Source organism: Pogona vitticeps, chromosome 3, assembly GCF_051106095.1.
Source record: "Pogona vitticeps strain Pit_001003342236 chromosome 3, PviZW2.1, whole genome shotgun sequence".
NCBI classification, from domain to species: Eukaryota; Metazoa; Chordata; class Lepidosauria; order Squamata; family Agamidae; genus Pogona; species Pogona vitticeps.
The window spans coordinates 226,210,727-226,499,084 of NC_135785.1; the positions used below are offsets into that span (position 1 = coordinate 226,210,727).

At 40.7% G+C, this 288,358-nt stretch overlaps 1 protein-coding gene, 2 long non-coding RNA genes and 1 pseudogene across 53 annotated transcripts; 2 read left to right on the forward strand and 2 right to left on the reverse strand.

Moving 5' to 3' along the window:
• Nucleotides 1-31,722: 31,722 nt before the first annotated feature.
• On the reverse strand, nucleotides 31,723-195,874 carry BBX (BBX high mobility group box domain containing). Of its 50 annotated transcripts, XM_078389865.1 has the most exons (18): nucleotides 194,293-194,421; nucleotides 191,804-191,880; nucleotides 153,089-153,140; nucleotides 133,280-133,376; nucleotides 87,649-87,700; nucleotides 83,657-83,827; nucleotides 81,167-81,409; nucleotides 75,000-75,198; nucleotides 71,676-71,743; nucleotides 69,366-69,446; nucleotides 54,511-54,570; nucleotides 50,817-50,897; nucleotides 45,867-46,779; nucleotides 44,566-44,704; nucleotides 43,678-43,826; nucleotides 41,199-41,318; nucleotides 40,779-40,971; nucleotides 31,723-35,665 (listed from the first exon to the last, which is right to left on the reverse strand). In XM_078389865.1, the coding sequence occupies exons 4-18, from the start codon at nucleotides 133,360-133,362 to the stop codon at nucleotides 35,578-35,580; spliced, it is 2,640 nt and encodes an 879-aa protein (XP_078245991.1). In that variant the 5' UTR covers nucleotides 133,363-133,376; nucleotides 153,089-153,140; nucleotides 191,804-191,880; nucleotides 194,293-194,421; the 3' UTR covers nucleotides 31,723-35,577. The 50 variants fall into 50 exon arrangements, with proteins under 50 accessions (XP_078245991.1, XP_078246005.1, XP_078246002.1 ...); XM_078389879.1 differs by lacking the exons at nucleotides 87,649-87,700; nucleotides 194,293-194,421 and adding an exon at nucleotides 195,689-195,868 and having other exon boundaries at nucleotides 133,280-133,405; XM_078389876.1 differs by lacking the exons at nucleotides 87,649-87,700; nucleotides 194,293-194,421 and adding an exon at nucleotides 195,689-195,857.
• A 5,905-nt stretch (nucleotides 195,875-201,779) lies between these two features.
• LOC140705618 (uncharacterized) lies at nucleotides 201,780-229,067 on the forward strand. Its single transcript, XR_012085051.2, has 3 exons — nucleotides 201,780-201,888; nucleotides 223,286-223,364; nucleotides 229,003-229,067. It is a non-coding gene; the product is annotated as an uncharacterized LOC140705618 (long non-coding RNA).
• Nucleotides 229,068-233,800: 4,733 nt separating this feature from the next.
• On the forward strand, nucleotides 233,801-236,462 carry LOC140705617 (uncharacterized). The gene is made up of 2 exons (XR_012085043.2): nucleotides 233,801-234,281; nucleotides 235,470-236,462. It is a non-coding gene; the product is annotated as an uncharacterized LOC140705617 (long non-coding RNA).
• Nucleotides 236,463-259,400: 22,938 nt separating this feature from the next.
• Nucleotides 259,401-270,743, reverse strand: LOC110085855 (rho GTPase-activating protein 29-like; annotated as a pseudogene). The gene is made up of 2 exons (XR_013543471.1): nucleotides 269,024-270,743; nucleotides 259,401-265,840 (listed from the first exon to the last, which is right to left on the reverse strand). The product of XR_013543471.1 is annotated as a rho GTPase-activating protein 29-like (transcript).
• Between the last annotated feature and the right edge of the window lie 17,615 nt (nucleotides 270,744-288,358).

Genomic DNA, 288,358 nt, shown 5'->3' on the forward strand with positions numbered 1-288,358 from the left:
GAAATAAATATATGTAAAGTGATATGCATGGGACAAAATCCCCAGTCCAACAAAACCCTAGCATCACATATACATGGATGTAGTCTGAGTCACTTTTAACAGAACAGAGATGTGAACTGAGTGTCATGCTGGACAGTTTAATATAATCTTGACCCAATGACTAACTATTATGGACATTTTGAATTTCCTGTCGGAATGATTAGGAAATAATCTGAAAGATACTGCAGCATGTTTATTCAAAGCTATTGTGTTAACACATTTGGAATACTGTGTTGACATTTCCTCATCATATCTCAAAAAGAGTATTGTAGAGCTGGAAAAGCTGCAGGAAAGGGCACTGAGATTAACCAGGAGGCTGAGGTAATTCCCTTATAAATTAATGCCCATCCATAATGTAAATCCATGTTGAACACCTGACTAGATTCAAAGTTCCAATGCTTCTGTAGCCCTTCTCTTCCACAGAAAGAGACCCATTCATTTTTCAGTCATTAGTGACCCATTTTTCTGTTCTCTGTTGTGGTGGCTGATGGCACCATATACTCCTGCAACCTGCTACAGATGGCAAATAAAAGCCTGGATTGTGATATTGGTTAAGAAGTTCAGAACACAGCACACAGTTTGGCTTCCAAACACAAAATAGACTTTATTACCTGCTAATTAATCATAGTGAAGAGTAAACATTGTTGCAGAAGAGGCAAAGAGAAGGAATACTGCATTACAATTCATCAGGCAATAACCCATACACAATATAAATAAGGGATTCTTTAAAAAAATTGACCTTTATTTTGCTAGTGGCATTATAGGATTAATTGTCAGTAGTAAAACTTCTATAATTCATATTCTACACAGCATTTATTTTTATAACAAATATATAAGGGAATCTGCATAAAGCAATACAAATGAACTATATACACAGGCACCTTTTGTAGAGCAAAACGGGAACAATCTAAGAAGGGATCTACAAAACCAAAATACGCTGTAATACAATATTTGCTCAGAATGTTATCAGCAGCCTTTCCATACTGCAGGCTGGTGAGTTTTATGCATACATACACTTTTATATATAATATTTAAAATAATGTGAACTACCTGTAGTTCCTACGCTAATCATCAAAGAGGCAGTGTACCTTTCTGAAGCTTTGCTTGTACAGTTATATGAAAAATACATACAAATTGTCCAGCAGACTGTCCTCCAAGTCTTCGATCCTTCCACTTTAGACTAGTTTCTATGGCTATAGTTTGCAATAACACCAGTAAGTGTTTTTAGGCATTCGGTTGGCTGTTGACTTTGTTGTAACTATGGCAGCTAAACTTCACTGCTCACTGCAGCAATGGGACAAAGTAATAAAAATGCAATGGGTTCCCAATGTCTGAGGCCACTGTGGAGGAGGAAATAGCCCACACTAACATACAGAATTTTCTTTAAACCAAATTTAGACTGATTATATATTCAAACTACTGTACCTGTGAAAATTATTTCACCCCCTAGCATTCTACAAAACATAATCTCTAGAGGAAATAAGTCACTATAGGAGTGATTCATAGACCACGGCTTGACACAGCAATATTGAAGTATCCTGTGAATCATCCCTGATAAATTTTTAATACACCAACCTTTGAATTAGCTTCATGTTTGATAGCACATACTTTGTAAATGAGATTTTTGCCCTGTTTCCAATTGTGCTTTCTTCCCTCTCCTCACCCTCTGAGTTATTCTTATGCCATTGTGGCTAAATGGGCTGTTCACATATACCAAGAACGGCTAATGATGCGACACCTCAGAGTTTCCATTAAAATGGCATTGAAAGCATTTCAAACTTGGGAGCTGTTGATCAGATAGCTCTGAAAAAAGTGCCAAGATATGCTCTCCATTCCTGTCGCATTATGGGAGAATAATTTAGGCCATTCCACTATATTAAAATTAGTAAAATCAAAATTAAACAGACAAAAAAAGCCTACACATAAAGAACAGGAACTATACACACTTTGAAAAACTGGCATTAAACATTTGGAGCATTGTGTGATTCTGATTTAATCTCCTTAAAAACGTTGGATACATATACTGTCTTATCCAGTGTTAATATCATGGAATGTAAGTTCTCAGACTGGTTTTTCTAGGAAGTATTAAAGAAGGGGCCATGGGCGTGGTCTAGGGGTAGGTCTCAATTTTTAGCTCTCCAAATGTCTTGCATTTCAGTCCTCAGAAGCCCAAGTGAGCATAGTCAGCATTCAGGGCTTCTGAAACCTGAGGTCCAAACACCTGCAGGGCTCAAGGTTAGGAGCCACAAGTCTAAAGAATATTCGGGGCAGCTTTCACAACTGTGTTGCTAAAAGGGCAGACACCATGTTCCCCTCTCATGCAGTATTTCTATATTCTGCCCATGTGAGACTTCCTCCATTGGATCAGATCAGGATTGGTATGTCACACTACACGTTCAAGAGGTCAGTATGATACAGGACAGCAAACTGCAGACTGACTGAATGTTAGGGGTCCTTGGATTTCACACTTCCATGGGCAAAATGCCGGAATACTGATCTAAAAAAATAAACAAAACAGAAGGGACGAAAGTGTTTGACTAGAAGAATATATGTGAAGAGGAATGGCTCTTGATTTTATCTGAACCTGAAATATTCTAGACCAAGCCAATGCCTAAATGTATAGTGTGACCAATGTGCCCCTTATCTCTACCCCCCAAAATATAAAAACCCAACGCCTTCCAGCTAATTGGAGGTCAAACAATAATTTGCATTCACATTGCTTTCCCCTTTTAATACACAGCAATCCGCAATCCATCTCCCTGATAGTTTTGACAATCTATTCCATTGTACACGGATCTGGCCACCACAAACATGCATGGTACATGGGGAAGGACATGGGACACAGCAAAGATACTTTTCATTGTAAAAGTTATGCACTTCTGAGAGCATGAGCAAATTGATCTAGGAAGAAGAAGGAAACAATGATCTAGGAAGACTGAAATTTCCATTAATTATTTCCTTGGGTTCTTTGAAGTGTTTGATTTTATCACATCATTAACATTTCAGACTTTGGTAAGTCTTTGAGGCAGTATCAAATGCTGAACTGCACAGGTTACATAATTTCTAGGAGCAATCCTGACTCTAATGAATTCAATAGCCCACCTTTTCTTTTTCTTTTTGCAAAGCAATTACTGGCTTTAAAACTCCTGCATTCACACTTGGATGAAGTTTACCTCACTGCTTTAACTAGGAGTGCTCTGGCTTAGGTGAATGCAGGGTGATTAACACATTTGCTTCAAAGCCTGATTAAATTGTTTTTCAGAAGCAATTAGAGTTGCTTCCGAAAACGGCTGTCCAAGGCCTTCAACACAATTAGTTACCATCATAGTTACAATAAAAAAAAACCTCCCTACTTTCATGCAATTAAAAAGTATTGTTGTCTGTTCTCCATTACTATCATAACCAAAGTTTGTTTCCCCATAATTATTGTAAAAAGGTATGAACTATAAACAAAACAGGTTATAATAAATGTGCTTGTTTTGGTAACTCCTCATAATACTAGGTCAGGATTGATGTAATGAGTTTCACACGTATTTACTAAAAACTGGGCTTCCACTTGCACCCCACATGCTATGGCAAATTGTATTCAAAATTCTCTGTGAAAAGAATTTCAAAACAAGGATTATTTCAGCCAGCAGCATTCCCAGACAACATTTCAGTCAAAGCCCAGAGCCCATTAATTTCCTCCAATTTGGGGAAAAACTGGGAGGTATTGTGGGTCAATTTATAACACAGCATGAATTTCATTTTTCTTCCTGCAGCTGGATCAACACTGCCTTATCTGATAGCTGCCACAGAGTTTAAAAGGAAGTAGCTATATTATTTTTTAAAGAGACAAAATGTATACAATTTCTTCTTCTATCAAATTGATGAGAATACTCAAAACTTGTCCAGGGAAAAATGTTCTAGTCTGCTAAAAAATCCACACCAAAAAACACTGACAGATCAGCACCCCTGGGATCAGGACCGCCAGTGGCAGGTTTTGATGATTAAAGGCTTCCCCCTTCTCGTTTGCTCTCAGAGGTGTCCTCAGACCCTTGAAACCAAAAGCAAGTGAACAGGAAGCATTTAATTAATTTAAAATGAATTGTTCTTTGTAGAAAAACACTAGTTGTCACCTTCCAGAGTCTCTGGTAGAGGTCTTTACTACTATCTCCAACATATATGACTCCTTGGGGAGATAGGTGGACATGGTCCAAACATGGGATTTTTGCACATTAAATGCAACTGAGAGATAGTCTTTGAGATGGTAATGGATGGGAAACATAAGGTAAGGATGCCACTGGCCATCTCCAAATCCTTGGGTAGGTCTAATTTAATTCGGGGATACTGTACTTGGCTCAGGACATTACACTGGCATTACAGAGAATCCACATCAGCACAGACTCTCAGGATATGAGTGCTGCACTTCATTGGGATTTCTTTTCCAAGGCTTTTATTAAAATATTTCACATTCTACTGTAAGAATAAACAAAGACAAATAAAATCAATAAGAAGTAATACAAAGGAAGAAGCATTATATCAAATTATGACAAGAATGCACAGAGAATGGAATGATGGGAGATGCAGTCCAATAGCATCTGGAGACTACAACCTCCCTATTTTGGAGATAAGAAACCAAAATTAGAAAGTCCAAATTATTGAGTTGCTATAGTCTAGTGCAGGGGTCCCCAACCCCTGGTCCGTGGACTGGTGCTGGTCTGTGGGCTTCCTGGAACTGGGCCATGGAGATGGATCTCCGCTCCCTGCACGCACACACGGTGGGCGTGTCGTGCTTGTGGAGGGGTGTGCCATGCTCACAGAGGGGCATGCCCCTCCACGAGCCTGACATGCCCACCCATAAGCGTGTGGGGGTGCTTTTTGGGACCGTTGACCAGTTGGGGGGAGCCCGCACCCCCCAACCAGTCCACAGTACCAAAAAGGTTGGGGACCGCTGGTCTAGTGGATAGAGTGTCACACTAAGGAAATCTAGATTTAAATCCATTTGACCATGGAAGCTTTTCAGGGATAGCAATGGTGAACTACTTTTTAAATGTTTCATGTACCTTGACAACTTGGTTAGGTCACCATAACTCAAAAGTTACTTGGCAGTGTATAATGTAAATATAATGCAACTTAAATATGCTTAAGCTATGTTTCTGAGGCAAACAGGGGTAAGGCTGTTATCACTGCTGTTCTCATCACAAGCATCACCGTAAGAACCACCAAAGACCCTATAGTAATCCTACTGGTGTTCCAGGTTTCCCAGGTTAGTCACTTGAAACTATTTGAACACGACTGCAAGGGCTATGAACATTTGAATGAATGTTTCTCATTTCATTTCAATGCCTCCATCTTCTGGTGGGTGAGCATGACCAAAATTTCATCATGTGGCAGACCATCTACAGGATGGCATGCCAACCTCTGTAGTACTGCAATGTTTCTAAACATGACATGACTTGTGTTGTGTGCTGATATTGCTGGCTGGCTCCTCAGTGCAACTGTTGCTGATGGTTGCGTCAATCATCTCTGACACTCACAATAAGCACATGTCTCAAATGCATAACATGTGTAAGCTGCCAATGGCAGTAAAAAGAAAAATATTGAACCTCCTTTTAAAGCGAGTGACTTGTGTTTGTGTGTGTGTATGAGAGTGAGAATGATTGAGTGAGTGAGTGAGAGATCATTAGAATGTGCCTTTTGTTTTCCAAAAATTAAGCTCAATCCCAAAAGTTTCCTGAGACTTCAGTCCTTTGCATACTTCAGGGAAGGGCTAAGTACAGCGCTAGGGTTGCACATGGCTGTCCACAGATGTTTTTGAAGCCACTCAGTCCCCTTTTTGTGTCAGGAAAACTGAGCTGAAGCTCTTAGAAGCCTCTAGGAGTGGAATCTCATCTTTTAATTCACGTAGACACCTGCTGCACCCTTTGACATGCCATAGTATCAATTTTTCAAAATGGGTTGTTTCCCAGCCACTTAGTCCCCAACCCCTTTCCCCAGCATACTTACTTGGAAGTAAATTTCATTCAGTGGGTTATTGGCCTATGTATCATGGTGGAAAACTCTTTGGCCAGTCCTGAACCTCCAAAAACATTATTTCTAATTTTAAATAAATCTATTTTTCTCCTGAGTAAAAATTAAATGGGGCTGCTTTTAAAATGATATTATATAGCATGAACCAGAAACCTTTTCATATAGCAAGCTTAAAATTTATTTGGTGTCTTATTCATGCCAATTGGACAAGCTACAACTAAGGGTGCAATCAGATGGCAGTACAGGTGTGTCCCTGACTGCACCTGAAAGAGTCGCTTTGCAGTGGGCAATCTCCCTTACAGTCACCCTTCTGTCCACTGGTCAATTGCTCCAGCCCAGCCCCAAGGAGTGGGAGTCCTACAACTGGATAAAAAAAATGTCCAGCTTGGGTACAGACTGGCGTTGTGCCGGAACACAGTTCCCTAAATATCATGTGATCACTGGGGAAAAGATCACGCTGGGCCATTTTACAAACAGTCCAAAAAACAATCATACACTGTGATCGTACTCTGGCTTGATGTACAGGTAGCTTCTGCTGAGTCTCTCTCTCTCTCTCTCTCTCTGTACGAGATATATATTAGTACCTGTTCAAAGCATGTGAGGTCTGAGAGGGCTGTGTGATCTAGTGTCCTGCCCTCCCTATTCGTGCTCTAGCTCAGTAATAGGTTACATGCTTTGAAGCCCCAACTGGGCTCAAACCCTGTTATCTCCAGGTTAAATTTGAAAAGGTTATACAATATTCTGGACACCAATTCTCAGACTCCCCCATGGCCAGTTGGAAAAAAAAAGTAACTTTGCCAATCTCCAGAAAAACCATTTCCTGGAAACCTGCCATCCGTTCTTGGTGACAGTACTGAACTTGGCGACAATGGTCTGAGTCAGTATAAGGCAGCTTCATATATTGATTTGTCACTTGCCAATCACATTTTTGATAAGTCATGAGAAAGAGCTCTGTCTATGTACTGCTGTGGTCATTTCAAATTTGGAGAAAGTTGATAAAGAGCTTGGAAGAGCAATCTTCTGAGGAATGCTTGGAGAAGACCTGGAGAAGACTAAGAGTTAGCATGATAGCCTTTTTCAAATATTTGAAGGGCTTTCATGTGGAAGGTGAAGCAAGTTTGTTTTCTGCCTATCCAGAGTGCAGGATCCATTCCAATTGGTTCAGACCATGAGAAAGGAGAGTTCAGCCAAACATTGGGAAGAATTTCTTGATTGTGGAGAAGTGGTATGAGCTGCCTTTGAAGCTTGTGGACTCTTTTCATTGGAGGTGAAAAGCTGGCCATCTATCAAGGCTTTTGGTGTGGATTTCCTGCAAGTAGGGAGCTGACGACTCTCCCAACTCAGATTCTAATTCCTCCATGCAAGAGAAGACAGTAGGCAAGTTGGAATCTGCTTTTACAAGAAGACATTCTACACCTGGACAACAGAAGGTGCATGGGGCCCCTTCTTATAGGCGTATGCGTAGTTGGTAGGAGGCATACATTGATGGTGGGGTTGCTGGATGTGATTCTACTCGCCCTCCTTCAGAACAGAGGTAACGTTCTCTTGAACACACCCAACACTGCTTGGCTGAGTTATGAACCTCTAGAGGCAGCGTTTTGCAGCTCCTAGATACAATATTCCACTCACTTTTTAAAAAACTGTTCTATTCCTGTAGGGCTTGTGTAGCTGCAGAAATTTCACATCAGCTCCACATGATGCATTTAATTCATTTAAGTTAATTATTTCCATCACCTGGATCCAGTTTATGTTGACAGAACTACACCAACAAGATTTTGCCCAAGATCTCCCACTATAGCCACAGCAAGAGTGTATCTGGACCATATAGTTATGGCACTCAGATACCACTTTAATGGTCATGGCTGCGTCCTACAGAATCCTAGATAAAGTACATCAAACTTTCTGTTGCACCTTTCTGAATGGCAGCATGGGATTTTACTTGCCTCAAGAAAACTACAAATCCCAGGATTCTGAAAGATAGTGCAAAGGCAGCTAAAGTATCGAACTGCTTTAACTCTGTAGCAGATACACTTCAGCAGATCTCAGCATCCTCCGGGCAAACAGGGTCTGCTCTGCAAGAGATCATGCAAGGGAGCTGCAGTGGATGCTCTGGCTTGTTGTTCTCTCCAGACTTGTAGAAACAGATGTGTTCTACTGCGTCAAGCTTATGACCAAAATTTACATAAAAGTAGATCTTTTGGAATATGACAGTTGGTCAAGATGGCGGCGCAAGCACTTGCAGCGGCTAGGCATTCCAGAGATCGGCCCTTATTACGGACTCTACATGCTCAGGCACAAGTAATTTACAGTCGACAAGAATTATTATCTATTGGCAGAGAAGGTTACAACCTTGAATCGACGGTCTCAACTTACAACATCCCAGCTGAGCTTTTAAGACAGCCTGCATATCCGGGGGTTACTCCCCCTGCTCTCCCTGTCAGGAAGAAAAGAGCACGGAGAAAACGCAAGCAGAAAAGAGGTTGCAGGGCCGGTCTACGAGTGAGGTTAGGCAAAAATCCTCACAAGCCTGCATTGCCAAGTCTTTTTGTCTCAAATGTTAGATCTCTACCCAACAAGATTGAGGAGCTGGAACTTACTATCTCCCTACAGAAAAATATTCGAGACTGTTGCGTTATGATCTTTACAGAGACATGGCTTGACTCTTCCATCCCAGGGGAGGTAATTGAACTACAAGGACGCAGAGTACATCGAGCAGACAGATCTGTTGAATCTGGGAAGAGCAGAGGTGGAGGGGTTTGTGTTTACACAAACGATAATTGGAGCACAGATGTTAAAATACTGGACATTCACTGTTCTCCTGATTTGGAGTATTTGGCAGTGAAATGCCGCCCCTTTTACCTGCCTCGTGAGTTTAATGTTATTATAATAACAGCAGTATATATACCTCCTGATGCTAACACAACCACAGCTTTGAGTTGTTTGTTAACTGCTATCAGCAAACAGCAGCAGGCCTACCCAGATGGAGTGCTGGTGGTAGCAGGTGATTTCAATCAAGCCAATTTAAAGACCGTCCTCCCTAACTTTTATCAGTATGTGGACTGTCCCACTAGAGGGGAAAATACCTTGGATCAGGTATATAGTAACATCATACATGGATATAAGACGAAGCCATTGCCTAGCTTGGGACAGTCAGATCATATATCTCTTTTTTTGATTCCATCATACAGACCTCTTGTTAAAAGAATCAGACCATCAATTAGAGAAATACAAGTGTGGCCAGTGGATGCATCTGAGCAACTTCAAGATTGCTTTAGGAGCACTGATTGGGCACTGTTTGAGGAGGACAATGTTGATACTTATGCCTCAACAGTACTGTTTTATATCAAAAACTGCATCAATGTTGTTACTACTACCAGACAAGTACGAGTGTTTTCTAATAACAAGCCTTGGCTAAATAGAGAAGTGCGCCTTTTATTAAAAGCCAGAAATGCTGCTTTTCATTCTGGTGATGAACTACAGTACAGAGAGGCTAGAGCTAAACTGAAAAGGGGCATTAAGGATGCCAAAGCTATGTACTGCCAGAGAATTGAACAACACCTTGAAAGTTCTGACACTCGCCGAGTGTGGCACGGCCTAAGACAAATCACTGGTCAGAGTAACAAAAACAGTCTGTGTAGCAGCAGTGATTTTTTGGCTGAGCAGTTAAATCAATTTTTCAGCCGTTTTGAGGTGGAAACAGGAACAACCATTATTCCAGCACCTACTGTCTATAATACATCACTAGAATCTACCATCAACAGACAACCACTAGTACTGCAGATTTCAGATGTGAGACGCGCTTTCCAGAATATTAATGTTCGAAAGGCAGCTGGACCAGATGGAATCATGGGACGAGTTATTAGGGGCTGTGCTGCAGAATTAGCTGGAGTTTTTACGGATATTTTCAATCTATCCTTGTTGCAGTGTTCAGTCCCCACTTGCCTGAAGACATCTATTATAGTGCCAGTCCCCAAGCAGTCAGCTGTGGTATCTCTCAATGATTACAGACCAGTAGCTTTAACATCTGTTGTTATGAAATGTTTTGAGAGATTGGTGCTGGATTACATTAAGGCTAGTCTTCCACCTTCTTTGGACCCATGGCAATTTGCATACAGGAAAAATAGATCTACTGATGATGCTGTGTCCATTGTACTCCATACTGTATTGAGCCACTTAGAACATCAGGGAACTTATGCGAGGCTGTTGTTTGTGGATTATAGCTCTGCTTTTAATACCATTCTACCAAATAGGTTGTTTTTTAAAATGATCAACCTGGGATTACCTCAGGAGATATGCATGTGGATAAAGGATTTTCTGACAGATAGGCCACAGTCAGTAAGGATGGGATCTCACCATTCTTCTACCCTGGTACTAAGTACAGGAGCTCCCCAGGGCTGCGTGCTAAGTCCCTTCCTCTATTCCCTGTACACACATGATTGCACCCCACTGTATAACACCAATGCAATTATTAAATTTGCGGATGATACGACAGTGGTGGGGCTCATAAATAAGAACAATGAGTCTGCTTATAGAAAGGAAGTACAAAGGTTGATACTTTGGTGTAAAGAAAATCATCTCACACTTAACATCAAAAAAACTAAAGAACTCATAATTGATTTTAGGAGGAAGAGATATGTACATTTACCACTGTACATAAACGGTGAGGAAGTGGAGAGAGTTGGTAGTTTTAAATTTCTGGGTACTTACATCTCAGAGGACCTCTCATGGACTATAAATGCCAACATGCTAATGAAGAAGGCACAGAAGAGGCTGTATTTCCTGAGAATGCTCGGCAAGTTAAATTTATCTCAGCATTTGCTTCTGTCATACTATCGTAGCACCATTGAGAGTGTCCTAACCTATGGCATTCTGGCATGGTTTGGGAGTAGCTCTGTAGCGGACAAAAAAGCTCTACAGAGAACCATTAAAATTGCCCAGAATATCATCGGGCTCCAGCTACCAACCCTGGATGACATCTTCACATCCCGCTGTCTAAGGAAATCACATAGCATCCTGAGAGACTCTTCCCATCCTGCTTATAACTTTTTTGAACTGTTACCATCTGGCAGAAGATATAGAACAATTAAGACTCGGACCACACGTTTTCTCAATAGTTTTTATCCCAGAGCTATAATTGCAATTAATAATGAGCTTAAAGACCATCAGTAGTGAATAATTAGTTGGACTGTGTAACTTGGCCTGCGGTGTAGATGTTTGTATTTTTAGTGGGGGACTTTTAGTGGGTGGGGAGTGTTTGGGAATTTTATGTGTGTGCATGTGTCTGGTCTCTGGGTGTCTGTGAATTTCGTTGTATGTGTATATACTTACAATGACAATAAATTATTATTATTATTATTATATTATTATCTTTGTTAGTGCATCAAATGTTCTAAGAAGCACTCAGCGGATTCATTATTTCCCATCCCTATATCACTTTCACATTGTACATTGCCACAGAAAACACATATATAGTTCTGCACTGTACAGATGTGCTTTTTCCACATCCAGCAGCTGCAGTTTCACAATGTGAAACGCACACACATCCTTTCTCCTGTTCCAAACAGCCAATTTTAGCTGCCAATTGCTGAAGATCAGGCATTGGATGTTGATTGCAGCAGGAGATTTTGAGTTTTGATTAAGTGCTCCCCCCTCTGTTGTAGAATAAAAAGAACACCAAAATGCATTGAAGTTGAGAGATTAACAGTTTTAGACATCTTCTATGGAAATCAGTGGGTCTTCATCAAGTTCAAAATAAAAACGCTTTCAGTTTCTACAGGTACCCTTTTCTTTCTATAAATATGCACAAATCAAAACACTTTGTGTTGTGCCCAAACAAGCACTGTGAAAACATGGGGATGCAGGCTTTTGGTTACAAGCATTACCAAATAAATATTACATTGTATCACGGAAGTCTCTTCCTCCTCAGCTTGAACTGAAAGACTGATCTTTGCAAAGTTTAAGCTTGCTGCTACCCAGACATGAACAAATATTTATGTAAGATAAATAATGGCACTGAGTCCAGAAATATCTAGCAATTCGGTGTTGTGAATTTTTCAGCTACAGTGACTAACACTAGTAAATGACTAACAATCTTTATAAACAGAAGTTTTTCGAAGCAGTGAAAATAGGATCTATAGAGGGTGTGTAAAGACCAAGCAGCTTTAAGGATAAAGTCTGTTGAGGAAGCAGTGGCTTGACTGTAGGTACTGGTGCCAAAAAACAGGGTTCAAATTCATTCTTGGTAAAGCTCATTTTATATCTTTGGTGAAGTCACTGTTTTACAGCTGAATCTACCTGACAGGTTTCTGTGAGGCTAGTCTGAGTCATTCAAATGAAAAAGTGCTAGCCTGGATGGTGAATCTAGAAACACACTGTCCAAAATCCTACTGCTTAGCATTGTAAATAGACCGAAATAGGCACACAAAATCAATGGGGAGTTGGTCCGTCAACTCTTCTGAAAATTCCATTGATTCAAATGGGCCTACTCTAACTCCAACTTACTTTATGCTAAAGTGTTGCAGTTAGAGTAAGACCATCTGAATCAATGGAAATTACAGAGGAGTTGACTCACCAAATCCTGTGATTTAGTGGGCCCACTTCACCACTATTTGTAGTACTAAGCGATAGGATTTGGCTAGAGTTCTGGTTTCACCATCCTGGCTAGCACTTTCTCATGTGATTTAGTGCATCAAGCAATTTGATCAGAGATTATTATCTCTATTAGAGATGTATCTACTGCTGTTAGGGTGGTATAGTGGGTAGGGTGTCAGATTAGGGTTGAGGAAGTCTGGGTTTAAATCCCAGTGCAGAACTATAGCTCTGTTTTCTGTGGTGATGCACAAAGTGGGTTTATCCCCACTCAGCTATGGAAACTCACAGGGAGATTGTGGTTGTCACTTGGTAATATTGTGAGCATCTCACACACCTAGAAAGCCTGTTAAGAGTTGCCATAACCCAAAATCAACTTGACTTCACATAGTAACAACAAAGTATTGCTGAAAGTGGGTCTCTAAACATCCCAATACTCTAGTTGCCCAAATGGCCCCATTGAGTAAAACGGGAAGGCTCTGGTTTAACAGTAGTAGGAAGAATAGTCAATCAGAGAATTGCTGCCAAAAATGGTAGATCTGTGTTGAATCCATGTTTCCTATGTAAGAACTTCAACACACTGTTGTCCTTGTATCTTTATGCCAAATCTTACTCTGTGCTAGCTGCTGATGTATCTAGGCAAAAGAGAGCACTTAGCAGGGTGTGTGCTAAGTCAAGGACCACATTATGGGATGCTTTTTCTGTGGCGATACACAAGGATCACATTATGGAGAAGGAAGGGCAGAACTTGACATAGGTCTGCCATGTTTGATATCAGAGCTCCATTTTTTTCAGTGGGAGAGATGTCAGGCTCCTTTGCATGTAGTGCCATTAACTTTCAGAGGAGTAATGAAGTAAAAAAGAAAATCACAGAATTCTCTAGAGAGCATTAAAGCTAAAGATTTGTGGACAGTTCTGAATATCCAATTTTAAAAACCTTAAGGGCCACATAGACGTAACATTTAGTCCCGCACTGGGTTGATAATTGTGGTTTTATTTTTGAGTTGATTTATTAATAGTGTTTTGTATACTTATTCTTTTATATATTTTTTTGAAAATTAATACAAACATCTATTTTTTAAGAAGACACAACATTCAGTGAATCCTTAATTTGGGTGTAGAGGTTTACAAAAATGGAGGTGGGGGAAGGAAAAAGAACAGTACCAGCTGCATTTTGGATGGTGATGATGATGACAATGATTAGCAGCAGCAGATGGAAAGGGAAAAAAAATGTCGTTGTTTTGGTCTGTTTTTGGCTTGAAGGACTTCATTCATGTGAAGGGTATCCCCCATCCCTCGTGCTATCTGTTTTGTGAAAACACACAGAAGATTTTTGCTACAAAACCCATAGCTGGGGCAGAAAGCTTTAATCTGCTTTCGCTTAAGGTAGTCTCTTCTCCCTGCTGGTTTTTTAAAATTTGTTTTTCCTTGTTTTAAAACCCTGCCTGATAAAGACAATGATGCACTTAACACCCTATTTAATGTTGCCCTAAGACTAATCCAAGTGCATCTGAAGTCTGCCAACGGCACCTCCTTTTCTGCTGAAGCCAATGGTCTCTTTCCATTGAGCTCCATTTATAGGAGCCAAGTTCTAATTGGAGATGGATCAGAAATGGCACACGGTAGTCACCTGCTGCATTTCAAGTGAGATACCATCTGCCAAGAAAGCTCAACACATTTCTCAGAATCCCCACATATAAAACTTGCTTAGGCTGTAATTAAAGCCACAGTAAGCGCTTGATTTTGTTTATGAAATATGCAAACAAATGCATTTGTCAACCACAATCACTCAATGAGCCAAGTATGTATTTAATCAGGAAGCTACAGCTTTCGCTTAGAATACACACTACACTTCTGTGTTACACATTCTTACTGATAGAAAAATTATTGCCCTGAGTGCAGAAACAAACCACAACAGCTGATTCTAAACTATGTACTTGCTTCACTTCATTTCTTGGCTGGCATAGATCACATCTGTTCCTTTAACATTAGGAAACTCTTGAGGACTTACGGGGAGGGGAGGTCTCAAACACCCTAATCTGCTGGTTACTATTGTGTAACAGATAACGATCTTCAGAGTAAATTAAATAGTATTTTTCCTTTTTTTAATGTACCTATGTGTGTTACAGCATGTTCCCTGTCAGAAGGGAACATTTCCTCTTCTATCTTCCGTGCCTAACATGACAACATACATTTTCCAGCTGACCACTCCTAGAATTCCTTAAACAGCCTGGCCCATTCTAGTGGAGGATTTGGAAGGTTGTAATCCCAAAATGTTAACATTAACACATTTGGTTGCAGATGTGGGTACTATGTGCTATTACAGGACAGGAAGGCTCTCTCTTTTCCTTCAGAACCTTTGTCTTCTTCACATGCAAACCTATGATTAACCAAATGAAACTAACATGAATGGTGAACCTCTCCGAATGACATCCCAAAGATCACATGACAGAGACCAGGCCCTTTTTCGCAAAAGGAATTTTTTAAAATGGGAGATCCGTTGTGTTGGGCTGCCATTAAAAGGGGGAAAAATCATGTATAAAGGGAGGCCTATTTTGTTCCTTGAAATGACTAACGTTGGGTCAGAAGTGCAGATGTGCTAGTTTTTGCAATTCGATACCCCAGTAACAGTCATGGCTCCATGATAACTGCCATTTGGTGAGGTAGTTTGAATTTTCTGCTGTAGTTCAATAGAGGACACTAGAGCTCTCTGGCTGAGAATTCTTCACCAAACTATAAACCCCATGAATCCCTGGGACAGAGCCATGGAAGTTAATGTGGCAATAAATTACTGTGTAGTGGAGGCACACCTGAGATGTGTACTGAAAGCCTCTCTATTCCATGGAGTAAAACACTCAAAAGCCACCCACAGCAGCGTGACAACTACCAAGTGGGACTGCTTTTGTTATGGTTTAACAATTTGGTTTTCATAGAATCTAAACACAGCTACCAAAGGCAGGTTCATTATTATTAATTATTTCGTTTAAAAACACATAGGTTTTAGGCGATTCATGAAGACGTTGTCAAAATGCACTGGGTATTACAAATGTATTACGAATGGTTGCAGGGGTGGAGTTTTTGTCTGTACACCTGTCAGGAGTTGGCAATCTCCAGGGCCAATTTTCTGCTCATAGGTTTCGAGGGATGACATACTATCCGGCCAATCTAAAGCTCTCTGCAAAAAGCCAAAAACTTGAAGTCCATTTTTGGCTTTCTGGGAAGGGCTGAGTATAAGAGGTACACATTGAATGACTGTCTCTGGAGACTGCCAGGAATGACAAATGTCTTTTTACACTGAATTTCTGAAGGGCATCTTCCCCCCCCCCCAAAAAAAACAGCCTTGAGGCCACAGGAGTCCCATCCCGTCCACACACAGAGAATCCAAGGGGTAGGAGTAGTCAGCATACATTAGAACAGTGGTTCCCAACCTCAGGTGTTATTGAACTGCAATTCCCAGAAGCCTTGACCAGCAGCTGTGCTGGCTAGGGTTTCTGGGAACTGCAATCTAAGAACACCTGGGTTACCCAAGGTTGGGAACCACTGCACTACACTGAGAATGAGTCTGGTCAGCACATCCCAGCTCTCACAGTGGTAAAAGCTGTGAAATATTCTGAACAGCATTTCATTGAGCTGCTGTGCTCATTAGTGTCTATGAGACTGTGAGTAATAGCATCCGTTAGCTTATCCCCATGCCCACGCCTTTGTTTGGATTTCCCACCACCTGCTGCATATGTCATCTTGCACAGCCCAGTCACATGATGCTGCAACAGATTCCTCTTTTGAATAAACAGTATGTTGAGTCACACAGGAGGGAAGAGTAAAGATTTTCCACTTTCATTCTCCTAAGCTATGCGATAATAATAATTTAAAAATCAAATAAAAACATCTAAAGATAAAAAAATTATTTTGGACACTCCCTGTCCCATTTGCAGTTGTCTACACCATACCCCAAAATCCACAAACACAGACTCTGTTCTATTGAAAGCTAGCCACTATATTTATGGTGATGACAAGGAGAGCAAAGGTTCTGGTAGTGACTGGTTGAACTGCTCTAACGTCATATAAGGAAGATGGTGGCATGGCCACTGTTTTGATCCCAGTGGTGAGGTGTGGTGACAATGAGTGAACTAGGAGTCAAGAGAAGAGTCCTAAGAGGGTGTAAAGATTTGAGAAGACTAGCAGGCCAAGAGAAAGGACAGAACAACTGAAATATGATGCAGATTAATAGAGGAAGAAGGACAACTGTAGGTAGGTAGGGATTTATGAGGGTAAGAGGGAGATGGGGGTGTCCAGAAATATGAATTCTAGAGATGAAGGCCTAAATTATCATTTCAAATAGTAGTGACAAACTAACAGTACAGTGGTGCCTCGCCTAACGATTGCCTCGTTAAACGACAAAACGGCTATACGATGACTATTTTGCGATTGTTTTTGCGATCGCAAAATGTTTTAATAGGCAAAATTCGCTTCCTGACGATCGGTTCCCTGCTTCGGGAACCGATTTTTCGATAGATGTTTTTAAAACAGCTGATCGGCGGCTTCAAAATGGCCGCCCGCTGTGTAAAATGGCTCCCTGCTGTATTTTTGGAGGGATTCCTTGCTTTACAGGCACAGAAAATGGCTGCCCCTATGGAGGATCTTCGCTGGATGGTGAGTTTTCAGCTCATTGGAACACACTGAATGGGTTTTCAATGCATTTCAATGGGATTTTTTATTTCACACAACGATTTCGCTCTACAGCAATTTCGCTGGATTATCCTCGTTAAGCGAGTCACCACTGTAATATTTTTGTCTGCCACCTTCAATTTTTACTATGCATGTAAAATAAATTGAGAAAGTATGAGTTTGCTCAAAATGATGTAATTCCACACAGCATAACCAGAAAGTTACTTTTTTGGCAGACAACTTGTGGAATCCCTAATCCTAGAATGGCTACATGCTCAGGGGTTCTGAAGGTATCCTGACCAGAACTAGGGGACACACCATCTGAATTTTGGAAGTGATGTGCTTTCACTGACTCAATCCACAATCTGTCCACAGTTGTGTACAAAAATTAACATGCCCAGTAAAGCACAGGAACAATCTGCTTGGATTAGGTTTTTTTGGATGTCTCAGTTCTTTCCAACAGCAATATTTGAGCATTCCCATGCAGAAAGCTGATGAGTACCAAAATCTAGGTGCTTTTTTGCCACCTTTTTCTCTTCTTGTTATTATCTGTGCTCTACAAGACTGCGTGAAAAGGAGCTCACTTTGCAGTAATTACACTGACTTTCTGCTCGTGGATGTCAGCCAAGAAAGGAAGAATCCACATGCTCGTCACTGTGATTGCTTGAGGCAGGCATCTGGATGTGTTTCTATCAATGTATCTGGACATCTGTGCAGAGATATGTCACTTGCTGTACCTCACAGCTTGTGGCATATTCTAACCTTGCTATCATAGGCCAACTTGAAAAGCATTAGACAATGAAGCTTGTCTCAAAGGAGGAGGATTGCATTTGATGACTTCCAGCTATAGATTTATAAAATTCTAAGGAATTTATGACATTCACAGGTAAGGAATTATATAGTAACTATCACAATAATGTAGAAGACAGATTATATAGCCTCACCTATGGCAGCCATCATGGGCAAGTCAGATCACTATCTGTAAAAATTGGTCTTTTTTCAGGTCAGCAAACCAAAATGAAAATCAAGTTGGAAGATTCATGACTGATGTTAATTTCAATCTGCAGGCCTGTCCTAGGCTAAGATGCCAATTTTAAAAGTGTATTGCCAGAATTATTGGACCAACGAAAGTACAACTACATTTCATTTCTTGATGGCATTTAGATTTTATATGTCAAGAAAATCTGGGCTTGAACACATTTTGTTTCTTTTTCTGCTTAACACAATATGACTTAGGATTATGATGGGATACTTACATGCAAAGGTGGGGAATTCCCATGGAATTCAATTGTTTATTAAATAAAGTTTAAAATATTCTGATTGTTGATAGGCATTTTATTATATGAAGTAAAATGTAGTTGTCTCAGTTCAATATGAACCACAGCATTTTGAACTAAGGGCTAGACGGTGCAATTGAAGACTGGAATATATATCAATTTTGCAGACAGTTTTTCACCTTGTTTTCTGTCCAAAATAAATTGATATTTGACAATTCCAGTGAATTCTTCAAAGGAAACAAAATTGAATAAAAAGAAATACTGTAACCTCAATCAGCAGCAATATGGCCAAATACCCAGGGATTCCAGGCCAGACTCTCAAGAATTAAGCACACAGAGCCCTAGGCTTAGGTGGCCAAATGTGCCACTTTCAGCCTGTTGAATATCAAGATTTTTAGAATCTTGAATTCCTTCTGTTCAAAACATGAATTCACAAATTTAACAAAGCTTGCTTTGTTGGAACTGAAAAGCAGATGCAGCCTTTCCCTTAGAATAGTATAGATTATAAATACACATTTGAACGTGTATCTCTGTCCATGTTTTCATGCAATGAAGGGATGTGTATGTACTCACTTAGGGCTGCTTTGGATCTGTTTTCATTTCCTTTCTCTTATTTAATCCCCACACCCAACTGTAAGCTTGGTATCAGGTTCCTTCTATTTTTGTACTACACATTTTTCTTCTACTCTTAAGTACCATTATCATCATCTACTTCTATAACTGCTTCTCGTATTCTTTAGCACATTTCATATTTTTCATGCCAGTTTCTCATACATACCATGTTTTTCTTGTGAAGTGTCCAGCTGCAGTTTTTGCATTGAAAATAAATTGCTTAAGCTGTATTGCAATATTATTATGGATAATTGTAGGAAGGAGAAAGGTTCCTTTCTCTGACTCAACTACCAGCTAATGCAGAACCCCCAACTCTAGCTTGAAAGCAATCTCATTGTTTATTCAATGGGGCTTACTCCATTGAGTTTCCTTATTCTCAGGCTAGAGAGTCTTGGTCCATACATAGTGCTTTAAACTTACTCGAGTTTCAAAGAAAATATACAGCAGAGATGCTAGCAGGCTTTCTGATATATTAGAACTAGAGATGGGGGTATTTGTATATGAATATCCCCCCATAGGTGAAAATAACTGTCCACTCACCATTTCGTCGCTGATGCGAGCTCGATGGAACCTTCCTATCGTGCTGTTGTCTGCAATAGATTAGCCACTCCTGGCAGGAGTGGGATGACAAGCCTCTCTTGCCAGGTCGCAGAGTGGATAACAGTGTGATAGGAAGACTCTGTCGAGCTCGTGTCAGTGGCGAAATGGTGGATGGACAGTCCCACCCCATGGGGCTGGGCCCTTGTTTTTTCCACCTGTGGGGGGATATTCGTATATAAATATCCCATCTCTAATTAGAACCTAAACATAAGCAATTTTGACAAGCATATCAAGTGTACATATGCTTAAGTACTGTATCGTGCTGTGATATTTTTCCAGCTGCAATCCAATTATGAAAATATTCCAAGTCTTAGGCGAATGAACTGCTGGATAGCTCAGTGATTTAGGTATCTGGCTATGGAGCCAAAGGTTGGGAGTTTGATTCTCCACTGTGCCTCCCTGACAGGGGCTGATGATACACAGGGGTTCTTCAAGCCCGGCAGATCTAAGATTATGAAGTGTCACTTTTGTAGCTAGTTTCCTCAGTGTAGTTGACAATGCAGGTTGCACAATTAACACACCATGAAGGTGAGCTCTCCTATCCTTTTTGCTTAATTTTTGTACTGCAGTTACATAACACTGTGTCATGAAAATGCATCTGATTGGCAGTCACTAGGACAGCCCTACTGACTATCCTCATACTGTCATGATCACCAATGCAACAGTGTGGTTTGAATACTTTGATCTTGGCTCCCATCCACTACATCACATGCTGATTTTAATGGAGAAATACAGTTCAAACCTGTGTATTTTGAAAAAAGAGTATTCCCAAAGCTTGTGGGAAGAATAACATTTTAGCCTCTTTGGCTTCAGCACCTACAGTAGTACATGATATATAGATTTAAGAGGAAGGTATTTTTGAGGGTAAACAAAGGAAATAAGAATTTTGGGGGTCTTGTTGCATTGTCAATTTAGAGCAATGGAAGGATATAAATTTCCCTTCAGTTAATTCTAAAGGAATCCGGGTGATCCACTGATTTCTTTTATTTGTTATTAAGTCTAAGTTATATCACAGTAGTCAAATGAGTAGTATTAGACCACTAAAAGTACTATCGCTGTACTAAACAATTAGGTTTGAATTTATTATTCTCTTAAATACATGATCCATTTGCATTTGAGTTTGTTTTTAATTTGGAATAACATAGTGTCTGAAATAGACAGTAATCTCTGAAAAAAAAACTGAATATTGATTTGACAATATAATCCATCTGTTTACAGTTGTGTTATGTCTAACACATATCAAAACTTAAAAATGCTGCTAAATCTATCTGTGACTGAGTCCCACTGAACACAGTGAGGCTTACATGCGGGTTGTAATAAATTTGCCTCCTTGGTTTTAATAGGACACTACCATGTTTTGCACATAAACCAAGCTACACTGGACGAGACTAACTTTTATGTAAGATCACTGTACAGTGGTGACCTGCTTGACAATGATAATCCATTCCAGGAAAAATCGCTGTTAAGAGAAATCGTCGTCAAGCGGGGGGAAAAACCCATTGGAATGCACTGAAAATCGGTCAATGTGTTCTAATGGGGGAAATACCTCACCATCCAGTGAAGATTGCCCATAGAGAACCGCTGATCAGCCGTTTAAAATCGCTGTCTTCTGAAACAGGGGTCCGGAAAACAGCCATTTTGCGAAGGGAGGGAAGCCATTTTACGAAGGGAAGCCATTTTGCAGAGCCAGAAAAATTGTCATTTAGCGAACAAACGGTTCGCGAAGCAGGCTCCTAATCGATGTCAAGCAAAAACACCCCATTGGAACCATCATTTTGCGATTGCAAAAAACTCATCGTAAAGCGATTTTGACGTCATGTGGGGTAAGCGTCTAGCGGGGCACCACTGTATGTGAATCCTAGAATCATGTGGATAGGGGAAATCGTATCAGTCTTTCTTGCCTGACATTCTTCTTTCCAGGAGATCAGATATGCAAAGAGTGACACAAAAGACTCTGTGCATGTGAGTGGAATATTCACACTTGTTCTGTAACAAGGCAGAGTTGCTCTATAGGAAAGTGGTGTTGTGCCAATGTGTGTCACATGTGCAATTAAAGTCATGGCTGAACTAGAGCCATTATCAATGAAACATGATTCAGACATAGTCTAGAAACAGTTTTAAGTGTGTATTGCAAGAACATCGAAAACATGGCCCTCCTGACGTAGTTGTGACTCTCATCACTGGCTATGCCAGCTAGGGCTGACTGGCACTGCAGTCCAACAAAATGTGAAATATCACATGCTCTCCATCCATAGTTAAGGTTTGCAATCAGATGACAGACTCCAGCAAAAAGAGAGATGCTCCTAAATTCAGTGTGGTAAATTGTGTACATAGCTGTAAATAATTTCAGTGGGACTTACACACTAGCTATCCAGTATAGTGTCCAAATATATCGTAACACAGAAGAGAATGTATCTTCTTTCAAATTAGAATATTTGTACAGTGGTGCCCCGCTTGACAATTACCTAGTTAAATGAGGAAATCGCTTTACGATGAAGTTTTTGTGATCGCAAAATGATGTTTAATTGAGAAAAACTGCTTTACGACAATCGGTTCCCTGCTTTGGGAACAGATTTTTCGCTTAACGACGATCAAAACAGCTGATCGCTGGGTCTTCAAAATGCCCGCCCACTGTGCAAAATGGCTCCCCGCTGTGTTTTAGGACGGATTCCTCGCATTACAGGCACTGGAAAATGGCTGCCCTATGGAGGATCTTCGCTGGACGCTGAGGTATTTCGCCCATTGGAATGCATTGAACTGGTTTTCAATGCATTTCAATGGGATTTTTACATTCGCTTGACGACGATTTTGTTCTACAGCGATTTTGCTGGAACGGATTATCCTCATGAAGTGAGGCACCACTGTACTGTAATTGATCTGTTTTGCAATAATTTCCCAGTTGATTCTGGATAGTTGAAAATGCAAATATGAATGAAAGTATTTGAAAGGATTTTTTTTCCAGAATCAGTATCACAAATTTCTTCCCCATGGTATACACATCATTTAACACATGTACCTGTAATCTACCTGTGTTTCAAGCTAGCCACAACAAATGTAGGAGATAACTAAGGTCTGCAAGGCAAGAATGCAATAACTCTGTTGAACCACCAGAGGGAAAGGTCTTTTACAAAAAGAGAGGTTACTTACCTGTAACTCTGGTTCTTTGAGTGATCATCTGTGAATTCACACTAATGGGTTTAATCTGTGCTTGCACAGAGATCTCTAGAATATTTTAGAGCTCAAACATGCGTTCGCTAGGGCTGCCCCTCCAGTACACATGGTCCGCCCGTTGTGGTGATTACCTCAGTTCCCAAAAAGCCTGCTACTGCCTGAAATGAGACAGACATGACAGACAGAGGGGAGGATGGGTAGGAAGTGTGACTTCACAGATGACCACTCGAAGAACCAGAGTTACAGGTAAGTAACCTCTCTTTCTTCTTCGTGGTCTCTGTGAATGCACACTAATGGGTGATTAACAAGCTTACTGTACAGGTGGAGGGATGTCACGATAAAACCGAAGACAAGACTGGACAACCAAAAGCTGCATATGACTCAGGCCTTACATCCAAATGATAATGGGATGCAAATGTTGATGGAGTTGACCAAGTGGCACCCTTGGAAATATATGGAACAGGTACACCTCAAAGAAGCCATGAAGGTGGCCATTGCCTGGTGGAGTGACATCAGTAGGCAGAGGCTTTTGGGCAAACTGATGTGAAGCTTATAGTCTGCACAATCCATCGTGAGATAGTTTGGGGGGACACACCTGTGCCCCTCTATGTGATGAGGTGAAACAAATTGCCGTTTAGACTTATGAAAAGAGGCAGTTAAAGGTAAAGGTAAAGGTTCCCCTTGACAATTTTTGTCCAGTCGTGTTTGACTCTAGGGGGCGGTGCTCATCCCCGTTTCCAAGCCATAGAGCCAGCGTTTGTCCAAAGACAATCTTCCGTGGTCACATGGCCAGTGCGACTTAGACACGGAACGCTGTTACCTTCCCAACGAAGTGGTCCCTATTGATCTACTTGCATTTGCATGTTTCCGAACCACTAGGTTGGCGGGAGCTGAGACAAGCGACGGGCACTCACTCCGTCGCATGGATTCGATCTTACGACTGCTGGTCTTCTGACCCTGCAGCACAGGCTTCTGCGGTTTAGCCCACAGCGCCACCACATCCCTTAAAAAGAGGCAGTTGCCTTGACATAAAAGACGAGGGGCCTTCTCACATCTAGGAGATGGAGGGATCGCTCTGGCGGAAGTGGAAATCAGAAACGACTTTAGGAAGGAAAGAGATGTTTGTATACAGCATGACTTTATCTGGATGAAATTGAAGGAATGGAGGGTTGACACGCAGGGCCACCAGTTCCGATGCCCTACGGGCGGATGTGATGGCTACGAGAAACAACACTTTAAAAGAGAGCAAACGCTCAGAGGAAGTCGCAAGAGATTCAAAGGGCAGCAGTGACAAGCACCGGAGGACAGTATGTAACGACCACTGTGGCATCGGAGAGGGCCTGGATGGATGGAGATTAGCCACACCCTGTAGAAACTGTTTCAACGTCGGATGCCTGAATAACAAGGCATCATCTGAGTCCTGTGGTTGGTAAGCCAAAATAGCGGACATGTAGACCTTGATTGTAGATAATGAGAGATTGCAGTCAGAAATGTAAGGAAGGCCAACACTGCTCGGAGGGCAGTCAGAGCCTTTGGGAGATCATTCTGGTGAGCAAACTTCTGGAAAGCAGACCATTTGTAAGCATAAAGTTCAAATGCCAATAAAGGTTTATGTATGTATGTATGTCAGCATAAAGTTGATTTGTTGTTGGCTTCCTCGCATGGGTGAGGATGGTGTTTAGGGAGGGTGAATCATCCAAGCTGTTAGGTGGAGGGATTGGAGGTTGGGATGGTAAGTTTGCCCGTGATGCTGGGTGAGCAAGTGAGGAAGGCAAGGTAGACGGATGGATTAAGAGGCCATTGATATGAGCATTGTGAACCAAGGTTGCCTCAGCCACCAGGGAGTGATCAGAATGGTATTTGAGCAGTCCTGTCTCAATTTGACAATAGTCCACAGAAGTGGTATCAGTGGGAAGAGGTGAAGGAAGCGCATGGTCCAACTCGCCATGAGAGCATCGCCTAGAGACCCTCGGCCGATGCCCACTCTGAAAAAGTAGTGGGTGCATTTGGCACTGATTGCTGTGGCGAAAACATCTATATTGGGATGACTCCACTTGTTGCAAAGTTGGAGAAAAATGGTGTCATCGAGGGACCACTCGTGCATTTGAGAATTCAGCCTGCTGAGAGAGTCTGCTAATTGGTCGTATTGTGTGGCAATCGGACCGCTATAGGAAAAATGTGGTGATCCATACACCACTCTCAAAACTGGACAGCAAGACAGAGGAGGGGTAGAGTGTACTTTCCTGTTTGTTAATGTGGAGAGTTTTTTCGTAAGGGAACCAGGTGGCATAAACATGAAGGTCCTTGCAATGTGCACCCTAACCGAAGGGGCTGGTGTCAGTTGTAATTTGAATTGCCAACTGGAGAGGTGCAAACGGTTGCCAAAGGAAAAGATTGGCCGGGGTGATCCACCAAACCAGCTGAGATGCAAGCCTGGGAGTGACTTGCATAGTGGGTGGGTCGAGAAGTGGGTCAAATAGGGATAGGCATAATTGTAACGAGCCCATTTTCAGTCAGGCATGCTGAATAATGGATGTGTTAGAGGCCATGAGGCTGAGGAGGCATTGTACCTGATGAGCAATGACCAGCACGTGAGGCTGCAAGTGGCTGACAAGAGTACATATCTTGATTGCACATTCTTGAAGGAGAAAAGCCATCACGTGATGTGAGTCTAGAACTGTGCCTATGTAAGTGACTCTTTGAGAGGGAGTTAGTACTGACTTGTTGACGCTGACCTTGAGGCCCAGATCTGCCACTAAAGAAAGAGTTACAGCAATGTTCTTGAGAGCTTGCGCACATGACTGAGCCACAACTAACCAGTCATCAATGTACGGAAACACCAAAATTCCTAGGGTGCGAAGGTGTGCTGCTAAGAGGGTCATGCATTTCATAAATACTTGTGGAGCGGTGGAGAGGCCGAACAATAGGGTGTTGAATTCATAGGTGGTTTGACCAAGAGAGAAGCTAAGAAATTTGCGGTGGTCCTGACTGATGGCGATATGAAAATAGGTGTCGCTCAGGTCAATGACAGAGAACCTGTTTCTCTTGCAGAAGAGGAAGGATGCGTTCTAGAGTCACCATGCGAAAGTGCCTTTGAATAATGAAGTAATTGAGGTCGCAGAGGTCGAGAATGGGACGTAGACTGTTGTCTCGTTTTGGAACTAGGAAATAATGGGAGGAGAACCCCGGGTTGGAAGCACTTGGAGTGATGAGTGAAATAGCCTCCTTTGAGAGGAGTAATTGAATCTCTAATTTGAGAGTGGTGGATGGTGAAGTTATGACGATCTGTGGTGGTGATACAGAAACAAATTCTATCACATACCTGACAGATATGATTGTCAGGACCCACGAATCTGTGGTTATGTACACCCAAGATTGAAAATGGGGTGTGAGGCAGGTGGTGAGGGGAGGGGATAGAGTACGGATCCAAATGGTAGGGGAGTCAAAGGTTCTGCTGCTTGCTCTTTTTGTCAAGGCGCCTGAAGGATTGGCGAGAGCACTGTCTCTGAGTGTGCTGACAAGGTTGGAACATGGAAGATGATTGAGGTAAGTAACATTGCTTTTTTTGGGAAAGACTTGTACTGGTGGAAGGGATACGGACGACGCCACTGATACCTTTGAGGCCTGTAATACGGCTGAGTATTGTAGGAGCATGCTGCTTGTCTCATCTTTTTAGGTTGTCCAGAATCTCATCTGTTTTCTCATCAAACAGACCAGCACCGTCAAAAGGTAAGTCCTCAATTCGCATCCTAGAGTCCTCTGAGATGCTCGCAGAACGTAGCCAGGCATGTCTACATAAGGCTATAGCTGTGGCCATGTGTTTAGAAGCTGCCTATATGTCATCTGTGATGCACTCTTGTCGTGTCAATGCCATGAAAGGCGAGACCCCGAGGTTTGTACTCTCCTCTTGGCGAAAGGCGAGACCCCGAGGTTTGTACTCTCCAGAGGCCAACTGTAGGGACGGAAGGGCCTTGTTCCAGAGAAACCCGTGATAGGCTCCCATTGCAGCTAAATAGTTGGCAGCACGTAAGGTGAAAGATGTGAGAGAGTAAAGGGGTGGCGGATTAGGGAAAAAAGTGGTTAAATGACTGAAAATCACAAAGGAGTAATGAAAATAGTATTATAGAACAGTCTATTTCTAAATAAGAACGACGTGATGTATTATGCTTCCTCAGGAAAAAGAACCAATATGTGCAAACGGAGAGCTCAGAAGAAGATGAGACCTCAGCGGCGGCAAAAAGGAACTGAGGTCATCACCATGATGGGCGGACCACATGGGGGGCGGTCCTAGTGAACGCGTGTTTGAGCTCTAGAATATTCTGGAGATCTCTGCGCAAGTGCAGATTAAACCCATTAGTGTGCATTCACAGAGACCACGAAGAACAGCTTTTACACCAAAGCTTTATGGAAAATTATTCCCAATTCTGGTCAGAATCTAGAGCAACTGCTTGCAAGACTGAAAATAAGAGAGACGAGGTCAATCACGAAGAAACCTTTAGGTATATGGCAACAACTGGCAAGATGATAAACCTAATGAGCAAAGAGCCTCTCTAATTGCAGATATGAACAGAACATCAGTACGCAACTCCTTTGCTTCCTTTGCACACATCCAAATGAACAAGCTAAGTGTTGTGCAAATACACAACAGTGTTCATTTCAAGGGAGATGTGTGCAAGCAAATTCCAGGCTGATCGTGTCTCATGTGAGCTAGAACCCAGGAACAGGCTAGCCTCTCATTTTTCATACTGTCACTTTCCTGTGATGAAAACAATGGCAGAAGGAGTTGGGGCTACAGTTGTGTTCAAAATTATTCAACCCCCACTGAAATTGAATGTTTTGGCCATTTTGACATTGATTTTGATCATTCAGTCATCTTGCTTACATTTACATGAAAGAGGCACTTGTAGGTCAGAGAAATATAACCTTAAGTTTATAATGAAATAACCACAAATGTCTTTTCTGTGCTCACATCATTATTAGTTTTTATTCAACCCCCAAGTGACATTCAATCTTAGTACTTAGTACAACATCCTTTTACAGTTATAACAGCTTTTAAACGTGAAGCATAGCTTGACACAAGTGTCTTGCAGCGATCTACGGGTATCTTCGCCCATTCTTCATGGGCAAAAGCCTCCAGTTCAGTCAAATTCTTAGGCTTGCGCACTGCAACTGCTTTCTTTAAGTCCCACCAGAGGTTCTCAATCGGATTTAAGTCTGGTGACTGCGATGGCCACTCCAAAATGTTCGAGCCTTTCCTCTGCAACCATGCTCTAGTGGACTTGGAGGTATGCTTGGGATCATTGTCCTGTTGAAAGGTCCAACGTCTCCCAAGCCTCAGGTGTGTGACGGACTGCATCACATTTTCATCCAATATCTCCTGGTACTGAAGAGAATTCATGGTACCTTGTACACGCTGAAGCTTCCCTGTACCTGCAGAAGCAAAACAGCCCCAAAGCATTATTGACCCTCCACCATGCTTCACAGTAGGCAAGGTGTTCTTTTCGTCATATGCCTTGTTCTTCCTCCTCCAAACATAGCGTTGATCCATGGGCCCAAACAGTTCTAATTTTGTTTCATCAGTGCACAGAACACTATCCCACAACTTTTGTGGTTTGCCCACATGACTTTTGGCATACTGCAGTCGACTCTTCTTATTCTTGGGAGACAGCAAGGGGGTGCGCCTGGGGGTTCTGGCATGGAGACCTTCATTACGCAGTGTGCGCCTTATTGTCTGAGCTGAAACTTCTATACCCACATCTGACACATCTTTTTTCAGTTCCTCAGCAGTCATACGGGGACTTTTCACCACTCTACGCTTTAGGTAGCGCACAGCAGTCGAAGTCAGCATCTTCTTTCTTCCACGACCAGGTAGCATTTCAACAGTGCCCTTTGCCTTGAATTTGCGAATGATGCTTCCTATGGTGTCTCTTGGTATGTTTAACTTCTTTGCAATCTTCTTATAGCCATTGCCCTTCCTGTGAAGACAAATCACCTCTTCTCTTGTCTTCCTGGACCATTCTCTTGACTTCACCATGTTTGTAACCACACCAGTAAATGTCTAGAAGGAGCTGAGTATCACAGTCCTTTTAAAGCTGCCTAATTGGTGCTTATTATGCTTGATTGGTGCTCGGTGACATCCACAGGTGTTTTCAATACCTGTTCGAAAACACCTGAATGAACCTCTCTTCTTCAGAGTGGTAATCTTTAAGGGGTTGAATAATTGTGGCAATGAAGAAACCACAAAAGAAACATTTACTACTGTATTACATAAACAATTGATGTTATTTTAGTTGCATTTGGTTCTTTAAAACGTCCTTGTAGGATTTCATTCTGAATACAATTCCAAATCTACACTATAGTCCCTAAACCCCTTTACAGCATTGGGGGTTGAATAATTTTGAACACAACTGTAGGATCTTTCCATCAATGCATGTGGGCTCCACACATTTAAATTATGCCTGAACTGGGCTTCAGTATACGTGGAAAAAGAGAGTAAGTGGAAATATATGATGTATGCATATTCTTCAAAACATTTTATGTTGTTTTGACATATAAAGGAAAATGGTTTACTGACTCCTTAATTAATGGGAGAAAGCAAGATTAAAAATAGTTTGGAAACAGTGAAAACTCGAAGCTTTCCATGTTTAAAAAGCCTGGTGAAATTTTATTTAGAAAACATGGTATTCAGAGATAGATCTTACTTCTCAAACTATAATTTTATAGATAAGTCCCCTTTTTATAGTAATATATATTATAGATAAGTTCCCTCCCCATATGTTACCTAATATTAAAACAAAACAAAGATACTCTTTGAAAGAACAGTATCATAGTAAAGACTATTAGCCCATGTATGTTGGACAGTCCAGTGTGAAATGAGCCTGTTATTCATCCTTAATCAGAATGGCATAATCTATAAAACTGGAGAATACTTTATAATTCATCACTTGCATAACTAAATCAAAGGATTACTATCTGGACTGTTGTCAGATCCAGGAGCAAAGTATTTGGGGAAGGAAATCAGATGTTTTGTGGATATTCTACAGGCAAAGATGTTCAAGCATATTTAAAATGTGAGAATAAATGAGATGTACAAAAGCTCTTTGTCTTGGCTTTCAGCAGCTTTCTTAATGAAGTGTCCTAAGATATTTGCAGACTATGTTTTTGACAAAAGGGGGAACTTCAAATGTATGATACTGTTTAAGAGCTGTACAAATTACTATCCTCTCTGTAAAAAGCATTTTAGGGTAAAGCATACTTTTTGCATCATTTATATGGCAACTATAGCCCACAACAATAAAGGAAGCAGATAGCAATTACTTCTTCTAAAAATGCTCTTATAAACAGTAGAGAAGTTCAGAGTATTAAAGATGATCTAGGTGGGTACATGTAATTCACATGTAGGGTGCCCCCTCAGTATCTTTGAGAAGATAAATGAAAGTACCTTTACATGAATATGTATCTGTATATATGTGTGTGTACATGGGAGTGTCACCTTTTTAAAGGAACAAATGACATATATAAATAAAACGTATTATGCCTCACAAATGTAACATTCATCAGGTAGAAATATGAATACTGTGGATAGCAGCTTTGACATTTTTGTCTATAAAACTGCCTCTTAAAAAAACAGAATGGAGTGGTCCAAACTACATACCCATAGACTACATGAGGAATCTTGAAAACAAATGGAAGTTATCTGCAGTAACGTTTAATAGAGGTAGCATTATTAGAATTAGTTGAAGAACAAAGAGCAGCTGACACGCATAAATACACAAAAGTACAAGGTAAACCCATTAATCATTATAGTCTCTACCACACTTTCTTTCCATCACAGATTTTAAAAAAATATTTATATATATATATATATATATTTATATATATTCCCTTTCACCATACTGAAATCATACAACAGTAATGCCCTCTTCTCTTTGATCACCCCAATTTCCTAGCTGTTCTCTTCAGTATGGAAACTTTACTTGTACTCAAATGAATGAAAAGATGTTCCATTTTAAAGCTTCATACTAAAGGCAGACTCAACCATGATATTCCACCTAGCTTTCCATAATTACTGAAAACTACCACTGTAAATTCAGTGATGATTAGTTATCTGTAAAGGCCCAAAGTGCAATGGCAGCTGCAGCCATTATTTGGAAAATAACTACATTTTACAGCCTGTTCCAAATGCAGCCAATGGGAAATCCACTGCATACTTAATGACTGTAGGACAGTCACACCCTTTTATATTCTCACCATACAGTACTGCTGAATCTGGTATAAGGTTCCACACAGAGAACATCCATGTTAAATGTACACGTGGACTGCCTGTGTTCCTAGCAGCTGGGTTAATATGAGCCTTTCTGTCCTTTTCCCAAACACCTGCAAATGCAGTAAATTTGCTTTATTTGTGGAATTACCTATTTCTCCATGTTCCCCAGCAATGCACGCTCTCTTTTAATTCTTCCTACTGTGGGTAGAAGGGAACACTCTACCAACCACTTCTTTTGCAGATCTCTACAGGGAGGCTCTCTAGAGATGCAATATTGTGTATGTGGGTGTATTTGTTAATGACTAATTTGATTCTTAGGGATAGACATTACCTACCCCATGTTATGCTGCCCAACATACAACTCTTATGGGTTTGAAAGGGAACAGAAAGCCAGCAACTGTGGAGTAATTAGCAGCTACATTTATGCTACTTATGGTACTGAGGAAAGCAGCAAAATTCTTTGCCAAATAAAAGATACAACTCGGAGACCAGTATCTCTTACTATGCTTTATATAATTTAAAGTCAATTCTGAAAGTTGGGGATTGGACTGTAAGCTGGAGAGTGAGTCAAAGAACCAAATCCTTTGCTCGTAACTTTGGGATATTGTATTAGTAAAAAAGCACACCATATTTTCTTAAATAAATATATCCTTATTTCTGAAATCATAGTACAATCGAGGGAAAAATACTGTCTTAATTACAACAGCATGATATAAGCTCCATAAGATTTTACATCAGTTTTGGTCTTGTATTTGGAAAACACCCTAACAGAAAAGTCAAAATCAAATGTACAGGTTAAATACTCTGCAGAACTCCACTCCCACTCCATCCTCTAATACAGTACTAACACAATTACGTGAAAATGGCATTACAGTGTCCTCCCATCTGATTCTATGCTTGCAGTAGCAACTACTGCATGTATACCTCAAAACTATATGAAATATCAAAAATCACTAAATAAATAAATTGGAAAAACCAAGAAAATTGGACAATGAAAAATCTATCCTTACTTTCATTAAGAAACCATAGAGGAAGGTAAGCATAATGTGTTTATCTTGTTTAAAAAATATATAAAAGACATACACAGGTTCAAATCTATAGAATATTGTTAAATGCATAAATACTGATAGCTTTTGCTAATTCAGAATGGGTTTGATAAACTATAATACAACAGTACTGGAATAAACAACCAAAGCAGAAAACACAATATTTTGGTTCATCTGAAATAAGTAAGGTGCAACAATTCTCTATATGAATTCATGGACATTAATTGATGGGTGACATTGCTGGTATATGAAAATGCACAGAAATTCATTTTTTTGAAAAACACAAAATACTGGAAATTAAAATAAAAAACAAACATTTGAACAGTACATTGTTGGTTTGATTTTTCTTATGCTAACAGATTTTCTTTCTACTTGAAATTAGGGATAACCATTCTAACAAATATCTCTATTGAATTCAAGACATCATTCAGAAAAAGAAGGTGGGGGGAGGAACACACCATAGGGCACAAACCATTGGGAGGTTATCTTGAAGGAAGCCCACTGAAATGAACAGGAGCTATGCAAACCTACAGTAATGCACATTCCAATGGAGCATGTGCAGAGGACCTTCCAAGTGAACTGTGCTCCTAATAAACTATAAAACTTTGCAGGATTTCTGCTACTCTCAGTCCCTAATCGCTTAAAAATTAAGCATATCTACAGAAAGGTTTATAAGCATCAGAAAACACTCATATTCAGAAAACTGACCCAAATTCAGTCCCTTACCTAAGGGACAGTTAATGAGGTTTAGGAAAGGGTAATCAAGATATTAATTCACATAGAAAAAAGCTAACTTTATGCATCTTTTATAAAGGTACCATTCATATAAAGAAATATTTTAGGAACAATAGTTAAATTTAAAACTGCAGACAGGTCGTGGTACTTCATTAAAAATGCACTTATTCTAATGGGTTCCATAGAGTTTACATGCTAGTACCACTGTCAGGATGAAGAGGTTGCACCATGAGATATTTGGATTTCAGCTACTTACAATGTTTGAACCATAGCTAGTATTTGGGCTTTCACTCCTGAAGCCACTACAATATGCACCCAACAGTATGGCATGTTGGCAACATTTTGTTTTGTTAAATAATTCAGAAAAAATTAACAAAAGCCAATTATTAAAGTTGTGCCACATGCTTCAGAGGCCTGTGGAATATTCTTCTAACTGAATTTTCTAAAATTATTTAACATTCTCATTCCTGTTTATGTCTTTTTTCTTTCTTTATCATCATTTGTATCTGTGAGCAAGTCTTTGACTTCTATATGGGCTGAAGTGATACTTTTAATTACTGTATAACCTATTATTACAATGGGTGTACTGTAATCTGTCTGAGGTTGTTTCTGACACAGACACTGAAGGACATGCATTGATTACAACAATTAAAGGCTAAGCCAGGCAAGTTTTAAGAGTCACTTTTCATATGGCTATTAAATCCAATTACAAAAAGAAAAAAGAAAAAAACCCAAAACACACATCTTTTATCAATTCTGTCAAGTATAAATTAAGAAAGCCTGATAAAATTGTGTAAACTCTCATCATATAGAGACCTAATCCATAAAAAAGGGTCTCGCTGAACTGAACACTATCACAAAATTCCACCAGAGACAAGATGACTCATAGAAAATTATTGCTGGGGTCTGGTCAATAGCATTTGGTTAAGACATTGTGCTATGATGCAAAATATGTAGGGAAACATCTTGTGCTGTGGAAGAAGTACCCTGTGTTAAAAGTAGCTTCATGTCAAATGCTAGTAGACATTCATCTTTTGCTGTTAGGTACAATGCTGCCCCAATCCAGCCTGAGGCTCCTTGGGCGCAGAAGCAGGCTTTTCTTTGTATGCTGTGTACACATCTCTCCTCCCCTGATCCAATAGATGGGTATGAGTGTTTGGGGGCCTTCCAAGAAGTTAAAAATGTGTGAACTGGTGAATTACTATCAACAGCAGGTTAATGGGACTGTAACTTGGTGAGAAGGGCTTAGAGTATATGTAGCCCAAATTGCTTTTTCTGTATTGTGTTGGATGATAGGCCACTGGTGTGAGTTAGGTGGTTAAGATATATAAAGAAAAATATAAAGAAAAAGGGTAGGAGACTCTGTTCTGGCATGAGATGTTGGCATGGGATTAAAAGACAACATAGAAGAAAGACAGAGAACACGAGTTGGAAAACTGTCTGTTTGACAGGCTAAATTCTGTAACATCGTTTCTCAGTCATCACTTAATTTATACAACACTCAGCATCCACTATTCCAAACTAGAATTGGCACTTCATACAACTGATGATGCCAATTTAGACTGTGCATAGTACTTATGACAATTCCAGTGTCTGTAAAATGTAAAATATATACATCAGTATGCATGTCAATTGAAAAAGTTTGTTTTCCCAAATGAATGAAGTAATACTAAGGTCACTTCTGAACAACATATTTATAGTACTCCCCTCTTCCCTGTTTTACTGCTTTAGTTTCCACATAGTCTGCTTAGACTTCTATTTAAAAATAAGTGAATTCTCCAAGACTTGAAAGACAAATCAGTGATCTGCAATATTGTTCTTAGCAATATGCCAGACCTATACTTCAAATGCAAATCATCCTCATTATTCTATGCTTAATTAAAAAAAAAACCAAGCAAGACAAAGCCTGTCAGCATTTTTTGCCAATAAACTCTACCACCCTGGTGGCAAATACAAAAAGTGCAGAACTTCTGGGCCACAGGGCCACACATACACCACTAACAATGGTACACCTGCCCATGCCTTCTTGGAGTCTTCAAACTGGTTCTTAAATTCACTCTGAAGTATAAATGTAAGCATAACCTATTATATAAACCATCTCAAAACTTAAACCTTCATGTACAAAAAGGACTACGAATATCTAGTAACTAGTGCAGTGTGTCAGTTTCTCTCCCCCCCCCCTTTGTATTTTTGTTTAGAGTAGCTAGTTATTCACATGAAACTACTTTTCAACTCTGGTTGATAGAATAGATGCTATATGAACTACAGTAACATCTGCCTCCTCTGTTTAACTATGTGATTACCACTTTAAAACCCTTCAATAGAAAGCAATACTCTAGGATCTTTTCATTTCTGTTCCTTAACAGAGAAATAATATAATCCTTATAGTAGATTCTGGGTCCCAAACCAGAGGAGCCCAGGCCCAAGTTATAAGTGAAATCTGTGTCACACTGAACACAAATCACTCATTTTCAGTCTATGGGTTCCTCCATCACACTAGCATCCACTGGTAAAGACAAGGCTAGGATATTAGGTAAAGCACAATGTTTTACAATAGGGTAGAGCTTCACTGGTCAGCACAGGAGATAAGCACTGGAGCCTGAGACATTTCTTTTGGCTGTCCGTCACATGGGAGAGGTGCCGTTCTCTGATTCCTGCAAAGGAAAAACAGAGGAAATCCAAAACTGAATTAAGAACAGCTATCCATCTTTGATTAATCAAAGACAGGACATATAACAACTGAAGCAACAGTAGCAACAAAAATAGTTTTCTATCCCCAGACAAGACATTCATTAAAATACTGCATATTACAATTTAAACTATCACTAACATAAACAGATAAAGGTGAAACACAGCAGGAAATATAATTAGAACTAGGTTATCTGTTCTGTGTTAACATGTCCCTGCTCTCTTTGCTATGAGCTCAGTTGTAACAGTACAGAATGGGAGTTCCATAGGAACACTATGAAGAAGGCCCTGGATCTAATTGTTGCCACTGTTACTTCTAATGCTGGGAACAACTGTTAATAGGACCAGAGTATCCATAGAGGAACAGTTCCGAGCTCCCCATCCCCACTGATGCCGAAAAACTCAGAAATAGCAAATGCTATACATACCATGTTGACCCGAAAATAGGACAGGGTACTATATTAATTTTTGGTCCAAAAATGCATTAGGGCTTATTTTCAGGGGATGTTTTATTTTTTCATGTACAAGAATATACATTGATTCAAATACAAGCGTGACATCTTTCTGGTTGCTGAACAATGGTGGAGGGCGGGGTTTCACTTATCTAGGGCTTATTTTTGGGGTAGGGCTTATATTAAGAGCATCCTGAAAAATCATACTAGGGCTGATTTTCAGGTTAGGTCTTATTTTCGGGGGAACAGGGTAACATGGTCTCTGGCTCCCTCTAGTAGCCAGAGCTGGCAAATAAACATTGGGGGTTTTATTTAATATTTTCAGGCAGCAGATAAATAAATCTGTGGATACTAATCCCATAGGTTTTTTTCCTACAGCATACAAAATTCACATGGAAGCAGATACAATGCAGGGCACATTCCTTCAAGAAACCAAAATCTGTTCTATCAAGTCAGGAGGGTACCACCCTATATGAAAAGAATGTCACAGCCCCAACCTTTTTTATTTTGCTAATTAAGCGTTGACAGCATGCCAGGTTAATTGACATTTTAGTTATTGCTGTCACGTGTGGTCAAGTTGGAACTTACATACAGAGACCATAATAGCAAATTTAAGGTGAGATATTTAAGGAGTGGTTTGACCAGTTATTTTATTTATTTATTTGATTTATACCCCGCCTATCTGGACCAATGGACCACAGTTATAGTCCCCCAGTGAGTTTCCATGGTTGAGAGAGTTTTCAAACCTAGTCCTCGTATGTCCTAGTCTCCCACTCTATCCACTGCATTGCACTGGGTATCAAGAGGGTAGATAAAAAGCAACATATTTTAAAAAGGAATTTAAACATTTTTAAATCAAATTTAAAAATGTAAACAGATTTTTTATTTTTTAAAATATATATTAATAAATCAAAAAAAAATTTCTGGCAGTTGCAATGCTGCAGTAATAAATGTAACAAACTCATACAACATTTTAAGTTTTTGTTATAATAAACTAACTCATATTAAGGATGTGTGGGTGATTTACTTTTCTCCTTCCTGATGTACTGATGCAGCCTCTGCAGTTTGATACAATTAATGGATATATGCAATTCTTTCCTATATTAATTGCAAACTATCTAAGAAATTACACAAACTAAATTTATTTATTATTTTATTTCTGGTAGTTGTATACCCACCCCACTGGAGCACAGCACTATTCTAGGCAATTTGTATAAAAACAGCAGTCACTAAAATGTGAACATTACATAACAACAACGATTGAAAAAGGTATAAGCCCAGATGATGCAAAAATTAGAGTAAACCCTCTTAGATGTGGTAAACTGTTCTACTTAGCTGCAAATTAATATATTTCAGTGATTAGATTTGCATGACTGTTAAACAATATGAAGTAGTATAATGGGAAAAAATCATTTAAATCAACAATTTAAACAGCCTTGATTTTAAACAATCCATTTTGACCTGTATTATAATCAAACTATAAATTACCTATTCTGTATTCCTGTACACTAACAGGGGAAAATGCGAATTGTTTTACATTTACAGCATGTTGCCACAAACAAATGCTGAGCTGACACAGCTGATTATGCTACATTGCCACAATCAAATATATTAAGTCTAAGATCATGTATTCAATATTAAGGGCGGCTGTATATAACAAACAAGGAACGTAAAAAACCCCCACAAAAAACAAGAAAGCAAAGGAACTTCCCCTCTCCTAAGAAAAACCCACCAAGAAAGCAACTATATGTAGTATTAATAGGGGAAGGGAACCTCAGTCTTCCCCCTTCCCTCCTACAAGATGCTGCTTCTCAATCATATAACAACTGACCAGTCAGTTCTGGTTGAAGATGCTACTTTGAAAAGTAAGCCAAGTAGTACGTTCATTTATGTACAGTGCAAGAGTAGAGGTAGCTTGGAAAGCACAAAGGAAACTCTGGGTGTCTAAAACCAAAATAGTTAGCAAAGGTATTAGTACAGGTATAAAAAACAGAAGAATTTTTGAGGAATCAAGTTTTTAAATGTAGTTTGGTAGTGCAGTGGCTGGTAGGATCAAGAGAATAAGCCTTTCAGGCTTTCTTTCTCTATTTTGGTCTTTTCCTAAAATATTCTGAAGCAATGGTACAGGTTCAAGATTTCTGTTGTTTGTTTTAATCCAGGGGCTGAAGAGCTTGGGCTAAGTATCAGAAACACAATTCCTTCTTTCTGAGGAACACAAATGAATGTAATTTATTCATCCATTGTAGCTACAAAGAGATGAACATCTCCCTTCTTGGTTTCTGCAGAGATTCATTTTAACTCTGCTTTGCAACAATATTCTTCTACTCCTTTCTGATTACTAATTATCAGCAACAGTGGCTGATGTTCTGTCTTTGGATCTAGCAGAGAGAACTTCTTAATGTTTTACTTAAGATACAATAATAAAAGAGGAAATGCCAGTTATTAATCATGAATATTTGGGCTGGGTAGAATGTTTGGAGCAAAATGTATAGTGTTTGGATTGCAAATTGGTAGTTTAGGGGGGAAATGCCTTAAAAAGAAAAGATGAAAAATATTCCAAAGGCTAGGGGTCCTCCTCTGTCAAACAAGCGGCAAAATCTTATGCACAAGTGATGAGATTCTACAGGATGAGGGGAAGAAAAAGGTTTTGCATGAGTGTTCAAGCAGTTTATCCCTTTTTCCCCTGTCTAAATGCTTCCGAGAAGCCCCACAGCTACTGTCATATTTTTGAAACAGCTGCAGGTACCTTCCCTATTTATTTCTGAAACTGCTTTCCCTGCATATTGTTAAAGCCTTTCCCTTCCATGAATGCAGTTCTGCTTAAAAAAAGTCTGACTGCTCATATTAGGACACGGAAATAATACATTAGATTTCTTAATAGACCATCTGGAATCCTGTCAGGTACATCCACTGGCATAATGCCAGCATGTAACTTTCAGCAGTGAATTGCTGCAAGTTAGGGAGTTGATGGAGGCATTTCCCATTTTGCACCAATTGTGTGATTAGGTGTGCAACAGGTAAATGCTATTCTGATTCCTTGCAGGAATTTGCTGCTGGAATTTAAACTATTTATATCATACCAGCAGAAATATATAATAAGACTCTGGCCATGAACTGCAGAATCATTATTTTGGTAGTGAATTGAATGACATTTTGGAAATGAGTTTATTTATTCTTAAAGCTGTATTTTAAAAATACCTGCTATATCAATTTGTCTTCTTTTTTTATACAAAAATAACGATTTTAACAGTACTGTGTTATATTTAATGAATTATTTCAAAGCCCCCATGTCAAGACATACCAGATATACTAGTATCTACTTTAAGAGACCCTTGCATTTCCTTTAAATTCTTTAAAACACAAACATTTGGCTAGTGTGTTTGGAATTTACCCTAAATAAAAAAAAACAAGTAAAAAATTGGAAAGGAAATGACATTGATAATATCAAGCACTCGGAAGAAAACTTTGTAACTCTTAAAGCTACACTGCTCATGAACATTCTGGAATCTGCTAGATTTAATCCTATAATTTCAGCTAGCTAATTTATAAACAAAGAAGCAAAAACATTAAACGATAAAAACCATGGGGAATGTTGCAAATAAGCCACTCAATACTAAAAGTGAACTTCTTTTGGTCAACATACATGGCACAGTGTTTTGTTTGTGTCCTTTCTCCCCCATGACCCTTTTCCATAAAATAGATGCAGAAATCAAACTGAGGTTTAAATTTCATACAGTAAATTATGTTTCAAATATACATCTATAAAATTTCATTGTGATGTATTAGTGCTCAAGGATATTATGCAGTAGCAGTTATTTACATTCCTTCCTACCTCTTCACAAACAAGTGTAGGAAGGCTGAACTCTATCTGAACTTGACACATACATGTGTGTCTCAACCATACACATACACTATCATCTATAGAAGCAAGCAACACACTACATTATATTTTCCAGTGGTCAGAGAAGTTGCTGTTTTAATCTGTTTCAGCCAAACAGTATTGTGGCACCTTTCATTAATTTATTTCAGCACCAACTTTTGTGGATCACAATCTAAATCTTCAAATGGTTGTTCTGGGTTTTTCGGGCTCTTTGGCCATGTTCTGAAGGTTGTTCTTCCTGACGTTTCGCCAGTCTCTGTGGCCGGCTTCTTCAGAGGACAGCAACGTTGCTGTCCTCTGAAGATGCCGGCCACAGAGACTGGCAAAACGTCAGGAAGAACAACCTTCAGAACACGGCCAAAGAGCCCGAAAAACCCAGAACAACCATTAGATCCCGGTCGTGAAATCCTTCGCGAATATATTAAATCTTCAAACATATTTGAATATATTTTGCATTTTCCTGTTTCCTTTAAAATGAGTGTGGAGTCTGAACTGGTATGGTTTACATGTGTGTGTCAAATTTTATTCACACAAGCCTCTTTGTTGGGTAATGGATTGGATACAACAATGAGTTTGAATGTATTCACTGCATAAACTGCACTTTTACAAATTGAGTGCTTTTAGTTAAAACACTACAGATGGATCAAGGAAGCATTTCCTGATTTGAATACTTAATTTCAGGGACAGGTATGCATGCTTCAAGGATTAATTCTTTAAAACCCAAAGGAAGAAGAAAGCATTACCAACCTGTGCACATTTTCCATGGCTGCTACTTCTGCTAGAGCAGCTAGACTAAAGAATGCAGATACAGATGGCATGTCTGGTGTAACACTATGACCCTCCTCCAATTCATTGTTTTGCAAAGACTCCTTACTGCAGTCCATCCCTGTATTTGATGCTTTCTGAAAATTATTCTGCAGCTGCTCCTTTGGTTTCTCTTCTATAAAGGAAGCAGAAATAGGACAAACTTCAGCCATTTAACATGACTTCTGAAGGTAATTCTCCTAGTTAATGCCAGGCTGACCTTACTCAAAGATCCTACCTTCTAGAAACAACCCATGGTTTAAATACACACACAACTACACAGCATATGCACACACACACACACACACAGCATAATTTGGTTATATTCCTGAACTACTCAGATAAATCCAATGGAATTCTTACCCAAAACCCCTCCTGCTGGTGAGACACGTCCATCTGCAGTCCTGACCAGATGTGTAATCTTGGTTTTTCTTGCTTTCCTTTTCTGGCTGCCAACCAAAGGTTCTTGTGATGTTGCAGACTCTAGAGCATTTAGGAAAGAAGGGAGAATGGTTATCCTTCTGTACTGACTAGCTCTTTGTGGCTTTCTGTCTTTTAATATGGCTAAAATGGAACAAGCAGCTGTACTTGCCAACCAGAAGTACTAAATGTAATATGACATGGTGTGTGTGTGGGGGGGGGGGCTAAAATGGAACAAGCAGCTGTACTTGCCAACCAGAAGTACTAAATGTAATATGACAGAGAGAGAGAGAGAGAGAGAGAGAGAGAGAGAGAGAGAGAGAGAGAGTTTTCCAGGGCTGGGCAGATGAGGCTTTAAGGTAGCAATGGACTAGTACTTCCATCATCTCCGACCAGTCAGCCTGATAAAGGATGATGAGAAGTGGATCTTTCCCAATTTCACCTGTAATGAATTCTATCTCTCCCCCTAAAAATGCAAATGCAGAATATGAGCAGGAAAATATTAGTTATTACTGAAGGGAGTGATAAACCGGCATAGGTAGATTTTGGGGGGATGTGTTCATGATTACAGAGACTTTAATTGGATGTTTGTTTCTTCCTGCCCCCACCACTTATAAGCATTCAGTGCAGGCAGAGTATTATCAAATAACTTACCTTTTATTAGTTCCTATTCCTCGTGGAATTCAATTATGGATTCTTTCTTCACGAGAAGGAAGATTTTAATGAAACATACGGGAAACTTTTCTGAACAAGACCTGCACCTAAGTATATCTAGAATTATCATGACTATTGTATGGGCTTTGCCTGATAAAACTGTTACAATTGGTGTCACATGAATCCAATTCCCATGGCCAATTTGCATGTAGTACTAAAACATACAGTATGTTTATACAAAAAGAATTGTCTTTAAAAGTTTCACAAAACTGTAGATGAGACAGATAGCTTAAAAGATTATTTCATCCTACAACCAGCTAATTCAGGATGTTTATAGCTAAAGCATCCTGGCAGGTAACCATCCACGTTTTAACCTCCAATAAAGGAGAGTCTACCACTTTTTGAGTTTGTTCCACTGCAGAACAGCTCTTCTATCAAAATGTTCTTCCTTAGTCGGAGTCATCTTGTACTTTGGATCCACTGATTTGAATCCTACACTCTAGAGTGACAGAAGACTATATTGCTCAGGCTGATGCAAGATATATTTGAAGATAGCTATCATAACACCCCATAATCTTCTCCAGGCCACATATATCCAACTTTCTCAACTATCCCTCAAATGGCCATGTTTCCAGATACATTACTGTGTTGGTCAACCTCCTCTGGAAACTTTCCAGCTGGCCCATATCCTTTATCTACGTGGGGCTACCTTTGAGGCTGCTGCGGAAACTACAGGTGGTGCAGAACGCGGCGGCCAGATTACTTAGTGGAGTGAAAAAATTCCAACATATCTCACCCACTCTGGCCTCACTGCACTGGCTGCCCATCCGTTTCCGCATCGACTTCAAAGTGATGATGCTTACGTACAAAGCCCTAAACGGTTTAGGGCCTCGATACTTGGCGGAACGCCTTCTCCCACCAAGGTCTACCTGTGTCACTCGTGCGAACCAGGAGGTGAGGTTGAGGAGCCTAACGCTGAGGGAGGCCCGGAAGGAGAAGACAAGAAATCGGGCCTTCTCGGCGGTGGCTCCTCGCCTCTGGAACAACTTACCTCCTGAGATTCGCATGGCCCCCTCGCTGGATATCTTTAAGAATCAAATAAAAACGTGGCTGTTTCGGCAGGCCTCCCCATCAGATAATCCCTGACGCCCCTTAATACCTTTTTTCCTCTCTTATTGTTCCTCCCACCTTGTGTAATGTCTTACCACTTAATAATTGTTTCGTATATTAATTTTATTGTATCATTTATGTTGTTAGCCGCCTAGAGTGGTCCTGACCCGACCAGATAGGCGGGATATATATAAAATTAATTAATTAATTAATTAATTAAACCAGGGGTCCCCAAGCCCCGGTGAATGGACTTCCTTGAACTGTGCCGTGGACATGGACCCCCACCCCCACACATGCATGGTGTCGTGTTGTGCTTGTGGGTGGGGCGTGTTGCAAATGTGGAATTTCTGACATGCTCAAAAATATATGTATCTATACTGCATACAGATGAATATCGTTCAAGGAATATACTGCATATAGACCAACATGAATTTGACCCAACTCTTATCTTCCACCACCTCCCAGAGTTGGGTCAAATTCATGTTGGTTTATATGCAGGGCCTGGCGTGCTCTGGTCCACAGGGTCACAAAGAGTCAGACACGACTAAACAATCAAACAACAACATACTGCATATATTATGAAAAGCAAGATTACAAAAGCTTCTGAATCAGTACATTGTTCTGATCCCAAATTGGTGTGTGTGGCAAGAATTCTTACCTCTTTTAGGCTTTGGTTGGTCTGTTGAGCAGCTACCAACTTTTTTCTTTTTTCTTGGTATAGAAGCACTTTTCCGGTCAAATGTGACAGGGCTGTACTGAGGGAGGCTGTTGAATTTTTTCTCAAATTCTTCTTCCAGTTTTGCTAAGCTAAAGAATTAAAGGCAACAAGTTAGCACAGAAAATAAATGGGTTTAAAACAAACAAATTCACACAGTAAGACTGATGCCTTCCAGTGGAACTTAAATATTGTATCCTCTGTTCTTCACAGAATAACTGGAGCAATTGATTGTAAAGGTAGATGTCTCTATTTTGTCTGGTCAGCTAAGGGTTGTATATTACTTTTCACTGTAGCTGTGAGCAGTTTGAATATGTAGATAATGACAAAAGAATAGTTCTTAACAGTAAGTGGATTCCCATAGCAAATTTCTCCATACTTGACTTACTTGCTATGGGAAATAATTTGGATTGTTGGTATATAATAATGATCACATGTAATTACCATTATTTGAATTGCTCTACCTCCTGTCCATGGTACCAATCTGTAAAATGTGGCTCTTGCTACTAAACAAAAGCATAACTTGAATCAGGAAAAATAAAACTAAATTCTGAACAGGAGATTTCACTGCTGAGTTTCTTGTAAGACTATTCCAATTAAAGAAAGATAAGATACAATCATGAATAAAAGGTCTTTCCTCCTCTATACTTTAAAAGAGCTATAAAAGACAGATTGGGCTAGGAAATGTTTGTTTCTTGGACTGGAACTCTCAGATCTCACAGCCAATGGTTATTCTGCCTAGGGGATTCTAGGACATGGAATCCAAAAACATAAGTTTCTCATCTCTGGGAAAAAGGGGTGCCCAGAACTGACCACCTGATGTTAACTTACCCCAAAACTATTTCTTCCTTTGGCTTAGGCCTTTTAAGCTTTTTGTTCCCACTTGCCCCTCCTGGGGAAAATGCCCAGGCTTCTTCATTCCAGCATCCTTCATGATCAGAACTGCCACATTTTCCTGAGCTTCGTTTCCCTGTGAAAGGTATCAGGAAGAAGGCATGAGTTTTTATGTTTGTTTTTTCTCCACACCGAAACTGCTAGGAAACCTGGGAATCGGAGAAAGCTTGGAAATGAAATAAATCAAGGGTTTCATAGCATGTGGACAACTGTGTAACTGAGACCATTATTTTGTATTTAACTTGCAAACAATTGTTCAAGTATTTGTAAAAAGGTGTAATTAAATATAATTATCCCTTAAAAAAACACGCACCGCTTTGTCAGGGGAAAGAATCTGCCAAAGAAAAGTATAAAACAATATCACTAGTCCCGATTTTAATCATTCACGCATTCAACATTATAGAACAGAGATTTTTTTTAATAAACACATTTTTTAAAAAAGTTAGTTTTAGTATCAAACTCCAGCAAACCCTTGTCTCCAATGAAATGCTGAGAACAGAGATGCTAAAGACACTTCAATGTACTGAGAGAGAAAAAACACCTCATAAAATGCTCCTCTACATGAATTGGGAATGAAACAAATATGTTTACTTTAATTTGGATGGAAGACTACATGGAAATGCAATGTATTCTGCCTTGAATTAATGAAGTATCAATGGACTAAGGATATTATGTGTTCTGCCTTGAATTAATGAAGTATCAATGGACTAAGGATATTATGTGTTCGCTATGCTGGGGCTTCATTATAAGGTTGTTCACATAGTCATTGCTGTTTCACATTCCCAGTTATTTTCACCCTTCCCCCACCTCAATTAAGCACATATGGGCCCATTAACCTTCTTCTATAGAAAAATCAAAAAAGGAAACACACTTCAACTAAGTTACTATGAGGAAGAGCAGGGTACAAATTCACAAATAAGTAAACACAGAGAATGAGTTACAGTAAGAATGAAGATGACAAGAATAATTACACATCTTGGATGGATGTGATTAAGGCTGCAACCCTGGATACACTTAGTAGCAAAGCAGGCACCACGGAAGACAGTGGAAATTGCCAACATGCACAGGACTGTATTTACATATAGTCTATTCAGCTGAATTTGTAATCAGTTCTAGATAAAAAATGATAATAAAATAATAACTAAAAATTACAATGGTATTTTCAGACTTTTCTTTTCTTCTCTCCCCTTTCTTTCATTTGGCTCAGAGACATATAGTACATTTCAAAATTTACATACCTCTGTCAACATTGGCACGCAGCGATGTAAGCATGCCTTCTGAGACTAGAGTTTTATACAGAGCACCCTTACAAGCTCTCTCGGATTTCCTTGAGCCACAAGTCTCTGCTTTTTTGCTACAGTCACTGTCCTCGACTTTCACCTGCTCTGGTAAACTCTGTGGTAACACATCCTCTGTTGGAGTTAGCGGTTCTGACTTGACATTTTCAGGTGCTTCGCACAGTAGCTCCTTGTCTTCTGTAATGTTAAAAACATCAGGAGGCTTTGGTTCTTTGGTGGTCTCTACACATTTTTCCCTCAGTGCTTTCTTCTCTTTTGACTTCACTTTTTTCTTTGGTGACTTTTTGTCCAAGATATTCCCCTTCACTGTTGAAGAAAGGCGGACTTTCTTATGGGGCACTTCTATGAGTCTCTCTGCCCCCCAATCCCCTTTTGCAACTGCTTCAATAGTATAAATGACACTCTCAATGTCTGACTCAGAAGACTGTCTCTTTTTGCATATCTTCTTAGCAGGGCATTTTTCAAGTGTTTGCCGGTCCAGTTTGTTTTTCTTCTTTTTCTTTTTTAACTTTTCTGGTTTGCTTAATCCTAAGGTGCTGATGTTGGCTGTTGCGAAGTCTTGGGAACAGCATGCAAGATCTTTTGTAGTTGTGCTGTTGGGTCCAACTAATGTGCTTTCCAAAGCAGAAGCTGCAACATGGCTGCATTCTGTCATCTCCTCCAACACTCCAGTTCTTATTTTTTCATGTTCAAGGCCCTTCACCTTCTGAGATTTTTCAATTTTTACTTTAACTTTTTCTGGTTCTTCGACTTTTACTTGTTCAGGTGATTCCAAGACTCTGATAATTCTGGATGCTTCTAATTTTGCCTTTCCAGGTTCTCTCACTTTTACTTGCTCAGATGCAAGGCACATCTGAAACAGGGCAGAAATAATAATTCATTCAATAATCCCTTTCTAAGTTTCAATACACAAGTTAATTTATTATTAATAGCTAGATTCCATATCTCATTATGCTATTCTTCCAAATTCAAAATTGATTAGTATTTTTCTAATTTCTTGCAAATATCAATCTTGCTGCTATTAACATAATAACAGTCAGTTCAATTTTTCCTGTACCTAATTGACTGTTTCCAAACATATGTAACAGAGCTATCACTGGACATCTTTGCATATCTGTCCTTATAATTTCTTAAATCTCATTGAAAACAATTATCTTCTGTTTCTCTTCACATGTCCACCACATATACGTTCCTCTTTCTTTCTTACATCTCCAACATATAGATGGTATCTCTTATTCATTATATTCAATTTTGTTGGTGTTAAATACCATCTCCATATTTTATAACAAGTTTCCTTTACCTTAACTGACATATTTTTCATTATTCTTTCCTCCAGATCATTTTCCATGCTTCAGCACTAATTTCTTTATTTAAATCTCCTTGCCATATCTCTTTCAATGAGATATATTATATTCATCCTCTAATATCTTATATAGTACACTTATTATTCCTTTCCTTTGATTTTTTCTTCCATCTCTTCCCTCTTTTCAATAACTTGTTCAAATTTAGTCATCCTCCTACATTCTCCTTCCGTTTTTCTCTATTCCTTAATCCAATTATCTGTCTTACCTTCAACTAGGTAATTCCTTCTTCTCCTAGTGCCTCTTTTATTCTCTCTATATTAAACATCCTCTTAATCTGACCTTTACTCTTCATGGCTCTCTTTTCTGATAAAATATTGTTCAATTTTTTTATTCAGGTTATGTGGAAAACTATGTAATTCCACCACACGTGTCAATGGGGAAATCTCTAGACTTAATATTCTCCTGTAACATTTCAACATGTTACCTAAAAATGGGTTATCTACATTTTAAAGAATATCCTTTAAAATTTCCTTTTAAAAAGTTTTTCATATTATCCCCAACCTTATAAAACTTCAAATCAATCGGAATTATGACTGTATTTGTTATTTATGTTTTTTTCAAGTATTGTTTGGTGTATAGTTTTGTGTATCTTTATGATGAAAAAAATTAATTAAAAATAGATAAGATTACAAAAATTACCCCAATTTCATTTTTTTTTTTTAAAAAAAGAGAAATAATAATTCAGTTTCCTATTTACCATTGGAAAGGCTAATATTGTATAGATGTTTTAAGAGTTATTCTACCAGGAAGAAAAATCCTGATTTTTAGCAGTTCTTTTGCATTCTATAGCCAATGTAAGTGCAGTAGTATGACTATATACTATATGAGTAAATCCTATTAAATAAAATAGTACATTGTGCATATTACCTGCTTTTAGTTCTCTAGGATATAAATATGATTAATAAATACATAAGGAGAAACAAGACAGATGGATACACACACACACACACACACACACACACACACACACACACACACACACACACACACACACACACACACACACACACACACACACACACACACACACACACACACACACACACACAGAGCAGACTGGGCCATGTGAAGGTGAACCAGGTGTGTAGAATACTGTAGTTATTGTATGCTACCATAATAATACATCTCCTGAAATATGTAGGGGAAACAGCAGTTTATTTCATTATAACATGGAGGTCTGAGCTCTGGAATAGGACATTTATTCTCTCAGAGGCATGCTCACATGAATATATCTGTAGGCATCCTGTGGTATTATTACTCACAGGGTTACAGAGTTTTTCCAATTCTCAGCCACTTGCCACATAGAGTTGGTTTGTTAAAAACAAACAAATATTTAAAACAAAAAGTTTTTTTTTCTACCAGAGTACTTTTTAATTTCAGCCGATGACAAAAATTAGGGGGCAAAAATCTTCCATGCTGTTCTTTTCATTCTATTTATACCTTTGTTAAACCATCATGCAGTGAAACAGAAGTGACATATCTGTGGTTGGCTCATTTCAGAGGAATAGAAGTATCTTCTTGGGGTAGTGATGAAACTGTCACTGGGAATGTCAAGCCCTGACACAACCACAGCCCAAAACCCATACTGTAATTCTCAATGCAATGAGATTCTGATTGCAATCATAAAATATGCCATAATTCACATATTGTAAAGTTTCTAAATGCTGGGAGTCCAGTCTGTACATATATCATAAATATAACTGTCTTTAAATGCAGCACAAATTTGCATGAATTTGCATTTTCATATTTCTTAGCATATTAACTCTGAGATCTATATACTGGCTAGATACTAAGTAGCAGCTATTCTGGAACATCTTCAGCCTGATGCAGTTCAGTGCTTAACAAAATCATTACTTCAGTCTACATTATAGAAAGAGAACAGATTGCCCTCCAGCAACACCTATGAGCCATCCTAGTTAATGATGAGGGAAGAAGGGAATTGTTATCCAGCATCTATATAGCTATACACTGGGCAAAATGCTGTTGTACAAAGTGATAGTGGTGTACGTTGGATCTGGAATTGAGACTGTTGGTAGCGATCTAGTGCTGATTTATGACTATTAAAGCCTGCTCCCTAGTCGTGAGGTTCCTAAAGGCTTCAATGGGGCAAAAAGGGAGCTGTAGGGAGCTTCAGAACCTGAAACAGGATGATAAAAAATCTTCAATTTATTTAAATTAAATATTTCCAGTTTTTCTGGTGTAACTTTATGCAAAAGGATTTCCTACTATCTATCCCTAGTCTACAGTGATGAGGATGTTCTGACAGTTTTTGACATGACACAAATAGGTACAAATGTACAAACAATTTCTTTTTGATTAGTTTCCACCACTCTTAAGTGTTTGTATAGGCACAATCAATCAATCATTTTAAAAATAAAGCTGAAGGATTAATCCTAGTACACTGTGTGCACTGGGAAAAAATGAGAAACCTGCTGTCCCCCTTACATTGCCTACTGAAAACGGCTGTACACCGATGATATTTTTATACAAGTATGGCCCCAAACACAACAAACTTACCTCAAAGGATTATGTTAGTTTGTTTGTGAACATACAACACTTTCCAAATGTTCAAGCTACAATATTTTATTACTCACTGAGCAAAGACTTTCATTCCCTCAGAAACAAAATTGCTCTTTACTATTGATTAAATTTATTCCCTACCTTTCTGCCTAAAACTGGATTCAAGACAGCTAATAATAAAACTGAATAAAACAAATACAATTGAAACGTAAACCAATTTCAACCATAAAGATTACAGATGTAAATTATATACAGTACAGATTCTATGTAGAATACAGTGGCATCATCTAAGGGACAATACCAATTTATACTAAAATGGATAAGTAACAAAATGTGTCATTCCTGTGCACCCTGGAAGTGTTTTTGCAAATGCTGTTATAGCATTTCTATTGCCAGGGTGTGGCAGGTGTCCTTGTGCAATATTCTGCTTCATGTACCAACACAAAGGGCAGTTTTGGGTTAGGGCTACCTCTGCTGCAAAGGTCTGACAAGACTGTAGGGATCCCACTCACTGAGAATAATGATGTATCCATCTTTATTTCTCTTTCTTGATTTCTGTTGTGATGGACTGTTGGGAACTGTGTTTTGGATAGGCAATTCTGTTAACGTACAGAATGAGGCTGCATGAATGTCATGGGCTGACAAGAACAGCAACAAGTTAACAAGTAACACAGCCCACTCATGTACCATTTGTGTGAGTATTCCCACTGAGAATATAAAGCATTACCAAAAACATGAGCCAATTTTTTTTTCTCTGTGGTTGTGTTACAGCTTCTTTAAGTAAGCAATTCTTAAGTTTCTGATGTGATCCTAGGAAGATTGTGCCTACTGATTAGATGAGGTAAATCTAGATTCTTGATACTAACATGATAATTTACCGTTCTATACACAACAAGCTAATTATGCCTGTACTACTTCTTTTCCCCAGATCTTGGCAACAAACATCATTCAGCTTCTCTTCCCCAAATGCACCAGTAGTAATTAAGCCACAGGATTTTAATACTACCTCTGCCAGCTGAAACAATGCTGATGTCCCACATTGCTTTGTTAATTCAGAAGGACCTGAATGGGATGTACTTGATGAAATCTAAAGTAGGAAGGAAGGAAGGAAGGAAGGAAGGAAGGAAGGAAGGAAGGAAGGAAATATAATATCACTGACATAGTTGTGGCTGCAAGTATAGTACAAAATGTGAAAGGAGATTTTAGACTCTACAGTTACGTTCAAAAGTGCAGTTAAAACAGATCAGTATTAGAGATGGGGGTATTCATATAAATATATCCCCACGCACCTGGACTTAACGAGGGGCCATCCCCTGCAGCCAGCCCATCCACTCACGTGTCTGGCAGCAGCGGCAGCCTTGCTCATCCTTCCAATTGCTCCTGAGCTCTGTTCTCTTCCTGCTCGGCTAGTGACCCTGAAGCCATGAAAGGAGACTCGTCCTCCCTCCCACTGCCTGGAGTGGCCAGGCGAGCAGGAAGACAACGGAGCTCCGGGAGCTCCTGAAAGGATGAGTGAGGCTGCCGCTGCCAGCGCATGCATGAGTGGATGGGCTGGTCGCAGGGGCTGGCCCTTTGTGAAGTCCAGCTGTGCGGCGATATTCGTATTCTTATATGAATACCCCCATCTCTAATCTGTATTATTTAAATACCCCTTTAACTACTATCTTGCCAAAGAGCACCAAATAACCACTTTAATGCATGCTATGCAGTTACTGGGCTCCTGTATACCATGCCTTAAAGTGCCTACCTACGTACCTATCTATCACACCCCCCAGGACAATTCCACAGCCCCCTTGAGGCACCTAAGAGCCAATAGGACAGCAATGTAAATTTTAGAACAGAAATTTGCTATTTCTACTCCTGGACACCCCCAGGAGCAGGTGTTCTTGCTGTAGGGGACTGAGCAGGCCCCTCAGGTTTTTCCAACCCATACCAAGAAAATGCAAAACTGATCCTGGTATCTAGATACTTTCTTCTCTCTTATCACTTCCTGCCAGTTATGGGGCCTGATGAAGCCCACAGAAGAATATGGAGGTGAAAGGTTTGCCCCCAGCCCTGTCAAAATTGTCCACGCCTTATTTATGGTATGAACCTCTTACTCAAAACTGTGGTTAGACAAAAGTGCCTGGATGCTAGTTTCTGTGTAGAAAACTTTCTCAACATAATCTAAATACCTAATCTTCAAAAAGGAGGAACCTGATATCAATCCCAGGGAAAATTCTGGAGCAAATTATAGAGATCATTATGCAAGCACCTTGAAAACAATACAGTAAAAGCTAAAAGTAAAAATACCAATTTGGCAAGAACAAACTCTGTCAGACTACGCTTATCTCATTTTTTGATCAGGTAACCTCCTTGGTAGATGGTGGGATTGCTGTAGACATAATATATCTTGACTTCAGCAAAACTTCTGACAAATTGACCCAACATATTCTGATTAGTAAGGTAAGTGTGGGCTAAACAGAACAACTATCTATAGTTAGTTGGTTATAGAATCAGCACTCAGAGATGCTTATCAAGGTTTCCTTCTCAAACTGGGAAAAGCTAACAAGTGGGATATCAGAGGGCTGAGCTCAGTGCTCTGCAACATTTTTACTAAGGACTTGGATGAGGAGGGGCAGGTAATGCTTATCAAATTTGCAATGATGTGAAGTTGGATAAAGTAGCTAATAAGCTAGAAGACAGAAACAACATTAAAATATCTTGATAACTTGTGCATTGGGCAGAAAACAACTAAATGAAATTAAATGTGCATAAGGTTAAAGTTCTACACCTAGGGGTAAAAAAACTCCAAACATATTGTTACAAGATGGGTGATTCTCAGCTCAGTAATACTAGTGAGAGGGATCTTGGAATTGATGTATATCACAAGCTGAATATGAGCCAGCAATGTGAAGTGGCTGCAGAAAAGGCAATTGCTATTTTAGACTGCATTAACAGAAGTATAGTTTCCAGATCTTATGACGTATTTGTTCCCCTCTATTTGACATTGGTTACATCTCATCTTGATTACTATGTCCCATTCTGGTCACTACACGTTAAGATGGATATAGACACACTGGAACAAGTTCAAAGGAAGGCAAGAAGGATGACTGAGAAAAGAGGACTGAAGGGAGATAACTTTTTAATAAAAAGTGTGCTGTATTGGAACGGTGGCCACAGGTCGAAAATTCCATAGGTTGAGGGTCCATTTCCCACAGGAATGCACTGAAAACCATTTAATGCATTCCAGCCAAAGGAAAAAAAATCCCAGGTTTCCAAAGCTGCACCCGGGGGACAGGCAGAGGGTACTGGAGACAGGAGAGAAGAGCGCAGTGGGTGCAGTTTTCTAAGCCCCGAAAGCCAGCAGCGAGTGCGAAGCGACTTTCGGCTTGCACCTGCTGCCCTCTGTCTCCTGTCCCTGGTGCCGTCTGCCTCCTGTCCACAGGAGGCAGAGGGCAGTGGGGACAGGAGACAAGAGGGCAGCGGGGGCTGCTTTGAATTTCCCGCCCTTCCCCCCTGTGTTTCGTAGCTCAAAGTTCCGGCCGCAAGTCAAACTAAAATTTTGCGGCCTGAGCTTTTCATACCTCGAAATTTCTGTAAGTAGGGACCTTCGTAAGTTGAGGGTCCACTGTTTGGAGGCTACACATTCCCTCCCCCCATGGGTACTCATTTTACCAGCCTCAGAGGATAGAAGGCTGAATCAACCTTGAGCCAGCTACCTGGGATTGAACCCCAGGTCATGAGCACAGTTTTGGCTGCAGTACAGCAGTTTAACCACTGTGCCACTGTTCAACACTTGAAAGACTGTAATGCAGAGGAGGGGCATGATCTGTTCTTGATCATCCCAGAGTGCAGGACATGTAATAATGGGCTCAAGTTACAGGAAACTAGATTTCAGCTGAATATCAGGAAACACGTTCCGACTGTTAGAGCAGTATAATAATGGAACCAATTAACCTGGGAGGAGGTGAGAGCTCTAATGGTAGAGGCATTCAAGAGAAAGTTAGACAACCATCCATCAGATATGCTTTGACTTGGATTTCTGTAATTATGCAGGGGTTTGGATACAAAAATCCATTATATTATGATTCTATGTACTCCAGATGTATTCAACAACACCATACCTAGGCAGGAACTGGACATAATGAAAATGGAGAAGGCCTCTATTCACCCAATTCCCTTGGAAAGAATACATAAAGGATAACAATAACAAGCTGCGACAGATGTGGTCTTTTCTATCATGTGTAAAAACATCTGTTAAGCAAATTTACCTTGTTCTGGATTTGCACTTTTATGAACAAATGGAAATAAGATCATAATATACAAATGTCGGGATGATTCTACTTTCATCTATAAAATAGAGATAATTATGTGGGGTCAAGTTGAGTTTGATACTTATGACCACTATTTCCAGGATTTTCTAGGTATACCATTCCCTTGTAGGGGTGCTTCTTGACTGTGTAGCTTGCCCAAGACCACACAAACAGGCTTTTCCCCTACAAAGGCATGGTGGAAAATCAAACTCCTGACCTCTCCCCTCCATCTCCCATGTTTCAACTCACTGAGTTACCCAGTCAGCTATGCTTACGTATGCAACTCCTCATTCCAACACTTTGTTGCTAATGATATCACTGGTGCCAACTTTCATTTACTCTGTATTTAATGTGAAATAGTCATAACAAAAATATACAATATTTAATACAATAAAAGAGCATTACCTCAGCCAATTGGAAGAGTGCTGATTTCTTACAGTGTTTCACATGTTCAGGGCTCCCCAACTGTGATGAAAGAGATACAGATTTTAAAATAACTTGGAGAGAAAGTCTATTTATAAAGAGGTAAGGTAGAGAGTCAGCTGCCTTTATGGCATGTATGTTTATTAAAAGTAATCTGACCAATTAACAATGGCCAAAATCCTGTTGCTTAACAAAGCAAATCACCCAGAGTAGGCCCACTGAATCAGTGGAGATTTAGTGATTTAATTCCTCCATAGGCTCCATAAATTCAACACGTCTATTGTATCAGAATGTAAGAATATGCCCACTGTATCAAAAGAATCTATGGAGGAGTTCACTCTCTAAATCCCAACTGATTCGATGATCATACTAGGTGTAACTTACTACACTAAGCAATAGGATTTTTGTCGCTGTTTGAAAGAGTAATTTATTTTTACTTATTGCAATGATTTAAAATGTCATGTTACATTACTTGTGCTATGTGCTACTTTTATCACTTTCTATTACTTTTCAAAAAGCCTATGAAAGAATTGTGCTGGAAAAATTCTTGCCGAAATGCCTCTAGAAAACACCTCTTATAAATAAATTCAGCAAAATTTTTAAAAAATCACTATGGTGATCAAAATAATTGTGATTCTCTTTCTTACGTTACTTTTGATGTTGCCTTCTTCTTGTGCCCCCAAAATTACTAGTTAAGGGTAAGAACATTAATTGAAACTTCTTGCATCTAGGCTCTGACATAACCTATGCTGCTACTGCCATGCATACTCTAAATGTCCTGTGATTTCACTGTGGTTGCCATAGGGAAAAAGGCATTGGTGGATGGTAGTGGTTCAGCAAAAGAAAAGAAGGACTGGTTCTCCAATAGCTGTATCCCTTGTTTTAATCAGAAAAAGTAATCATGAAACAAACAAAGGGACAATAAATATACTGGGACTACAGTGAAGGGTGTCATGCTCTATAATGAATTGTGCATGACTGATAGAGGACTTTTGTGCTAGGACTAAAGGCCGTCCATTATGAATGACACATACACATGATGGTATCATTCCTTTCACAAAGACTCAATATTTGCTCCCACTGTTAAAGAAATGAAGATAAGGAGAGCATATGAGGAACACCCAGGCTGAACTGAAAAGCGATCTGGGAAGACTGCCAACTATCCCCATGCATCCTGGGCTGGAGCACAATGAGCATCATCATACAAGATTGTTGTGCTACTGGATATTTGTATGCTTACAGGCATTGGGCAGGTGCTTTTCGAAACTGAATTCTGCTTCCAACTGCCTATTTTCTGTAAAGTGCAGCAATACGTCTCTCAGCATGAAATTTTTTAAAGCACAGTAAAAACAAAACAAAAACAAAAAAACACCCACTACTCTCCAACAAAACAAAGGAAGGGAGGATGGGCAGGGGAGAGTTCTGGCCTGGAAGACTTGCCAAACATGTTGTAGTGCTATCTCTGCAATAGTAACAGTAGCATGGTTGCCAGCAGCAGGGATTTCAGGTACTCTACAGAAGATTGTTTATTTCTTTCTAGAAACAAGTGCCCCGTCACATTCCAGATAAAAACACCTCACCTCAGATGAAGAAAGATGTGTCATTGTGTTTAGTAATGCAGTAAATATATGGTCTGACATGAGAGAATAGATCTGGAGAAGAGGGTCAAAACATTTCTTGCACTTAAGTGTTGTCACACCTCTCTTCAATCCCTCTAATCTAAGGATAAATTACTGTATTCTCCAAAAAGAATTCAGCTTCACATGAAAATATTCTCTGACATAAAACATACATCTCTTGAATGCTGTATAACAGACGATCCCCTGGGCACTCATCTTTTCAACAGAAAAGTGTTCTTTTAAAATAGTTCTGAATTCTCTAGTTTTCATCAGCAAATACAAGGTTTCTGCTGCTTGCCATATATTGAGATACTATGGTACTTCACTGCTGATGGGTCCCTGGTTTGGACATAATGAGTTACAAGCAATGTAATGCATTACATTTTGGGATTACAAGGTTGTTAATAAATGTCCTTAACTGTCCTTATAACATAATTAATTATCAGCAGTTTCACTTATATGTAATTGTTTCTTTTTCTTTAATTAGAGAAACTAAAATTCTTTTGGAGGAACTCTGAAAGCTTTTTGGAAAAATGCAGACCCTGTTTTGTCTAATAAGTAATTTAACATAGTAAGTAATAAAGAGAGAAAGGCAAGGGGAAATTGTTACACTACAAATTACTTTTAAAAAGTTACTTTCCAAGCTCAGGGAACACGCAGTGTTCCTTAAGAGAGAGCCAGTGCGGTGACTGAAGTGTTTCAGTAGAACCAGGGAGCTCTGTGTTCAAACTACATACAGCCATGTAATGAGTAACCTTGGGAATTACACCTCCTTAACCTGACCTACTTCATAGGGTTGCTATGAGGGTAAAGTGGTTGAGGAAGAAAGATTTATACACTGTCTTGATCTCACTGAAGGAAAGATAGGATATAAATATGATAGAGAAATAAATAAATACAGGCACATTTATAATGAGGTATGTTTTTAATGCTGAATGTATTAGATTAATGATTTTTACGTTGTATTGACAGGTTTCCCTTGAAATTTGTTTTTACTTCTTTTTTCAGATCAGTAATGCTGACCACATTGGTGACCACATTATGAGCAGCAATGGGCACATTTCCTGAAAAGACTGTTCCTTATAGCCTGTCCACTGATGCAACTGCTAGCGGGCATCTTCTCCCTATACACCCCAATTGGCTCCTTGGTATACAGAAGCACTGACTCCAAGAAGACAACTAGAACACAAATGGCAGAATATTCATCTCAAGACTAACGGAACCCTAGTTAAAGAGCTCATTACTGAAACTCTGCAACAGTGATGGTAACAAAGAAACATCTGCAAGGTCTCCACAGTGCCATCTAGAGGGGCTTTCTGAGGTCATGCAGGGCTTGTTGCAATTTGGTCCCTCTAAGGAGGTTTTTTTTAAAAAAATATTTATTTATTTATTTATTTCTAAAGAATGAAAAGACAATCGAACATTTTACAAATATTAAATACAAAACTATTCCCCACTTTTCTCCAAATCACATATATAAACCTTTCCCCATCACCTTTTTTAAAAAAATTGACCAACAATCTAAGTCTCTTTTCAAACCACATGTCTCCATTTTATCGGCATATTTTAATAATGGCTTCCAGTTTTCCGTGAATTTACTATGGCTTATTTCGCCTCTATGTACTCTAACTTTATTCGTCATTTTTTCCATCAACAATGTATGCCATATTTTACTTGTGAATGCTTGCAGTGAGAGATCTTGGGCTTTTTTCCAATTTTTAGCTATTTCAGATCTTGAGGTGCCTATGAGATTTGCAATTAATTCTTTATATTGTAGTTTCTCATTTCCCCCCGTGAATAATGAAAATAACAATAATGTTTCATTAATCTCTATTTTTTGATTAGTCAGTGTTTCTATCCATTTAATTACCTCCAGCCAAAAAGTTTCTATTTTGGGGCAAGAGATCCACATATGTTCCAGAGTTCCCTTTTGCCCGCAGTTCCTCCAACATTTATCAGATATATCTTTATTAATTCTGTGTAGTTTTGTAGGGCATAGATGCCATCGGTGCACTACCTTTAGAACCGTTTCTTTTGCACTTGCTGAAATATATATATATGGATATTTTTTCCAGATTCCTGTCCAAGTTTCTTCAGGTATATTAATATTTAAATTTGTTTCCCACACTGTTTTAGATCCTCCACCTTTTCCATATTCTTTTTCAATAATGCTTTTATATATTAGTGAGGTTAATCCTTTCTTTTTATTTTTATCTTTTTGTATGCAATATTGTTCGAATTCGGTTAATGTTCTTAGAAGGCCAGTTTTTTGTTGTAAGTGAGTAGCGAAACTTCTTATTTGTTTTATTTGTAGCCAATTGCTTTTTATTTGCTTTGTTTTCTCCTCTATTTGTCTGATAGTGAGTGGTTCCCCTGACTCGAATAAGTCATTAATTCTATATATTCCAATTTGCTTCCATTCCTTAAATTGTGCATATTTTTCTTTAGACTTAAAATCTGGGTGATCCATGAGGGGACATAAAGGGGATACTGGGGGGGCCAATGTTTTACTATGTTTTCTCCATATCCTTAATGTTTCAGAAATGAATGGGTTCTGTATTTGTTCTCCTTTTCTAATTGTTTTTGTAGTATAAATATACTTGTTTACTATGTCCATTTTCATTTCACTTTCCATTTTAACCCAGTCTGAATTTTTACAAGTCTCGTCAATTTGTATAAGTTTAATAATTTGGTTTATTTGCAAAGCTTCATAGTATTTTAGGAGCTGTGGTATTCCTAATCCCCCCTTTTGACCCTGTCTATATTTGATGCTATTTATAAATCTTATCTTCTTTCCCTTTCCTGCAATAAAATTTTCTAGCTTTCCTTGCCATAGTTTTACTTTTTTTGTATCTGGCTGTAATGGGATATTTTGGAATAGAAATTGAAATTTTGGTAATATATAAGATTTAATCAGAGCAATTCTCCCCAGCATTGATAAGTTCAAATTGGACCATTTTGTCATTTTTTTCTTTTGCAAATTTAAATAGATTTTTATAATTTCTGCAGATTAATTGATTAAGATTTTTTGTTACCCATATTCCTAAGTATTTAAAACCTGAATAACATAACTCTAAATGAGATGCATCTCTAATTTCATTTTGTTCCCTAATAGGGATATTTAAACATAATAATTTAGATTTTTGGAAATTAACTTTTAAACCTGTATATTGACTATACTCCTCTAATATTTCTTTTAAATGTTCTATACTTTTTAATGGGTCCTCCAAAAAAAGAAGCATATCATCTGCATATAAGTTTATTTTGTGTTGTCTATTTTTTGTGGACAGTCCTCTAATGTTTTCACTTTCTCTTATTTTTGTCGCAAGAGGTTCTATTATTAATGCAAATAGGATTGGAGACAAGGGATCGCCTTGTCTAGTTCCCCTAAATAATGTAAATTTTTCAGATTCCAATCCGTTAATAAGTACCGTAGCACCTGCTCCTATATATAATTCCTTTAAAACTTTAATAAAGTTTTTACCCATATTCATTTTTTCCAACAGATCAAACATGAATTTCCATTCCAACCGGTCAAAGGCCTTAAGAGCATCCAGTGAGATTACTGCCATCTTCTTTTTTTCTTTATTGGCTGTGTATATAATATTCAATACTCTCCGGATAGCATCACACATTTGTCTTCCTGGCATAAACCCATATTGGTCTGTATGAACATATTTAGTTACAAAACTACTTAATCTTTGTGCCAATATTGTTGAAAAAAAATTTTGATCTTGATTTTGCAGTGTTATAGGTCTGTAAGATGAAGGAAACATTGGGTCTTTTTCTGGTTTCAATATAGTTATTATTCTGGCCGTATGCCATGACTCTGGTATTTTGTCACCTCCCAAAATTGAATTAAATAGCTTTAGAAGATGTTCTATGACATCTTCTTCCCATACTTTATAGAAATCAGCTGTGAATCCATCACAGCCTGGTGCTTTTCCTTTCTTAAGTTTTCTGATAACTAAATTTATCTCAGTTTTTGTTATTGGGCTATTTAAATAGTCTTTATGTTCCTCTAAAATTTGGTTTATTGGTAATGTTTGTATAAATTTTTTAGAATTTATGTCCGGTGTTACTTCTGATTTATATAAATCTTTATAATATTCCATGAATGTAGAGAGTATTTGTTGCTGCGAATTTACCGTTATTCCTTCCTTCGTTTTTAATGAAACAATTGTTCTTTTTGCTGCCCTCTTTTTAACTGCATGTGATAGCAGTTTAGTGTTTTTATTTCCATGTTCATAATATTCTCTCTTTAAGTAGTTCATAGCTGTATGAACCTTTGCATATCCAATGCTTCTAACTGCTCTAGTTTTTGTTAATTCATTAAGTATATTCTTTGTTCCTAGTTGTTTATGTTGTTCTGTTAATTTTTTTATTTTACTTTCTAATTGTTCTTGGAGCTTATTTCGTTCTTTCTTTATTCTAGAGGTTTCCATAATAAAAATTCCTCTTAGGTAGGCTTTTAGGGCATCCCATAGCAATGCTGATTTTATTTCTGCAGTATCATTTATTTCATGCAGGGCTTGTTGCAATTTGGTCCCTCTAAGGAGGTAAGAAACCTTTAAAGTCATTTCTGAATGATTCTGCAAGGCTTTATAAGGATAAAACTATTTGTATCCACTATGACTTCAATGCTGTGAGTGGAAAGCAGTCTATAAAGGTATACAGAAACCTCTACTGTCTTATTTACAAATACCTGTACTGTTACATATTGGAATGTGTCAGAGTCATATTTGGATCAAACTATTTGAAGCTAGATTATACTGCAGAAGGTTTCTGTGATGGTGACAGATTACTATGATGGATGAGATGGACATGTAATTGTAGTTCTTTGAGTGGTCCTCTGTGATTCACACTCTGGGTGATCTGCGCATGCACAGAGCCTAACTGGAGTACTCTAGAGTTTCTGCTATCAGAAAAGATACATTAGTACAGTGGTGCCTCGCTTGATGATTACCATGTTAGACAATGAAATTGCTTGATGATGAGGTTTTGCGATCGCTATGATTCCAATGTTTTTTTTTTCATTTTATGACAATCATTTCCCTGCTTTGGGAACCGATTTTTCGCTTCACGAAGATTAAAAACAGTTGATAATCGGGTTTTCAAAATGACTCCCCGCTGTTTTCCAGACCTATTTCCAGAAGACAACGATGCAAAATGGCTTCCCCTATGGAGGATCTTCGCTGGATGAGCAGGTATTTCGCCCATTGGAATGCACTGACCGGTTTTTGATGCATTTCAATGGGTTTCCCCCCCTCTCTATGACAATTTCGCTTAACAGCGATTTTAACGGAGCACATTATCGTCGTCAAGCGGGGCACCATTGTACAAGCTGCTCCCCCCTAATATATGTACCTTGGCACCAAGGCTCTCCCTTCAGTTAAGTCAACTGCCGCTTAGCAGTAAGGGTGTGACAGTGGGGAGGTTGGGTCGGGATGTGTGAATCACAGAGGACCACTCAAAGAACTACAATTACAGGTAGGTAACCTGTACTTCTTCTTCGTGTCCTCTGTGCATCACACTCTGGGTGACTAACAAGCTGTCTTACCTGGAGGAGGATGTCATAGCAAGGTAGATGAAAGTATAGCACCTCCAAAAGCTGCACCAGAGTTCTGATGAACATCAAGCTGATAGTGATTAATAAATGTGGATGGTTGCAACCATGCGGCAGATGCGTAAATCTCATGGAGGAGAATCCCTCATAGAAAAGCTGTGGATGCCGCCAATGCCCTGGTAGAGTGTGGGCGAAGGAGATGTGGCACGGGAAGGCATTAAAATTGGTAGTCAAGTTGGATAGCAGAGGCAACCCACTTTGATATATGCTGAGAGGTGACTTGGAGACCTTTTAATGTAGGCTGGTAGCTGACAAAAAGTCTAGCTGCATGCTGGAATGGTTGTGTGCGGGCTATATAGAAAGCCAGAGCCTGTCTTACATCTAAGGTGTGACAGATACATTCCTGAGGAGTGGATGGAGATGGGAAGAACAATGGAAGAACTCATGGTTGAGAGAGGTGGAACTGGGAGACAACCTTGGGAAGGAACAAAGTATCTACAAAAAGTCAAATCTTGTCAGGGTGGTACTGGAGATATGGGCAGTTGGACCACAAAGCTGCAAACTCACTGGCTTCTTGTACAGAGGTGATTGCCATGAGGAATGCTGTCTTAAAGGTTAGGAGATGGAGGTCCATCAGTGCCAGGGGCTCAAAAGGGGCCTTGTAAGTTGTTGAAGGATAGTGTCAATGACCACTGAGGTGGAGGACAGCATGTATCAGGGTATACGTGAATTAGTCCTTTAAGAAAACGCTTGAAAGTAGGATGGAATTTTGAGGCTGGAGAGGTTGGTGGCTGATGTGCCACAACAACAAAGAGATACATTTTCAGTGATGAGAGAGAAAGTCCCTTGCTTGTAAGGTGTAGAGGAAAATGTAGAACAATGTGGAGAAAAGGGTTCATTGGTGTCCTTTATGAGGGCTACTAGTACTAATTTGTTGATGTGAAGCATTTTCTTTCTCTGTAACCAGTGGGCATAGATCTGGAGAGATCCAAAGTGGGCTCCCCAGCCATTAAGGCTCGCATCCACATTGAATTGTATCTGTGGACGGGGCTGCTGGAAAGGTCGTCCCATTATCAGGTTTTTATGGAGAACCACCACGAGAGTTGGGAGGCAAATCCTGGAGTGATATATAAGAGGTCATGTGGCAGGTCGAAGAGTGGGTCAAACAGGGCCAGAAACCATGCCTGAAGGGATCCCATCTTTAGGAGGGTGTGCTGAACTACAGAAGTCATCGAGGCCATCATGCTGAGGACAGATTGAATGGTCAACGCAGGAACAAGTGTATGAGGGGTGAAGGTGCAGAGCAGAGAGATTAAATAACTGAGACATTTGTTGTCTGGGAGAAATGCTCAAGCTTTGCTGGAGGTCCAGTTAGGCTCCAATATAATGAATATGTCTGGTAGATAATAGGGTAGACTTTTAAAGGTTTACTGCAAGGCCGCAATCTTGAATGAGGGTTAAAGTGAAATGGATTGTCTTGCTGTGCTTTTTGGTGAAAGTGAACTATGAGAAGGTATTTGCTGATATATGGGAAGATTTGAATCCCCTGCAGCTAGAAGTATGCTGTTATGAGGGGCATGCATTTGGAGAATATGTACCTGAAGGTTGTGGCGAGCCTGGACAGGAACCTTTTTAACTGCTATGCCTAAGCCCCTAGCTGGAAATGCAGATAAGGCCGGTGAGCTGGATTGATGGAAATGTGGAAGCAGGTGTCTCGTAAGTTGATTACCGCAAATCAGTCTTTCTTGTGGAGCAGTGGAAGAATAGACTCGAGGGTAACCATGTGAAATTTGGTGGTGTTAATGGGCGGATTTACACCCTTGAGGTTGAAAATTGGGCTGAAGCTGCTGTCCTTTTTTGGGACAGTGAAGTAACAAGAGAAAGAAACCTGTGACTCTGGTGCAGTGGTACAGATCCTATGGTGTCTTTCAGTAATAAGGATTGCATTTTACTTTGTAGAGTTAGCGATGGAGGTGTCACGGTGTGCAACTCTGGAGGAAGCTGGTGGAATTCCATGTGGTATCCCCGCTCTATAATGGAGTGGACCCAGGCATCTGTGGTGATGTTTTTCCACTCAGTTAAGTGTCTCAAAAGAGCAGGGGGAGGCGGGTGGTGGTGGTGGGAGGTAGTAGCAAGATCTCGGCCAATTTAATGTCAAACCTGATGCTTAGGTTTGCGGTCGTGGCGTCTGAGTGTAGTTTTCTGCCTGGTCTTAGTGTGATAAGACTGCTGTTTATAGCAGCGAGCAGCAGTGGTTTGCCTCTGAGGTTCATGCTGAAACCTCTGATAGGAGATGCAGGGATGACACGAGTGTGTGCGCTGTTGGTATGAGGGGTAAACTTCCCAGAGCCTGGCAGTTGTTCACTTCTTTTGTACATTCTCAAAAATGTTATCAGTTTTGGCATTGAAAAGGCTGACACCATCCATGGGGAGGGTCTTTTATATGGGCGCGGGTATCCTCTGCAAGGCCATTTGGATGAGGTTCAGCCGCTGAAGGCTGGTCAGTCAACGCCTTTCGTTTGGCGACTGGAGGTTTCGATGTTGAGGCAGTCAATGTCAAATGTTTAGTCTTGTGAGGCTGAGTGGCAGGAGATAAGGCCAAAGTCGATATCGAAGGGCCACCTTGTTCTTCGGAACAGGAGTGGGTTGCCGATGGATGTTGCTTTAGCACTTCGGAAACGGCCTTGTCCATGGCTCAGGAATCAGGCATGGATTTGCATGTTGGTTGTGCCATAGATTTGCCTGGCTGAAGGAATTGTTCCCAAAATCTAAGTTTAAGCCTGGAAAGGGAACTGCGTCGCACCCAACGCCTGAAATGTTTGCAGTGGGGGCAGGAAGAGGTTTAATGACCTTCTCCAAGACAAAAAAGGCAGTTAGAGTGGTCATCAGAAAGAAGGATCTTATTATTACAGACCTATGCAACATTTAAATGGGCCTGAAGAGGCCATGAACTGGGGAGGGGGACTTCGGCCCAAAGGCTAGAGCAAATAGTTAGGTAAAGAAAGAGTAATAAAATTATAAAATTATAATAATGGGGTTTTTTCCCCCCCGAGAAAAACTCACAAAAGCTATGAGCGAGGCTCTCGACGCAGCGGTTGAAAAAAAAAAAAAAACACTGAAGGGCGCCAAGGTACATACATTAGGGAGGAGGGGCTTGTACTAATACTGTACATGTTTTCTGATTGCAGAAACTCTAGAATATTTTGCCGAGCCTCCGTACATGTGCGGATCACCCAGAGTGTGATTAACAGAGATCACGAAGAAGGTAGAGAGTTTTACTTCTTTTTCTAACTAGAAAAAAATGGTCATGAAGCAGCACTGGGCCATTCTGTTGGCAATGAGGAATACTACCTTATCAGCTGATAATTGCAGTTTCCATTATTGCCTAAAGAAGTAGATATAATAAAAAACAAAAAGTCCTCTATCCACAAAATTTGAAGTCCAAAAAAGTATCCCTCCACTTTTGTGCAAGACAGCCCTGCAGAAATGACATTCACAGCTTTTGTTATGCATCTCTTGATGGCTCGTTATGTTGAATCTGCTACTCTAAAATACCTATTAATTTTACTGTATCAGTTGTGGTTGTAAATGGCGATATCACCAGTCATGAATACTAAACTTTAATTTGAAGTTTCCTATATCTCCTCCTCATGTTCTGAGGCTCTCTAAAGATTCTGTTCAACCTGGAAAAGCCTTTGGGACCCTTGGGACGGGAGGGGGGGTAGTCTTAATATTGAAAAATCACTACTAGCAGTCTCTATTCCACTGAAACAGGGACTGCTAGTAGTGATTTTTTCAGATATTAAATGCTCCTTCCCCATCCCAAGGCTCACAAAATCTCCCACAGGTTGAAAGAGATCCCCAGTGATCCTTGAAATCTGAGGGGGAGGAAACTTCTAATAATTTTTTTGTTTGTCCTGGTGGCATCATCATCATTTTTACCATCACTGTTTTGACTGGCTGCCCAGGTTTTTTCCTTTGGATATTTGGGGTTTAATGTTCTTTTGGATATTACTAAGCCTTGGTGAGTGGGGATGGGTAGGTGGAGTTTGTTTTTAAATGTTGTTAGCCACCCAGAGTAGTGCCTTGGCACTAGATGGGCAGGGTATAAATGTGATGAATAAAATAAAATTTAAAAGAAACCCAAATATTGATGACTGGAGCTGCACATCATGGTTACAGCCTATAATTACCGTATTTTTCACTCCATAAGACGCACCTTTTCATAAGACACACCAATTTTTTTAGGAGAAGAAAACAGGAAAATATAATCTGTTTTCTTCACTCCATAAGACGCACAGACTTTCCACCCCCCTGTTTTGTAGGAAAAAAGTGCGTCTTATGGTGCGAAAAATACGGTAAATAATTAAAGAGAAACAGAGCTAGAAAGAGAAATCATGCCTTACTTTTTGGCCCTCCAAATATTTTTGCCTAAAACTCTCACTAATCAATATGGTCAATGTTCAGGGAAAGTGGGAGCTGAATTCCAAAACATCTGAAGGGCAGCAAGTTGAAGAATACTGCTTTCTAGTATTTTGTAGAAGCAGCCTGTATTCTGTACAGCCAGCCAGGGTATTCTAAATAATAAGCTCTCCCTGCCCTAAGACAAAATCATGTGCCAGCAGCTCAGCTACTTATTTTTGTTGTGTTAATTAACCTTGACAAAGCTCATAAATCATTTTTCTGTTTTAGAGAGAGTGACTATATTGAAGATGGTAAAATTTTGCTTGAGGGTATAAAGTAATTTTCAGAATGTACCATTTGTAATTCCACTCTTTCAAAAGGTGAATTAACTGTATTTATCAATTACAGGATGAAATAAACGTAGCCATATTCGAAATTTCAGTTAACATTTTCATTCATTCAGTGCCTGCAGAGAGCTCCTGCTGCTACATTCGTCTTTATGACAGCAGTGATCAAAACATACACTCTAAAAACTGTTGGTCAAAAAATGTTGGATGCATCAGCCCCAGGCAGCATAAGCCAATGTAAGGGTTGCTGGGGTTGATCCAACATCTGGAGGGCCACGTTTTGCTCACCTCTGCTTCAAGGCTGCTGTAAACTCAGAATAAGCCTAAAGCCTTAAGCAAGCATTGGTTGCCCAATCCTAGTTTCCCCTCAGAACTGTAGTGCCATGCTGAGTAATGGGAAGGACTTGTGGGAGCAAACTGGCAGATGCAGGAGAAATATTTATTTCTTCACCCTGCAGATGTTCTCCTGACTCTTTTGAAACTTGTGGCGAAATCCAGAAATGGAAGGAGAAACATCTCAGAAACAATTTGCAGGGAGGCAGCACTAACATGTTCTGGAAAAATTGAGCACCCTTTAATCCTAATACTTAGTAACCAGTGGTGCCTCATATCTGCCTGCTTGCATTACCTAGGCAATGAGGAACCTTTTTCTCTCTAAGGCACACAAGCAGACACAGGGATGTGCACACTCAAGTAGACTAAACATCCTTTCCATCCATGTGCTAACAGCCGTGATAGAATAATGGCTCTTTCCCCTCAGCACAGCTGGATAACTGGGCTGTTGAGGGAAGTGTGTATGTCCCTCTAAGCTGCACAAGGAGCTATCATAAACTACTAAACCCATTCTAGGTAAATCGTGAGTTTCGGAGATTCATTTTTGGTCCTAGAGGGTGTAAAATCATAGTCAAGGGTGGGTGTGAAAAGTAACCATGTTCTCACACAATAATTATTTATACATATAATTAAAAAAGCAAAGAGTTGGGAGTACACAGACCTGGCAATATTATAATCAGCCCCTTTTTGCAGTCTGCGATTAAGTACAGAACACTAATGTTCAAATGTGGAGCTTGGATTGCAAATGCAGACTTCTAGTCAAGTGCCTTGAGAATACTCTACTATGAATGTCAAGAGTGCAGAGTTTGTAACAGTGTTCTTGCATCTGTGCAACATTCTGTGTGATTCATGGAAACTGAAATATAGTTCTTGAGATGCTGTATTGACACTACATCCTACAGAGAATCGCAGATGTGTGTGCAACATATTTTTGCAGACTGATAAATTCATGATCAGTCATGGCATAAAGAAGTGATATGTGAGCCTGGTTTCATTTTTCATTGCTATCTCTGGTGTAGCAGTTTCCAGTGATAAATGAAAAAATGCTCTCTCTAGGATTCACTGAGAGATAGTGAAGTTTTTGTGAGGTAACCTCATCTTGATATTAATGTTCAGATATATGTACCAGAGCTACATATTTTTAACATTTAAACTTGAAGAGGGTTAGAAAGTTCTGTTAGCATTTTTGAGACCTTGTGAGGAGGAGGAGGGCAAGAAATATTTCTTTCTGGGTATGGAGGAGGAGTTCTGGAAAGGTAAAGAACTTTACTAAAAAAAACAATTTCTTTCTCTCTCTTGGTCAGATGGAATGATGCTGCAAAGAACTTGGAATCATGCATTTCTCACAGTGCCATTTCTGAACAATGCTACATTGTGACAAAGCTTTGAAGCATGAAGTGTAACTGTGTATGTTAATTAAAAAATACAACACAAACTAAATTGGGCAACTAAAACAGCCATGGTTTCAACCCAAATATGTACCTGGAATGAGGCTATATATTACTGTCTATGGGATGCATCACAGGGGCTCTGGAATTGTTGAAGGAGCACTACAGTGGAACCTCTACTTAAGAACTTAATCCGTATTGGAATGGTGTTCTAAAGATGAAACGTTCATAAGTTGAAGCAAAATTTCCCATAGGAATGCACTGAAAAACCAATTAATCCATTCTGGTTGTTTTTTGTTCTTATGTAGAGGCGCGTTCATAGATTGAAGCATTAATTTCCAGTTAATACGTACTCTACCACTAGGGGGATATTTTTTAAAAAAAAACTAAGATGACCTAAGATTTAAAAAAGGGCAGGAAAGGTTTTTTCCCGTTATTATCTTGGAGCTCCGTTCTCAAGTAGAAGCAAAATTTAGCGAATGGACCTGTTCTTAAGTTGAATCGTTCTTAAGCAGAGGTTCCACTATATTACTGCAGTACAGGAACTTATTAGATGGGCAGGTTCTATCACAATAGGAAAGCAAAGGCTGTTCACCCGCCCATTCCAACAACAGACAACTACTGTTGAGGCCATCTGGCTTATTTTCTAAGAATCCTGATACATTCTTAACACCAGCCAGCTAAGCCTTTGATAACAGCTTTTTATTATAACACGAGAGGCAGATGCCAAAAACTATCAATCCTTATGTGTTGCCTATATGTAGATTTGAGCCTTGCAACTCCTGGTTCATATTATGACTTTTATACAAACTGTAAGAGAATACTATACAGTTTTAAATTGCTTGTTTTTTCTGTCTCTATTATTAATATAATTGGTAAATGGTTTTGTGACAATTTCAATCTCCACTTATTGGATGATGTGTATATAGATAGATAAGCTGGTTGTAAGCATGATGAAACGAATGATGTGAGTGTCAGAGGATTGCTGAATGTGCACCAGGTGAGAGTGGGGGGAGGGGAGAGAAAAGACCTTCATACAACTCCACAAAACATTATTTACTTAAATCAACACCTGTATCAACACTCAAAAATAAAATCAACATCTGGAACTTCTGTTGTGAAGACTGTACTGAAACACTGCATAGTTTTTCTTTTCCTTAAAACGTTGTAATTGACATACCTCTGAAAACTGAAATAGTGCTGATTCATCATTTTCTTGTGAATCTGTGGGAGCATCTGGTTGTGACGGGCTTGAGGAAATCTGAAGCAAAGAATTTTTTAAATAGCTATTCAAACCATTCAAATCTGCATTTATATTTCTGTGAAACATGAGAAAACTTCTTGGACTTGTACCTCATTAGGACATAAAGTAGTATGAAAAAGCTGCTTTCCCAAATGACTAATAAATGATAAACTAAGAAAAGCATGAATGTGACTTTCATTGCACAAATGTATCCGAAATTCAGTAACAAGGAAATGTTATAAAAACAATACCAAAGAAAGTATCACATAGCTAGTAGTGGAAAGAAAAGCTTTGATTTGTTTTGTTGACAGAATTATATTAATATTCCAGCCATTCTCAGTAGCTGCTCTCAGGCTTTGGAATGCACTGTCCTGAAAAGCATAAAACTTCATACGAAACTCATTCATTGAAATACATGTCTTAAACTTGCATACTTAACTCATCAACTGAAATATACACCATTTACAAGCTCTTAATCTTGGCTGGCTCATGCCAATTATCCCCAAATTTACTGACAGCAGACAAAAAAATTAAAAAGCAGAAAGATAAAATAAAATAAAACTGCAAACTAATGCACTGAGGTTGCAATTGTATACGGATTTAAACAAACAAACAAACAAAAAACCCAAACGCTTAATCCGGTGGCTGAATTCCACTTCTCTCTATTGGACCGTAAGTCAGCCTACAAATATTTATGCTGTTATTTCAGCGTATCATCAATAGTCAAAGAAAGAGCTTTATGCTAGCACTGTAGTTAATTCAGGTGACAGAAACATTTAGAATCTTGATTCAGGTCTGCAAATTCTTCCATTTCCCACCAGGTGCATATGGCCTACCACTGCCTCTGGTAGAGACCAACAACAACATCACACTTTCCCTTAGGTTTCAGATTTTTTCATTTTTAGCAAATTTGCCATTTCTTCCAGCCATCTTTTTACAATTTTCAAAGGAGGTGAGAGAGTAGCAGCATCTTGTAGATCAAGGAGGAGCAAAACTGGTCCCCAGATTCACAAAAGTAACCCACCAGTAGTACACAGCTATGGCACTTCTCTGCCACTACTAACAAAAACTACTTTTACCTTTTACTGTAATTTATAATGTCCATGTTACAAATGCCATGTAAACACAAGCGTGGTTGATACTACTTTGTGCATCAAACAAACAGCTTTGTAACTTTTTTGTTTATTTCACGGTAAACAGCCATTAGGTCGGAGTCCCATACTGAACTCCACAAAACAAGGAAAGAGAAACTGGGCATATGATTACACTACACTGAACTTCTATAATGTAAAGATCATGAGCTTTGAGCCAGAAGTCCCTAATTATGAAGTCAGCTCAGCCATAAACTCACTGTGTGGCTAGAGACTCAATTCTCTCAGGTTGCATATAGAAAAAAAGTGATACAAAGGCCCTTAAGGACTAACCTGCAGGACTTTAATAACTAACACATTTTTCATGGCATAATCTCTCATGGACAACGATCTACCTCATTAGCTATAGGAAGAATTTCCTCCTGCTGGCTCAACTTGTGCTCTCTCCACACACAGGCATAGTTGTGGGTTTGTACAAATTATGAGCAAAATGATTAGATAGAAATTACATTCAAATGGTATAGACTGTGATGATTACTTTAAATTTCAGATTTACCCACAATCATTACATCGCTCAGTGGGCAGCACCGGTAACAAGACCAAACCCCTGGCAATGTAACAATTTGGGTTGTCAATTCAGTATAGGCAAAATCAATGAAGAGTCCTGTGGAACTTCAGAGACAAAACAATTATTATGGCATAAGCTCTCTCTTGTATCTAATAAAGTGGATCCTAGTCTGTGAAAACATATGCTATAATAAATGTATTGATCTTTAAGATGGTCTATGGCTTTTTTAAAAAAATATCCTTGACATCAGTAAGCTAATTAACATCTCTGAGTGGTATAGAACCTCATTATCTTAGTTCAGGTGGCAAACAGAAATTCTGATGAACTGTCATTTAAAAGAACCTAGAGTTTTTCCTCTCTGAAATCCCTTGTTTCAAGAATGGCCACTAAAAAAACCTTCAAAAGGGTCATTCAAGCATTAATACATCAGATGAAGTGAACCCCAATCCATGAATGCTTTAGCCATAATATTTGCTACCCAGATAAAAGACCTATCAAATAGCCGCAAGATTCTATCACATCACTATCCACTGGAACTTCCTTTCTTTCCTTTAATGAAAGGATTAAGCAGGAAAGATCACTGTTTACCTCTTGTGCAGTCAAGGCATGTTCGCCTGCTAAGAGCAACATACTGAGGCCTCCCATTTGCGTAGGATCTGTGAAAAAAGAGAGATGAATATGCACAGGTTTCATTCAAAATGCTGATTTCAAAGTAAAAGAGTATTTCATGAAATATTATGAAAGAAAATGGATTTATCCTTTCCCAAAACAACTGTCTATAATTATGTTTTTCCCTTGCTAATTTGTACAAGAAGAAAAATAAAACAAGACTTAAAACAATATACTGTACACTCAAAAATGTATTGCTGGAGGGAAAACTTTGTAATACTGTACTGATTACACAAAGCTATTCATACAGACAGGTCTATAGATATTATAATATACTGCAGAAAAGGGATGCCAGTGACTTGAAACTCAAACAGGTGTTTTCTTCTATATGACTTTCACTTTATGAAAGAAAATAACAGCTTTCAGTTTGTACCACTTCCTCTACCACTGCAACCCCATCACTTTTAGCCATGTAGCAGAGGTGGAAACACTGCTCTGTTCCCGTGATTTAGAACCATACACATTGACTTCTAATCCTTTCTTCCAATCTTCCTCCCTAATGTGGAAGTCATGACTGGTGGGTTAAAAGAAGAAAAGAGCAGGACCAAGAATATAACTCAATTTTCTTCTCTCATACAATGACAACCTTGCTGAAGAGAATACCACAAAGTATTAATTCATTTATTTAACCTGCTGCCTTTCTCCTGGTGCTGGGATCTTAAGTACTGTATTTTTCGCTCCATAAGACGCACCTTTCCATAAGACGCACCAATTTTTAGGAGAAGAAAACAGGAAAATATAATCTGTTTTCTTCACTCCATAAGACACAGACTTTCCACCCCCCGTTTTGTGGGGAAAAAGTGTGTCTTATGGTGCGAAAAATACGGTAACTTATGATGAAACTAACAAGCAGTACCACTAAAACACTGATATCCATTGGTACACTGCAACACGAGTAGGCTCACTGAATCAATAGAACGTACAAAGGAGCTGACTCACTAAATCTCCACTAATTCAGGGGGCCAACTTAGTTGCAACCTACTACTGGATTTCAGCCAGAGTTATTGAAAATATAACTAAATCAGCTGAAATGTTAAATCTGAAGACTCACTTAAAATACTATTAAATTTTTTCATCAAAAATTAAAGGAAATAAGCTCACCTAATTAAAATCCCTGTCACTGGAAGAGTTAGTTCCTAAAGCCCTGATTTAAGAAAAACTGCTCTTACTGTTTTTGTTTTCTTATCCTCCCCACCCCAACATGATCACTGAACAAATGTGTGCATTTATCTATCATCTGTAATTTGCAGATTCCTTCCAAGCCCACTATTTTGGGGAGTGGGGGAGGGAATTATGTACACCAAGGTATATACTTTTTTGTCCTCCCATCACTGCTGACAGGGGTCTAACTTCAACTATGCACATTTTCTCTCTCTCTTGTGGTCCACTTTATTTATTTATTTATTTATTTATTTATTTATTTATTTATTTATTTATTTATTTATTTATTTATTTATTTATTTATTTATTTATTTGCCGCCCACACTACCCAAAGGTCTCTGGGTGGCTTACAACATTTAAAATACAATTTAAAATATATATATATAATTGCCATCAGACCCACAGCTAATATTATTTCAATTAAAAGCCTTCTGGAACAGGAAGGTTTTGACCTGGTGCCGAAATGTCATCAGCGTCGGCGCCAGACGAATTTCAGTCGGGAGGGCATTCCATAGTCTGGGGGAAGATGCCGAAAAGGCCCTTTGTCTACAAGCTGTCCCTCTTACCTCCTTAAGGGACGGCTCTTTCAAAAGGGCCCCCTGGCTAGATCTTAACTGCCAGGTAGGTTCATATGGAAGGAGGCGGTCCTTCAGGTATACACTTGACATGTATATATACAGATCTGGCTCTGAAGATCAAGGCTATTAAATACAGAGTATGGTAAATGTTACCAGACATTTTTATTTAATTAATGAGTTTCTTTAGATAAATTCCCCCCAAAAGATGCTACTAATAAGGCTAGATAGATTTCAATACAGTATTTTAAAATAATATTAATAAGGACACAAAAGCAAGCTCATTCCAAGGTATCATTCAAACCATTTTCATACTAAATACAGATAAATTTCACAGAATCACAGGTGGTAAAAGGCATACAAAAAGTTGTGTCTATGGCTAGAAAAAACACAATACATACATTACATTTTTTACACAGATATGTGTATTTTGTATTGTATCCACTAGTACAAGTGTAGCCCATGAGCCATCTTCAACCCACTAGGTTGCAAATACGGTCTTAGCACCTGCCAACATCTGCCATTTATAAGAACATTGTTTTCCTTCCAAAAGTCCTCTTACATCCTCTAGGAGACCTGCTACATATTAAGCAGCCCTGGCTTTTGGCAAATTAAAAAAAAGGGGGGGGTACTGGGGTACAATGGGCCACTAGAGGGCACAAAAAGCCTTTATGAAAGAAAATATTTTGGGGGTGGGTGGATGCAGGAGCAGAGGCATGTTGGGGGGATCCCTCATACCAATGGAAGATGCCCATTCTTGCTGTACTCTAAGATAACAAAATGGGATAATGTTACAACTATAGCTGGAATGAACAGACATAAAGTATAATAAGGTCACATGTGAAAATGTGTTTCTGCATATGGGGAATTTCTCTCTCTCTCTTTTCCTATACCTTAGATAAACTACCTAAGGAAAGTAATCTGTAATAATCTCTTTAAAATGTGTAAAATGAGATACAAAGAAATGTTCTACTAGCAACACACACCATAAGGCATTAAATTTGTAGAAAGCGAACTTCTACAAAATGGTAATACAGGAGACCAAATAACTCTAACCCTGAAGCATCCTCTTACAAAATGTCTGTGGGATTCAACCCACTCTAATACCCACTGGTATTATAAAGCAGACACATATATCTTCTGGTTCATGCAAAATGCAGTGTAGCCTCATCAATCTGAAATAAAATAAATCTTCTGATATTAACACCTGTTCATTCACTGTTAGCGTTTACAAACAGATGCTGTCTATTGCTGCCTGTCAAAGGATGGTAGGCAGATATTCCAACTTTTCCTTCGTAACGATTTAGTGCAGTAAGAAAAAGATTTGAGATTGTGGTGGGTAAACCCAGGAGAGCTACAAATGGAAAATAAAGCTGTCCCTATCATAAAATTCCATGAACAATGAAAATGAACTGTATTTTTTTTTTAAAGTAAGATTTCACTTGGAAGCACCCTGGCTGTAGGCCAGAAACAGAATAACTGATACCAACAGACATTTCAAACTCACCTGCCATTGCAAAGTTCAACTGAGGCATTTCTTCTGTCTTCAACAACTTTTTTGGACCTGGCAAATCTTTTGCAGGTTCTGATGGGAAAGCCCACAGCTTTTTCCGGTTAGTAACAGTAGATGACTGGGTTTTCAAAGGTTTGTTTGTAGGTGGACACCACTTGTACCCAGGGTTTGCTTTCATAAATGCATCCTTGTACTATGAAGAGGAAAAGTAATTTGTACTAAGGCACAATAGAAGGTTTTGTATGAAACAATTAGAAATCCATATATATATATATATAGTGCAACTGTACAGACATTCAGTTAAAAGTATGTCTCATTTTATGTAAGTCAGCTTATTCTCAGCTAAACATTCAGGAGACTGGCATCAGTTTTTGAAATTTGGTTAAACCATGTTATTGGAGCTTGGAAAAGTTCTTTTTTAGACAACTCCTAAAAGCTCTCATTCAGTATGACCATATACAGTGGTGCCTCGCATAGCGATCGCTCCGTATAGTGATGAAATTGTTTAGTGACGCTGTTTTTGCGATCGCTTTGCGATGGTCCCTATGGGGAAATTTCGCTTTGCAATGATTGCAGGGAAGCGATCATCGCAAAGCCCCCATTTTTGGCCAGCTGATCGGCGGTTTCAAAATGGCTACCGGGTAAACAAAATGGCCACCTGCTGTTTTCAGGCATGGATTCCTCGCTTTAGAGGCACCGAAAATGGCAGCGCTATGGAGGATCTTCACTTAAAGGTGAGTTTTACGCCCATAGGAACACATTAATCATGTTTTAATGCGTTTCTATGGGCTTTTTATTTTCGCTTAGTGATGTTATCGCTTAGCAGCAATTTTTTCTGCATGAATTAACATCGCTAAGCGAGGCACCACTGTATATTGAGTCTGAATATGGATTTAAATTACGTTAACTGAATGTATGTTCAAAAATGCATGTTACCTCCTTAATAATTAATTGATGTCAATTCTGACTTACTTTGCTGTCAGCTGACTTACGGCAATCCTTTCTAGGGTTTTTTAGGTATACAGTAGTCAGAATTGGTTTACCATTCCTCTGGGACTACCCTTGGGATAATGTAGCTTGTCAAAGGCTACACAGGATGGCTCCCTTCTTGCAAGGTCTGTTGGAGAACTGAACTCACAACCTTTAGTTGTGTAGCCAGATACCTAACTCAATGAGCTATCCATCCAGCTGCAAGATTTCTTATTTCCAACAATCAAAAAAGATTTCTTATTTACAACACAAAAAGATTTGTGTTGTCATATCTTTTGTGTAATTTATCTTACATTCTCATTGGCGTGTTCTCTTATTTTAGGTAGCTTATTTACATTAGACACTAACAAAAGTTTCTTCCTTGAAGCATACAGTACTTAAAATCTGCAGCATATTGCATTTTTCACAAAAAGGGAAATGAAAAGACATATCCTTCCGGAAAAGATCAGAAATAATGTTTTCTGTCCCTCTTACATTCTTTATTCTCTGCAGCTGCCTTTTAAGAAGACTAGTTTAAGAGTCATTTCTTCTAGCGTTTCCCTTTATTTTCTGTTTAAAATGCAGTTTTTTCATAATGGAAATAGATAATATAGAAGTGTGTGTGTGTGTGTGTGTGTGTGTGTGTGTGTGTGTGTGTGTGTGTGTGTGTGTGTGTGTGTGTGTGTGTGTGTGTGTGTGTGTTAAACAGGGTAGGGAGAATACCTTTCCACACTGCTTATGGCTGCAATAAGGGTATAAACTATGACATTTTATTACATTCTCAATTGTATTAAACACCTTTAGAAACTGTGTAAGTACAAACATACTTCTAACAGACTCCAAGTTACTTTGTTTTCAGTATTTGAAACATACACAAGGGATGGTAGATGGGTGTAAATCTGCTTTTGTATAGAGGTCATACATGCTCTGTGAAAATGCTGTATGGGAGATCTCTCTATAAAACTATTAGAAATGCATTTGCTGTCCATTTAATTGGCTGATCTCCATAACAGATGTAGCAATTTTATTTAGCACATTTCCTTATTTTTCTGGCCTGTTGATTGTAATAATACAGCACATTGCTAACACACAATAAAAAAATTTCTGCCCAAATGGAGCATAAATGATAATAACAGTAACATTGCTGCTTAGCATTACTGAGTAATACAAAAATTTCCTTTAAAAATATAATACAGTATTCTGAGTTCTGGTCCCAAATACCATCACTGCCACAGACTTCAATGGATCTTCTTTATCTAAAAGCAAATACCGAATTTAGCTATTTGTCCATGTATTTTTCTTGAACACTTTACCACAAGGGTGTGTTTAAAAAAGACCCAGTGGCAAGGATGTATCACCAGCTACAGAAGTTACTCTATTAAACAATGAGCAGAATCAACTTATGTTTACAGTGGTGCCTCGCTTTACGATTGCCCTGCGTTACAACGAATCCACTTAACGACGATCTTTTTGCAATCGCAATTGCAATCGCAAAACGATGGTCTAAATGGCGGAATTTCGCTTTGCAAAATGACATTTTTGAACAGCTGATCAGCTGTTTCAAAATGGCCGCCGGGTGATTAAAATAGCTCCCTGCTGTGTTTAGGGACAGATTCCTCGCTACACAGGCAGGGAAAATGGCCACCGTATGGAGGATCTTCGCTGGACGGTGAGTTTTTACCCCATTGGAATGCATTGAATGGGTTTCAATGGGGTTTTTATTTTCGCTTTACGATGTTTTCTCTTAGCAATTTTCCTGGAACGGTTTATTGTCGTTAAGCGAGGCACCACTTGCATGCATGTTCTTGGAACAGACAATATTGGGCTGAACATTCTAGGCTATGGTTGTTGTAGGTTTTTCGGGCTGTTTGGCTGTGTTCCTAAGGCTTTTCTTCCTAACATTTCGCCAGTTTCTGTGGCCAGCATCTTCAAATGGCAGGAGTCAGAACTATGCTCTGGTGCACTTTGTGGGATAGTTGAGTATTTACAGCTATGAGATCAGTTTTTTGTCCTATGCAGGAGATTGGGTGATTATGGTGATCAGCAATCTCCTGAATAGAACCACTGGGCCTAGCTAGACTAGAACATTTTTGTTTTCGTAACAGGAAGGTAAATTATTTCAGTAAGATGAAAAGGCTAATTAGTTACAAGGCCTGATCAAAGTTCATGCCAACAGAAAAATGCATCCAAACTTGCTTCTCAAAACAATAGCCCTTACTAACAATGAAGGCTTGCTGATGGTTCTGTTGATCCACAGGGTTCTTATGACTCCTCCCAGAGCCTCTCTTTAGCCTGGGTTCTGAGTGTATTACTAATTAAACCCCTCATCTTTTCACAAAATACTGAAGGAAAGCTAACTCTGGCAGGAATTTTACAGAACAACCCTATAAACCTTTACTCAAAAGTAAGACTCATTGATTTAAGTGGAGCTTACACCAAGAAACTCACTATTGGATTTCAGCCTAAGGAAAGAAGCAGAGGAAAAAATAAAAGCACAAGCAATAATACATCTTCATGCTAAACAGCTAAGTCAAATCCTACAAATACCAGCAAGTTTGATTGGCTGCTTTAAAACAAACATTAATTATCAACTGCTTTTCCCCCTTCCTTCCTTTCTCTTTCTTTAAAAGCCTTTAGGCGTTTTATGTTATGTTCTGAGCCCAAAGGGAATTTGGACCATGCAGTTAGTACATCCCAACACAGACTGAACCAAGTAACTCTCATCCAACTTTTCAATGGCGATTTCAATGAAAAATACAATAATCAAAATATACAGTAATTGCAGTGGGGAATCAGCAATTACTTATTGTTATTCAAGCAGCTCTACTGTACTGAGCAAAACAAATAAATAGAAATCAAACTATGTATTCGTGAAGGCTACATTCATGAAGGCTATATTCAAACTACAGTGGTGCCTTGCATAGCGACGATAATCGGTGCAGCAAAAATCGCTGCAAAGCGATTTCGTCACTATGCGATTTAAAAAAGCCCATAGGAATGCATTGAAATCCCTTCAATGCGTTCCTATGGGCTTCAGACTCACCTTTAAACGAAAATCCTCCATAGGGCGGCCATTTTCGCTGCCCGGTAAGCGAGGAATCCATCCCAAAAAACAGCAGGCGGCCATTTTTTTAACCCGTCGGCCATTTTGGAACCGCCAATCAGCTGTTAAAAAATCATTGCTTTGCGATGACTGGTAAGCGAAACAGGGTACTGATCATCAAAGCAATTTTTGCCCATTTAAAACATCGCAATGCGATCACTTTTGCGATCGCAAAATCTTCATCGCTATTCGATTTCGTCGTTAAACGGGGCGCCCGTTAAGCAAGGCACCACTGTACATTTCCTTCCAAACAGAAAATCATTCTTAGAAACCAGAGTTAGAATAAGCAAATTCAAACGGCTGAGAGAGTTTCAAGAGTTAACACACTATCAGAAGGCTTAGATAAGCAATAAAGGATTCATGTTCCACAAAGCGAGGCCAACAGGTCTGCTGTGGTATTTGCCTTACACAGTGGAGCGCTGAGGGCAGCAAATCTGCTGCCTCCCACCAGTGGCCATTGCTTTGCACAGCTCTACAGAATCAGCTGCTTCCTAAATGAAGAGAAAGGTGACTACAGCTGCAATTGTAGTCATTCCTCCAAAATGAAAGACAAGGAGATATAAGTGGCATTCCCCTATGCTTCCTGAAAAGATAAGGGAAGAAGTGACCATCCATGGGAGAACGCAGATCTCTGTATCCCATTCTTGAAAGGGATGGGAGATGGCAGTGCATGATGCTCATTCCAAGGGAGTATGAAGATAATAAGGAAAATTCAGCTATCCTTCATAGAACTCAAGATCCCTAGAGTCAGGTCTTGCAGAGGAAGTAACTAGCAAAGTTGAAACAGGTGATTTCAGTAACTCCTCCTCTTAGAAGGCCTGATTCTGAGGACACTCTGAGCTAGGCAGTCAGGAAGGGATGTGCAGAGTGAAAATTTCTCAAATTCTTTTGTGTTCTTGCAATGTTTCTCTATCATTTCTGCATTTTCCATTTACTGGTTCTTCATTTATTAAATGATTTGTGTTCCTTCTATGCTAACTTTCCTCTGGTGAAGGGAAAGCCTCTTTAAGGTTTCACTCATGTTTCCCATTCAGGTATCCTGGAACTTGAAAAAAACCTTAAAGAACCATTGAAAATTACTCCAAAACAGTAGAGGCAAGGCAACAGGGAATCACTCTGTTCCAAGCAGACAACAGTACATGAGAAAGAACAATCATCATCAAAACTATACAGGCACTCAATTAAGACCACTGGTCTGTACAGACACCCATTTAGACCAAATTCACACATTCACAAAATCCCCCCAGGCCCACACAAGCAAATAAAACAATAACCCAAACCCCAAAAATATATACCTTTAGCACAACAGGTACATAGTAAACTAATAAAATAAAAATTGTAAAAAGTCAAACAGAAAGTACCCCCTACACAGAGAGAAAAAAAACATGGCAAATTAAAACATTCACACTCAGCCCGCTCCCCCAAAACCCAAGAAAAGAAAGCAAACAAAGACAAAAAATACCATCAGCATGGGCATTCAAGTCAATTCTGATGTAAAGATATAATCATAACTATTAGAATACGGGGAGATTCTCTCTCTCTCTCTCTCTCTCTCACACACACACACACTCTCTCTCTCTCTCTCTCTCTCTCTCTCTCTCTCTCACACACACACACACACACACACACACACACACACACACACACACACACACCACTTGATGCTTCTGGTCTCTTTTTTGAGTCCAGCAGGTGGCAGCAAAAATAATCCAACAAAGGAATGAACCAAAAGAAAGCAAAATAAAGAGGGGGAAAAACTCTCCTGCTGGATTAACGCTGGAGGGATCAGAACCATCAATGGCAATTTTTGGCTATTAAAGACCCCCACCTCATCCAAAGGTTCATGAAGGCTTCAGAACCTGAAATTAGGGGGCGGGGGATAGCAAGCTTTCATTTAATTTAAATTATATTTTACTGACCAGGATGATGACATCATCCAACTTCTGCTGTGTACTTTTACATCAATAAATTTACACATATGTTTTGGCCTTTCTATAGAAAACCTATGAAAATCCTTGTAGCTGATCACTGCATTGCTATGGCTAACTGTGTTTTTCAAGTATGAGGAGTAAAATATGTCACTGTATACCTCCTTGGCCATGTCGGTGTATTTCTGCTTTTCCTTAGGATCTAGAACAGACCACCAATCCGCCAGTATCTTGGTAGCACCACGATTGTCGAGACGGGGGTGTTCCTGCCGCACAAGGGAGCGGTGACGTTTGCAGAACAGAAGGAATGCATTCATCGGCCTTCTAGCTCGCTGCTCTGAAGATTCTTCATCTTCTGTCTCTTCTGCATCATGCTCAAGACCATCAGAACTTAGGAGATGGACCTAGTTATGTGTAAAGCATGTCACTGACAAGTACTTCTTGTCATGTCTTTGTTCTTTATAAAACTGGTAAAGATGGAATTATTTACAATTGCCTTTAATAACTGTATCTCTTGAATGCTATTAATTTTTAATTGATTAATTGATTTTATTTTTTCTATTTTTATTTTTATTTACTAATCTAATTTTAGATTTTATAGACTTACTTGTATTTATGCCTTAATTACTGTCTGTGCATCACTGCATTGTTTTTGAATAATTTTGAAAGCTTTAACACCCAGCGAAATGCTTGCACTAATGGGGTAGCAAATGAATTAAGTAAGTAAATGCCCACTAATCATTGATTCCAAAATCTAAACTGAGATTCTACCTAAAATCTGCAATTAGCACGCATTTCAAGTAGTTCACTCAAAAGAAACAATTGAGCAGATATTTTGGGATCAATTATTTAAGCAATAAATGATACACTACATTCAGAAAAACAAAGGTTCAAGGTGGAATATTCAGTTAAAAGAATTTGGCCATGGCCAGGTTTATTCTCAAGCGTAGTTCAACTCTCCCTCTCAAATGGTCTTCTACAATTTGAATAAAATTTTCCTATTTAAGATACCTTAGTGGCTTAGGTATCTGGCTGGGAGCCAGTGGCTTGGAGTTCAACTTCCCACTGTGCCTCCTGCAAGTAGAGCCAGCCTGTATGGCTTTGGGCAAGCTGCATAGCCCCAGGTTCCCCCAAGAAAAAAGAAATGGCAAACAACTTCAGAGTATTCTCTGCCTGGAAAACCTTTAAAAGGGTCTCCATAAATCAGAATTGACAGCATATTATTATTATTATTATTATTATTATTATTATTATTATTATTATTATTATTATTATTATTATTATTATTATTATTATTATTATTATTATTATTAAAAACAACAGACACAGTCAAATAAAATTATAAAAAATATTAACTGGTATTATATAACACAGGGGTCCCTAACCTCCAGTCCATGGCCCTGGAAGGGCTGGGACAGATAAGTAATGAGCAGGTGGTGAGTGACAAGCAAAGCTCCGCCTCCTGTCAGCATGCTTCTATTAGGTTCTAATGTCGCTGCTGATCTGACAGGAGGCAGAACCTCTCTCCCTGCTCCCCTCCTGCTGCTGCTGCTGCTAGATCAGCTGTGCTTGTGGCATTTGAATCTAATAGGAGCCTGCGCTCCTATTAGGTTCTAAGAGGAGATGGAGCTTCAATTGCAGCTCACCTCCTGCTTGCCATTTCCTTTATGAACTCGATTCAAAGCTATCCTCCAACATCCTACTGCATAACAAGTACCTCTCCCCTACCACCCCCGGTCCTTGGGAGAATGATCTTCAACTAAACCAATTCCTGGTGTCAAAAAGGTTGGGGACCACTGAAACATAAGTATCTGTTAAATATTGGTGCAGTATGTATGCTGCTCATTAATAATTGTCATTAATTATTATTATTATTAAGGGCTGTGGGAATATTAATAGTTTCATGGTCCTGCACTAAACTGTATTTGCTTGCCTGAGTGGTTTTCATTATGGAGGATATATGCTTATTTCAATGTTTACTTTTCACTTGTTAGCATTAGCCATCTTGAGCAGTACATAAAGCCTTTAAATAAATTTGAAGCAGGTGGGTGGGAAGTGCTATAATGTGCACTGATTTCCACAATGGATAATGAACTCTTGAAATTTGTTGCCACAAGATGTAGTCATGGCTACCAGTTTAAATGGCTTTACAGTGGTTTTGACAAATGAACAGGACTATATGAAACTATGATAATTAACAATCTATGGCACTAATTCCCTAGAGGAAATTGTCATCTAAAAACGTAACTTCTTTCAAGCTCTGGCATTATCCAAATTCAGAAAGAACATGCCTCTTAATAGCAATATCTGGAGAGACAGATGGGACGGGACTCGCATTCTCATGACCTTGTTGTGAACATTTTGAGCATCTGGTAGAGACAGGACGATGGACTACATGGATTCAGGCTATGATGCAGGCCTTAAAACATACTAAATTTAACAAGGATTTTCTGCCTTGTTATGAACAAGACTCCCTAAAAATATAACAAACTATGAATATGATAAACCACAGTATTAATACTGAGTGACCTCTTTGAAATGACTTTTCTAAGCTATGGACTTAAATTTCTAATGCTTCAGAAGATGTATACAGATAGTAAATTCTAGAGGATGTCCTACTGAAAATCTTCTTTTTGATGGGGTAGGTCTACCTTTTCAATCTCTTCTTCGTCCTCTTCCTCTTCCTCCTCTTCAGAAAAATCAAGGATTTTCTTTGCAAGCAATGGATGCCACTGAAGACACTTTCTCTTTGGTCGTTTTCCAGTTCCCTCTCCGTCTGTTGAATTATCTTTATTCCTATTGCTGCCTTTCATTACTGTGACCTACCAGGAGAGAACAAAACAAAACCACCAAACAATAAAAATAGCTCATATTAAAAATATGTATCCTTGAACCCACTTTTTCATGCTTTACATGTAGATACCTATTTTTAATCTGCAACCTCAACAGATGTTACTCCACACAAAGAATGTTGCTAGGTGACAGCCCTGGTAACTTTTGAATGGATAAGTCATGCAGTGATTTTCACTTTATGTTTCGCTCACAATGCACTGGAAGGAAGGCTGATGTTTGCATTATGGTACTATTAACAAAAACATTCACTTAACACTCACTCAGCTGGAGGTGGACTAGATATTTAGTGAAAGAAAGGTCAAATTTTACCATTTGTCCCATCAAATATGTCTCGGAGAGCTAAGTTAAGACATGTTTCTTCTCAGTTTCGAAACATTATGGTCTTGCTGGTAAAAATGAAAGTCGCTTTTGTCAGTGAATGGCATATCACTGTAGGATCTGTATTTATTTCTTGAACGAAAGAAGTATTTATACTAGGAATCACAGGTAAATTTACTATTGTTACTCATAATGTAGTGTGATAGTTAAAATGCAGTACCACAATCAAGACTCTGCCCATGAGCTCAGTTTGATCTCGATATGCTCAGCAGCTGACTCAGCCTTCCACCCTTCTGAGACTGGTAAAGTCAGTACTCAGCTTGTTGGGGGACAATTTACAATTAAACTGTAAACCGCCCAGAGTACTTTAAGTACTAAGAGGTAGTGCATAAGCAACACACTTTGCTTTACTTTGCATGTTTACATATAAACTATGACTTATTCATATTAGCACACAGATACAAAGATGACTTGTAAGCATACATATGAAAGAGCATTATTTTCATTGTTAAGTTATAATTCAGTTGCATGGAGTATGGAAAATCAGTCCCTTACTGAACTTGTTAATGGAACTGAGGAAATTTCATCCCATGCCTTCTTAGAAATTTAGTGCTAAATATAAACATACGACTAACAAAGGAATGCCTGAGGAAGCATTCTTGTGAAAGCTTTCAATGAAGATACAAAAAGGTTTTCCAGTGTTAAAGATAGCAGTCTGCAGAATGTCAGCACAATGAATATGGAAGACAGGCATATTATAGTATTAGAATGGCTATTTTTACTCCAGCTAAAAACATGGAAACATTCTCTTGCTTTTGTTGCCTAGGAGTTACATTTACCTAGAGCCACCATCTTTATTTTTATATATTTAATTGCATGTAATTTCAACTGAAAGCCTTTTGACATATTAACATATTTCCATATAACCATTAATTATCTGTAACTCACACAGCTTTCTTTTTAAGCTGTGTATTTGAAATACATGCCAAATGTTTGCGCATTTCTCAAAAACAAGAAATAATCACATAAAATTAATAAAAATATGGCTAGAAATATTGTGAATCTTTAATGAGGCAGCTGTGTTATTCTTTTTCAGCACATAAAACAAGCCAAAACTAGAAGTACTGTGATACCTTTAATAAGTTTATTTCATAACAAGCTTTCATGGATTACAACCTGCTTCTCAAGAGACACACCTTAAAGTTGTCAAATACTTTCATTGTTTTGGTGAAGCTATCTGATCTACATTAAGGAATGTTATACTCGTTAACCAAATGGGATACTGTTCTTTAGATCACCAAATCTAATACAAAAACACATTCTCTTGCACAAGGACTTCTACAGCAACCATCCCCCTGCCTCAGCTGTCGAGATAGGCATAGGGGATTGGAGGAGATGAATCCCCCTACACCATTTCCCACTGAATCAATGTGTTAAGAACATAATACTTCATAATTACTGCTAAGTGCTTATTGAAAACAAATTTATACAAAAGAGAATCACTGGGTCAGAACAAAGGCTTATTTTGGCCATCATTTTGCTCATTTAGTGGCTAGAAACAGCACCCTCTTGTGTGTGTTTCCCAGCAACTTGGATATACAGTACAGGCAAACTGTCTCTTATACTGGAGGTTATACATTCGCATCTTTCATGGAAAATGATAAAATTATCCTTCATGAACCTGTCCAATCCTCCTTTAAAGTTGGCCAAGGTAGCGGCATCACCTATTATGATTGCAAGATTCCACAGTTAACTATGCATTTTGTGGACAAGTACTTCTTGTAGCTGTCATTTACCTTCTCTATCTTATTTTCCTTTAGTATTCTTAAACTCCACAGCTTCAATTACTGAACTATATCTGTCACTGATTCTCTGCTGATTGGTATACAGTACTTAAAACCTTTTTACTGTGGGGATAAAGCTATTAGCAGCAAATTCCTCGAAACCCTTTTCTGCATTCTTTATTGTCTGCTTGCATTGCTATTGCACTTTTTGTTCCCAAATGAAGCAAAATCACTTCCTGAAAGCAAGAGGTTTTCCTTTAGCAGTTTCTTTGACACAATTTGTTAACCATGCTCATGATCTCTTGGACTTTGTACTTTCTTTCCTGATACAGCATATTCCGAGACAGTGTTGTTGTGCCTTTTGTACAGCCTCCCTGAAAATGTACAGTGGTGCCTCGCAAGACGATTTTAATTTGTTCCATTGAAATCGCTGTCTTGTGAAAACATTGTCTTTTGAAACCCAGTTCCCCATTGGAATGCACTGAAATCCATTTAATGTGTTCCAATTGGGGAAAAAATCACTGTCTTGCGAAAATTATCCATAGAAAACATTGTCTTGCAAAACACAGTTCCCCATACCATATTGGGGAAAAGCAATCCCCTCACCTGCACTGCCTTTGGAAATTCAATGGGTCTCAGATAGCCTTCTCCCTCTTTCTCTCTCCAGCAACAGTTTCTTTGTTGCTGGAGAGAGAAAGAGGGTAAAAGGAGTGAAACCCCCTTCTGTCCCCTGACCCCCCAAGTCATGGTGATCACCTGGCTGCACCTCCCACTCAGTAAAGGGCTGCACAGCCCCAGTCCTGCCAGAGATCAAGAGAGCTCCTCAGTGTTTTGGGGTGCCCTGTGGGACCCCCATCAGGGGCTAGGTGTTCCTCCCACAATCCTCTAGTGCACAGGTATTAGCCGCTGTCAGGCTCTGAAGCTCCAAGACAAGCAAGTGATGGACAGTGGGGAGGATGGGCAGGACGTGTGGATTCACAGAGTACCACTTGAAGAACCATGGCTATAGGTAAGTAACCTCTCTTTCTTCTTTGTGGTCCCTGTGAATGCACATGAATGGGTGACTAGCAAGCTAATTCACCAGATGGAGGGCCATCACACCAACATCGAAGTCAGCACAGCCCTGCCAAAACTCTTCTCCGTGGCCCTGACGTCTAGACGATAGTGTGTGACAAAAGTCAAAGGCGTAGACCAGGTGGCTGCTGGACAGATGTCAGAAACTTCGATACCATGCAGCAAGGCAGTAGAGGTGGCCACCCACCCAAAAATAGATAAGCAGATTAACATACATATACAGTACTGAAGAAATTCCCAGTGTGGTGTGTAGTGGATAGAGTGATAGACCAGGATTCTGGGGAACAGAGTTTGAATCCCCATTTGGCGATGGAAACTCACTGGGGTAGAGGTTTTACCAGAGTGCCAGGTAAAACCACTCCTTAAATATCTCCCTTACCTTGAAAGCCCTCTTAGGGTCGATATAAATCAGTTCCAACTTGACAGCACAGAACACATACAGAGTGAACAAAAGTATTTGTTCAAGCTAGGTACAAGAGTTTAAATTGTATAATAGATATATAATAGATGGTGGGAGATTTAAACCATAAGGGGATAGGAATGGAAAACTCAGAATAGAGAAAACTGACTAGGCAATTGTCATAAAACATGCAAAAATGGGTTGTATTACAAACCTTGCATAAATGAGCAGGTTGACATATGTACTGAGATGAAAATCCTCTGTTCCTGTTCAAACCAATAGGAGAGGAGTATTACTTCCTGATGCACATTTGTTCAGCTGTTTCCATTTAGAATGTCTCTGAAGTTCTTTTGTTCAAGGATGGGCACCTTGAGGTCAAAGCCAGAGTATCTTAGGATACTGAAGCATATACAAAAGACTAATACAGTGGTGCCCCGCATAGCGACGTTAATCCATTCCGGATTAATCGTCGCTATCCGGAACCATCGCAATGCAGGTGGGAAACCCCCATAGAAACACATTAAACTTCGTTTAATGCATTCCTATGGGGCCCAAACTCACCGTTATGCGAAGATCCTCCATAGCGCTGCCATTTTCGCGCCCTCAGTAAGCGAGGAAATCGCGCGAAAATGGTTGTGGCGGCCATTTTGGAACCGCTGATCAGCTGGCCGAAAATGGGGCTGGCACTGGGGCAAGAGGGCAGGGGAAGGCTCCCCCGCCCTCCTCCTGAGCGCACGCCGGCTTTTTTGGCCGGCTGACCGGCCTGTGCTTGGCCAGGAGGGTGGGGGAAGGCTCCTCCTCCCGAGCGCACCCCTGCTTTTTTGGCCGGCGCTTGGCCAGGAGGGCGGAGGAAGGCTCCTTCTCCCGAGCGCACCCCTGCTTGTTCGGCCGGCTGACCGGCCGGCGCTTGGCCAGGAGGGCGGGGGAAGGTTCCCCCGCCCTCCCTCCCCAGCGCCCTCCAGCATTTTCCCCCAGCTGACTGGCGGGAGCTTTGGAAGGTCCGAAGCCCCACTGGTCAGCTGGGGGAAAATGGGGCCTATGGGGAAAAATCGCAAAGCGATTTTCCCTTTAGGGAACACCGCAATGCGATCAACAAAAGTGATCGCAAACTCTTCTTCGCTATGCGGATTCGTCGTTAAACGGGGCGCCCGTTAAGCGAGGCACTACCGTATATGATTTTATGTGGCAATAACCCACTTGTCTTATGGTGATGCTATGAATTAATGATCTCCAAAAGCTACTACCATAACAGACCAGTACAGGTCTTGCAAAACAAAGTGTGTTACTTCCTTAATTCAATCAGTCCATTTCAGGTTAGGCCTTCTTCTTTTCCTATCACCTTCCACTTTTCCTAGCATTATTCTCTTTTTCTAGCGAATCTTATCTTTTCACATGTCCAAAACTATCAGTTAGAATTCAGGCTTCATTTGATTTAGAGCCCCTTTTTTTCCTTTGGTGGCAATCAATAGTATCTGTAAAGCTTATAGCACACTCCATAAAAGTCCATTTTCTTCCTGTTAAGTTGTCTTCATTGGCCAGCTTTCATATCCATACATAGTAATTAGGAACACACCAATGATCCTGGCCTATCCAGCAGCACATTCTTACACTGAAAAATCTTTCCCAGTTCTTTCTCAGCTCTCTTTCCAATTCCCAGCTGTTTTTGAATATTGGTTGTCTTCTGATTTTGGCTGCAGTTTCCATATGGTCTGATGCCTTTTGATTAATGATTTCTTAATCCCAAATTGCATTAAGATGGCTGGATAGCTTAAGTGGTTTAGGTCTCTCTACAAGTAGAGCCACTCTGTGCAGCCTTAAGCAAGTCCTGGGAAATCCTCAGAAGAAAGGAATGGTAAACCACGTCTAAATATTCTGTAGTTGGAAAAGCCTGAAAAGGGACGCCACAAGTCAGAACTGACTTAATGGCACATCATCACCATCATCATTACATGCAGAAGGGGCCATAATTTCTGGGATTTTTTTTTTACCAGGACTGCATTTCAAGAATATTAATATCATAGTTATGTTTGAGGGCAATAGCAAAATTGGTAATGTTATTTTCAACCCCTTTTCAGTTACACTGAATATGAAATTTGTCTTTTTTACATTATCTGCATAATGGATTATGGTTGTCATTGAACTATCCACTGCATGACTCAAATCTCTTTTCTGAACAGTCACTGTTAGATCAGATCTCATCAGTACAACACTATCTATTGATTAACTGATTGCCTACTCACTGACTGATTGCCCCATCAACATTAAATACTGGCTGAAATCTTGTTGTTTAGTATAGCAGTTGCACTAGAGTAGGCTCACTGAATTAGAGGGGATTTAGCAAATCAATTACTGTGCAAATTCCATTGATTTAAATGAGTCCACTCTAGTTGTGATCCACTATGCTAAGGTAAGTTGCAAGCAGAGTAGGCCTGTTTGAATCAATGGAGCATATGGGCAATAGGCAACAGGATTTCAGCCATGTATCATTTTAATCCCCGTGGCACTTACTTTGAAACCTGTTTGGACTCTTCTGAATTGATTTTTATTCTCATCACTGTAAATAATTTGGTGTTGACAGCACACTTGGCTCACCGCTATTGTGCATCATTTATGAATGAATCAAAAAGCAACAGGCTCAATAAAAGTCTTGGGGAACCCCGCTGTATACTTCCTCTCTTGCAAGAAATGACTATTTATTCCAACTCTACTTTTAAAAAAAACTTTCTGTAACAGGACTTTTCCTTTGCTATGACTGAAGACCTTACACATCAGACTATTTGCCTTTCTTCACTACTTCAGGTCTGCATACCTGGCTCTAAGGAACTTGGCTCCATTCCCTAAAGGCCAGAAGTTCACTTCAGTAAAGCATAGATACAAGATCACAGATCTGCAGCAATTTGCACAGTGCTAGACTGTCCTACATTACAACCACTTGAAACTACAATTTAAGAACCGAACCTTACTTCTAAGAAGATTATTATGGTCAGGATGTATATTTCTGTTCTTAAATTATAGCCCATACGGTTCAATTATTTTTAACATAAACATGTTTATGAATACTAGTATGACAACAATTTACAGTAAGATTCCACAATTCTTGTTTCACACATGCTGTCAGCTCAAGGTGAAGATGCTGATGACTGGCAGAGATTACACCAACTGTCAGATGGCTGTGAGATTTTCTTGCTCCATGCTCAGATCACAGGAATCCATGAAATGAAAATTCAAAGAATATGATTCTGGAGAGCTGCAGATCAGAGTGCCAGGCGAAGCACTTTGATGACTACTGCTATACTACATTCACCATTAGACCCCCTTGCTTCCGTGCACTTCGCTTGCAACCCTTTTCAGTTAATTCAGCAGTTGTTAGACAGTCCCAATTATTCTGAAGGAATACTAAAAGATGTCAAGAAAAAATGCTCAAGAAGTGACATATAATCATGCACAAAAGGCACTGCTGAATTGTTAGTGTTTCAAAACCAAACAGAACTGGCACCGCTCTGTTCCCTGCAGCTTTAACGGGATTAAGAAAATCTTCAAGGAATATAAGTAATCCCACAGCATGATTCTAAACACTCTATTGTATTTGAGAATTTTCCAGAATGACATGCTGCTTAAAACTTAGTAGAAACAGAAATTTAGTAAGACTTTTAAAATCTGAAAAGAAGACATGTTTAATTCTTACTTTCTACATCTTATAAGTGTCTGTTTATGTATGTCTGATGGCTGATTAGATATGAATTATCCAAATAACTGAGTCAAGTATTTTACTGTACTTCACTGGGCAGACAGAATAAGCAAAGAGCATTTCTTGCCATTTATTTAGTTCATCAGTTTTACAGAAATGTGTTCTATGCTTCTCTTATAGTTCAACTACTCAAGGTGTTCTAAATCAGGGGTCATCAACCCCCGGTCTGTGGCCCGGTGCCGGTCCGTGGGCCTGCCGGAACTGGGCCGCGGATATGGATCTCCACCCCCTGCACACATGCGGGTGTGTGTGTCATGCTCATGCAGTGGGTGTGTCATGCCCACCGCATGAGCGTGGGAGTGCCCTTGCCTCCCTGCACATGGAGCTCGCTCCCCCCAACCAGTCCGTGGCCCCAAAAAGGTTGGGGACTGCTATTCTAAATCACTGGTTCTTAACCTTTGTTACTCAGATGTTTTTGGACTGCAACTCCCAGAAGCCTTCACCATCAGCTCTGCTGGCTGGGGTTTCTGGGAGTTGCAGTTCAAAAACACCTGAGTTACAAAGGATAAGAACCACTGTTCTAAATAACACAATTTGAGCAAAAAGAGGTAAAATGTCTGCAATATGAAAATGAACCTTAATTCTTATGTAACGCTGAATATGTAAAGAAACTCATTTTTCTCCATGAGAAAGGGACTTTAATAATGCCCAATTCAGTGGGAAAGGTGGAAGGCAGCAGGAAAAGGAAGACCAAAAATGGGACAGATTGACTTCCTAAAGGAAGCCACAGGCCTGAGTCTATAAAGCTGAACAGGGCTATTCAGGACAAGACATTATGGACAGCGCTCATGTATAGGGTCATCATAAATCGGAAACAATCTGATGACACATAATGACAACAGAATTCAGTAATGCATAATTCTGTAACAGGATTGGTGACAATGTGTTATGAAAAACCAGAATTTAAAATATAGTGAAGTCCCATTTTTAAATCCCTTTAAACTTATTCTGTTAAACTATTTCTTACAGTATGCCATCAAACATAAATAAGCTATAAATTCTGTGAATTGGGAGGTACTGTATATATACACAGGAAGGTCAAACTACAATGCTTTGACAAAATTACGCTTTGTCAGAATCAATCACTTCTTTTATAGCCCAGATCAACTAACACCACCTCAAATCTCTGAAATAGTCTCCTACATACACTCTTCTATATTCTTACCTTTCCATCAAAATACAACTATGATTTTGCTCCATTTTATCTCTTACCGTTGTTTTCTGTCATTCCCTATTCCACAGCTTGGATCTGTGAGCAAACTGTACTGCAACTAATCATCTCATTCTTAACAACAGCTTACATGTTCAGCAAAACCCAATCAGAATCTGTAGTGACCAGAAATTGCAGTGGCAGAATTTGCATTATCAAAGTTTATTCATAATAATGAGGCAATAATTCTAATTTTTCCTTTCCAATCAAATTTTGCTACAGGTTGAAACCATCTGGGGCAGAGATAGGGAATGTGTATTCCTCCAAGCGTTGTTGGGATTTAATACCCACCATTCATCATCACTGCCTAGTTTGATGGTTAACTGCAGCCAAACATCATCTGGACAGATTTCTATCCTGGATGTGGGCAATAATTTACTGTAGCTAAACTCACTGTTACAACTCTTTCTGCTCCACACTCTGCAAGATTGTTAGAATGATGCTAAGTCATCACTTGTTCCTAGAGACTTTGAGAGGGACATGGAAATAGTGCCTGATAACTGGAGGAAAGACCATTAGCAAGCCATAATGATCACTACTGAGACTAGCACCATACTGCTTCTAGTGCATTCCCATTACATTGCATGTTTTTGTCCTCCTGCTTCTGTAACTGTCTGCCTATTGAAGCTATACTTGATGCTTCTGAAGAAGTGGCCAAAGCTTATGTGAACTAATCTTTCAGGTGCCACTCTCTGTTGTTTCTGCTGATGGCCAGTGTGATTCCCCTACCCTATATCAGCCAAAACAGAAGGGGTCAGCTAGCCTACGCATTAAGAAGTAGCACTAAAATGCAATTCCATATCCTGAACCTAGATTATGAGCAAATTAAGCAGAAGCATTTTGTTGAGGACATGGAACACTTTCCTTATACACCTAAGCAATCTGATCTGGCTAAAAAGCAACGCCTATGCCAAGGAAAACATAAACTACTCTAATAAATATAAATGAAGAGAATGATAAATATCTATAATTATAGCCCTAGCAGAATTCCTGTACTTGCCCAAACTACTTAGTCTAAAAAGACCTGATCAAATAATACCAGCCATTTTGATATGTTGGATGAAAGGAAATTAGAAACCACATATTATCACTAGAATCTTATTAAAGTTCAAGAAGCTGTCATGGGCATACACAATAAGTAATATATATAAGGAGCACAGAGAAAATACTTCAACACAAAAGTATGGATAACATTCTTTAAAATAAACAGAACACTGTTTATTGAATTTCTAGACCTCCTGCATTACTTATATCAGAAGTATGTAACTCAAATTCTGTCAAATTAGTTTTCCTTTGTTGTTGTTCCCTCTTGTAACATAATCTTGTAACACTCTGATATAAAAAGAGGCAGATATTATAATATACTAAATTGTGAGGAATGTCACCAGAGGATTACTATCAGGACAGACATTCTAAATTTAATGAGACAAACTTTAAAAACAGACATTGAAAATACATAAATTACACATGGATTAGAAATTACCCCACTGATGTCAAGATGATGATGTCATCATCTTGAAGCATTCCCATTAACTGCAATAAAATGTAGACTGCATTTCTAACAATGGATTCCAATATCATTTGTAGGGGCTTCCCTTGCTTTTCTTCTCCACCACCACATGCCCCTCAGTTTTCTTCCTATTGTCCAGGAAGACACAGAGTACTGGATATAACCCAAACTGACATCCACTCACTTTTGTCAGATAACCACAGTAAAACTTAAGAAAGGGATCTGTAGCACGTCTCAATTAACAGCAAACCGGACATCAGCAAGCCCTAGCGATATGTTGGTTGACTCTTCCCACCAACATTGGGGTGGGGGGGGGGGGACACCACATGGCACTTTGTTGAGAGATGGCCAGAATGAGTTTGTGGAAAGGGGAGAGTTAGCCCAAAAGAAAGGTTAAAAAAAACAGACACAAATAAATGTGGTTATAATGTTTTTAAGCATAGCAATCTAAAGGTGATGAGAAATAAAGTGTTAGTTGTACAATGCAAAGCCCCAAGGACTTCTTTTGCATTAATGAGCTGGTATACGATTTTTTTCCTACTGTTTGGATTACTAAAAAGATATTTAAACTTCCAAGGATAGTTTAAAATTCTAATTGGGTTCTTAGCTCCTGGATAACTGGGTTAGAGAATTTTAACCTATGAAATGTAAAAAGAAAAATCCTCATTTACTTCATACTAATTACTGGTCAGACAGAGAATCAATTCTGTACTGATTCACAGCAGAGAGCTAGTAATGAGCATTTCTAGCTTTCACAGAATTAGTGGTCTAATGGGGAACATGCTGTGAGCAAATGGAATACAATTTGCTAGTAGAGATTTACAATAAATTGCAATGTCACAAGTAACTAACAGCTGAAGAAAAGTCTCCCTCATTCCCCTCCCTGCCCGAGCCTTGATTCACATTTCCAGGGATATAGTGTTATTGCTTTTATGCCTTGGTATTGTATGTAGCTCATCTTTCTGAAAGGATCCAGCACCACAGTGGATGATGCAAGTGCCCCACAGTCAGAGTCTACTGCCAAATTCTCAAAGTGCTGATTTGGACAACTGTTAGGGGAGAGGCTGATCAATTGTTTGGGAATATGCATTTAAGTTTTATCCACAGAACAGCTGGGAACAGCATAATGACACTTCCAGATAAATTCCAGTCAAGATAGTTACCACGTCCATATGCACATGCCAGAAAGAATATTATCCTGAGAAGTGAATATGCTCTGAATCTCAAGGGGATCCTCAGCTACCTCGGACCAACCAGTGAATGTAATTGAGAGATGCTTGTTTTGAGAAGATGCCTGCTGACAGAGACATGGACCCTGAAAAACTGTCAGGTTTGCTCAAAGGCAAACAGTTGGAATGAAATCGAAGAAGTAAACACCAAAGAAATTTTGTAATTTATGTCCTTGTTCCATCTAAAGTGAATCTTGTAATTACTTAGTGACAAACAACGCTGTGTTTGTATCTTTTAATGTTCTTTTAATCACAACATACTTTATCCTCTTGTTGAAGTTACTGTATTAGGCCATTTTCTCTAGAGCAGGGGTCCCCAACCCCTGGTCTGCAGCCCGGTGCTGGTCCATCCCACCCACCCTGCACGCACTCCCCCGCACAGCTCCTTTGTGCATGCAAGCAAACTTGCACCCACGTGAGCGCCCGCGCCCACACCCTTCGCACACCCAGACAAGTGTGCATGCGCCTGCGCGAGGGCCCCCTGTTCCTTTGTGCATGAGCGCGGGGTGTGTGCACCCCGCCTTCCCCAACTGGTCCGTGGTGTTAAAAAGATTGGGGATCACTGCTCTAGAGGACTTAGGTTACTCATGAAAAACAGATTGCCCATCCAGTCCACTAATATGTTCCACTATGGGTATTTTATAAGGATAACTGGGTGGAAGGGGTAGCTCGAAAAAGAAAAAAAGGCTTTACACTACAATCCCGTGCACACTTGTGTGGAAATAAGCCCTTCTGAACGCTACATAATTTACTTCTCAGTAGACATGTATAGAATGTCATTGTTGAGTATGAAGTTGTAGTTGTTGTTTTCTAAGAGACAGAGGTGTTTGTGCAAGAATATCAAGCAAAATCCAAAGAAACAAAACAAAACAAGACAAAACAAAAACATGTGGCACCTTGAAAACTATTATATTTTTATATGAGGTTTCGTGGACACATCCACTTCATCTGACAACAAATGGTTGCTTTTGATATTGTGCACTACAGTGGTGCCTCGCTTAGCGAGCGCACCGTACAACGACGAATCCGTATAGCGATCCCCCTTTTCGGGATCGCTATACGGAGCACCCAATCGCCGCACCTCGCTTTGCGACGATTGGGTGTCCGGCGGCCATTTTGGAGCCGCCGATCAGCTGATCGGCGGCTCCAAAATGGGCGCTGGAGGACCCAAAATGGCCCAGCGCTGTGTTTTCGCGCCCTCGGCAAGCGAGGGGAGGGCGCGAAAACGCGGCGTGGGGCCATTTCGGGTCCGTTTTGAAGCCGCAAAACAGCTGTTTTGTGGCTTCAAAACGGCCACGGACGACCCGAAATGGCCCCGCGCCGCGTTTTCGCGCCCTCCCCTCGCTTGCCAAGGGCGCGAAAACGCGGCACGGGGCCATTTCGGGTCCGTTTTGAAGCCGCAAAACAGCTGTTTTGCGGCTTCAAAACGACCCGAAATGGCCCCCCGCAGCGTTTTCGCGCCCTCGGCAAGCGAGGGGAGGGCGCGAAAATGGCTGCCCGGGGCCAGGAAACTTCTCTAAGTGGGAAGTTTAGGGCCGATTTGGAACGCATTAAATGTAGTTTAATGCGTTCCAATGGCTTTTTACTTCCCGCTTAGTGAAGATTTCGTATAGCGAAGGTTAATCCGGAACGGATTAACCTCGCTATGCGGGGCACCACTGTATTGCTAATGTGATCTATGCCCTCTTTTGCCAACAATGCCCCTCTGTACTCTACATAGGACAAACAGGACAATCTCTACAAAAACGAGGCAATGGTCACAAATTTGACATCAGAAGCCACAAACAAAGAAACCTATTTCCAGCCATTTCAATCTACCAGGACACTCCATGGAAAATTTGAAAGTCACTATTTTAGAACAGAATCATTACAAATCAAGAATACAGAGGGAAACAGCTGAGTAATCTTAATTGATTAGATAGGTGGGATATAAATAAAATAAATAAATAAATAAAATTTATACTCATGATGGACACCCATATAAATGGACTGAATATAAACTTAGGTTTCTTAAGCCATTACCAAATATAATACTTCTCCTATTACCTACCGCCACTGTTATTTTTCTCACAACTGCCAAGCCTATCTTTCATCACAAGGCTCAAAAAAAGAAGGTTACTTACCCGTAACCATAGTTCTTCAAGTGGTCCTCTGTGAATTCACACATATGGGTATTGTCCGTGCATGTGCTGACGATCCTGGAAGATTCTAGAGCTAAAAGTAACAATTTTATGGTGTGATCTCCCATGAGGCAGTGCTCCTCCCACTCACCGTTCCCCTCAGTTCCTAGGATATGTCCGCCGGGCAAAAGTTATGGAATTATTAAATTATTAAAGTGCCGTGACGGACAGAGGGGAGGATGGGTGGGTAGTATGAATTTACAGAGGACCACTCGAAGAACTATGGTTACAGTTAAGTAACCTTCTTTTCTTCATTGTGGCCTCTGTGAATGCACACATATGGGTGACAAGCAAGCTTCACTTACCGGCAGGTGGGACGTCATGGTAGGAAGGAAGCTAAGACAGTTCTGCCAAATCTGGCATCAGTGTGTGCCCTGACATCTAGCTGGTAGTGTTTGACAAAGGTGGACGGGGTGGACCAGGTTGCAGCACGGCAGATGTCTGGAATGTCTGTGCCATGTTGGAAGGCAACTGACGTGGAAAGAGCTCTGATGGAATGTCCCTTCAGTTGGTGGTTTCCCTGACAGTTGGTAAGCAAGGGATATAGATTGCACTATCCATCTGGAGATGGATTGTGAAGATGATGGACCCTGGTATTGATTCCTTGCCTAACAGGGTTTTTACAATAAGTAGTTGATACGTTGTCACCCGAAGAGGCTGCTAGATACGAAGGTATAAAAACTGACATTTTACACACTTTAAATCTAATGGAAGAAGCATATAGGAAAAGATTTAGGGAGTTGAGAATGAAGCCAGACACATATCCGAGACCGTTAACACAAAGAATGAAGGCTAATTTGATATGGTGGTTGAGACCTGATGAAAAGTTGAAAGAACATATATTAGAGACATTAGTAATAGAACAATTAGTAACGACGTTGAGCGGTAATATCAAAAGTTGGGTGCAGAAGAACCATCTGAAGCAGCTAGGCAGTGGTGTCGAACTGTGGCCCTCCAGATGTTCTTGGACTTCAACTCCCAGAAGCCTTCACCACCACCTCTGCTGGCCAGGATTTCTGGGAGTTGAAGGCCAAGAACATCTGGAGGGCCACAGTTCGACACCACTGAGCTAGAGGAAGCGATCCACCTGGTGGAGGATTTCTGTAATGCAGAGGACTATAACAGAGAAAGTCCCTCCTCCTGGGAGTGTAATTGCAGAAGAGAAAAGATGGTGTCAGGCAACAACCCAGGGTCTCTCCAACGTGGAGTTGCTGGTGACGGAACATCTGCATGAGGGTGAGGGAGAGTGTTCGAACCGATGGCCTCCAAACCTATAAGACCAATCAACTTCAAATCACAGCTTGCTGAGTTTACAGACCGATGGAAGAGATGCAGAGTTGGATGACTGGTTTGTTTCGAGTGTGGGGCAGAAGGCCATGTATGTCGGAATTGCTCTGGGACAGATTGCTCGTGGGTGGAACAACAGACGGAGACATTACAGATGCAAGGGTCTGAACGGAATGGATGGGAGGTGGCTGAGCAGGTTAATGGACAAGTGAAGAAAACACTGGTAGATACAGGATGTGGGAAAACCCTTGTAAGAAATTTGGAAGGGGTTGTTCTGGCAGAGAGCTTAACAGTGACTTGCATACATGGGGACACCAAAACATATAAGATGGGCAGACGTAGAAATTGGAGGGGTATGAAGGAAGTTAAAAATTGGGTTGTACCGGGACTATCGTGGGAAATGTTGCTGGGAAGAGACTGGGTGGGAACCCATAAACTGTTGAAATTAAGAGAGGTATTGCAAGGAGAATGTACAGAAAGAGAAATCGAAACTGACTTTTTACAGGAGACCTCGCAGAGATTATGGCAGCAAGACGACTCAACTCTACAAGAGAGCTTGGAGAAAGCAGGGGAGGCAGGGAGTGTATCTGTGGGAAGTGTGGGATTTGATATGCATGATGGGTTGTTGTATTACGTGGATGTAGAATGGAACAGACAATTAGTAGTACCCTTGGAATGGAGAAAATATCCTGCAATTGGCTCATGATATTTCAATGGCTGGACATTTGTCCTTACAAAAAATATTACCTCGAATCTCGCACCACCCCTCTCTCCTTTCCTTCCTGTCATCTTTGCCAAGGCCTGGTGTGTTTTCTTTCTCCTAAGGAATTTTTACAACAGAGCCCTAAAACAACAGAAGCCATAAATTGCTGCATGTAAATGTAATGTGTATCCAAGAGCCAATCAATATTTTGTATGAAACTGGTATTTCATTTAACATTTCCTTCTGTTTCCATAGGTCTGACAAAGTGGATGTGTTCACAAAAGATCACATTAAAATATAACAGCTACTCTTTAAGGTAACATTTTTTATCTTGTCTCGTTTTGTTTCTTTGGATTTTGCCTGATATGAAATTTTATTCTGTGTATGGGACATTTCAGAATACTAATTATAAAGAACAATTTTCATTGTAGCAGGTACTGCATCGTGCGAACTCCACACTGAATATATATGAGAATTGTGCCACCACCTATAACCAATTAAAGGATTAAGCATTCTCAACAAATCTACAGCACACAAGGGAAAAGAGGCATCAAGATTCTATCACGAAAAGGCAAAAAGCTAATAGAACTTCACTATCCATCATATGTTCCACTTCTAAGAGAAAAACAAAAATACTGAACAGTTGTTTGGAGCTATCCTGCTTTCAAAAGGAAGTACTATTTAGTTATCAATTACCCCACACGTCTGCCTACCAAATCCAAGTTATCAAGGTACAAGGACGTTAAGTTGAAGGGAGGACATGTACTGCAAAGTTGTACACTTAGCTCATTTTTTGTTTGTGTAAGTCATCTAAAATTTACCACTAATGCAATTCTCAATCCTGTAATGCTTCCCACTTTACAACACAGGTAGAAATTATATAAAAATCAGTGCATGACAGTAAGCTAAGCTAAGCAAAGTGTACTGCTTATATACCATCCCATAGTGCTTAAAGCACTCTCTGGATGATTTACAATTTTATTATGCAGTCTACAAATTACCACCACCCCCATCCCAGGCAAGCTGGGTACTGATTTTACCAACCCATCTATGTATCACTTTCCTCCCCAATTCACAAAGCACATTAGATATATGGTGACCCTGTCCACTGGGTGCAACAATATGCGTAGTAAACAGACAAAGAACAAGAAATTCACCGACTTGCAGACACTCTACAAATTATCCACTGGTACAAATCACTTCTGTTCTAGGTAGCCTTTTTGCTAGAGTTCTGCAGACACAAACTTGTAAGCAAATTCCACTGAACTTGATGGGATTCAGTTCTGAATAAACAGGATTAGGAAATATAATGCCAGTCAGTCAGCACTTTATGCCCATGGAGGTATGCCCCCATTTCTGGTTCCCTGAAAGGATTTGAAAAAGTATCTCTTTTCTTTTCTTCTTGCTTTTCTGTACTTCTAAAAACCTCAAGATTCCCTGAACCTGTTCATTTCTTATCTCCTGTGTGCATGGTGGGTATCATTGTGGTAATATACGCAATACCTGAGCAGACATAAACAAAATGACAATTAATATATTCCTAGGATTGGCCATCAGAACAAGATTAGGTTATCTTCAGAAGCCCTGGATCTTGGCCAGGCCTGCCTGTTCTAAGAACTTTGGGCTCCTATTTTTTCTTTACAAAAATAGAGATTTTTACTGAATGAGCCCCTTGTGCCTTCTAGTAGCTAAATTTCTTTAAAATCAACTAATCTGGTGAGAAAGGGGGGAGGTGCTGGGGACCTCCAAATATTTCAAAATTATCCACAGGAACCACAAGAAAGCTTTCTGCACCAAAGTATTTTAATGTTTTTCAAATGAAACAAAATAAAATTTAAAATTGGAGTACTAGAAAAAGATATGAAATAAAAATATTTTCCTATGTAGGTGGCATAATTCCAAGAAATGGATCAAGTACTTTTGTTAGTGATAATGTATGAGACTAGAATGTTCCAATTAAGTAAGGATACTGAAATTTACTATATGATAAAGGGCACCCAATATGGTCTACCTTATCTCATCTTATCGCCTTTCCTCTTCTCTTCTCTTACCTATTTTATTCCATTTGATTTCTTCCCTATCTTTTGCCAGTACAGTGGTGCCTCGCTTAACGAGCACCTCGTTTAACAACGAATCCGCATAGCGATGGATTTTTTGCGATCTTTTTTGCTATCGCATAACGATGTTTCAAATGGTAAAACATCGCTTTGCAATGATCGGTAAGCTGTTTTGCTTACCGATTTTTGCATAGCGATGCTTTAAGAACAGCTGATCGGCAGTTCCAAAATGGCCGCCAGAAAAAATGGCCACCCGCAGTGTTTTTGAGCCATTTCCTTGCATATTGGGCAGCGAAAATGGCAGCCTTATGGAGGATTTTTGCAAAACGGTAAGTTTTAAGCCCATAGGAACGCATTAAACGCATTTTCTTTTCACATAGCGACGAATCCAGATAGCAACATTTTTTCCGGAACGGGTTATTGTTGCTATGGAGGGCACCACTGAATCTGGCAAAATGCAAAGATAATTATGTTTCAACCCACGCTCTAGTACTTCAGTTAAGTAATTTTTACCTATTAAATACCCACTGTATGTGTTGAACAACCACCTTCATCATTCCCAGCTAGCGAGTCCATAATGAGACTTCAAAACCGACAAATCTATATGGCACATGGCTAGAGCAGGTGGCCCAACACAGATGCCGGTGCCAACCACCAGAAAATTCCTTATAATAACAATACATTCTTTCTTGTATTCCACTGGGATTTTTGCAAGTAATGAAAAAAATTGTCCTCTTCTACTGGGATTTTTCCAAGTAATGAAAAAAATTGGTTTTCAGTCTTTAAAACTGCATGGACAAAGATTATCTGGCATTTTTATTCTGGTTTTAAAGAATTTACATTTTTGTTTTATGGCTGTTTGATTTTAAATACATTCGAGAATCTGTAGTGTACTGAGCAGTAAGACAGGAATGTATAATTTACAGGACTCAAATCCAACAAAGGGAATTAAAATAACATCCATCTTTTTAAAAAGTTTTGCCTGCAAATAATGAATATCCAGCAGGCACTTCCACAGCAACAGCAGACATTTAATATTAATAATAAACTTGGCATAATATGCTATTAAATTCTCAGAGTGAATATCTCTGCTAACCACAAATGACAACACTGTAACAGTGACAATAATAAAGTCGGGAAAGCCTGAGCACAAAATCAAAGAAAGCAAATAGCATTTGATACCCACCCACATGACTGCCCTCCAAACACCTTTTTTCTGGCTTCAGGACAAATCATAAAAATCCTAGCCCATTTTCTGCTAGAAGGATAATCCCATGACTGGAGATCGATTCATGGTAACCTATTGTCCAACTCATAATATTTTGAATTTGTATAAAATAAATGCATATTCTTGATACATCTATGCACATATAGTTGCACAAGGCACTATGCACCAGCCTAAGCAAAATGGACAAAAATGGCTAGAGTATTACGTCCATTCAAAGTATAGATGAACTTGCACAGAGGGGTCTTAAAATCCCCTTCCACTCAAAAAGCATACTCCAATTCAGGGTGAGATTGAGACCCACCAAGTTGGGGGTTAATCTGAAATTAGGTCTGCTCACTTGCCCCTGCTGTTACTATCTAGCTGCTCCTTTTTCAAAGGGGAGGGGGCTGTAGTTTAGTGGTAGATCAGAAGCATTACACATGCAAGATATTGGGTTCAGTCCTCTGGGCATGTTCAGACTGCTGGAAAAAAAAATCTCTGCCTGCTATCATGCGTAGGGCACTTGTGGTCAGCGGTAAAAGTACTGGGCTAGACAGACCTATGATCACATTCAACTCAAGGCAGTTTTCTGTGATGCAGAGCATATTTAAAAGTAGTAGTGTCTGACTCAATCATGAGACTTGTAGTTCCATCTACAGAGAAAATTAGGTGTCTATTGATCCGTGTAGGAAATTGTTATTTTAAGCTCAGAGAGATGCTGGCCCTGCTGTTAGTGTCTCCCACTCATTTTACAAGGTAAAGTACCAGTAGGGTAATCCTAGAAGATTGAAGGAGGATATAAAACTGAGCAGGACTTACAGCCAGACTGCTGTTTGTCTCTCTACTAGACCCTCTTTCTCATAAGTTAGGGATTTATTTTATTTTATTGCTAACTGTAAAGAGGAATAAGAGGAAGCTACAAAAAAATCTATTTAGGTTTCTAGAGTTCTTTCAAATGCTCAAAAATCTTCAAACTTTTTTGAGCAAGTCAAAATAATATTTTGGAGGCCACATACACAAAATGCTCGGATTCTTTTCTATCCCAGACCCGTCTACTCTGCTTTGAGGGGCATGCCCAAGGTCTCAAACATCTCTCCACCTAGGGATGACAAGAAGTGAACCTAACTGACCAAGGCACAGACGCTATTAAGAAAGTGCTATTAAGAAGAATTACATTATTATGGGAAACCTTCTGGTTAGGGATGGAAATATGTAGAAATGTACTGATATATCCAGTATCAGTCAGTACGTTTTTCAACACCAGACTCTGGGGAACACAAAGAAAGAGCGTTTTCGTGCATTCATATTCTGTTGTGGTCATCCAAAAGATACACATATAAACCAGTGGTACTCAAACTTGATGCCCCAGATAGACTACAAGTGCCAGAAGCTCTGTTTCTTGGCTATGCTGGCTAACATTTCTGGGAGTTGTAGTTCAAGAACACAAGGGACTCAACATTTGGGAACCTCTGATGGAACGAAGTGTTGGATCAGATTTAGTTTGATCCAATACAACTCTTATTTTTACCACTGAATTATGGACTCTGCAGAACAGTAATGATCTAACACATTTAAGTGTTAGTTATTACTGGAAACCATGGATAATTGCATGCTGTTTGGAAAAACAGGCCAAAATTACAGAAAAATCAATGAGGTCATTATGACAGATGTTAACAAATATGAGACAATTATCCACAACAATTTCTTTATTCTAATTCTTCTAATTAACTATTGTAAATTGTGAATTACTGCAACAAATTTTCTTTGATCAGTGTCTCTTTTTGCCCAAGAATCTCAAACGTAACAGCAATTTTGAAATGTAGGGTTTTTTTAAATAAAGGTTTTTCTTTAGACGCTTATTTTACATGTTCATAGAATCATAGAATAGGGAAGTTGGAAGGGGCCTATAAGGACATCAGTCCAACCCCCTGCTTAATGTAGGAATACAAATCAAAGGATGTATGGCAGGTGGTTGTCTAAATGTCTCTTGAATGCCTTCAGTGCTGGAGCACTCACCATCTCTTGAGGTACTGTAATTAGTTCCATTGCCATACTGCTCTAACAGATAGGACAATTTTCTTGATATTCAACCAAAAAGTGAGGTTACTTACCTGTAACCATGGTTCTTCAAGTGGTCATTCTGTGAATTCACACAAACGGGTTAATCCGGCGCCTGCGTCGGTCCTCTCGGAATATTCTCGAGCTCTGAAAGAGAAAGTAACAGACGTAATACTGCCCCTATTGCGCATGCTCCCGCCCACCCCAGCCTCAGTTCCATTTATTCGCCACAGGTGTGCATTGATGTAGTACATACTCGCAGTGACAGATAGAGGGGAGGCCGGGTGGGATTGTGTGAATTCACAGAATGACCACTTGAAGAACCATGGTTACAGGTAAGTAACCTCACTTTCTTCATCGTGGTCTTCTGTGAATGCACACAAACGGGTGACTAGCAAGCTTACTCACCGGATGGCGGGATGTCACTGCAGCACAGATGTCAGCACGGCTCTCCCAAACACTGTGTCCCTTTTGGCCCTGAGGTCAAGTCTGTAATGGGTAATAAAAGTTGACACAGTGGACCACGTGGCCGCTCTACAAATATCTGGCACATTCACACCATGTAGAAGGGCCGTAGAGGATGCAACAGCTCTAGTAGAGTGAGCGCGCAAGCCGTCGGGCGGAGACCTGTGTTGTAGTTCATAAGCCAAAACAATAGTGTTGACAATCCATCGTGAGAGGGTAGAACGCACTGCTGGTAAACCCTTTTTGTGCCCAAAGCAACAAACAAAAAGCCGGTTAGAGGCTCTAATGTCCTTGGTTCTGGAAACATAAAAAGCCAGGGCTCGTCGGACAACCAGGGTGTGGAGCATGCGCTCGACATCAGATGAAGGTTGTGAGAACAAAGTTGGCAGAGAAAGAGGTTGGTTGAGATGGAATTCGGAAACCACCTTGGGAAGAAAGGAGAGGTCCGGGTATAACAAAACCTTATCCCTGAAGAACTGCAAAAACGGCTGATCAGATCGTAAAGCTGCTAGCTCGCTGACACGTCTCGCAGAAGTGATAGCCACTAAGAAGAGTGTCTTGAGAGTTAACAGTTTAATGTCACACGTGGCCATAGGCTCAAAAGGAGGCCGTGTAAGCGCGCGAAGAACCAGCTGGAGAGACCACTGAGGAACTGGTGGTTTGGTGGGAGGTCTCATATTAGCGAGTCCCTTCAGAAAGGCCTTGACAGTAGGGTGGGAAAAATAGCGGGAGGAAGGGGAGTCTTTTGGTTGAAAGGACACGATAGCAGCTAGGTAAACTTTAACAGTGGATAAAGCTAAATTGAAGTCGAACAAATGTCGCAAATATAGCAATAATGTGGAAGTGATACAGGGGACGAAACAAGGCCCGTCTTCAGTAAACTTGAGGAAACTGTTCCATTTATGTCTATATAAGGAAGTGGCTGATGGTTTCTTGGCTCTGTCTAACACTTCCTTGACTTGCGGGAGATCCTCCACGCAGTCAGCTTTAGGGTTTCCACCTCTGGGTGAAGGACGGCACCAGCATCTTGGGTTAGGAGGTCTGGAAGTTGTGGCAGCCTCCTCATCTCCGACGACATACTCACAAGAGTGGGAAACCACGCTTGGCGAGGCCAAAAAGGAGCTATGAATATGGCGTTGGCTCTGGATTGGCGGAGCTTGACCAGTGCCCTCTGAATCAGTGGAAGAGGGGGAAAAATGTACAGCAGAGGATGATTCCATCGGAGCATGAAGGCGTCCCCTAGGGATCCGTTGCCTATCCCTGCCCTGGACGCATAGTTGGCGCATTTGGCGTTTTGCTGAGACGCGAAGACGTCCAGTGTCGGGGTGCCCCACAGCAAACATATGTCCCGGAATACTCGGGGGTTGAGTTCCCACTCGTGTGTTTGATAGGGAAGGCGACTGAGCTGGTCCGCCAGAGAGTTGTCCGCTGTTGGAACATGTATGGCTACTGGAAATATGTGGTGAATACGACACCATTCCCATAGAATTACTGCGAGATACAGTAACGAGTGAGAGTGTGTCTCCCCCCCCCCTGCTTGTTTATATAGTACATGGTCGTGGTGTTGTCCGTTATGACTTGAACACCACGACCGCGTACCATGGGGAGGAATGCTCGGAGGGCCTTGATGACAGCTAACATTTCGAGGTGGTTGATATGAAGGCTGATCTCTTGTGCAGACCAAAGCGCATGTATCTTGTGCAAACCGCAATGCGCTCCCCAACCGAATGGGCTGGCATCGGTAGTTATTTGAACAGTCAATCTCAGTGGTTTGAATGGTCTGCCTATCTTGAGATTCCGGGAGTGTGTCCACCATTGTAACTGTGTTGCGAGTTCCTTGGTCACGTGAAGACGTTTGTTCTGACTGTCCCTCATGGGATCGAACAGGGCCAGGAACCACGATTGCAGAGATCTCAGTTTGAGTCGCGCATGAGACAAGGTAGGGGTCGTGGAGGCCATGAGGCCCAGGAGGTGTTGAGTGTGTCTCGCTGTCACCTGGGCCCCTGGCTGAAACTTCCTTATCGCCCTTTGAAGTTTTTGAATCCTTTCTGAGGGTAAGAACACACGTGCGGTGGTGGAATCGATGCGAGCGCCTATGTAGTGCACCATCTTGGATGGTTTGAGATGGGATTTTTTCATGTTGACCTTGAGACCTAGTTTCGACAGTAAGCGAAGAACCAATCTGGTATTTCTTGAGGCTTGACTTTGAGAGGGAGATACCAGCAGCCAATCGTCTATGTAGGGGTATATGTGAACACCCTGAAGACGTAGGTAGGCAGCTACTGGAGCCATCACCTTTGTAAATGTCCGAGGGGCTGTGGAGAGCCCGAAGGGTAAGGCCCGGAACTGATAAATGGTGTCGCGAAACAGAAAACGCAGGTACTTGCGATGATGAGGGTGGATGGTGATATGAAAATAAGCGTCCTTGAGGTCTATGACGACGAACCAGTTGTTTCTTTTTAACAGGGGCATGATGGATTCGAGTGTGACCATACGAAAACGGCGAGGACGAAGGTAAGTATTCAGGACCCTGAGATCTAGAATGGGCCTTATACCCCCATCCTTTTTTGACACGGCGAAGTATTTGGAGTAGAAGCCGGCCTTTAAGTCTGCTATGGGAACCTTTTCGATGGCCTGTTTTCGCAGAAGTGAGGCAATCTCCTCCTCTAGAGCAATGTCGAATGAGGTGGGACATATGAACCCTAGGGGAGGTAACTCGATAAACTCTAGTTGGTATCCATGAGCAATGATGTTTAAGACCCATGTGTCGTTTGTAATTGTAAGCCAATTGGACAAGAAGGGGGAAAGTCTTGTGGTGCTTGGATTGAAAGGAGAACGCCCTGGAGAGTCAAAGATAACGCTTGGATTTTTTCGCAGGTGGTTTGAAAGATCGCCTACGCTGGGACTGTTGAGACCTGAAACTGGGAGCAGAAGATGATGCTCTAGAGGATCTTTGCTGAGGTAAGTTTCTGTAAGCTTTGAAATATTGGGATGACTGCTGATACTGTGCATAAGACTTGCGCCACTGAGGCTTGTTGTAACGTGGCTGAGACTGAATAGAATATGATCTAGCTGTCTTTTTAGCCTTATGGAGGTCTTCTAGGTGAGTATCCGTCCTTTCATTAAAGAGGCCAGTGGCATCAAATGCGAGGTTCTCCACTTTGCTCTTCACGTCGTCCAAGATATTAGCCGCCCTTAACCACGCATGTCGACGGACAGTGACTGAGGACATAAGGATTCTGGCTGCTGCTTCTGCCGCATGCCTAGTTGAGAGTCGTTGATACTTAGATACAGTCTGAGCCTCCTCATAAAAATTTAAGAAATTCTGTTTAACGTCATGGGGGATAAGTTGAAGTCCAGGCAAAACCTTTAGCCACAATTGTTTTTGGTATGCCCCTAAGGCAGTTTGATAATTGATGAGTTTAATGAGGAAAGCAGTAAGGGAGTATAGCTTTCTTCCAATAATCTCTAATTTCTTGCCCTCCCTGTTGGTAGGGGTAACATGTGATTTACCAGTAGGCTTGGTGCAACTGGTCTCAACAACTAAGGAGTTAGGAATCGAGTGTTTGAGAAGGAATTTGGCATCCTCGCCATGAACGTGATAGAAGTTCTCAGTCCTGTGAGGTAAAGAGGGGGCATCAGAGGGATGTTCCCAGTACTGCTTTATTATGTCCATAATAGCGGGTACGAAGGTCAAACTAGGAGGTGGAGACCTCTCTTGGTTTATGTCTCCAAAAATAAGATCTTCAGTAGCGGGTGCAGGCTGATCTATTTCCAGTTTAAGTGTCTTAGCTAGACGCGATAGCATCTGGGAATAGGACGAGAAACCTTCAGAGGGGGAAGATACATTGGCATCTCCTATATCCGAGCCGACTGTCTCCCCCTCCGGAAGAGCATTCCGGTTTGGCTGTGGAGGAGGCTCCCGTTCTGAGTTGGAGGACATAACCGAAGAGACCTCATCCGGATCGGAGGAGAAAACATCCCTTTTTCTCTTCCGTGGAGGTTTATCGACGTCAACCCTAGCGTTCGACGTCGAAGGTTGTGGTAAGGAAGGTAGGGTAGCAGACGGAGCCAAGGGAGGGAGAGGCAAAGGCTGTAGCGGTCGGCCGTCTGCAGGTCGGTCGACGTCAAGATGTCGATGCCGACGTCGACGGCGAGGTGGGGAGGTGTCTGATGTCGAGGCAATGTAGACGTACTTGGTCTTGTGCCTGCGCCGACGGTCGGTGTCGAACTGGTGGAGGTGGAGCGATGTCGGCGCCGACGATGTTTAGCTCTCCGTGATGAATGGGAGTCCGATGAGGTAGATGCGTGCTTTCGCCGTCGGTGTTTGTTTCGGCGTCGATGCGATACAGAACGCGCCTTCTTGGGGGCACGCTTCCCACGTGACGACGTCAAAGATGAGGAGGATGACGAATTATGTCTCCTCTTGCGGGCCCGTTTCCCTCGCGGTGATTTTGACCTCGAACGGGAGGTCAAGATATGTTTCTTCTTGGCAGGGCGCTTGCCGCGGGGTGATCTCAACCTCGAAGGAGATGTCGAGGTCGACGGAGCCGGGGACCCCAGCCCACGAGTCGATGGGCTGAGAGGGGCCGAAGTCAAGCCTGCGGTGACACCTGCAAGCTGACTAGGTGTCGGAGATACGATGCCCGGAGGCATCACCGGCTCAACTTGTCGAGGAGGCAGAGATGGAGCTGTCTCCGACAAGTATGCCCTGTCTCTCGACGAGTCCTCCAGTATGGGAGATGGGAGGGACTCAGAGATCGACGGGAGTTGGCTTGTAACGTCCTTAGATTTAGCTGAGGACTTCGTTTTGCCTTGTTTTGCCACCTTCGTAGAAGCAGAAGCAGATTTTGCCCTGCTGGGGGCTCTTTTAGATGTGGGCGCCTTAGACTGTTTCCCCGTCTTAGAAGGGCCCTGCTGAGGTGAAACGTCTGCCTCTTGCCGCGGGGTAGCCGAAGGGGAGACCATCTCCGACTCTGAAGGTGCAGTGGCCGAAAGAGTCGACTCCCAAAGGTGGTAATTAAGCCGCTGTTGTCTGGCTTTCAGCGCCGGCTTAGTGAACATCCTACAATGTTTGCAGGACGTAGTTAGATGTCTTGCACCAAGACAAAATAGACACCGATCATGCGGGTCCTGGTGCGGTATTTTGCGAGAGCAAAGCACACAACGGCTGAAGGGCCCTGACGGCATAAGCCGCTGAGTACAGGGAGCCGTTGGGGAAGGGAAAAAAGGCGGGAACAGCGGAGCGACGGCAACAAAGGGAAAAACCGAGTGCAAAGTCAGAAAAATACAGTCCGCGTCAAGGGGCAGTAGAAATACACAGTCCGAATCCAGTCCGAGTCCAAAAAGCCGTAGAAAATCTTAATTAGAACGAGAGAAAAACGGAGCTCGTAAGAGAGGTTCCGAATCACCAGGCGGAGAAATGGAACTGAGGCTGGGGTGGGCGGGAGCATGCGCAATAGGGGCAGTATTACGTCTGTTACTTTCTCTTTCAGAGCTCGAGAATATTCCGAGAGGACTGACGCAGGCGCCGGATTAACCCGTTTGTGTGCATTCACAGAAGACCACGATGAAGAATCTGGCTTCCTGTAACTTGAGTTACATGTCCTGCACTCAGGAATGATCAAGAACAGATCATGCCCCTCCTATGAATGACAGTGTTTCAAGTACAGTGGTGCCTCGCTTAACGGGTGCCCCGTTTAACGACGAATCTGCATACCGATGCTTCTTTTGCGATCGCTTTTGTGACCGCATTGCGATGTTGCTTATGGGGAAAAATCGCTTTGCGATTTTTCCCCATAGCTCATTTTCCCCCAGCTGACCGGCTCTCGCTGCTCAGCTGGGGGAAAATGCCGGTGGTGTCTTCGGAAGGACCACCAGGGAGCCCTCCCTGGTGGTCCTTCTGAAGCCACCACCGGCATTTTTGCCCAGCTGAGCAGCGGCGGGGGCTTCCCCTTCAGAAGCTCCCGCCGCTCAGCTGGGCGGGAGCCTCAGCTGGGAGGAGGGCCGCCGGGAACACCCAGGCCTTGCCTTGCCTCCCGGCTTTACCCTAGCCACCCCTCACCCATCTCCGTTGCTGCCGCTGGGACACGGAGGTGAGGGGTAGCTCGGGGAAAGCCGGGAGGCAGGGCAAGGACCAGGTGTTCCCCGTGGCCCTCCTCCCGACCCCCTCACCCGGCCGGCCAGTCAGCCGGCAGAAAAAGCAGGCATGCGCTCGGGAGGAGGGAGGAGGAGCCTTCCTCCACCCTCCTGCCCGATCGCCGGCCAGTCAGCCGGCTGAAAAAGCAGGCGTATGCTCGGGAGGGGCGGGGGAAGCTTCCCACTCCCTCCTGCCCGATCACCGGCCGGTCAGCCGGCTGTAAAAGCCGCCGTGCGCTCGGGAGGAGGGGGTGGGAGCCTTCCGGCCCCCTCCTGCCCGATAGCCCACCGGTCAGCCGGCTGAAAAAGCCGGCGTGCTCTTGGGAGGAGGGCGGGGGAGCCTACCGGCCCCCTCCTGCCCGATAGCCCGCCGGTCAGCCGGCTGAAAAAGCTAGATGCGCTCAGGAGGAGGGAGGAGGAGCCTTCCTCCACCCTCCTGCCCAATCGCCGGCCGGTCAGCCGGCTGAAAAAGCAGGTGTGCGCTCGGGAGGAGGGGGTGGGAGCCTTCCAGCCCCCTCCTGCCCGATAGCCCGCCAGTCAGCCGGCCGAAAAAGCCAGTGTGCGCTCGGGAGGAGGGCGGGGGAGCCTTCCCCCGCCCTCCTGCCCCAGTGCCGGCCGCGTTTTCGGCCAGCTGATCGGCGGTTCCAAAATGGCCGCTGCAACCATTTTCGCGTGATTTCCTCGCTTACCGAGGGCACGAAAATGGTGGCCCGATGGGGAAACATCGCATAACAGTGAGTTTTGGAGCCATAGGAACGCATTAACCTAAGTTTAATGTGTTTCTATGGCGTTTTCAGTTCCGCAACAAGGCAGTTGAAGTAGCCATAGCTCTCGTAGAGTTTGCCTTTAATGCCTCTGGTGGAGTTTTGCCAGCCAGTTCATAGGTCAAGGTGATAGTAGACATGATCCACCTAGAAATGGTCTGTGAAGAGGCAGGAGAGCCTTTATGTGGGCTATGGAAGTATATGAATAATCTGGAAGAAGTGTGAAAGTCCTTAGTCCTTGATGTGTAAAATGCTAACACACAGCGAACATTTAAGGAATGGAGCATGTGCTCAATTTCTTGCACTCTTGACAAGATTGAGTCTGGTGCCTCTCCCTCAAGAAAAATAAGCAGCGGTCGTGGCTGTCTCTAAAGGGGATTTTGTTGGCACACAAAATACACCTCTTGAATGGGCCTGAGGAGGCCATAACATTTTCAAAATCATGGGGGGGGGAATTTGGGGAAAGGGAAGGCAGACTCATGGAAAACATTAACAATTGTCCCATATCCAAGTCAAAAGGAGAGAATCCGAATAATAACAACCAGAAACAAGTCTGTAATCCAAAACGTTAACTGGTAAGAGTCTGAGGTAAAAAACCGAGGGAACAACGTACAATTAGAATCAAAAATTGTAACCGCAGACAGTCCAAGATCAAAGATTTACCAGAGAGATAGTGATAATCAAAAGCCAGACCAGAATCAATACGAGATAATTGGAAGAAAAAAACAGCTCTACACACAGAGAAGTCCTACAGCAGTGGCAAAAAGGAACTGAGGTATTGAGGGCGGGTGGAGCATGCACGCTAGGGGGCAATGTATTATTAATCACATGTTTTAAGCTCTAGAATATTCCGAGGAGTGCTGCACAGGCATAATCTAAACCCAATTGTGTGCATTCACAGAGACCATGAAGAAGAACCTTATCATTGTTTTTAGTTTGTTCCAATTGGTTTTTTAAAAATTCAACCTATATGTGTGGCTATAGTCTGCTTTGGTTTCCCTTTATAAACCACTTCACCAAGTGGTCTCTGTTGGTTAGAATCAAGTCAAGGATAGCTAGTGCTCCAGTTTCTTTCCCATTTTGTAGGAGAAAATTATCAGCCACACAAGCCAGGAATTTCTTGGAAGGGCCATACTTCACAGAATTTGCCACCCAATAGATATCAAGACAATTGAAATCTCCCACCATTACTACATCATGCCTCTTTGAAATGCTTACAATTTGTTTTTCAAAAGTTTCATCTGCACCCTCTCCTTGATTGATCTGTCTGTAGTAGACTCTGACTACCATGCTCCTTTTGTTTTTTGTCCCAACTACACTAATTCATATGTTCTCAGTGGGACAGCCAGTCTCCTTCTCCTCCTGTATTTCTGTGCAGGAATGTGTATTTTTCACATATACTGCAACTACATTTCCCTTTCTATTCTGTCTGTTCTTTTTGAACAAATCATATCTTTCACTTGCTGTATTCCAATCGTGGGAGTTGTCCCACCAAGTTTCAATTATTCTTATCAGGACACATTTACCCTCCTGATCTAAAATTTCCAGTTCTTGTTTGTTTCCCATACTCCTGGCATTTGTGTTTAGATACCAGAGACTGTGATATGGTGCCTGCTTTGCTTTGTACATTTATATTAATATGATTATTAATGTTAATGTCATTATTGACCACCATTAGAAATGCCTGGTCCAGTCCTCTTATTGTGCGTGAGTCTTCATCTATCCTTACCTCTTTGCTTGTGTCTCCCTCTTGCTTCCAGTCAATTTAAAACCTTCCTAATGAAGTTTTTCATGCTGTGGCCAAACACATTCTTCCCAGTCCTTGTGAGGTGAAAGCCATCTCTTGCTAGTAGTTCATCATCTAGAAAGCTTAGCCTATGATCCTTAAAACCAAATCCCTCATGCAGATAACATCTTCACAGCCAAGAATATTTTCCTTTCCCTTTCTATTCCTCTTCTGAGTAGTGGTAGAATGGATGAAAAATCCTATTTGGGACCCAAAGTCGTTAAATTTCCTTCCCAGAGCTTTGAAGTCTGATATGATTGATGTTTTCTAAGTTGCCCCTGGCTGTGTCATTTGTTCCCACATGGATGAGAAGAAAGGGATATGTATCTGTGGGTTTCATGAGTGATGCCAATCCTTCTGTCACATCCCTGTTCACGTTTCACTCATGTTCATCACTATTTATGTTCATTCATGTTTATCACTTGATAAATATAGCACCAATTAGCAGAAAGAGTGAACATTAAGAACTTCTTGTTTGACATTGGAATGGACTGCCTTGGAGGGTGGGTGGAGTGTCCTTCACTGAAGGTTTTTAAAAGAGGTTGGATGGCCATCGCCATCCTACATATAAGAGCTTTAGGGAAAGAAGAGCCTTCAAGAAGGAAAAGGAAAGAAGAACTTCCAAGAAGACAGAAAGGAAGCTTAGATTACAACTTTCCCCCAGCCTACCAAATGTAGGTATTTCAAAGGGGTTAAAAGGATACATTGGAAAGCAGTAGCTGACAGAAGTCCCCAAATTAAGGTGTTGAAAGCCCTCTTTATTGTCTCAGATGAGCCCAATAGCTATATCAGCCCTGGCACTGGTGTAGTTAATATCCCTCACTACAGGGTTGCCCCAATAAATTATACTCCCTTTATGAGAAGCAAGCTATCCAGTAGCTGAGGTATATATCCTTTGCAACACTGCAAGGCATGCTGAGGAACACCTTCAATGTGGTTCCATTGAAGTTCCTATAAATATTTCAGAGTGGATAAGATGGTTTAATAAATTTATCCTACACACTTATTCTGAAGCTTGCATTTTTCACACAAATCCATAATTCTGAAATCTGAAACTGAAAAACAGTAGCTGAAATCCAGGGGTTAGTCACAACTACAGCAGGTATATTAAATTAGTGAGGATTTAGTAGGTCGATTCCTCCATGAGTTCCATTGATTTAAAGGGCCAACTTCAGTGGTAAATTACTGCTGAATTTCAGCAAATTAAAGCCTGAAATCAGAAACTGACATGTAGTATTTAATTACCAACTGTTCTTTTTATATACTAATGAAATTGGAGAGCAGAAAGGGACCCTAGGCCATGGAGTCCAACCCCTGCCAAAGCAGATAATCCATAATGACAACATTCCAGACAGGTGGCCATCCAACTTCAAAAACCTTCAGTGAAGGACACTCCACCACCCTCCAAAGTAGTCCATTCCAATGTCGAACAAATTCTTCTTAATGTTCACTCTTTTTGCTAATTGATTTCCAGACATTTTACAGACTTGATTGCCTTCTTCTGGATACATCCCAGCTTGACAATATCCTTCCTAAACTATGGCACCCAGAACAGAAGACAGTATTCCAGGTGAGGTTTGACCAAAGCAAAACAGAGTGGTGCTATTATGTCTCTTGGTCTGCAGCTTAGATGTCTATTGAAGCAACTGAGTATTGCATTTGCTTTTTTAACTTCTGCACCACACCGCTGATTCATGTTAAACTTCTGGTCAATTAAAACTCTAGGTCCTTTTAAAATGTACCACTGCCAAGATAGTGTTACAAACCTTATACTTATGCACAGATTTTCCTGCCACAATGTAAAACCTGTTGAAACTCACTTTAATTTGTTTTCCATCCTATTGTACTAGACTCAGTTTTATACTATTTTGTTTTAACTTTCCCACCTACCTGGAACCACAATGAAAACAGTTTCTGGAGGGATTTTTTAAAAAATGGGGAGGATTCACCAATGGAATTTTGTCTTTATTCAGGATCTTTCTGTTAGCTGCAACAATCACTTTTACAATTCCTCTCAGTTCACAGAATTCTTTATCATTCTTAAGTACCCCTAAGAAGTATGCCAAACTCATGATATCCAGACTACCCAGGGAGGCCTTATGTTGAGATGGCATTATCTGCAATGACTTAAAAAAATTACCTCCAGCATCTAACTGCTCCCACTCCTAACTTTTTCCATTCTTAGCCACAAATATTTCTTACAGTACAATCTTACACACATTTATTGAGCAGTACTAGGGAATACTTGCAGGTAAGTGTGCAAAGCACTGCACTTTCAGTTCTGAGCTTTACTGTCTGCACCGCTTAAGATTTTGAATGAATCATGTGAAGACCAAGTTCTACTTAGCACAACATAGCATAAATCACTGTTGTGTAAAGAGAATCAATACTACAGATAGTTTCAAACTGAGATGGCATCAAACAAATGAAGCTGCATACCTGCAAATGTATATTAAATACTGTCAGCTTTCAATCTCCAATTTCAATCATTTCACTGGAAAAAAATGAATTATTGAACTCTTTAAAAAAATAATACTATTCATAAAAATAGCAAGAGTGGTCACAGTGTTCTGAGAGGAAACATTGAGTAATTAAGCAGTAACACTTAAAATCTTAATGCTACAATTTATAGACTTCCCATATTTCAATTGTTTTAGTAACTTACAAAACCTGTCCCAAGTAGATCACATCAGTTTCTGAAGGAATCTAGACAGGTAAGCATACAGCAATCCTCACTGCCCTGTACATTGTGATCTAGAATGTTTCAAGTTCAATGTTCTAGAATACCAACTACTTGTTTTTAAAAAGTCTACTCAAAAACATGTACTAAAGTTTCAATGATTTTATCCACAATTTTAACTTTAATTGTTTGTTTTAAACAAAAGCACCAAAATGACCTTACATCTTGACCAACTTATGACAAGGGCAGCAGATATACTTAAGTTTTAAAGCTGATTTTAGGTAAATCAATATTGTAGGCAAAGAAGGCATTCTACAAGTTTCAAATTTTTTCCTTAAAAATAAAGCATATTATAAAGTAACACAGTATATGTTTAAAAATTCTAACATTATTATTGTAGATCTAGAATAACTGATGAGTCATACAACTGACTTGTGGATATCATTGCCATTTCAATCGGCACTTTAAATTTTTGTCCTTCATTTTTCCAGTACATAAATGTCACCTACATGTTTGAGGACCAGCTGTTCTGTTTCTGAAGTAACACAGAATAAGTCATTTTCCATTCATAGTGAGAAAAGACATCTCACATGTGAGATGGTTATTTTTTATTATTCCTTATTTAAGTCTATTCCTATGAAAAAGAAACACAACTTTGAACCAAACAACCTTGGAGATTCTAAGAACAACTTTTGTAATTTTTGAAATGAAATATCATTTTAGTTAGTTACATTTATTGTCAGAGTTGTACATTCCAAAGCACTGTTGCTGAGATAAGGTTACAAAACCACAAAGCTTAATATTCGCTTTCTGAATACTTAGCTATGAGCTTCAGATTCTCAGGTTTAAACACAAAGATGTTTTTATTTTAAAAAAATTACTACAAACAATTATTCAGTGTTATGACAGTACTCCAAGATTATAAAAACCCTGTACAACTTGAAATGATGTATTCAGTGATACAATGAGTAGCCTGTGGTAACACTGGTTCTTAGAGTGGCCATTCTTACGTGGAGAACCCTAACACAATTCACAAGATTTACTTCCAAGTTGACAAGTACGGGTCTGCAATGTAAAACTGGCAGTTCACTAAAGTCATGGGAGGTCCTGAAGCAAATTTTAGATCACCAATGCCACTATCAGTGCACAGGCATTCTTCTCCACCTCCTGCTATATTTCCTTCCAATTAAGAAGAGTGACACCTGACATTAGAGCAGCATCATTTCATACTACAGTAGAGGGATGGGTTCCAGGAACTGACACTCTTTCATCTAATTGAATCATTTACAGCTTTCTGACTTTCTGTTGGTTTTAATGTGGAAAAAATGCAATGAGTGACACCAACAAGCAGTAAAAATGGACTGTGTGGATCTGAGATGATTTATTTTCAGTCATCTTAGAATCAAGTGGGTGGATCTGCATGATGGATGGGGCCATTAGTATTAAGAATAATGCCACTATACATCCAGGGAATTCTGAAATAACCAAGGAAATTGAGATTAAAACTAAAGTCTAATAGTATCTTCTGAAATTCTTCTAGCAATGTTTTCTTCCCATGTAGTAAAACCTGCAAACAGTACTGAGAAGGACCAACAATAAATGTCATTAGTTTTAACTGAAAATAATATTCTTAAACGTAAAATTATAATTTCCATTTTAGACTGTACTCTTGCTTTTAGACAGATTTACCTAACAATAAATTTACTGAACTTACACATTATTTCTGGGCTGTTAAAAGTTCAGCATGGGAAAAGTTTAGGATTAAGCCCATAAAAATACAAATTAGCACCTGTTCTACTTATGTTTTACATTTTCTGTTAACGCTACTATTCCAGTTGTTAAAAGCTAAAATAAGTTCTAGACTGCCCTCTAGTGTTTTGCCTTTTAAAATTTAGGATGTTGTTCCAATGACAGGCAGTAGCATCCTATAATTACTCATGCATTTGATTCACCAATAAACAGGCAAAACCCTGTTGATTAACTTTGTGCTTGTCGTAACCTAGATCAGGAACTGGAAATATTACTATTACTTCCCACAAAGTGCTGTAATTGGACAGTGCCGATGAGATTATTGCTCTAGATTATAAACTAGAGCTAACAATGAGAAATGTCCAGGTCCTGACCTGTTTTCCTTCCTCTCCCCATTCTAGTGTTTTTCTGATATAGTGTTGTTCAACAATATTCTGAAGACAAGTTATCTTGCTTTCTTTTGTATCTAGATTTCTAAATTGCTTTGGAAATCTTTCCAAAGCAATTTAGACCAATTAGCAACCAATTCAAACTGATACAATATTATTTAAATCCAATCCAAAATGGAGCTTATTTAGTTTGGGATTTCAGATTTAGTCAAATCAGCAGCACAGGCGTATGAAATTACTTTTCAAGTTTTTCTAACATTTGGAGCAACTTTGTTTTCAAGAACGTATAATTTTAAAAAATAGTTATTCATTTTATTATTTGTTTCCTATGTCTACAGGCCACCCTTAAGCCACCCATGGCAATCTGAAATGAGGTTTTAATAAAATTAAAAATCACCATTACAACCTAATGAATGTAACTGTCAAGCCTAAATTACAGTAGCAGAAGGAAAACGTTGCTAATTCAGGTATCACAATCAGCAGCAAACAAAATACAATGTCATGAACATGAACGTGGAGGAAGGCCAAACAAACACAATGAGGCTTACATCCGAGCTAAAATTCATAAATATGTGTCATATCTTGTATTCTCCAACAAGAAGAGATTGTTACATTTTAGCCAAAAATTCAGAGGTGCCCTGACTTTGCAAGAATGTAGCTGAAGTTTATCATGAAACTATCAGACACAAAGACAAACACACCAACAAATTAAGTTATAAATTCATCACTGCATTATTGATATGCAAATACAGTGGTGCCTCGCTTAACGAGTGCACCACATGACGAAATCGCATAGCGATCCGTTTTTTCGGATCGCTAATGCGATCGCTTAACGTTTTTCTTATGGGGCACAATTCGCTTTGCGAAGACCGGTAAGCGTTTCGCTTACCGATCTTCGCAAAACGAAGCCCCGACGATCAGCTGTTCGGCGGCCAAAATGGCCGCCGGAAGCCCGGAAATGGCCCAAAATGGCCGCGCGCAGTGTTTTCGCGCCCTCGTTAAGCGAGGCGAGGGTGCGAAAATGGCTGCCGGCCATTACAAAGCTTCGTTGAACGGTGAGTATTTGGCTCATTTGGAACGCATTAAACCATGTTTAATGCGTTCCAATTGAAATCCCTGCCCCGTTCAACGATGCTTCAGCATAGCGAAGGTTAATCCGGAACGGATTAACCTCGCTATGCGAGGCACCACTGTATGTATCTCTGCCAAGTTGAGTACTATTAACTCTTGGGCTAACACACCAGTCAAACATAACCACTGTTCTGCATGATCTGCACTTGCTTACACACTTTGCCACACTATTTTATTCCACTCACTAAGTCTGATGAAGATGTCAGTATAAGGATTGTTTGTACTGAGACTTTTATACAGCTTAACCTATTAGGCACAAGACTGAAGCCTACAGCCAGCATCCTGCTCAATATTTATTCACACTATTCCAGGCACATGATCATACACAACTGGCACCCTGTTAGACTGCTACACAGTTCTACAGTTGGAGCTGTTTGATGGAAGTATCTCTATAGATACACCTCAACTGATGGCATCATCTTGCATTCTGTATAGAATCACAGAATCATAGAAAAGTGAAGTTGGAAGGTGCCTACAAGGCCATCAAGTCCAACCCCCTGCTCAATGCAGGAACACAATCAAAGCATATCTGCCAGGTAATCATCTAAGATTTTCTTGAATGCCTCCAGTGTTGGAGCAATCATCAACTCCTAAGGTAACTGGTTCCACTGTCGTACTGCTCTAACAGTTAGGAAGTTTTTCCTGATATTCACTGAAATCTGGCTTCCTTTAACTTGAGCCCATTGTTGCGTGTCCTGCACTCTGGGATGATCGAGAACAGATCTTGCCCCTCCTCTGTATGACAGCCTTTCAAATACTATTTGAAAAGTACTATCATATCACCCTTCAGTCTTCTTTTCTCAAAGCTAAACATGCCCAGTTTTTTCAGCCTTTCCTCATAGGGCGTGGTTTCCACTGTCATACTTGTTGCCCTCCTCTGAACTTGTTCCAATTTGTTAGCTCCCTTCTTGAAGTGTGATGTCCAGAACTGAACACAATACTGAAGGTGAGGCCTAACCAGTGCTGAATAGAGGGTGACTAGCACTCATGGGATTTGGAAACTATACTTCTATTAATGCAGCCTAAAATAGCATTTGCTTTTTTGGTAGCCACATCAACTGTTGGCTCATACTTAGCTGGTGATCTACGACAGTTCCAAGATCCTTCTCGCTCGTAGTTTTGAGGAGGCAGGTATCCCCTATCTTATAACTGTGCAATTGGTTTCTTTTTCTGAGGTGCAGTACTTTGCACTTATCCGCCCAATTTCATATAATCTGCAAATGTGACAAGCATTCCATACACTTCCTTATTCAAGTCGTTAATAAAAATATTGAAGGGCCCAGGGCCCAGGACTGAGTCTTGGGGTACCCCACTAATCACCTCCTCCCAGTTAGTGAAGGACCCATTAAACATCACCCTCTAAGTACAATTCTGTAGCCAATTGTCTATCCACCTGACACTTGATCTAGCCAGTTAGCTTGCTAATCAGGATATCATGGGGCACTTTGTCAAAAGCTTTGCTGAAGTCAAGATATATCAAACTGAAACTGAATTAATATCTATGTGCTGCACATAGTGAACTGCACACAACGCAGCACAACTTTGTGAAGTCAGGGTGCTTACTAGGGATGGGGCTTGTATGTGTAAGAAGAGGCTCCTTTTTTGGTTTTGTGTTATGTCGCTGATTCCTGAAACAGAGCCTCTAAAAACTTATGAAAACGTCAGGAACAAAGTTCTGTATTTAGGAATTTGCTCATTTTCATCATATAAACTTCATCTTAAAATCAACCCAGTAGTGTTTTATACAAGCCTAGCAAACACACACACTTGCAATTATTACAGCCATTCTACAACACATTTCAGATTTGTGAACCTATATATCATTATACTTGTTGGTGAGAAGCTATTTCACTTAGAAAAAGTATGCAACTATAATTTTTTCCTTCAGTGTCAAAAAATATTTTCTCTGCTATCATTACCTTGAAAGGCAAATGAAAAATGGATTAATACAAGCACTTATGATGCTCCTTTAAGCCAGTGTTTAATATTGTGTTTTAGGTCAAGCCACCAAAAGAAGTTTAACAGTTTATATATGCCACTATTCTTTGCAAGTGTACTAGAAGAATGACAGGACTGACTGAGATTCAGCTGGGCAAAATTTAATTAAAACAAACAGTTCAGCTTTCTGTAATATGCATAAACAACCACTGGTTGCTTTCATGAGAAATAACAGAAGCTCTCAGAACAGACACTGGAAACTGAACAACCCAGCCCAAGTCATCATTCTGCCATCAGAAAGGAATGTGATGATTGATAAGGAACAGTTATTAAATACAAACTATCTATTGCTACAAGCGTATAGAGAAAATAATTTGACTAACAAAAGGTTCTGTTGAATTGAATTGTAAAATAGTGGAGTCCTTACAGAAACAATCCGTTTTTATGTGGCTTCAGCCTATCAAGCCAGTGTCATAGATGTTAGTTCTGCCAAGATGTTCAGGAAAGGGAAATGACATCGTCAAAACTGCCTGCCTGAATAAACCCTAAGGAAAGGGTTAGCATCAGACTAAACTAGCATTTCTTTTTGCATGGGATGAAATTTGAATGTTGTTCTCCAAGTGTACAGCTTTCAAATGAAGGGAACAAGAGACCTCTGGTGGCCAAAGGTAATATTAGCACTCTGATATCTTCCCCTTTTGATCCTGTAAATACCAGGGCCAATTAAACCTATTATTGCAATAAACCACCCTAGAGTCAAATGTGCCACGGTGTTATTATTGTTTTCTCTGAGACACAGCTACTCTTCTGAAATATCTTCTGTCTATAGAATATGAAACAGATGATGGATATATCTAACTCAGAAAATGGCAATAGATGGCATTTGCTTTTTAAACACTTCATATTCACTTTTTTCAATGTTGCAGGTAAAAAAAACTATGTTGTTCACCTGTCCCCATAGCACCTAAAGACAGGTATTTTTGATTCCACACTATACATTTTAAAAGATGCATACTTCCAAGAACAGAACAACTTTACATGCTTGTTACATTTGTAAAGTGGTTTTATAGTGATTTCAGACTGCAAAGGTTTTTTTTAACAAGTGAGAGATGTGCAGAGAAATAGAGAGGTTACTTACCTATAACCATGGTTCTTTGAGTGGTACTCTGTGAATCCACACAAATGGGTTAAACTGCACCTGAGCAGGACTCTTCAGAATATTCTAGAGTTTAAATAACTGGCAAATTGAATGTTTCCCCATGGTGCACATGCCCCACCCACCTATGGTACTTCAGTTCCGAACGTCCGCCACTTTCATAGCCCTGATAATTAGAAAGCTGTAGACAACCCGTGACGGACAGCAGGGTGGTTGGGTGGGACATGTGGATACACAGAGTAGCACTCAAAGAAAAAGGGGTTAACTACCTGTAACCATAGTTTTTCTAATGGTCCTCTGTGAATCCACACAATTGGGTTGTTCTGCGCCTGCGCTGAATGTCTCAGAAGTTTCTAGAGCTTAAAGACATGTGATTAGTGGAACATTTCCCCGTGGAGCATGTTCCACCCATCCTAGCTCCCCTCAGTTCCTGATAAGTGTCCGCCGGGTAAGAGAACTATTTAGATAAAACATGACAGACAGAGGAAGGATGGGTGGGATGTGTGGATTCACAGAGGACCACTAGAAGAACTATGGTTTTCTTCTTCGTGGCCTCTGTGAATGCACACAATTGGGTGACTAGCAAGCTCACTTACTGGATGGTGGGACGTCACGGTAGAAAGGATGCCAAGACAGCTCTGCCAAAACCAGCATCACTCCGTGCTCTGACATCTAGACGGTAATGCTTGATAAAGGTCGATGAAGTAGACCATGTGGCTGCCCGCCAGATATGAGGGAGTTCAATCTCACGCTGGAACGTAGTGGACATCAACAGCGCTCAGATGGAATGTGCTGTTAGATGTTCAGGAGGTGGTTTACCTGATAACTCGTATGCTAATGTTATAGTTTGGACAACCCATCAATAAATGGATTGTGGGGAAGCTGGTGCTCCTTTGTGAGGACCATGAAAACATAGAAAAAGTCTATGTGATTTCCTGAAGAGCTTCGTCCTGTCAATGTAGAAGGCCAGAGGGCATCTTACTTCGAGTGAATGGAGCATGTGCTCGAGAGGTGTTGATGGTGATGGAAAGAGAATTGGTAAGATGATTGGTTGGTTAAGGTGAAATTGCGATACAACTTTTGGTAACGAGATATCGAAGTATAATGTGACCTTATCTGGATGGAACTGGAGAAAGGGTGGATCAGAATGGAGGGCAGCGAGTTCACTCACTTTTTTAAGCAGATGTTATTGCTACCTGGAAGTTTTCGATGGTAATAATTTGAGATTGCACACAGCCATAGGTTCAAAGGGCGGGCGCATAAGTATATTGAGAACAAGTTGCAGGGACTATTGAGGTATTGGCATGGAGGACGAATATAATTGAGTGTAGTGATCACAAAAAAAGAAAGGCTAATGCTTAGGTGATCACTAAGCAATTAACTTCAGAGAAAAGTTAATGAAGAGTCGACACATGAAGTTGTCCGCCAGCGGGAGAGTCTCGGTCCTACCCTGAGAGCTCCCTTTATTAACCTTACAGATTGTTGATAGGATACTGGTTACATAATGCCAATTGCTTTGAAATTATACCTTCTGTCTCTATGGGAAAGAGGAAGAATGGGCAGACACTGGGCCCCCAGGAGCCACCACATCCTGCTAGGAGGGTGTGCCGCCACTACAGCAGGAATGCAACTGGCAATCCTGGAGACAAGCGTTCCCACAGTTGAGTCTTTTGAGAAATCTTTTTACTGTTGGTTCTGGGTCTTTTTACCCAATTCCTCATTCTTTCCTTCTGGACCTCCCTCGGCGTTAGGCCCCTCAGTCGCCCAGCCTGGCTAGAACGGGTGTCTCTGGCAGAACTGGGTGGGACAAGGTACTCTGCCAGATAAAGAGGTCCTAAACAGTTCAGGGGTTTATAAGTAATCGTAAAACGTATGGGTGAAAATAATAAAATAAAGATTAATCTATTTGCTGATGATTCCTTACTGACAGTGATAAACCCGTTAGAAAGTATAGATAGAATTTAAATTCATTTGGAAAAATAACTGGATTATGTGTAACCTGGAAAAAATCTGAACTAATGTGGTTTAATCATAATAAATTAGAACAAGAAAGGTTTGCTGAGGAATATGATTTTAAGATATGTAAATCAGTTAAATATTTAGGTATAGGTTTACAAAAAACATAAAAAAGAAGGAATATAATTATAATAAATTAAAGGAAGTAATTAAAAAGAAATTACAGAAATATAATAATTTTAAATGTTCTTGGTTTGGAAGGATCACATTGATAAAAATGAAAATTTTACCAAAAATTAATTTTCTTTTTAGAATGTGCAGTTAACAGAGGATGATTTGAAATTTTGGCAAGGAATGATTAACAAATACTGTAATGAAGGGAAGAGAGCCAGAATAAATAAAAAGTATTGGTATAGAACAACAAAAAAAGGTGGTATAGGTTTACCAAATATAAAAAATTATTATTTGGCTAATCAGTTGAGGCTTATTGGAAAAATTATATATAACCCAGAAAGGTTAATTTGATGGAAAATGGAGTCATCAGAAATACAGGTAAATATTGAAAAATATTTATTTGGTATGGTTAAGAAGTATAAAGTAAGTGAAATTAAAAACCCATTCTTAAAGACAATGTTAAACATATGGTATAAATATAGAAAGAATTTATGCTCATTTAACTCTTCATTTGGATTAGTGACAGAAATAGAGAATTTTCCTGTCAATATGAAATGTAAAGTGTATGTGGAAAGTGGTCGAACTGACCAGATGAGTGGGATATAAATCAAATAAATAAATAAATAAATAAATAAATAAATAAATAAATAAATAAATATGTGGAATTATTTAAAGAAAAACGTGATTAGATTGAAAGATTGGTTGTACAAAATGCGATCAATAGAGCAAATGAAACAAATTCTTCAGAGTAAGAATATCTCATGGTTGAACTATATAGTTAGAAAAATGGACTAATGCATGGGTAAAGAAATATAACAAAGGTAGAGAATACACAAAGTATGAACAATTTCTCTTATCATGTGAAGACATTCAGATGACCGATTCAGTAAAGGACACAGTGAGTAAAATTTACGGATTCCTGCTCGATTTAGGAGAAGAAAGCGATAAAGAAGGGGTGAAGCTAATGCGGGAACAAGACTTTGGAAAAAGGATAAACGAGGAAGAATGGAGGAACATGTGGAATATGAGGGTTTTAAGATTTATGTCAGTGAGAATAAGGGGAAATTTTTTAAAACTGTGTCTAAGATGGTATTTAATACCAACAAAATTAAATAAAATTAATGCTAGTTATCTGAATGTCTGTTGGAAATGTGAGAAGGAAATTGGTCCATACTTTCATATGTGGTGGGAATGTGAACAAGTACAAAGATTTTGGTAACAAATTTTTAAAGAATTAAATGATATATGTGGAAAAGACATAGAATGGAACCTGAGATTGCTTTGTTATCAATATTTGAGAACATGGAATATTATAACGTGATTAAAGAATGATAACTAATTTATTAACAGCAGCGAGATTAATAATAGCTAGGGAATGGAAATCAAAATCTGAATTTCAAATAGATGAATAGTATAATGAAACATGGAATATAGCTATAAATGATAAATTAACTTATAATCTAAAGGTTAAGAAAAGAGAGTTGAAAAAGATTATTTTTTATGAAATATGGGGCAGATTCTTGGAATATGTTTAACAAGAGGAAAGGGGGAAGCTCCAAATCAAGAATCAATGCAGTTCTGGAGAAGAGAACAATAAAAGAAGAGGAAGAATATAGATGGAGGAGGAAGATTATTGCAAGAAGTCCCGTCTACGATGGTGGGAAACACAGTTAAATTGTATTTTGATTTGTGTAGTTTATGTTTATGTTTTAGTTAATAATTTGTTTTTAAAAAATAAGTAATTATAATAACTTTGAAATCAACATGGAAACAAATGGGCAACCAATGCAAGACGGTCAGCATGGGGGAAATATGTTGGTGCCTCTTCACCCCAGTAAGAAGTCTGACCACAGCATTTTGTACCATCTGAAGTGTTCGCATCAATCTTGAAGGCAGCCCCATGTAGAGTGCATTACAGTAGTCTAGTATTGAGACTACAAGCGCATGGACCAAAGTGGTGAGTGCCCCCACTTCAAGATAGGGACACTGCTGGGCAATCTGCTGAAGGTGGAAGTGTACGGAATGGACCACTGATGACACCTGAGTCTCCATGGTGAGCGCTGGGTCCAGATGTACACCCAAGCTGCGAACCTCACTCTTGGTGGTAAGAGTCACCCCGCCAAAAGAGAGGGGGTTTCCCAGACCACTGATGTCTGGGGCACCCACCTGAAGAACCTCCGTCTTGCCCAGATTCAGTCTCTGTCTGTTCTCCTGCATCCATTGCTGAACAGCCCCCAGGCAGCACTCAAGGGACAAGACAGCATCCACTGTTGTTGGAAAGAAGGAGATGTAGAGTTGAGTATCATCAGCATACTGATGACACGAAGCCCCACATCCCCTGATGATCCCCTCCCAGTGGCCTCATATAGATGTTAAACAGCACTGGAGAGATAATAGAGCCCTGTGGGACTCCGCAATTGAGGATCCATGGGACTGAGAAACTCTCTCTCCAATCTGCACTCTCTGGGGATGGTCCTCCAAGAAGGAACAGAGCCAGGCAAGCGCCAGACCACCAATTCCCAGCTTAGAGAGCCTCCCCAGGAGAATACCATGGTTGACAGCATCAAAGGTGGCTGAGGTATCGAGAAGGACCAGCAGAGACATTTTGCCCCTGTCGGCCTCCCTCTGCAGGTCATCAAACAGGGTGACCAATGCTGTTTCCATGCCATGGCGCAGCCTGATGTCCAACTGGAATGGATCCAGAGCACTGGTTTCATCCAGAAGAGCCCATAGCTGATCAGCCACCACCCCCTCAACTACCTTGCTAAGGAAGGAAACATTGGTGATGGGCCTATAATTATCAATGTTGTCCGCCGCCAAGCTCAGTTTCTTCCTAATGGGCCCAACAAGTGTCTCCTTGAGGGCAAGGGGAACCTTGCCCTCCTGGAGAGACCCATTAATTATTGATTTAGCCTATTCAGATGTTATAGGCCTGGCTGCTTTGATTAGCCAGGCCGGGCAAAGGTCAAGGGAGGAGGTGGTGGCACGATAGCAGTCAAGCACTCTGTCCACCATATCTGACGTCACAGGCTGAAAGTGGTTAAGACTCATCGGGCAAGACGGAGTGCTGGACATCTCAGCTTGATCTACTGTTTCCAAATAGGGGGTAAGATCCCAGCAGATGGCCTCCAGTTTTGATTTTAAAAAGGCTGCAAATTGGTCAGGTGAGATGCTAGAGGGAGGCCAATCACCATGACCAGTTCCGGAAAGATTGCGAACTATACGGAAAAGTTCTGCTTGCTGATTGGAAGCTTTGCTTATCTGGACAGCAAAATAAGATCAACTAGCAGCCTTCACCTTAGATTGATAAAGGTTAGCCGCAATCCTGACAGCTATTTGATTATTTTCTGTTGGGTTCTGCCTCCATATGTGCTCTAGCCTTCTTCTATTTCGCTTCATTATTCGCAGCTCTGGATTAAAATAGGGCGCAGGGAGATCTCTGCGCTGGAGAGGGTGTGATCGTGTCAACAGCAATCGTGGCAGCAGCCAGCCAGCTATTCACCAGAGCCTCGACAGGAGTGCCAGTTAGATCCGCTGGAATCCCTCTCATGGTACCCTAGAATCCTATAGGATCCAGTAACCTTAGTATGGTGGTGTCATCATACCGGAACTGAACAAACTTGTGGTGATATGGATAAATAGAGTTGTGGAAATAGGCATCTTGGAGATCGATCACAATGAACCAATCTCCCTGAGAAAGGAGAGGAATGACAGTGTCTAAACATCAGCATTCTGAAGCGTCTAGGTCGAATAAATTTGTTGAGATTTTGGAGATCGAGTATTGGACAGAGTCCTCCATCCTTTTTGGGAACTGTAAGGTATCTGGAGTAGAAGCCATCATACATGTCAGATAAAGGGGCTATGGTTATGGCTTGGTTTTGGAGAAGAAGAGATACTTCTTCTTGAAGGATTGTAGAATACGGAGTATTTTTGATTCTTCCAATTGGTGGAGAGGAATTAAAATCAATAAAGTAACAGTATTTGACGATAGAGAGGACCCACTGATCATTAGTTACAGATTGCCATGCATGAAATAATGGGCTTAGTCTTGTTTGAAACCGAGTTTGAGAACGGAAAGACAGTAATGGGAGTTTATGGGTATTGTTTACCCTTCTTTTGAGGCCAGCAAAAGGGCTGGCAGCATTGTTGTTGCTGGTTCCAAAAGGACAACGCTAACGAGGTTGAAGGTCCTTGAAATGCTTTGTCAGATGATTGAGGTTTATACTGTTGATATGGCTGAAATTCTTGGTATGGTTGCTGATAGAATGGTTGTCGTTAGTTTTATGGATGCTGGCATTTATAAGTCTGTTGAGTAGGATTGGGGTTTCTTGCGTATTTTATAAAGATTTTCCATTACCTCATCAGTTTTTTGATTAAAGAGTCCGGTTCCATCAAATGGCAGATCTTCTATTCAAGATCTGCCATCATCTGAAAGTCCAGTAGATTGAAGCCATGCATGATGCCGTAAGGTGATAGAAGTAGCCAGAGACTTAGATGCGGCACCTGCAGTGTGGAGAGACACAATTCTTTGCTGCTTAGTTTGTATAGAAGCTTCTGTATGAATGCTGATGGCTTCTGTTCTAAGTGATTTGGGAGCTGATTCTAATAGAGGCAGAATTTTGTTCCATCGTAGTCTATGATACGCTCCCATTGCTGCTTGATAGTTGGCCACTCGAATTATGAACAAAGTGAGAGAATAGAGTTGTCTGCCAAGAATATCTAGTTTTCTTCCTTCTCTGTTTGTGGGAGCAGTGGAAGATTTGTTATGGGCTCTTGATTGGTTGGATTCGACTATTATTGAGTTCTGTGTAGGGTGCTTGGTGAGAAGCCGGTATCGAGTCTGTGTGTCTTATAATGGTTTTCAGTACATCTGGAAATTCGTAGAGATGAGGGAGGTTTGTTCCCAGATTTTTTGATTAAATCAAGCATGGCCGGAATGAAAGTCAGACTGAGCGGAGGTGTTTTGTCTTGATTGATGGCATCAAAGACCAAGTCGGGTTTAGATGGTGGTGGTTCCTTGATTTCGAGTTGTAGGGACTTGGCCATTCTCGTAACCAGCTGCGGTGATAAAGTTGGGTCTAGAGGCTCTCCACGTGTCGATTGGGGCCAGGGATGGTATTGGGACCTTGCTGGGTTACCGTGCTCCCCACGACCCAGCCATTTCCCTGCCGGAGCTGGTGGACTTTGTCTCCGCGGCACTGTTGAGATCCCCGAAGCTATTGGTTTTGAGTGATTTCAACGTGCACGTGGGAGCAGAGACTTCCGGGCCAGCTCTTGAGTTCTTGGAAACCATGGCTTCCTTGAACATGTCCCAACATGTCATGACCGCCCATGTGGGCGGTCATACGCTTGACCTGGTTTTCTCCTCCAGCTGGAGTGAGTGTGGCCCGATGATGACTGACCTCAAGTTATTCCCCTTGTCATGGTCGGATCACCACCTAATAAAATGCACCCTCATAATGGCTCTCCCCTCTCGCAGGGAGCAGGGACCTATTTCTATGGTCCGCTTGGGGAGAATGTATTGGCTCCATGGAGTCTCAACTGTGGGGTTCCACAGGGGTCGATTATCTCCCCAATGCTTTTTAATATCTATATGAGGCCGCTGGGTGGGGTCATCAGGGGGTGTGGGGCATTGTGTCATCAGTACGCTGATGACACCCAGCTCTACATCTCCTTTCCACCTACTGCACGAGATACCATCCTGTCCCTTCAGCGCTGCCTGGAGGCCGTACTGCAATGGATGCAGGAAAATGGGCTGAGGCTGAACCCGGACAAGACGGAGGTTCTGAGGGTGGGTGCCCCCACCGCTGGTGGCTTGGGTGACTCTCTCATTTGGGGGGGTCACCACTGCCACAAAGAGTGGGGTCCGCAGCCTGGGGATCCATCTGGACCCAGCACTCACCATGGAAACTCAGGTGGCATTGGTGGTCCGTTCCATTGGTTCATGTGCTCGTAATCTCCAGATTAGACCACTGCAATGCACTCTACGTGAGGCTACCTTTAAGGTTGACGCGGAAACTCCAAGTGGTGCAGAATGCAGAGACCAGACTCCTTACTGGAGGGAGAAAATTCCACCATATTTCTCCTATTCTGACTGTGCTGCACTGGCTGCCCATTCTTTTCCGCGCTGACTTCAAAGTTTTGATGCTTACGTACAAAGCCCTAAATGGTTTAGGGCCTCGATACTTGGCGGAACGCTTACTCCCACCAAGTTCTACCCGTGTCACTCGTGCGAGTTGGGAGGTGAGGCTGAGGAGCCTGACGGCGAGGGAGGCCCGGAAGGAAAAAACAAGAAACCAGGCCTTCTCAGCGGTGGCTCCTCACCTCTGGAACAACCTACCTCCAGAGATTTGCGCGGCCCCCTCACTGGGTATCTTTAAAAATCAACTAAAAATGTGGATGTTTCGGCAGGCCTTCCCTCCAGTTAACCCGATGTCTTCCTTCCCTTTCTTCTCCTATTGTTTGTTTTTCATCTCATTGAATTTGTCCATTGTTCATTACGTAATAATTTTATATTCATTTGTGTATTTTATGTGTATTTTATTTATCTTGTAAGCCACCTAGAGTGGTCATAACTGACCAGATAGGCGGGATATAAATTAAATAAATAAATAATAAAAATATTGGGTGTACGAAGTGAAGTCCTCTGGTGGAGACAGTGGATGGTTCTCATTGACATCAGAAGTCAGTGCAGGTAAGTTTGATGGCGACTCCTGTGATGCATCTGAGTCTAATTCTTGAATGGATGAGGAGGATGAAGATGGAGATAGGTCTTGAGGTCTCTGTGTCAATGGTCATGCAGGAGGAGGCTGAACTGAAGAAGGAAGGCGTGTGGGATGTCTTTCTGTATCAGGAGGAGGAGGGGGGACCTGTAATGGTAGTGGTGACTTGTAATGACGTTTGAGGGAGACCTCTGGAAGACTGTTTGGAGAGTATGGACTTGGAGTGTTGAAGAGTCGGTAAGGAACGTTTCAGTGTTGGTTTGGCTGGAAGAGTGAAATAGGCCAGTACGGAATGTTGAGATTGGTGTCGTGTCGAGGGGGAGATGGAGAGAGTGACAGTGAATATCGAGATGGATACTGGCTTGTTGGGGAAGGTGGGATAGATTGATAGACGGGTTCAGCAGAAGACAGTCAAAGATATTGTTATTCTTCTTGGCAGGGCGACGGAAAGTTTGCTGACGCTGACCAGAAGCCTGTGCTAGGAAAGAGGTAGTAGTAGAGAAAGATGGGAAGATTCAATCATTCTTGAGCATGAGGTTTGTACGGGTGAGAGGCTTGATGATCAGGTTGTTGATAAGATTGTTGTGAGTTGAAAGGTCTGCACCACTGATAACATTGGTATCTGGGTTGCTGGATATAATAAGAGTGAGCTGTCTTTCAGATCTTATGTAAATTGTCCATCACCTCATCCATTTTCTTGTTAAATAGTCCAACGCCATCAAACGGAAGCTCTTCAATATGGGACCTAGCATTGTCATTGATGCCTGCTGAACGCAGCCAAGCGTGCCTTCTGAGAGCAATGGCCTTGGATGCTGCGTCCACTGTATGATGTGAGGCCAAACGTTGTTATTTAGCCAGCGTCGTCGCTTCCAAGTGAGCATTGAGAGCAGCAGTCCTAGTTTCTTCAGGCGCAGCTTGAAGACTGGCAGAACCTTGTTCCATAATTGCCTCTGATAGGCACCTATAGCTGCCTGGTAGTTAGAAACTCTCATTACAAATGGAGCCAGAGAGTATAGGTGACGGCCCAGTACATCTAGTTTGCGGCCCTCCCTATTAGTAGGGGTGACCTTAGAATGATTTCCAGCCTTCGATTGACTGAACTGCACTATAATGGAATTCGGTGCAGTCCTTGATTTCAATGAGTGAGTTACAAACAGGATTCTTCTCAGAAGTTCCCTACACACAAAAAAAAGCACTGATCTTTTCCATGAAAATTATGTGGTAATCAGAAAAGGCAGCATGTGCATCAGTAACTACATAACAAAGCTTGGGAAAATTGTTTTCTGGACCAATGTGACTGAAAGATTTTGAAAACTGTAGTTCAAACAAATAACTTTTCCACCCTGCTAACACAACCAGTTACTGGGCAAAAGGAAATCAGGAGCTAACATATTGTAGATAGCAAAAACAATAGAACAGATTGTCTTGCTGAGCCAATGTCTTTACATTATGTGTAGTCTAAAGTGATACTTTATGGCAACATTGCTTTCCCAATTATTATACTTCAAAGAAACAAAAGCAGTTTGAAATAGTTTGCATACGAACTAGTTCAGTCTTAAGAACATTTGTTATGAACACCTTTCAACGAAATAAACATGAATTACTTACAGATATACGGACTGAGGGTCACAAGCATTATGTTCTCTTCTACTGAAGCATCCTCTCACTTTCAGTTTCTTTCTTCCAATCATTATAGTTCACTATCCTGGAAAGTTCTCACTGTTAATATCTGTCCTTGATAAACAACAAAGCATAAGCTAATAACTTCAGACTGGTATCTTGGCCTAGTTTTCAAATACAGTGGTGCCTCACTTAACGATGTTAACTGGTTCAAAAAAAAAAATCGCTATGGGAAAACATCATTAAGCGAAACGCATTTTCCCATAGAGATGCATTGAAAACCGGTTAATCCATTCCAATAGGCATGGATTGCCGTCCTTAAGCGAAAAAACCCATAGGAAACATCGTTAAGCAATACAATGTTTCCTCCATTGGAATGCATTGAAGCCTATTCAATGCATTTCAATGGTTTTGCGATGTCCATTTTTGCAAATTTAAGTGTGTCTTAAAAGGTTCAAAAACTGTTTTCAATGTTTGGAATCGTTAGTGCACCTTCTAAAACGGGTGCAAACTTAATTTGGCTTTGATCTGACTTTTTGTTAATTTTTGCTGATTTTTCTTCCCCCACCAACTTTTGACAGCTGTCAAAATTTGACAGCTCCATGCTTTCCTATGGGGGAGAAAAGAATTCACAAAACATTAACGAAGACTCAGAACGAAGCCAAACTAAATTTGCACAGGTTTTGCAAGGTGCTCTAACGAATCCAAGCATTTAAAACAGTTTCTGAGTCTTCGTTAATTTATTGTGAATTTTTTTCTCCCCCACAGGAAACAATGGAGCTGTCAAAAGTTGGGCTCCATTGTTTCCTATGGGGGAGGAAAAAAATTCACAAAAAATTAACGAAAAAGTCAGCAACTGTTTTAAATGCTTGGGTTCGTTAGAGCACCTTCTAAATTGTGTGCAAACCTAGTTTGGCTTTGTTCTGAGTCTTTGTTAATTTTCTCTGAATTTTTTTCTCCCCCATAGGAAACAATGAAGCCCAACTTTTGACAGATCCATTGTTTCCTATGGGGGAGAAAAAACTTCACAATAAATTAACGAAAAGTCAGATCAAAGCCAAATTAAGTTTGCACACGTTTTAGAAGGTGCACTAACGATTCCAAGCATTTAAAACATTTTTGAAAATTTTAAGACACTTTTAAAATTGAAAAAACCTTAAGCGAAACAGGGGACCTAAAAATGCATTTGCTATGCGAAGCATGGTCCCGAAATCGCTAAGCGAAAATCGCCCATAGGAAACATCGTTAAATGATGCATAGAATTCTTTGAAAAAAACATTGTTAAGCAAAAACATCGCTAAACGAGGCAATCGTTAAGCGAGGCACCACTTTACTAGCAAGTTACCCATAGAAAACTATTATATTGTAGATCCATCCAGTTTCCCTATGCATAAATTGTGCCTCCCACTGAACTATAACATATAATTTCAGATTTTCAAAATAACACTAAAGAAAAATACACACCTACTAAAGCACATTTAGCCAAAATTAAGGATTTTTAAAACAGAGAGGTTACTTACCTGTAACCATAGTTCTTTGAGTGGTCCTCTGTGAATCCACACAAATGGGTTTTACTGCGCCTGCGCAGGACTCCTCGGAATATTCTAGAGCTTAAAAAGTGTGATTAGAAGGACGTTGCCCGTGGCGCGCATGTTCCGCCTGCCCATAATACCTCAGTTCCGAAGATGTCCGCGGCTCTGACACCAACAAAGCTCAAGACACCCAGTGACAGACAGTGGGGAGTCTGGGCGGTATGTGTGGGTTCACAGAGGACCACTCAAAGAACTATGGTTACAGGTAAGTCATCTCTCTTTCTTCTTCGTGGACTCTGTGAATGCACACAAATGGGTGACTAGCAAGCTCACTTACCAGAAGGAGGGCCATCACACCAACAACAAAGTCAGCACAGCCCTTCCAAAACTTGCTTCCTTCTTGGCCCTGCCATCCAGACGGTAATGCATCACAAAAGTCGAGGGTGTAGACCAAGTGGCTGCTCGACAGATGTCAGGGACCTCAACGCCACGCAACCAGGCAGTAGAGGTTGCCATAGCTCTCATGGAGTGTGCCTTTAGCACCTCTGGCAGAGTCCTGCCTGCCAAGTCATATGCTAAAGTAATAGCAGAGACAATCCACCTTGAGACTGTCTGTGAAGAGGCAGGACAGCCCTTTCATGGGCCATGGAAGCACACAAAGAGTATGGGAGAAGTGCGAAAATCCTTAGTCCTGGAAATATAAAATGCCAAGGCACGACAAACATTGAGAAAGTGGAGCATGTGCTCAACTTCAGAAGAAGAAGTTGGAAATAACGTCGGAAGAATCAAAGGTTTATTAACATGGAAATCTGAAATCACTTTAGGTAGGAAGGGGACGTGTGGGTATAAGAAAACTGCATATAACTGAATATAAGGAGTGTTGTCCCTCCTTATATTCAGGGCGGCCAGCTCACTTGTTCGACATGCAGAAGTTATAGCCACAAGAAAGAGAGTTTTGAGGGAGAGAAATTTGAGGTGTGTCGAGGCCATGGGTTCGAAAGAAGGCCGAGCAAGAACACAGAGAACAACTTGGAAGAACCACCGAGGGAGTGGAGGTCGCACAGGTGGGCGAATGTTCTGCAAGTCTCTAAGAAACATCTTGAGAATTGGGTAAGAAAACAGACAAGAGGCCACAGATCCCGTAGGCTGATAGGATATTATTGTAGAAATATAAACTCTTAACGTTGAGTGGGCCAAAACTTGATCAAAAAGGTAGTGAAGAAACATGAGGAGGGTATCAAGTGAAACTGGAACTACCGATAAACCTCTTGATGCAGCAAATCTAGAGAAAACATTCAATTTATAAGAATACAACAATTTAGTAGAGAGTCTTATAGCTTTATCTAGCACCTCCGCTGTGGCGGGGGGATTCTCCACACCGTGAGGTGCAAAGATTCAAGGGCGGGGTGACAAACACAGCCGTTGTCCTGAGTCAGCAGATATGGCCGAAGAGGTAGTCTCAGGAATTCAGACACCATGGCTCTGACAGGGCTAAACCATGGTTGTTGAGGCCACCACGGGGCTATTAGGATGGCACTGGCCTGCAGGTGACGTAACTTGACTATCGTCTGCTGGATGAAAGGAATGGGGGGAGGTACAGAAGGACATTGCCCCGTCCAACCTGAAGGTGTTGCCTAGAGAGTTCATGCTGCATCTTGCTTGAGAGCAGTAGTTGCTGCACTTTGAATTGGCCTGAGTGGCAAAGATGTTGAGATCTGGTATCCCCCATTGGCTGCAGAGATGGGAGAAAGAGTCGTCAAGGACCCACTTGTGGGTTTGGGTGGTCAGGCAGCTCAAACAGTCGGCAACTTCACTGTTTTCCGTAGACACATGAATAGCTACAGGGAAAACGTGGTGATCGTAACACTACTCCCATAGCTGGATCGCAAGATATAGAAGAGACAGTGAATGACTATCCCCTTGCTTGTTTATATAATACAGGGTGGTCACATTGTCTGTGGTAATCTGGACTCCGTGACCAGCTATGAGGAGATGGAAGGCTCGAAAAGACTTGATGACTGCTAACATTTCCAAGTGGTTGATATGCAGTAGTTTTCCCAAGGACCATAGGGCGTGAATCTCATGACTGCCACAGTGTGTGCCCCATCCTGTTGGACTGGCATCTGTTGTCACCTGTATTGTCAACTGGTCTGAACTGGCGGCCCACAAGAGTTGGGCGGTTCTCACCCAACTCGCAAGATGCGGGACGAAGGTCCACAAAGTGAGTTGGCACACTAACTTTGGGGTGACAAGACGTTTGGAAGAATGATATAATAGGGGGTAAAACTGGGACAGGTACCAGGCCTGCAAGGATTGCATTTTGAGTCTTGCGTGTTGGAGTGTGGACCTGGTAGAAGCCATCAAGCCTAGGAGATGTTGCGCATGGCAAGCAGAAACCGTGGCATAACGTTGGAAAGGGTGAATGGCAATCTTCAACTTAAATATCCATTCATGAGGGAGAAAAACTCTGGCTTTGATCGAATTGAGATGTGCCCCAATGTAATCTATGGTCAACGATGCTTCATGATGGGACTTCTTGAAACTGACTTGCAAACCGAGTTCTGGCAGAGTCCTTCCAGGCTGCAGAGTATGACCCTGCCACTATCAACCTATCGTCTATATATGGAAAGACCGTGATGTTGTGCAGACAACGATAAGCAGCCACAGGAGCCATACACTTTATGAAAGTTCTTGGAGTGATGGATAGCCCAAAGAGGAGGGCAAAGAATCGGTAAGCCCTGTCTCTGAAGAGGAAACAAAGATATTTGAAGAGACGTTCATGGATGGAAATACGCATCTTGTAGATCTACGACCACAAACCAATTGTTTGGAGAAAGAAGTGGAATAACGGATTCTAGGATGACCATGCGAAAGCATCTCGGACAGATGTAGGTGTTGAGAAGCCACAGGTCCAGGATGTAGCGAAGGCCTCCATCACGTTTTGGAATGATGAAGTAACAAGAATAAAAACCATTTAGAACATCTTGGGAAGGTACTCGTTGGATAGCGTGAATGAGAAGAAAAATTTCGTTCTCTAGGGCAGGTGAGTAAGTCTAGAAATCTGTAGGGATGTAGATGATTTGTCCCATGATTCTTTAACAAGGTCCAACATAGCTGGAATGAATGCCAAACTAAATGGGAGGGATTTAGCTTGGTTTATGTCATCAAAGACAAGGTCTTATTTGGGAGGAGGAGGTTGTTCAGTATCAAGCTCCAATGATTTGGCCACGCGAAGGATGAGCTGAGAGTAGGACGTAAGGTCCTCAGATGGGGACGGAGGATTAACATCTGCAACATCCGGATCAGGACTTGGTTTGAAGGAGAATCCCTGGAAGTCTCAGAGCGAGGATCATGCTCAGAAATCGTTGAAACCGAAGAATCTCCAGAAATGGAGAGTTTGAGAGGGAGATTGTTGATGAGCCCAAGAAGTTGGAACAAGAGGGATTGACGCTGGGACCTGATGGGCAGAGTGGGATCCAGGTAAAGAAACAGCCAGGCGTGACGTTGAAGACAATGGCACCATAGAAGTGTGAGAGTGCTTGGATGGGACAGGCTCGTGTCAAGATGGAGCTGGATCACGTTGTGGTACTTCAGAGCTAGATAGATGGTGTTTAGCAGGCTTCTTAGAAACTGGTACCACAGGATGGAGCTCGTAATAAGCTCGGTGTTGACTCCGAAGAGGAGGTGCTGATGGTGATGGAAATTACTCAGATGGAGTGTAAGTATACCAAACACGTTTGGGACGCTCATAATAGTCCTGTTCAAATTGTGGATCGAATTTGACAAAATGGTATCGGTGGCGATCACCGTGCCAACTGAACTCATAAAAAAAGGTCTCCATATTCAGAAAGGACATGGCGTTGAGATGGACATGGGACAAGGATTACCTCCCGATACTGAGAAGATGGGGAGATGTGGTGACGCTTTGCTGCCCTCTTACTCAGAGGAGACTGTGAGACTGATGCCTCCGAGTTCGAGAGATGGATGACAGTCGCCCGCCGGGTTGAAACAGGGCTAGAATGGGCCAAGGCCATGCTGGATATGACATCAGCCTCAGAATGGCCATGACTTGGAGACAAGCTGGGTATCGATATCAAAGCTTGAGCCTGAGTAGGAGGACCCAATTCTCCCGCTTCCAAAATGTAGTCATGGTCCGGGATGTCTCTTGATGATTTCTCCAAGCTGGGCAATGGGAGGGAAATATGGAGAACTGGAGGCTCAAGAGGCTAATGAGGCTTAGGAGCTGGAGTTTAAGAGCTGGGTTTTATTTTAACTTTTTACACTCCAGACAGGAGTGAGTCTGGTGACTCTCACCCAGACAGAACAAGCAACGATTGTGGCCATCAGTAAAAGGAATTTTAGTGGCACACGGCATGAAACTCTTGGATGGGCCTGAGGAGGCCAAAAAGGGGGGGTGGGAAGAAAGAGGGGGAGGGGGGAGACAAAAAGAAGAGATAACTCACAGAGAAACATCCGCAAATAAAAAACTTGATTAAGTCCGTGATCCAAGAATTGAAAACGTTAGGCAGTCCAAAAGATCAGAAAACCCATAAGATCAGAAAATCACAAAATCACTCTAGGAGTTGCTACAGGAGTCCAATTTCAGCTGTGGCTAAAAGGAACTGAGGTATTACAGGCGGGCGGAGCATGTGCACCACGGGGCAACGTCCTACTAATCATGTCTTTTTAAGATCGAGAATATTCCGAGGAGTCCTGCTCAAGTGCAGTAAAACCTATTTGTGTGCATTCAGAGGCCATGAAGAACCAGAAGACTCAAGTAGACAATTTTAAAATTCATTTAATCATCACATTCTCATGAATCAAAATTACTTTGCTTAACAAAGTAGTAATTGTGCCAATTCACTATTTTTCAGCCAATTAAAGTGTGAGAAAATGTATTTCGTATTTTAATCTCTGTGTTGCTAATCGATATTATTGGAATTATTAACTTTGCCAAAATCTTTTTAACATTAGCAGTGATTAGTGCATCCTAATGATTATATCAGTCAGTGGACATAAACCAAAGATGCCTGAGGGCAGAGAGCAGATGGAACACAACTTTCTCTTTTACTTCTATCACTACCATCCATCACCACCACATGCTGATAAAAAAAATCCCCCTTGCTCCATCACATAACTGCTTTTTAAAATTATTATGTATTTAAGCAGGTTGAAATACAATGACCTAGGTGTATAATGGGTTATGCTATTTGTAGAAATAAAGGTTACCAAGTTACAGCCAGTTACTACAAGAAAATGTCCATTTAGCAAGGAATAGCGGATTAAAACCCAAGCTACCTGTTAGCAACAGAAAGAAGCATAAGTTACCATAACTAAAAACACTCATGCTGCTGGTATAAAGTTACTTAGACCTAGTCCAGTTCCACAGTACAATTCTATATACAGTATGCTTACTTCTGAGATAAATAGCACCTTCTCCAATGTAAGTAGTGTTAGAACTGCAACCATAAAAATATTTTGTTTTTATTTGACTAAACTTTTAGTCATACACTGCCTGCAACTAACATTTTATATATGCATAACTTTTTCAAATGCATATCAGATGCTCATCTTGGATAAATCTATACCTTGTGGTTGCAATATTGTGAACGAACAACTTAACACATTTCCTATCCTCTCTTCTCAGCTTCTCTGAGAGACTCTATGCTGAAAAATAGTTGGTGGAACTATGTGTTAGTTTCTGACTGCAGCTTTTATGAAACACAGGAAAATGATCTCAGCAATACAAAGATGAATGGTGTGGAGCAAAAAGGAACTGAGTGAAGGAAGAATGAAGCAGGAACAAGGCCTTGCACTTACAGTTAACTGAACAACTGAACAGCACTGCATTATGGCATATCAATAATACAGCTAACCTAAACAATAACAACCTACCCAACTCTTTCATTTGGCAGCAATTTTTTTACTGATCATGAAAATACACAGAATGTTAGACATTAACTCTTTTAGTGTCCCAAAGAAGAAACACTTTTTAATGTGAAAAACGGCTTATGTCCATGGTAGGTAAGTCTGCAGCACCCTTAAAACTGGAGAGGGATGATAATTGTTTCAGAGAGTTGAAGGTGGTAAAGGAGAGGCATAATATTCTTAGGCAGATAGGTTTTGCAAGGTTTCACAGTGTTTAGTGTGACAAATAAGAGAAAAAAATATAACTGCACATGAGAAGTAACAATATCCGTTTTGTGACCTTTAACTCTGAAATATCTAAGTCTGTCTCCAGCCTAGATAACATTAGAGCATACTCTTCGTTTGTAGAGTTATAAATAAAAAAATATTATTTATTACACTGATACAAGCAGTACGACAATGGAACCACTTACTCCGGGAGTTGGTGAGTGCTCCAACAATGGAGGCATTCAAGAAAAGCTTGGATAATCACCTGGCAAATATGCTTTGATTGTATTCCTCCATTGAGCATGGAGTTGGACTTAAGTTTTCTATGATTCTATGATTCTATTCCCCCACAGGTGCTTTTTTGCACATCACAGCTATGTAGATGACTTCCCTCAAAGGTAACCAGTGAGCTAAATAGCTAAGAAAGGATTAATATCATAGTTCCCCACAAGCCACTCCTAAAAACTGAATATACATTAACATTTTATATGAAAGCCTATTACAGTAAGAACATGTAAGGTGACTTCTAGCCTCGATTTCAGCCAGATAAAGTCTATGGAAAAGAGGTCAGTAGGGTCTTAACAATCATACCTTTCATATGCATCAACTACTCAAAATAGATGGTATGTATTGTATTTTGCAAAATGCCTTGTACATCCACGCACAACTCCAGAAGTACATTGGTCCTTGGACCTTTAAAACTACAAATAACTGTTACCATAAAGAACAAAATATGTGAAGAGTCCTTTCTACAAGGTTGACACTAGCTATTGAGAGAGAGAGAGAGAGAGAGAGAGAGAACTGAGTGGGGAGATGTCCGTAAACTCTAACAGGTAACCGTAACGTATGATAGCAAGCACCCAAGCATTCTTGGTGACAATGGACCACTTGCCAAGAAAGGGAGCCAGCCAGGGATGATGGGGACAGTCAGGAATCAGATTCAGAGAAATCAAGTCAAAGATACTGTTTATTTTTTCTTGCAGGTCGATGGAAGGCTTGCCTACACTGTGCCAGAGCTTGGGACCAGAAAGGAGGAGAGAAATACACAGTAAATATTCTTTCCACAGCAGTCTTCCTAAAGATGGTAGACTTCCTAAAGATGGCACACGAGGCAACTATTAAGAATATCATGACTGATATATGCAAACTCATACTTGAATATACATTAGTATGACTTCAGTCATGGATATGGATATGTACCTTATAAACAGTGTTTGCTGTTATTGTTCTCAGGATTTTTTTAAATTTGAGGAAGTAGACTTGTCCATGAAAGCTCACATTAAAATATAGCAGTTAATCTTTAAGATGTAACAATGTTTTTGACTATTTTTTATTTTTCTCCTGTTTTTGACCTTAAAAATCAAAGAAATAATACAGTGGTGCCTCACTTAGCGATTGCCTCGTTTAACAATGTATTCGCTTAGCGATGAGGTTTCTGGAGCGATTTTGCGCTCCGTTTAACGATGTTCCCTATGGGGAAATTTCGCATAGCGATGTTTGGGACCTTGCCTCGCTCAGCGATGACAGTTTTAAGTCCCCTGTTTCGCTTAGCGATGTTCCATTTTCGCTATTTTTAAAGTGTCTTAAAAGGTTCGAAAACTGTTTTAAATGCTTGGATTCGTTAGAGCACCTTCTAAAATGTGTGCAAACTTAATTTGGCTTTGTTCTGACTCTTCGTTAATTTTTGGTGAATTTTTTCCCCCATTGAAATGCATTTGACAGCTGTTAAAATCGGGTTCAATGCATTTCAATGGGGGGAAAAATTCACCAAAAATTAATGAAGAGTCAGAACAAAGCCAAATTAAGTTTGCACACGTTTTAGAAGGTGCACTAACGATTCCAAGCATTTAAAACAGTTTTTGAACCTTTTAAGACACACTTAAAATTGCAAAAATGGACATCGCAAAACCATTGAAATGCATTGACTAGGCTTCAGTGCATTCCAATGGGGGATACATTGTTTCGCTTAGCGATGTTTCCTATGGGGATTTTTGCTTAAGGACGGCAATCCGTTCCCATTGGAATGGATTAACCGGTTTTCAATGCATCTCTATACGTGTTTCGCTTGGCGATGTTTTCCCATAGCGATGTGTTTTTTTAACCAAATATCATTAAGCAAAGCACCACTGTACTTAGGATTGCAATAGAGCCAATTTGTTTAGTAAAACTGTCAAAAGGAAGGCTGTGGAACTAGACTGAATCTAATGCAGTGATGCGTCGCTTAGCGATCGCTCCGTTGAGCGACGAAATCGCTTAGCGATGGGGTTTTGGTTACCGATGGTCCCTATGGGGAAAAATCGCTTTGCGATGATCGCGGGGAAGTGATCATGGCAAAGCGACCCTTTTTAAACAGCTGATCTGCGGTTTCAAAATGGCCACCAGAAAAACAAAATGGCCACCCGCTGTGTGTCCTCACTTTAGAGGCACCGAAAATGGCCGCCCCATGGAGGATCTTCGCATAAGGTTAGTTTTGAAGCCCATAGGAACACATTAAACGTGTTTTAATGCGTTTCTATGGGCTTTTAAAAATCGCGTAGCAACATTTTTCCTGGAATGGATTAACATCGCTAAGCAAGGCACCACTCTGTGTGTGTGTGTGTGTGTGTGAGAGAGAGAGAGAGAGGGGGGGTCATATTTCTATTTTTGCAGGTGTTTTCCATACAAAAGAAAAGACAGGTTACTTACCTGTAACCATGGTTCTTCAAGTGGACTTCTGTGAATTCACACAAAAGGGTTAAATCAGCGCATGCGCTGGACCTCTCGGAATATTCTAGAGATTGAAGAGAAAAGTAACAAAGTTTAAGTTGCCCCAATAGCGCATGCTCCACCCGCTTCAGCCTCCAGTTCCATTTATCCACCACAATAGCCTGAGCTATATAGACATGTTCAGTGATTGATAGTGGGGAGGCAGGGCAGGATTGTGTGAATTCAGAGGTCCACTTGAAGAACCATGGTTACAGGCAAGTACCCTGTCTTTCTTCACCGTGGCCCCTGTGAATACACACAAAAGGGTGACTAGCACACCCACTTACCGGAAGGTGGGATGTCACTGAAGTATGGATGTCAATACTGCTCTCCCGAAGCTCATCTCTCTCTTAGCCCTCAGGTCCAGTCTGTAGTGAGTTATAAAGGTAGAAACATTAGACCAAGTGGCAGACCTACAGATATCAGGAATATTGATGCCACGTAGAAGGGCTGTGGAGGTAGCCATCGCTCTGGTGGAATGAGCCCTAAGGCCATCAGGTGGAGTCCTGTGTTGGATTTCATATGCCAAGGAAATGGTAGAGACAAGCCATCTGGAGAGAGTTGACGAAGATGCTGGAGATCCTTTCTTACTGCCATAGAAGCACAGGAATAGCTTAGGTGAAGTGCGGAAGTCTTTAGTACAAGAAACATAGAATGTTAAGGCTCTTCTCACATCAATGGTGTGGAGCATGCACTCAGTGTCATTTTTTGGATCTGAGAAGAGAGTAGGCAGTATTAGTGGCTGATTTACGTGAAATTCAGAAACCACTTTAGGTAAGAAGGACAAGTCTAGGTGCAATATCACTTTGTCTCTAAAAAATTGTAGATACGGTTGGTCTGAACGGAGAGCTGCAAGTTCACTGGCTCTCCTTGCCGATATAATGGCCACAAGGAATAAAGTTTTAAAGGAGAGCAACCAAAGGTCACAAGTCGTCATTGGCTCAAAAGGTGGTCGAGCTAGTGGGTGGAGAACCACCTGAAAAGACCATTGAGGTGTAGGTAATTTAGTAGGAGGTCTAAGGTTGGCAAGACCCTTAAGGAACTCCTTGAGTGTGGGATGGGAGAATAAGCGTGCTGAGCTTGATTCCCTGGGTTGGAAAGATACAATGGCAGCTATGTAGACTTTCAGAGTCAAGAGAGAAAGGCCAAGATCAAATAAATAACGTAAGTATTGTAGCAGAGTGAAAATTGACACAGGAGAAGTCTGAAGGTGTCTAGTTTCTGCATAGTTAGTAAAACTCTTCCATTTGTAGGAGTATAGGTGAGTAGTAGAGGGCTTCCTAGCACTATCTAGGACCTCCTTGATAGAAGGGAAATCCTCCACGCTGTCAGATGCAGTGTTTCTACATCTGGGTGAAGAACAGTACCTGCATCCTGCATGAGAAGATGTGGTAGAAGTGGCAGCTTGACCATGTCTAAAGCCATTGCTTGAAGTGTGGGAAACCAGGCTTGTTGAGGCCAGTATGGTGCTATTAGTATCGCCTCTGATTTCGTGTGACGTAGTCTGAACAAAGTCCTTTGTACCAGGGGGATTGGAGGGAAAAGGTAGAGTAGGCCTTTGTTCCAGGGAATCATGAATGCATCCCCCAGAGAATCCTTCCCGTGACCGCTCTGGAGGCATAGAGGTTGCATTTTCTGTTGAGATGGCTCACAAACAGGGAAACCTCCCCCCCCCCCCCCATGATGACACAGAGAGGCGTAGATTTCGTCGTTCAACTCCCATTCGTGTGACTGGGTTGTCAACCTGCTGAGTTTGGATGCTGTCTCGTCTGCGGTGGAAATGTGAACTGCCATTGGGAAGATGTGATATTGGTAGCACCATTCCCATAGGTGGATTGTGAGATACAGAAGAGATTTGGAATGTGTCCCTCCTTGTTTGTTGATGTAGTACATGGTCGTGGTGTTGTCGGTGACCAGCTGAACACCATGACCACGTATCAGAGGTAGAAAGGCTCTGAACGCCTTTGTGACTGCTAGCAGTTCCAGATGGTTGATATGCAGGTTCTTGTCCTGCTGGGACCACAAAGCGTGAATTTGATGATGGCCGCAATGTGCCCCCAGCCGATGTGGCTGGCGTCCGCTGTGACTTGGATTGTGAGCCAGAGGGGTCTGAAGGGATGGCCAATCATGAGATGTGGAAGAAAAGTCCACCACTGTAGTTGTTGTGCAAGTTCTGGAGAGACACGAAAACGTTTTCTTTGGCTGTCGTGAATGGGATTGAGGAGGGACAGAAACCAAACTTGTAAGAAGCACATCTTTAGTCTTGTGTGGGCCAAGGCAGGTGTTGTGGATGCCATGAGTCCCAGAAGGTGTTGGGCTTGTTGAGCAGAGACCATCCTGTGTGGTTTGAACTTGTGTACAGCAGTTCTTATTTTCTGGATTCGTTCTGAGGGAAGGAATACTCTGCCTACATTGGAGTCCAGTCTGGCTCCTATGTAGTTTATGACTTGGGAAGGTTTGAGACTTGATTTTATTTTTTATTTTTTTTTTGCATTTATCGTGAGGCCTAGGCTTTTTAGAGTGTGTAGGACGAACTTGGTGTTTTTGATGGCTTGACGTCTGGAGGGAGAGACTATCAGCCAGTCATCTATGTACGGGTAAACCTGGATTCCTTGTACATGTAGAAACGCTGCCACTGGTGCCATGAACTTTGTGAATGTCCTTTGTGCCGTGGAAAACCCGAATGGAAGAGCCAAGTACTAGTAAATGGTGTCTTGGAAAATAAACCGAAGATACTTTCTGTAATTTGGATGAATTGTCACGTGGAAGTAGGCATCTTTGAGGTCCACTACCACGAACCAGTGCTTTTTTCTCAACAGATGAATGATGGAGTCTAGGGTGACCATCCTGAAGCATTTTGCTTGAAGATAAGTATTCAGCTTCCTTAGATCTAAGATTGGTCTGATTCCCACGCCTTTCTTTGGAACTGCAAAGTAATGAGAATAAAACCTGTTTTTATGTCTCTTCTGGGTACTTTTTGGATGGCACGTTTCTGTAATAGGGTGCGAATTTCCTCTTCTAGGACAGGGTTGTAGAGAGTGAGTTTTACCTGTCCCAAAGGAGCATATTCTATTAGTTCCAGTTGGTATCCTGATCGAATGATGTTTAGAACCCAGGTATCTGTGGTTATGACTATCCAGTTTTGTAAGTATGGATGAAGTCATGTTGGATGTTTCCGTCCGGTCAGAGGTAAGGGGAAGTCAAAGTTAATGTTTTGATTTCTTTGCAGGAGGTTTGTAGGATTGCCGACGCTGTGGGGACTGGGAATGGAAGGCGAATGAAGATGCTGCTGCCTGTGATGATCTGGATGGACCTTGGCCTTTAAAAGGACGGAAGGATTGAGAAGATTGTGAATATTGTGAATATTGAGAATATTGTGAGTAGGGTCTACGCCACTGATATTTGGGAAATCTTGGTTGCTGTTGCACAGAATATGATTTCGCTGTTTTCTTCATCTTATGAAGTTCGTCCAAATTACTGTCCGTTTTTTCATTAAAGAGGCCCTTAGCATCAAAGGGCAGGTTTTCTATCCTTGTTTTTATATCGTCCATGATTGTAGTGGTTCTAAGCCAGGCATGACGTCTGAGGGTGACAGTAGACATCAGTACCTTGGCAGCAGCAGCAGCAGCATGACATGATGCTAGCCTCTGATGTTTTGAGACTGTCTGAGCCTCTTCGTAAGTATGAATAAAACCCTGGCATATGTCTTCAGGAGCTAATTTCAGAGCTGGAAGGATTCTCAACTATAGTTGCTTCTAGTAGGCGCTCATTGCTGTTAAGTAGTTTGTCACTCTAAGGAGAAAGGAGATTAAAGAATACATCTTTCTACCCAGGACTTCCAACTTTCTCCCTTCTCTGTTAGTAGGTGTAACATGAACCTTGGAGTTTGTCCTGGAGGAGCTTATCTCCACAATTAAGGAATTGGGGACAGGATGTTTTAGGAGAAAATTGGTGTCTTCTCCATGGACACGATAAAGATTCTCTGTATGCCTTCAAATGGGTGTAGAAGTAGATGGTTGATTCCAAGCATCTCTTATCAAGTCCATAAGGGCAGGAATGAATGCTAAGCTGAGCGGTGGGGTGCGCTTTTGATTAATGTCACCGAAAATCAAATCCTCAGTTGGCGGTTTAGTTTGTTCTGTGTCCATTTTTAGTGTCTTAGCCATTCTAGACACCATTTGCACATATGAGGAAAAATCCTCAGATGGAGATGAGGGGGGGGTCAGCTGCATCTGAACCCATTATTTCTCCCTCAGGTACATCATCTGCTGATGCATCATGACGAGTATCATCATCAGGAGGATAGGAGTTAGTTGAAAAGTCTGCCTCTTCTTCTGATGTGGGTGCTGTCTTTTACGATGTTTTTCCGCAGTAGACTTAGTGTGTTGAGAAGATGACAAGACTGTCAATGCCAAAAAAAAAAAAAGTGGCAAAGGTTCTTGTTGAGCCTGTGCAGTCTTGGGGTGATGTGCTTGCTTATCATTTTTGTCAACGTTGACAATTTTTCGGTGTCGACGTTGACGGGGAGATGTAGAAAGGGAGAAGAAGGATGTTGAGGAATATGAACGTCTCGACCTCTTCTTTCGTCTACAACGATCAGTCGATGTCGAAGAGGATTCTGATTTGGAGGAGTCTCATCGATGCTGATGTCGGCGCTTTTTTTGGTCAGTTTCTGAGTCGTCGGAGTCATAGTGTTTTTTATGTCGACATCGAGACGGATCAATGACGAGAAGGTGTCGATCAGGGAGTAAATGCTTAGTCTTTTTAGCTCTCTTGCGTGGAGGCGAAGTCGGTCTCGACTGAACCGATGCCAAAGGAGCCAGAGATGCCCGCCTGGTGGACACAGGGCTATCTGGGTCAGAAGCCAAACTTGTGGTAGCTTGTACAAGTTGGTTCGGGGTCAGAGATGTCAGACCCACAGGTACTATAGGCTCCACTTGTCTAGGAGGTAGCGACGTTGCTGCCTCAGACATTGATTCCTGATCCCGGGAAGAGTCCTCCAAAATTGGTGAAGGAACTGATGCCGAGACTGGAGGCAGTTGTTTGAGGGATTCTTTAGATTTAGTTGAACCTTTTGGCTTGGTTTGTTTGGTGCATTTAACTGAAGCAGAGGAAGATGCCTTCGAAGATGAGGCAGAGGTTTTAAGCCAGCAGATTTTTTTGGCGGGTTTTTCCTTAGAAACAGCTGAAGGCAACTGAGAAGTTGCACGAACATCAGCGCGTAAGGGAAAGAGATCTCCATTTCGGATGGTTGCAATGCTGAAAGAGTTTTATCCCACAGGTGATATTTTAATCTCTGTTGGTGTGCTTTAATTGCAGCTTTTGTAAACTTCTTACAGTGCTTGCAACTGCCAGGCTGGTGGGATTCCCCAAGACGAAAAACACAGCGATCGTGACCGTCCTGTCCTGAAAGGGTAGTTTGCGCGAACAAACAATACAGCGGCTGAAGGGACCGGAACGGGACATAAGCAGGTGAGGAAAAGATCACTCTTACTAATGTGGATTGTTGTTTGAAGGTGTGTGGCCCGCTAATAAATGGGTAATTGTCCAGAAACAATAAATCCCAGCGTGAGGCAAAATGATCAAAGGCAGTCCGAGGTCAGTGCAATGGAGAATAGTGAAGTCAGAAAGACAGTCCGTGGTCAGAAAATACCGAAAAATCTAATGAAATTAGCGAAGCTCAAGCGAGAGGTTCCTAGCCAGATGGCGGTAAAATGGAACTGGAGGCTAAGGCGAGTGGAGCATGCGCTATTGGGGCAACTTAAACTTTGTTACTTTTCTCTTCAATCTCTAGAATATTCTGAGAGGTCCAGCGCAGGCGCTGATTTAACCCTTTTGTGTGTATTCACAGATGCTACGATGAAAAATTTGTGTTTCTCAAATACAGAAGCACTGTAGTATAGTGGAGAGAGTGTCAGATTATGACTTGAAAGTCCTAGGGCCAAATCACTGCTTGCCCATGAAAACTCTACTGGGACTGGCAATGACAAACCACTCCTTAAACATCTCACATATTCTGAAACCCAAATAAGAGTAACCATGAGTCAGAAGCAACACGACAGCACATTATAGTAACAGCATCTCTCAAATAAATATAGTCAGGACTGTAGCCTAAAAAAGTCAAAATAGTTCTGATTTTGAAATGAAATAAAAATAATATGAATCATTAAGAGAGGCATGCAGTTCAGTATTACGTATGGGAACCATGATATGAATTGCCTCCAGTTAAGTGATCTTCGTAGACATTATCTGCTTTGTACTCAGACTTATGACTTGGCATGCAACAGATGTTTATTGATATGTCTTAACTTGACATAATTTACCTCCAAAATTTATTCCTTCTGTGTAGCAGTACAATAAAATTTCTGCCAACATTTATAAGGTTCTATTTCATGTTATGTTTTATTTCTGCTATTTAAAATAGTTGTAGTTCAGTTTAGTTGTCATTCTTGTGAGGATATGCATGGGGGAGAGGAGAATTATCTCTTGGTTTATCATACTGCTGTTACTATTATTTACTATAAATTTGAATTGGAAAAGACTATCCTGGTAACCTAATGGTTTCAGCTCTACTCCATTAGTTGTTTTGTCACACTTGGGTGATCCCATTCTGGAATATATACATACTGAAAAGGCCAAAGGTCACCTAGTGGGAAAAAAAACTTTATACCTCAAGGCTTATATAAGAAATTACATTAAATTCTAGAACTCTGGTTCCTGTATCTGCACAATCAATCTACAGTAGTTTTTTAGGATATATGAATAGCTGTCTAGCACCACTAATATTTAATAATCAAACCTGCAATACAAATTCTGAAATCAATTCATAAGACATATAGTTCCTTTCCAAAGTTGTTTCAAATGTTCCTTTGATAAGGCTACACAAAACTTTTATTATTCAACAGCCTTATGGCTCTGTTGACTGGGATTTGCCCAGATTCTGGCTATGCCACTCATCTAGCTAATCTAGGTTTCCCTAGATTTCTCTAGTATAGTTCTTTTAAAACCAGAGGTAACAGAAGCAATATGTTGACCCGGTATTTGGTTTGGCCATATCATAAGAAATAAACCCTCTTTCATCTCCAGCTGCCAACAGTGGAAATCACAGATCTACTTCACAGGTAACGGACAGGGATACCCTTAGAGATAGGCAAAACCACCCACAATTTAATTAACTAAGGATGAAAATTCCTGGTACCTTTTGACGTCTCCCTTCTCTATCCAAGAAATAACTGGGAGCTGCTTAATAACTTTAACATACTAGTCAGCAGTATGCCCCACTAGCAAAAGAAAGGGTGCGTAAAAATGGGATTGGATTCCATTAGCTTTCTTCCATTGACAGAAGGCTATATGGTTCAGCTCAGACTTTTATTTATTATTTAATTATTTTATTTAAAATATTTTACCACACCTTATTCCTTAAAAAGGACCCAGCGTGGCTTACATCATTAAAAGACAATATTTAACAGCTAAAAACAGTGATACAAATATATAAAAAGAATTAAACAAGTATTATATTAAAAACGGTAAATTAAATCAATGTTTAAAACATATTTTAAAGCAACAGCAGATTTAATCAATACTAAAACACATTTAAAAGCAACATTTAAAAACCTTTCTCAGACAGACAGTCGTGTTAGGGGAGAAAAAGATGATTTTTTTAAAAAAATTGCCCCTTGTCTTTCCAAGCCCTCAAAAACTGCTTCAGAGGCTATGGAGGAGTGTTGGAAATGGCACATCCAAAGGGAGATATCCAGAAAATGCCAGTTTCTCTGTTCCATTGATTAGATCAAGGAAACTTCCATCCATGAAGAGACACAATGAAATACGTGCTTATTTAAAGACTGGAGAGGCTTGGAACCTACTTCAAGGCTAATCTTCTTTGGATACCGACTTTATTCAGGTATTCAATAAAAGGGCTAATCTTGACACTCGAACAGAAGCAACAGGTTAGCCTTGCCCCCTGTTCTAGCTTTCACATAGAGTGGTGCCTCACAAGACAAATGCTTCGCAGGATTAAAAACTCGCAAGACAAATGGTTCTGGCAATGGGGGGGGGTTGATGACTCGCAAGACAAATGTTCCTGTGGTCGCACTTCGCAAGAAGAATGTTTTCCGTTTTTTGTTCCTGATTCATGTTTGCTGATTTTTAAATGTTTTTCTATGATGTTTAAAAAGTTAAAAAAAATTATTGAAATTTTTTAAATCATCTGCACAATATGTATGGCTTTAAAGAGCACTTAACAAATCCTTTGTAAACCAAATTTGACTTTGTTCTGACTTTTTTTGCCCATAGGAACGCATTAATTAGATTTCAATGCATTCCTATAGGAAAACGTTTTTCGCAAGATGAATTTTTCGCAAGACATTAACCGTGGAATGAATTAAATTCATCTTGCGAGGCACCACTGTATCTCCACATGATGATTTTTGAAGGTTTTCTGATTTTTCTGGAGAGTTTTAATGGACAGAGACTGCTCTGCTCTTCAGAGTTAGTGCTCTACAAGTAAGAACTAAGGTAGAGTGGGGTGAAATTAGCCTGCTCCTTCTGCTCATGGGTCAAGATTACTGAATGCCTGAATAAGACTATAGTTTGATTAAACAAAGAAATGAGGTTTTTGCCTTCAACTTTCTAAAGGAAGATTTACTAATTAGCGGTTAATTCGACTATGTAATCTATGAAATCAAAACATTTTTCATGAGGAAAAGGGGAAAAAGCTCAAATGTATTGCCAGAAGATCTTGCATGATATCTCTGCTCATTCATAAGTTTGATATTCACAATTTTTAACAAACCATAAAAATATATAATGAGCTGACCATCATAACTATATGTTTAATTGTTTTATAGTGTGTGTTGTAAGCTGCCTAGAGTGGTCATAACTGACTAGATAGGCGGAGTATAATGAAATAAATAAATAAATAAATAAACAAACAAACAAACAAACAAACAAACAAACAAACTAGATTTTAGTATTCAGCACAGAGTGCTGCAGTGGGGAAAGAACACTATAAAAGAGCAGTGAAAATGCTGGTGAGTTGTTTTCTCCTTATAGGCATCAGTATTAATTCCAAATGTGAGATAGTGAAAAACAGTTTTTAATTCAGTTGATTATAAATTGGAAAAGGACTAATTTCTTAAAGGATGCTAATGTACTTTTCATGAACAGGGAAATAGGGGTGAGATGGTGACATGAAATAAAACGGCAGCTGAGAGGTTGATGTGACAGAAAGAAGGGAAAGAAGGGAACATTAGAATAAAGAGAAAATGCAAAAATATGAACAGGGCATATTAATAAGAACAAATAGTATTTTTCATCAGTTCTTGCAAAACCGATTACTAGTCACAACCAATTGCCCATTGCCATACAGTCTTTTATCACTTACCATCGCCTCATCAGATTAGCTGAGCCTGTCTACCCATCCTTAATTTCGCCTCCTAGAATTTGCAAAAATATATCCAGAAGTCAATGACATGTTTTCCCCCTGAAATCCCACTGTAAGACTGAAATTTCTAATACAGTGGAACCTCTACTTATGAACATTCCTACCTACGAATGATCCAACTTATGAACAGTTCTGTTAGCAAAATTTTGCTTCTACTTGCGAACGGAGCTTCAAGATATGAACAGAAAAAGGCAGGGAAAAAGACGGGCAATTCAACTTTCTAACTGTAGGTGGCGCCAAGGCTGCTTCTTTGTGCTGTAGCTCTTTCAGCAGTTATAGGGTGTGTCGCAGTTGGTGGCTTGGGAGAGCCTCCTGCTTCGGAGTGAGCCTGTGTGTGTGTCCGCAGGGAGGTTAGGCTCCTGTTTTCTCCTTTTTAAAAACTGTTCTGGGTGGGTTTTGGTGTTTCTGTGCTGTGTTGTTAGTGGCTCTGTTTTGGAGTGAGCATGTGTGTCTGCAGGGAGGGTATGTTTCTGTGCTCTGCTTCGGAGGAGTGAGCTTGTGTGTGTCTGCAGGGCTCTGGAGTTGTTGTTTTTTTCCTTCTTAAACCTCAGCAACAAAGGTGGCTCTAGTGGTTTTTGTTTGTTTGTTTGTTTTTTCTTAAAGCCTCAGCAACAGAGCACCTTCCGACTGGGCTTGCTGTGCTCTTTTTTTGGGTGTGTGTGTGATTTTTCTTCAGCCAGAACAGATTAATCGGTTTTCAATGCATTCCTATGGGAAATGATGCTTCTACAGTGGTGCCTCGCTTAACGAGCGCACCGCATAACTATGAAATCGCATAGCGATCCGTTTTTTCGGATCGCTAATGCGATCGCTTAACGTTTTTTGAATAGGGCTAAATTCGCTTTGCGAAGACCGGTAAGCGTTTCGCTTACCAATCTTCGCAAAACGAAGCCCGACGATCAGCTGTTTGGCGGCCAAAATGGCCGCCGGAAGCCCGGAAATGGCCCAAAATGGCCGCGCGCAGGGTTTTCGCGGCCTTGTTAAGCGAGGCGAGGGCGCGAAAATGGCTGCCGGCCATTACGAAGCTTCGCTGAACGGTGAGTATTTAGCCCATTTGGAACGCATTAAACATTGGGTTTTTTTGATCCGTTCAACGATGCTTCAGCATAGCGAAGGTTAATCCGGAACGGATTAACCTCGCTATGCGAGGCACCACTGTACTTACGAACGTTTCAACTTACAGCCAGCATTCCAAAACGGATTACGTTCGTAAGTAGAGGTTCCACTGTACACTATTAAATTAAACATATCATTTAATATATATTTCTAAATAGAGACCATACACATTATGTATAGCTTAGAAAACATTACTTTTGGAATTTAGTGAACAAGTGCTGCTTGCTTTTCAAAATACCAGCATTTTCCATAAAAACTGAGAATAATGTTACAATCAATAACTGCAGAAAGAATTTTAGGTGCTTTAATTCTTTGAAAGTAAAAGATAATTCTGTTTTCAAACAGTAAAACGTTTGTTTATTATAAAGTTACATATTATGTCAATGCTCATTTATTAGATTATTTTCTTTATATAAATTAAAGGTTGTCCCTGTAATGTGTGCCTATATCACATATATTTAAAAATGTATGCAACATGAATACATTTTGAACATCTTAAAATATAACACATCCTAAAATGTAAAATGACTCTTGCATATCTATAAGTCATTTATTTTATAATATAATAAACAAAAATCAAGACAATCTATTCCAGTTAGCACTATGTCAGTTTTTAGACAAAGGTTCTTCCCAGCCTTCAACTAGAAATCTATAACGGACAGTCTTTTCTACAGAATCAATCCTAGTAGCAATACAATACTCTCAAAATAACTCAATAGTAGGGACATACCATAATTCCCAACCTATAGTGTCAGCATGATTTTGAGGTCTGGGATGCATCCATTACTGTGTGGTATATGTGACTTCAATTACATTCATACTGACTGGATAAATTCATGTTCAAGTAATGACAAAGATATAAAATTTCTAGTTATCCTAAATTAGTATGTATTGGATTGAGTATGGAAGTAACCCTGGATCTAATCTTAAGTGACACCAGGACCTAGAGCATGAAAATAAATGTTGTTTAACCTCAAGGTAATAATAACAATGACCACAGTAAAATCAAAACATATTTGAAAAGGAAAAAAAATATTGGTTAAAAAAACAGGAATTGAATCAGAAGATCAAAAGTCAAAGCTGTTCAATGAGGTTACCTGAAACTATAATAACAGAAGCTAAACTAGAATGTAAGTGGCAGCCAAGTATTGCAAGAGATATAACTATAAAGTTGCTATAACACCATCTGATTTCTTCCTCTAGACATGACAGAGAATATATATAAATTTATTTAAAGATGAATTATGATATTTCATTTAAAATGTTGCTCTGTAAAGTAAGAAAAATCAGCATTTTGTGTTGATAGAGAAGGCAAGGAAAGTTTAAATGTTTTTTTGTGCTTTGGGGCATTGCTTTGTTGTAAACACATACAAATGTAACACACATACATACATACATACATACATACATACATACATACATACATACATACATACATACATACATACATACATACATACATACATACATACATACATACATACATGCAGACATGCAGACATGCATACATACATACATATTAGGGATCTTTACTAAAGAATTTTCAGTAATCTTTGTTTTCCAGAGCGAAGTATTTTCCAAAGCGAAATATTACAAGGTAAAGTATGCAATTGATACAGAAGAATATAATCCACTGCATAATGGACTAATTAAAGAACATGTTCATATCACTGGTACATAGCTTGGGGTGTCTCCTTGCCTCATCATTCCAGGCCTGTATTGTTTTCTAGATGATTGATTTTTACTCAATTTGGAATTAAGGCCAAGATTTCTAGGATTATCTCACCAGTCAATACAGGATCCTATTTAATACACTATGATCTATATTACTGTTCCCATCATGATAACATTTGTCACCTGGAGCACCGTATCCACCTTGCTATTTATTTATTTATACTTACAAATAAAAATGAAATCTGAATAACCCTACATATTTCTTTATTAGTACAGGCTTCACTTTAAAAAGCAGGCCATAATGAAAATAATTTCATTTGACCTTTCTTACATTTCTAAACATTTACCTTATCTGATCTCACCATTTGTATTTGAAAATACAAAAACATAGTAAGTTGACCTGAACATGAGTAGTTGCTTGTCATAGATTTTTAAAAGTTCTTACAAATCTTTGTGCCACTTTATGTAATTGAAAAGCATGTGATTTTCTATATGGGTATATCCAGAAAGATGTCACAGCCCATCAAGAATTCCCTGCGGTGTCTACCTACCTCACACAATTCAAACACAAGTCACATAAATATATTTCGAGAATGCACAATGGGATATACAGTACCTGAAAATGTAACAGTTCAAATTATCCTGCCTAGTTATAGTAGTGTAACTCATATGGTGAAACTTTTGGAGCCGAACAACTTTAGTTTAAGAAATCACTGTAAACATTATCTGCTGCATACAGAATTGTGTGGCGCAATATGCAAATGATAGTGACTACTCTGGTTTCTTAACTTGGAGTAATCTGCCTTCAAAAGTTACATCATTTTATCTATGTGAGAGGATTTTGTCCAATATATGAAATGGTTCTTTACAGGTCACTTATTTACTAACAAACAAAAATCAAGATGATCTATTCTGATTAGTACTCTGGCAACTTTTAGATAAAGGACTGAGATTTCCAACCACAATGTATCTATATTAAGCTACAAATATTAATTAGCTGCAAATTGTCAAGTTGATTCCGATTCATGGTAAACTTTGAGACAGCTTTTCTAAGTAGAGTAGAAGCAGTTTACTATTCTTCAGGGGGCACTCTGGGATACAGCAGCTTGACCACAGCTACACAGGTTGGCTCTTCCAGAAGCACAGCTGGGAACTGAACTTCCAACCTCTAGCTTTGAAGCCAGATGACTAAACTACTGGGAAATCCATCCAGCTAAAGGCACACGTATACATGTCCAATGAGTTCTTTATTGCTAAAGAGGAACACAGGGATTGCTTTGAAATCAACTGACTATCCCCATTCACAAATTAAAACATACTGATTATTATTAAGAAATGATATTGAAAATTATTTGGTGTATCACAACAGCACTTCTACAAAAAATAAGGCACAGTAATGTATTTATTTTAGTGCTAATCTACCACTATTGTTTGTTTGGAGGTCTAATGCAAAGTCTGTCTGGTAGAAAGCATATCAATAAAATCATCCTTCAAATTTATCCTCCCTCCATAAATGGTCCAAAAAACAAACAAAAACCCAACACCTGAAAGTCTTTATCTGCAAGTGCTCAGAACAAAAACAGATCATACATCAAAATAGGATAGTAATGGGTGCCTGGAATGCAAAGGTAGGAAATGAAGTGGAGACAAAAATCATTGGAGAATTTGGCCTAGGAGTCAGAAAGAGAGCAGGACAGCAACCCATACAATTCTGTGAAGTCAACAGCTTATTTATTACAAACATATGCTTCAGGCAATTGTACACATAGATGTCAACAGGTGGAGCACACAGATATCATAGACTATACACAATTAGAAGCAGAAGTTGGAGAAACTCAATTCTGCCTACAGAACGAACATCAAAAACTGATTTGGGTCAGCACAAACTATTGCCATTTAAAAATGCATTAAAACTGAAGAACATTAAAACAACCACAATGCCAAAGCAAAATTCAAACAACATTCCTGAAGCACTTAAAGGCCATGTAAAGAACATAACTGCACTATTAAACTCAACTGACTATGAACCCGAAGAACTATGAATTGATATTACCGGGAAAGAGTGCAAAAGCATATTCTAGTAGTGAAAATGAAAGTCTGGAGGGATGTCTGTTGAAAGTTTTTAAATTGTTAATGACATATGAAGAAGAAAAGAAGAAAAAGAGAAAATAGAAAGTGACTGGAAATTAGAATTCTGAATGCAATACTGCATGTAGGGATAAAGATACAACTGTAACAATCACTGCACAGAAACAGAAAAGAACAACAAACAGACAAAAAACAAGGGAAGGGAAAAATCCAACATCTCACTTCCCAAGATCTAAGGAATCAATGGGAAATTTAAACTTAATTAGGGTGCTGAAAAATCAATAGGGGGGGATATATTATTTGACTATAGTCAACCAACCAAACTGGTGCTCAAGGTTTTATAATGAAGATTTGTACATGGAATGAGAAATAGCTGTGTGTTCAAACTGAAGTCAGAAACAGAAGATGCGCTAGAAATCATACTGGAAATATGCTGGCTACTGTATTGTGCCTAAGAATTTCTGAAGAAAACATGTTTGTACTTTACATATTACAGTATGAATACAGTATAAATACATACACATTTCAGTGTTGCTTATGTCTCTTTTTTTGGATCATATTTGATCTTTAGTACAGTGGTGCCTCGCATAGTAACGATAATCGGTGCAGCAAAAATCGCTGCAAAGCGATTTTGTCGCTATGTGATATTAAAAAGCCCATAGGAATGCATTGAAACCCCTTCAATGCGTTCCTATAGTATTCAGACTCAACTTTAAACAAAAATCCTCCATAGGGCGGCCATTTTCGCTGCCCAGTAAGCGAGGAATCCATCCCAGAAAACAGCGGGCAGCCATTTTTTTTACCAGGCGGCCATTTTGGAACCACTGATCAGCTGTTAAAAAATCATCGTTTTGCGATGATCGGTGCATGAAACAGGGTACCGATCATCGCAAAGCGATTTTTCCCATTCAAAACATCGCAATGTGATCGCTTTTGCGATCGCAAAATCTTCATCACTATGCAATTTCTTCGTTAAATGGGGCGCCCGTTAAGTGAGGCATCACTGTATTTGTATACTCACTGTTGTTAGTTTTAATATTGTCTTTTAACGATGAAAACCCGTGTAGGTGGGACTCATCAGTCATGAAAGGCAGCCCATCTAGGAAAAGGAAAACTCCGATTTCGAACCTCCACTGCCTTGTGACTATATCCATTGATGGAAAAAGGCTTCAGGTGTTAACCTCGAGGCAAAATCCGGAGCCGGAGTCCCTGAGGCAGTTTGTGTTGTTCTGACAACTCCTGCGACATCACTGGAACCAGTTGTATTGGCTCTTGCCTTTCGATTGGACTATTTCAGTGATGTGGAGAGGTGGGATTTGCTGCTTGGGTAACAGCCTATCCTCCATATTATTCTACCCAGGCTTCATGCTCTGGAGAGGACACTCCAGCTTGCATACAGCGTTGAAGTCCTCCATACAGAGCATGTTGCCACAGTCTCTCGAGATTGAAGGATGCCCACGATGATGAATGATGAAAGGCCACCTTGGGTCCTACTAAAGAGAAAATGAGCTAAAATATTGTAAATAAATAAACAGAATCATAGAATAGTGAAGTTGAAAGGGGCCTATGAGGCCATTGAGGCCAACCCCCTGCTCTATGCAGGAATACAAATCAAAGGATATCTGCCAGGTGGCTGTCTAAGTTGGAGTGTTAGAGCACTCACCAACTCTTGAGATAACTGGTTCCACTGTTGTACTGCTCTAACAATTAGGAGGTTTTTTTCCTGGTTCTCAACCAAAGCTTCCTGTAACTTGAGCCCGTTGTTGCACGTCCTGCACTCTGGGATGATTGAGAACAGATCCTGCCCCTCCTCTGTATTACAACCTTTCAAGTAGTATTTGAAAAGTGTTATATCACCCCTTAATCAATCAATTGATCAGGCAATGGGGGTGGGGCCTAGGGGTGGGACTTCCTGCTGTAAAAGAGCGTGTCCCAGGACCCTGGACTCTTTTCCCTAGGAAGCTGGGCTGAGGGCGAAGGCCAGGTCTGTTTGCATGGATGCCATGCTGAGTTTTTTTTTTTCCTGGGCTTTCTTTTTGTCTCCTGAGCACATGGCCTGGGGGTGGGGCCTAGGGGTGGGACTTCCTGAATTAAAAGAGCGTGTCCCAGGAGCGTGTTCTCAAATTTTATATCTGCCTTAATATGGTAAATAGGAAAGCCAATTAGATTTGCATAAGCCAGGGAGTCAGGAAAGTTTTAAGGATCAGATCATACTTTTGCACTATTAAAGAGCAGGCCGGGTAGGTAGGGCTCGTCAGCCATGGAAGGCTGCCCATCTCGGAGAAGGAAAACTCCGATTTCAAACCTCCACTGCCTTGTGGCTATATCCACCGATGGAAAAGGCTTCAGGAGTTAACCTCGAGGCAAAATCCGGAGCTGGAGTCCCGAAGGCAGCTTGTGTCGTTCTGCCAACTCCTGCGACGTTGCTGGAACCAGTCGTATTGGCTCTTGCCTTTCCATTGGACCATTTCAGCAACGTGGAGAGGGGGGATTTGCTGCTTGGGTAACAGCCTATCCTCCATATTACCTTACCTGGGCTTCATGCTCTGGAGAGGACACTCCTCGATTCAGAGCATGTTACCATAGTCTCTCGAGACTGAAGGATGCCTATGATGATCAGGCAAGCAAGCAAGCAATCCAATCTTTGAATATGTGGCTCATGGAAAGTTATGGACCACTCCATCTGCTAATCTTGATGCACAATCTGTAAGAGGCTACTGCTAAAACAGAATATGAAGAAACAGAATAGTTCCCAATTGGCAAAGGGTCATGATATTTTACAGTAACAAAGGCTGCATTTTATCACCTTATCTGTTCAATCTACAGAATATACAAATGAAAACAGATTCAGATGAAACAGAATGAAAACTGGTTGAAACACCAATGATTTAAAATATGCATATTATACCATATTACTGCTGGAAAACTGCAATTACCTAAGTTAAAGAAGGAAGTGCAAAAGCATGATTACAGCTGAACATCAAGGAAATGAAAACAAAGAGCGTAGAAAAAACAAATTAAATACCAACAATGAAGATATTGAAGTTATTAAGGATTTTCTATACCCCGGTCCTATCAACAATCCAGAGACTTTAGCCAAAAAACTGTAGAGAGATTTGGCATAACAGTCATGATGAGAAAAGATCCTGAAGTGTAAAGGAAGTGGACACCAAGGCCAACATCATCCCTACTATGGTATTCCCAATTACTACATACAGATGTGAAAGCTGGACAATGAAGAAAGCCCACAGGAAACAAACCTGAAATATCCAAAATATGGTGGGAGGTGAATATTTTATCGATATGTATCATGCACAAAACCATGTAAGTGGGTTTTAGTCCACATTTTTCAAAATCAAATTGATTTAAACCACAATTGATTTTTTTTTTAAATCATTTTTAAAAAAATCATAGCCACCCTAGTTCTAGATCAAATTAAAATTAAACTCTCACTAGAAGTTAAAACGATTGAGTACTGTATTCTGGACATACAGCATATCACAGAAGTGAGTACACCCCACTCACATTTCATACATATTTTAGTATATCTTTTCATGTAACAACACTGAAGAAATGACACTTGGCTACTATGTAAAGGAATGAGTATACAACTTGTATAACAGTGTAAATGTGCTGTTCCCTTAAAATAACGCAACACACAGCCATTAATGTCATTTTGAGATGGATCAATTCAATAGAGAAAGCCAAAATATTCAGTTTGCAAGATCTGAATAGCACTCTTAATTATAGGGCCTTTTGGAAATAATTAATTCATAGGATCAATTCAATTCAGAATCAACTTGATGGCACTTAACAACCACCAGTTCTATATAAATGCATACATATGGTCTGCATCCAATGTCATAAGCTACGCATAGCTCTAGTAACTGCATTTTCAGAAGTAACACATGGGTCATACGCAATATAGTTCTCAGTAAATAGTTTTGCAAGCTTTTCCAAAAATCGTTCTGCAACCTCTTGTAAAACTGCTCAGGTGTCTGTGCAACAATTTAATCTACTGCAACTACATGACTGGGGATTTTCTTCTGACATTACACTGGACTTGGATAATTATCTTATTTGACCAATAAAGAATCAACCTAGGGACAAATGGTTCATCCAGCCTGGTGTTGCTGTTCCTAAAGACATACTGCTGCTCTTATGCAATGGGCATTCATTTCAAGGGGAAGAGAGCTACCCTCCATTACTAAAGTACTACAGTAACTGAGAGACAATTTTAGCAGTACAGTGGTGCCCCGCATAGCGACGATAATCCGTTCCAAAAAAATCCGCTATACAGATTCGTCGCTATGCGGGACTAAAAACCCCATAGGAACGCATTAAAACGCGTTTAATGCGTTCCTATGGGGAAAAAACTCACCTTTAAGCGAAAATCGTCCATCCAGCCACCATTTTCGGTGCCTCTAAAGCGAGGCAACACAGCGGGCGGCCATTTTGGAACCCCTGATCAGCTGTGCTTTGGTGCATTCTCTCTCTCTCTCACTCGTTAAGCGAGGCACCACTGTACATGTGTGAATGAGAGATAGAGAAAAAGGAGAGAATAGGGAGTGAGCTGTCCCCTCCACAAAAGATATACATGCGAGATGGGATAGATAAAAATGGCGAGGCTTTGGAAGGAGAAAAGAATGTAGAAGAAATAGGAAAGAGAGAATTGAAGGAGATAAAAGAGAAGATCAAGGTTTGTTTAGTGGAGGAGAAAGAGGGAGAAAAAGGGAAGGAGTCTGGGAGGAGGATATACAAGATGAGAAGGGGAGGAGAGAATTCAGAATTGTGACAACGGGAGAAAGGAAAGAGGGGAGTGTGAAAGGAGATAAGGAGAGTGACAAGGAATATGATAGGATGAGAGAAGTTTACTGGAGGACTTTCCCAATTTAAAGATGGGAGGACTGTTACCTAATCCAGACAATACTAACCTGAAAGACACCCCACTAGATCCCTTGGAATGGACAGTGTTAGTGTACCCAAGAGGACAGGGTCGCTGGAAGAAGGTGGTCCAACCAGATTCCTCATTCAATCACCCACCTCTGGAAGGCGACTGGGCCAGACATCCCCGTTGTGGAACCATTTGTGTAGTGAGGAGCACCCCGTGCGAAAACCAACCAATCACGAGCATTTTGGGCCAGCCCCTTCTTAAATCACACCAATGCAAAAACAGAACTATTGACACCTTGTTATGGAACATTAGATAATATCAGTTTATTGGAACCTGTTGAAGTAATTGTTGATTCACCAAATGTGCAGAGTAATAAAAATGTTAATGTTCATAAAGAGTCTCCTCTGTTATTTCCCGCCAAAAGAGGAACTGCATCCAATTTATAACGAACCTAATCACAACATGGTACTATTTTTGTTCATCATAAACAACAATGATAAAGGCAAAGCTCATAGAAACAGAAACAAATTATGCAGGAAACAATGTAAAAGTACTTCTTTAGATTTTAAATAAGGAAAATAATGAAAATATATAAATCTACTATAATAGATTTTTACAACAGTGAATTATAGTTTAATGAAATATGTGTGCACTGTGCCTTGGATTTATTTTTTGGTGTGATAAGAGGAAACAAATCAGAGAAAGGAAGCTGCCCACTGCTAAACAGCTTGATAAATATATGTCTGATATTTGTCTAGCTTCTGTTATTGGAAGCACTCAAATAAATACCAACAAGCAGCTCGTAGTAGGCCAGGCACTAGATTAGGGATACTAGACTAGATTAGAAAAATGTAGACCAACCAGTAACAGGTTTGGAGGAAAGCACTGAAAATAACACAAGGCATGGAAAATGTTTAAAGAACTCTATTGCTTTGACAAAAAAAAAAAAAAAAAAGGACGAAGAAGGGAAACAGCAACACTGTTTAAGGACCAGAAAGGCATGTCACACAGAATAGCCTTATATTCCTATTCAGGCATTACTTGCATGGTCTGTGTGTTTTTGTTTTCTTTTGCTTTGCAACACAAAGTGACTAGCTCCTGTCCTCCCTGCTGCTACTTTTTCTGTGGCAAGAGCAACAAGAGGTTCCTGCTTGCACTGAGAGGCCACATGTGTAGGGACACCTTCTCTGCAGACATGTTACTCTTCTGGCATAAATTGCAGTTAGGATGAATATCCTAACTGCAAGAACAACTTGACCATGGAGCATTTATCTACAGAGTGACATCTTCCTTACCTGTAATTTTAAAACCAAACACCCCTCTAGCCAATTGTCTACCGGAGCTGTTTTAGCTCTGTATTTCTCCATTAAACTGAATGTGAAACTAGCGATGGTATTGCTAAAACTATTAATTGTATGGCTGAAATCCAGCAGTAAGCTATGACTAGAGAAGGCGGAATCAATGTAACTTACGGAAGAGTTCACTCACCAAATCCTCACTGATTCGGTAGGCCTACACTAATTGCAGTTTCAGCAAATGTTTCTAAGAGAGCTGAAGTCTACAATGTCCATAGTGATGTAACTGAAAATAAATAGTATATATTTAATATTCTAAGGATGAATACCTTTTCCTACAGGTCTCTCATATGCCACAGAATCTCTTCTATTTCTGTCCCATGTAAATTAATTATATTTATGAAGAACATTAACTATGTAAGTACTGTACTTTAAAATGATAAACATGCTTTAAATTCTTATCTTATCCATCTTCCAAACAATCCTGCTATTCTTGTTTGAATGTCACAAAAATATATGCTGCTGGGGAATTTTACCTCAATCAGGTGCAGTCAGGGCCATGTCTCACACAACTGTTTACTTGTAGGAGCTCAGGATATAATTTTACACATGCTTGTGTGCTGTTATATAAAAATTATGAAGTTTCTATTTTGCCAGGTGTACACATATATGAAATAAAAACTATTCAGAATTGGAGGAGAGAATACATCTATATAGGAATGGAAACCTCTGACAGAAAAATCACAAAGTTTAGTACTAGCTATACCTGAGTTCAGGTCTACTTGAACTATTCAGAATCCAATGTCCCTCAGTAAGAACAGCCATCATCTATATTTCCAGCAGATGCTACACTCTCTAGAATGCCATGAGTGCATGGTGCTCATTTAAATGTTTGGCATATTCTCAAACTATATTGATTCCATTCCCCCCCCCCCCGAAAAGCACTATCCCAGTGCTTTCTCTGCACAGTCATGAACAACATCTGAGACAGAGCAGGGTGTCTGTGTGTCAGAGAGAATGAAAATGGAAATGTATGTTAACAGGGACCCATTTGCTTTTCATTATGGTCACCATCAACTACTGCCATAAGCTACTGAATTCTGGGACATTAGTCCAAAATGGTTTCTTACTCTTAAAAGTTATTACCACATAAATATGACCCATGACAGAAAGAAAAGGACATGAAGTTGCATATGCAGATATTTGGTATTTGGTATTTAATTGTTAACTGGAAAGTACATGCATAACCTGTTAGACAAATAATGTCATCTAGGTATATCTCTACATGTCTCTTCTCCACCATATTCTTAAGAGGTAATAGGTGGTGATCAGAGGAAAACAATTCTTCTGAGCAATGATATCTCATTTGAAGAATGGATTCCTCAAGGGGGCTTGCCTAAGACCTACTCTGATGTAATTCTAGAAGCTTCTGTTTTCTTAGGCCCTTTAATTTTATATGTTTCATCTTAAGTGGCTTTGTTCTGTGTTGCTTTTAATGACTTTATTGTTTTAGTGACATTTGTTGCATTTTAATTTGTATGCTTTTGTTTTATTATGTTTTGAAATTGTATAACCAGTTGCTGGAGACTATTGTAAAGGTAAAGGTTCCCCTTGACAATTTTTGTCCAGTCGTGTTCGACTCTAGGGGGCGGTGCTCATCCCTGTTTCCAAGCCACAGAGCCAGTGTTTTGTCCGAAGACAATCTTCCATGGTCACATGGATAGTGCGACTTAGACACGGAACGCTGTTACCTTCCCACCGAGGTGGTCCCTATTTATCTACTTATTTCCATGCTTTCGAACCGCTAGGTTGATGGGAGCTGGGACAAGCGACGGGCGCTCACTCCGTAGCGTGGATTCAAACTTACAGCTGCAGATCTACAGATCTTACAGCACAGAGGCTTCTGCGGTTTAACCTGCAGCGCCACCACGTCCTTGCAGTGCCACCACGACTCATCCCTAACTCAAAGGATATGGATTGGGATCTGTCTACATCACTTAAAAGTTTTGATAACATTTGATGCACATGACCAAACTCTTTAAAAAGTAAACCAGTTAACATTTTTTAAAATGCTAAGGATCATAATTCCTTTGCCTTTGTTATTTAAGTAATTGATCAACTGTTTCTTCATCATGACCCTTCAGTGACTATCACTTTTCATAACAGCACTGCAACAGCAACAGTCACAACAAAAGGTTTTCTATTAGATAAAAATAGTGAACAGGGCATCTCTTTTAAATAAGGATGTGACTTAAAATAAGGACATGACTAAATAATGAACAGTAGCATTATCTAGGATTCTTCAGCCCATTCATTAACCATCTGGGAAAATATCAAAGAAGAAATGTGAATTGGTGAGGAATTACTTGTTAATGTCCACAATGAAGTATTACAGTGGACCCTTGACTTACAGACGGCTTGACTTACAGACTTTTTGAGTTACAGACTTCTCTGGCCGCAAAATTTAGGTTTGACTTGCAGACTGAGATTTGACTTACAGACCAGAAAAAAACCAAAATGGAACAAAAACGGCCTGTTACGGGATTAATCGGTTTTCAATGCACTGTAGGTCAATGGAGACTTGACTTACAGACTTTTTGACTTGAGAACCGCCTTCCAATACGGATTAAGTTCTCAAGTCAAGACCCCACTGTACTTTTTTATTTTTAAAAAAGAAAAATAGAATGGAGATACATAAAGAATATAAAACTATCTTAAGTATAATATTCATTCTGAATGTGTTGACCTCACTCAAAAAAGTGAGACTTAATTGTGCTAAATTAGCAAAATCATACAGAAAATACCACTGTGAAATAATATTTCAAGTCAGCAAATATACAGTTGCTGAAATCCTGTTTCTGAGTGTAGTAAATCTGCTGAATCAAACAAATTTACAGAAATTATTCACCAAATTCTCACTGATTCAAAGGGCTTACTCTGGTTGTGACTTACTACTGGACTTCAGGCAACGAATTTTATTAAATATTATAAAAGAGATTTATAAATTGTTACTGAGTAAATCCAGAGGAATATAACCCTGCTAGTATATTGCTCCAAAAATAAGAACAAGTGTTGCTGTTGTTTTTTGCCATCAAGCAGCACCTTAAAGACTAACTTGTTTTACCTGGCATAATCTTTCATGGACTGAAGCCTACTACTTCAGCTGTATTAAGTAAATCTACAGTCATGCCCCGCTTACCCCGCATTACGACGAATCCGCTTCATGACGATGTTTTCGCGATTGCAATCGCAAAACGATGGTCTAAATGGTTTTTTCGCTTTGCGAAGATCGGTTCCCTGCTTCGGGAACCAATTCTTCGCATTACGACGATCAAAACAGCTGATCGTTGGCGTTTCAAAATGGCCACCAGGTGCTCAAAATGGCTCCTCGCTGTGCTTAGGGACGGATTCCTCACTATACAGGCACCGAAAATGGCCGCCATATGGAGGATCTTCGCTGGACTGTGAGTTTTTAGCCCACTGGAACACATTAACCGGGTTTTAATGCGTTTCAAAGGATTTTTTAAATTTCGCTTTATGACGTTTTCACTCTACAGCGATTTCGCTGGAACGAATTAACGTTGTTAAGTGAGGCACCACTGTAGTTGCCTTTTTAGCAATCCTCTTATTTTGCAATTAGTTGAAAATTAAGAGTCTTGCGTGGGAATCAGATCCACATATTTCAAAAGGATTGGATCTTCTAATGAAATAAATAAAACAGGTGCAAAAGAAGAAAAATTACCTTTGTATATAATGCACAAATTAATCTGTACTGAGGTTGAGTTAAAATCAAAAGGAGAATTAGGCAAATTCATGGGAAACACATATAGCTATCACAATGATAAGGATTGTAGGTATCCTGAGACGGACCTGTATTGGGGAAGGTTTACATCTCAGGCAGCAAAATGTCTTTGGCAAGCCCTGCTAAACAGATTAGGCCAGGGGTCCCCAAACCCAATCCGCGGCCCTTGTGCCGGTCCGTGGGCTGCCTTGGACTGGGCCGCGGACAGGGATCACCGCCCCCCGCCCGTCCACACGGGGGACATGTTGCGCTTGCTGGTGGGTATTTCGAGCTTGTGCGCATGTGTGCGAGTGTGACATGCCCCCTCATGCTCATGTGTGACACACCCACCTCTTGGGCGAGCCCAGCCTTGAGCGGAGGGGAGGCGGCTTCACCATGGCGGCCTGCTCAACCCTGGAGGACCTCAAGCTGACGGGCAGAGCACCTGAGACAGGCCTTCCTGGACGAGGGCTTCCGTGCCTTCTTGGCTGAGTATGCTGCCGAAGTGGTGGCCCTGGAGTGCCAGTGGGTGCTGCAGACCAGCCAGGCCGGCCTCCGCCATCTGCTACCTCAATCTCTGCACCCCCTTCCACCTTGATCAAAGAGATCTGGCGGTGCCAGTCACAAGCCTGGACTCCTCGCCTTCCCTGCAACCAGCGGCAGCTCAGCTCCTTGTGGCTGCCTGGCGGCAGCTGCTGCTCCCTCCCACACTACCTGACCCCCAGCCACGAGGAGCTGAGCCGCTGCTGGTTGCAGGGAAGGCGGGGAGTCCAGGCTCATGACCGCCTCCGCCAGATTTCTTTGATCAAGGTGGAAGGGGCAGCTGATGGTCATCCTGCTGGTCCTAGCGAAGCCCAGGCCGGGAGCATTCGCCAGTGGCCAGGAGCAGGCCGGAGGCGGAGCGGAGGGCGACAACCTTGGGGAGGGGGAGAGTCTGGGCAAACTACAGTTCCCACGGGCCACAGCGAGGCACACAGACTCCATCTCCCAGAAGGCCCGGCGGCGTGCCCTCTCTTGTTGCTGGGCAATGCGGTGTATTCAGGGGCCAGCTTTTCCCCTGAGGGAGCGGGCGAGTCACTTCTGGGCAGGAAGGAAGCCCCAGGGGAGGGGAGGTGGTGCGGGGACACTCTGTGGGCTCCTTCCTGGCTCTCCTCGTCATGCAGTCCCCAAAGAGTACAGCCTGGGGTGGCCCCGGCGAGGTGAGGCTGGAGCTGGCGTGCTCCTGGGTTGAGCAGGCCGCCATGGTGAAGCCGCCTCCCCTCCATCACCTTCTCACTACAATGAGCGGGCCCGCAGGAACCGGATGAGGAAGGCCTGGGCAAGCTCAGCTTCAGCCCAGACAGAGTTTGAACAGGAGGAAGAGGAGTCCTCCGAGCCTATGGAGGTCGGTGCCTGAGCCCCTGCCCGCTTCCCGATTTCCCGACACATACACACTGGCTTCGCCTCCCTTGCCCACCCCGTTGTCGCTCCCGTGGAGCCTTGCATTCAAGGCGGAGAATGGGGAAGGGTTTCCCATCACTCTGCTATAGACGCCCTTACATGAAGGAATACGGCAGCTAGGCCGGGTCGGGGTCGCACTGCTCCATCCCTACAGGGACTAATAGGGCTCCCCCCTCCCATCTGTGCATGCGCCTGTGTAAGGGGAATTATAGGCGTCTTTGTCAGAGTGGTGGAGTGGCTCTTATGCTTAGTAGCACAGACAGGGGCCCCCTGGGAGAGGCACAGTTCTTGGGAGGAAGCGAGGTCATCGCCTTCCGCTCCGGCTCCAGCCTTCTCCTGGCTGCTGGCCGCCATGGTGAAGCCACCTCCCCTCCGCTCAAGGCCGGGCTCGGCCAAGAAGTGGGTGTTTCACGCATGCGCACAAGCGCAACACGCCCACCCGTGAGCGCGGGGCTGCCCCCCCAACCAGTCTGCGCAGGGAGCCAGCACCCCCGAACCAGTCCGCAGTCCGAAAAACGTTGGGGAACACTGGATTAGGCAATGTATCTCAATTGTATGACAACTGAAGTCTTCCTTGCCTGTGCCCTTACATTAGAAAGTTAAGCACAAAAACAAGATCGCATATGAGTACAACTTGTACAACTACAAGTTGAGATCACGTCAGCGTATGTAGTTGTAATCATGTGGCAGCACAGCACACCTTCCAAGAGGCAAATTAATTTTGTGAGGAGACATGACTACAGTTATAATTTACAAATCTACACATCTTTTACAATAGTTATTTATTTTTCTCAGAGCTAAATTTCTGGGATTTAATAACAAATCAACAGCATTTTCAACTGTTCTACAGAATTCAATATTCATTTTAGCTGACTAACCAGCTCTTAAGCAACGAAATTTATACTTCAAAAGCTCTGCAGTTTGGCATACACTGCACACATCAGAACGTACTGACGTGCATCACATAAACTTTTTTCAGTATCTACCCAGTTTAAGGAGGTGAATGGATGAGCTCAGATTTGCTGTTTCATTATTTCAAAATATAGCACAGAAGCCACTAAAATATAAACAGAAAGGCAAGAAGAAGCAAAATACATTTTAATGTTAGAAACATTCCTAAACTGGCCAGCAACTACAAAGCAGACTTTAGGTCAGATTGAACTTGCATATATTACTGAGAACACAGAGAAAAGACTGAGATTTTGAGGTACATGTTCTATGTTTTTAGTTGAGAATGCAAACAATTTGCTCCACAGAATGTCTAATACTACCACTGTTTTTAGCAAGCCCTAAGTGAGACTGTTCTGGATTGAACCTCAACTGTTGAATTTAAACTGTTGAAATTTACATCAACATTAAAGACTTTTACTATGAGCAATAACTTAATCCCTAAGAAATACCAGGCTTTCAAAGTACTGACATGACTATTAAAATCAGCTATTATATAAGTAAAAAGCCATGCCCTGTGTTAACCACTAAGTACAAAATGACTAACAGTCTTCCCAGTAGTCTCTAAAAACACCTGCAGGTCCCACAGCTTGGTTGATACTAGTCAAGATAAAGTGTTATGCATCAGGTCACAGTGGTGAATGTAAGAAAGCAATAAAATTTCATTATATTTTCTTACATAAGTAAACTAATTCTTGTAATGGAGTGTGGTGGTACAAAGAGACAATTTAATCCAAAATGATTTGCAACTGTTGAAACCAAAACATGGGAGTATTGGGGAAGTATGATGAGTATCACAGTTTAACTTGTTTCAATCAATGCAGAACCTATTTTGATTTTCTGTGGACAAAAACCCAGTCTGCTAATATTAGTCATGCCATCTATGCCAGGGAGTGAGGAAGCATGGTATTCCAGACAGCACTGTACAACAGCTTCCTCATAAACTGGCTAAATTGGTTAATGGGATTATTAATCCCAATAGGGTTGACGGGAATTGCAGTCCAGCATCATATAGAGGCTTGAAGTTGGTTCATCTTTGATTTGTGTCCAGGAAAACAACTATAATATTAACAGTGCAATGTTGTAAATGTTTACTAAAGGTTTTATTGTCTGAAATGGCTTTCTCATTAGGAAGTATATTTAGGATTGCTATCTTTTGGTCAGAAAATTGATCCCTAAGTACTTATTTCATGCTTAAATACTTACAGGAACCTCAATCTTTTCTAAATTTGTAAAATGAAAATAATTACCAAAAAACTGTAGGAATGATAGAATTAGTCCCTTCCATGAGATAGAAGCCTATTATTATGGGACTGAAAGTAGGCCTGATTATAGTTAGAGATGGCGGTATTCGCATACAAATATTCCCCCCACAGGTGGAAATAACAAGTGTCCGACTGTCCACTCAGCATTTTGCCACTGATGCAAGCTTGGCGGAGCCTTCCTATTGCGCCATTGTCCGGCATGGATTAGCCACTCTGCAGCCTCGTTATTTCCACCTGTGGGGGGGATATTCATATACGAATACTCCCATTTCTAATTACAGTGCATCACATTATGGTGCATCACATTTGACAATTAGTAAAACAAACATATGTGTAAGGCAAAGGGCTACATAAGATATGACAAAAATTCCTTCCAAAATTATTATACAACAATTAGTTAAACATCAGATATACAAAAGGGACATATCAACAAGGTTTGCAAAGAGAACACTTTACACAGTACATAATTAATCAGGTCATCCTGCTTTGCATGTCTCAAAAAACTAGATAAATATAAAAAGCCACAGTGGATATAAATTATTTTAAAATTTTATTTACATTAGAATTAAAAGCAGTTTTTAATTGTTGTTGCTAATTTTTGTTTGTTTTTAAAGACACTACATAATGATATTTACAACTGACTAGATTATAAATTCTAATTCTCTAATATAAAACAGGAAAGGCAGTATGATTTTGGTAATATATTGACAGATTCAGGAGAGCTCTATTCATATTACTCATCCTATTTCCCCAAGTGCTTAATGTAGTACTCAGTCTAGAAGTCACCATGAGAAAACTGTGTACTTCCCAAATTAAATGTATGTTTCTAGAAATACATACAATACTCTCAAACAGCAATATATAGAGATTAGAAATAAAAGATCTGATCATCCTATTTTCCCACATTTATTTGGGAAAGTTATTCCAGGAGCTTTTTTTCTCTTAACATAGTTTACTCTTGGAAATTCTTTGAAACCCTACTAAAATCTCCAGGATTGTTTCCAATGCTTTGCTTTTATTTTCATTAATGCTGATTTAGAGCAGCAATTTTAGCTACTGTGTCTTGGCAGGTTTGTGTAGAAAAAGTCAAGCACTTTTGTTTCCCTGAAAATGTGTACTTTCAAACACCAGAAGTATCAAGGAAAGATGATTACTGGAAACGGAATCCATCTGGGGAGGGGGACTGTGAAATAAAAAATCAGCATTAAGGATATAACACAACTGTGAACTTTGAGGAAGGGGGAATTACATAATTAAATCAAGTTTTTCTGAATATGTCAATTGTAGGCCAAAAATTTAAATTCTTCACATAAAAGGGGAAAATATTTTTTCATGTGGCACACAAATTACCTTTGAAAGTCTCCTTCACTCCCTGGCATAAGAGCTCAAAGTTTAAGTAGGTCAAGAAGATCTTTTAAAAAATTAGTTCAACTTCTAAGCACCAATGGCTCCAAACTAAATTGATCACTGAATACAACTTTCTTCCTCAGAATGAAATTGGCGGACATGGAACATAACTAGCAAAACTCCTCAAACCATGGATGCCACTAAAGAACAAAAAGCACCAAAGGGATATATATTATTGCTACCGGTAGCTGGATTTTTTAAAAGTATGAGTCACAACTCCAGTGGGAATACTGAGTATCCCTGGCTATGGCAGGCCAAATTAACTCAAACTGGAAGATAAAACAAATAAACCAGCAAGCAATGGTGTTGTTGGGCTATATGGAAGAAAGCAACTCTACAAATGGAAAAAGAAAGGAAGGGTGATGATGTGTGTACTAGATATGATTATACAGGGCCATAAAAGTTGATGTTTGCTGATGACCACACAAATAGTGATTGAAGCCGATTGATTCATTTTTCATAACTCCCTAGCATTCACAGTAGTTCTGTCTATTCTTCAACCTCATTTCCTTTCTCATTTCTGTGCATTTTAGGATTTACTGATTTACAGCCAACTAGAGAGGAATAGCTGTGCCAATATGGTTAGTGAATGCATCATATGATGTCTAAGGACTATGGACGAGAGGTGTCACATATGGGTAGAAACAGAAGGAAGGGATTTCTTTTGTTATACAAATATCATATGAAAAGCAGCAAAAATGGAGTAAGAAATGAAATTAAATTTTTTAAAAAATCTGAAAGATGATAGTACAATAATCTTAAAAAATCTAAACATGGACTTCATCAAAAGCAACCAGATGTCCCAAAATACATGCATGTGAAGCTGACATCTACAGGCCACTGGTTTAAATAGCTATAAGGTCCTGAAGCCACTGAACAACAGCAAGTACTGTACTGGGGACGGGAGGCAGAGGGCACCGGGGACAGGAGGCAGAGGGCACCGGGGACAGGAGGCAAAGGGCAGTGAGTGGGTGCAGCTTTGGAAGCCCAGGAAGCCGAAAGCAAATAAGACTCCTATGACTCCTTGAAATTGATTAGATTATTACAGTGGTACCTAACTAAACGATGACCCTGCTGTACGACGAATCCGCAGGACAGTGACTTTTTTGCGATCGCAAAATGATGTTTCCTATGGGGGATTTTCGCTTGACGTTGATTAGGTCCGTGCTTCATGAACCGTTTATTCGCAAGACGACGATGTTTTCCGGCTCCATGCTTCACAGGGGCAGCCATTTTAACAGCTGATCGGTGCTCAGAAAATGGCTTCCCCTATGGGCGTTCTTCACTGAACGACGAGGTAATTTCCCCACTGGAACTCATTAAATGGGTTTCAATGCATTCCAATGGGGAAACTGTTTTCGCTGGACGATGTTTTTGCTTAACAGCGATTTCAGGGGGACGGATTATCGTCGTGGAAATACCACTGTATTTCCTTCATAGCTGTTACAAACACAAACACAGAACTGGTGAGCTAGAAGAGACCTCAAGGGCCATCAAGTTCAACCCTCTGTGTTAACATGAAAACTACAGCTATAGCATCCCTATCAGATGGTCATATAAACTTTGTTTAAAAACTTGCAATAGAGGAAAAGGTCCACCACCTTCCTAGTGATATACAATGATGAATTATGTATGAATATATCAACCTGCCTATTCCGCATCAGGTTATTAGGAATACTATTAAAACACAACCAGTTGCTACTTAATTTGGCATTAATTGCTGCAATGAATGAGTTTATAACCAATTTCTGATAACCATCAATGACATTCTAGCAGTAGCAATCAACACAAACAATATAATTTAGTCTAGTGTCTAAGGATCATGCCTCTTGCATAATTACCCTCACAAAAGCAAAGACCGGTCTTCTTGGATATCGCAGTTTACACAATGGGAACTGTCATACAAGCATGTTGCTCCTAGGGATATACCATAAGAGGCTGCTTTTAAAATTCCAGGATTTTCCATTCTAGGAATTCTACCTGACAGACAAACACCTATAAATGGCTCACCTAAGAAAGACCTAAAATGGAAAACTTCGCGGCACAGCTCCTTGTTCAAAAGGAAGTTCCCAGCAAGCACTAGTGAATCTTCCTTTTCTAACAGGAAGCTAGGCAGAACTGGGCCAATGACAAGCCAAGGTGTTCAGCTCTATGTCATTCTAGCAGGTGAGCCACATTTAGATGTTTCTGACTAGTAGTCGGTCAAATCAGACTCCCAGAATGGAGAATGGGATTTATAGGCTTAAAACAAATAACAAATGGCACATCTCCAGTCACTACAATGGCAGGACTTTCCACTTAGCTGTAGCTTAATTCCAGCCACTGTATGTAAGCTACATGTATATCACAAGGAAAATATGCAATACACCTCAACAGAAACGAAACAAAAAATCAAATATGAAAACATAATATCATAGAAGCTGAAATTCTTCACATCTGTATATCATATCACAATAAGTAATAATACATTTGGGCAGTTTATGTCATAGCTATTGCACATCACATTTTGTACAACTAGGCTCATCCCAATTTAGTTTTATAATGAGCAGTGAGAGTAGTGCAACCTGTGTATCTGAACTATGAATTGTGAGAAAATACTGGCCTCAATCCACGTAATGGACCAACTAGAGCAGACCTACTAAATCAGTGGTATTTATTAAGACTTATCATTCCACAGTTTATTTAATGGGTTTACTCTAGCTAAGACTACTGATTAGATTTTAGGCCAGTGCTTCTGTACATCTCATTGTTTCTAACCTTATTGTTATATCTTACTTTCAAAGTTTTTTTCTATTTATTTGTTTTATATGCCACTATATGCATGCCCTACTCTGAGCAGTCTACAAGTTAAAACTTAAACTTCCTGCAGACTCCACATAGCAATATATATATAACACTGTGATTTTTTAAAAAATCATAAAAAAGAGAAAACAAGAAAAATAAAAATATGTATATTAACAGCATCTAGAAGACTCAGTTGTTGAAAGCAGCCTTGAACAGTTGTTTTCAGCCATTTGCTGAACATAAGGAAGGAGCCTGTTGTATCTCCACTGGTAACCTATTACAGAGACTGAGAACCAGTACGGAGAAAATCTGATTCCTTGTCCTTGCTGGCTTCCCTTGGTATGGCCCATTTAGTACCATGGATTGAGAAGAGCAAATGAAAGGGTAGCTAGCTTCTGGAAGATGTTTGAACAAGTATCCAAGTCCTAAACTGTTAAAGATTCTACAGGTCATAACCAGCATCTTGAACTGAGCACGGAAACTGACAGGAAGCCAATGAAATTGTGCCAAGACTGAGGATTTACTAATCCCAGAAATCAATCTGGCTGCCACATTTTGAACCTGCTTAAATTTCTGTACTATTTTCAAGGGCAGCCCTATGTAGAAACCACTACAGTAGTCTATTTTTGAGTTTCTAAAAACATGAACCACTGTTACTAGGCATTTTCTATCCAGATAGGGGCACAACTGGGCAATTACTGTATATACTCGAATATAACCCGACCTGAATATAAGCTGAGGCACCCAATTTTACCACAAAAAACTGGGAAAACTTACTGACTTGAGTATAAGCTGAGGGTGGAAAATGCAGCAGTTACTGGCAAATTTCAAAAATAAAAATAGATACCAATAAAATTACATTAATTGAGGCGTCAGTAAGTTAAATGTTTTTGAAGATACTGCCCTTCTGAGCTGTGAGACACACTTCACTGCCTGCAGAGGGAGGACTCATACCGGATGTTGCGCTTATCTACTGCTCTACTGCTGCGTAACAAGATGGAAGTAGATGGCGGATGGAGGAGGAAGGTGGGTGCATAGAATATGCAGAAGGAGAAGGATGGGAGTATCCTGAAAGCGGAAATATAGTGTACTTAACGTGGGTCATTGGACCACCCAGAGGCTGCAGGCGCCCATAGATGAGCGGGGGAGTCCGAAGATCACCCGCACTGCATGGGAGAACATGTAATTTTGACACTGACTTGAGTATAAACCGAGGGAGTGCTTTTTCAGCAAAAAAAATTATGCTCAATAACTAGGATTATACTCGAGTATACAGTGGACCCTCGGCTTACGAAAGTCCCTACTTACGGAAATTTCGAGGTACGAAAAGCTTTGGCTGCAAAATTTTAGTTCGACTTGCAGCCGGAGCTTCGACCTACAAAATGCAGGGGGAAAGGGCAGGAAATTCAAAGCAGTCCCCGCTGCCCTCTGGTCTCCTGTCCATGGTGCCCTCTACCTCCTGTGGACAGGAGGCAGTGGGTGCAGTTTCTGAAGTTTTTGGCTTGCAAGCTTTCGGCTTGCAAGCCGAAAGCCACTCCGCACCTGCTGCCGGCTTTCGGGGCTTAGAAAGCTGCACCTACTGCACCGGGGACAGGAGACAAGAGGGCAATGGGTGCAGCTTTCTAAGCCCTGAAAACCAGCAGCGGGCAAGGAGTAGCTTTTGGCTTCCCAGGCTTCCAAAGCTGCACCCACTGCCCTCTGTCTCCTGTCCCCGTGGGGACAGGAGGCAGAGGGCAGTGGGAACAGAAGGTAGAGGGCAGCGGGTGCAGCTTTGGAAGCCCGGGATTTATTTTCTTTGGCTGGAACACGTTAAATGGTTTTCAATGCATTCCTATGGGAAATGGACCCTCGACCTACGGAATTTCGAACTGCAGCCACCGTTCCAATACAGATTAATTCTGTAAGACGAGGGTCCACTATATACAGTAATTAGATTTGATAAAAGGCATTCCTGGCCACAGACAATATTTAAGCCTCCAACGTGTGTCAGATCCAGGAGAAACTCCAAGTTGCATACCTGACTGGTTCTTCAGGGGGGTGGGGTGTAACCCTATCAAGGCTAGTTAAGCTTCCCTTTAACCAGTCTGACAGTCCTCTTAACAGTAGGATCTCAATCTCATCTGGATTCATTTTCAGTTTATTGGTCCTTGATCTAGTCCATTATTGACATTAGACAGTGCTCAGATACCTGTACAGCATCACCTAGAAGTGAAGCAAAGGAGAAGTAGGCTATGTGCCATCAGTGTACTAGTGAGAATGCACACCAAATCTCCAAATGACTTCTGTTCTGTTAGGCTTGTGTTGGTTGTTACCTGAATTTTGTACTTAAGCCTGAATTGCCTTTTTATACTTAAAATGGGGATCATGGCCCACCACTGGAGCTGCAGTCTTAACTCAGGAATCACAGTCAAGAACTCCAAGGAACTCTCTGTCAGTATGTCAAAGGAGGCCAAATACCAGGCCTGGAGGGACCACATATTCAACCGTATACAGTAGACCCTTGACCTACAGAATTAATCCGTATTGGAACGGTGGCTGCAGGTCAAAAAGTCTGTAGGTCAAGTCTCCATTGACCTACAGTGCATTGAAAACCGATTAATCCCGTAACAGGCCGTTTTTGTTCCATTTTGGTTTTTTTCTGGTCTGTAAGTCAATTCTCAGGCTGCAAGTCAAACCTAAATTTTGCGGCCAGAGAAGTCTGTAACTCAAAAAGTCTGTAAGTCAAGCCGTCTGTAAGTCAAGGGTCCACTGTATGGGGAATGACAGAAGTTGTTGATGCCATGAGTCTCAGTAGCCTCTGGGCCATGCATGCCATTACCTTTGCATGTGCATTTCTGTTTCCTGTCCTGAGGTAAGTAAGCCCTTGCAATTATAGAGTTCAGAAGTACATTGATATAATAAATGTGTTCATGTGATTTTTAAATTGATTGTTCTAGATTCACTAGCAGACCGAGATCCACCAAAAGATGCAAAGAGAGCAAGCTGTTCTGCCCAGACCCTGGAATTGGCTACAATCAACCAGTCATCTTATATACATGAAGTTTCAGGTAAGCAATGACTGGTGCTATACAATTCGTGAAGACCCTGGTGATACAGAGAGACCAAAGGGGACTGCCTTGATATCACTGCGCAGAGCAAAACGTAGGAAATGGCTGTGACTGGGATGGATAGTAATATGGACATAAACATCCTTTAGGTCTCTTACAGAGAAACAGTATCCTCCCTTGAAAAGTGGTAATAACATTTCTACAATCACAATCTGAGCTTTCTTGTATCTATATAGGAGTTTATATCTCCCAGGTCCAAAATAGGCGGCTTCTATTATTCTTTGGGACAGTAAAATAATGGGAGTACAACGTATTGGGGAGCGTATTTAATGGATGGCATTTTTTCTCTGGAATGTATAAATTTCTTCCTGTAGTCCTTGAAATGGTTCTATAGTCCTGAAGGGACCTGTGGGAGGTGGATATAAATTCTGTGGCATAGCCTTTTTCCAATGATGTTCAAAACCCATCTGTCGTTAGGAGTTGAGTCTTTATGGCTTTGTACCAGATGCCTCAGTCCCAAGTGCTCCCATTTCACAGTTGCAGTATGGAGGATCCATGCCTACACTCTGGCGATTTCAATACCAAGCTTCCACACCAACAGGATATAAGAGAGTACCATGGCATGCCCCTGAGTCAGGTTGTTTTTTCGTATGCATCTCAAAGAAATCAGAAAATGGGGGGGGATGCACTTCTGATCCTGGGTATGACGCCTGGTAACACTGGAACATTGCACCCTAGTAAAACGATGGAGGACCTCTCAACTCCAACACTATTTCTGTTGGTGACAGATTTTGTCTGCCTCTGCTCTTTTGTTGAGAAAGGCTTTTCTCTCGTACCAATGAAACAGACTGTGGTAATGATTTGTGTGAATGCTCTCAACCTACAAGGAGCTGTTCTGGCCATGGGCTTTCTTGCAGTGGAGAAAGCAGAGACTATTAGAAAGGCTAGCTCCATTCTGGGGAGTCATCTCCTCCTCCAAGTTTGAGAAGAGGCAGACAAAGTCATTTTGATCCTTATCCAAGGAGTGTCAGGGTGGTGGTGGATGTTTGGGGTTTCTTTGATGATTCTGAAATCTTTGGTTGTTCTTTAGGTATTTTAGTTTCGTGTTTATGCCTTGATTTTTTTTTAACAGGAGCTGGATCTGAAGTAGCAGATTTCTTTATTTTCTTCAAAAGCAGAGGTTCTTGACATTGAGATTGGTGTCCCCCTTGAAGAAGTGGATTTCAGAGCTGATGGTGCTCTTTGTGTCGATGGTATGTTGTTGGTACCGAGAGGTGATCATTGTGCCATATCAACCTCTACTGTTTGAAATGGGTGACCATGGCCCATTCCAAATGAAGGGCTTCCGTGATTACTTTGAAGGTGTTTTACAAACAAACACATACAAAACCAGTTGAATTTTGGAAAGCTGCTGCTTCAAGTGTCTTCAGCTCACACTCTGGGAATTAATGGCACATTCTAAACACGCACTACACTATAGTATCTGCAATTACTATGTATAGATGTGAAAGCTAGACAGTGGCGAAAAGTGGCAAAAGAAAAAATCTGTTTTGTTTGAAATGTGGTATTGGAGAAAAGTTTTACAGAAACAATGGACTACCAGAAAGACAAACAAGCATGTTCTATATCAATTCAAGCCTGAATTTTCCCTAGAAACAAAAATAACTGAACTGAGATTATCATATTTCAGACACATCATGAGAAGACAGGAGTCCCCGGAAAGAAGAGAAGAGAAGAGGGAGACCAAGTAACAGATAGATTGATTCAATAAAGGAAATCACAGTCTTGAGTTTGTAGGAACTGAGCAATGCTGTTGACAAGAAGACCTTTTGGAGGCCACCAATTCATATGGTCACCACAAGGTAGAAATGCTGTGGCAGCACATAATAACAACCAGGAAATTAGTGCATAAGATGCATTTACCTACTAAACCAATAAAACAGAGAAGCCATGATAGTAGTAGAACAGCTCTGCAAGTTTATTTGCTAATGCAAATGTCTACAAATGAACTACAGGAACCCTCTTAGAGCCCTCTGTAACATCCTACTGGTGACTTATTTTGCACAGTTTTCTTCTAAGAAGGAAAAATATACAGTGGTGCCTCGCATAGCGAGGTTAATCCGTTCCGGATTAACCTTCGCTATGCTGAAGCATCGCTGAACGGGGCAGCGATTTCCAAATAGGCCAAATACTCACCGTTCAGCGAAGCTTCAGGATGGCCGGCAGCCATTTTCGTGCCCTCGCCTCGCTTAACGAGGGCGCGAAAACGCTGCGCGTGGCCATTTTACGCCATTTCCCGGCTTCCGGCGGCCATTTTGGCTGCCGGACAGCTGATCGTCGGGGTTCGTTTTGCGAAGATCGGTAAGCGAAACGCTTACCGGTCTTCGCAAAGCGAATTTTTCCCCATTTAAAAAACGTTGAGCGATCACATTAGCGATCCGAAAAAACGGATCGCTATGCGATTTCATCGTTATACGGTGCGCTCGTTAAGCGAGGCACCACTGTATCCTTTACGCTTGTTCCTGTTAACACTTTACCATACTTTTAAAGAAAATTCTTTAAAATTAATGAGATATGAAAGTCTCTCCAGCACAAAATGGCTAAATAAACTACCTAGTTTGAATTAAAATATTTAAGATCTAAATTAAAATTGAACTAAGTTGCACATTTAAATAGCATATATTTATTGAGAACACTGCACAGTTAATTACATGTGGCACATGTACAATCAATAAGATGAGCTTACTATCTAAAGGAAACCACAGCCTTGAGTTTGTAAGAGCTGAACAGGGCAGATCATTTGGGAGGTTATTCATTCATAAGGTCTCAATAAGTTTGGAAGTAACCTGACAGTACATAAGAACAATGACTACGAACAATCAAGTAGCTTCGGAAAAATCATTATCAAGAATTAGTATATAGTTTGCACAGGTAAAATGTGTATACAATGTATTCACTTATACACTTCAAATGGCAAGTATCAGAAATATTCATTTTAATTTCATAATGGGGATATGACAAGTACTTAGAAAAAAAGCTCATTTCTTGGTGATTTCCTAAGTTTCAACATACGGATTTCCCACTAGAATCAATGTGTCTTTCATGATTCCTGTTTATCATTTGGTTTTCTGCATTGTCAACTGCCACATTTTGTGCTACTTAAGGCTCCTTCTGGTGAATCCTATGTAGAAAATACTAAGTTGGAGAAAGTTCCTTTAACTGCTTGTTTTAAGCAGAAATACCTAAGGAGGAGTGACAGAGTCCAGGTACTCGTGTGTGGTACGCACAGAGGGCAAGCCTCATTTCAATGCATACTCAGTGCAATACTGAGAGTAGTTCTGTAGCAGCACAACACCCATATTTATAACCCACAAAGATGAATATGACATTATGCACTGGAATTATAGTAACTTCCCATAGTTTTACGTTTCTTCCTGGAAAAAAAAGAACCAAAAAAATCTGAAAAATCCCACAAGATTTCTGGGAGGGTGGAATCTCACACAGAGAAAAGGGGTTTCACCCCTCAGTTTTTCAGAATGTGAGAGGCAACAAGATTCACATTTATCTATTTCCCTGTATTCCACTGCATCATCAGTACAAGAGTACTCTTCTTTATTTTATTCATAATAGTACAGAGAAGCCTTGGTCTTCACCTATAATTTCTAAAGCTGTCTTCAAACATATGCAAAATTACCCTAAATTATTATAAATTTGCTCTTAGTCTCCATGATTGTTCTTTAATTCAATACACAACATTTACTTCCCAACACCAAGGAGAACACAATGTGTAACATCTCAAGCAGCTGTCCAATACTTATGAACTACTACCAAAGTCATAGTGTAATCTTATACTTTTCTACTAAGAAATCCCAGTGACATCAATGAAATATAAAATAATGTATAGAAGCACATATTCTTATTCTTATTATAAATGTATTTCCTAAATTTATATACTGCCCAGTAGTGAATGCTAATTCTGCGTGGTTCACAAAAATACGTAAAACAAAAAACATCAACTTAAAAATAAAAACATGTATTAAATACCGTAACTAGACAGTTGGATGTAGACTTCGTTTTCAGGTGAAATACAACTAGGAAAGTCAGCTAACCCCACAGAACACAGTATCAAGACTTAAAAGTGTTCAAACTGGCTGGATCTGTGGTGCAAGATAAGAGATAAATAGCCGCCTAGAGTGGTCATGTTACCAGATAGGCGGGATATAAATTGAATGAATGAATGAATGAATGAATGAATGAATAATATGAAGTCTTACATGTAGGTACAAAAATTAAGAGATAAAATGATGGAATGCGGAGACCCGGATTGACAGATAGATCCACGTGCCTCCCCCACTAAAAGGGGTCTAGTGAATAACAACCTGTACATGACTCAACATTGCAATGAAGCAGCTAAGGAAGCAAACACAATTTTCACTATATTAACACAATAGTAAGCCAGTATCATGTTGCATAAGTGTTCCCCAAGATCTAACCAACTCCCCTTTGAGTGCCTAGTCTCAAACTGCTTGTACGATTGACTGATAGTGGTGCAACAGAAGATCTGCAAGATCAGTGGAAAGCATGTTATTTCCCTTACACTCTGAACCACCATAGTGTCAAGCAGACTACATCTGGAGTACTGTGTCCAGTTCCGGGTACTTCATTTTTAAAAAAGACAATGACATGCCTAGGAGTGTCCAGAGAAGAGCAACTAGGATAACAGAGGTCTGAAAAATAAGTACTAAGAGGAACAAGTATATTCAGCCTAGAGATAAAATGAAAAGGAGATATAATGGGGTCTTCAATATATGAAAGGATGCCATTCGGAAAACAGAGTAAGCTATTCGCTGCTGCTCCAAAAGGTAGGATGCAAAACAATATTAGGTCAAACTTCCTAACTCTACAAATCATTTAACATGATCACCAACTGCCTTGGGAGGTGACAGGCACCAGACGTATCCAAGCAGAAGGCAGATGACCATCTGTCAGATATACTATACCTGCATTCCAAATGGCAGAACCTACAGGGCAGGAGATGGGCTAGTAGGAGGACTATATTGTCTCTCCCTAAGCCCACCATGACCTGCATGTGCCACTACACTACAGCACTGTTTCTGCTGCCAGAGGAAGCTTCAGAGAGTACAAACCTACTTTAAAAGATGGTATTCTCCCTGTTGGGACTTTTACTGCTATGTCACTGATTTATCTCTGAACTTAAGTCACATTAAAATCAATTTGACAAGATGATCTAGATGACTAGATAGGCGGGATATAAAATAAATAAATAAATAAATAAATAAAATGATCTATCCTGCTCTGTCACTGCTCCCAAACTATGAAATTTCCTTCCATGGAAGGTCTTCTGATATCCTTCTTTAAGGAGACAAAGACCCTTTTATTCAAGCAGGCTTTCTCTTAGTGGCTGGCTATCTAAGAGGGGGTTCTTAAAATGGGTTTGCTGTGGTTTTGCTGTTTCTCAAACTGTTTTTACCTATTAGTTTTAATGATATATCTGTTTAATTCTTTTTCAATACTATAATAATTAATTTTGTTTAGTTCTTAATACTGTTTGTTTTTTAATATAGTAAGCTGCCTTAGGCTCTTTCCAGGTGAAATATTCATAATCATGTATTGTCAAGCCAATTCTGACTTATCGTGATCCTTTTCAGTGTTTTCCAAGTAGAGAACACTCAGAAGTGGCTTATCATTCCTTTCTTCTGGGTGTGTCCTGAAACAGTGCAGCTTTCCTATGGCCGCACAGGCTGGCTCTACGCACAGGAGGCACAGTGGGAAACTGAACTATCAACCTCTGGCTCCACAGCCAGATACCTAAAACCCTGAGCTATCCAGCCAGCTTTTTTTCAGATGAAAGCATGGTATAAATATTTTAAATAAATAAGTTAAATTGCACTGATTTCAATCAAAACCAAGCTCACCTAACTCACACTCAGGGTGGATAAAAATTATTTTTTTAAAAAATCAAGTAGATTTAAATCACGGTGTAAAGTATGATTTAAATTTTTTAAATGTTTTTAAATGTAAATAAAAAAATCTCTTTTTTGTTGAAATCATGATTTAAATCAATTTGATTTAAATCAAATCCATCCTGCTCACACTGCAATCCTAGATATTCTTACGTGCATGTTTGTCAGAGGCTTTGACCCAGACTGATGTATATGCGTATACGATTGGGTCCAAACAGTAAATCAAACACAGATTGTCTAGAACTCGATGGTAAGTTAACTCAGCTTTCAGAAAACCTCCTTTTTGAAACTTTCAAAAAGGTAGGCCATTGATTTTGTCTTTGCCAACATAGAATTTGCACAAACATTTTATAAGCTATAAACATTCCCAATATCTTCTTTGTACCACACTTTTCAAGTTGAACTCAGTTTTACTTAGTTAAATATTGAAGACATATGGTGTTAAGTATAGTTATTCATATGCATCACATACTCATTCTTATCAATACCTTATTAGAGATTGGTTTAATTATATCTACCGTATTTTTCGCTCCATAAGACGCACCTTTCCATAAGACGCACCAATTTTTAAGGAGAAGAAAACAGGAAAATATAATCTGTTTTCTTCGCTCCATAAGACTCACAGACTTTCCACACCCCTGTTTTGTGGGAAAAAAGTGAGTCTTATGGTGCAAAAAATACAGTAATTATTTTTATACACACTGGTCATAATCCAAGGAAATAATATAACAGAGTTCTGACTCCAAACCTACTCAGGTGTCCCAATGATTCCCGTGGGATTTGCTCTAATTTCCACTTATATCATTTCAGGGAGTTTTAAAAGGAGGTTTTCAAAGGTCTTACTGCCCGGAAGCATTCCCTGCACATAGTGAAACGGCATGAGCTATCTCACTTTAGCACAAAACTTGTTGCAGGCCTATCTTCTGCAATACAAATAGTTAGTTGTTAGGGTAATGAACTAATTACAGAGACAGCAGTAGTACTATGAGTACCCATAGTGGCCATAGCTTTCATTTTCACATAGCCCTATCATTCACATATACAAAGGATTTTGCAGTCATGGCACAACAAATTAAAGTCAAATGGAGTCTAAGGAACAACGGCATCACTACATTAGCAAGGGGAGCAGGATGATTCTGAAACTATTCTCATCCTTTTGAAAATGCTGTAACATCCACTACTTTAAGCACGCAACCTGTTTGTGGAAGATGGTAGATCCCCTGAGGCTCTGCATGACAATGCACTCTAGAGCAACAGCGTGCATTTTGAATATATATTTGTGCACCAAAGAAACAGGAATATCTTCCAGGTGAGTAGCCATGTTAGTTTACTGGAGTAAAAAAATTATTCCAGTGCCTTGCACCATCTTTAATACTTACAAGATTTATTTTGCATAAGCTCTTGTGGACTTTTGCATCCTAGGAAGTGGACTGTAGCCCATGAAAACATATGACAAATATGGATGCCACAAAGACTCTTCCTTACTTTTGCCAAAATAAGAGAAGCTACTTCTACAACAATGGAGCTGTTGCTGCTACTGCTTGCTTTTTAAACAAATGTACAAATCTGAAAAATTGCATACAGGTGGAAGTGCTAAATCCTGTAAGCAAAACCCTCAAAAACAAAGCCTAGATGGAAACTGCTAAATTAAGTGGGAATCATTATTTATACAATACATAAAAATTCATAACCAACCATTTCAAAAAGTTGCAAAAATATAAACCACAAACTTCTAAATAACAGAAGTGGAACAGTAAAGCTATGAAACCGTTTAAGAACCCATGCTTTACCAGAGTGTAAAACATGCTCATCCTCAGGGAATTGTGCCAAAATCCCTTAGGCGTTAACATAACATGTCACTTTAAAACAATCAGCAGTAGTTCACATTTGGTTAAAGAATTACACCTAATTTGAGTTTATATACCAGTGAAGTGAAAACAATTCCTGAAGTGCCTGACAATCTTTATCACAAATACAGACTAAACTGAAGAAAATAATGTACATGAATGCAGTTTCAATCAATGTACCCTATTAAAGGCTCAGGGAATACCAGTATTGCCAGGGCCCATGCTTGATTATGCTAATCAGTTGTATAATTTGTGTGATGCATGGTTGACACTTCACCACTGTAACAACTGTGGTACAAATGCCCCACAATCACTCTGTCTATTTCTTGCTTATGTTATATCTTTAAATACAGTGGTGCCTCGCTTAGCGATGTTAATTCATTCCGAAAAAATTGCTGCTAAGCGATTTCATCGCTAAGCGAAATGCGGTTTCCCATTGAAATGCATTGAAAAGCGGATAATCCATTGCAATGGGAACGAATTGCCGTCCTTAAGCGAAAATCGCCATAGAAAACGTCACTAAGCGAAACGCGGTTCCCCAATTGAAATGCATTGAAACCTATTCAATGCATCTCAATGGGGGGAAAATACAACAACAAATTAAAAAAGAATCAGAACAAAGTCAAATTTGGTTAACAAAGGGTTTATTAAGTGCACTTTATGATTTCAAACATTTTAAACAGTAAACTTTAACTTTATAAATAACAGAAAACATTTAAAAAACAGCAAACATGAGGCTGTTTAAACCATCGTTAAGCGAAACAAGGGACCCAAAATTTAATCGCTATGCGAAGCATGGTCCCAACCATTGATAAGTGAAAATTGCCCATAGGGACCATCGCTAAACGAAGCGCAAAAATGCTCCAAAAAAGTCATCGCTAAGCGATTTCATCGCTAAACAGAGCGCCCGTTAAGCGAGGCACCACTGTATCCAATGAAACTATGAAAGTATCTTCTCTCTCTTTCCATTCCAGGTAAAGCAATATTCATAATTATTTTCTATTGATTATATTTCATTGACTACCATCAGAGTTGGAATGTTGCAAGCAAAACCAGATCTGTGCAGGCAGAGGACTTCCAAAGAAACAAGCCGAAAGACAGTATCTGGGAGCACAGTGGTGTTTACTTAAGCTACAAGTTGTTCATACTGAGGGCCAGGGCCAGTCTCAGATGTTCTAGAGTCAGATGGAACTCCATTAGCCTTCTGTGTCATTGACAGCTACTGAGCTACTAACTACAGTGCTCCCTTCGGCACTGGTGGTACTTAAGCACAAGCCAACAGCTTTCTTTTCCAAGAAGTTGCCACACTCTCACAAAACATCAAGTCCCTTAAGCCCTGTTTCCCAGATCTACCAAATTAATCCAAAATATAGGAAAATAATTCCAATCCTAGTTTTTCTGACCTTTTGAAAAACAAATGTTCACTACTTTTTCTATATTATAATGATTCCTGATTTATGTTAAAACTCTGCTAAAATTAACTTAACTGTTGGTTAGAATCAAAATGTTGTGAAATAACAGCGGAAGAACCGCTAAAGGAATTCATTACTGAAGGGCAGAAAAATTCTAGCAGATATTGCCCATCTATAATACACATTAAGGCCACACCTGGAGTACTGCGTACAGTTCTGGTTGCCGCACCTCAAAAAAGACATAGTGGAACTGGAAAAGGTGCACAAGAGGGCAACTCAAATGACGACTGGGTTGGGGCCCTCTCCCTTATGAGGAAAGGCTACAGCATTTTGGGCTCTTTAGTCTTGAGAAAAGGCGCCTGAGGGGGGGACGTCATTGAGGCGTATAAAATTATGCAGGGGATGGATAAAGTGGATAGAGGGAAGCTCTTTTCCCTCTCATGCAATAGTATAACCAGAGGACATCCACTCTAATGGAGTACTGGGAGAATGAGAACAGACAAAAGAAAATATTTTTTTACCCAGCATGTTGTTCGTCTGTGGAACTCCTTGCTACAGGAAATGGTGATGGCATCTGGCCTAGATGCCTTTAAAAGGGAACTGGACAGATTCCAGGAGGAAAAGCCAATCACAGGTTACAAGCCATGATGGGGATGTATAATCTTAAAAGGAAGGTACCTCCAAATGCCAGCTGTAGGGGAGTAGTATCAGGAGACAGGTATCTAGTTGTCTTGTGTACCAGAGGCATCTTGTGCGGCCACTGTGAGATTCAGGGAGCTGGACTAGATGGGCCCTGGGACTGATCAAGCAGGGCTCTTCTTATGTTCTTATATTTGACAGACCTTTCACTTGGATAAAATGAATGGATTTTAATAGCCATAAAATATATAACAGATTCTGGCCTGAACGAGGGCCTGTGTAGTGACCTCTAGTTAGGCTGGGTTGCATATCACATCACCTCCAGCTAATAAGCACATTGTATATGGTATGGCCCAATGCATCTGGACAGTATAGTTGTCCTATAAGCACAAGATTAGAAACACTTATCTTAATAAAAGTTTATAGGCTGTTGTCTACCTATACTCATCTGGTGCACTAAGCCAAATGAACATACCGAGAAGCAATCCCTCATATGCCTGACCTGAATTCAAAGGCCCTTAAGCATGCTTACCCCTCCCCAGACTGAACCTAGTGGATTTTGGCCCACACAAGTTTATATACATTATGACAAGAGCAGAATGCAGAAGTTGTCAAACTAGAGCCAGATTGGATATGCCCGAATGTTTTGCTATTAAAGTCTACTTAACACCAAACTTATTGGACAAACACATCTACAGAAAAATCATACCATGCCTCCCTCCAAGAAACACAAAATACCTGTACTGTATAAGCAATTATAAATACAAGTAAATATGTACAACACTCATATGATCAGACACCAAGTTACGAGAACTCAATTTCTGAAATTTTAACTGTTAAGATTTGCAGTTCCAAAACAAATTACTCCAGTGCTTTCTTTTAAAGGTCCCATGATTAATTTCCTCTGCAGAGTGGCAGTACAACAATGCTAAGAGCCATGTTGATCCTAGACTCTCTGACAATAAAACAGAAAAATTCTGAATCAATCCTTCTAAGGTGCTGTGGCAATCACATACCATTTTTGACACATAATAATGGGGAAGTAATGTATCTATTCAGCATAGCAATCTGGGTTTGGCCAGTACACCCTATTTTATTATGATACGGTTTTCAGTGCTCAGCACTCTCTGAAAACTCTGTGTCAACGCAACAAAAAGGAAAATGCTACATATGGAGAGAAAACTTCCCCCACTATACAACTGTACAAAACCTCAAGCACAGAATTAAAATTAAGATGTAAACTGGAGGATCACATAAACATACATTTAGAATAATAGTGTTCCAATTATTCAAGAGCAGCTAATAAATTTAGTTTCGCCTTTCTCTGCAAATCACCTAATGTTACATTATTATTAAAAAGTGCTTCATATTATCTTACTAAAAGATTCACATATATTATCTTATCCTCACGACAGCCTTGTACAGTAGGGCTGTGTTATTTTCCCCTCATGCAAAGAAAAGATTTGGGAAAGTCAGTTTATGAGGTCACATGAGATTACTGATGGTTAACTCATTTTCTTATACAATACATTCCACCATCTTGCCTAGTATAAATATTGGAAAACATGTGTCAGATTTAGGTTTTATCTACAATATACAGTGCCCCACACATTCTCATCACAACCTTTTGCAACAAATACTGTGTATGTCATTTAAAAGGGGGTGAGGAATGTGTAGCCCTCCAAATGTTGTTTGATTATAACTTCCATTAACCCTAGCTGTAACAGCTAATGGTGAGGGATCATGGGAAATGCTATCATTTTCTGGAGGGGAACACATTTCTAACCCAGATTAACAGCTATAAATTTCACTTACTGTTTGAGACCAATACATCTAATAAAACTGTATACCAATGGATGTTGTTCTACTATATGAAGAATGTTTTTCTAGAAGTGAGCATTTCAAAGTCCAAGACTGTTCCTGTGAATTCTGTGTCTTAGCAACTGAGATATCAAGCATGATCTATAGACCCCAGAGTAAGAGCTGATGATCACCTTTCCTTTCTCATAACTTCTCAGACAGGCATAAGAAGGGGATGCAGTGAGAGCCTGTTCTGTCATCCTTTCCAAATCCTCATGTAAGGGATCCTTAACTATCACAGTTATTATCTGGAATAACTCTCATGCCACTAGATAAAGTTTTAAAGTATCCCTGTGATTCTATTCCTAAACCACTCTTAGAGGATTATAAATAATCACTAAGTGTTGAAGAACTGTTTGTTTATAAAACTTAAAAACACAATACCCCATACATATACATTTATTGTCTTAAATAATTGGATAGATCTGTATGTTTTGCACTACCCATGCCAGCATAATCATTATATTCAAACAGAATTGCCTTGAGACTATCACTCAATAATTTGGAAGTTGAATTTCACAAGCTGTAATTTATTTTTGCATAGTTCAAAATTTTACCAGTAACATTTACAGTATTAACATTATTGAGAATACTGTCAAATTAATCGCTATCAAATTGACCTATATTTACTATTGACAGAAAAATAAATGTAAGAGAGATTTTCAAAGAAAATGGATACACTAATGAATGTCTTCTGTGTTAAAGTTAAAAGTACTTTGTTCCCACTTTCTGAAAGATGCCTCTACTACCTTTTAAAATACATAACCCTGAAATTATTCTGACTGCTTCCATCTAGGCAAAATTTGACGGTTCCATATATTTTGTAGATTTGAACTTTTCCTTAAGCTACAATTCATTTTATAAAACGTGGATTATAGTTACTTCTGTGAGAGGGGGCTTTAAATGATTTTTTTCTGAAACAAATATTAATAACAAGCTCTGCCATTTTTAACCAGCTAATTTCCTTATTAAAATAGATACACTATACAGCACAAACAAATAAAAAGAGAGACTGCACACTGCCACATCTTCTGAAAGCATTAGGAGACATGTTATCTGGGAGGACTGAGAGCTGAAGAAGTATCTTCCATTTCAAATGGAAGAGCAAGACAGCCTGTATCTGATTAATAACAATGATACTCTTTTCCTGTGTGTGTACAGTTTACATACTTACCCAGGAAGCCAAATGGAAATTACAAGCAGTCAGAGGAAAATGAAGCTGTCTCCAAGCCTTTGTCATGTGATAGTGACCTACAAAGTATCAAATAAAGGCATATCATCAGGACATCATGATTTTATGGTACTGTAACTGGCCTACAATGCAGTGAGGCTAGAGAAATCCCAAACCTTCTACTAAATTTTCCCTACCACTGCAAGCCATACAACAACAAAGTTCTTATTTAAACCCAAGTCAGACCTTAACTCTTGAAAACAAAAAGGGGCAAACAGAAGCAGTAAAATTAAACAAACATCATGTTTATGGAGGGCACTGGGGACTCGTCAAGTGGGAGAAATCTTATACTGTAGTGCCTCAGCAAGGTGGATTGTTCTTTTCCTCTTTTCTTCATGTATAATACAGCCAAGATGGCAAATGCTGAGAGAAGTTGAACTCCAATAAGGAACGGGAATCAAAACAGGAAGCCCTCCAGTGTGCACATGTAATCAGGCAATCAGTTGCGTGGATAAATTTAACCAACATCACTAACATCCTTCAAATAAAATCCGAGATCCAGGCTGAATGTAAGAGGTCCACGCGAGACCCTGAAACCTTGTAGCATAGTTTCAGGTAATCCCCACCGGTCGATCCTTCCTAAGATTTCTTCCCTCCCCCTCGCTTCTCGCCATCGCAATCCAGAGACAAAAATATTAAGCAGACCTGCCTGCCTGCCTGCTTCCCTCCAGTACCCGGGGATTCAGGAAGAGAACACTCGCTTGCAAGCCACCCCCACTCGGCCAGCCACCTACCCCACGATGCAAAGTGTAGGCAAGGCCACTGGGGAGTGGGGGTGAAAGCGAAGGTTATTAAACATGGAGTACAGCTAAAGAAGATAAGCCCGGAGCTTCTTTGCCCCCTCTTTTTTCCCCTTCTGGTCATCATCAAGTTTGCATCTTGTCGATCTTAAAGGCTGACAAGACACAGGGAGAGACAGAGTCCATCTTGCGCGGGGGGGGGGGAAGGGAAGGTTAGTGGGAGGAGAGGAACAATATGTAATATACAAATCACGACCTCCCCACGGGAAAAGTCTGCACAACACCTTGTAAGAGAGCCGGGAGCAAAAGAGGGCAGGCAGATATGGAGGGCGCACAAGAGCGGGGGAGGGCAGAGATGCCGGATCTGCCCCCTCCCCCTCCTCCACACCCTTTGCCTCCCCGGCGAGATTGAGTGAAATAGACCGGCAGCAAACACCTCCCTATATCGCCACCGTCTCCGCTACTCTCTCCCCCCCTCCTCCTCTTCTCCACCCCCGAGGCCGGGCGATGATCCCGTGGCTGCTGCCACCGGGGAGGAGGTGCCGCTGTCGGAGCCACATGGAAGCCTAGAAGGCTTGTGGCTGCTCCATCTTTCAACTACAGTGTGGCGCTGGTGCGGGGGGGGGAAGGGGGAGGTGAAGAGAAACCATCATCATCATCATCGCCCACCGTACCAGAAGAGTGGGTGTCTGGCCAACTGTCCCCGTCACCTCCTGGGTGCACGAAGCTGGGAATCTGAACGTGTCATAAGCAGGACAGGCAATGGTTTCAAAGCCCCAGGCCAAGTGACCATCCTCGGCAGCCCGGCTCCCCTCCCCACCCACGCTCGTCTCTTCCACACTCGCCGTTTTCACTCTCTCTCTCTCTCTTTCGGACAAACTTTTCAACAAGATCCACCGGGAAGAAGTCGCTAATTTGCCCCTCACACTTTTCGGGGGGGGGGGGAGAATTAACAAAAAAAACAAACCAACCAAACAACCAGAGGAGGAGAATCAAGAAACCCAGTGCAAATCGCAACAAGAGTGGCCTCAACCCGGGCATTTGGTTATCTCCACCACCACGCCATCCTCTTTTTTTTCCACCCCCGACAGAAAAAAGGGGAAAATAGCTTGTCTATGCCTCTCTCTCTCGCCACCCCCCCTCCGCTCCCTCTGTCGTACATGTTGTCTCAGCTTCTTTTTGCATCGTTTCATTTTACCTTCCTCATTCAGCGGCAGCGGATTGTTACAGAGATTCCTAACACAAACCTAGCGTTTTCCAGAGCGCAAGATTAATGAGACGTTTCTCTGCTGCTGCTGCCCCCCTCCCCCCCCTCCCTGGCAAAATTGTAGGTTGTTGTTGTTGTTGCTGCTACTGCTGCTGCTGAAAGCAAGCCCCCGATGCTGGATCCAGCCATGTAAGTTTCATACATTTGCAAATAAAACACCAGAGAGGAAGAAGAGAGAGCGGCGGGTGCCGGGGGGGGGGGAGGTAGAGGCGGAGAGACTCGGGGAGGAGGAAGAGGAGCGCAGGAGGAGAGACTGATTTCTGTAATTTACCAGCGACCCGATCTCGCAGCAGAAAACAACAGTTTTAACATCCATCTGCTGGCTAGGGGACTCCGCCAATCCCCCAACGAGGCAAACCCCCTCCTTCCTGGAGAAATAATCGGCAAGTTTTCTGTCATCGCGACAAGCCAATGTCACAACTTACCTTCAGAAATAGGACTTTAAACTGCCAAGGCCTTCCTCTCTCTTCCCCCCCCCTTCCACCAGCCTCGCTCGCTCGCTCTCCACCTTAAACTTATTGACACAACATAATCCCACATTCATGCAAAATCCTGACACAGCCTCTCCTCCTCCGTCCCTCCCCTCCTCTCTCCCCCCCCCACATCTCTTTTATTCTCTCTTCCTCCGGGCTTTGCCCCCTCTCCCCTAAACTCTCCCGAATAAATTGCACAGTTTGTTGTTGTCGGGGGTTGCGAGTGTGGCCAGAACGAGGGGGAAAGTGCTTTGCAAGACAGGATTCCTCCACCGGAAAAAATGCCGATTCCCAACTCTCTCTCTCTCTCTTTCTCTCACCGACCCACGGAGCCTTGCTGGAGGGTTTTTTTTTTCCTCCTCTTCTCCCATCCGGCACCACCCCGCGCCCGCACCCGCCGTCTTCCCTCGTCCACCGGCGTGACACACACACACACACACGCACAAAACCCCCGAGCCACGCAACGCAAATATAAATCAACGCACCAACCCCCTCGCCCCTTACAATGAAGTTTCGTTTCTCGCTGCCTCTTGTCAAGACCCCAACACACACACACTCACACTCACGGGAGGCGGCGAGGTTTCTCATTCCTCCTGTTGGGCTCCCTGTTGGGCTTTCATTTGCTCTCTCTCTCTCCCGCGCCTCTTTTGCCCCCTTCAAACGCCAAGCCAGCCAGCCAGCCCTCACCCCGCTCCTTCCCGGTGGCGGCGGCGGCGGCTCTTGCCTCTTGTGTTGGTGGGTGAGAGAGAGAAGAGAGAGAGAAGAGAGAGAGAGAGGTGCTGGTTTCAACGCAGCCTGGCACTGGCTGGCCTAGCCTTGGGTTGGTACTGTTTCTCTCCTCCCCCCGCCCCCCATGCATTGCATTGCAACTCACCTCTTTCCTCCGCCTTTCTCTCTCTCTCTCTCCCCCCCCCGCGCCCCACAGGCACCCACGTCCACTCTCCCTCCACCACCACCACCACCCCTAACGAAGTCTGAAGCCCACTGACCTTCTCTCGGTCTTTCTCCCTCCCCCCATCCAAAGTTTCAGGCGAACGCGGAGGCAGGAAAAGTGAACGGGGCTTGTGGCAAGAGGCGGCGGCGGCGGCAGGGGACGTCGGAAGCTCTGGCGCTTTTTGCTCATAAAAAGAGTCCAGCCCTGCCGGCTGAGGGGCGGCGCGGCTGCCGCCGGTTAAGTGGCGGCGGCGGCCGAGCTACTGCCCGAGGTCTCTTCGGGGGCTGCCCTAGTGCTCTTAAGTGAGTAATAATAGAAAAGGAAGTGTTGGGAAGAGGAGCTCTTGTTTCTTCAGCCTGGCCTCGGGGGGAAAAAAAGAGGGGGAAGGTTGCTCAGGGCGAGTGGTGCACTTACCTCCGACTGTGCCTGTGTGTGTGTATGCGTGTGTGTGTGTGTGTGTGTGTGTGTGTTGGCAGCCAGTGGCCAGTCAGTGTTTCTTTTATGTGAAAGTGAAGAGAGAAGCCCCTCAGCAGAGCCCACGGTAGACACTGTTCCACATACAGTACATGCAAGCCGGGGAGAGGGGAGGGAGAGAGAGAGAGAGACTGAAAACATTCATTTTTATATAAGGCAGCCTGCCATTGGCTCACGGTCTGAGGGACAGGTTGGCCAGCCATACAGCTTGCCTGTTACACCCAAAGAGGCGCACACGCTACCACCACCCCGCTCTCTCTCTCTCTCTCTCTCTCTCTGGCTCGCTCTCTTGTGTCGCCGAGGCGCACACATACAGCTGCGCGTGCATAAGCACATACACGCAAATATCATCACGTATCTTTCAGTCGCTGCTTGAAAAAGGCTATAGGTAGCTCTTTGGTGGGTCCGGTTGGGCATGTGAGGAAGGCAGGTAGAAGAAGGGGGGGGAAAGCAAAGTCAGGTTGGAAACGAGGAAAGCAGATCCGCCGCCTTGCTGGTCACGATGATAATAATAATAAATTGCTCCCAACCGACGGTGTCCATGAACCAGCAGGAGAGGGTTTTGGTGGGCCATAAACTCAACTCCGGTGAGCGTAGAACTGGGGTGTTTGACTACCGGTGTGTCGTGCCCGGCAGAAAAATAGGGCTTTGTGTGACGATTTGCCAAGAGGAGCTGGTAAACAATTGCCACGGGACAGGATTTCAGGAGCTGTTGTTGGCCGGACTGATCCCACGGAGAGGCCAAGAATGTCGCGCAGAGAAGTTCACGACGCCCCCCCCCAAATGCCTTCCGGGACCCCCTTTACCTCACTGAGGTATAAATACTTAAGCTACAGAAAAGTCGGTCCAGGCACTCTAGCCCAGCGGAGAGGCAAGGCTGCTAAAATATTTCTTACTGTCAAAAGCTGGACCAGACAACAGCAACAGAGCAATATGATTCCTTGGGGCGGCTGCAGATTCACGACACGGATCTGAAATACAAAAAACATCCATGAGATTCTCCTTTCAAATACTATATTGCCAGAGCGGACGGCTGTAATAAAACAACAAAAAGAGTTGTGGCACCTTGAAAGACTAAGTGTCCAATCCTGAATAAACTTACTGGAGAGTAACCCTTACTGTGCACAGTTGGATTTATTTTTGTGTAATGGAGAATATTGAGGTTTCCCCTCAGATTGTATAGATTTTTTATCTCTGAATAAAGAAGGATGATTGCACCTCGTAGGGCATAAGCTTCTGTGGGCTAGAGTCCACTTGATGAGGTGCATTTTGTAACCTGTGTGGAGGATTCTAGCTACCAACAGTTGATGGCATAATTAATAAATTAATTTATAAGATCCTACCGAGAGTCTTTTTTTTCTTTTGCAAGTTGATTAATATGGCTGTCTCTAAAATTTTTGGAAAAGGGTAAAATACCTATGTCAGTTCAATAGTTCACGTTATAGTATGGCCTTTATCTAGGCTCCAGTCCTTGGCATGTTTTGGAGTGCATTTTAACTGCCTGGTTTATTTTGCGGGATGATATGAATGTGTGATTATTTTTCTTTATACAGTATATGGCATGCATATGATACAACTGTCACTTTGGCACTGGAAATGCAGCTAACAATTAAAACCCATTTTTTTGTGTTTTCAGTAAGTGCCCCCTCATGTTTCTTTTCCCAGTGTTACATATGATCTGTTCATTTGATAGGAGAGAATTCAGTGGCATCCATTTTTCTTCACCTTATACTTAAGCATTCCACATTACATGTTGAATAAGCAGCCACTGGCCTGTTTTCTGTAATGCTAACACAATCTTATATATTTCACTGATACTGTAGCAACAGCAAAATATAGTCCATAAAGAAAATATATTTATTTATTTTTATTTATTTATTTATTTATTTGATTTATACCCCGCCCATCTGGCCTGTAAGACCACTCTAGGCGGCTTCCAATATACTATAAAAAAGAGCCTTCAACAGAATGTGCAAAATGAAGACAAGCACACCTGTTTGACAGTGCCTCATATATCCATTTATTATTAAAGATATGACTAGTTCTTCACATTGGTTCATTTATTCCTTTTTAAAAAATATTATATTTTATACCATTATGTCAACAGGTGACACTCAACAACTAATAATGATAAAATCAAATAAAATAAATACCATTAAGTACAAAAAATTAAATACAATTAAAACATTAAAAAGATTAAAGGGTTCTCTCACATTTTAAAGATTGAGCATACTCTCCAAAATCTGAAGATATGCTTTCCCCAAAGGTAACAAGTTGGAAGACCCAGAACTGAAAATACTAATATTCAGAGCTGGTGCAGACCAAATGAGCTAATGAAGTTTTGATTCTAAAACCTCGCTCCTGAAGACGGCCATGTGCCAAAATACACTGCGCATTTCTAATCAGAATAAATATCTGCATTTTTCTACATCCTGAAACCTAGTCTCTCAATTCTGATTTTTCATATCTTCAGCTTGCAGTGTTGTACCTGAATCTTTTTTAAAAAAAGACAAGTAAATCTATTTTTTAAAAAGTTCTTGTTTCTACAACCAAAGCCCAGATCCCTGACATGTACCTGAATGTCAAAATCAAAACATGCATTTTCGATACATGTGCTTTAATGACTGGACTGTACAGATGGCAAGCCTAAGGGAGCAGTCGGTTTAAATTTCTTAAAGGGAAATTTCCCATGCAACCATGAAAATGCTTTTGAAATGGAGGAGATTTTCAAAATTAGTTTGTGATATTGCACAGGGGCTTACTTAGTTTACAAAGACACAAACTTGGATGTACCTTAAATAGCTTTTTGGTTTTAAGGTGTTCACTTTTCAACTGTGATGGACAAGGCAAATTTATCTAATATATACCCGTATTTTTTGCACCATAAGACACACTTTTTTCCCACAAAACAGGGAGGTGGAAAGTCTGTGCATCTTATGGAGCGAAGAAAACAGATTATATTTTCCTATTTTCTTCTCCTAAAAAAATGGTGCGTCTTATGGAAAGGTGCATCTTATGGAGCAAAAAATACGGTACCTTTTTCAATACTATTGAAAATACAGGTGGAAAATATAACTTGGAAATTAAGCATTTTAGTTTGTTCCACCTGGAAAATGAAGAAATATCCAGCACTTTAACTTTTGAAGTATCAACTTTTTCTTTCTTTATATCTATGGAGCACTGAAAAAGTGCTGAAAAAGGTCAGGTCACTTTAATACCAGAAGCTATTATGTTAATAATATGCCTTTGGTCTCCCAGATGCTCAATTCTATCATCAGTATCAAACTCCTATCAGGCCCACCCAATATGGGCAGTGGTACAGGATTGCAGGAGCTATAGTTCAAAGCATCTGGATACGCAAAAAATTCACTGTTTCTGGATCATCAGACTCATTATCATTATTGTTAATTATTATTGTTTCTCAACATTGCTGGTGCATAGGGAGGGACCAAAGAGTTAGGCCTAAAATATTAGAAATCAAGTTCTAAAAATTTACAGATGACGTGACATTTTTGCAAAATCACCAACTTTTGGATTTCAGAATGCAAATCAACAGCTATTGGCAATTGTTTGGATTGGTAGCCAAAGATTTGTAATGTATACATGTGTAGCACATAAAGGCCTTCTGAGCATGGTGGGAAGCGGTGAAAAGCTTAACCAGGTAAATTTCAGTCAGAACAAAGCAAATCGAAAGAACAAGATGACATGCTAGGATCTATCTGAAAAAATGTTTTTCATTTCACCTGCACACAAAGCTTTGAGTACAGCACATTACATTTTAATAGACAGTTTCCAAAGAGTACACATAGTTTTCATATACACATGCACTTCTCTGGATTAAAAACCAACAGAGAATAATCTGAGTTCTCAAGGATGTGTTGTGAGCTCCAATCCACAAAGAATGATTTCAATTATATGTCTTGAGGTTAAATCCACCTATAGTTAGAACCATTAAAATGGTATTAGTTAGTATGTTGGCATAAGTATGGTGGTATTAACAGCCACTAGTTAACAAGTCACTGCATGTATCCCTTAATGCCCACCATTCACTTAATGCATGATAAGAGATACAGCAGGCAACTCAGCAGCTACAGGCAATTTGGTACTCCAAATTACCGTATTTTTCGCACCATAAGATGCACTTTTTTCCCACAAAACAGGGGGGTGGAAAGTCTGTGAGTCTTATGGAGCGAAGAAAACAGATTATATTTTCCTGTTTTCTTCTCCTAAAAAATTGGTGCATCTTATGGAAAGGTGCGTCTTATGGAGCGAAAAATACGGTACATCATGGTACTTCTACTGGCACAAGTAGCTGATAGCATTTTGGCCAACAGGTCTTATATTTGTTGTGACTAAAAAAAATCTTAGTCAGTTCAATCGTGTACACTGCTTGTCTACACAATCTGAAAGAAGAGGGCTGGATTGGGCTAAATAGGGTTGGTAGGAGGTCTGTTATGCTATTTGGTGTGATCCTTGCATCCAAATGTCCACAGCAGTTTTCCTCTAATTTGCTAGTATTTTGAAGTGGCTTAATAAGACAACCACTCAGAATACAGTACTGGCAAATAAATCACACCCTCAGTTTTGTAGAGGGGCCAAAGAAGTGAAAAAAAATGTTAAGTGTATATTAGGGCAGTGAATATGCACTACACTACTTTAAAAAAAAGAGAAGACAACAGATAGAAAGTCTAGTCTTTTCTTTGCTTTTATATTAAAAGTCCAGTAGAATGTTGGCCTGCAGACAAACTGGGCAGGATCTCAACCAGTCTTCAGTACTTTGGATACATTTGTCTTCTACAGTATTTTTTTTAAACTGGTGCAGTGAATATTCACTGCTATTATATATACTTTTCATAGTTTTTTTCCCCACTTCTTTGGCCCCTCCATGGTGCCAAGCAATTATTAACTGGCTGGAATCAAACCACTATTTTCACAAACTTTGTATCAGAGGAAAATATTAATGAAAGGGCTCATACTATGTTAGTGAACAAACTAACTAAATGAGCCATCTTGATAGTGTTGGTAATATGTCCTGCCAAATATTTTTTCAAGCATTAACTTCAAATATTTCTGTACACTTCAAAAGAGCACATTTGCACATCTTGATAGCACAGTTTTAGAATATTAGTACAGTGGTGCTCCGCATAGCGACGATAATCTATTCTGAAAAAATCGTCGCTATCGGATTCGTCGCTATGCGGGACTAAAATGTCCATAGGAATGCATTAAAACACATTTAATGCGTTCATATGGGGGGAAAACTCACCGCTATGTGGAAATCCTCCATAAGGCTGCCATTTTCGCTGCCCGGTATGCAAGGAAACCACGTGAAAATGCTGCGGGCAGCCATTTTTTCGGCAGCCATTTTGGAACCACCAATCAGCTGTTTTTAAAACATCGCAATGTGAAGATTGGTAAGCAAAACGCTTACCGATCATCGCAATGTGATTTTTGGCCATTTAAAACATCGCAATGCGATCGCTTTTGCGATCGCAAAATCCACATTGCTATGCGGATTCGTCGTTAAATGGGGCGCTCGTTAATAATACCACTGTATTATTATTAGTTTGATTTATATGCCACATTTCTCCCAACAAGGGACCCAAAGCGGATCTCAATATTAAAATTTAAAAACACAATAAGTTAAATATTAAAAGATAAATTAAACAATTTATGATTTAAAATACAAGAAATATTAAAACATAAAAATTAAGATTATTAAAAGATTAAGATTATTACCTTCATGACCTTGCCTTTAAAAATCCCATATGTTATAGATTCTCTTCTCTTTGAGTATTCTTAACCATGGGATCTCACCCAGTATTCCCCTAGGTTTATTAAAATCAGCTTTCATAAAGTCCAGGTGGCTGGATAGCTCAGTGGCTTTGGGAGTTCGATTTCCCACTGTGCCTCCCAGGAGAAGAGCCAGCCTGTGTAGTCATTGGCAAGCTGCACCGTCCCAGGGCACCCTCAGAAGAAAGGAATGGTAAACCACTTCTGCATGTTTTCTTCCTAGGAACTGCCCCCCTCCCCAGGTTGTCATAAAGAGGAATGTGGAGAAAGAATTTATCAGAATGCCAAGGCTTGGAAGGAAGCTAGCGAATCAAGACTGAGCCACTGAGTTTACCCCTGCTGCCCAAGTGAGTAAAGAGGGCTATCTACTACTTTAAGAGTCCTGGTGGAGAGCATTACCTTTTGTGCTGTTCTGGGAATGTCCCTGTTTATTTATTTGTGACTGATGCCAGGCCTCGAAGGGAATTGGGGTTGTTGCTTGATTACCAGAAGTCAGAATTGATTTGATGGCACATAATTATTATTTCTTAAAAATTAGATTGTCCCCTGAATTTTGAAATATCATTTCCCTGACAGCAGGATTCAGTTTAAAGCCCACCTGACCAGGTTTGCAAACTCCTAGAATACACGCTCTTCACAACAACATGAGGTGCAAACTTTTCCAGTCAGAAATCCTTAATGGGAGCACAGGTCATAGTCTAAGAAGCCAAACCTTTCCCAATGACATGATCTGCACAAATTGTTGTCCATTTGCAGCATTCTTGTCTCTGTTTCTGGGCCATGACCTTGAACAGGAAGGACTAAGGAAAAAAAGCACCTGTGTCCCAAGGTCATTCATCTACCTGCTGAGAGCCTCTTAAAAACTTGGAGCATTGTGCAAGCTGTTGTCTGGCAGGACCTTATTCACCCACATTGATCAGAAGAAAGAGATAACAGTCTGTGGGTGTGATGGCTCTTGACCAAGCTGTGTGTGTCATGACCTGGATCTTCACACCAGTGAAACAGAATGCCTCTTGTGATATCCTGTCAGGTTCACAAAGTGCTTGTGTCCTCCTTTGTAGTCACCTACCATAACCTCATGCCTTTTTCTTCTTTGAGAAGTGGCTAGAATCCTTCCATCCGCAGAACTAGCTTTGCCACCTCAGGCTTGCTGAAACCTCAGCTGCTATCCTTCTTCCACTAGGCCTGAATCCAGTGGCTGCTGCTGTTGCTCTAATAGCCCAGAATCACTGGCCAAGGAGAGGGCCTGAAATAGATTGTGTAACTCCACGGACAAGTGTGCTTCCTGGTTGTCCTGCTTTTTTGTGTCACATTCTTCAAAGTTCTCACCTCCTGCACTTGGTAATCTTTTTCTTCTTCAGAGGTATACCTCTAAGTTGAGGGGCTGTTCTACTGTTTCCAGAAACCATCTTTCCCAATGAGACAAAGCATAGATAGGCAGAGCTGAAGTTCCTGTCTCTTCAGAAAGGCAGCCAGTTGCAATTCCTACAGTTGTGGCTTTCCGCATTTTCAGCCAGGTTGGCAAACAGGGCACAGCTGCAAAGACTTTCTCACTATCCACATCTGCCTTTAGCTCCTTACGACATATATATCTGCTGACCTCCCCTTCAACTCTCCCACTGCATGGCCTTGTAAAATGCATCTTGTTATTCACACTGGCCATAAGCCCTGTTTGTGAGCCTTCTTGATGAGCAAAATTACACACTTCATTCACTCTGATACTAACAAAAATCTGTATGCACTAAAATGTAGCAAAATTCAGTTTCTCAAGATATGAGAATACAGTATGTGAGCCAAAATACGAAACCTGGAAGAGTGAAACTCCTGTTTACAAGAGCAGCAGCAATAACAACAATGGCAAAAAGCAGTTTGATGTCAGTATGAGATATTAACACAAGAGCCTTTTCTGGTCTTATGAAGGTCATCTAGTTAGATGATAAGGAGAAACTGGGTATTATCAACTTCTAGCAGCATCTCACTCGAAAGCACTAGATGATTTCATGGAGGAGGTTTAAGTGGGAGGCAAGATGGGAAGAAGCTTCTGAACCACAACCATGTCTCAAACCCTGGATGCAGATGATCAATCTATTTTAAGAAAGCCTGGAGTTCTGCAGAAACTCAGTGTTGAAGCTCTTTGCCCACAAAAGAGAAAATAGTGATTGGCCAACGGTCCTTGGGATCCAGCTGATTTATTAAAGGCCCACATGACTTGGTCTTCACAGACCTCATGCCTGTGGGTGTTGACATATCAACACATATCGAGAAAACTTTGACCAGATGCCAGGCTTTCTCCGCAGTGGTGCCTTCTCCTTCCTGCAGGAGCTACATTCCCTTTGTGCCTTCAAAATGTTATTAAAAACAGATCTTTTTAGAGAGGCTTTTGTAGAGGCTCTCCCTAACTAATAAGAACAATGGAAGAAAGAGTGGAACTTCGTATTTGTTGTCCCAAAACTGATACTAGCCACCTGCCCAATCCTATTTCTTTGTGATTGGTGATTGTTTTATAACAATTTTATGTTTCTTTATACCTTTATTGTACGCTACCCAGAGTAGTGATTGCTAGATGCACAGTATATAAATCAAAGAAAGAAAGACTTACTACTCACTGCACTCATGCAGTCAAGATTATTCCCTTGCAAAAGGAGACAAGGGTGCTTACAAGGTGGCCACTGAGATTAGGCAGTTGTTTCTGACCAAAAGGTCCAATCTCAGCTGCACCAGCAAGTTTTATCCCATTCTGCACAACTTACATTTAGTTGGAGTATATAACAGTATATTTTTACAGGAATTTGATATTTAGAGTGTAACTGTACAGTGGTGCCTCGCAAGACGAGTGCTTCGTTTAACGAAGAAATAGCATAACAAAGTTTTTGCAATCGCAAAAGCGATCTCAAAATGATGTTTCCTATGGGATTTTTTCGCTTTGCGATGATCGGTTACCTGCTTCACTAACCGATTATCGCAAAATGAAGATTTTCGCACAGCTGACGGTGGTTTCAAAATGGCCGGCGGGTTAAAAAAAAAAGGCCACCTGCTGTTTTCTGGGACGAATTCCTGGCTGCACAGGCAGCAAAAATGGCCGCGCTATGAAGGACCTTCACTGGACAGTGAGTTTCAAGCCCATAGGAACGCATTAATCGGGTTTTAATGCGTTTCTATGAGCTTTTTAAAATCGCTTTATGATGTTTTCGTTCTACAGCGATTTTGCTGGAACGAATTAACATCGTAATGCGAGGCACCACTGTACATGTATGTACAGAGATTCTGATTTTATTTTTCCTTTTAAATCATATTATCTTTTTCTACAAGAAAATAATACTTATTCTCAAGTTGTTTAACATCAGAGCAGCACAAGCCCACTCCACTCCACTCCTGTGTGGTCAAGATAGGGCTACATTTTAAACCAGGGAGTCTCAAACAATGGCATATGGGTCATCTAGTGAGACACACAAGTAGTCTAGGTTAGATAAAAGTTTCCTGTGAACTTTAATCCCAATAACACTATGCAGTTTTCTTATTTATTATCTTTTTGTTTGGCAATTACCACAGCAGCGAATGTATCAGTATTATAGCAATGTTCAACTACTAATGAACTTTGTTGTTATTTCTATCTTTTCCTCTCCCTCTCTGTATTCCCAGTTATACTACTGCAAGTTTTATGCCAATAAAACTTATTGTAAGAGATATGGTTACTATTATATCTCTTTAAAATGACCATTATTTTTCTTCCTGGGAAAATGCTTGTTGTTTTCTAACATAATGGAAATTCTTTGACAGCGTTACAGTATTGTTGGGATATATAATCAATTGTTTCTGTTTGTTTTTTGTTTGTTTGTTTGTTTAAACATTTTTAGCCTGCCCTATATCACAATATCTCAGAATGGGCTTCAAAGTTATATAAAGAAATTTTGAAATATAAGATATTTTTAAAACAATTTTAAAATAACACAAAATTCACACATTAAAAACATTAAAACCATTGCACTAAATCCTATGTAGGTCATGATCCTACCACCTCAAAGGCTGTAATAAATAAGTACATCTTGATGGTGCAAAAATGGTGCCAATGTCAGTGCCAATTGAGCCTCAAAGGGGAGGACATACCTCAGATGAGATGCTAGGACAAAAAAAATCCATTTCTTGTGTCTCCACAAAATCAGCTGTTTTCAGTGGTGGGACACAGAGGAGGGCTTCCCCAGCAGATTTTAGTAATAGTGAGAGATGCTTCTTCAAATATCCATGTCCCAAACCATTTATAGCTTTGTAAGTCATTGTCAACACCTTGAACTCAGACCAGCCAGTGCAAATCCTTCAGAACTGTTGACATCTGAAGGATATTCCTGTTAACAATCCAGCTGTTGCATACTGCACCTGCTGTAGCATCCATGTCATTTTCAAGGCCAGCCTAGTGCATTGCTATAGTCTGGCCAGGAAGTTACCAGCATGCACCACTGTGGCTGAGCTGTTCCTGTCTAGAAATGGTAATAGCTGGCAGATGAGTCAAAGCTGACCACAAGCACTCCAAGCCACTGAGCTCACATGAGCCTCCAGTGACTAAGATGAATGTAGGTAGATCCCAAACTATGCACTTGCTCCTTCAGGGGAGTATGACTCCATCAGGAACAGGTCTCCTACCCATCTCCCAGACGTGGCAACCACTGAGCCACTGAGCCTCCATCTTGTCAGGAAATGCGATGTGTAGAGTGGTGTGTTTTTTTCTTCCCAAAAATGAACAGTTAGCAAATGTTTTTATTAGTATAGGACAGCAAGAATGAGCAGCATGTGGCTTAAGGGCCACTTGCCATCTCCAGAGTCCCAAATGTGTCTCTCCATTACCCCAGGAACCCCCAGCACACACTCACCTAAAATTAGAAAGAAATTGAAAATCATGTTTAAGAAGTCTCCATATGCTGTTTAGGGACTGTGGAGGGGGGGTGTTTGCCATGTTTTGAAGGCTCTAGTACCCTGCTCTCAAAATGCCCATTAGTCTTGGGATGGAGGGGCTCTAGAGGACATAAAGAGGCTTACGCTGTTAATATATGTTTATTTTTATCACTTGTGTATTGTTAGCCGCCTAGAGTGGTCCTGAGCTGACTAGATAGGCCGGATATAAATTAAATAAATAATAAATAAAATAAATAAATTCTGACAGTTAAAACCACACACACTTTTTCTAATAAAAGATGATGAAAGCAGGGATTGGAAAAACAGATGCTCCCAAGTTCCAGCTCTAATTTTATTTGCATTTATTTGAGAAATTTTTAATGCCACCTATCTCTCCTAGTGACGGCCCAAGCCAGCATATAAAATTTTAAAATCAACAATTAAGTAAAACAAATAGATTAAAATTTAAAACTATGGTACACAAATGTTTACAAACACAATTTATTACTTTTTTTTAACATATAAAAATGCAAAAATTAATTGGCAGACTTTGAATTGGGAAGATGGTGGAGATGGTAATATGAACAGAAAAATTTGTTGTGCATTTGTTCTGTAATCACCGAGGTAAGGGCACAACCAAAGAGGCATTTGTCCTGCTCCTCACTGACCAATATATTTTTCCAGTGATCAGATGACAGGGTAGATGCAATATTTTTTTCATGAGTATCAGAAACATTTTGTTCAGTCCTCAGTGCTCCTTTGTTGTTGTTGTTGTTATTGCTGTGTTTCCTGGTTATTTTTATTATTTAATTATATTGTATGAATGGTATTTTTTATACTTCCAGAATATTGCTGATTGTGTCTTGAGAACACAGATTAGAATGTATGCAGTCAAGTCTGGTGTCGTCTCTTCCTTCCCACCAGTTCGCATTGCCATTAATATAACAATACATTTCATTTCATTTCATTTCATTTCATTTCATTTCCTTCCTTCCTTCCTTCCTTCCTTCCTTCCTTCCTTCCTTCCTTCCTTCCTTCCTTCCTTCAATCAACACCAATTAGTAGTGTGATCTGCAGTTTTTCAAATGAGGTTTCCATAGGTGAGATCACTGTAGCCATCTGGATGACAAACAAATTTGAAGGAGTCGGCAAGGGAGGTAGAAACCTGTGTTTGACAGGTGCTAACAAGGTGTTAATTGGCAATTTAACCTTTTTAAAACATAGTTTTGCAAAGTGCCTTAGTGATACTCTGTTCCAGCACTGACTTCAAGCTTTTGTTAAATAAAGAAACAAGGGACACTCATTCAGGGGAACTGACAGATGATGACACTAGGCAGAAAACAGACAAAAGCAATGTCAGTTAGTTGAAGCAAATTTAAACCTCTGCCAGCTGAACAACAACAAAGACTATGTAATCACCGAGTTTTATTCAAATTCATTTCTGCTCCGTCTGATACAAGTTGTGGTGTCAATGGCCAATGTAGTTATCCTCTTAGAATGTTTATAAGAACTGCCATGTATTCAGAATTGTCTTGATGATAGGAAGGGTCTTCCTTGGGTCTTATGTATAGTTCCCTTTTTTGGCCAGAGCTGGGTAGTACTAACACTAACATTTAGAGAAGCTAATGTTTTTGACAACAGTCTCAGAATTTCTCAGCCGGGTATTTGATTACTATGCCAAAAAAGTAACGTTTCTAAGCTCTGATTAGCATTTAGTGTGCAACCCTTAACCTTTATCAATGTGACATTCCTGTGATACTTTGGACTATGATTCTTACCATCGCCATGCAGTATGGCCAGCAGTCAATCACGTGGACATTGCAGTCAAAGGCATTTGTTGGGTACCGGGGGAGAAAGAAAGCTCACAGTGAGCTCAAGCCTTTTCAATTATTCAAAAACATTTGACTTCTGTTGTCTGCCTATTATTTGGAGGTTGTATTTTATGTAATAGAGAAGGGACCTAAAGGGCTTTAAGACCTAAGGAGACCTAACCTGAAGTATATGCTGCACCTATTAATTATAATCCAATGCCTCTAACTATTATATAGGATTGGAGGATATGTTGCTATTGCAACTGCAGACAGGATCTCACTTTGTTTCTACACTGTAATTTCATCTGTCCTTCACAGTATCTTCATTTTTGTATTACATCAATTGCCTTTAGAAACAAATGAGATTCTTTTTAAAAAATCACAAATTGAGACTTATTAAGTTCATTGAGGCGTTTATGAGATGCTTTGTTATTCTGTCCCATTCACACACTGCCTGGGGCAGAGGTGATCAGTGGTGGCTGTGTAGTACCATGATCTTTCAGGCTAGTGCAGTGTTCTTTACAAGGAGATACAGTACATGAAGCATTAGCCACCCAGCTGCTGCCTGAGCCTGCAGGCCTTGCGTTTGAGCTGTTGCCTTGGCCAGCTACATTAAGGCCCATTGTGTTGTTTGTTAGAGAAGGGAGGCTATAAGGCTGCCAGGAGAGCACATGTTTTATCTAGGCAGTGCTTTCTCCCTGTTATGTGGCCTAACTGCAGTCTTGCCTGATTTCCTTATGCATAATACTTTTTTCTACATCCTTTCCTTTCAATAGGATGACCAAGAATCCTTCCAACTCATAATTCCTTGCCTAGAACCCCATGTACATAAATTGCATAATGCACTTGTTAGTGTCTTGTGCATCAACATGGCTGAGTACTTCAAGTCAATGCTAGATCCATATTTTCTTATAACAGTTTAAGTGCCTCCTAAAATTTGGCAGAGTGGCCCCAAATGATATATAAGGTTAGACTTGTGATTTTCAATGTGCCATCACTACCATGGCCTAAGAATAAATTGGTCTTCAAGTCAATGATCCACTCTGATATGTTCCTGCGTGACAGAGTTATTGCTAAGTGGGAATGACTGGATCATTTTTTTCCTGGTCTGTATCACCTTCATACGTGTTTACCCATAATTCATATTAATCCCATTTTGACATAATTCTGGTTAAAAGAATTACGGTTTTTAAAAAAAGTTTTCAGACTACATATTTAGATGCATAGTTAAATGTGTATACGATCTCTCAAAATGCATATGCTCATGCATATATATCTCTCAAAATACATATTTATGGATATTTGAATCAAATCACTGAATACAATGGAGACCTATGAGTAGCAGGGATGTGGTGGCGCTGCGGGTTAAACTGCTGAAGCCTCTGTGCTGCAGCGTCAGAAGACCCGCAATCGTAAGATCGAATCCACGCAATGCAATGATCCCCCATCGCTTGTTCCAACTACCGCCAACCTAGCGGTTCGAAAGCATGCAAAATGCAAAAATGCGAGTGGATAAATAGGTACCACCTCAGTGGGAAGGTAAATGGTGTTCCGTGTCTAGTGGCCATGGAGGATTGTCTGCGGACAAACGCTAGCTCTATGGGTTGGAATTTCTGCATCCACCATATATTCAGACCGATGTGAATAACACTTTTGAGGGAGAAAATATAGAAGAAATCCATTTTGCCTTCCAGCCTAATAAACACTTCTGTTTTAACAATAAGCCTGTTCTAAATTATGGCAGTTGAACTAACAGAGGGAGTCAACAGCTTTCCTCAGACTGAGGGTTTAAAAATCCTGAGGCCAGTAGTAACTGTTTCTCCTCCCTTTTCCAAGATGCTTGCCTTATATTGTACCACAGTTTGCACCACTTTCTCCTGCCTCAGTGAGAAATTATTAACATCTATTGTATGTTTCTCTTTGTATTTGTGTTTAACTCTTTAGGTACTGATTTATTTATTATTATGTATCTTTGGTGTTCTGGAATGGGTGGGACACAGAGCAGCTCACAGATGTATGAGTTCTTCTGAACAGAACTGTGTGTAAAGATGTTGTCACACTCATAAAGGTGAGTATGTGACAAGTCTAAAGATGTTAATGAGCCTGGTTTAAAAGTGTAGCCTGAATTACATAAGAGAAATGTAACTCTTCATTATAATGGGTCTATCCAAAAGTGTGGTTGCATCAGCAGAATTAACTGTTTGTGGTACATAAAATTTCTCCTTTATCTTGCAGCCATGTATCTACCTCTCAAAGCTATACAGGTAGAGTACTATAGGAAGAAGCAATGGTAGGAAAACTTTGCTTGGGAGTAAGGGATGGGAGTAAGAAATAACTGGGCTATGAGTAAGAGATTTGAATTAGAAAGAGTGGGGGAGCTGAAGAGGCTGGAGCGACTGTTGGCACTTAAACTGCTAAGGCCCTTGTTAATTTGACCTAGGTATAATTCCTATTTGTTTGTGTTGGAGGGGTGAATCCACAGAGTGAATTCATGTGTATGCAGCTGAATTGATATTTTATTCTAGGGTTTTGAAGATTCTGCATGTGGGGCTGATTCTTTGTGCAATGGATGCCCAATCCACCTGAGGAAGATATCTTTGGTTTTTTTGTCTGAATTTTAATTTTTTTAAAAAGACACTTGAACTTTGCAATTCAACAAGCACCTTCTGTATTTGTGCTGCTGCCTAGGATCTGTAAGCAAATTGTAGCATTTTCTTGTTATAATTGCACAAATTGTAGAATTTTGTTATATTTGCTCATGTTATCTGTTACATAACTCTAAATAAAAAGAGAGTCATTTTGTGAAATTGTGTTTGCAGGTTCATCAATAGATATACAGTATAAGTAAACAAATAGCCCTTTGGAACTTAAAAGTGTTACATCAAGAGATACAGAAATTCACAGTGTGTTCTATATCTAGAAACAAGGAAAAATTCTAATATGAAAAACCATTTTTCAGAGAAATCTACTGGTGGGAGCAGAAGAATAAAAACTAAGAATAGAAACTGTATAGTTTTTGTATGCAATTGATTTCAGCTGAACATGTTTTAAATAAACATGCTTACCCAAGGGGAATATTCAGTAATACAAAGAGAATTATCTATTTCCCACTTAGAAACTGTTCCCCTCCCCCCCTTTACCTATGCTTTAAGCCAGTCTTCCACTGCAAGGCTCTGGTCTAATGACTTTAGGTATTTTGCACATTTCATTTACAGGAAAATTGGTAGCATATGAGGGGAAAAACTTGTTCCTCCCATATTAGCAAGTGTCATGTGCGAGATATCCCTGGATACAAAGTCTTGCGAGGGGGGGCAGGATCAAGACCACAAACAGACAAGAGGGGTAAAATATTTGCTGCCAACGTTGCATTTGACTATTTATTTATTTATTTATTTATTGGACTTATATACCGCCCCATAGCGCTACAAGCACTCTCCGAGCGGTTTACAATTTTTAATTATACAGGCTACACATTGCCCCCCCAGCAAGCTGGGTACTCATTTTACCGACCTCGGAAGGATGGAAGGCTGAGTCAACCTTGAGCCGGCTACCTGGGATTTGAACCCCAGGTCGTGAGCACAGTTTTAGCTGCAGTACAGCGTTTTAACCACTGTGCCACGAGGCCAACTACCAACTCCCACAAATTTAGTGGTAAAATCCTTAAAAAGTAGACCTTTTTAAAACTTCTTTTTAAAAGGAACAACCACAGCATTATATTATATAGGCTTTGATCCAGCACTAATATTTCAAAATCCAGAGTAGCACTTGCTGAGCATGATAACGATGTTCCTTTTAACATTTCGTTTCCTGTGAATAGGGGAGGGTGAACATAGCAGTCCTAGACTGAGGCAATAAGGAAATTAAAAGACAAGTAAAGGCACATCAAATAAAGTTGCCTGAAATTACTGAAGAGTGACAAGTGTCCCCACCTCCCCACCCCTTTTGTGTAAACTGGGCAGAATAATCATTGCCATCCATTGTCAGAAAGAGCTTTTACAGCAAACTTTCCTCCTTATTCAAACAGCACAGATCGGAGAAGAAGGTCTACTGAATGTCAATAGTCCAATCGCTGCTTATGACTGACACACAGCCACGTTCCACATAGCAGTTGGTACAGCAGCGTATGCACTAGATGGATGTGGGTGGTGGAGGAGATGGAGACAGATTGGCTAAAGCAATACCAATCAAGTATCTGTCTATACCTCTGATTCCAACCATAGTGTAATTCTATATCTGTAGCATAGGGGCATAACAAATCTCTGTAACCAAGTTGACATACTGGACAGAGCTGCTGCAAGAGAGTGAAAATGGCTAATCACATTGTACTCTCTAACCACAGGACTCCCATCACATTTCCAGGTGCTCCTAGGCACCTCTTGGTAGTTTTTCTCTGTCATGTACACTGACACAGTACACATTTCTTAACTTCATAGCACATCCTCCATGCATTGTATAATGTGACAAGATGTGTGGCCCCTTTAATAACGTTTTACTTTACATTCATATTTGGACCACACTGATGCACATTTGGATGGTAGTATTCATGTAAGGACAGTGCAAATATTATTAAGATAGCAACCAGACAAATCTGGCCATGGAGGCAGAGAATGGGATATAAATCTCCAGTATACCATTTCTGTATTACACCCAGTTCACAGATTCCTGTGCTAATCATGTTACTCATTACAACCATTCACACTTGTTGAAATATATCCCTGACAATTGCTTTATATTTGGGTGAGAAATGATTAACTGATGTCAGCTTCTGGGATTTTCCTTTGTGTGGTGTCACTTAGTGAATGGTAGTGAACACAAGAGGGTATCCTATAGACCAGCGGTCCCCAATCATTTGGAGCCCGCGAACTGGCTGAGCCTCTGAGGAAGTCGAGGCCCCCCATGCTTGTGTGGGTGCTCACGGGCTCTTGGGCGCATGCACGAAGCAGTGGGGGAGCGCACACCCTCCCACCAGCGCCAGCACTCCCTACCCCTTCACGTATGCACAGGAACACCTGCATGCCCAACTTCCCGCGCGCCCTGCCATCCCTTCACTCAGGTGCTCAGGGCCTCAGGCACATGTGTGAAGGGGTGGGGAGCGCTCATGCTGGTGCTAGCATGTGTGCACATGCGCAAAGTAGCTGTGGGGAAGGGAATGCGTGTGGGGGGGCGGGAGGTCTTTCTCTGCGGACCGGTCCAACTCAGGCCACGGACTGGCACCGGGCTGCAGACCGGGGGTTGACGACCTCTGCTATAGGCCTTATTGATCACTGCCATTGGTGTTTTCAGTATTCACAGGCTGCCCTATTCACAGACTGCCCTTTGCCACATAAAGTTTGGCATCCTTTTTCCTGCTGGCAGATGTGGGTACAATATTATGCAGCAATATTGGGCCATTTACTGGCCTTTTGAATTGTGGGTACAGAAGCACATTATGCCACATTCATAAACCAGAAGTTATTCTGAAGAACTGAATCTTAAATAAGTTGAGCTACATCCCAGAAAGGTGTTCCATTTATTTAAGATTCATTTTTGTTTTTTAAATTTTATTAATTTTATGTACAGAAACAATAACAAACGGGGGAAGGGAAGATCTAAGAAATATCTAAATATGCAGTGCTTCTCCTCAATGGGACCATCTGGGAATAGCAACTATCAACCCTTATGGAGCCCGATTTCTCTTCCAGAATTGTATTGACTCTTGTGAAGGACTTTCCCCTTTATTAACACAGAATTGATGGATTCTCTCCATATATCTATATATTTATTGTTGTCTGTTACTCCTCTCTTAACTTTTATATTATCTGTAAGCTTATCATTAATCACTATATCCAAAACTTCGCTATACCAATCACTGAATTGGAAATTATAATGTATGCTGTTTTCTAATTCCAGGCAGTAATCAATCTTGCTGCTGTTAACAAGTTGGAATGTAATTCTATATTTGTCCAATTACTTTCCTCTTTTTCAAATATTGTTAAAACATAATTGATTTAATCGTAATGTGAACAACGGATGGCCACCCTGCTCTGAATCAGCATGAATCAGATTGAGCCTCGTGGCGCAGTGGTTAAAATGCTGTACTGCAAGCTAAAACTGTGCTCACGACCTGGGGTTCAAATCCCAGGTAGCCGGCTCAAGGTTGACTCAGCCTTCCATCCTTCCGAGGTCGGTAAAATGAGTACCCAGCTTGCTGGGGGGGCAATGTGTAGCCTGTATAATTAAAAATTGTAAACCGCCCGGAGAGTGCTTGTAGCGCTATGGGGCAGTATATAAGTCCAATAAATAAATAAATAATAAATAAATGTGTACCCTTGAAGATGCCCAATAGCTTCACATTGTGTGATGTGACTCACAAAAGAAAGGAAAAAGGGGGGGAAAGAAATGAGGGAAAGGGAAATGCAAGGCTACAAGGAAGGCACAAAGGGGAAAGTGTTACACATTTCCTTTCACCACCATAACCTTACTGTTTCGTCCCCTGAGAGGACACAGTTTAGCTTGTAGGGGCTACAGTGTGAAAGTCATCACTGAATTCAACCTCAGTGCCAAATATAGGTTTCTCAGGGTGGGAGGACAAAAAACCATGGTGTGGGTTTTGGCATACCAAAAATGTGGGAAATGTTACATCAAGATATATTAAACCACTGGTTCTTAACCTTGGGTTACTTAGGAGTTTTGGACTGCGACTCCCAGAAGCCTTCACCACCAGCTGTCCGGACTGGGGTTTGTGGGAGTTGCAGTTCAAAAGCATCCGAGTAATAAAGGTTAAGAACCACTGCATTAAATGATGTAGTAGGCCTAAGGAACAAAAACAAATAATTTACATAAAATAGGAGTACTGCTGTTACAAACATCCAAAGTACAAGGATACCAAGCAAGATAAGGGAAGTATTATTGGATGTAAAAATAAAACCATTTCTTTCATACAGCTGACATAGTTTGCCTTGACATATAGTGTGGAAGACACAGACCCCTGTTAACGGTCGTCATACTGTATCGGGATAATTTTATCTGTATCAAAAGCTACCTATTCTGTATGCCTTTATTTATCTAATATTTATCATTTGCATTTTCCTGCAACTGGGCCTTAAAGTGGCTCATGGTTTCAAATAAACTCAGTACATTTCCAAATAATTACATAATAAAATGTGTGTTCCTCCATTCTCTCTCCCTCTTTCCTTTTCTTTTGCTGTAGTTCTGGGGCTCATCCAAATTAGGAATCATTTTTTTATCATGCACTTTCTACAGTAACTGCTGTAATTCAATAAAATACCTGTGCTGGGGCAGGATTACGTTTGCTCTTCCCCTGAAATGTATCATTTGATGTGGGGCAAACTGCAGATGTCCTACTGAAAGCATGTATGTGTTGGAAATGTAGAACAGGGGAAAAATAATTAAAGCAATGCATTTGAATCCATGACAGCAAATCGACATTTTGTGCCACAAAAAGTGATCAAACAATCTGCTACCGCTGGTCACCTGAATATAAGTTGAACTATCCTGAAGGTCATTTATTCTGAGATACGTTGGCATAAGGGTCCAGTGCATAGACCCCTGGCTGACTGCAAAAGTGTGGTAAGTCACAGGCTGAAATCCAGTAAATCCTAACTAGAGAAGGGCAACTGAATCAGTGGAACCTACGCAAGAGCTGTCTTAATCAAATCCCCACTGGTTCAACAGTAGCACTGAAAAAAGAAATATCACCCCAACATTACCAGGAGAAGTGTGTTTTAAATCATAGTCCAATGTTTTGCAGAATTGTTAAAAGAAAAAGAAACCAAAAATATTTGTTACTTTTAAAAAACAGAAAAGCAACTTGTTACTTTTCGCAACGGTCATGCCTCAATGTGGGATATTTTACTTCTCCATAGGCATGTTTTCTTGCAGAATATGTTTTGCAGAATCAACACAGAACCTGACCTATAATGAAGACATTCTGAGGGTGCTGTCACGTGAATAATTTTAAATAATACCGCAAAGTGTATCCACTCACCCTATACAGGCTAAAAGAGAGTTCTAATGCTTTGTGATAATGTTTTTAACAACTAAAGAAACAGGCTGGACTAAGTAACTAAGTAACTAAGTAACTAACTAACTAACTATATATATATATATATATAAAATTAAAATGCCTCACCAAATATACAGCATTTTGTGACTTGGTACTTTTTTTTTGTTCCATCCAATGTTTTTTGGTGATGTAGAGAAACAAAAGGGATTTGTCAATATGTTTGATCTAATGGTATGGGGAAGAGATTGAAATTCTCATGTGTACATGAAACTCTGACCCTGTCTCTAATCACAGCTCTAACCCTCAACACATTACGATTCTCACTGGTTGAAAACATTCCCCAAAACTCACTCACAACAAGCTATTTTCAGCTTCACACACAAATTGTAACTGAAAAACTAAGTGAAGAATTATTTTTTGTCTAGGAATGATAACTGTAATTCACTACTTTTTCACCAGTTATGGGTATTATCTCTCCCTCACACGGCAGAATTTTGTGCTGAAGGGAGAAGAGTCAGAGTTTTGAAGGGTAAGGAGCTGCTGGTGTCTTGTGTATGATCAGGTATGTTTTAACCAGCATGGCACCACAAGGAATCCACGTGTCACTTGATCGATCTAGAACATGTTGAAAAACAGCTCCCTTATCCACACTGCCATCCTTCCCACTTCACAGCATAAATTTCACATACTCTGACCCTGTCAACTTGATTGATTCCTGACATGCTGGACGATGACAATGACTTAGCTATAAATCGAATCTCTCTGGAATTTTGTTATCTTTACCTCCTCTTTATTTTGCCATGTCTTCTAGCAATCTCACTGGAATGTGTGTTCCTGTTAATGGTGGGGAAGCAATGCCAAAGTAGTTTCATTTTTATTCAGAGGTGACTGGTAGCCCTTCCTTTTCCTTGAAATTTCTTATAATGTCCCCACTTCATAATAAAAGACCATCTTGCATTCATTCTAGTATGTGATGTCACAAATCTGTGGGCTTAAAAAGGTGCAGTTGAGAGATGAGATACATATATTCCTGAAAATATTCAGGTGTTCATCTACAGAACTGATTTGAAAATTTGTGGAAAGACCAAAACTTTTCTTGATATTTTATTATTTAAAGACCTTTTTATCTAGGCAGGCCTCTGGCAATTAATAGACGTCTAACTGAGTTTTAACTGATATGCAGACCCTTCCTTTTTTGGTAAATTATTATTTTTAATTGTTTCTTAATAATATTATGAGTGGATTCCTGGTCGACAACTCTACATGCAGCAATTATTTTAGCAGGAGTGGCAAATTACCACTGATTAAATTCCTATGGCAATTTTGGGGTGCACATAACTTCATCACATTGTGTATAAGCTGTGTGCACCTTGAAATTACCTTCAATCAGGTGTGATTTGCCTTTAATCAGTAGTGACTTGCCACTGATTATATTACTCCCATTGCCTGTGTGGAGCCATACAACAAGTTTTCAACCACTGAGTTTAATTCTATTTTATCGGTAACTCTCTATTTAAAGTCTAATGTTGTTGTATTTTTAACTCATAATAAGCCATCTTGGATCTCAGTTCTGTGAGAAAGGCAGCATATAAGTTTTTAAGCCATTGTCATAGAACTAATATACTGTATGTGAAGATAGCAAAATAGTATCAGAGAAATTTCTGGCGTCTCCAAGCATTCATTAATCTTTTCACATTGGTGTTACATCTGAAGCAATGTATGTTGTTCTAAACTAGGATAAACATACTTTCAGATATTGATTACATAAAATAAAATACTTATTTTTATATTGAATTTCAATGTCATTGTGTTAATTATTCTGGTACTGAATTTTCAAACAGACAGAACTGTACATAAATCATTGCCCTCCCAACCCCGGAATAAAACGCGGGACAGTGATATGGGTTAAATATGGGCCACACTTTATTAATATACATTCATATTCAAAATTGCCATTCAGAAGGAGGGGGCCTGCTGTAGTGCGGAAACAGTTAAATGACGTGAGTATCTAAATACTCTTAGATCAATGAAAGGGCAAGTCCCCGCCCCCCCAGGCTCCAGCGATCTTAAGGATAGCAGGAACCTGGCTGGCCGCTAACAAACACCCCCAGACCTTGATCCCCCTTTATTCAAGGATTGTTAGTCTGGAAGTGGCCCAGCGCATCTTCCCGCCACAGGCACTGTAATCACACAATCCACAATGCCAGGCAGTCGGATGTACTGTTGGCCTACTTCAAATTACAGCGGGACCCACCGTAAATACCTGTTTTTTCCGCACTACCCAGCAGTGTGACCAAAGTTTTAATCCACCAAATTGCCACGACCCTCTTCTAGTGTGGGATAGGCAAAAATCTCCCCATCCACAGGCCAATCAGGATGAAGGCCAAAATTCCTATCTGGCCCCATACCAGCGACCAGAATAACTCACACTAGCAATAGTGGAGGGTGGGTGGGTGCCCGAAAAGAAGAGAGTGTTCCGGAGAGGAAAGCCTCTTTAAATACCCTGGCTTTCCCCTCCCCTCACATGAGACTAATCCGTCTCGCAATATTCCGGGTGGAAGGCAAGGCCAGCTTTGCTGTTCGAGGTCCAGGGACCCTCCAGCGGCTGGATCATTGTACCTTAGTTTGTAATATGTCAAAAGGACTTTATCTGAAATAATACACAAAGTATCTAGGCATTATTCAAAATTAGCAAAATATAGTAAATGGCAAAGTAAAAATATAAGCAAATTGTAAACTTTATCTCTTTGAAACTGTGCCCATTGGGTTTAAAAAAACCTACGGAACTATGTGTTAGATTCAGATTTAGTCACATATAGAACTGACTATTGAAGCAAATAGGATTTGTATAGGATTTAAATTATTTATGGCTGACCAAAGTCCCATTGATTTGAGTTGGTCTACTCCAGTGAAGTGAAAATACATTACAAATCACAACAGCTACTGTAAGATGACTTAAATTGAGCAGCAACAGAAAGGAACATACATGCATATGTCACTAATCTAGCAATAGTCTTTCTCATAGTTACTCCTCAAAACAAAATGTGTAGGGTACTTGTTTGAAAACCAGACGCTATTACATAGCTTCATTTTGAAGCCCCACTCCATGCCTGCCATGCCTTTGTGCCTTTATTAGGCAGCATTATTTAAGGACAAAGGTGGGAGGTGCTGAGTTATCTGCTCCCTTGCAGCAATTATTTTGCTGATGTTGCGCAAACAAACACCAACTAAACAGCATGAACACTTTTCAAAACCACAAAAAAGATTGCTTTATGTAGTAGCTTTCCTTCTACATCTGTCTTGGTGGAAGCTATCCCTTTGGCTATAGCAGCTCCTTGAAATACAACAGGTGCAGTGTGTCAACATGAAATATTTATTGAGTATTTTTTCTTTGAATCTGTTTTACAAAATGAAGTTGTTTTTTTCATTGTGACGTTTTGGTAACTTAAGCATACCATATTCATGGCATTCGGAAGAAAAATATAGCACTTTATGGTGGTGTATAAAATAAAACAGAAAGGACATTTAAACCATATTCTGGGATTAATTCTGATTACTGCTCTTATTGAATACGATGGTACTGAGAACAGGTTTAGAATTGATAATTACACCTTTCTTTTCAACACTACTAAGTCTTTAACCACTGTGGACTAAATCTGCAACTTTACAGTTTAGGGCAGACCTGAGCAAAGTGCGGCCCACATATGGCCTGCGAGCCACTCCTGTCCGGCCCGCCGGTCGTTGCTCCAGTCCGGTGTTCAAGCACTTGTTCAAGCCCAGAACAGAATGGATTTCTCTCACTGAACAAATTGAACATCAAAACCATTTATAGGTTTTTTTGGTCTAAAGTTGTTCAGTTGCTTATCTTTAACATACTGCAAAAAACCTCTTTGTGAAGATTAACAAGTTTAAAATAAAAACAATCATAACATCACTGTTTCATTTTATTTTTAAGTAAAGTTGGTTCGGCCCCTGAACACAGTTCAGATTTTTCATGTGGTTCCCCTGTAGAAATTAATTGCCCACCCCTGTTTTAGGGGAAAAATACAACTCACTGCTTTGTTGTGCATGGACATAACGGTTATTGCTCTGATCAATGAATGATATGTAGAGATGGGCAAGAAATGAACCATGAACCAAAAAAACCCCGACAAATCAGTTCGAGTCGTGGTTCATTTCATGACCCAGTTCGGGTGGTCAGGCAGTGGTTCTGTTGGGAGGCAGTTAAATTCCCCACCTGTTGGCGCGGCACTGGCGGAAATTATCCTTGACACCACCTGCCTTTTATGCCAGTTTTGAAGCACAAGGATAGATCTAGATTGCGAAGATTACTAGGGGTCAGGATGTTCCTCAGGTGATGATTCCCAGTATAGGAGTAGGGGCAGAGAAACCAAGCACATGACCTATTTGCTCCAAAAAGGTAAGTAGGGTCACTTAGTGCCATACAAACATGTGGTTAATTCCAGATGTTTTCATTGCTACCATCATTAAATTTTTAAAAATCAAAATAACTGAATTTTCTCCTCTGTTAGACCCACACTTGAATTGTATCACCTTGAGAAAGGCTGGACTTCATGACCTAGGATTAGCCAAGCTCTGGCTTAATTTCCTGTTGGAAAAGGAAATTGCCCCAATGCTTCCTGGGAACTAATTTCAATTACACACTGCCTTAGTTGCAATAAGGCACTGAATGTAGAGCAGAAACAGTGTGTTCACACTTCTGACACATAATGGAATTGGGACATTTGAAATAATCTATACAAGTGGTGCCTCGCATTATGACGTTAATTCGTTCCAGCGAAATTGCTGAAGAACGAAAACGTAATGCGAAATAAAAAGCCCATAGAAACTCATTAAAACCCAATTAATGTGTTCCTATGGGCTTGAAACTCACCATCCAGTGAAGATCCTCCATAGCGCGGCCATTTTCGCTGCCCATGCAGTGAGGAATCCATCCCAGAAAAGAGCAGGGAGCCTTTTATTTTACCCGGCGGCCATTTTGAAACTGCCGATCAGCTGGCCGAAAACCATCGTTTTGCGAGAATCGGTTCCTGAAGCAGGGAACCGATCATCACAAAGTGAAAAACCCCCCATTTAAAACATCGTAAAGCGATCGCTTTTGCGATCGCGAAAAGGTCATTGTGATGTGATTTCATCGTTAAACGGGGCGCTCGTCTTGTGAGGCACTGCTGTATTTCTTTTCTTGATCCAGTACCAAAATTCTCAAAAGCAACAAGGTTTGATTTGGAACATTAGACTTATCTTAGTAGCATTATGTATTTTAAACAAAAAAAAATATTATGTAATAGAATTTGGCTAGGAGGTGGTAAATCTCTTAACATAGCAGATAGGTGTGTTGAGTTTTTCTAAGTGCTTGTGAATGCCTCCTCAGCAATATATTTTTTAGAGTTCCTGGGGAGGAAAATGAGACCTCACTGAGAGATACATATGTTAGCTTTAATTTTCTAACTATAGTTACTTACACCATTTAATGAATTGTGTGACTCATAATGAAATGTTTCCAGCAACAAAAAATGTGTTTTTTATCACATGCCCCTTATAATAAGACGACTTAGTAAAATGAGGATTGATGGTATTTAATGAAAACATGTAAATCTGAGCATATAAATGAATAGAATTTACAAATAAAGCCGAAAGCCAAAAACATGGCTGGATATTCTTCTTCACAACTGTGGAGGAAGAATGAACTATGTCTACAAAGATGCATTAGTATAACTTGACCTTTTATTGAACCTGAAATAAGACTTTATTATGGAATCAATGGAAAAGTTGCAAAGACTTTGGTCAATATATTCTACAAGGAAAGAAAGTGACTGAAAGGAAGTATCTCTTCGCACAAAACCTAAGGCATATTCAGGGATTAAATAAATAAAAGGGCAAACCTGAACCCAGGAGCAGAGGGTTAGCCCTGCCTCTTCCACCCTAGCTCTCAGGTGTGGAGGGTTAAAACTGAGGAGAACTGTGTCTAACTTCTTGATTTCATGGAGACCGCTTTCCTAAATAGGACTCTATTTACATTATGAGATATGCTGCCACAAGAAGTGAGAGCTGCCAGTTTGGACAGCTTTAAAAAGGGAATTGACAAATGTATGGAGAATATGGATATGCCAGACTACTAGTTTATGAGGCATACATTTCCTCCAGTACTATACTGTCATTTGCTGAAGAGCATGAGCGGGGTGGTGGTGGCGGTTTTGCTGGTGCTGTTGCATTCATATCTTGTTTTCAATCTGTTCTTGGACAACAGGTGAACCACTGTGGGGACAGAAGGATGGTTTATGTAGGCCCTTTGTGTAACCTAGCAAGGCTCTTCTGAGGTCCTTGAGGTGCCATTTGTTATGTGTAATGGAATAGTGTTTTTTTAAAAAAAATGGGATTGTTGTCTTTTTTGTTTTTAATGAGTTTTTACTATTGTTTCTATTGGTTTTAATAATGTATTTTGAAAATTCTTTTTAAATGTGGTAATTTATTGTTTTAGTTTTTAATATTGTTTCTTTTTTAATCCTTTAAACTGCCTTTGGTCCTTTTACTATGTGAAAGCCGCACATACCTCAAAATCAGAAAAATAACTTTTTAATCAATGGCAATCTGCCAATGCCAAAGATATCAGACATCATACAAAACTGTGCAACAAGATAGTGGCCCATATCACATAAGAAATAAACCTCTCTCTCCCCAACCACTGAATCACAGCACAGCTAATAATACAACAACAAAAATAGAGCTCAACTAAACTCTTACTCAGAATCTCTTACCATCATGTCAAATTCCTTTTTATATCCATATCTATCTATCTATCTATCTATCTATCTATCTATCTATCTATCTATCTATCTATCTATCTATCTATCTATCTATCTATCTATCTATCTATCTGTCTGTCTGTCTGTCTGTCTGTCTGTCTGTCTGTCTGTCTGTCTTGCTGAAAGGCATGATAAATGTACTGATTGATCCTTTCGTTCTGTGTGTGCAGTAAAATGAAACTTAAATACTTTGAATCTAACCTTTATTGGTGTTCTTCAGCAAATTGTCTAGATGCAATTTACCTTCTACCATGGGTGCATCAAATGTCCTCATACTTCTGTCTATATCATTGAAATAGGTGAGTACGAATACAAATTCACATACATAGTACAGTATACTGAGGACACTTGGAATTATGTCCATGTGCATATTTACCTGATATTTTGATTCCTAGGAATAAAATGTAACATGTAATATGGCCCTCTGGCAAAGTGATTTAAAGTTAGGATGCTGTGTCTAATTATACAGTTGCTTATGCACTGTTATCAGGGTTTCAGCTGTAGGCCATAAAATTACAGAGTCTTATGTGCAAGATAGGAACCTTTGCTTCCTGTAGCTGATGATGCAGAGCTTTGATTTCACGCAAAATTCCGCTTTATAGGATTATGTTGCATGGTCTAGACAACTGAGGGGAGTGGACTCTCTTCAGCAACAGATATGCCCTCTCTCCTACCTAACAGAAAGGCAATGTTGAGCACTTGTTGGGCAGGAAAAAGGGCTCATTTTTGGTGCTCTCTTCTTTCTTCACTTGGTCCTGTCTCTCTAAGATGCTACAGCCTGTAATTTTATACAAAATTTTGGACAGGTCTGATGCAGCACGAGAAGCAAGCTTTGCAAACTGCACTTACAAGTCCTTGGATCCAGACACAATCACTTCCCTGTACCTTTGATTGTATTGAATGAATGAATGGGAGCCGTGCACATTTCCCACCCACAAGTAAACCTGTTACTCATAAATACGGCAATGAAATTCATTGGCTATAAATTTGGATTCTGTGTTCATAAATAAAACACCAATCGCCTATGGAGCTCACACTTTCCTTTCTCAGCATGTATCCTGCAGGAAGCAGGAACATTTGGTGATCTTCTGAAACATTAGGTTGGGGCAGAATTGATTATGAACGTTTCTACCAGCAGCATAAACCATCCCACTTCTAACAATTCTTAGGGAGTACTCTCAGAGAGGGAAGTGTTTGTGGACTGGAATTAAGCGATAGGCTGCCAGGGCAAAGAAAATAGGAAACACAGGGCTGGTTACTTTGACAGTATTGCTAGATGCAGAGGCACTCAAAATTACTGTGGTATGGCAAGGCAGGAACCGTTTGCTCAGCTGCCTCAGGAATGGGAATGAGTTCTTCCTTTTGGCCCAGTGGGACCAGTTCAGAATTAGGCAGTGCAAAGCAGGAAATGCATCAGTCAGCTTCCTAGCTTCAGGGTGGAGGGAGGACATGAGGAGTTATAAGTTACTTTCATGCCCTTGTCCCGCACCACAATTAGAGCTCTGTGCAATTTCAGGCATAAGACACGAACAGGGCTTGAATCCTTATCAAAAAGGATGGAGACAAGCAGGAATGGCACAAAAGTGGAGGAAGAATGCAGAAATGAAAAGCTGCTCTACATTACTGTACTGTAATATCTGATTGTAGAAATTAAACCATTTTTTAGAAATCAGCAATTTGCCATCAGTGGCAAGGAGAGGCAAAAAGTCTAATGCTTGTAACAAGAAGCATTTTTGTCACATTTATTTATTTATTTATTTATTTATTTATTTATTTATTTATTTATTTATTTATTTATTTATTTATTTATTTGATTTTTACCCCGCCCCTCTAGACAACGTCTACTCAACGTCTTCCTTCGTCTACATTTGAGAAGTTACAGTATGTTACCGGTGGTGCTAAAGAAGGAAAGTGCAGTGTGTATCTTTTCCTAGCTGGGAATAATCAGCTAGCCTACAAGACCCATCACCCCCTAGCAGGGAATGATTTTTTCGGAGTACCATTTGTTGGAGGAGGACAGAGTTGACACTAGCCAGCCTTTGGCCCCTTTTATTTTTTCTTTTATAAAAATATTTATTGAATGAACATGGAAACAGCAACAGTAATAAGAAAATAATAGTGCAGGTCTTTAGCTAGAAATACATAATTTGACAAAATTTCTTCAAACCATTGTAATCTGTATCAGATTAAAACATTGCACCAAAGATTGATATGGGAGGCTGGTGGAAAATAAGTCTTGTTCTTCTTATTAACATAAAAAGAAAAAGAAAAATATCTGTTAAAAAATAATCTTGGGAATGAAGTTGTTCAAATAATTTGAACTGGGGTGATTATTTTTCCATTAGGTCTATATGCCATATTCTGTTTCTTCATGCATGTGAAGATAAATTACAAGTTTTCTTCCTGATTGTGGCAATTTCCAAACTTTCTGCCATACAGGAAAAAAAAGCAACAGTTTCTGAAGCAACTGTTTGTTTATTGCCTGAAAATAAAGACAGAAGAGCTAGATCTGGGGACCTTCACGATTTTTTAAGTTAATTGATTCTATTTGTGTAAAAACTCTGGATCAGAACTACTGGATATTCCCATATTTCCTCCAACAGGATCAACAGATTTCTTTACTGATATAACTTAAAATGAACGGTGTAAAAATATCATTATCAGTTTAACAGAATGTTCCTTAACCTTGGAAGAGATTGTTTTGAGAGGAGCCTTGCTCCATTTTACATCAGATACGGTCATCCTCAAATCACTTTCCCAAATCATTTTGAGACCTACTGTACAGCCACTGTGGGATTCAATTAGTATTTCACATTGTTTTAAAGCCATTCCCCACTGGATATTTTCTGAAGCAAATAGCAATACTTCATATGCAGTTAAATTGTCTAGTGGCTTGTACTTTCACTGCTGGAAGGGAAGAAAAGTGAACAACCTGCAATATTTGAAACCAGGAGGGTTAGATAGTATTTGCTTGATTTAACAGTTGCTCCCTGACTTTTTGGGGGGTGGGTGGGCTTTCTTCTGGGCAAGTATTTTCCTTTGAGTAAGAAGGATGGGATCATGCTAGGCCCCAGGCTAGGCAGTAGCATGAACAGAATAAAGATGGAGTGCCTGCTAGATGCAGTGGACCTCAACCTTGGGCCTCCAGATGTTCTTGGACTACAACTCCCAGAAGTCTTAACCACCACCTCTGCTGGCCAGGATTTCTGTGAGTTGAAGTCCAAGAACATCTGGAGGCCCAAGGTTGAGGACCACTGTGCTAGAGGATTCTGCTTGAGAGTGAGAGTGATGCACCTAGCCACCGTCGTATTATGCACTGGCTGCCTGTGGGGACAGGTTTAGGGTTTTGATATTGTTCTCAAAATCCATCAATATAACACAAGACCCTGGTTACCTTAGAGAGAGCTGTTTCCTCTGCCTGATTGCTGTGATTTGTATCAAAGGCCTTCCTGTTTCTGCTATACACTACAGTTGTACATCTGGTGAAATCCAGCAAGAGTCCTGTCCCATTGGCATTTGATATTTTTCCAACAGAAGCTGCTGATTATGTTGTACAGCAGGGTTTTGTTTAATCCCAAAGTATTGTTGTGTTATAATGTTAAACACTGTATACTGCCTAGATCTCTTACATATGACGGTGGTATATAAATATTTTAAAACAATGAAAATTTCTCGAATCAGAAGTTGTATGCACTTTGAACACTTCTCTATTTTCTTACTTTGAAACTGTGATCCAATGCAGGATTTGATTTTTTTTTAATCTGCCTTGTACTGATCTCTCAATCCTTTATTGACTGGGAAGCCATCCAGTTCAATATGAGGCAGAACTGGGCTGCCACTCCCAGAGACCACAACCAGCATGGCCAGCTGGATCTTCTGGATGCTGCAATCCAAAAAAAAAAGCAACTCTTCTAGGATTCACATAGATACATAAAGATAGAATCTGAGCTGGATTTGAATAAGAAGCTAGACGCGAAAAGGAGCATATTACATTTCTTGTTAAAATCTGTGAGGAATGTACCTTACACATGTGAAGTCCTCGTAGAAAGATGATGATAACATTTATGAAAGCAATAGAAAACAATAATCCAGGTGAGGTCAGACCAAAGCACAATTTGCATCTGCAAATGCCCTCATGTGAGTGTCAAATGTGCATTCCATTGGATATTCTTTAAGACACAGGTAATTATAAATGGCAACGTAAGTTTCCCCCATGCCATGAACTTCCTTCAAATAAATTAAAATTATTTATTATCATTATGTATTACATAAATAATAGGACAACAACAGCTTGTAAATGGAAAGGGAGACAGGGGGTGATGGGGAGAAGTTGAAAGAGGAAGTTCAAAGAGGAAGTTGAAGTCTATCTGGACAGTAGACAGGACAGGTATAATAGCGGGACGCTCCCCCCAAATCCTCCAGGAATGGTCGAAAGGAAGCACGTGGAGCACCAGTCCCCCTCCTGCAGGGGTTCCCAATTTTTTTCCATCATGGCTGCCCAAGTGGTAGCAGTGGTGGAGCAGGGGGAATGGCAAGGGGTGCATGGCAGAATAGGAAGCAAAGAAGCATGAAGGAGCCAGAACAGCTGGAGCCAGAAGAGCAGCAGCAGCAGCAACATCTCCACTGGCTTGGCAAAAAACACACACAAAACTTCAGCATTCCTCCTGGCTAGTTTAGTGATGCCCCAGGGAGCCATAGGTTACCATGAGGGGCCAGCAAGGGTGATTTGCCAACAGGGCAATTTACCTACACATTTAAAAAAAGGGGGGGGGAAGAGAAAAGCAAAAAAAGAGGAAAGGGATATGTCCCACTTGAGGGCTGTAGATTAATGTACTGCGTCTAATTTACTCTTTAAAAGGTGGAACAGTTAAAAAGATATGAACTACTATCACAGGACATATGCCACATGACCAGCATACACATCTACACAGGAACCAGAAGACACAAGAAAGAAGGGAGACATTTCTCTAGTCTGACCACAGCCAGAATGAAAAATATTTCAAGCACTTTCCTTTCAGTGTCAGAGAACTTTGTCCAAACTCCTTAAAAGGAAAGGTGGAATAAAAATGAAAAAGGAAATGCATTATTTTGTGAAGCAGGGCTAAGATAAGCATAACAATACATCTTGGATTCATGAAGAACAGTAATGCCTACTTATTTATCTTCAAGACGGGAATTCATTCTTGCTTAGTCTTTTATTCCCTGTAACTTGGATAACCAACCCAATTTTACAGCAGAATTGCAAGTGTGTTACACTGACGCTATTGAATTCAATAGTGCTTGCATGTTAACTACCTCTATCTTATGGAGTGGCTCTACCATATCTTATGAGGGATTATTCTGTTTGTCATAAATCTCATCTTAGTCATGTTTAGTGAGAGGATAATGATGGTTGATTATACCTCAGACTACATACCATACTGACATCTGTAATTGTTTTTCCTCCTCTTCCCTGCTGATATTCTTAAAGGAAACATCCTGACATCTGGTGGATGTACCAATAAGTTCACCTATAAAAATGAAGTCAGCCAATTATTCTAGTAATTAATTGTATTCCTTTCACTTCATAGCAGAAGTCAGTACGACATCTACTTGAGAGTAACTCCCATTAACCCGCATCAGATTTACTTCTCTGTGGGATTATATTGTAGAGAGATAATGCTAAAGATGCACTAATGAATGGACAGAAAACAAAAGCAAATTTACAGTTTATTTTTTTTTTTTCAAAAAAGGCATTTATCACTAAGGCTAATTTTCACCAGAAGCCAAACTTAAAAAGAATCAAATATCAAATACACACTTATACAGTATGTCCCAAAGCTAATCACTATGATAAAGGAAAGAATAGATCCTCTGTGCACTGTAAGCTACTTGTGAGAGAATTTGGGCGAGCCACAATATAAAAAATACTTTTAATTGTTGCTCTCTTTTTTTTAGTTTTTAGATAGAACAAACGGACTGAAGCAAGGAGTTGGAGAGAGCCCTAAGATATCCAGAAGAATGTATGTATTCCTAGATTGCAAGGAAAGCTTTTTAGGGGAATATTCACACCTGTGATATTCCTACTTGCATTCTGAGGTGCTAGCCACTTGCCTGCAAAATGACATGTCCACCATTTCCCACTTGAATCTAGTGCAAATGTTTTATCTGGACCAAGCTAATATTTGGCATGATTTTAAAAAGCAGCATGGGCAGTAAATATATACTCTTTCAGAGATGCTCTGCTTATTCCTGTAGAGGAAATAAATTCTGGTGACAAATTCTTCCTCTCCACAAAGAATTAAATCTGTGTTTATATTTTATTTATAATTTGGACTTGCAAGGTTAGATTTACTATTTGTTCCCTTGTATAAAATGACTCCAAAAATGTCATCTCTCAAGAGAAGCTCTCCCACTTTCCCTAAATCAATTTGCTCAGTGTATTTCTCCTCTTCATGATTTAGACATTGTTTTAGATCATTTCCTTTTATTGACAGTGAGTCTAATCTGTTGACTTTCTGAAACATTAACTTCTCAGATATTGGCATGGCCTGTTAAGGATGGCAACATTATAGATTCTTCTGTTGATCTTTTCAGGGGGACATAGACTCACAGAATCTGTGTGTAAAGGGGATGGTGCTGACAATGATGATGATGAAAGTGATAATAGTAGTAGGAACAGTAGCAGAAACAGCAGCATTTATATATATATTTATCACAATTTATCGAATTCTTTAGCCAAAAGGCCTCCTGGAGCTGCTTTCATAAATCACTTAGAAAAATGGTCAATGTCCATAGGTTTTCAGTTCCCCAGAAGAGCCAGCCTGTGTGGCCTTGGGCAAGCTGCACCGTCACAAGATGGCCCCAGAGGAAGGGAATGGGAAACCACTTCTGAGTATCCTTTGCCTAGAAAACCCTGGAAAAGGATTGCCATGAGTCAGAATTGACTTGATGCACATAGTTAAAAAGAATTAAGAATTGCCTTTTTATTTAGAGCTCCTTGTCTTTAAACCTATATGATAGTTTCACCATATCATAAATGGCTGTAACTATGAACTATGGCTAGAATAACAATGGAATAAATTGATTATATTAAGAAAAATATGAATACCTACAAACTCCTTATTCAGGAAGAAGTAGACTTTAAAAAAAGAAATCAAACCTGACAGCTGTTCACATTCCTTGTGTAAATAATCTCTGCTCAATCAACCACTTTACCTCAGGAATGTCAGCAGCATAAGGTCTGAGCTCTAACTCCATTTTTAAAATTCCCATTTGCCAGTTAGGAACAGACTGAAAGTTACAAATTTTCTTAAGCTGAGCAACAGGATTTCAACCACCGAAAGGTAAGTGTTTATTTTACAACTTCTGTTAATTCATTGGGTCTCCTGTGGTCAGGACTAGCAATTGGATTTATCTAGAGAACTTGTAATTTAGACTATTATTAGCAAAAGCCAAAAAAGGGTACGCAGGGTGATTATTTGAAAATTTTCAGGAATGTTACCTCACTGATTTTTCTGACTACATTGATAACATTCTGTCTATAGAGGAAACATAGCTCTGAATTGTTTGGAAAGGAGAGATAATTTGAGTTATGGGATTTTGGTTGTTATGAATTAGATTACTATCTCGGGATGTTTTTTTCTTTAATATTTGGTAGCTCTGGAAAATAATTATTGACTCTCTCTTTTGCTTAGAAGCTTATACCAACAAAATTAGTTGATACTGATAGGAGGGAACAGTAGCTTGATGACTTCAGCTAATTAAGAAACCTGCAAGTGCTATGAATAAATACTGTGTGACCCTGATTTTTCATTGGAGTAAAAGAAAATTAGCTAGACCAAAGGCTGTTAAAAGCACATGACAATCTGTGAAAGCACTATCCCAGGTTTCTGTGAGCCTTGTCCAGTGTTTGTCAGGATGGGCTTCTAAGCAGCTATGAAAAATGTATTACAGTATTTTTCAAATTGTTTTCAAGGCAGCTCAAAAGTGCCAAGTTGCACAAATACTGTATCCCCTCCCTCCGTAGCTTATCCACACCCACACACCACACCCATGCACCAAAAGCCCTTAAACGCTAGCAAAAAAAACCCTGTTTCCCTTCTACTCTCCAACTTCAGGGCAACTACCACTGTGTAAGCAAACTTCTGGACATTATTCTTTCTTTAGCCATTGGATGGGTCCAAGCTGGTCTTCCCCATCTCATAACGTTTTTCTCAGTAGTCTTTGGTCCCTTTGCTGATGAAAGAGGCCCAAGCATATGTAGGAACAATTTGTAATTTGGTTGTTTTCTCTTTATTATAGACAAAAGCATGGAGAGATCTGCTTAGTCTTACGCATTCCCTCAGAAAAAGAAAGATGATCAGCCTGGATGTGTCATGATTAAAATACATACAATTTTTTCACTTATGGTCAATGGCTTCATTCTTTGAGAGAGAGCGAGAGAGAGAGAGAGAGAGAGCCTGGAGCTGTATCTTCACTTATCTGTCTTCAGAGAGCAAAAAGTGGAGGATGGAAGAAAGGTGGCTAACAAACCAAGAGACAGGATGAAAGCAGTAGTATCAAGTGCTCTCAGGCATGGAGAGGGGAAAGCTCTAGATTTAGTGGCAGCATCCTCTCCATGGACATACTGCTCAGCATTAAAGGGAAAGCTTGCAAGATTGTATTTTTCAAAGAGTATGTTTGATCGATAACATTTTAATTTTGTCCTTTACTAAGGGGCAGCACATATTGTTTCCCTTTTATTCTCACAAGAGTCCTGCGATGGAGGTTAAACTGACAAGTTAGGACTAGTCTACACAGGTTCAATTGGAGAAGGCTGGATTAGGCTAAATAGAGTCCTTAAGGTTGAGGAGACGTCTGGTATGCCATTTGGTATGATCCTTACATCCAAATGGCATACGCACCTCAAGCAACCCTATTTGGTCCACTGTCCTGTTGAAAACAGTAAAACCAAAAGAAAAAAAAACCTCCTCCTTTCAATTTTTTCCCATTTTTTTCTAAACAGTATAGCATACCAGCACTGTCATAAGTAGATTTTTAATAACATATTTTGCTTCTTCAGGGAAAAACTGCTGAAGCATTTGATTTCCCAGTATCTTGAAGTGGCTAGACTGCTTTCCTAAGCCACTTAAAAATATTATGAAATTGAAAGTGGAAGGCAAAATTAAAGCCACAAGCTCCATTTTTTTCATTACCAGTGATCACATGTGCTGGAAATGAAACCAAAACAGAGCAATTCTATCTGCAGAAAAACAAAGAAACAAACAACACATCTCAGAAAAACAGTAGCCCCTGACAGGGACCCAGAGAGATGCAGTTGGGGACACTCTGTAGGCAGGCTGGTTTGATGTTGTCTGATAGCTAGAAAAAGTAGTGGATTATTTCTCTACCTCCCTACAAAATAAAACACAACAGAACAAAACAAGTCTCTAGCTCTAATAAGTAGCCAAAACGTGTGATCACTCCTTTTCCCTCTTCCCTTCTCACAAAAAGGTAGACTTTTACTTTCTTCCAATTTGTTTTCCTAACAGATAGCTTGGCAGATATTCAAGGCCTAAAAGATTTCACTGTATTATTGCTACTATTTATGAATTATATTTTAATTTTGTTATTGCTATTATTGTATAACATTATTATTAACAATATTTTACTATGATAGTCTGTTAAATTGTGTTTCAGTATTATAAGATTGCATTTTAAATTACATTCTACACAGCCTGGCTTATGTTCCCATTATATTCAAGTCCACCCTGGTCCTCAATATTTGGATAAAGATGGGATAAAAATAAATTAATACAAATAATAATAACATATAACAATTTTAAAGTGCTTTGACCATAAAAAGCACTTTTCCTACATTACGTGAGTGATATTTGCAGCAACCACAATCTTGAGTCAGAGTGTCAGTATAATTGGCATAAGACTGAGCAATGGTGAAGTTTAGATTCAGTACTTAATGGCTAGAGTGTGAGGGAGTCTCTAGTTCAGCCTCTCCATTACTCAGAGTGACGTGAGTGCCAGAAGTGATGGTCTACTCTTAGTGAGCCTTCACCACCTCACCTCACCTCTTTTCCGTCCCTGTTCCTCACTAAACACTGCTCCCTTTAAACAGAAGAAAGGTAGGCTGGCAAGCAGCAATGATGAGATAGGGCAAGGAGAAAGAGAAGAGGGAAGCAAGGTGCACATGGAAGAGGTAGGAATGGGGACAAAGGAGAAAGGAAGTTTGGGTGAGGTAAAACTTCATATTAATGGGGTAAAGCAGCATCTCTTTTCTTCCTGCTCTGCTTTTCCCTGGGGCTTGCTGAGAATTTGCAGCCTCCTGCAAATGGAAACTTCCCTTGTTTTCATTCAACAGGTATTGCTATTGTTCCCTTGCTTGAATAATTTGTTGTACCTTGCACATGTGGACAGTCTTTGGCTCTGAAAACCTTTGCCACTTCTAAAATGTGTGTTGTGTGTGTTGCCAAGTTTCAGGTTTAGATTTGGAGGCTCAGATTTTGGAATTCATTCTCTGGGTTTCAAGCTTTGGCTTTGAACTTTCAGAGAATAGAGTGGTGCTTCTACATTAGGGCTGCACTCATTTTTGTTGCCAGCGGTTTAGACATTAATGGCTGTGTGTTGCGTTATTTTGAGGGGACAGCACATTTACACTGTTATACAAGCTGTATACTCACTGCTTTACATTGTAGCCAAGTGTAATTTCTTCAGTGTTGTCACATGAAAAGATATACTAAAATATTTATGAAATGTGAGGGGGTGTACTCACTTCTGTAATATACTATACTTTCTTTCCATTGTGGGTTGTAGCCTTCGTCCTATACATTTCTCCCCCAAAACTGAGGGGGACAGACCTTTGGTAGTACTTCTTCAACCACCTTTAATTGCATAATTGTGAGTCCATACTATATATTTATCTGCCACACATTTTTCTATTGTTGGTGAAGAGTTTGCCACTGATAAGATCACAAGAACACAAACCTAGGCCTCAGATATTGGCCCTGAAATATCATGCAATGGAATGGAGCTGACTTGGAAATCCTAGTGCTTGTAGTTATTTCTCTCTCTTCTTTTCTAAGTATCAGGGACAATGACATATTTTTTTCTCTCTCTCTTCCCCCTTTCTCTCTCACACACACATGCACGCACACGCACACATGTAGTGAACCTTCCAAGAACACCTTATTATTGGAAGTGGAGTATGTAGCCACTGCTCAGATGCAACAGGGACAGTACTGGTATGTAAATGTTACCTAATTATTAAATAAAATTTATTTATTTATTTATTTATTTATTTATTTATTTATTTATTTATTTGATTTATATCCCACCCATCTGGTATATTCTACCATTCTGGGTGGCTACCAACAAATACATATACATTAAAATAATGCAGATCCAATTGCCATAATCAATAACAAGAACAGTGCAAAAATATAATAAATGATAAATAACAAAAGAAAGAAGTTAAATGCTGGCAGGAGGGAAGGCCTGGGTGTACAGCCATGTTTTTAGTTGGGTTTTAAATGTACCCATTCTGTTTTATGCTTAAAATATTTGATTTATTAATTTGGGGTTAGAAAAGTGGAGGTGTCTTATACATGGAAAAATATGGTAATTTGTATGATATATAAATGAGGCATCACATATTTAGCTGGCTGGATAGCTCAGGGAGTTAGATACCTCTCTGTGCAGCCAGAGGTTGGGAGTCCAATTACCCACAGTGCCTCTGTTTCAAAGAACCAGCCTGTGTAGCCTTAGGCAAATTGCACAGTTTCAGGGCACTCCCAGAATAAACCACTTCTGAGTACTGTCTTCCTAGAAAACCCTGAAAAGGATTGCCATAAGTCAGAACTGACCTGACAGCATAAAATTATTAATTACTATCACAGATTTGCAGAATAAAATATGGTGACCCTACACATCCCTTGCACGTCTATATGAATATCTGGCAGACATCTTTTCCATTAATATATATAATCCATTTAAAAGCCCCTTTTTTAAAAAGCCTGTTAAAAAAAATCTCATGGCCCCCATCACATCCTGTGATAGTGAATTCTGTATGTTAACAATGAATTGTATACAGTACTATTTCTTTCCTTCCTGATCGGAATCTCACATTGTTTAAAAAATACTTGAAAATTCCATAGGAAAGCATGTAGTGGGTCTATTTCAAAACAGACTTTAAATGAAAGGTAATATTCAAAATGAAGAAGTGATAACAATTGGCCTTGGCTGATCTTGTTAAGAAGTGAGATGTAATTCTGAGTCCTGTCTCAGGGCTTATCAGTAGCAGTACCTCTCAAACATGAGATTACTAAATGTTGCTATTTTCAAGCAAAAGGAACAAGGAAATCAATTATTTCCATCACTCACACGGACGTTACAATATGAGTGTATTCATTCTTTCCATTTTCTTTCTTCAGGGACACATTCCGGCATTCAAAAATATGACTCCCACGTGGAAGACAATTTTACAATCAATATTATGCAGAGATACCACTGTTTTGCATTAGGATTTGCTCATTGCTCTCTTTAATTCTGACATGGAGTTTGAATACAGAACTGCTAGTGTCTGAACAAGGAACTAAATTCTGGACTCAAACAACAGTTTGCAGTTTACAATCACCCATGAAGCATCTATTGTATTCTAAAATATTTTGATCCACCTCTCCCCACTTGAGAATGGCTGTGGAACCTGATCTCTTTGGATATTATTTTTTCACAATCTACATGCCAATACACAGAGGAATTATATCAGGAAGATCTGGATGTCCCGGACAACCCAGATAGTGTGGTTGCTGACCTTGAGCCAGATATCCTGGAGAGTAAAGTCAAGTGGGCCTTAGAAAGCATGGTTAACAACAAGGCCAGTGGAGGTGGTGGCATTCCAGCCTAACTTTAAAATCTTAAAAGATGATGCTGTTAAGATGCTACACTCAATATGCCAGCAAGTTTGGAAAACTCAGCAGTGGCCAGAGGATTGGAAAAGATCGGTCTACATCCCAATCCCAAGGAAGGGCAATGCCAAAGAATGCTTCAACTAGTCAATGTTTCTTCTTTCCCTTGTAGTACAGGAACATAGAATAGTTCTAGATATCTGTATATACCAAACCCTGCTTTTATCCATGACTAAGACAAACTTCCTCACTCTCCAGTGATAAACTTATGTTAATCAGATGGACTTACTTGCTGGAAACACTGAAATGTACATAACCAAGTTACTTATTGGTCTGTTTGAATTTATTTATTTAAAATATTTTACCCCACCTTTCTTCTTAAAAAGGACCCAAGGTGGCTTATATAATTAAAAGACAATATTAAAGCCAATGGCAGTGAGTATATGAATACTAAAATGTATCAAACAAATTCCATACTAAAAATCATAAGCAAAATCAAAACATATTCAAACCAGTAAAGTACAAAAATCCATTAAAAAATCCCAATCAGGCAGCCAGTTACTCAAGGAGACCATGCCTGAAAAGAAAGGCCTTAGCCTGTTTGTGGAAGGGCAGTGAAGACAGGGGGTCAGCCTGTGGGAAGAGGTTTTAAAGTTTGGGAGCATCAACCGAGAAGGCCCTCTCCCAAGTCTCTACCTGAAACACCTGTGAATGTGGCAGGACTAAGAGAAAGGCTTCTTCTGATGATCTTTACACTTGAGCAGGTTTCCTTTCCAGCTTCAGTGCTCACCTACCAGGTCTCACCTCCTTTGCGAGCTGTAATGTTGAAGAGTTCTGTGTCTCATTTGGTTTTAGAAACAACTGGCCACTTGTCAAAGTCTTCTAGCTAAGTTCTTTGATAAATTTATTCTAGTGAAAATCAGTTGATTCAGTTCTTTTGACTAGCCCAATAGAAAGAAATAAAAGAATGTTCTGGAAAATGAGCTGACTTTTCTGTGTGGAAAACCCTGTGTCTCCCATGCATTCAGATCTGAATTCAAGAATCATGGAGGCTGCTGACACCTAATGTTTCAAAATCAAGAAGGAACTTCCACAGATGCCCATCCCTGGACCTCGGAAGGTGCACCTCTTCCCTGTACTCCCCAAATTATCTCCTTGCTTACAGAAAAAAAAAATCTCTCACGGCATTTTAAAAACAAATTTAGAATTTGTGGGGGGCATGTGGATACAGAGTGCTTAAGCTCCCTTGACATAACGAAACTGTTCCCCAAGAGCTCAAATTTTGGTGCAATTAAAAAATGAGAAGGGAGGCCTGAGGGGAGGGGTAGGAGAGTTGGGGAACGATATTTGCTGGCTTGGGAGCCACATGTATCACACTTTTCCTGTTCCTGTTCTAAGCAGACAGTGAAGAAGGTATTGCAATGTGTAATACACTACAGTATTAGAAAGGCAGTCTCCTACATGTCACAATGTAGGAAAAAAGATGCCAGGTGTCTACTCTAGCCTTCCCCTTATTTTATAGCTTGGACTCACATCTCAGAATGTTTCCCTGAACAAAAATTAAATTAAATAAAATGTTGTAATGTAGCCATGACATGTTATTTTTGTGTGTGAAGGAGATATTTATATGGAGAAGTGTTTTAGAATCTGCACCTCTACATGCAGTATGAAGTGGTACAGCCTAGATACAGTTTTATCATCTTGATGAAAACTGGATTGCGATGTACAGTGAAATGCTTCAAAATCCCATAATTATAAGGGAACCTTATATGTTGTGTTGTTGTTCACACATTGTTCTAACATAAGGTGCAGATATGTTGTGCGATACTGTACGTAACCCCCATTTAAAAAACCCCTGTTCATATGCCATTCATGTCCATATTTAGGTAATGCTTTGAAACACAGGTGGTAGAGTTGTATCTTCTTACCATACTGTGTGGCCTCTATACATTCAGCCTAAAAAGAGCCAATGCACCCACTACTTGTCTGCATATAGCTCTAATTCAGTTCAGGGAGACTAAATGCAATTCTGACTCTCATACACATATCACTGAAGTTGTGAAAATGTGTGTCTTTAGAAATAGCAGTTTACGATACAGAGATATTTTTTCCTATCTTGTGTGTCTGCTGCTTCATTACAAGAACCTACTTACATTATGAATATTAACATATTTACAAGGACTAGTTCATATATGATCATTGACTAATAGCTGATTTATATACAACATTGTAATTATCTCTTTCCCCCCTCCTTCCTATCGCTTTTGCGTTTGCTTTTGCACCCTTAAGTTTTGGGTTCCCATTTTGTATGTTGCATTCAACATTTTGTATAGCTAAAACATTTTTTAAAAGAGTTAATGGTGCTTGTAACAAATTCTCTGGGAACGTTATCTGCTCTTCTTTCTGTGTGTGTTTTGAAAAACTATAAAAATGTATCATGTTCATTTGACTTCCTATGAATATAATCTAATAATTGTGATTGTGAAAGCCCTTAAAACAGCAGAAGTAAAACAAACAGAACTGAATAAGCACAGGGCAGAATCTCAGATAGCTCCAAGAGAAAGCCTACACATAGCTGCCTGAATATGTTCAAATAAAGGCATTTTCTGGGATTTTTGATACATTTTGACAGAAATTTTCCAGCTTTTATGCCATTCTCTTATAAATCCTGTGTGGTCAAGGAAGTATTCTTTAGCTTCGTCTTTTGTTTTTTCTTAAGCAGTCCCATAGTGCCGAGATGTACAATTCTGAGCAGTTGGTAATGACAAGGAAACACATGAACAATGTGCAACACAATGAATAGTGTGACTGGTACATCAGTGACAATGATGCCAATTGGGGTGCTAAGATGTAATGAGCAACACAATACCAAGTCTTACAAATCATCTGCTGAAATCCTTTTTTAGTGTAATAAGCTGCAACTAGAGTAGGCTTGCTTAATCAATTGAACTTATAAGGAAGTTGACTCACCAAATCCCCACTAATTCAATGGGCTAACCCTAGTTGTAACTTGCAACAGGATTTCCACCAATGAGTTCCTTTTGGAATTTAACTTTTTGACCTCTGTTCTTGATTGGTTCCATTGGGACATGAATTTATTGGGAGACACATAGTAGCTTCTCTATGGACCTAGTTTGTTAAGGACCACTATATATGCAGCACATAAAGCAGAAAGGTGTTGAAGGCTTTGTTCATAATGGAAGAAAATGTAACACTTTTAGAGATATTATGGCCTGTCATCATGCGAACTATGAATATACTGGAGATGCATGTCAAATAAAGACGATATTTTAAAAGACCCTTTATTTATTTAGACATTTCTTTGCACTTTTATGTGGATTCTTATTCTATTGTTTCTGTGTTTTTTATTTTTATTTATAAACTATAATATACATACACAACATAACAAACATAGCAAAAAAAGAAGGAAAGAGAAAAGGACAAAGAATAAGAAAGAAAATATACAACTGAATCAATGTAACTTTTTAAAGAAGCACCCATCGCTGGGACCAATAGAGGTATTGTTCATTCAACATTTTGATTTAGATTATGTTGCCCCATTGTTTCTTGTTTGAGTAAATGGCCCTCAAGAAACATAGGAAGCTTTGGCAAATTTCAGCAAACTTATTTTCTTTTATTAATCCTTTACTAGCTCAGTGATTTAGGTCTCTGCCTGCGGAGTCAGATGTTGCAAGTTCAATTCCCCATTGTGCCTCCTCGACAGGGGCTGGACTCAGTAATCCATAGGGTCTCTTCAAGCTCTGCAGTTCTAAAATGATGATAATGGTTGCATATATTTTATATCTGATGCCAATTCCTCATTAACAGCTATGTCCCAGACTTCATAATACATTTCAATTATTTGACATCTATACTTCAATTTCTAATTTTTTTGCAATTACTAATCAAGCTGCCATTATCATATTTATTATTAGTCCTTCTTTTGTCTGCTTATACTGTCCCTCTTCAAAAATCATACACTCTTTGAAGAGATTTCTATCCCAGTTTATACATTTTTTCCTAATTCTTTAAATACTAACTTCCAAAATTTCAATACAACATCACATTTCCACCACATATGGAAATAAGTAACTAAATATTGACCACACGTCCCAAGTTTTCAAATATCTAGAGTCAATGTTATTTAATTCCACAGATGTCAGATGCCATCTCCAAATCATTATCCAAACATTTTCTTTTGTCTTGACATAGTTCTGAATTTTTTTCATATACTCTTCCATGCGCCAGTACTTATTTCCTTAGCCATATCCATTTCCCACATTGCTTTTAAAATTACTTGGTGATTTTCTGCCCCTATCCTTGTGGTTTCTGTTCTGTCTTGAGAGTCTCTTGTAGAACCATGTGCCTTTTCTTCTGTTTTTCTGGACTATGTAGGATAACATGAGTATCCACATATTAGCCCTTCACAGCAGACACAGACACAAGAACTGATTTAGAACAAATCAGCAGTGTTGCTTCCTTCATCTTTACCTTCAAATGTCTAACAGAGACATTTAAATAAGCTGTAAGATACTTTAACTATCCTCCCCTTATAACTAGGAAGGTAAAAATGGAGGACAAAACTGGATATACAATAAAATAAAATATGCTTGTCACTGACTTCCAAGTTTTGCAAAATAACTGAGATGCATGCCACCTTGCAATGAGAAAATAACAATCTTAATCCAGATGCAACAGGGAAACGATACCAGCTTAGCCAACACTGATTTCCTGAAAGCAAAGACCCTGTGTATTTTGTTTGTTTGTTTGTTTCATTTTTATACCACCCAATTTGACCAGGGCCACTCTGGGAGGTTTACAATAAAGACACACACCGGCATAATTAAAATGCCAATTCAACAGGACATAAAATAAAAATGCAAATAAACGATCAAAAAGCTTTAAAATACATTTACTAAAATAAACATTTAAAATGGAGGAAGTAGCCATATTAAAGCTAGATTAATCCAGCTGACTCCTTAGGTGTAATATTTTGAAATTCCTGCCTGATTAACAGGGTTTTAAATGACTTTTAAACGAATCTCTTATTAAATTATAGAAAAAAAAATCAGCACCAAAAGTGAAAACAGTTTAAAATACTCCACAGAATTAGCATTTGTTAACAGTGTTTATATTCGATTCTCTGCACAAGATGGTTTAAGGAACAACAGGTAATTCAAATGAACAATTCCAAACCCTTAGCACAACAGTAAAAGCCACCAAGTGGCTATATGTCTCCTTTATAGCTTTTTTTTGTCAGGCTAGCTCACTGAAAAAGTCAGCTATGTGTATTATTTGAAGACCTAGACCTATCATAAATAGCATCCTGGGCAAGGAGCAGAGATTAAGGGAGGGGAAAAGACATCTTTAGGCTACACCTCCTATAATCAGGGCTACTGGTTATGCTATTCGAACAGTTCTGGAAGCTAGACTCCAAGAAGTCAATTTTCAAGCTCTGTTTCTATTGACATCCTTCAGCTGATAGCATTATTTTCTTTAAAATATGCACACACACAAACACACACACACACATTTTACAGTGTTTATAGCTGTTCTTTGTAATGTCAAGATCAAACTAAAGCCATGTTCTGCTGAGTTTTATCTGAGAAACATCTTTATCTTTAAAACAGCATTTTTCTCAATGCTTCATAGCTCACACTTCACCAATTATTCTAATTTAAGAATGTTGGTCCAACCATGATAGAAAAGGAACATTCCCCACCACCACCACCACCAAAAAAAGAGGGGGATGTTGTAAAAAGATCCAGAAATCTATCAGATTCCATTCGGGGTTCAGAGGTTATGGCTGCTGTATCAGGAGGTGAGAGGCTGTTCCCATGAGAAGAGCAGCTGCATTATCTTTTAGTATGTTAGTCAAGGACACTCTGACTGGAGCCTTATTGCTAATTAGCTCCAGCTGTCTTTTCCAGAAGCTTCTGCATGGACTGGATTTGGACTGGCTGATGGGTATCATCTCTGTTACCAGAAGTTAAAGGATGAACAGTAGCAAATGCAGAGATAGCTGGGGCTTTGTGTCTGTTGATGTTCAGTTTGTTTCTCCATTTAAACTGCACTCTACATGTAGTGAGGAACCCTATGTGTTATTCTGATTACCACCACCCCTTTTTTTGTAAATTCCTGCTTAAACTAGTTAGACTTTATTGTTTTTCCCTGTTGTGGCTGTTCCCAAATGGCTTCTGTAATTCAGCTTTGATAACCTGGTTTAAAAACTATTTTTGTTGTTGTTTGAATCTGCTCCCCCTTCAATAGATATAAATAAGCACTATATGAACCATTCTCTCTGTGTTCTGTTTGGGCTTCATCTAGTTTGAGGGCAGTGCTATGTAGCAGCATTGGTTTTAGCTCTGTGGTTAAGTTCCTTGTGATGGCTGATTCCAGTAGTGCTGCCAAGTTATTTCAGGTGTAAGCAGGGGTGAAGGACAATAAGAAGATAAGTTGAGAATCAATCTCAAACTTGACTGAGGTTTGGGTGGCTCAGACAGATTATCCCTGGAAGAAAGCATATGTCTCTCCTCTGTCTTTGTCAGATGTGTATACATTTAGAGGTATTCTGTTATTATATTGATCATTTATGGTAAGTTTTAAAAACTTACAGCAGTATTGCTGGGTGTTAACACAAACATAATCAATAAATGCATTTGTAGATGGAAATAGGATGTCCTGATAACTTCTGAGAACAATAAATAGGAGCTGTGGGTATCGGAAGCACCTTTCTGTCAGCTGACTCCAAACAGGGCATAGCAGAGGAATAAAGCTGAGACAGACCCCAGGGAGTATGTGACCAGGGAGAAGTACCAGGAGTTTGGTGTGGGAGGCCCCTGTTAACATTTTGGGTATCTGGCTATAGTTATATATTGATGGATTTTCACAGGATCCTTCAAGGCAGACATGACAAAGGGAAGGACATTTATAGACAAACAGAAGAAAGTAAAAAATGTAATATGGATTATGGAGACAAAAGGTACTTCGGTGGTGACAAAAAGAGACACAAAGTGTGTGCTATTTTTATTGTCATGCCCAATAATAACAGAGTGTACACATACAGCAAGTGCAAATTGGTAGCACTGCTGGAATTAAAAATGGAAAAATTGGAGCAGTAAGTGACCATATTAAGGCTATAAGAGAAAATGAAGAGTTGCTGTTCAGTCGTTAAGTCATGTTCTTGCCCATAGTAGTAGATATGATAATCGCCTGAATTGAATTCGCCCATTCCCTTCCATTTTAGTTTACTGACACCCAGGATGTCAATGTTTATTCTTGCCATCTCCTGTTTGACCACATCCATCTTCCCAAGGTTCATAGATCTTATATTCCAGATTCCTTTGCAGTATTTTTCTTTGCAGCATCGGACTTTCCTTTCACTTCCAGGCATGTCTGCAGCTGAGCATCCTTTTGGCTTGGACTCAACCACTTCATTAGCTCTGGAGCTACTTGTACTTGTTCTTCGCTCTTCCTCAGTAGCATGTTGGATGCCTTCCAACCTGAGGGGCTCATCTTCCAGCATCATATCTTTTAGCCTTTTGTTTTTGGTCATGGGGCTTTCTTGGGAAAGATACTGGAGTGGCTTGCCAGTTCCTGCTCCAGGTGGATCACATTTAATCAGAATTCTCCACTATGACATGTCCATCTTGTCTGTCCTTGCACGGCATAGCCCATAGCTTCTCTGAATTACTCAAACCCCTTCAACACAACAAGGAAGCAATCCGTGAAGAGTACATAGACAGAACTCTTGGGCAGCAGCAACCAAGGAAGGCACCTGAAGTGGAAGAACAGCAGGACAAAGTAGAGGAGGAGATTGCTGAGGAGAAAACAAATGCAGTGAGGAAGCACCATAGAAAAGAGTCACAGTTAGGAGTGAATTAATGAGACACTCTTCAACAGTGGAACTGGAAAAACTCTTTCAGATTCTCAAAGGAGTCTAACAGACAATATGCAGAGGAAGGCATAAGGAGACCCTGTGGGAGGACACAAGAGAGGCTGAAGCTCAACCAGGCAGAGTCACTGAACCCACATCCAAAAAGAAGAAGGGAAGACTAATCATAGTAAGAGACTCCCTGCCATGTGGGATTAAAATTGAAATATGTCAGGAAGATCCATGGATCCACCTGGAGGATGGATTAGGGATGTGACAGAAGAATTGCCATAATTGATAAAATCCATGAATGCATATCTCTTGCTTCTCGTCCATGTGGGAAGAAATGAGACAGCAAAGAGGAACTATGAAGAAATCACATGAGACTTTGCATCTCTGAGAGGGAAATTCAAGGACTTGGGGGCCCAGATAGTCTTCTTGTCCAACCTACCAATACTCAGAAGAGGAAAAGGAAAGGAAAGTGGAATACTCTGCATGAATGACTGGCTACGAAGGTGGTGCCAACGTGAGGGATTTTGGATTTTGAGAGCATGGGCTGCACTTCCTGGAAGATGGACCACTGGCAAGTGATGATTTGCATCTCATAAGGACTGGGAAGAATGTGCTTGGCCACAACATAAAGAACTTCAGCAGAATGGCTTTAAACTGAATTGAAAGGGGAAGGGGTGTGCAAGCTCAGAGGTAAAGATAGATGAAGGCTTATGCAAAATAAGAGGAACATACTGAGTAGCAAATGGGGGCCAATAATAATCTTCATAAGAATGTATGACAAAAAGAAGGCCATGAATCACAAAATATACAAATGCCAGGAGTATGGGAAACAAACAAGAAGACCTGGAAATCTTAGTTCAGGAGGGTTAATATGACTTGGTTGTGTGCTGTCAAGTCAGCTCCAAAGTATGGTGACCCTCTGAGTGAGTGATCTCCAAAATGTCATGTCCTCAAGAGTCCTGCTCAGTTCTTGCAAACTCATACAGTGGGAGTCAGCCCATCTCACATCTGGACTTCCTCTTTCTCTGCTGCCTTCAACCTTTCCCAGCATTATTGTCTTCTCCAGAGAACCCTGTCTTCTCATGAAGTGCACAAAGTAGGACAGCCTTAGTTTCAACATTTGTGCTTCCAAAGGTAACTTGTTAGAGTTAACAAAATATGGTGGGATTACTCCCATGATTGGAATAAAACAATTGAAGCATATAAACTGTTAAAAAAGAACAGAAAATATAGAAGTTGCAATATATGTCAAAATACATAACCCTGTACGAAAATATAGGAGGATGACCTTGGTTGTCCCATGAAAAGCACCAGAATTAAAGCAAAAAGCAACAAGAATATGATAGTTGGAGTCTACTGTTGACTGCCCAATCCAGAAAAAATGGGGATGAAACTCTTGAAAAACAAACTGCAAAAATTTCAGAGAGACATGATATAGTAGCTATGGGAGATTTCAATTATCACATCTGTTGGGGGGCAAATTCTGCCTAATATAGGCAATTAGCTGGTAGGCAGGCACATGCTCTGAGGCAGTGCCCTGGCTTCCGTGCAATGATCCTAATCGCTGCCTTGGAGCATGGTACCTGGAGAGGAGGTGGCGATGGCAAGGTGACGGTAGAGGCACAATAGGAGCAGGTAGCCTCCCCTGGGCATGAATTGAAAACTGAACCTGGTTCGGTTTTCTGGTTGGTTCATGGTGGTTCAAACCACAATTTTTCAGGTTCATGCCAATATCTATTTCAGAGCCTTCAACAGATAGTTGGTGTAAAAGGAGACCTTAGCAGTAGGTGCATTGGCATAGTATAGGTTTTTAAGTCTCCCTCTCTGTTGCACAAGTTGCTGGTCTCAGGGATCAGCATCAAGGCATCTGCTTCGTAAAGGTGCCCATTTTCTCCAGATTGTCAGTAGCTTTAAAAAGTATAAGAGCTCTGTTTCGGAAGCAGGCTCCTTACAACTTATATTAGTATAGTCTTCCTCTTCTCCCAAATCATGAAAGAATCAAGATCAACATTAGGGATGAATCTGGTGTCTAAATAGGCTGATCAACAGCTAACATCATTCTGAGATGGCCATACTAAAATATGAGATTTGTCTAGAGGTCTTTCCATAAATCTTCATTTTGCAGGGTATGTTTCTAGTGCATTATATCACTAGAACCTATCATTCTGTGTCTAGTTATATACCTGTAATTCCTATTAGAATTACTGTAACTGAATATAGAGGGCATATGTCAGATAAACCTACATATTTTTATTTCAGACAGTCTGGAATCTATTGGAAGCAGGGCTTAATATGCTAACATACAAGTAATTTGCAGCTTGATTGCCACTCAGGGCTGTCTAGCCACCTTATGTGCTTATTTCATATTTTCAGGGTTTTTGTGTTGATGGATGGCTTCAAACAGATACTTGCAGAAGGAAAAACACTTATGTCATGCTGCAGAAGTGAATGTTAATTGATATATCCAGCATTACGAGTGGGTGGGAGTGAGAAAGCAGTGTCAATGTCACTGTCCACACATTTATTTGAAAGCTAAGTAGAGCCAACAAAGAAGAGGACCTTGAATGCTGACTTTCCAGAGTACTAAACTCCCCCTATTAGATAGGATGTGTTTGGAAAAAAAATCACTTTTTTACATGTGATCTAGGGTCATGTTGGCTAGAGAATTTTTGGAATTGTAGTTCACAACAGGGTCTTTCCAAGCTCCAAAACTGTACGCGTGCAGGATTGCCAGTCAAAGTACAGTGGACCCTCTACTTAAGGAATTAATCTGTACTGGAACGGTGGCTGCAGGTCGAAAAGTCTGTAGGTCGAGTCTTCATTGACCTACAATGCATTGAAAACCAATTAATCCGTAACCAGCCGTTTTTGTTCCATTTTTGTTCCATTTTGGTTTTTTTCTGGTCTGTAAGTCGATTCTCCGACTGCAAGTCGAACCTAAATTTTGCAGCCAGAGAAGTCTGTAACTCGAAAAGTCTGTAAGTCGAGCCGTCTGTAAGTCGAGGGTCCAGTGTAGTTATCTATTGCTTTGGAGGATTCCTGCTCACATGACAACCCATGGCTGTGCAGTAGAGATGCGCACAGATTGGAAAACCAATGTTTTGTGATTGTTCATGGGTAGCGATGAACTACAACGTATCATGACCTCCCCCCGCCTTGGAAAATGAACCTGTTTGCAGTCTGTTTTTTGAGTTTGTGCAGGGTTTGTGCCTGTCAGCTGAGTGGTGCATATGCATAGGAAGCAAGCCTGGCCCCTTGCACAGAAACCAGGCCTTCTGCTTCTGCACATGCAGCTGCTGAGCCTGCTGCTTAAGTGTATGCGCCCTCCTCTCAGCCAAGCAGCGAGTGCAGGCACACAGGCAGCAGGCCCAGCTTCTGTGTGAGGAGCCGGTCCTGCTGGGTCTCAGGATGGTAGTGGCAGTGGTGGAGGCGGTGGCTTCAAGACAAGGTAGGAAGGTGACCGGGGAGGGGGGGCATAGGGAGGGGGAGGGGTGGGCATCCCATTTTGCCAAAGCAAAACAAAGTGCCGAGGGGAAAAAAGGTTTGGCACTTTATTTCGTTTTGGCAAAATGGGACCCCCGAACTAAACCACGAAAGAAACCACAAGCCAGCCCAGTTCATGTTTTTTTCTGGTTTCTGGTTTGGTTCATGCCTATCTCTACGGCACAGCTTCCGTATGTAGACGTCAGGAATGGTTTCACATGTCCTTCTCAATGAATTTGCATCTCCAGATTTGTCGTATGAAAAAGCTAGCAGTTCATATGTTTGTTTCCTCTCCATGCATTTATGTAAAGAAATCATCATGCTTAAAGTGGTGGTATGGAAATCTTTTGCTGTTTTGCAGGCAAGGATTGAAGCTGTATCAACTTCCATTCTGTGTCTGAGTATAATAATTGTCTTCAAAAGAACCTAGAGAATCTCAGGAGGATAATTTACTAGGTATAAATCTATTTAATAAATTTTAGAAATGAAATAAAAATAGCATTTTTTAAAAAAAATGTAATCAGCACTATGTTTGCCATCAGCCCTTTGGATTTTTAACTGTTGGCCATAGTTTACATTCTACCCTGTTAGAAATGGTAAGTTCTAGCTTTTAATTTAATTTTATTGTTTTACAGTTGTGCAGCACTTTGAGTACAGTGGTGCCCCTCTTGACGATTATCCCGTTAGATGTCAAAATCGCTTTATGAGTTTTCTGCGATCGCTATAGTGATCACAAAATGACGATTCAATGGGTTTTTTTTTTCATTTGATGATGATCGGTTCCCTGCTTCGGGAACCGATTTTTCGCTTCACGGTGATCAAAACCAGCTGATTGTCAGTTTTTCAGAATGGCCACCCGCTGTTTTCCGGACCTATTTCCGGAAGACAGCGATCGAAAATGGCTTTCCTTATGGAGGATCTTCTCTTTATGATGAGGTATTTCACCCATTGGAATGCATTGAACGGTTTTCAATGAATTTCAGTGGGTTTTTTTTACTTTCACTTGATGACTATATCGCTTAACAGCGATTTTAACAGAACAGATTATTGTCGTCAAGCAGGACACCACTGTACATTTATTTATTTATTTATTTATTTATTTATTTATTTATTTATTTATTTATTTATTTATTTATTTATTTATTTATTTATTTATTTATTTATTTTATATCCCGCCTATCTAGCCAACTCAGGACCACTCTTGATAGAAATGAAAAATAACTGTAGTACATGTTATTATATTATCTGCTATCAAGTTGCATCCAAATTATAGTGACTCTATAAGGCTTTTAAAGTATGTGGGATGTTTAAGGAATGGTTTTATCATTACCAACCCTAACCCCCTGGTGAATTTCTGTGGCCAAGTGAGGATCTAAACCCAGGTTGCCTGAATCGTACAATCCTGGAAATAAGGAAAACAAGGGATTTCGTTATTCTAGTTGCTACCTATTTTGCCTTTCAAACACAACTAACTTTAATAGTAGGATTAGCACTAGAATGTGGCAGCCATAAGAAAAAACAGTGCGAAAATGGGTAGAATGCAGTAATTCATCACTATTACCACTAGAGGTCAGACCGCACTCACACTTGCAATAAGAAGGCTAAATGGTTAGTTAGAGGAGCTATACTGTACTTCTATAAGGTTATATTGGAATGAATCACAATTCTTAGACAATTGCCACCTTAATTGGACCACTAAAAGTTTATATACAAGGTGAGCTTTTTAGTTCTCCAAAACTCCTTTTCAGCCTAAATAATATAAACTCTGTTGATGAGGAACGACAACTACCACAGCCAACAGGGCTTCTGACCATTCTGTGCAATTATAGGAGTTGAATTTTTTTTTGAAAGGTTGCCCTCTTTAGAAGAGAAAACATGGGTGCACAGCTCATTCCCAGATTCAGAAACCATTGTTAATCGGATTTTTTTTGTTACATCTGTCCTGCATCTTCAGATAGAATCTTATTCAAACAGATGAAAAATCTTCAGGTGTGTAGTGTCATGAAATCAGAAACTTCAGCAAGTTCTTCCCAATAAGACCCTACAGGATTGTGTACTTGAAAATCTTTCCAATGCAGATATTTTCCAGCGGACGAAGAATTCCCTGATTATTTTTCAGTAGTCTCTGCTGTTTATCGGCTCTTCTGTTGCTGATACAGACTCATTTTTGTCATTTGCTTTTGCTAATTAGGTTAAACTGTCCTTGCAAAATGAGCTGAGCTGAGACACAGTACTCGGGAAGTGAGTCAGGAACCGGAGAAGCCAGTTTGAATGCTAGAGGGAGTCCCTCCCTGCTGCTTCTCCTAAAGACCAACAGGAAATGACCTTTGAGGAGAGCATGAATGAGGGCTATCTTTTCTTTTCAAACAATGATCAAATTAGTAGATGCCATTTACAGAATTATCAATGGCAGGTAGGGGTATCTAAAAGTAAATTGCAGATCCAAAGACCCAATCTGGATCAGCACATTGGCATGGAGAGTGTAAGGAGGGCTTTAGGCTTTGACTGCCCCCCCCCCAGCATTCTTGATTTGCCTTTGGGAGTTTCTTCTCAATGTACTTAAGTATGGGGAATAAATACAATTATGAATTCTTGCCCACCTTTTTTCACGACTGCACAATAGGAAGCAGACTACAGTGGTGCCTCACTTCACGAGCGCTTCGTTTAACAACAAATTCGCTTAGCGATTACTTTTTTGGAGCAATCTTGCGCTCCGTTTAGCGATGTTCCCTAAGGGCGATTTTTGCTTTACGATGTTAGGGACCATGCTTCACATAGCGATGACAGTTTGAGTCCCCCTGTTTCGCTTAACGATGGTTTTGACAGCTTCATGTTGGCTGTTTTTTATATGTTTAAAAATGTTTAAAAATGTTTAGAATGCTTGAAATCATAAGTGCACTTAATAAACCCTTTGTTAAACTAATATGACTTTGTTCCGACTCTTTTTAAATTTGTTGTAATTTTCCCCCCCATTGAGATGCATTGAATAGGTTTCAATGCATTTCAATTGGGCAACCGTGTTTCATGTAGCGATGTTTCCTATGGTGATTTTTGCTTAAGCACGGCTATCCATTCCCATTGCAACGGATTATCCGGTTTTCAATGCATTTCTATGGGAAACTGCATTTCGCTTAGCGATGTTTTCCCATAGCGATGATTTTTTTGGAACAAATTAAAATCGTTAAGCGAGGCACCACTGTATATTGCATTGCGATGCAAGCTAGAGATGGAGAACCTGTGGTCGTCCAGATACTGTTGAACTTGTGTCATTTCATGCCACTAGGTATTCTGGCTGGGACTCTATATTGCCCCATTCTCATTGATTCCCATCTCCTGAGGTGGAAGCTCAGTGCAAGGTCAGCCTGAGATGCTTTTTGGCATCTCCAAAGACATTTTTATATGTTTAAAGTTAACTTAGATCAGTGGTTCTTAACCTTGGGTTACTCAGGTGTTTTTGAACTGCAACTCCCAGAAACCCCAGCCAGCACAGCTGGTGGTGAAGGCTTCTGGGAGTTGCAGTCCAAAAACACTTGAGTAACCCAAGGTTAAGAACCACTTACTTAGATGTCTAAGACCCACACAATGACCAGAAACCTATGATTGTTGTCTAAGGTTTGCACAACTTGCTGAAGCTAATTACGGCTAACTGATGAGATGCCAGGACATGTCTGGGTGGCATGCCTGGTCATGTGCCTGAAGATGCAACCAAGACGATTGTCAATTCACTGCAATTTCAAGGGTGTGGCAAACCTAAATAAAAAAGAAACAGTGTGGGAGGGGGAGGGGAAGGAAATCTCAATAAATTGAAGACACTCATAAAGAAAGACAAGTTTCCCCAGGCACTCTGGCACTAAGGCCAGCCGTCAATAGTTGGCATCAGTGTGATTGCACCAAAAAGTGGGGAAAAAAGATTTAAAAAAAAAACCAGCAAAGAGGAGGAACGGCAGACCCTCATGCCCGAATTGTATGACTGATCCAAACTGCCAAAAGTTTAATAATATTTCAGAGTAAACTAAGCTGAGTAAGACAACAAAGAACATTCCGGAATGCAAAATAAATAAATAAATAAATAAATAAATAAATAAATAAATAAATAAATAAATAAATAAATAAATAAATAAATAAATAAATAAATAAATAAATAAATAAATAAATAAATAAATAAAACCTAAACAGCAGTGTGAGTTTTTCTCTTTCCTCTGTGCCTCCATGAATTGGCTGGCAGAACTTCAGTGCCTCAGTGGCTGAAGGGTCCAGGGAGATCTGTTTTATTGGAGGCTTCACTTGCTATCTGGCTTCTCCTCTGGTGCCAGCAGCTTGGTCTGCTGCATCCACTGTATTGCCTTTCCTTTTCTCAGTTCAAATCACTGATAATTTTTTGAACCCAATAAATGCCCAATGGAATATCAAGGAACTGTTATGGTCATGTTGGCGGCTGAGTGAATGGCAGCTCTTTTCCCTGTAGTTGCCTGAATATTGAATAAAATCGAATAAATACCCCCAAATCAGTCTGGTTTGGGACATTTGTCCGAAGACCGTACACATCTGTACTTAGTTGCTACAATAAATTTTGATAATTTTTCCATTCCAATAGGGGGCACTGCTAGCTAACAGATTGCCATGAATTGCAAAGCACTCAGCATAAATTAATAACCAACAAACCTTTATCATTCTGTTAATTTCAAGCTGATGAGTAAAAAATAAATAAAAAAATTAAAAAGTCACATATTGACTTGTCTTTTGCTCAGATATAAAATGTTCATTTAATGAATTACTGTGCATTGTTACTACTTAAAGCAATTAAAAGTCTTCATTATGGAAAAATAAGTATTTCTGGAAACAGACAAACATACAGTTTAACTATTTAGCTCTGCACATTTTTCCTCAGAAATCAGGGGATGTGGCTGACTCCCCCATATGCATGCGTAGGACTGATGCCTTGACATGTAGCTGGGTATGAAATAATGTTACCATCTTGCGAAAGAAATAATAAAATGTATCTTGTTAAATTATGTATTCATAAAATTGAGAATAACGTGAATCTTGTAAAATTATTGCTTAGTTAATGTTTAAAATGAACATGCCATAAAACAAACTGGACATGAAATTCTATTTCAAAATACTGAAATACTGGACAACACCAGCAATCATTACGTCAGACTGCACAGGGAAGCCATTGAAATCCACAAGCATCAACAAAACTTCAACCGGAAGGAGGAATGTCTGAAACTCAACAAAACCTGGCTCCCAGCTCTCAAAAACACAGAGTGCAAAAGGTCAAGGAACTCCACCCAGCCACAAGGTCAAGGGATTACTGCACACAAAAAACCAGCTAATGACACCCATCAACCACAGGGACAGATAATCTCCCCTCCTTATCAAAACAATACAGCCACAACAAAACACACTAATCAACCATCTCCTGATCAGGACAATAGCCTATCTCACAAACTAGCCTTCTCACAGCCATAAATACTCCACCCACTCTCAAGCCTACCCAGAGCACAGTTTGCTGTCCTCTGAAGATGCCGGCCACAGAGACTGGTGAAACATTAGGAAGAACCACTTTCAGAACACGGCCAAGAAGCCCGAAAAACCCACAACAACCATTAGATCCCGGCCGTGAAAGCCTTCGCGAATACAATACATTTTTTTTCGCTTTGCGAAGATCGGTTCCCTGCTTCAGGAACTGATTCTTTGCATTACGATCAAAACAGCTTATCGTCAGGTTTTCAAAATGGCCACCGGGTGCTCAAAATTGCTCCCCGCTGTGTTTTTGGACAGATTACTCGCTCTACAGGCACCAAAAATGGCTGCTCCTATGGAGGATCTTTGCTGGACGGTGACTTTTTCAGCCAATTGGAATGCATTGAACGGTTTTCAATGTGTTTCAGTGGGCTTTTTTATTTCGCTTTATGACGTTTTCGCTCTACAGTGATTTCGCTAGAACGAATTAACGTTGTTAAGCGAGGCATCACTGTATATGAAAAAAGTTTGTTACCCTACTGATAAGTAGATACGCTTAAAATCAGCCTTACTAGTTTCAGTAAAATTGCTTATAAGTAGGGTGATCAGGAGAACTGCAACCTGAGTTACTCAGCAGTGAATTTTATAGCTGAGTGCAGCTTTTCTGAATTCTCCATCCTGTGCATCAGCAGAGAAGTTGGGAGGGGAACTTTTTCACTGAATTTTATTTGGTAGGGAAGAGAAATTCTCCCAGAGTGAAGAGTGTTTGTTGCACTTTGTGTAACTTTTTGGAAGATCTTGCTTCTCATATTGCCACAATGCCCCCAATTTTGGAACATTATCTGGGGCCCCGAGGTGGTGTGAGGCAACAATTACAAAAATTAATAGAGGAAATTCTGCAAAGTGGTTTTCTATGGGCAGTGGGGAGATAAACACAAGGCATATCTTAGAACTACTGTCAGAAAATACATTCTTCCTAGAAGCATTGAACTACAGTCCTTCCGTGTACAATCCAGATGTAAACAGGATAGGGTTTGTAGCCTAATACATCAAGTGCCAAGTTGGCTATAGTTCTGTTGAGAGACATACTTATGAGTATTAAATTAGTGGACAAATTGAATTGTTATGAAACTACCCATTACTGAGTATCCAATAACATAAGCACCTAGAATTAAAGATTACATATATGTTGGGTTTGGTTTCAAGTTGTCTGAAAGAATTACAGGAGGCCCTCCTAAATGAAGCTTCCATGTTCAAAGGCAACATATATTTGAATACCAGATATTTCGAACAACCAGCATGGGAGGGCCTTGCTAATGGATCCTCCTAAGCCATTGTCTGGCAGTCCTAGACTCTAGAGATTGATACGTAATATGTTTTTATTGGCTTTGCTGGCTCCGTGTATTCCAACAATTACTTCAAAATTCAGTCTGAGCAATCACCTCCCTCTCAGCCTTTTATGTGACTAGGCAAAGTTGGCTTCAACAGGTGATATTGGCTCTTTGGCTACTTACCGTATTTTTCCATGTATAAGACTATATTTTTGTCTAAAATCTTTAGAATAAAAATTGAGGGTCATCTTATACATGGAAGTAAGCAGAGGAGAGAACAAAAATAGGTGGAAGGGAAAACAGGGATCAAACTGATTCTGCAGGACTTTGATCCCTTTCCCCCTACACTTGCTAAGTCCCACTTAGATTTCTTACTTTTGGATTAGAAAAGTGGTGGATGTCTTATACATGGGGCGTCTTATACACGGAAAAATGTGGTACTTAAACCAGCTCACCTTCCTTGCATGTGCATTAGCTGTCTGGACCAGTGCCTACCTAAGCCACAAATCCTAAACATCCTAAGCCACCCTGGATTCTGGGAGAAAGGTGGTGTATAAATAAACAAATTCATAAGTTCAGGGGATGTAATATTTAATTTCTATGCAAGAGGGCCACTTTTAAATGATAGTAGGAGCATGGAATGCAGTATGGATATGTTTTGTTCTGTCCCAAGCATATGGCCTAATTCAAAATAAGACATAGGTCAAAATAATGGGTGTCAAACAAACCACCTGCATGATCCTCAACCCTTTACTGTTCAGAGAAATAATGAGTAAGGGGGAGGGAGAGATTCTCATTGCACTGAAGTAGTAGTGAGTTACAGCTGTGGTCATTATAGACCCAAAAGTTACTCTGTTCCACCTCATTAATGTGGAAAGTAACATGTTACCAAAGTAATATATTACAAGCTGTATGTTACTTCCAAGCTCTGTTTTGCGTTTTTTGCTGGAATGCTCATTCCACACTGAATAAGAGTTCACTTGGCTCCCTAGTGACAGGGCATGACAAAGGCAGAGGTAAGCAAGCTGTGGTCTTTGAGATGCTGTTGGCCTACAACTTCCATCCATCTAGTCTAGATAGCCAACCATGGAGGGTGCTTGGAATTACACCACCATCCCAAGTCTGGATGATCATAGTGATCCCTCCCTGCCTTAGAGCTTGCATTTGTAAGCATGGCTGAAAATGGATTTTATTAATATCCATGGGGATTGGTGTGCTGTCATCTTCCATACTTCTCTCCTGGGGCTTTGTGCCTGCACAAGTAAGGTAAGCAAAAGAACCCCGGAGTCTACCCATGAGAATGTCTCTAAAACTTCCTTTTCTTCTGAACATTTTTTTCTAAAAGAAAATAATTTTCTATCAAACCATATGTGAAAAATGTGGAAGAAATTTTCAGCCCAGTACAAGATACTACATAACATACTGAGGGATGTTGCCATAATTATATTATAAAAGAGAAATGAAAGCTTCTTTGTGGGGACTGAAAACTGTGCTCTCTCTCAGTATGAGAATAATTTGGTTGCTAAAACTTGGACAGTATGTGTCGGTACCACATGTTAAAGAGTAGGAGACATAAGAAGAAAAAAGAGGTCTAGCCATAAAGAGAGAACATCGTGTGTATCAAAATCAATACAAGATGACTCTGTGACCCCTTACTTTGTCGATTTTGGAAAGGAGAAGTCTTTGGAAGGAGTGAAGGTGTCTGCCTGCCATGCTTTCAAATAGTGTTTGATCTTCCTATGGCTCCATTTTGACCCTGTCGTTCACCAGTTTTGTAAAGGAGCTATTAGGCTTACAGTGAGAGAAGGGCTTATTTAAACTTGCTTAATAGCAAGCAATAAGAGAGACTGAAACTACCTTTCCAGTATATTACAGAATCTTACTTCCCAATTTAATGAAGTAGAAAAGGGGAAGTTTTCATAGCCACCATTTAGAATGTAACAGCAACAACAAGAAACAGCAATACTGTACTAGGAACAGCAGGCATACTGTGTCAAACTTGTATATGTTGTACAATACCAGTCAATGTTTTTATAATTTTGACTGTGCCCGGAGATTTTTAAGAACAACAACAACAACAACATTATTATTACTATTACTATTACTATTACTATTACTATTACTATTACTATTACTATTACTATTACTATTACTACTACTACTACTACTACTACTACTACTACTACTACTACTACTATTATTATTATTATTATTATTATTATTATTATTATTATTATTATTATTATTATTATTATTATTTCTCAATTTTCAGTCAATGTTTTTATAATTTTGATTGACAGTGCCTGGTGTTTTTGAATCATCATCATCATAAGAACATAAGAAGAGCCCTGCTAGATCAAGCCAAGGGCCCATCTCGTCCAGCTTCCTGTATCTCACAGTGGCCCCACCAGATGCCTCTGGGAGCACACAAGACAACATTGTGAAAGTTGCTTATTGACACCCACTCTCTGTTTCCTGGTTCTCAACCAATTCTCAATCCATAAGAGGGCCTACCCTCTTATCCCATGACTGGAATTTTCTCAGCAGCCTTTGGTCAGGGACCACATCAAATGTCTTCTAAAAATCCAGATAGACAATATCCACTGGTTTGCCCACATCCACATGCCTGATGACCATTTCAAAGAATTCTAAAACGTTTGTGTGGCAAGATGTACTCTTATAGAAGCCATTCTGATTTTCCCTCAGCAAGGCTTGTTCTCTGTGTTTTAAGGTTTTATCTTGGATGAGGCTTTCCACCATCTTCCCTGGAACAGACGTTAGGCTAACCAGCCTGTAGTTTCCCAGGTCCCCCCTCCTTCCCTTTTTAAAGATTGGCGTGACATGCTATCTTCGAGTACTCTGGCACTGTAGCCTTTTTAAGGGACAAGTTGTACATTTTAGTTAAGAGGCCAGCAACTTCATTCCTCAGTTTCTTAATAACCCTTGGGTGGATGCCATCTGGGCCCGGTGACGTATTCATCTTCAATTTATCAGTTAGGTCTAAAACATCCTCTATTTTAACCTGTATATGATTTAATTCATTAGTCAGGAGGGGCTGTTTGGGCAGCAGAATCTGCCCAAGATCTTCTGTTGTGATCATCATCACCATCATCTTAGAACTTCACCATCATCTTAGAACTAAAGAGCTGTAAAGGACCCTCTGATTCATCAAGTCCAGCTCCTGTCAAGGAGGCACAGTGAGGGATTGAACTCCCAACCTCTAGCTCCACAGAGAGATACCTAAGCCACTAAACCTAGCAGTTCAGGGATTTCAAGGGGTCCTTGAAATCAGGAGAGCTTTGGTGTGTAAGGCTTGAGTAGAAATTTATAGACATAAACCTTCACTTATTTTATTGTTAAAAATGAGGATTAAAAAAATTCACAAGTTTTCTTTTTGCTGAATGAAATTATAAATGTCTTATTGCCCCCTCCCCCCCTATTTTGGTATTCCTCTCCCCCCCCCAAAAAAATACCTCATATGTTTTTGGGCAAAGATACCTTTATTTTGAAATAAAACCTCTATTTGGCTGGAAACTCTAGCATTTTGAGCAAAATACAATGTTTTAAATCCAGAAGACTATTTTCCCACCAAAACCTACACACAGAGATTTCCACCCAAGCTCATGCAGTCAGATAAAGTACTGATTGGACTTGGGTCTTTTGTTAGTTATATTAAGTTTTTCTTCCGGAAAAACACAAGAGAAAGTGAGGCAGTTCCTTGTCTTAATTAAACACTAGTTGTGGCTCTTTTGTTTATACAGAAGAAAAATCAATTAGAAAACACTATTAAATTTAGTGCTACTTTCTCTTCTGTTAAATGCAATATACTTTATTGCCACATCTAAAAGGTCTTGGTTCCACATTTTAATGCATGGAAAAAATCTCTTGCTAGTGATACTGATGGAGTCTTCCGGCAATCATAGTATCTCCTAATGCCCATAAAATTGATCTGGGGCACTGTTCCACAATGATGTCAGATTAAGTTTAGAGCAGAAAATCTTAAAGCTGAGGGCCAAACGGTACAGTACACATTAGCCAGCTTCGCAATTAGAAAGTGATAATAATCTCACAATTCAGACATTTATGCAGAAGACATATTCCTTGTGTGAAAACTGTGGGCAAAAGACATGGTTTAATTATTGCAGGAGTTATAATCATTTTGAGATGAGATGATATACCATGCAGGTATTGTAATAATTTGACCTTATTGCGAGGGAGGGATAAATCAACCTTGGATATTTGCTTTTCTGTTATTTTGACTCTCAATGAAGAAGTGGCACTAGAGATTCTTGTACTACAACTCCCAAGCCAGCCTAGCCACTAATGAAGAATGCTGGGAGTTATAGTTGGTGGGTTGCACTTCGTCTGCTTTACGTTCTTCACGCTATGGACATGGGCATATGAGAAACTTTTTTGTATGTAGCCTATTGCACATACAGAAGAGCCATCTGGCCCGGAATAGCATTCCACATGGAGGGCTTAAATGATATCATAGAAACATTGAATAATTGAGTTGGAAGGCCATCAAGTCCAACCCCCTGCAGGAATCCAAATCAAAGTAGATCTGACAGGTGGTTGTCCAATTTTTTCTTGAATGCCTCCAGCACTGGAGTGCTCACCACCTTCCAAGGTAATTAGTTCCATTATTGTACTGCTGTAAGGGTTAAGAGGTTTTTCCTGATATTGAACCAAAACCTGGCTTCTTGTAGCTCGAGTCCATTATGACGTGTCTTGCACTTTGAGATGATCTAGAACAGATCCTGCCCCTCTTTTGCATGACTAATTTTCAAGTACAGTGGTGCACCGCATAGCGATGTTAATCTGTATAAAAAAACCCGTCGCTATCCGGATTCCTCGCTATGCGGGGCAAAAAATCCCATAGGAATGCATTAAAACACATTTAATGCATTCCTATGGGGGAAAAAACTCACTGCTATGCGGAAATCCTCCATCTGGCCGCCATTTTTGCCGCCCGGTAAGCGAGGAAACCACGCGAAAACGCTGTGGGTGGCCATTTTGTTTACCCGGAGGCCATTCTGGAACTGCCGATCAGCTGTTTTTAAAAGATCGCAATGCGAAGATCGGTAAGCGAAACGCTTACCAATCATCACAATACAATTTTCACCCTTTTAGAACATTGCAATGCGATTGCAAAAATCTGCATTGCTATGCGGATTCGTCATTAAACAGGGCACTTGCTATGCAGGGCACCACTGTATTTGAAAAGTGCTGATATCTCTCAGTCTTTGTTTCTCAAGGCTAAACATGTCCAGTTCTTTTAGTTTTTCCTCATAGGGCTTGGTTTCTAGTCCCCTGATCATTGATGTCCTCTTTTGAACTTGTTCCAGTTTGTTGGCATCCTTCTAACCAGTGCTGAATAGAGGGGGACTAGTACTTCACAGGATTTGGAGATTATATTTCTGTTAAATAAGCCACTGATAGATTTCCTCCACCGTGCTGGGAGGCTGATGTGTAAAGTAGAATAGAATGTCCTTAAAGAGTAAAAAGCCATTGATCTTAAATGTTAAGTGCCGGTGAAAACCTATAATTGATAAAAAGAGGAAGAAGGTGGTGGTATCTTGATCGAAGTATCCTACACATGCTCCTTCCTGTCTGTGTGGTGGTGTGCCTCACAGAAGGCAAAAGTGATTATGTGGAGGAAGCCTTTGAGAAGAAAAACTTTGAAATAAGGAATTCATGCCCAGGCAGACCTGAGGTCAATGAAACACAGGAATTTTGGAAACAAAGCGCAGAGGTGGTATTTGACCAAAGATGCTAAAGTTGTTAACCTGAAGAATATAGTTTGTGAAACAGAAAGAAAGAAAGCTATTCCGAACTGATTCCAAATGGACCTCCTTTTACAAGGGGAACAATAGTTCTCCAGGGTGTTTTAATTCTTTCTTTCAGGCATCTTCAGATCTCTTTGAGTCTCTGAGGCTGACATGGAACACTAGGCTGAAAAGGCATTCATAGGAAAATACTGACCCCATACACTGCAGGGCACTGTAATTTAGTCTTTCTTGAGACATCACAAATTCTGAGGTGAAACTTGGTTACAGGTAATTGATTTCTTTATAGTGAGTTCTCAGTGTGCTTCCTCTGTATTCCTGCCAACATTAACCATTTAGAATCGGTTTTGTATTAGATAAAATAAAGAACTACTGCTGCTTTTCAGCTATGCTCCATATAGTCACTGATGCAATATGCATCTTTTATCATTTTCTCACAAACCTTACTGTTCCCTGCTTTGCTGTGATTGTTGAGAAATGCACAGACAGGATGAATCCCCGCCGAACTTGTTAATCAGATCCTACATGTATGTGAGCTGAACTGGCATACAGAAATATGAACTATGGAATAGACTACTGGCCTGAGGAACGGCCTGCCTATGGAATGGCGCTGAGGGAATCTTTTGTTTGTTTCATACACAGCAGAACTGACTGTTTCCTCTTGGCAAAAAGGCTTGAGGATTTATTCCAGCCTGGACTTTTGCCCGGTTAAGGACATTTATTAATTTACGCAGGTAAGGTGTGATTCAGGTGGTGATTTATTTCATCCTAAAGATGGCTCACCCCTTACGAGATATCAACTTTGGACGGTTACTTCCCAGGGCCTTCAGGAAACTGGCATTGTAGGTTGGAAATTTGGCACTCATTCATTTAGAATAGGTGCAGTGTCCACAGCAGCAGTTTTAGATTATGGTGAGGAACAAATAAAGAAAATAGGGAGGTGGTCTTCACACAGCTTTAAGTCCAATGTGCACTCTCTCCCGCATTAGGCGTGAATTTGTTTTCTTTTTCATGACCCAAGGCAGCTTCCACTCGACTGCAAATGGTTTTATTTGGCCACACTTATGTTCATTGGGTGGTGAACCATGCTTTATGGACTGGTTGGGGTAGTAATTTGGGCCTGGGGGCTAGAGCCTCATTAGATTGGAAAGGAAAGAGGGGTATGTTATGGCCTGAGCTCCTAGATCGAGCTCTCCAGCATATTATCGATGCACCCCCTGATATATTTGTGCTTCACTTAGGAGAAAATGACTTGACAATGAGAACAGGCAAGTCATTGATGTTGCAAGTGATCTGGGATCTGGAGACATTGAAGGATAAGTTCCCTGCAATGAAAATTTTGTGGTCAAATATCATACCACGGTTGGTATGGAGGGCTGAATGCACTCCTAGGTGTATCGACCGTGTGTGGTGTCAATCATGAAGTTAGCTGAGCCATGAGGGCTGGTCTTGGATCAGTGATTTAGAATCCAGATACAGTGGTGCCCCACATAGCGAGCACCCCGTTTAACAATGAATCCGCATAGCGATGCGGATTTTGCGATCGCAAAAGCGATCGCATTGCAATGTTTAGAATGGCTAAACATTGCATTGTGATGATCAGTAAGCGTTTTGCTTACCGATCTTCGCATTGCGATGTTTGGAAAACAGCTGATCGGTGGTTCCAAAATGGCCGCCGGCTGAAGAAAACGGCCACCCGCAGCGTTTTTGCACGGTTTCCTCGCTTACCAAGGTGGCAAAAATGGTGGCCGTATGGAGGATTTCCACTTAGCGGTGAGTTTATCCCCCATAGGAATGCATTGATGGGGGTTCAGTGTGTTCCTATGGGGTTTTCCGTTCCATATAACAATGTTTCCGGATAGCGACGTTTTTCCTGGAATGGATTAACGTCGCTATGCGGGGCACCACTGTATATGGGGACACCTCCATGAGCTGTATAGAAGTGATGGAGTTCACTTATTGGAATTGGGTATGGGCCTTTTTCTCAGGGATCTACAAGGGGGCCTTTGGGCTGAAATTTTTGGCTCTGGTGGCAGGCTTGGGACATAAATAGCCCCAGGCCATGACGGGTAATGTGAAGACAAGAATTGAGGTGAGTTCACGGTGAACACATGGTGCAAGAACTATGCCATCTCTCTGTCAGGTGGAGCCAATTGGGCATCGGATGAGAGGTGGTTTTTTTACATAGGGGGACCTCCCAGGCAGCAGCCCACTTAGGGTCACGAGACTCAGTGGGCTGAAAATGGTGGGGTACCCTTAGCACAGAGCACCTGAAGGTGTGCTGTTCAATGGATGGCATGATTCAAAAGTAGGAGTTCGCCCTGCTCTATTGAATCGTCTGGAGGTGTAGGCTACTCCAGTTTGTGAAGCAAATTGCACTACGTTCAGGCGTCTTTGTAGTTGGAGGACTAGTTTAAATAGTTAATAAAGTTGTGGCCCAAGTTTTAACCCAACAACCTGTGTCTCACCTCTTTATTTCCAGGCTGGGAGGGCAATATGCTTCCGCCCGACCTTGATCTGTGCCCAAGCTAGACCTTTTTGGTTTAGGGCTACTGCTTTTTGGTGCCAGGCTGCAGTGATTTCCTGACAGAGGGGAGTGTCACTTTAAGGGAGATCACTCCCTGCAAAACAACCCTTTCTGGTGTGCTCAAACATGCACCCTCCTGCTGTCTGACTGCTTTTGAAGTTGGATTTTATTGGGCACACAGCCCAGTTCTTTGTAACTTTGGATCCAGTTTATTAAAATAGTACAAGATCCCATATAAAGCTCATTCACCCATTATAATTTTATGATGCATTTTGAAGAGTACATTGAAACATATGAATGGTATCTTTTAATTTATTTACAACCAAATGTATTTTACAGGGTTATCGCTGGCAACTCAAACAACAACATTATGCATAATAAAAGAAACTGTAAGAATTATTTTAGAACAGCACAGTAGTTGAGGCAATATTAAAATAGAATAAAGAAAAAAAACAATATTATGCTGAAGATTAAAATAACCACCAAAAATATATAACTTAAAAGGCCTGACAGAAAATGTCTTCATTTGTATCAAAAGGATTACCAGGATTGGTGACAGGTAAGCATCCCTGCATATTAAACAATGCCCCATGTTGGACCACCACACATCTCCTACCTGAAGATGGACCATTCTGAATAATGATGATCCTAATGCCTGACCATGAGATACCTTGGATGCTCCAGTTGAACTAATTGTTGATATGGCCAGGCCCAGTTCAAAATGCTATTCACTCCCTCTAAAACCCTAAATACCTTAGGTCCAGAAACAACTCCCCCACCCCCTCATGAGCCTGCCCAGTGTCCGGCATCATCCAAACAAGCCACTTTATGTGTCTCATTTCTTATCTGTAATACACCAAATCAAAATGTGGAAAAGCCATTTATTTTCCTGTGGAAGGGCCTCTCTGTGAGGCACTTTACTGCCTGGGCAGGGCTCCTTTGCCCACCCGGACGGAGAGGCAGACACAGGCATTCCTGCGTCAGATCAGGCAAGGAGGCTGGGCAAGAGCAAAGCCTTGAAGAAGGCTTTCCAGCCTCCCCTCATCCTTCCTTCTTCTTCAGCACCGGCCCACCTTCCCACCTTTACGGTAAGAGTGAGATTAGCTGGTTGCTTTGGGGCCGGACAGGAATTTTTGACTGGTACTCAAATGGGCCATGAGTACAAGTGGTTTTTTTTGCCCATCCCATTCTTACCAGCGAGGGCAGTTAAGGGCTATATATAATAAATAACCCCTTAAATAGGCCACAATGGCGGGTAGTGCAAAAGGATGAGGGTTAGATGAGTTCCGAAGAAGGAAGCCAGGGGGTGCAAAGCACCACTTCTTTCAGGGGGACAGCAACAGAGGTTTAGCTGAGGGGAGGGGAATCTGGGGACCCCAGAGGGACGCTGAACAATTAGGGTTAGGAGGCCCGGATGGGGCAGACTTGGGGTACCTCAGCTAGTGGAGACACAGAAGTGTGCTGTATAGTGGGACAGCACGCTTTTGGTATAGAAACTTGATTGGCGGTCTAGACCAGAAGATTGACCAGGGTTACAGACCAGTTTGGTGCACTACGGGAGGCCCCCTTTATAAAAAAGGAGTTTTAGGATATTATAAATAAGTTAATAAAGTTGTGGCCCTAGTTAACCCATATATCTTTGTGTCTCGTTATTCCGGACTGGGCAGGCAACCTTAGTGCGCCTGCTATTAGCTGCTTCTATATTTGGAATGCCTTTAAATACTCCTGAGGATAGGAAATCTATTGAATTAAAAAAACAAAAGTTCCTACTTTTTCACAGCTTTTTTACATATTTTAAAAAGTCTCTACAAGTATATATAAAAATTAATCCAATATGGCACAACAGTGAAATCCTCTACCAAAAAACAAACAAACAAACAAACCCTCTTTTTTGATAAATCCTATAAGCATTTCACAAATCTATTGAATTAAAAAAAACAAAAGTTCCTACTTTTTCACAGCTTTTTTCCATATTTTAAAAAAGTCTCTACAAGTGTATATAAAAATAATCCAATATGGCACAGCAGTGAAATCCTCTACCAACAAACAAACAAACAAACAAACCCTCTTTTTTTGATAAATCCTATAAGCACTTCAGAAAAAAAAAAATTCCCTGCTCTATACAAAGTGAGCTTCCCTGTGTTCCAGTTCTTGCATCCGCTTTGGTCTTAATCTCTGATAAGTGGGCTTCAGGTCTGTATGGGAAATCATTTCAGAACTTGCTTTCTGTTGTTTTGCCTGCTGGCTAGAGGAGCCAGATGAATTCTGGGCAAGCCCAGGACTCACCGCTAGCTTTGGATTCTCATCTTTAATTTTTGCCATGCAGAGTTGGGGTGCAGAACTCTCTTCATCTGCCTTGGCCTTATTGTGGGAAGGTGGTTTATAAAATGTCCCTGGTGGTGGCTGCAAAGTCCTTGGTGTTCTGAAAGCAGCAGCAAGAGGGTTAATATCTGGGGAATGTCCTTCCACAGCTGTCCTTGCAGCCTTGAGAGGTATTGAATATGGCTTATTGAGAAGTATGGCATTTACTGAATTGCTACCAAGATTGCTCGGTGTAGGTAAGGCACACAGGCTTACAGACCCTTTTGTGCGGTTTTCCTGGGGTGCGTTTGTCACAATCATTGTAGTCTTTGCAGTCATGTCATACTGCTTATACTGTTTATCCCAAGTCTTTTTCAGAGTCTGTAGGTCATAACAAGAAAGTCTACAGCCAGCATTAACGGTTGGAAGTGACTGTGCCTCAGAGACTTCTTCAATAACAGGACTTCTTCCAAGGTTCTCTTGATTGCGAATGTTCCTCTAATTCAAAACACAGGGAGGAAGCATGTGACCTAGAGGTGAACTCACAGGACGAACAATGAGCTTTGTCCTTTGACAGCGTAGCTGGACTTTGGTTATTTGACGATTAGGTCTTAATAACCTGACATACTTTGTCACCATCTTCAATTTGGGAGAGAGATTGTTCATTAGCTTGATCCAAAACTGGAGTTGCAGTGTTGCCTGGTTCTTTTGTAGGTTGCATGTGGTTTTCTGAAAGTGAGAAAGATGGAGGCTCTGGAGAATTTTTCCTGCAAATGGTCTGCTTTGCTCCAAGTTCATAATTGCATTCTGTCACTAGAATATCAGAATTTCTCTGGATGCCTTTATTGCCATCTGTTTCATCCAGTGACATGAGTGTTTCTGAATTTTTCTTCTCATTCTGGATGAATGGAACATTTTCTTTCACAGCAATGCAGGGCATTGCTTTTCTCTGCTGATAACATTCTATATCTTCAGCTAATAAAACCCTTTGGACACAAGAAGTATTTTCATCTGATTGAGTGGCAGTAGACACAGGCTATACTGAAATGTCAAAAATCTTCTCATAGTAGTGTGATGGACAGGTCAGGAACCACTCCTGTCCATCACAATAGAACCTTGACAGATCAACCAATGGGTGAACAGAAGGGGCGGAACTGAGGATATTTAAGAAGAATGGAAGGCATGTAGAGTTCAGTTGGAGATATGAGTTAGAGATATGAAGTAGAGTTAGACAGGACTTCAGTCAGTAGGGACCTCAGTTAAAGAAGAAGAAGTTAGGCATTTAGGACCAGTCTTGTGTTAGTGAAGAGTAATAGAGAGACAGGGAAAGAAATGAATAAGAAAAGAAATGAATAAATACTTGTGTTAACATGATTCTGCATAAGCAAATATAACTGTTACTAAAGCACAGTTGATTGATTAAATGAAATAAAACCAGCCATGATTTACTTATATGATTTACTTATGAACACTTTAATAAACTTTGTTTGATTGAATCACACTGATTTAAGAATCATATTTGATAGAGTGAGGAGAGATCCTCTGGTGGTAGCGGAAAGGGTTGAAAATTAAATGACACACCTGAAAGTGAACCTGGGTTGTGGAGAGAAACAAACAGGGGAACTGGGTTCGTCACAGAAGCAGTGAGCGGTATTGTGGGATTCGAAAGAAATCCAGGGAGCCAGAATAAAGTGAAATTTATTAGGCTGGCCACAAAGGAAAAAGGAATTCAGTAAACCAAAAATGAAGAGAAGTTTTCTGAGTCTGGAATTCAAAGGGAAGGAATACCAGAAAGCCTAAAGTAAAAAGAAAAATCTCTGAGCCTAAGAGACCTGGTTGTCAATAGTCCAACTGAAGGAGTAGGGAACCTAAGGCTTAAGGTAAATAGCTTGATAGGGACTCCTGAAAGTGTGGAAAGACAAAGGCAGGAAAAGGACTCTGAGGAGATTTCTATACTGTGGTTAAAAGTTTACCTCAAGCTAAGTGTGTGAGGACCAAGAGGGCTAGCTTAGATCCCTGGGCTCTGAGAGGGGGAGCACTGAGGGGATCAAAAGTGGAAGCCAAGGTCTAAAGGAGCAGCTGAGGTGAACATAACTAAGGCTTATCAGAAAAGAAAAATATTGCTTGGAAAATCTGGGTGTCTGTATACCAAGAGATATAAAGTAACAGACACAAGGAACAGAGAGGCTGAAGTCCAAAGATACAAAGTAGTGATCTTAAGCTGCCAAAAGAAAGCTACATAGTTTTAATCTCTAACACAGGAAAAAAGAGGTCATTTTAAACAGAGGCTTGTAAATTGGAATTGGAGAGAAAGCAACCTGCCAACTTGTTCAAATTAAAATCAGTTGAGCATGCCTTCTAAGCGAGGGAAGAAGGCAGTTATGGAATTGGCTGAGGGTCAGACTTTACCTCAGGAAGGGGAAATTTCAGACCAAGAGGGCCAGGAATATGAGAGGCCAAGTGAACAGGAGGGTGCCTCAGGGAGAGAAAACAACTCCTTGGAGTTTATAAAATGGAAATTTGAAAAAGAACAGGTATTTCAGCTAGAAGCTGAGGCAAAAGAAAGGGCTGAAGTCAGACAGCTGGAAATGAGGCAACAAGAAATGCAACATGCACTAGAGATGAAAAAACTAGAAATAGCTTCTCTAAACAGTAATAACAGTAATAATACAAATGAAGGGATCTCAAAAGTAGACCTTAAGAAATTCCCTCAATTTAAAAAAGGAGATTGCCCTGAGTCTTTTCTAATTTCGTTTGAGAGAGCCTGTTGGGACTATAGTGTGACAGAACAGGAACGTATGCTGATATTAAGATCTTTAATTAGTGCTGAAATGTCCGAAATTTATCCTAGTATGTCAGAAGACCAAGCTAGAAATTATGAGATCTATAAGAAATTAGTTTTCTCAAGATTTGGAATAACCAGTGAAAAACTCAGACTTAAATTTAGACAAGTAAGAAGTCTGATGAGTCATATTCACAATTTGGGGCAAACCTGGTTAAATATTTACAGAAATGGATGGAGCAATCTCATCTTACAACTCTGGAGGATATGCAGCACCTCATAGGATTAGAACAATTTTATTCAGCTTTGCCTGCTGAATTAAGATATTTTGTTAGAGACAAACAACCGAGAACAGTGCTACAGACTAGTGAATCTGCAGATTTAATATCAGAGATTAGGAGTTCAAAATACTCTGAAGTAAAATTGGACAGAAACTTTGAAGAAAGAAAAAGAAAACCTAGAGATTTCCACAAAACCAACAAAAATACAGATGGAAGCCATTTTAGAGAGAGACCCTCAGAGCAGTATCAGCAGAAGGGTAAAAGCTTTGAAGAAAGGGGAGACAGAAACCCTTACAATGAACAAAGAAATTTAAAAACTTGTTTTGGTTGTGGGAAACCAGATCATTTCATTTCCAATTGTGAAATTGTTAAAAACAAAGAAAGGGAACAACAGGGAACAGGGGGAGTTATACCTAAAAAGGTATACTGTATACAAAAGCAGGATGAAAGATCTGAGGTAAAACAGCAGAGTGACAGTTTAACTGACACAGGGGAGCAGGAGCAACTGCCTCCTCTAGCAGAGATAGTACACTGCTATTACATTAAGACTAACAGGGAACTGATGAAATCAGCTGAAGAAAATATTTATATTAATAATATCAAGTATCTAGCTTTGAGAGACTCTTGTTCTCAGATAACTATATGTCATACAGATATTATTCCCCAGAAAGATATCATTACAAATGAGAAAATTACAGCTAAAGGAATTGGGACAGAATTAATTAAGTTACCCATGGCTAAGGTGCATATAAAGTATAAAGATTGGACTGGTAAATTTAAAGTAGCTGTTTCACATGAGATCCATATGCCTTGTTTAATTGGTTTAGACTTAATTAATTATATCAAGTCTGGTATGATCTCCACACACTCACAGACAGAAAAGATAGAAAATCCTTATGGTAATAGGGAGGTCCCTGAGGAAACTATAAGTGTTAGCCAATCACCTGAACTTGCAGGAGATAAAGATAGAAATATCCACAAACAAATGGATACTCCTTTTGATTATAGAGAGAGGTCTACAGTTGACAGAGATGACTGGAGTAAGATGAAACATGTTAATGGTGGTTTCATATATATAAGCTCACAAGATATATGTTTATAGGATTTATCAAAAAAGAGGGTTTTTTGTTTGTTTTTTGGTAGAGGATTTCACTGTTGTGCCATATTAGATTAATTTTATATATACTTGTAGAGACTTTTTAAAATATGGAAAAAAGCTGTGAAAAAGCAGGAACTTTTGTTTTTTTAATTCAATAGATTTCTTATCCTCAGGAGTATTTAAAGGCATTTTCTGGGAACGGTGGCAGGTTGGGCTTGCCACATCTTCTAGAGATGGACTGGGATAACCCCCCGAACATTGAGATAAGTTTCCTTGTGATGCATGGATATTGTCTGATCATTTACTGAAAACTCCTCCAGCCTGGCAGCTCGGTGTTTCAAAGGAACCAGGTTCAATGGGAACATCATATTTTGGCAAATTCTTCACAAACTCAGAAAATTTCTGTCCTGGATCATACAGCTTGGCACTCTCGCAGAGGGACTGACAGTTAACTGGTAGAGGTGCGACTTGGGCTTGCTGCATCTGAAAGAGGTTATCTGTTGCAGCTTTAAGGGTGAGGTCATATTGATAGACAAGTTCCCGGAGCTGCGTCTAGATATCACTTTTCCAGATCATTTCGCTTTTCTTTAACTTCTGCCAGACAGGCTTTGAAATGTTCATTAGCTTCTTTAGCTTTTTGAAGAGCTTCCTCTTCAAGTTTTCTCTTCTCCTCTAGTTTGCTGGCATCTTAAATAATACCCCCATTGGAGGTCAAATGCTCCTCCTCAGCACAAACAGTTGATGATTTTGCCTTTTCATATTCATCTTGTCTCTGAATATATAATAGCTTGGCTTTTCTTACAACAGTTTCCAGTTCTTGCATTTTCTTTTGTTCTCCTTGCCAAAGCTCCTTGATCTCCTTCCTTTGTTTATCCAATTCACTTTTTCTTCCAAGGAGTGGCTGAACAAATTTATTAGTTTGGAGAGCTGCTGCTGTTTGCTGCCAAAGCTGACTATTTTCTATGTCATTTTGGAATGCGTTTATGAATATTGACTGAAATAGGATGTGATCTTGGGCTCCAACAATAGTCTTAGTTGTTTCTGCATTTTTTTTCCAAGCCTGTAGCACACTCCATTTCCAAGTTAAGCTTTTTCTCTACCTATGCTACTATGTCCTTTGTATATTTTGACCATGCTTTAGCATAGGATGGAGCCGATTCAATTACATTATCATTTCTTAGGAGAACACTATCATTTTCTTCAGCTCTAAGGTGTCCTACACCTTGAACATCATGCCTCTCATGCAGTGATCCTCCAGAATCCACAGAAAGATTTTCAAAAGAGTGGCTCTGGTGAGATATGGAAAGACCAACTGCTGCGCCATTGTCCACATTTCCCATAAGGAAGTCTGAAATTCTGTTGCCAAAGGTGAATGCCAGTGTGTCAATAGAAGAGAATATCTCACTTAAGACTTCTTGCTTGTTTTCTTCATTAACTTCCTTGAAGTTCACAGCTTTCACTTGAGCTATAACTGTTTTTGCAGCACTTAGAATATCAACTGAATGGAGACTCTGATGTTTGTGAATTATTGCCTTCAGGACCCGCAGTAGCTCTCCCAAACGTTCATGAACAACATGATGCAGGCAGTCTTGGTTTTCTTCTGAAAGAATGGCATCTTTCAAAGAAAGCAGAACATCCGCAAATTTCCTGACCTCCTTCACCAGTCGCAGGACGTACTCTGGGTCCACATCAGTGTTGTCATAGCAGTCCCAGTAGGAGCTAATGCTGCTCAGGGAACTCCTCTCGGGGCTACACCCCATCCCCGAGGTTCCACATTTAAGGATGTTGTAGAAATTGGACAGCATGGTTAATAACCCTAAACCACGCTCGCTGCTGCCACCGTCCTGTCGCCACATCCCAGCCACTGTGGAACTTAGGAAATTTCTCAGAGTTAACATACTTTCATGGTCCCACTCTGTCAAGCAAAAAAATATAAAAAATAAAAATAAAAAAAAAGTCCCGCTCCGCCGTTTGCTTTGCGGGGGGCAATCACGGAGACACGCCGAGAGAAGGCATGGGCATGTGGATGAGAAAGTGGGGGGTGGGGGGAGAGAAGCGGGACTGACAGAGCCTTGTCGCTGCCTCTCTGAGCCCGGCCCGGTCCCACGACAGACACCCGTGTCTGTGGTCGCTGCAGCCTCCGTCGGTTATGTTTGCCAGAATGGCAGAACCAACCGAAAGAAAACACGACGCCCATTCTATACCTGACGCGGGGAAGCGGTTGGTGGCTCCGAACCCGAATCTTCGGGCGCCGCCACCCCCGCCGCATCCCCCCGCCCATGCCATGGGAGCCCCCCTCCCCTCCCTCTTTCTCCCCTCGCTTTTGCCCTGGCGCAACCCACTGCCAGACTGGCCGACACCCTCGCCACCCGCATGCCCCAAACCACTCCCCGCCCTGCCAAGTCGGCCAAGCATGGGCAACTAGCTTCCCAGCCAACACACTCTGTTTCCCTCCTTCTCGCCTTCCTTTTCTCTCTCTCTGCCTCTCTTTCTCCCAGGCTCAGAGTCTTGCCTCTTGGTAGGTTTGCAAATGGAGGGTCTGCATTTGCAGCGATTCCTAATTTGGGCCCATTATCGTGTGTCCTGCAGTCTGTGGTGAGATAGAACAGATCCCGCCTCTCCTCAGGACAACTGCCTGGCATGAGAGGTTGGACTGTAAGCTTCTTTGAAGTGACATGTTTTCTCTCCACTTGTACTCCACAAGGAACTGTCCATGGAGTGCTCATGGTGTTGCTGGTAAAGATGAGGCTTGCCAGGTCTCAGAGAATGAGCTGGTGTGCCAGGAACCAGCTGGGCTCCCCTCCATCTCCAGGCCAGGCAGACAAATGTCAGGAGCAGTGGTGGAAGGGAAGGAACCAGTCTCGTTTGTTGTTATGGGGTGGCCATAGTGTTTGGGTACCCAACTCCAACCCTCTTGGAATGGCACCAGGGCTCACTGGCTTCCTGGGTCTGTCCAGCACAACACATAATATACTTGCTTAGGAGCTCAGACAGGGAACCCACCATGCCTAGCTCCCTCCCTCACACATGCATGGCGAAATAGTATGCTCCCAATTCCTGTGACAGCAGAAGGCCTCACACCAGGACTCCACCAAGACCCACCCCAGGCATTGGGCCCCAGATATAATAAGAGGATGGGAAATAATCCTGTGACAGCCCCTGACAAATAAGACAACACTTCAAGACCATTCCGGAAAAATAATTTTATTGGTTTTGGAAAAGAGCCTAAACTGGTATATCCTCAGCGCAGACAACAGCCTGGTTCAGCTCCAACAGGATGCCTGCCTTCTGGTCCCTCGCATCCCCCTGGGGAAGAGGAAGCCTTGGGCCCTGCAAGAGAAAGAGGAAATAAACAGCTAAGTGGGTAGCTCCTCCACTCCTGTCAACCGGCTTCAACACAGGCATATCCACCCACAAGTGTTCTGGCAACTCCATCCTGAAGTTCTACCTGCCAGCACATTCACACAGACACCAGTCACACCCTGACACATATACACACCTTCACTCCTCCAGCCATTCAAACACAAGCCCGGGCTCCCATCCACTGATATCTGCACAGCTTCCACCAGCTGGTTTCAGGAGGCTAACATCCACCGTCCATCGGCTTCATCCGCCAACCTCTGCAGGCCTCTGCCTGGCGGCCTCAGCCACCTTCTGCAGGCAGGTCCACCAGCTTCTGTCTGCCAATGTCCACCGACCTCTCCCCGGTCCATCGCCGACATCAGACAGCTTCCAGCCACGGATCTCCAGCTATTAACTCGCAAGCCCTCTTGGCAAGTTCAGAAGTGACTTTGGGCAGAAGGGCTGGGTCCCCTGCAGACACTGCTGCTCTCTCTGCCCGACTGCCCTCTGGCCACTGCCTCCTGCCCTGCCCAGCAGCCCCTTTTATCTGCCAGCAGAGAGGTGGGCTCTGTGAGGTGACAAAAGACCCAGGAGGATGCGTTTGGTTTCCCAAGGCAGCAGCAGCAGCACCCTCAAGTTTGGCTGATTCCTGAAGATGAAGTCAACAATCCCTCTGATCATGTGATTGAACCACATAAGCTTTCATTTTATATGATTTTATATATTTTTTTAATTAGTGGCCTATAAGATTGTTAAATCTCCCCATGTTGGCCTTCTGACAGATTTCTAGGCTGGTGCCCAAAAACTTTATCTTCCATTATTTCCACCATAAGGAACTTTCCTAAGCTCTGACCTAGGAAAAAAAAATAAAGTAATAAATGAATGAAGATGGGCACAGTCACATAACGCAGCCTTTGACCTTTTGTTTTTGTTCTTGTTGCCTCTTTATGGACATTTTATTCTTACCCTTGCCATGAAAAAGATATTATAAGGAGCCCGTTAGGAAAAGAACCTAAGTGTTTGAAACACATACGTATATTTTAACACCATACCTGCACTTTCAAAGATGCAACTGTGTTTCAAAGATGCTCGCAGCCTTTGGAACTCCCACCCACTGGAAGGTAGACATCTTTGCTGTGCTTTCACAAGGCGCCGAAGACCTTCCCATTTAGGCAAGCTTTACCTTATGTACTGCCTGCCTGGGTTAGGACTTTGAATGGGCTGTTGTACCTTATTGCTTTGAATGTGTTTTTAGTGTTGCTTTTGTTTACTGTTTTTAGTGGGTTTTTTTGTTCCTGTAAACTCCTTTTTCCAGCACCTTTTGAAGTGTGGCTGTCAGGGACTGTACCTGCAACTTCCCGCATGCCAGACTTGCTGCTGGCCTCTGAACTAAGTTGCTCCCATTGCTGGTGCCATCACTGGCCTTAGGTGGCCTTTGGTTATGGATGGCAGGCACCTATTTTACGTAGGTGCTTGGATACTGGTGTTTGTGTAAGGTTTGAGTAACGTGCCCTGGCTGATTGAAAGGTGCCATGGAGTATCTGGGTCACATGGCTGGTCATGTGCCTGATTTGTGCAACCAGGATGTACCCCAGTACCTCTTCCATCAGCTGCAGGTAGCCATGGCACGTTACTCATATCTTATGCAAATGCCAATAGGATTTCAGTGTGTCAATAGAAGAGAATATCTCAAGACTTCTCGCTTGTTTTCTTCATTAACTTCCTTAAAGTTCACAGCTTTCACTTTAGCTATAACTGTTTTTGCAGCACTTAGAATATCAACTGAATGGAGACTCTGATGTTTGTGAATTATTGCCTTCAGGACCCGCAGTAGCTCTCCCAAACGTTCATGAACAACATGATGCAGGCAGTCTTGGTTTTCTTCTGAAAGGAGGGCACCTTTCAAATGAAGCAGAACATCTTCAAATTTCCTGACCTCCTTCACCAGTCGCAGGACGTACTCTGGGTCCACATCAGTGCTGTCATAGCAGTCCCAGTAGGAGCTAATGCTGCTCAGGGAACTCCTCTCGGGGCTACACCCCATCCCCGAGGTTCCACATTTAAGGATGTTGTAGAAATTGGACAGCATGGTTAATAACCCTAAACCAGCTCGCTGCTGCCACCGTCCCATCGCCACATCCCAGCCACTGTGGAACTTAGGAAATTTCTCAGAGTTAACATACTTTTATGGTCCCACTCTGTCAAGCAAGAAAAAAAAAGAAGTCCCACTCCACCGTTTGCTTTGTGGGGGGGGGGCAACCGCGGAGACACACCGAGAGAAGGCACGGGCATGTAGATGAGAAAGTGGGGGGTGGGGGGGAGAGAAGCGGGGCTGGCAGAGCCTTGTCACTGCCTCTCTGAGCCCGGCCTGGTCCCACGACAGACATCCGCATCCGTGGTCGCCGCAGCCTCCGTTGGTTATGCTTGCCAGAATGGCAGAACCAACCAAAAGAAAATAGGACGCCCGTTCTATACCCGACGCGGGGAAGCAGTTGGTGGCTCCGAACCTGAATCTTCAGGTGCCGCAACCCCCGCCGCATGCCCCGCCTATGCCATGGAAGCCCCCCTCCCCTTCCCTCTCTCTCCTCGCTTTCGCCCTGGCGCAACCCACTGCCAGAGTGGCTGACACCCTCGCCACCTGCACGCCCCAAACCACTCCCTGCTCTGCCAAGTCGGCCAAGCATGGGCAACAAGCTTCCCAGCCAACGCACTCTCTGGTTCCCTCCTTCTCGCCAGAGATTTATTTGTCATAGGAATTCAATGCTTATTACTTGTCAAAATATTTTTTAAAAAAGGGAGAAGAGGAGGGATAAAGTGGTGAGTTAAAAAGAAGGGGAGATTAACAAGGTGGTTGTGAATTGCTCAGCACCTAAAAAGCCTGCCTGTGTGTCTTGGTGCTGAAAAAATCAGCACAACATGCTTTAAAACATGCTTTAAAATTGGCTTCGTTGAAAAAAAAGATTTCAAAAGTGCTTTGCAAACTGTTCCCTGCTTTTCCTGAACCTAAGGAAAAAAAGAAATAATATCCCCCTCTAGTGGTAGAAGGCAGAATAGCAGCTTCCCATTAGTTTCTATGGACCGAAAAGAGCAGCTACGGATTAAATGGTTTTCAATGCATTTCTATGGGAAATGCAGATTCGACCTACGAACTTTTCGACCTACGAACCACCTTCCAATACGGATTAAGTTCATAAGTCGAGACCCCACTGTATAACTCTTAGTTGATCATTGTTTCCATGTGTACTACTATAGGGATTTCACAAGTGGAAACTGGTACAAAGAACCGTCAAATCAACCCGATAAAACATGGGACCACCTCCCTGTGTAGTTATATTATCTGATAGTTCCTTCTTGCACTCTTGGCAAGAAGTTCTATGGCTTTTCATCCTTCGGTCTTACAATATTTGGCTGAAACTGATGGGTTTTAATTGTTGCCATTTGAAAGCCTTTCTGTTAAGGCAGGGGTTTAATCAAAGTTAGGGCTTGACTAAATAACAATTTATCCCGTGTTTTTTATTCTGTATCAGCTATAGATAACCAACTCTTTTTTTTAATGAAACATCTTGACTCAATATAGACATACAGAGAAATAATCATCTATTCACTTATTCACCCAGTTATCCACTGAGCTGTATTGAATTACTGCAGATAAGAAAACCCAGAGAACAAGATCGGGCGGTGAGACTCAGGGACCTTGGGAATGTAGCAAAGGACTCAAAAACTGGTTAACCCTCAGGCAAGCCAATGAGACATTTTGTTCCTATGGGTGCACAATCTTACTACATGTCCACAGAAGGGATTTAAAGTGCAAGTCACCTGCAGAATTGTAGTGTCCCTAAATTTCAGCTACTTTTTATGTTTGTGTGTGTACATGCTCCTGTGTGCCTATTTGTATTGTCATCATCAAAACCAACAGGGGCAAAAAATTATCCATCAAATCTACTGATCTTTGATATTAAAGTGCAGTGGGGGCTTGACTTGAGAACTTAATCCGTATTGGAAGGCGGTTCTCAAGTCAAAAAGTCTGTAAGTCAAGTCTCCATTGACCTACAGTGCATTGAAAACCGATTAATCCCGTAACAGGCCGTTTTTGTTCCATTTTGGTTTTTTTCTGGTCTGTAAGTCAATTCTCAGGCTGCAAGTCAAACCTAAATTTTGCGGCCAGAGAAGTCTGTAACTCAAAAAGTCTGTAAGTCAAGCCGTCTGTAAGTCAAGGGTTCACTGTAGATCTTCCCTAGACAATATAATGTGTTGAGGCCTTTCACAACTTTCAAATTACAATCCAGAGCAACATAATCGATGTGCTTTGATTTTCAGGGAACTGGTTGCATTTGGAAGAAACAGAAATTTTTTCAGGGGTGGTGATGGTATTAGAAGTCATTGGGGTTAGGAAATGTACCACAACTTGGTGCATGCATCATTTATTTAATTTTTATCTGCTTTTACTTTACTTTTACTCCACCAAAATAACAGACTATCTGACTTGGAAGAATTTAGACAAGGAGTTGATTCCTCAGTTTTATGACACATCTCTTAGAGTACTTTTATGCCCAGATATTTCTCACATCCTGCTTTAAAGCATTCTACCAATTAGCAGGGTGCTGAGCTATCTCTGGGCAAAGTCCTTGGTCCGCCAACAGAATAAGGATTCACTTGTCTCTTTAATAATAGGGTACCACAAGGGAAGAATCAGGCAAGCTGTGGTCTTTGAGATGCTATTGGCCTACAACTTCCATCAGTCTAGTCTGGATAGCCAACTGTGAAGAGTGGTGGGAATTACTACCCCCCCCAAAAAAAAAACACTGACCCATCACTACCTTAGAGCTTGCAATTGTAAGCATGGCTGAAAATATATTTTATTATTGTTCACGGGGATTGGTGTGCTGTCATCTTCTGTCTCAATCTTCTATGGCCATTCCAAAATTGTCTAGGACAGTATATAAGCTACACATTGTAAAGGTATCTATTTTTAAATTTTACCATGGCATATTAAGAGGATGTCTTGTTTTGAGCACAGATGCTGCCCTTTCCCTAAAGGAATGCAGAATGCAGAGGCCAATTTTAATGGGAATGAGGGATAAATTATTGCTCTTTTTAAAACAACCCAGCTGACACAATTAAAGTTGTGACCTTGGATGCAACTACACCCAGCTGCAGAATATCAATCAGTAGCCAACATTGCCTTGAAACAAAGAATGACACTTTTCATGATCATTCTTCATAATTCCAGAGAACATTCAGAGTTACGTAACATTAAGATGCTTAAACCCAATTCATGGCACTGCTTACCTGGCCTTCTGAAGTACCATCTACAGGTAGCTTTGGAAGTGATCTTGCAGTCAAACAGTAGGAAAAATAATCATGAAAATTATTTGGTATGAAACGGACAATTTTAATGCCAGTATAGGCATCTGGGTAACAGCCATTCCTGATGCCTCATCTTGGCACTGGTGATCTGACCTATTTCAGTACATTAAGAGTAAAAGCTGATGGGAAAAAGTTGATTTGCTTAAACATTGTCAACAGATGTTTTCAAAGAAAACTGCAAATAAGAATATAGATTGTTGAACATGCCCATCATATTTATATTTTGAAGAGAGAAATTTGTTCTGCCACTTCTTCTGTTTACCACAATAACTGTTCCAATTTGTCTTTGACAGAGCTGTGTTTCATGTCTGGCATCAGATTGACCCTTGCTGTGCACTTGGGCACCACGGAAGATGTCTGCTGTGTGTGTCTGAAGAAATATCATAAAGAAAAAGCAACAAGGTGAAAGAAGCACAGCTAGGTGGTATAAGCACACAATCCAAAAACAAAGTAGGATTATCCCTTTATCAAACCACTAAAATATCTTTGAAACACAAGCTTTGGGATCCTTTAGGACCTGAAACATAGCCTTTAAATGATATTGTAGTCCTTAATGAAGGTAAACTACAACTGTTTTGGAAGAATACCTGATATTTCCGGAAAATAATTTTATATGACTGTTCCAAAATTTATTTGTTTTCTGGGCAACCCTTCCCGAGGAAGGACATAAAAGCAATATTGGAGGATTTGTCATATTTCAATGATTAGAAACAAGTCCACAATAAAAAAAATGAAAATATTAAAACTGTAAACCTGCAGCAGTCAGAAGCAATACAGTGTGGCTTATATCATATTTAAAATCGACTTAGAAAAAAAGCACACTGTCTTTGAGGTCTGTTTCAATGCCATAAAGTAGGGAATTCCATGTTTCTAGTGCTTGCTAGTCTAAACATCAGGGCAGAATGACAGGTAGGGCTCTGAATTAATCTTGCAGTGTATGTGGTTCACACAAGTGAAGATATTCACAGGAATGGGGGGGGGAAGCACAGCAGGCTGTGAATATTGTGGGTGCATTGGTACAACAGTTCGGCACATTTTATTTATCTGTGCACATGCATGCCTTGGCCCTCACCATCACATGCGATGACACAAAAGTTTAAAAGTATACAGTAGTATGAAAATCCTCAGAAGTTGGGATCCGACACCAGTAACTGAGAACATGAGAGACATTGGGAAACTTTAGCAAAAGTTCAAGTGTTGTGAAGGAAATCAGGGGGAAAACCACTTAAGAATAAGAGGGCAGCCCCCACTCCCATATGCAAGAGCGAAATATTTAAGAATGTAAAGGAAAATCATTTGGCATCAACACACTTAGGGCAAGATTGACAGCTTCATAAGACTTGTCAGGATTTGTCATGAAAAGGGCTCCCATGTTCTTGAATGATTTCCTTCATCTTGCAAAATTGGTGAACAGCGCTCTGTAGAAAGTGTCATGACTTGTCTGTCATATTTCTCCTCAGAGTGGAATTTTTCTCTGTACATGCGTCAGGGTTCTAGGGATCAGCTAGAAACCCCAGCTGGCAATCTCAGCCCAGGAACTTCCAAGGTAGAATCTGTCCTGCTCAGAGAAAACTTACTCTCTACAGAGAGAGGAGGAGGAAGATTGAACCGAGCCCACAGGAGAGTAGATGGATCAAGACCCAACTGAGGTGAAGTCAGTTGTTGTATGGGAGGTACCCACTCTCTGGACAGATAAAAACAGAATCCAGATACCCATGTGGCGCTGAGAAATATCTGTTCCTTGCTGGGTTTACAAGCAACACTTCTTGTTCCCCTGATGGACAGATCTCCAGACAACCTGACCTGATCTGCTTTGTGACTTCACCTTGGCTGTTTTATGGACCCAGAAGGTTTTGGTTTATGGAGAGATTCTGATCAACATCCTGATAGTTCTTGCTCTTTGGCCTTTGGGTACCAGCTCTCCAGTGTTTGAACTCAACTTGACTCTGTGCATTTTGTTTTGCACCCTGAGCAAGACTACTGGTGTGCAGGGACTTACTCCTGACTAGAGATGGGTGTATTCTTATATGAATATCCCCCCACAGATGCAGATAACAAGGATCCAGCCCCCTGGAGCTAGACCGTCCACTCACAATTCTGCCCCTGCCGCAAGCTCAGCGCACTGTTCCTATCACTCTGGAGCTTGTGATCTGCGAGCCACTCTTCGACCTGGCAGAGAGGCTCGTTATCCTGCCTTCTGCAAGGAGTGGCTAATCCATAATGAGCTCCGGAGTGATAGGAATGGTGTGCGGAGCTCGCAGCACCAACGGAATTGTGAGTGGACGGTCTGGCCCCAGTGGGATGAACCCACGTTATATGCACCTGTGGGGGGATATTCGTATATGAATACAAATACCCCCATCTTAATTCCTGACTCAAGGATATTGCAGAGAAAGAGAACGGAGAGTAGTGTTAGAGTCTGCAGAAAGTAAATTTGAGAGCAGGGGAAAACAGCTACCTTTAATCAGATTTGGGTATTCTATTTGAGCCTAGACTGAGGCAGCCACTGCTCTCAAGCAGCAGATTTTGCAGTACCTGTGTATTTTTGCCATCTATCTATGGCATGGATCCACATGAATTACAGTGTACACTCATCTCCAAATCATTGCCCATCTCCATTTCCTCAGTTGTGGCACTGGCGTGAGAGGTTGGACTGTAAGCTTCTTTGAAGTGACATGTTTTCTCTCCACTTGTACTCCACAAGGAACTGTCCATGGAGTGCTCATGGTGTTGATGGTGAAGATGAGGCTTGCCAGGTCTCAGAGAATGAGCTGGTGTGCCAGGAACCGGCTGGGCTCCCCTCCATCTCCAGGCCAGGCAGACAAATGTCAGGAGCAGTGGCGGAAGGGAAGGAGCCAGTCTCGTTTGTTGTTACTGGGTGGCCATAGTGTTTGGGTACCCAACTCCAACCCTCTTGGAATGGCACCAGGGCTCACTGGCTTCCTGGGTCTGTCCAGCACATAAAATACTTGCTTAGGAGCTCAGACAGAGAAACCACAATGCCTAGATCCCTCCCTCACACACGCATGGAGAAATAGTATGTCCCCAAATCCTGTGACAGCACAAGGGACCACACCGGATTTCGGCCCCAGATATAATGAGGGGATGGGAAAAATAATCCCATGACAGCCCCTGACAAACAAGACAACACTTCAAGACCATTCTGGAAAAATAATTTTATTGGTTTTGGAAAAGAGCCTAAACTGGTATATCCTCAGCGCAGACAACAGCCTGGTTCAGCTCCAACAGGATGCCTGCCTTCTGGTCCCTCGCATCCCCCTGGGGAAGAGGAAGCCTTGGGCCCTGCAAGAGAAAGAGAGAAAAAAACAGCTAAGTGGGGAGCTCCTCCACTCCTGTCAACCGGCTTCAACCCAGGCGTATCCACCCACAAGTGTTCTGGCAACTTCATCCCAAAGTTCTATCTGCCAGCACATTCACACACAAACACCAGTCACACCCCAACACATATACACACCTTCACCCCACCAGCCATTCAAACACAAGCCCTGGCTTCCATCCACTGATATCCGCACAGCTTCCGCCAGCTGGTTTCAGGAGGCTAACGTCCACCGTCCATCGGCTTCATCCGCCAACCTCTGCAGGCCTCTGCCTGGCGGCCTCAGCCACCTTCTGCAGGCAGATCCCACCAGCTTCTGTCTGCCAACGTCAATCGACCTCTCCCCGGTCCATCGCCGACATCAGACAGCTTCCAGCCACGGATCTCCAACTGTTAAGTCGCAAGTTCACAAGTGGCCTTGGGCAGAAGGGCTGGGTCCCCTGCAGCTGCTGCCTCTCTCACTTCCGGAGTGCCCTCCTGCCACCGGCTTCCCTTCTGGTCTCTTACCCTGCCCAGCAGCCCCTTTTATCTGCCAGCAGAGAGGTGGGGCTCTGTGAGGTGACAAAAGACCCAGGAGGATGTGTTTGGGTTCCCAAGGCAGCAGCAGCACCCTCGGGATTGGCTGAGTCCTGAAGATGATGTCAACAATCCCTCTGATCATGTGATTCACCCACATAAAGCTTTCATTTTATATGATTTTATATATATTTTTTAATTAGTGGCCTATCAGACTGTCAAATCTCCCCATGTTGGCCTTCTGACAGGATTCTAGGCTGGTGCCCCAAAACTTTATCTTCCATTGTTTGCACCATAAGGAACTTTCCTAAGCTCTGAGCTAGGAAAAAAAAATAAAGTAATAAATGAATGAGGATGGGCACAGTCACACAAAGCTGCCTTTGAAACACATAAGTATATTTTAACACCATACCTGCACTTTCAAAGATGCAACTGTGTTTCAAAGATGCTCGCAGCCTTTGGAACTCCCACCCACTGGAAGGTAGACATCTTTGCTGTCCTTTCACAAGGTGCCGAAGACCTTCCCATTTAGGCAAGCTTTACCTTATGTACTGCCTGCCTGGGTTAGGACTTTGAATGGGCTGTTGTACCTTATTGCTTTGAATGTGTTTTTAGTGTTGCTTTTGTTTACTGTTTTTAGTGGGTTTTTTTGTTCCTGTAAACTCCTTTTTCCAGCACCTTTTGAAGTGTGGCTGTCAGGGACTGTACCTGCAACTTCCCGCATGCCAGACTTGCTGCTGGCCTCTGAACTAAGTTGCTCCCATTGCTGGTGCCATCACTGGCCTTAGGTGGCCTTTGGTTATGGATGGCAGGCACCTATTTTACGCAGGTGCTTGGATACTGTTGTTTGTGTAAGGTTTAGTAACGTGCCCTGGCTGATTGAAAGGTGCCATGGAGTATCTGGGTCACATGGCTGGTCATGTGCCTGATTTGTGCAACCAGGATGTACCCCAGCACCTCATCCATCAGGGGCAGGTAGCCATGGCAAGTTACTCATATCTTATGGAAGTGCCAATAAAATATGAGTATCTTCCATATCTTATTGGCAATTAAAATGTCTTTAAAAGGAAACTGCTTCCTTTCTGTCTCCCTTTCAGCATTGAGGACATTACTTCAAAAGTACTGCAGACAGTTGGGTAGAGATCTGTTTCCCTCAGGCTGGACATATATTAGGACCCCTGTATCCGCTGGACCAGTATCCACAGTTCCACTTATCCGTGGTCTGAAATTTTGAAAACGATTAAAAGAAAAGGAAAAAAGTAGAAATAGGTATTTTCACAATGTATTTACCCAAACTGGCCACTACAGGGAGCACGAGACCATACTAGGTATTGTTATTGTTGAAGAATACATAGCATGGTCTCTGGCTCCCTTGGTTGGCCAGTTCTGGTGATACAGGTGAAAAGACTTATCATATTCAAAAGGTGCTGGGAAAAGGAGTTTACAGGAACAAATAACCCCCTAAAAACAGTAAATAAATCAGCCAGGCCGAAAACAACAGAATGCTCCACAGCAATAATCAATGTGTCTTTCCTTGAGGCAGGTTTCCCTCTGCCCTCAACTCAAGGAGACACTCATTAGGCCCATAAGAAAGAAACTTGATTTAGTGGCACATGAAATTGGCAATTATAGGCCCGTTGCCAATGTTTCTTTCATGAGCAAAGTGGTGGAGAGGGTGGTGGCTGACCAGCTTCAGGTCCACTTGGATGAAACAGACGCCCTGGATCCGTTTCAGTCGGGCTTCAGGCCGCGCCATGGCACAGAGACGGCATTGGTCGCCCTGTACGATGACCTGCTGAGGGAGGCTGATAGGGGCAAAATGTCTCTGTTGGTCCTCCTCGACATCTTGACGGCCTTCGATACCGTCAACCACCGTATCCTCCTGGGGAGGCTCTCCGAGTTGCGAATTGGTAGCTTGGTGCTTGCCTGGCTTCGTTCCTTCTTGGAGGACCGCCCCCAGAGAGTGCAGCTTGGGGAGAATATTTCGGCCCCATGGAGTGTCAATCGCGGGGTCCCACAGGGGTTGATTATCTCCCCAATGATGTTTAACATCTATACGAGACCGCTGGGTGGGGTCATCAGGGGGTGTGGAGTATCATGTCATCAATATGTTGATGACACCCAGCTCTACATCTCCTTTTCACCAACTGCAGGTGATGCCGTCCTGTCCCTTCAGTGCTGCCTGGAGGCCATACTGCAATGGATGCGGGAAAATGGGCTGAGACTGAACCCGGACAAGACGGACGTTCTGAGGGTGGGTGGCCCCGTGGTCAGCGGCTTGGGTGACTCTCTCACATTTGGCGGGGTAACCCTGGCCGCGAATAGTGGGATCCGCAGCCTGGGGGTACATCTGGACCCGACCCTCACCATGGAAACACAGGTGGCATCAGTAGTCCGCACCACCTTTTTCCATCTTTGGCGGATCGCCCGGCTGTGGCCCCATCTCGACACGGGGGCGCTCACTACCTTGGTCCACACACTCGCAATCTCTAGATTAGACCACTGTAACACACTCTATGTGGGGCTGCCTTTGAGGCTGATGCGGAAACTTCAAGTGGTGCAGAATGCAGCGGCCAGACTCCTTACTGGAGTGAGAAAACACCAACATATTTCTCCCACGCTGGCCATGCTGCACTGGCTGCCCATTCGTTTCTGCATCGACTTTAAAGTTTTAATGCTCACTTACAAGGCCCTAAATGGCTTAGGACCTCGATATTTGGTGGAACGCCTGCTCCGACCAAGATCTACCCGGAGGTAGAGCCAGGAGGTGAGGCTGAGGAGCCTGACACCGAGAGAGGCCCGGAAGGAAAAGACACGAAACCGGGCCTTCTTGGCGGTGGCTCCTCGCCTCTGGAATAATCTCCCTCCTGAGATTAGCGCAGCCTCCACTTTGGGCAACTTTAAAAGTCAATTAAAAACATGGCTATATATTCAGCCTTCCCTCCTGCTCTATTTTTGTATTATGTATGTTATAATATGATTTATGTAACTTTTTGTATTATTTTATTGTTTATATTCACTGGAAGCCACCTAGAGTGGCCTTTTAGGCCAAATGGGTGGGGTATAAACAAACAAACAAACAAACAAACAACCAAACAAAAGCAACACTAAAAACACATTCAAAGCAATAAGGAACAACAGTCCATTCAAAGTCCTAACCCAGGCAGCCAGTCCATAAGGGAAAGCTTGCCTAAATGGGAAGGTCTTCAGCGCCTTGTGACAGAACAGCAAAGATGGGGCAAGTCTACCTTCCAGTGGGAGGGAGTTCCAAAGGCTGGGAGCATCTTTGAAACACAATTGCTTATTTGATAGTGCAGGGATGGTGTTAAAATACAGGTATGTGTTTCTAAAGGTAAAGGGTCCCCCTGACAATTTCTTGTCCAGTCGTGTTCGACTCTAGGGGGCGGTGCTCATCCCCATTTCCAAGCCATAGAACCAGCGTTTTGTCCGAAGACAATCTTCCATGGTCACATGGCTAGTGCGACTTAGACACGGAATGCTGTTACCTTCCCACCAAGGTGGTCCCTATTTATCTACTTGCATTTGCATGCTTTCAAACCGCTAGGTTGGCGGGAGTTGGGACAAGCGACAGGCGCTCACTCCATCGCGTGGATTCGATCTTACGACTGCTTGGTCTTCTGACCCTGCAGCACAGGCTTTTGCGGTTTAGCCCACAGCGCCACCAAGTCCCATATGTGTTTCAAACACTTAGGTTTTTTCCTAATGGGCTCCTTATCTTTTTCATGGCAAGGGCAGGAAAAAAATGTCCAAAAAGAGGCAACAAGAACAAAAAAAAAAAAGAAAGAAAGAAAAGAAAAGAAAAGAAAAGAAAAGAAAAAAGGTCAAAGGCTGCATTGTGTGATTGTGCCCATCCTCATTCATTTATTACTTTATTTTTTTCCCCTTGCTCAGAGCTTAGGAAAGTTCCTTATGGTGCAAACAATGGAAGATGAAGTTCTGGAGCACCAGCCTAGAATCCTGTCAGAAGGCCAACATGGGGAGATTTAACAATCAGAGGGATTGGTGATAGGGGATACCTTTATAGGCCACTAATTAAAAAATATATATAAAATCATATAAAATGAAAGCTTTATGTGGGTGAATCACATGATCAGAGGGATTGTTGACATCATCTTCAGGTCTCAGCCAATCCCGAGGCTGCTGCTGCTGCCTTGGGAACCCAAACGCATCCTCCTGGGTCTTTTGTCACCTCACAGAGCCCCACCTCTCTGCTGGCAGATAAAAGGGGCTGCTGGGCAGGGCAGGAGGCAGTGGCCAGAGGGCAGTCGGGCAGAGAGAGCAGCAGCATCTGCAGGGGACCCAGCCCTTCTGCCCAAGGCCACTTCTGAACTTGCCAAGAGGGCTTGCGACTTAACAGCTGGAGATCCGTGGCTGGAAGCTGTCTGATGTCAGCGATGGACTGGGGAGAGGTCGGTGGACGTTGGCAGACAGAAGCTGGTGGGATCTGCCTGCAGAAGGTGGCTGAGGCCGCCAGGCAGAGGCCTGCAGAGCTTGGCGGATGAAGCTGATGGACAGTGGACGTTAGCCTCCTGAAACCAGCTGGTGGAAGCTGTGCAGATATCAGTGGATGGAAGCCCGGGCTTGTGTTTGAATGGCTGGTGGAGTGAAGGTGTTTATGTGTGTCGGGGTGTGGCTGGTGTTTATGTGTGAATGTGCTGGCAGGTGGAACTTCGGGATGAAGTTGCCAGAACAGCTGAACCAGGCTGTTGTCTCTGCTTAGCATATATCAGTTTACTTCTTTTCCAAAACCAATAAAATTATTTTTCCGGAATGGTTTTTAAGTGTTGTCTTATTTGTCAGGGGCTGTCACAGGATTATCTTTCCCATCCTCTTATTATATCTGGGGCCCAATGCCTGGGGTGGGTCTTGGTGGAGTCCTGGTGTGAGGCCTTCTGCTGTCACAGGAATTGGGAGCATACTATTTCGCCATGCATGTGTGATGGAGGGAGCTAGGCATGGTGGGTTCCCTGTCTGAGCTCCTAAGCAAGTATATTATGTGTTGTGCTGGACAGACCCAGGAAGCCAGTGAGCCCTGGTGCCATTCCAAGAGGGTTGGAGTTGGGTACCCAAACACTATGGCCACCCCATAACAACAAACGAGACTGGCTCCTTCCCTTCCACCACTGCTCCTGACATTTGTCTGCCTGGCCTGGAGATGGAGGGGAGCCCAGCTGGTTCCTGGCACACCAGCTCATTCTCTGAGACCTGGCAAGCCTCATCTTCACTATCAACACCATGAGCACTCCATGGACAGCGCCTTGCAGAATACAAGTAGGGAGAAAATATGCCACTTCAAAGAAGCTTACAGTCCAACCTCTCACGCCAGTGCCACAACCGAGGAAATGGAGGTGGGCAATTATTTGGAGATGAGCGTGCTCTGTAATTTATGTGATTCCATGCCATGGATAGATGGCAAAAATACACAGGTACTGCAAAATCTGCTGCTTGAGGGCAGTGGCTGCCTCTGAGCGCCTAGTAGTTCGGGTATCAATGCAAGCCTTGATTTCTTTCATTTTGAGAGAGAGCCACAGTTGTGTTCTTTCATTTTCATTGGGGCCTAAGGCACTAAATTTGCTGCCAGCTTACTAGACACACCAAGAAGCTTCCTGCATTTCTTGATTTGAAAGGCAAAAGCTTGTCCTGTGTTAAGATTTGCATGTGTTATCATTCACAAGGATATTGCAGAGAAAGAGAGCAGTGTTAGAGTCTGCAGAAAGTAAATTTGAGAGCAGGGGAAAACAGCTATCTTTAATCAGATTTGGGTATTCTATTTGAGCCTAGACTGTCCATTTTCACAGACAGGAAAATGGATGACAAACCTCTTTTCGTGTTAGCATCACCCACTTTTTACAGTAGGAGCTAAGGGGAGAATGCTTGCCTGATCTGGAATCTGTTGTTGTTGTTTTAATATAAGACATATATAATGGGCAAAATCCTGTTGGGGAGGTAAACACTGGCATAACCTGGATCCAAGTGTTAGAAATAATTAAGGAGCTTTTTAAAGTACGGAAAATTGCCAAGGGCAGTCCTGATCCTGACAGTGGTGATCCAGGCCATTTTTTAAAAGTTTCTCTAAAGATTTTTGGGATGGTACATCCACACACGTACATGTCTTGTTTGCTCCTTGGTTGAGGTAACAATAGGAAGTTCAGAAGGACTGTGTTATTATATATGCTTTCCTAATTTGCATTTGCTTATCAGTAATATCAACTAGCTCATCTATAACTTTCATTTGACAAAAGATGTAAAAGTAAAATTTCTGTTATATTTGTCATCCTCCGAGAGATGGTGTAAGAAGTTTTGTTGCCTGAAGCAGAAAATCTAAATGGCACTCTCAGTGGTGGTAAAAATATAATTATAAGCTAAGTAATTCACAGTATGCTGACCTTTAATGTGGCTGCAAAACCTACTGCTTGACTAGATTCTTCCTTTTGCATCTTCATGAAACAGCGTAAACTAAATGAGAGAGAAGAACAAAGAGGACTTCTATCTGTCCTGAGTATCTTATCGATCGAATTTTGGCAGTAGGAGAAACAAAATGGATAACAAAGGATAAAGGGCATGGTGATGGTAAGTACAAACAAATGCAGACAGACAGACAGACAGACAAACAGACTTGATACCTAAGAAATCAATCCAAAGACTTCACAGAAAAGGTGCAATGGAGAATGCAGTGGAAAACGTAGTTACTGCTGGACAGAACTAGCAAGGAAGAACAAGCAGAATCATTTAGTCAATGGAAAAGTCAGCTGCATCCCTCTGTTAAAATACATGCTGAAATACAATTACAAGTGAAACACAAACTTCTTTTTCTAGTAAAACAATACAGATGCACAGAGGTCATAGGATCAATATTACACTGCAGGGTAAAGTAGAACACTGATATGT

What these genes read in the sequence shown, in the direction of transcription:
- BBX (XM_078389864.1), bottom strand. Translation starts at nt 194,928, where the DNA reads ATGAGAAACCTCGCCGCCTCCCGTGAGTGTGAGTGTGTGTGTGTTGGG. An exon ending in ATGCCTTGACTGCACAAGAG is followed by an intron (nt 69,447 to 71,675) that starts GTAAACAGTGAT and finishes TCTTTGCTTCAG; the next exon opens with ATTTCCTCAAGCCCGTCACA. An exon ending in CCAACCAAAGCCTAAAAGAG is followed by an intron (nt 41,319 to 43,677) that starts GTAAGAATTCTT and finishes TAAATGCTCTAG; the next exon opens with AGTCTGCAACATCACAAGAA.